Below are 288,358 nucleotides of genomic sequence, written 5' to 3' on the forward strand. Positions count from 1 at the left end.
GCCCATAGGGCACATCTTGCATGCTTTACCAGCAGAATGCAGGAAACCAGGAGCCCAAACAGCCGCAAAGTCATGTTCACTAAGATCCAGGACAGAGACTAAAACATCTGAATCAAGAGCCGGAATGTCCTAGACTCTTCTCCCCAGCAGGAGAAGCACAGAAGGGGAGCATTTGCGAAGAGTCAGGTGAGACTTCAGCATCTTGATAGTGAACCCTGATGATGTTAAAAGGTTTACCATAACTCGGAGGTGGATAATGACTGCCTGGGGGCACATAGAGGTATGTGAAGTCTAGAAAACTTGTGCTCCAAAGGTGCGCTGCAACTGGCACCCGAGCGGCACTAGTGAGGCCAAAGGGGAGCACAGCCAACTGAAAATGGTCCTGCCGCACTGTGAACCACAGGTAACAGGCCATTCCATCTTCTCATACTGGCACCCACTCTATGGGTCCTTTAGTCAGAAGGTCCTTCCCTTCCTGTTGTAAGATGAACAGGTGGTCCTCCATCAGCCATCCTGAATGCAGTGGAAGGTTCAGTGGGGTGGAAATAAATGGGAAGGTATAACCCTGACTGACAATTTGCAGAACCTACTTGTCCGAAGTGATTGCTTGTCACCTTGGAACCAAAAAATGCCAGATCCTGCCTCTGACAGGGCGGCTCTGTTTCCGGAAGGGCTCACTAAAGAGGTTTTGTGGCTACAGCAGCTGCGGCGGCTGGGGATTGGGCTGCTCGCTTCCCCTGTCCACGTTGCCTGAGAGCAATGTGGCCTCAGCCACAAAAGGCTGTAGGATCTGCTGGGCTGGATGCATGTGTGGGTGCTGGTGCTATTGAAAGCCCCTACCATAGCCTCGGATGGGGCGAAACTGCTGGTGAAACAAACACATTGGAGCAGACAGGACCAAGGAGGGCGCTGTGGGACGTTTTTTTTTAAGCAATTGAAGGCTGAATCTGCCTTCCCATCGAAGAGGTGAAAACCATTGAAGCGCATGTCCATTTGGTAGGATTGGACGTCCCCAGAAAACCTCATAGCTCTCATCCAGACGATTCGCCTGAGTACCATACTAGTGCAAATTGCCCAACCAAGACAATCTGTTGTATCTAACCCACAGCAAATTTTGTATTTTGCTGCATTGCGATCATTCTGAATAGCTTGCATAAGGGAGGGGCTCAAGTCCTCCAGCATAGCAAGAGTCCCAAAGCGCATGAGTGTATTGGCCTGTAGGCAACTGGCATTGACGGGCATTAATGCAAAGCTGGTGAAAGAGAATATGCGATTCCCAAAGGCCTCAAGGTGCCTGGACTCCCTCTCCGGCGGGGTGGTGGGGAAGGTGTTTCACTTGAACCTGCTTGTGGATGCCTGCACCACTAAGCTTTCTGGGTCGGATGCTGCATCAGGAAAGCCATGTCACCCGGGGTAGGGTGGTGGCCTCTTTATATGTGCCTGTTTACTAGCAGCCTGGAACAAGGTGTTGCCCATGTCCCAAGAAGGTTGTCTGTGAGGGCCTCATTAAAAGGCAAGAGGGGCTCGTTAGTGGTCTGTCTGGGTTGGAGAACGTTGGTTTTCATGAAGAACCTCAGCCACCCTTCATATCACTACAGTGAAGGAGACACTGTCCTCAGGAGCTGGCCCAGTGGAGAGATCAACTCAGTGTCTGGAGAAGTATCCAGTCCGCTGACATTTTGTAGCTCATCATACAAGTTGTCTTTAGTGTATGGTTGTGCAAACTCCTCCCCTTTTTATAGTGGTCATTATAAGAACCACTGCTGAAATGGGTCCATCCTTGGAGCAAGGGCAAAGTGTCACAGTCTAATGGGTTGCCGCAAGGCTGTAGCCCAATGGGATCAGCGTGAACTTGATTGAAGTGGATTTAGCTCGAAATCAGAGAGCTCTATGGGTTCCGCTTCATCATCCGGCATCGATGCTCTGAGGACTGGTGTCTGCTATGGCACCAAGACTGATGTCAGCACTGAACCCAGAGTGGTGGCCGGAAACGGGTCCAAAGTTTTAACTGGCTCCGAGGCTAGACCCACTGGCAGTTTCCCAGTTGAAGGTCCTCATGGTTCCTAGGTGCAGGCAGGCCAGAGGGATCCAACAGCATGCTCAAGAGATGCAGCATGCCTTCACAGAATGCATGTATCTGCTACAGTATCGGTGAAGTACCTGGAACTCAGGCTGCCCCGGGACGAAAACTGGAATCATCTCAGAAAGAGATTGAGGTTGTGAGCGAGACCAAGAGGCACATTTACGCCCTTGCGTCTTTTCAGGAGTTCAAGAGTGGCAGGAAGGAGCAGAGTCCTGTTTGGATTTTTATGCTTCTTTTTTTACTTACTCAATGATTTGGAATATGACAAAGATCTGCTGCAGGTACAACTTCGGCAGCGGGAATAGGACCTTCCCTTCGACCGGTCACAGTGTGGAGTCTTGTGGTGTTTGGCAACATACAGATTCACCTCTACCATCCCAGATGGCCTCCGGATTCATCAAGGTGATGTTGCTACAGGTCTTGGAGTTGTTGTCTGACTCCAAGCACCAAAACAAATCTGGTGGAGATCTGTTGCAGACATTTGCATGCGACAGTCCCTATACGCCTGAACCCTGTGGTTTCATTAGGTGACGTTTTCCAGTGCACTAGTATTAGAATATCTTAATTTGGAAAAGATACCTTGTGAAGAGAAAAAGGGCAGCTCTGGATTCACATGTGGCGGTGCAGACAGAATTGAACTGACACCAGCACACCACCTACCAGCACACAAGCATACTGCTAGAAAATGTACAGATCCAGTCTGACGCCCAGATTTGAATGCTATGGTTGAGGATGAAGTGGATCACAGGAAGCCTGAGTATCAAGGCCAATTATTGGAGTGGTTTATAGAGCCCTTAGTATTGAAAGACAGAAGTAGATACAGATGCCAAAGGAAAGAGCATACATATACTATTTGGCAGGGCAGTATATGGTCCCTTTCTTGGACTACTGAGTACCTACCTCCATATACACAAAGAGTGATACACATCAGTATTAGTAAGACATATGTTAGGTACCTGTAGGAGAGTAGGATCTGCACTTATGTTGCCCCCACTTGTTTTCTGATGTATACACTGGTTTCTGGCTATAGTCTGGCTGGGTCCCTGCTAATCAGGGCCCCAGTCTCTCTGTTGTCTCTAAACGACTTGGTGTGCATATTAGATGCACTAGTGATTGGATACTGTGGTACCTTATGAGCCCCTAGTATATGGTACCTTAGGTACCTAGGGCATTGGTACTTCACAGGCCTACCAGGGGCTGAAGCATGTCTTATGCCACCCCTGGGAAGCATTCTCAATCTGACACCACAGGCCTGCTACAGCAACCTGTGTGAGGTACTGTTAGCGCTCCTCACTGAGATATAGGTTTCTATATCTCACCATACACACACATATAAACCTATCAGCCACCCCTATGGCAGGCCCTATCAATCCTGAGGGCATGGTGCTTGGTTTACAATGTGAGGGGGTGCCTCTGCCTAAGCAGGGCCCCTCTGCAGCTACCAGAGTCTATTCTCTATGGCTGTTTGTGGATGTGGTTAAACCATATACTCTTAAGTGCATTAAAATGCTAACTTTGGAATGACTTTCCCGCTCCCGCCGGAGTCCGAAGTCCCTGTGACCCCAGAAGCGGATTTCCTGACCTCTCGACAGCCATTTCGAGTCCCAAGCGAGCTGTGGCGTCTGGACCCCACGAGTGACGAGGAACTGCAATACATGGGAACCGTGCACTATTGTCGAGTGCAAACCCTTCACAACGTCCTACGGACGTGTGCTTTGGACCATTTGTGGCCCAAGCCCACAGCAGGTCTTGCACCATAAATCAGCAGCCTACCCCATCCCGAGTGACCGTGGGCTCCTGTGAAGCATTTCCTGAGGTGGCGTCTTCGCGATCACTTGCCTGTTGACTAGTGGGTCCCCCAAAGACTTTTCCAACAACTCAAAGGGCTCTCCTGGTTGCTCCAGGCCTGCCCTCATTTACCCTCGCTGGGTGAGTCCATCAGAACTTGCTGGTCTGCATCATTGACTTTCTTCAGTCTACACGAGACTAGCAGTTGCCAAGTCTTGTTGGCTCCAATCCGGTTGCTGACAGCGCCATCAGCTGCAGACGTTGTGGGACACTCCGAATCCAGCTGCTGGTCATCGTCGATCTCTCCTGGACCTCGTGAGCAAAGAGTCAAAACACCATCGACGACCTGAATCGACGCGACATCTGTGGTCATCCATCAATTTTCAAGTCTCCTCCATCGTGAATCCACCTTCAGATTCCACCGGACACTTCTTCAGACGACGCAAGCAGCAAGTCTTCTTTGGTATCCATAGAAAACAGCGACGCGAGCCGACACCAAAAGACACCTATGCACCCGGCTTCCCTGGGTGAGGTAACTCGTGCACTCCAGTGCCCAAGTGTGTGTTGGCCCTCGAAATACTTACCTTGTAAGTGGCTTGCTTGTAGTCTTCCTCGAAGTACCCTAGAACTGTAAAAATCTAACCGCGACTTGCACCATTGTAACCAAAAGGAAACCCGCGGCTGTGTTCACACACTGCACGCGTCTCCCGTGGGCCTGTTACTTACCTGTTAACAATGCAGTAGTGAAGCCCCAGCGAGTCTCCAGGCCCTTGGCCTTGTTATTTTGCAAGTCGACATCCTTATACCACTTTCTTAGTATATGGTCTGGTACGCCCCTAGGGCTCCAGCCATATTTGTGCTTAATTTATTGTGAAACGTTGACATTTGAATGTGTACCTGGTTTCTAATCTCATAAAGAGATTAGTAGAGTGTGTCTAGTAATAAATACATATATATTTGATATATATACCTGTGTGGTGTCCTTTCATTTGGTAATTCAAGAGATTATAAGGTAAAAAAAAGCTGCTTTACATTCCTCTGAGACTTAGCCTGAAGGCTGCTCTCCACAGCTACCACTAGGATAGCTTTCTTTAAAAGGTTGTCTTAAACGTATCTACCATAAGAGTCGAATTGGACTGGTGCAAGGTGGCCACTATAACCAGTGACCAGCATATGCCAGGCCAATTTCTCACAGTACCTTTCTAAATGGGATGAAGTAGACCAGGTCCAAGGGTGTGGTAAGGTTTGCAGTGCCTAAAGATATGGTATTTGGTGGATGTGGCTAATGTTAAGTACCTGAGAATGGAAACATTGAAGCATTCCCAAATAAACTATTGCTCAATACAGTCCCAACCAATACTTTGGGAGGACTATAAACTGCTTCGACAGAGTAGGAGGTGGCGATTCTTAGAAGGAAGCAGATGGCAAGACTGGAATATAACGGAGGTGAAGACAACCCCTTTGTAAATAGAAATAAATGTGTGGACTGGTAGGGCTGCATGCTAAGGAGTTTGGAAACAGATGAACTGTACTCGAAGAATATGGTAAATGATGTGCCTAGAATGAGTAGGCTAGCATCTCAATGTAATATATATATATGACTGGAGACACGGTGGGGAAATTGATCCACATGTTGAGTATCAGAGAGTATGCCTAAGTACATTTACAAATGCTGAGGGTAACCTAGTGACAGGGTCTGTCAGTTAGTAGACGTATCTGTTAAAAATTAGAACTAGGTATTTAGCAAGGAAGGATTTAAATCAGGAAAAAAACGGAAGCATTACAGACGTAAGAGATGTTCGAATAATTTGGTGAGACTAAGATCAAATTATTTACCAACATTCTTAAAAACGAAGAGTAAGAAGGCCAATGAATATATGTGGGGCATGTTGAAGGGGTTGGAGGAGCAAGGAGCTCCTTGAGACACCTGACAAAGGCAACTAACGTGACCAGGGGTGTGTGCCTCATACAAGCTAATCTTCTTGACGCATATAGAAGCAAAGGTGCTCGCAAACTATTTGGCACACTTTGGAAAGACACAAAACATTGGGAAGGACTCCAACTATTAATAACGGAAGGTGAAGCCTTATTTAAAGTAGGACGTTTAGCAAGTAGTGGTAGATGATTGTCAGGTTGAACCATAAAATGGGCCATCCCTAAGGGGAGAAAGGCGGGTTTGGGAAATACATATTTTTTACAAGTGGTATATGGGGTCAGTTGGTAGGGTGACTTCCATCTACCGCATTAATGGTACTTTTATGCTGGTGTGCAACACTAAAATCTTTAGGAAGTAATTATAAGTCTACCAGGGAAACGCCTCAAGACAAGAATCGATGAAATACCAACAATAAAGTGATTGAAGAATGCCATCTGATCAGAATTATGACGCTAGAAGAACACCGCTGGCTAGAAGACTATAAAATTACTTAGAAACACTTCTAGTATATAGCATTTCCAAAACAAGGCTCGTTAATGCCAAACTTTATTCCAATAAAGGCTCCTTGATGTACAGGGTTCTAACAATTCCAAGGGAGTTGGAGCAAGATTAATTATGCCAGGAGCAATTACATAAAATAAAGATGGCATCACAAGACGTGGCATTAGTTGTCAGGTCTCAGTTCAGATATCTTCACTGTATGTGATATGCAATGGTAACATTGTGGAGGAAGAAATGTAGTCATATTATAAAAATTCTTTAAGACCCGACATTGAAAATAGGCAATTTCTTGTGCTTGGTTTTGATCTGTAGAGTTGTGTAAGGGGTTAGGAGGGTGCTAATGTACATATTATCAGAGGAGATAAGAGGTTATCTATAATTAGGGCCTCAACAAGTACTTCAAAGACTGGGATATGATCTGGAATTAGCAAGTAGTACTAAACCTTTGATAAATATGGATTTGATTGTGGTAAAGCAGGGTATTGTGAGACACTGGAGAGACAAAGATGCACCCGTGGAGGCGGAATCATTAAGAAACATAAAAATGTGTATGGAGATGAAAAATCAATATATGGCGTGAGACATTGAAAGAATACGGGGAAGGGGCAGTTTGAGCAATTCTGTATGCACTAACAAATATAGGTGTGCAAGTATGCGGGCTCATTGCATTATACCGGGAAGGAACAGATCATCAAACAGGTTGGGTGGGGTTTTTTGAGGAATATGATGCAAAGATGAGGGTTGTGTGCAACTAAAATGCCAATGATGTTATTTAGAAACAAAGTGGGGTTTTTTGCTGTTTATATAATTTCACAGTTATCATGTGCCTCATAAACATGTTATTCTGATGAAATGTGGCTATTGTCATTCAGTGTGTGTGTGGTACAAACGAATCTTATTTTGTGTGAATAAAAAGAGAAAAAGAAAATATAAAATTGTGTGTTTCTTTATTAATCTTGCTTGTCATTTGAATAGGTGAATAAGTTCAAACACTATTACTCACTTGACAATGTAATATTCATTTACCGGCTATGCACATGCACTGTTTTCAAGAGAAAGCGAAACTCCAACATAAAAAGCCAGAATGCTGAGTTGGAATAAAAGTAATGAGAAACATTTGACACTTTATTTACTCCACTGACAATTGCTTGGAGCAACATCTCTATTCCACCTACAAAAATAACAAGGAGCATTCTGTGTGCTGAATGTCTAAACAATGGGAAATTGTTTTGTTGAATTTAAATGCAAATGCATTTTAATGCAGGCATTTATCACAGATCACACCAGGAATAGGTGAGAGGGCAGAGTACACCACAGATAGGAAGGATAATACCAACACCAAAGATGTACCTCAAACTTAAAATTCAAATGTTAAGATATGATGTCATACGTATTCGTTCAGTACAAACCACTCATAAATTGACAGGTGTTTTTGAGCAGTTTGGAGCTTCCCTCAAAGCTTTCCTCAATGAAATGGACGAGTCAATGACAACTATTTACAATACCGAGTGTTTCATAATCATAATTTCTGAAGCACATATCTTCGGTCACAACATTTGGCAGAATCGGTTCCGATGAGGTTTTTTTCAAGATGGAATGAAAGTGGCCTTAGATAGAAAATCCAGTACCTGAGAAACCCATCCAACTTAATATTCAGTATAGATTCTTGGAAAAAACAACATCGGCTCATTGTTTATTAAAGTATCAATAACAAGAAATACAAATACTGATAGCTGAGTGGATTTCGGCGTTCGAAGCTGTCACGTGAAAGCATGAAGAGAGAAATTATTTGCGTAACAGGTTACTGTTATAGAGCCTGTAATGCCTTTGACTTGTAAGACAGTGACAGTCACATCGAACTCTTCTGAATTCAATAGTTGATTGTAGTCACTGGACACATCACTGGATTCTGAAACGGAAAAATAACTGTTATTATTAGAGTTAGATACAGTTGTACCTTCTTCATTGTTTACAAACACTCATTTGATCAGTTTTCTATATATCATAATAAATGCATGGTTAAAGTTACATACATCAATAATTCTAAACAAACACTAGGCAAATGGAATTTCTGGAACAAGGTCTTACCTCCACCTCACAGTCTATGATTAAAACCGATCTATTTCATAATGTTTGAATGAGCATTTCACATTAACTATCTGACCCCGCCATAAGTGAACATACATTTTTAATAGACCAAATATACAATGTGCATTTTCTTTTTGTCTGCTGGTTTTAGCATTGAATGCACTTACCACCACATTCCTCAAGAGTACACTACCTTGATTTCATTGTGTTTTATTTTTTATTGGTTTAGGAACAGGAGACGTACTCTTTCAATTATACAATCCACAGATGCTTTAAATATTCTATTAGATATTCTCAGTAGCGGCCGGCACAGGTAAGAGCGGTTGGACGGTCGGGGTAGGGGAAGTCGACAGACGACAGGATAAGTAACAACAAATACAAAAAATTAAAAACTACTTACCTTGAGCTTGCTGCATCTCCGATTGGTTTTTATTAATTTTTTTATTTAATACTTATCCCGTCTTTTGTCGCCTTCCCGGACTCCCATCCCACCTCGCCCACTGCTCTTACCTGTGCCGGCCGCTACTGGATATTTGATTAATTTCCATCATACCTGTATCTAGACAGAGTATTTAATTTGCATAGTAAATACCTCTGATCTTTTTTCGGGCGTCAAGGTGGGTAGTATTTCCAAACAGTATACTATGATGCCAGATCTCAACAGAGAAGACTAGAAACTTGGTAGCAATGGCTCAAAGGACAATGGAAAATGACTCCTTGCTATTCTCTTCAGTTTGCACTTTGCTTGTTCCATACGTTCACCTTTCTGGTTTTCTACGCTGTTTGGTTCCCTTCGGTCCTCCAGTTTCCTAACCTGCGGTTGGTGGTAATCTGATTTGTACCCTCTTGTAAGTTTGTCTCCTTGTCCAGGCATCCTCTTTCCCGGTGCAGTATTGGCATCGCATCTTTGACTACTGAGCAGGACTTGCAATACCCTGGGGGCTACTTACAGCAGCATCCCCTCTGCTTGCACCAGGTAAGTCCAAAGCTTTCTGATCCTCTTCAGTCAATCCTTTAGTAGCTCATGTGCTCCTACTTGTAGGTGGAAACCTTGAAGTTCATAGTTTGGCCTACAGATGTTTTGCCTCCGAAATAATTTCATGGTTTTTAAAACACCGCCCTATAGAAGTGTGTGTGTTTGTCCCTCTTCCCCGTCTTACCCCTTTTTCCTCCTAGTTTGGGTTTTCATTGACATTTCTATCCCAGTGAAAGGGATGGACCCTGAGGGGGAGGCAGAGGGATTGGTGTTGACATCTGCACGCTCAAACTACTATGTTTGTCACATATGATCTATATCAGCTAAACAAATAGGAAAAATAGAAGGGGCATAAGGAATCCGACTTACACTTTTCTTTATTTGAAAGCCTGAGTAGTTTAACCAGCCCTTCCACCAAACATTTACTGAGGTTCCAGAGTACAGCTGCTGTATGCCAAAAGGAGGCCATTTAACATTTTCATGGGCTTTACTTTGACCCAAATAAGACTCCTACTAACACATTCAAAAGCCTGAAAAATACACAAAAATGCATGCAGATTATGTTTTTTTGCCAAAGTGTATTTTTCTACTTGGTAGGGCAGCACTTATGCACGGTCCATTGGAGTATATCATACTCAGAATCCTACCTGAAGGTAAGAGAGGTTCACATTTCTTTCCATAACCTATTCTGTCAATATTCATATCTCTTTACTGAGTATATTACTATCCATTCGCACCATCATTCTTGGCTTATTACATTTGGGTTTACAAGTATTCCCTTTTTAAAGTTTGGTAAATAATCCCTTTTCTTCAGTCCTGGGATTACTCCTCTTCATTCATATGGCATTAATTGATTGTTCAAACAATCATGCCCATCAATTTATGTAAAAGGAAAAGCCATTCATTTATCATCAGCAATAGATGGGACATGGATTGCTTCCATCTATAATGGTGTTTCTCCTACCGGTTTGGCAATCAGTTTCTCTCCAGAGCGACCAACTCAAATTACTGCCATAATCTGACCATTTTATGCTACTATATCTTTGCTCACCTCCTTTTCAGTTATAAACCAAAACCCTATGATCCTTCAAAATTTCCCCCAACAATTGCTTGCTGTTATAAATGGGGTTTTCGGTTGGTACACCAGTGACACACTAGGCACACCACAAGAGACTCCACACAAGGCTACATAAAAATATCCTCTGTATTATATACCAAAACACATAGACCATAGGTCACTTTGTAGTATGTAAAACACATTAGACCACAATCACATAATCAATAATCAACTGGCAGTTGTCATCAACATAACATATAGTGCACTGACATAATTACTCCAGGTATAGGTCATAGGTCACTTGTAGTGCACCGCAGTAAATACTAATAAGGTGTACAGGTCATGAAAACATCATAAAAGCAACATTGCTGGGCATAATGAGCAGTTCATGAACCCCACATTTAGGGCAAGAAATGCAGGCTTCTAGGTTATGCATGAATCGCTAAATCATTACTGCCCAGAAATCACCTTAGACACAGCGCACCTGCACTGCTACCTCAGTTTTGCAGTGATGATTATCCAAAATGACCCCATTGGCGGGGAGACCTCACTGGGTCCCCCGCGTGTGGAATGACCTCGCACAGCTGCCCGCAAATTTGTGATGCTGCTGTGGATCAAGTCGCCCTTCAGAAATGGGGGTGGCAATCTTGCAGCATGTCAGGAGCCCTACGGGGCCTCGCAGACCGCTGTGGAAGGAATGGCTAATGCACCCAGAGACGCATCAGCCTCCTCCGCTGAGGCGGAGCTGCCTGCACAACAACACGGGACGACGGCGAAGTTTCTCTGCTTCCCTCACCTTGTTGCTCCTAGCAAGACCTGCAGCGGACTCCCAGGAACCTCCTTACTGCTCTCCGATGTGGAAGCGGCTGATGGAAGCCTGCAAGGCTCCGACTTACTTCGGCAGTTGGGCCCCGCCTCCTTGGGGCATCGGTGTTGCACGGGAATGCGAGGACTCCAGACAAAGTCTCCTTCCGGCGGGTGAGGCTGCACTCTCGAATGTGTTGCATTGGGGAACACCAGTCCCTGCTACATGCCGGCTCTTCTCCTTCTGGGCAGGGCAAACATGTCCACCTCGTTATCGGCTCCTTTGGGATGTGTCAGACACCCTTAGCCACCGTGGCTTCTCTCTGCGGGCCGGGGGAATCCCTCGTGGATCTAGGCTGGTTTCTGGGCCTGAGGTCAGCGCTCACTACGCACTCCCAATCTGGGCCGCGGGCAGCATTTTCCTCCTGTACAAAAAGAGGATCAGCCAAGTGCTGATCCCTTAGGTACTCGTAGCACTCACCTTGCACTAGCAGGAAAAAGGGATAACATGCTCCCCAAGCGCAAGGTAAGAAGCGCTTTCACTTTTTAGTCACTAACAAATGGCAAGGGAAGCACCCTAAAGCGCTCCACACACTCCTTTAAAATAAACAGGAGGAAGAACAATTCAGTCTTCCTCCTTCTACACAAACAGGAGCAGTAACTGCAGGCCATCCCACCCCACAAGCATCAGGGGTAGTGCTCCGCACACAGTTCTGCAGTTTTCTATCCAGGCAGGTTACCTTTAAATCTGGCATAGATCTCTTCCATGAAGCCTTTGATTTCCCTGAGGCTTCCAACAGGATGCAAGCACACACAAGATTTTGGAGATTCTTCCCAAGTAAAACACCTCAGCAAGGCAATAAGAGTCAGTCCTTTTCCTCCACCACAGACAGAAGCAGCAACTGCAGGCCAAACCACCCCTCACTCAGAAAAGGCAGCGCTCCTCACACGTTCCTTCTTCTTGGCAGGGTTCTCTTGTTTTTTGGAGCAATCTAAAGTCCCAGGGTTTTAGGTGTAATGTTTATACCCCAAAATGTCATGGTTGTCTTTTTTGCAAGGGTCTCTGAACCCAGTCCAAACCAGTCCTGTCCTCCCTGGTGCAGCATGACCACAGGGATCGGAGACAGCATTGTGAAAAAGGAGACACAGCCTATTCAGGTGCAAGCAAAACTCCTCTCACAACTCTAAATGCAGACCAGCTGTTTTCAGCCCTGCCATGAGTCACCCAGGCAAAACAGGGCACACCTCAACCCTCCCAGTGACTGTCTAGCGTGAATGCACATTTTTCCTGTAACTCAAACACCAGACACTGAATACACAAACAGCCAGAGGCACAGAGAATGATAAAGGAAGAAAATGCCCTCTTTCTAAAAGTGGTATTTTCAAACCTGGGATTTAAAAAACAGCTTTACCAAAATGTGCATTAATAAGATCTGAGTTCAGAGAGCCTGAAATCAGTTTTTCTATCTTGTCCCTGTTACGAGTTACACATGTAAAAATGTTACAGTGCAAACGCAATGATAAGCCAATGGGACAGATAGCCTTTCAATCGTGAAAAACGAAATACACAGTATTTCACTATCAGGACATGTCACACATACCAGAACATGTCCTTCCTTTCACATACACTGCACCCTGCCCGTGGGGGTACCTTGGGCCTACCTTAGGGGTGTCTTACATATGCGTGCAGACACTACAGTGGAAGGTCTGAGACACATTTCATTTTTTTACAGAGTTTTATATAGCGCAAACTTGACCCGAAGGTATCGGGTATCAGAGCGCTTTACACATGCACCAGTTGCATTACATGAGGATTCATTTTTGTTAGGCACGGGGAGATTAAGTGATTTACCCAGAATCACAGGATGTTGCGCATCCATGTCGAGACTCGAACCTGGTTCCCCAGCTCTGAGGTTGACCGCCCTATCCATTAGGCCAACTCCTCTCTCTAATTTACTCTTTACTCTCCTCCACATTTACAGGGCTACTCATGTGCATGGCAAAACCAGTGCTACAAGCCCACTAGTAGCATTTGATTTGCTGGCCCTGACACACACCGTGCACTTTACTAGGGACTTACCAGTAAATCAAAATGCCAATCATGGATAACCAATCGTTGTCACAATTTATAAAGAGAGCATATGCACTTTAGCACTGATCAGTAGTGGTAAAGTTCCCAAAATCGAAAGCAGGGTCAGAAAAATAGGAGGCAAAAGACAAAACTTTGGAGATGACCTTGCGGAAAGGGCCAATTCCAACACTTCAAATACATGTATGTTCTTTTTTGATCCTAACAATTTATTATATTTTCAATGTCTCATGATATCTGTCAACATTGAAGTCACATTTCCTCCTCTTCCATAGCTTTATTTTAATTTCTTTGTATGTTTTTGATGTACCAGAATGTCATCATGTTACAACTCTTTCTTCTTAATTCCCTTAATCCATGCCTTAGACGACACCTTATCTTTGCACATATTCATTATAATCCCAACAATGCCTCTAAGGTTGCTAGTACATTTCTCATTAATAAGTTATTACTCAATATCATTTCCATTGTCTCTCATAATTTTATGGCGTGGCAATTGTTCCAAAATATTGCCAGATTGCATATTACTTTTTATTTGACAAATATTAATGATTTCTAGAGCAGATAACCTGACGTTCTGCTCTTGAAGGTTTTCAGAACACTTCTCCTATCTGACCACTGACCCTGAAACCGGTCCTAGGATGCTTGATTCCGGTCCAGGGAAGACATGGCTTGGCAGTTCGGGCTGGACTGTTCCCATGAGGCACAGGGTCAAGACTGATTTGTATATGGCCATGTCTGAACTGGGGTGGCGTGGTGAGCAAAATAACGATGGATTAAACCCAGATCTGTGACTGGGGTGAATGTTTTGCCAATGTGCAACATTTCGTCCATCATCTTGTGTGTTTCACTGTTAGAGGGTGTCATTAGTTTTGTAGCCAAGAGTCATGCTAATATCTTTATTTCTTCTCAGGCTGATATATTAACAATCATTTTATCTATTATAGTTTATCCTTTAACCCTGGAGGTAAATCCTGTTTAGCATCATAAAGGCTCTGGATTGATATAATCATATACACATAACCTCTGTTTTCTGTAGGCTGCTGTATCTATTTTTTCATACATTTGGTGTTGAATGATTTATGTGAATTAGGTGTGGCTTGAGAGGGGGCACTGGTGTTAATAACACAAGAATATTTTCTAAAACTAGGATTATAGTCCGATGATTAAAATGTGTCAATGAAAATAGGGCAGTTACCATGCAGAGTCATTTTAGATCTAAATCGAACTCAGCTGTCCCTCAAAAAATATTTGGTTGCAAATGATTTATTACAAATACAGATCCGGTGTGAATTAGGAGCTTTAATTTGTTGCCTGATTAGATTCATTAAAGTTAATGCATAAAGAGGATAGGTAATCCTATCAAATTGCAAGATTGAAATTAAAAATATCTAATAGTTGTATTTTAAGACAGATTCATTTCATAAACATTTGGTATGACTATTGGGAAAACTGTATGAAAGACATCCTGTCACCAGCATAACGAATACTCTTTCCAACAGCAAGAATGCACCTGCTCAGCCTAGGTTAAGATGTCACAAGAGGACTGATTAAGAATTTTATTTTACTTTAAAAAAAAATTTTTATGGCTATCATCTAAAGGTAAGAGTTGATTTCAACCACTACATGCCTCTACGCACAATATATTGAAGACAAAGAGACCGATAGTTCAAACAAATTATGTGGGATAGTGGTATAAAAAACTTTGAAGGAAGGACTTAGGGCCTGATTTAGATCTTGATGAATGGGTTGCTCCTGTCCACCAACCCATAGGCTATAATGGGATTTATATTTCGGCAGATAGGATATCTGTCACCGTTGTGATGGAGTAACCGTCTGCCAAGATCTAATTTAGGCCCTTACACCCTTATGCATCAAGCCAAAATCCAGTCGGTAAAATACCGATTCGGTAATAGCTCCCGGTATTGTGTTAAAAATACCCAATCCCAATGCATCAACCCAAAACCCGAGCAAATAACGAATCGCTAAATAAATAACCTCGAACATACCGAATCGCTAATACCAAAAATGCTAATTTACCGAATCGCTAAATACCGAATCCGCAATTACCGAAATCACTATTAGCTCCCGGAAATTGCCAATAGCAAATAACGAATCGCACCCCAATGCAAGAAAACTCGCTAATACCGAAAATCCCAAAAATCGCTATTTTGCCAGAGCTAAATAAGGGGAATCAAAACCTGGAGGTAAAGTCACAAAAAAAAAAAAAAAAAAAAAAAAAAAATATTCCTACATGTGCAAATGATTGAGGCAATCACTAAACCCTTAAATTTGGCCCAGGAGACCCTGTTGGCTCCCCCAAAATGGCTGCCCTCTACGTGCTTGCAAGGAGGATGCGGATCAATGCAGCAGGACAGCGCAGGAGAAGGGTACAGGAGAGAGTGTTCAGACTGCGCATAACCCTGCTCGGCCAGAATGAGGACGAGGTGTACCAGAAATATCGCCTCAATCGCGCTATGATCATGCGTCTGATTGCAGACCTGGAACCATTACTGCAGCACCAGACCCACCGGACAAATGCTATCCCTGCGCACGTTCAGGTACTATGCAGCCTGCACCTACTGGCCTCTGGGAGTTTCCAGGGGGTAATTGCGGTTGCTGGAGGTGTTTCGCAAAGCGCACTGTCACGCTTCTTCCAAAAATTCCTAGATGCCATGCTGACAATGCTCCACAGACACATCAGCTTCCCCACAACCCCACAGCAGTTGGACCGCACTAAACAGGCATTCTACCAGGTGGCACAATTTCCACATGTGATTGGATGCATCGACTGCACGCATATCCCCATATGCCCTCCGTCAGCAAATGAGTACCTTTTCAGGAACCGCAAGTCATACCACTCGATCAACGTGCAGGTTGTGTGCGATGCCAACAACATCATAACGGACCTAGTGGCACAATTCCCAGGGAGCACACACGACTCATACATCTTCCGCAACAGTGGAATGCACAGGCGACTACTCAATGGCGAATTTGGAGAGGGACTCCTGTTAGGTAAGTAGAACTACGCTTCCCCACACCAACACCACACATGTATGTACATCACCAATGCTAAGTCTATGCTTCTATCTTCTAGGTGACAGTGCTTACGCCCTGCGGGAATACATACTAACCCCATACCTAAATCCAGCAACCCCGCAGGAACATCGCTACAACGCTGCACACATCAGCACGAGGAATGTGATAGAGCGGACTTTTGGGATTCTCAAGAGCCGCTTCCGTATCCTCCACAAGACTGGCGGCACAATGCTATACCAACCAGACACATGCTGTCGAATAATTGCTGTATGTGCAATGCTGCACAACATTGCCACCAGAAGGGGGATACCCATGGAGGTGGACAGGGATGACGACCCCCAGGCTGACCAACCACCCGCCCAACGACGACCGGCACACATCCCAAACACAGCAGAGGGCCATAGGAGGCGGACAGACATAACGCAAAATCATTTTTGACCCTGGGTAAAATGAGACATTACAAGTTGGTGTTGGGTGCAACTGTTTAATGCACAGTAGCACTGAGGATTGTGCAACAGAACTAGCATTGTGAATCATGCTCCGATTGCATAAATGTAAATAAAAGGTTCCTTAAAGTCAGGCCTGTGCAAACAGAATAATTGGATGGCCATGGTTGCTCCACCATGGACCTGCAGCATGTACAAATTTCTAGTGCCGCTTGCCACGTACACCAAGCCTCCGCTCAGGTGCATCCATACCCTCACCACGGCCTGTCCCCGTGGAGGCACGCGAACTTCGGCGCCTGGTGCTGGCCTCTGCCAGTGACACGCTGCTGACACTGGAGGCAGCCTCACTGGTGTCATCCCCTCCCAATGCTGCAGCACTGCATGTGCTGCTCTGAAGTTGTTCCACAGCAGTGGTGATGTGTCTCAGTGACTTGGCAACATCACCGCAGAAGTGCCCAAGGTCCACCTGCAGGGAGACTGTGCGGCGTGCCAACACAGCGGTGCAGTTGCTGTGCCGTTGTATGGCCTTGGTAGCGGCGGCAGAACGCAACATTAGCTGCCGGTTACTCCTCCTCTGGGACTCATGGCCCTCCCTGATGGCACGGGTGAGCTCACATACCTCCTCCCTGAGCTGAGCATTGCCATCAGCAACCGCAGTGGTCTGGTCCCTGACCGCCGTGCCCATGTCCCTGACCGCGGAGCCCATGTCGGTGACTGCTGCAGTCATGGCGCGCATCTCCCTCGCTAGGCGCACGATGTTGCAGCTGATGCTAGCCACATGTCTTCCCTGCAGGTTCTGTGTGCGCAGCATCCTCTCCTCAATTGCAGAGGTTGTTGGGACATCCTGGTCAGCTGAGGAGACGGAACTGCGACGGGCCCTGTGACGCCGTGCGTGTCTTGAGCCTCCATGTGGTGCAGCAGGTGGTGTGGATGTGCGCTGCGTGGGTGCCAATTGAGGGGGGGGGTTGCCATCTCCTGCAAGGGCGCAACTTGGTGCCTGTGCCTCTGCGGTATTGTGGCTGCACTGGCTGCAGGCTGGCTTGCTGGTGCCGTTGCTTGTGGCGCAGGTGGTGGTGCCTTGGCTTGTGGCGCAGGTGCCTTGGCTTGTGGCACTGGTGCTGGTGCCGATGATTGTGGCGCTGGTGGAGGTGGTGCTGGTGGGGTGGCAGGTGTTGGCGGTGCGTGCGCATCCTGCACAGTCTCCTGGTCTGACTCCACGGGTGTCTCAGAGATGATCAGCTGGTCGCTGTCGTCAGAGTCCCCAGGTGATGCATCTGTGTGTGAAACAGTGCATGATTAGTGGGATGATTACACCTACATAGTGTTGTACCCATCAATGTCCCTCTGTGGTCCAACAAATGAACAGTCTACAGCCATGTACAACATATGTGTTGTGTGAGGATTTACGCCTGTGCCTGCACTCTGGGCTGACTAGACTACAACTCCCAAGATGCAGTAGTGTCATGTGTGGAACTGTCTGTGCCAGAGCTGCAGACACAGTGAGATTGGGCTGGGGGCATGGGTATGGATTTACGCTATGCTGGGTGTGGCACAGGCATGCATCTTACCTTGGGCACTTGTGGCTGCGCCGGACGTGTCCATCTGGATCACCCCCACGACGGCTTCCCGCTCTATCGTCCCTTCCACAAGGTCCTCCAGGGCTGTGTTGGATGGTGCAGTGCTTGTTCCGCCTCCAGTCCTTCTTGCCTCCCGGAGCCTCTCAGCAATCCTCTCTTTTGCGCGCTTCCGGAGGTCATACCACCGTTTTTTGAGATCGTCGATGCTGCGGCTAGTGACGCCAACCGCATTGATCCTCTCACGGATGCGCTGCCAGATGCGCCGCTTCTCAGTCTCAGGCACCTTGAGGGACAGCTTGCCAAAGAGGCGGTCGTGTTTGCTGGCCACTCCCTCGATGAGGTACTCCAGCTCCCTGTCTGAAAACTTCTTCTTGCGCTTGCGTGCAGATTCAGCGCTGGATGGCACTTCCTGCGACATGATGGATGTGTGCTGTGACTGGCAGAATCTGTGTGGCCTCACTCTGCACAGCCTGTCCTTCTTTCCAGCTCCTGTCTGCTCCTCTGTCGAGGCTATGTGGGTGGGGCAGCAGTATTTCCTGGTTGGTGATGTCATCAGCCTGTTCCCGGTGCGACGCGGCAATTTGCGATTTCGCTATTACCGATTCGGTAATTGCTAATTCGGTATTACCGAACTCGCTATTAGCCAAATCGGTATTACCGAACTCGCTATTTGCTAGTGGGGCCGTTTGCGTGCCCCGCTATTAAGGAATCGGTAAATTTAGCGATTTTTAAGGAATCGCTAAATTTTACCGAATCTGTTGATGCATGCCAATTACCGATTCCTTAATGGCGATTCCTTATTTTTCGCTATTAAGGAATCGGTATTAGTTTGGTTGATGCATATGCCCCTTAGTCTTTTAAATGCAGGCTAAATACTTGAAGCACAATTATGTGTTTTTAAACAAACACAAATCTAAACAATGTGGACGAACCCACTCAAGAAATTATGAAACTCACTGTTGTGGTAAGCTGTCTCATGGAACCATTAGGTTTTCTTAAAAGACCTCTCACACACCAACCTAGTTGATGTCATGCCTCATCATAGTGGTCCCAACCGGGTGGCTGAATGCCCCCCGGTTGTGCTACAACACCTGATTACAGCAGAGCAGGTGTGGTGTAATTTGTGTGAAGTAGTGGGAGTTAAAAATATCTCTGGGAATCCTTGCCTGATATGTTTATTAATGATGGCCCAGGATATGGTTAAACGCTGGTGGTGCAACTAATGGAGGGATTTGCTCTTAGTTGTCTATTAAAGTGGTCTACATGTTTCAGCCCATAAAAAGATGAGTATAAAGGGCTCTCTTCAGGACCAAGTGAGTGAAATGTGAGTGGCAAAAGAACACGCCACGTGAATGGTGATTATCCAACACACGTGCTAAGGTGTGTGGTAACAGTTGTTGGTGTCGGTATACTTACAGACACTCAGAAAAAACACTAGATTTTAGTGCTAGGTAGAAATTCGAGGCCCGGGAGGAGTATCATCTATTGTCACACTTTCGTCAAGATGAGTAGCCCGCAAAAAACCGGGTACTGGGAGGTTTTTTACGGACTACTCATCTTGACGAAAGTGTGACAATAGATGATACTCCTCCCGGGTCTTGAATTTATGCCTAGCACTCAAATCTAGTGTTCTTTCTGAGTGTCTGTAAGTATACCGACACCAACAACTATTACCACACACCTTAGCGCGTGTGTAGGATAATCACCATTCACGTGGCACATTCTTTTGCCACTCACATTTCACTCACTTGGTCCTGAAGACAGCCCTTTATACTCACCTTTTTATGGGCTAAAACATGTAGACTACTTTAATAGACAACTAGGAGCAAATCCCTCCATTAGTTGCACCATCAGCTTTTAACCATATCCTGGGCCGTCATTAATAAATATAACAGGCAAGGATTCCCAGAGATATTTCTAACTCACACTACTTCACACAAATTACACCACACCTGCTCCGCTGTAATCAGGCGTCGTAGCACAACCAGGGGGCATTTGGCCCCCCGGTTGGGACCCCTATGATGAAGCATGACACCAACTAGGTTGGTGTGTGAGGGATCTTTTAAGAAAACCTAATGGTTCAGAGAACAGAGAAATGAGACAGCTTACCACAACAGTGAGTTTCTTCAAATGGGTTTGTCCACATTGTTTAGATTAGTATTGAACTGGTGACAAGAACGCACTCCGTCATTCCCTCGCTCTCTCCTTGTTTTGCATTAAACAAACACATACATTGTAAAGAATTGCAGATATGAAAATGTCGTTTTTATGTGTATTGTTTTCTTAGTAAATTATATTAGGATCAGGAATTAGAAAATGTATGAATGGTTTGTTTGCGTAGCAAGGGTGTTGTTGTTATAAAGACCTTTATTATAAATTGTCCAAACCTAATAATATATTTTAAACTGGTAAAGGTTGTTATAAAATTGTGCTTTTAACTAATCACCACCACTTGACAATCAAAATCTAAGATATCAACAAAAAGTATCAAGGAATACATATATTTATATTCATAACTAAATTGAAGGATCTTAAACTAAAATTTCATTGACATTTACTTCACGTCAATAAAAATAATATCTTGCTATCTCTGATGTACAGATACCTCACACTGCAGCCACTATTACAAGAACCTCATTTTGTCATGCAAATAAAGCAATTGATTAATTCTTAGGAATAAAAAGCTGCCACATTATTTAAAACAGCTTTATTCAATGAATGAACAGGATGGCCAATATGGCTATTTCTTGGCTGATTCCACAAATGACTTGACGTATTAAATGTGTGTAGATATCAGAATATAATGTGGCCAAATCCTGAAGATGTGTAGAGATGTGCAAAGGTACCCAGGTTTCATTTCAAATACCCTAAGTCTACTTCTTACAAAAACTACAAAAAATATCTGAAGCATGCATAATTATAACTAGTTGGCCTTTTCCATCAGGACTTTAGCAAACTTTTAATAGCCTACCCATTTTCCCCATTTCGTGCACAAGTTTAATTTAGCAAACATTTTTGCAAGTATTAAGCCACCAACATAGAAAAGCCTCGCAACATATGCGCTTGCATACAAAAAGCGGATTTTCAAGCTCTTATCTACATATCTTGAGAACAGGAGATGATGCATGCCAAAGATCTGTCTCGTCCAGCAGATTTCACTCGCCCCTCAGACGCGGAGAGATAGCTCGCAGAGGTGGAAGGACAAAAAGGGGTATTACCAGCCCGCCCATTGGGTAGTTCATGGGAATGAGCCTGGCTATTTACTGCTAGTACGGAATAAACAGTGGTAATGTCCCAATTTGAAGGCCACAGCTAGACTGATCCACAAAAATAAGTAATCTAAAAAAATGTAATGTATGTCCCATTTGATTCTCAAAAGCAAATGTGCTAATTAGAGCAGCTGTATTTTCAGACAAACAATAATATTGACACTGCAAATTCTAATAATGGTATAAATCAGAATTATTTGTTGTTTGATACCACCCAAGCATTAATAATCTGGGACATCTTCTATATTTGAATGCAAAGACTGGGGATGAAATGGTGCAGTGAATAAGTCATGTGGTTGGGTAGGTTCACCCGGCAGATACACGTCTAAATTCAATTGTAGTACAGATCGCCCTTGCCCTCGAATTAGCATTCAGAATGAATGGTGCAAACAGACCTGAATCATTTATTAATATCCAACTCAAACCTGTGAATTTACAGTCTTCCAAATGCTCTTCCCTATGAGTGTAATATGTCTTTCACAAGATTAAGGGCTAAAGACGTGATGCTCGAAATAGTAACTATTCTCTGAGTGAGAATCTGCATGTTACTATTATTAATCGAGAAAATTAGTCAATGTATTCAATTTCCCTAATGCAGTCAGAGATTTTACAATAGCTTTCACTTTTTGAATGGATACCATACCCTTTAAATTTTTGTTATCCAATTAATAGTTTGTGATCAATTAATGGTTAGTGATCATTGACAGCAAACTATTGATGCATTTCATTGTTAGTTACTAGGAATGCGTGCATCCATTTCACACCCCTTTTCATAATGAGTCACAATGTATTCATTGTACCTCTCAAAGACATTTGAGATTCACAATGTATATTGTGGCTTTGAATTTTGTGATGACGGAGCCTGCAATTCTGGTACTTTTAGGTTTTGTGACTATAAACTCCTTTAATGCATCAGGCTTTAAGTTGTTTTTTTACATGTTTATATATTTAAAACTATAGTTTGTTACTTCATTCACATACCAGTGCACCACTGTCCTGAAGTGTACTCAATCTGTAAACTAAAAACATGATTTCACAAACGATTTGAAGAAAAGTAGAATGCAATATTTATTTTCATGAACATGATACTGGAACTAAGCTTTATAATGTTGTTGCTCTGATAGAACTGGTAACTAGTGGTGGCGTGCACAGTTGTTTGTTTTGTAGCCTTAGCTTGATATCTGCTTGGTAGTTATTTATATTCTAAATTGTTTAGTCTCTGATCAGTAAATTATCACCTATGCACTTAAATAGTGTTTTAATTTAATGTAGTAATCAACTAAATGTATGATCTAATGGCACCTTTGACCAAACAAACGGTGAACATGAGATGTAAACTTCCATTAAGTGACTCGTTAAGAAGAAGTGAAATTTGATATATAAGTGAACAGTGATTTTTCATGAATTCCCCTAAATTGAATACAATTTATTACCTTAATAAAAACTGTTTTGTTAACTTGTTAACTCATTATCTTGATCAATTGATTGTTTGCTTTCTTCTTTTACTGGTATGGTACTTTCTTTGCGAGTTTGTAGGCCACCATCATGGTCAGGTTGTAAGGCATCCTCTTGCTGAATTGAAAGGGCACTTCGTGATTTAGCTGGTAAGGTACTTTCTTGTTCAACCGACCGGGCAGTTTCTTGATCTGCTAGGGCACTTTCTTTTTGAGTAAGTAAAACACTTGCATTCTGGACTGGTTGTATACCTTCGTCTTGAGTTTCATGGACATTTTCCTGTGAAGCTCTAACAGCACTCCCTTGAGAAACAGGTAGAAAACTGCTTGAATGCGTTGGTATGCCACTGTCTTCTGGCAATAAGCCAGCTTCTTGCTGGTCCGGGAAAATATTTTCTTGTTGTGTATCGCTTGCTTGTTCAGGCTCAGGTAAAGGCTCACTTTCTTCATCTGGAGACGGCAGTGCAATTTTTCTCTCCTGCGAACAAAGCATGATTTCACTGTCACAATAATCTGATACACATTTGCAATTTTTATAGCCAACATATGACACCAAACCTATCACTGACAGCCAATTTTTTGTATTTGTTTTGGCGATTTGTAAAGCACAGCACAATGGAAAATCATGCAAATAATACTGCGGAGCTGACAGCTTACCAAATCCAGTAGCACCACACAACGTAGTCCATAGGTAAAGCAAACAGTTTATATCCTTCAGTTGATTGCAAATAAAGAGTTAATTTCTAAGACAATTACAGCTGGACAGATTGGACATCTAATACTATGCTATTTCAATAGAATAATCTGTGATGAAATACTTTCATATCATCTAATGAACAATTAATACTTGATTTTTACTCATCACCACTATCTACCTCCTAAGGCAAAGTTTATTTAAAATAACATCTGTTAGTTTCTCAAACTCTTTGGCTATGTCTTAATCAAAAACAGAGACAAGTTGGGGGACAGTATGGAATCGATGAAGCAGTTCAAGGATGCTCAAGAGAGGCATCAAAGTAAAGGAGACGAAAACCTTTTGTACCTTCAATAGCCTTAGTGCTAACGACACGTGCTTTTGATGTCTCTATTATACCATTACATATTCCCAGCTATCCAGCTTGGGACTCTAGAAACCTTTAACAAACTGGGGAGAATCATATGTGAGCCACAGCCTTGTGGTTACCGTACTGAACTGACTGGAAATATATTTAATATGGTGCTGGCTCACTCATTCTTTCACTTTCTTTGATTCCTCTTGGCAGAAAGTCGTCCATGACCAATTGGAAGTTATCAAAGAAAGGCGGGCAGGCTACTAATACAGGCTGTGCAGAAAAAGGTCAGTATCAATTATTTAAAAAAACATGAACGGTAGGTAACTTCCTTTTCTAAAATATATTATATCCTCTGCGGAGTTCTTATGCTTTGAAAATGACCCCGAGCAACTGCTAAGGATCTCGAAAGAGAAAACATTGATCTCCCACATAAAACTCAGGTATCCCACAAAACATGATGCATTACCATAATGTGTGCTAAAACAACGTCCTCCCAACCAGTGATAAGGAAATAATGTTCAGGAGCCATGTGCGGTGACGGCAGAAGTGCTTCCTTACAAATCTATTTAATAACGATAACCCTTAAGAATGTTCTCGATACTCACTCTTTAAAAAGAATCTCTACAAAGGTAGTCTTGTTCGTTCCATCGTTACAAGTGCTGGAAGTCACTATCCACTGAGAAATTATTTGCTTGGATAACTAAACTAATTTGGAAGGACGACCACCAACAAACAACTGATTATCCATGCAATTCAGTGACTTGGGGCCCTATTTCGACCAAATCTGCCTATTCTCCTCTCTGCTTTAGATAGATATACAGGTGGCAGAAAACAGAAAGTTGAATATCCTCATTTAGAGCAAACTCTGCAACACACTTTGGCAAGAATTGCATTTTCATACAAAGTCTTAGCCTGTTCTTTATAGACACTACGCATGCAAAATCCCACACCCCCAACAACATTTGCAGCTTATTTATTCATCCAGCTGATATAACGGTAGTTAGAAAACTATTTTAAGTGACAAATACCTGCACTAATAGCTATGCACTGGTTCATAAGATGGCAGACGCAGCCAGCAATAAATATATGTCTAAATTGTAGCATTAATCAATGGATGGAGCCAAATCAATAGCCTTTTAATGAATTCAGAACCACACACACCTCAAATGTTCATAATCTTTAACATATCTATACAGAATGAACATCCAACACCCGCTTTGGCTATAGAAATAATGAATTCCAAAATTCGAAAAACAACCAATGTAGATGTAGCAATGGTGTAGTGTGATCAAATGGTATGCATATTATAAAAGCTTATTGCAGAATCTAGGTGACCTACCAGTATTCTTCATTACATTCAGCCCTCTCCTTCATTAGGTTGAGTCCTCTTCTTCCTTGTCGCAATCCTTATTATTTGTGGGCACAAAACTGTCTCAGTTTAATAGTGTGAGAAGGTGGTTCTGACCATCTGAGCTGCCTGGATTTTTCTCTTTTTGAACACCTAATTTTTAGCTTTTACTGTGGGGGAGCCTCATCAGCTGGGACTCACCCACGTGAACTCATGATGAAATAGACTGCATGTGTAATTCGCTGGTGTCCGCCTTGTGAAAGAAGGCTGCTGAGCTGCAGCCAGGGTAAGCGGCACCGGATGGGTTACATGTGGGGAAGTGTGCACAAGTGTATGGGCTGCATGGGGGAGATTCCTGCCATGAGCAGCCCTGGAGCAGGTACAGATGGAATGGTGTGGCAGGAATTATGCAGAGTCGGATGGTGACATGGAATAGGCTTTATAATGTGGGGAGACACAGGTAAGGGAAAGTCAGTATGCTTTACTGTTTCACTTTAGGAACACTCCAGTACTCTCCTATCAAGACAGAGATCACATGGGGTAGTTTCACTTCCTTAGGGCCTACAAATTCCAGACACGCACCAAAGTACACTGTAAGTTGTGCAAAAAGAAGTATTCTGCTGAGTCCAAAGCCATAACTGTCCGGCTAATGGGTCATCCAGAAATGTCATATTCCTCTGACTCAGCTCATAACCAGAGCCTGGCCGGGTGTGACCCTGCCAGGCTTGAATCATTACCTTTCTCCCCAAGCTGTAGCATCACAGGCCTAGAGCTTCGGTGCAAGCATTCCCAAGGGCGAAGGTCTTCTCTCCAGGAGGGAGAGATGTGTGTGAAGCTGCAGGTTATCCATCAGCAGCTGTCACCCAGGGTAAGGGGCTTTTCAGAGACCATGTGGCATGAGACCCCTGGACGAAGCCATTTTGAAGTATCCCAAAGGCCTGAGCAGGAAGGAGGAAGGAGGGAGCAGGGGCAGAGAGGTGATGTGTCGCTGCAGGATAGGGCAGAGTGCCTTCCTGCCAGACCCTCCAATTTCTTTTGAAAGGTCTTGCACAGGAAGAGAAGCTCTCTCTGGGGTGTGGTCTTGCTGAGGAAAACTGGTGCTGGAGCCTGGTGCCATGGGAAGTTGGAAGGAGAAAGCCCCCGACTGTCCTAGGACTCTTGACTGCGCCTTTGAGGGAGTCCAGGGCCAGTGAGGAGAAGCGTGGGCCTCTGCGCAAGGAGAAGAGAGGCCCAGAAGGAGAGCCAAGTGAAAGGCTGGTGCAGGGAGCCAGTGAATACAGCTCCTTGCAGAGTCACCATCTGGGAGGCAAGGAGGTTGGTAAAACCTGCTCCAGGGAGCTAGAGCTGGCTACCAGGAGCAAGAAAAGGTCAAGATTGTGATAATCGGTCCTCTGGGGGCTGAGATATGCCCCCCAGAAGGTAGGCGACCTTTGACCTCTGAGCAGACCGACGACAAAGCGTGTGGGGCTCTGCCGCAAAGTATTGGATGTGTCCCTGGGGTGGGTCAGGTCCCGGGGACTGCCCCCAGAAGAAGGAGATGCCGGCGAGCCCCATCTTTCCCCCCGTGAAGGTGCCTATGGGCCCAGGATCTCCATCCAGGGCCCCCGAGAAGTAACGTCGGAGAACGCCGTCCCGCTCCCCGTGAAATTGCCCCCAAGGGGTTCCAGAAGCCCACCCTGGCCCCCGACGAAAATGGAAGTCAGGGAGCACCGTCGCACACCCGCGAACTGGTGCCAGGGGCCCGGGTCCCCCAACTACGGGGCCATCGCGCCCCCATGAGGACGGAAGCCGGAGAACGCCGTCACGCACCCCGGGAAGATAGCCCGGGACCCCCAACTCTGGGCCCCGACGAAGGTGGGAGTCGGGGAGCGCCTCCCGCTCCCCATGAAGAATTCCCCTAGGGCCCGGGATCCCTAACTCTGGGCCCCTGGGTGAGGGACGAGGTGGGGGGAGTGCTGCTGCACTCCCGCGCAGCAAGAGGAAGGAGGGGAAAGCGCCACCGCACTCCCCCAAAGCCCCCGTCCAACCGGCTGCCTTGTCTGTGTCTGCCCGCAGACCAGAATGAAGAGCCGGCTCCTACAGCAGCACGCAAGGGTGCTGGCCAGTCAGGGAGCCAGCAGGAGCAGCGGGTGGTGGGCTCCCAGAGCTGCTCCCTCACTTATCGGAAGGTGGGGGCCTAGGTGGGACCGGACCCCAAAGAGGTGGGAACGTGGCATGAAGCCTCCAACTGAGGCAGCGAGGCTCTTCCCGGAGCAGCGGGAGAGGCGCTGCTAGGATATGCACACCAAGTGAGAAAGCACCCCATAATTCCTTGCAAGGCATACAGAAGCATGCAGGGAAACCTGTTTGTTTCGGCGATTGGTGGCCCCAGGAGGATGGGGCCACTGCCATTGGTATATAAAGGTGCAGGGGGAGCTGCAGGAGCAACACAGACTCCCCCAGCACAGGAGAGGAAAGTCTCTGGGGACTTAAAGGAAACAACCCCTCCAGGGCTCGGCCATGCTTCAACACCAACCTCTGGCTGGAACTTTTGTTCTGCAGCTGGGTGTGGTTGTTTGGGACTGCACCAAGGTGTGAAGGGGCAAACTGGGGATGTCTTTGGCGAGACCTTCCCTAGAGGTGAAGAGGTGCAATTGCACAAGTGGTGCACTTACATAATGTTGTTTCTTTTGGGGACTGAAAGTCACATGTGATAGGTGAAATGATACATGAATTGGGATTATGTTGCTAGACATTCCTGCTAGGGTGCCTGGTTGTAAATGCTGAATCCTGTGATTATGACTGTGATGTCTTTTAGGGGCTTTAATTACCTTGCATTATAACTGTTATCAGATATGATAAGTACCTGTCATTCTAAGGGATACATAGACATGTTTCCTTGTTACTGCGTTAGTTGAAGAACAACCCAGACTGTCAGCCACTGTGATTTAAGGGTGTATATCTTATGGTCAGTATGAGATGCTCAGTCAGGGTTATGTTTCACTATGGCCGGTGTTTTCACTATAAATGCTTGTTGAGATAATGGGGTGGGCCGCCACTGGGATGGGGCCAGTGGGAAGGGCCCTCACTCCAGGTTATGATCACCCACTGCATTTGGGGGCAAGGTAATGTGCATACATGGGAGTGGTAGTATTAGACCCCACCACCCCCCTGCGGGAGGGGTGGGAATGGTATGCCGTGTCACAATGCGTAATAAATGTACTCTTCCTTTTTTATAAAGAAAAGTACAGACTGGACAATCAATTATTGAGTGTTATTTCTGCGTACCTGTAAATGGCGATTACTAGCCCACACCACCTCTCTTGATTAAGCCTTAGACTGCTCTGCAACGCTACCCTCTGATTGTCAAGCGCTACAATGGGGTGTTTGGTTACCAGTGAAGGACAAATGTAGACATATTGTTTGTGCAGGTCTCACAAATAATGCCTCGTTTTCGAACAAATAGAAATATAGAAATTAAAGAAATGTAACGCTTGTGACCAGATGACCAACCTTAACTCCTACCTTTCCTGAGTTGAGGATTACGAAGGCTACACTTTCACAATCAACCTGGAGTTTGACAGGTAGTGCTCATAGGATCAATGCGCCACCCTACATACTACATATAGGACAAAAGAGTAGTAGGACTGTGAAGAGGGAGTGTGGGACTCTTTTTACTAAATATTATAAGTAAGTAATTTGAGCATTACCACTTTGCCCTTCTACCACAACATAATCCTTATCATTTGAAGATGGGTGAAGCGGAACCTTGCTAAAAAACAAAAACACAAAAAAAAAACAAATTCAAAGGTACAGTGCACAAAGTTTTGAATATCCAAACTGCAACGACTATGGAGTTAGCATGAGGCCAACACAGCAGACCCAAAAGCCAACGAGGATGCAGCTACAAAAAAGCATTTAATGGGCAAAGAAATAAAGATCCACCTCATTCATCATCCTGAAGGTAGAGCAACAGAGGATTGAAAGTGGAAGATTCACTTAGCCAAGCCCAATGCCAGAGAGGCACCAAGTTTGGGAAAAATTAACAAATGGCGAATCAGAAACCATAAGAGGAACAATTTACACTGAACAGAACCCGTAGTACTATAAAAATATAAAAATGGCATAATCAATATCCATAGTACGAGATGGAGCCCATAACAAGAATGCAAGAATGATTACTTGATTTAGAGATATAGTAAATATTAGAACTCTTAGACCTGAAAGGAGGAGTATGCAGGACCACTTCTTCCAGAACAAAAAGCAGGTTTGGTCACTTTATAACTAGTGCACCCACCTTGCTGGGATGTAGAGCAATATCCATTGCAAAAATAGGAGTTCCTAAGGATTATGATCCCAGGAAAAAAGCATGTTATCTGGCTCTGGTTAAACAATATCACAGATCTATCTGTAGGGTTCGAGCGGCATATTTTGCCAATGAAATCAAGCTCAGCCCTAATCCAGCTAAATGTATTTTTAAGATCCTCAAAGATCTTAGGGCCAGAAAAAGCTTGGTTCCCGTTATTTCATCTGATCGGCAGTGTGAAGACCTGGCCACTTTCTTCGTTGAGAAAGTCTGTACCATCTACCGGTCCTTCCCACAAGTGAGCTCTCCATCTTCTACCATTCTTTCTAGATCCCTGCCTTGTCCTTCCTTAACAGTCATACCTAGTATCTCACCGGATGAGTTCACTCAGTTGAGCCGGAAAGTCATATCTGGCTCTCCGGCCGACCCTTTAAAACCGGCTCAGTTTAGGGAGTCTTTTCCCTTTTTCTTGACTCCGTAATTAATTTCTCCCTCTCCTCAGCTATTGTTCCTGTATCATGGAAGCAGGCATGGTTATCCCCCATTCTTAAGAAACCGTCACTGAACACTACCAAACCTGAACATTTCCGGCCTATTTCTCTCCTCCCTTGGGCGGCTAAGATTACAGAGACACCTGTGAATAACATACTCATAAACTTTTTAAGTACTAATAACATCATGGATCCGTCTCAGAATGGTTTCCGCCTGGGCCACAGCACGGAAACTGCTCTTTAGGCCATGACTGAACATCTGCAGACCATTCTTGACTCCGGTCAGACGGCGGCATTGATCCTGTTGGATCTCAGTGCCGCCTTTGATACGGTCTCGCATGGCATTTTGCTCCAGCGGCTGGAGGAGGTGGGTGTGGCCAGCTTGGCTTTGGAATGGTTTATATCTTTTCTAACTGATACATCTTTCCGAGTGTCAGCCCCCCCTTTCTTTCTCAGACTCACTCCATCGATCAGGGAATGCCCCAGGGCTCGGCACTCAGCCCGTCTTTGTTCAACCTGTATGTTCAGCCTCTTGCGGCGGTCGCCAGGCAGTGGAACCTCACCATGGTCTCCTATGCGGACGATACGCAGCTTGTGGTGGCCCTGGCTGAAGGTTCCACACTGAACGCCTCCAGGTTCAGGGGCGGCCTGGCGCCGTCGCAGATTGGATGTCCACCAATTGTTTACAGCTGAATGCTAACAAAACCGAGGTTCTGCTAGTAGGGAAGAACGCTAGCCTCTGGAGTGAGAGTTGGTGGCCGAGTGTCCTGGGCAGTGCTCCTAATCCCAAGCCTGTGGTTAAGAATTTGGGGGTTTGGATGGACTCCTCCCTCACTTTCCAAGACCATACAAAAATAGTTGCCGGTACTTGCTTTGGACTCCTACGGGGTCTTAAGCCTCTTCTGTTATGTTATGTTATGTTATGTTAAAAGGCATTTATACAGCGCATGTTCACCATCGGTTTCTTGGCGCTAAGTGGAGTCAAACAGTTGCATAACGAAAATAAAGAAAAGGGAAGTTTTAATTATGATCTTGAATGAACAGCCAGGTCTTAAGGGCGGACCTGAACTGAGTGTAAGAAGAGGATAGATGAAGGTAAGGAGGAAGAGAGTTCCAAAGCTGAGGCGCCAGGAATGAAAAACAAAGACCACCGTGTTTTTTACGCTTAAACGGACAGGGCATAAGAAGATTCATCTTCGAAGAGCGCAGTACACGAGAAGGGGTATAACGTGACAATCTAGACATAATGAAAGCCGGGCCGTGGTCCAAGAGAGCTTTAAAGACGGTGCATCCTAGTTTAAAGAGGCAACATTGGAATACGGGGAGCCAATGAAGATCTTTCAGTAAGGGTTTCACATGGTGAGATTTAGATTGACCATATACAAGTCTAGCGGCTTGGTTCTGTACCAATTGGAGTCGATGTAATTGGTAAGCGGGAATGCCAGCGTAAAGGGAATTAGCGTAATCAATACGCGACATCACCAGTGCAAGAACAGCTTGAATCCGAGCCTCAAAGGTCAGAAATCTGGTTATTTTGCTAATTCTTCGAAGATGGAAGAAACAGGCAGATACCACAGAGTTAATCTGCGCTTTCATCGAGAGATCGCTACTAATTACAATACCCAGACTTTTAACCGACTTCGCAAGGGATGGAGGGCATCCCAGGGACTGAGGCCAAAAGTTGGAATTCCAGGGATTCCCTGAGCCACGCGTAAGGATCAGCTCGGTTTTATCTGGGTTTAGCTTGAGCTGGCTGGCACTCATCCAATTGCTAATAAATACCATGATAGATTGAAAGTTTTCAATAGAGGAGGGAGAGGAGTCAATGTGGAAAACGAATTGAAGATCATCGGCATAGTTAAAAACAATCACCTCTCTCTTTTGGAGGGCCGAAATTAAAGGAAGGATGTATAGATTAAAAAGAAGAGGAGATAGTGCAGAGCCCTGAGGGACACCGCACGTCAATCTCTTTTTCTGAGCCAAAAAACTGGCCAGACGAACCGCTTGAAAGCGGTCACAGAGAAATGAGGAGATCCAGTCCAACGGGGTACCCCGGATCCCGGCGCTCTCGACCCGATCAACCAAAAGATCATGGTCGACCGTGTCGAAAGCAGCCGAAAGATCTAGGAGTACCAGGGCTTGTGTGGAACTCAAGTCGGCCCCTCTACGAAGTTCATCAAGAACTGCCAAAATAACAGACTCCGTAGAGTGTTTGGGTCTGAACCCCGCTTGATTGGGGTCTAAATAAAATGACTGCTCAACAAAAGTGCTGAGACAGTCAGCCACATGGGTTTCCAAAATATTTCCCAAGAAAGGCAGCAGTGAAATAGGGCGAAAATTGCTGAGAGTGGAGGGATCAGAGCCTGTTTTTTTTAGAATAGGGACCACTTTAGCACATTTAAAAAGATTGGGAACAATACCCCAAGAGAGGGAATTGTTGAGGAGAGTCATAGGGGGGAAACATCGTTTACAACGCGGGGATTACATCGCGATGCCATTACATCGCGGTTTTTACAACGCAAGTCGTTACAACGACTTGCGCTAGATGGCGCTCTAGGACAAGGAATAGTATAATTTACTATCCAACACCTTCCCTACTGTACGTAGACTGGAGTTGGAATAGTAAATTATAATACTCCTAAGTCCAGCGCCCTCCAACGCAAGTCGTTGTAACGACTTGCGTTGTCAAAACCGCGATGTAATGTACCACGATGTTAATGTATGCGTTGTAACGTCATACATCCGTCATAGGGGGCACATGACAGGAGAGAAAAACTTCTCGAAGAATGGAGGGAGGGCAACTATCTGAGGGAGATCCTGACTTAACCCTATTGAGTAAAGAGAAAAAGGCTTCTTGCGTAATAAGAGGAAAGCAGTCCAAGCAATAAGGGTTGGTGTTAGGGCCAGAAAAGGCCACAGAAGCAGGAGGCTGACAGATGCTTGATTTGATGTTAACAATTTTCTCAATAAAATAATCATTGAGTGAATCGCATAGGGATTGAGAATAGGGGTGGGCGGAATTTGCGTAATCGCGTTACGCAAATCTCCGCGACACGGTAAAAAATCTCCGCGAACACGCAGAAATTCCGCGAACACGCGGAATTGCTTGTTCGCGATACTTTTTTCCTGTTTGCGATCGCTGTTTGCCTGCTCGGGGTGAAATATCTCGCGAACACGCATATTGAGAACGCGAACAAGCGAAAAATTTCGCGAAGTCGCGGAACGCAGATTCTTGGGCAATTTCGCGTTCTCCGCGGAACGCGAAATTACCCAAATTCCGCAAATTCCGCGAACGCAACGGAATTTACCACCCAGGCCTAATTGAGAAGGAGTGGGTTTGACAACAACACGATCAGGTTTGACAAGTTCATCCACTATAGAAAAAATGTCTTTGGATCTGTTAGTGGATGCCAAGATTTTGGAAGAAAATTATTCAGATTATGTTTTGATGATAGCGTTTATAGTCTTTGAGTGCGGCAGTAAATATGCGCTGCTTGTGGGGACAGTAATCCTGTCTCCACTTCCGCTCAGTTTGACGCAGAGCCAGTTTCATGGACTTCAACTTGTCCGAGAACCAGCGCTGCGCTTCATGAGCTCTTTTATTTTTGATAGTGCAAAGCGGGGCAATACTGTCTCTAGCAGATTCTAACCAGGTATTGATATTTTCTGCCTGGGAGTGAAGGTAAGACACTGTGCTAAGAGGTTGAGATGCGATTAACATAGAACTGTATTCTTTAATGTTAGCCTGACTCCAATTTCTGGCCAAGAAAGAGACTGTAGGGGAAGGTTTGAAAGCAGGGAAACTGAGGATAGAAAATGTGATAAACGAATGATCTGACCAGGAAAAAGGGAGAGATACTTAGATCGCCTAATTCTAGATTAGAAGTCCATACCTGATCTAAAGTATTACCCTTAACGTGAGTAGGGACTTTAATATGCTGAGAAAGGTTAATTCCTGTCAACAAGTCTGTAAACTCACGTGAATGAAGGCCTTCTTGTGCACTGTTGGGCCAGTAGTTAAAGTCACCAACAATCAATACACTCGCATAATTAATGGTTAGGTCAGCAATGACTTCACTCACTGATTGCGCAAAGGTAGGCATAGATTCCGGAGGCCGATAGAATACAGCACAGACAAAAGAGGAATAATCAGATTCAAATTTAAACAAAAGATGATCAACTAATGGTATACGCTGGGTGAGAAAGAAATACATTTGTGTTTATGAGAAATTATGGCTGCCACACCCCCTCCAGTTCTATTCTCCAACCTATTGGATTGGAGAATGTAATAGTTGTCTGGGAGAGCGGCTAAAATATCAGGGCTGGATTCTTCCGTCAACCAAGTTTCAGATAGAAGGAGGATATCCGGTTTATTGGACTCCAAGAAATAAAATATCTCAAGTTAGTGTTTCACCATAGATTGAGTGTTGAGATAGCAGATAAAAAGCTGCTCCTGTCCCGAAAGTAAGGTACAGGAAAAGGGGATGGGAAATGCGTTAGACGTACTAGGAATATTCAAAACAGGGGAAATAAAGGGTAATGTACAATCAGCGCAAATAGTACTAGAAATCTCCAGAGAGTCTAACCGTTGTTGAATATAAGGGTCCAAAGCCCAGTTTCCCCAAAGGGATCTAAGGTTAGAGGAGGAATAAACCCGTAGGTGTGCAGAGTTTTGGGCCCCAGGCCCCGGTCGGCCGTGGACGGGCGCATACGGGCTTGCCTTTAGCGCGCCTTCGGTGCGCTGGCGGCGCGCCCGCTGCGCGCATCCGCTGCACGCTCGCCCTTCCATTAGCAATTTATAGTTCCCCACCCGGAAATGTAGGCTTTCCCCAGCTGAGCGCGAGCCACCACCAAGATGGCGCTGCCCAGCGAGAGCCCTGAAGCAATCACGACCTGAAGGCAACCCTCTCCGCGCGATCGGAATGACCGTGGCGGAACGGAGGGTGCGAACAGAACTAATGTAGCAGGTAAAAACAGTTTTACATTTATACACAAGATAAAATAGCTTTTTAAAAGTTATGATGCAAAGAAAACGAAATTAGCAGCACAGTTAGCAGCAAGGAGCAAAAGGCATTTAAAATGGTTAGCGTGTTTCAAAGGAAAGGCAGCGTTTTAGCAGCTGACCGTCCGCTGCGCGCTCGCCCTTCCATTAGCAATTTATAGTTCCCCACCCGAAAATGAAGGCTTTCCCCAGCTGAGCGCGAGCCACCACCAAGATGGCGCCGCCCAGAGAGAGCCCTGAAGCAATCACGACATGAAGGCAACCCTCTCCGCGCAATCGGAATGACCGTGGCGGAACGGAGGGTGCGAACAGAACTAATGTGGCAGGTAAAAACTGTTTTACATTTATACACAAGATAAAATAGCTTTTCAAAAGTTATGATGCAAAGAAAACGAAATTAGCAGCAAAGTTAGCAGCAAGGAGCAAAAGGCATTTAAAATTGTTAGCGTGTTTCAAAGGAAAGGCAGCGTTTTAGTAGCTGACCGTCCTTCTAAAGTTTTTTGATCCCCCAACACGCCAGCTGATTGTCCAGTCAGCCATTTTGTCTCGACTAGACTATGCTAGTTCTCTATTATTAGGTGCTAACCAAGCACTCGGCTTGGTTAGCAAGCCGAGTGCTTGGAGTGCACTCGGCTGCAGCGTGTTCAAAATGCCGCCGCTAGAGCCTTATTAGGGCTCCCGCGGTTCTGTTCCCCTGCCAGTGCTATTCGTAGACTTCACTGGCTTCCCATGATAGAGCACATTCAATTTAAGATGCTGTGTCTTTCTTTTAAGATTCTGAAGCTGGCTACTCCTAATCTTCTTAGTAGCTTGCTCATCCCGTAAGTTCCTGCGCGTCAGCTGCGCTTCTTGGGGCAGCATTTGGTTACTGTCCCCCGCATTAAACACCTTCGCGCGGGGGGGGGGGCGGTCTTTTCACTGCTTGGCAGCTAAGCTATGGAACTCCCTGCCTGTTCAGATTCGTAGGATGACCTGTTTGTCCGGCTTTAGGAAGGCGATTAAAACTTTTTTTTTCCCATATTTAGCTTTTTTTCTTTTCTTGTTATCTTACTTCTTTTTGCCGCTCCTCTGTTTTAGGGTTTGGATCCGTTCTCTGATGCTGCAGCGCCGGGACGCCCCTTTGCTGGGGCAGCTGTGCGCTTTATAAATCCGAATAACATAACATAACATAAGCTGAGACAATGCAATAAACATAAAATCAAGAAGAGACCAAACACCATAAAGTCCAGAGATGTAGGCAGTGGGATGAGTGACATGTCGTCTATGAGAAATCTGGGTCAGAAAATACCAGAGCAGTCAGAAGGTACAAGCCTCAATTGTAATAACTGGGGGCTTTTGCTGCTCCTTCGGCCCCCAACCTGCAGATCTCCAAAGTGGTAACTAAGTATTCTTGTTAGCATTTCAACTCTCCTAGTAGTGAAGCAGAGTAGGTAAGGCTTAATCAGGAAGGTGCTGTGGCTTAGAGACCCAGAACTCATCAATGTAAACACACTTAATAAATTCCTGCCCAGTCAGTGCTTTCGTTTTAAAAAAGAAAAAGTACTTAATTGCACTCAAAAGTAAATAATGCACACAAACTAACAAATAGGTGCAGGCTGGTGGCAGGAAATGACACTCTACAGGGAGCGCACACCAAGAAAACGTCCCAATGGTCGTGTAATACTATAAAATGAGGCACCCTTGACAGTTTGTGCAAAAGCATGCCCTAACCCCTACAAATGCAACATCCCCATATATTCGTAAGCAACCATGTTATGTGCCTCAAAGTCAGGTATGCTGGCTATGTCAAAGGAGCTACCATATAAGAAACTAGACCAGCATAAACCTCTCAATTTCAAGAAAACATTTCAACAATATGAAAACCTCTCAAGATCGTACCAGAAATATGCACTGATTTTAACTTTCATTGATAACAGGGTGTTCTTGCAACAGGAAGCAATAGAAACAGTCAACATTTCATTGAGCCCTTATTTCCAGAAAGGTCCCCGCATGCCTGAGCCTCTAGGCCTAAAGCCCCAGTTACGCGGATGACCTCCAGCTCATCTTTGATCTATCCCCTTCTTCTCTCTCGGTCTCTAATTTCCAGTCAACTATGACATTTATCAGGGACTGGATGAACCACAACCATCTTAAACTGAACCCGGACAAAACCGAGCTGGTTCTCACTGGTGGTTCTTCCAGCCCCTGGAACTCTCTTTTCTGGCCCCCCGCTCTTGGCCCGGCACCATCCCTCTCTACCACTGTCAAAACACTGGGTGTCAAAATCAATAATCAGCTCACTCTTCACTCACAAATCAGCTCTGTGGTTTCCTCCTGTTTCCTCACTCTCCGAACTATCCGCTCTGTCTCCCGTTTCTTCTCCCCCCAGGCACTAAAGATCATCATAGCTGCCCTGGTAATCTCGCGTTTGGACTACGCCAACGCCCTCTATCATGGCATTCCAGCGTACAGCCTGCGCAGACTCCAAACCATCCAGAACCAGGCGGCTCGGTTGGTATACGGTCTTCCACGCTACCATCACTCCACTCCCCTTCTAAAGGAGCTTCATTGGCTCCCCGTGAAACAACGCTCCCTCTTTAAGATCGGATGCATGGTCTTTCAGGCCCGTCAGGGCACTGCCCCCGCTTTCATCTCCTCACTAGTCAAACCTTATGTCCCCGCAAGAGATCTCCGGTCTTCCTCCAAGTCTCTTCTCCAGATTCCCCGCTTCTCACGCAAAAAGTGGGGCGGGTCTAACTTCTCATTTCTGGCCCCCACTCTCTGGAACTCATTTCCAGACCATCTCCGCTCCGCATCCCACTACCTCTCCTTCCGTAGAGATCTGAAAACCTTCCTCTTCTGCCAGGCTTTCCCCGCCTAAACTTATCTCATTCTTTTCCTGGTCTTTCTCCCTCAGTTACTCAACCCCCAGCGCCAAGAAACCGCAAGGTGTACGCCGCGCTCTACAAATGTTTTAAATTAGAAATTAGAAATTAAGACCGCATGGGAGTCCTAAAGCCACAGCAATCTCGACCAGATTCCACCAACCTAGCACTCTTTCATTTGTGTTGGCAAGTGAGTCTCCTTTCATCCTCCTGTCTGTTACAGCTCCCGCGCACCTGCCCCAGCATGGGAGCAAGATGGGAGGCAAACTGTCCCCCAGTATAGGCCCGGGGAAGCCCTCTGCTCCTCGGGCCACCTCAGGTAGATTCGGGCACTTCCCAAGGGCTAGCACTGGATGGCCACTTGGCCACCACCACCAGGGGACAAATTTGTAAAATTCAATGTGGTGGCCTCCCAGTTTCAGCTCAACTATAGCAAAATGAGGGGGAGGTTGGTGTTTTCTGCCCAGGGGCGCGCTCTTTGGTCACCTGGAGTATAGTTTGAGGACCTCTGGCCTCTAAAATGATGTGTTTCTTTTGGGTTTATTAAGGTTGTAGAGAACTCTGGGAATCTGCCCATCCTGGTAATCTTCTGACACGGATCTTCTGGCAGCAGCCTTTAAGGAAGACTACACTCAGGGCTTCAAGTGGGATGAAAAAACTGGAGGGTCTCTCAAAGGGGCATGGTCGGTGTAATTAAGAGCGTGGCTTAAAAACACTTAAGCTAAAAATCTGAGCTTAGCATAGTGTCCCGCCCGACAGGTATTTTGCTGCTTCTGTTATTTCATCCAAATATGTAATACAACAATAATACACTACAGAGCACAGCATCTAGGTAGTTTCAGACTGACTATGTTGTCCGTTAAATTTAATTTCAATAAAACACCAAGGAAAACGGAATGGACAGAATGATATAGTCCAAACGTGAATACAAAATTAAACAAATTCTTGATATTGTTGACACATATTCGGAGCTTGGATGCAGACAGCCGACACGTGTTTCGTCGTGTAGATGACTTTCTCAAGGCTTAAACCTTGACTGTTTTTTGTTTAACTTTGTTTTTATTATTTTTCAAAAAATTTGCAATTTACAGTGCATTTTCTATTTTGCCATTGTGTATAATACAGTTCAGACCATGGCTTCACAGAGACAGAGCCCTTATTGATAAATGACATTCTGGACAGTTACATCTGTTGTAGTCTGTCTGTTTCATTTACAAATCTAGCAACATATCTTACTGTGAAGAAACTTACATATTGCTTGTATAATAACATAACATGGAACGTTATACCCTACACCTGAAACATTTACAGTAGAATTATACATTTCCTCCTGTGCCGCACCCGTGACTCCCCTTTCGATCACATGCTAGACCTAGCATATCGTCGTATCTGTGGATTGCGTTGGCCCAGTCTCCCATTCCATGCAATGTGTATTAACTATAGCTCGGATGGCATACACTGTTGTTATGTGGGGGAGAAGTATGTGCATGGGAGGAAGGGCAGAGAAGACATGCATGAACACGCGCAGAGCAGTGGGACGAGGCGACGAAGACCACCTCCATTCCCCATACAATGAGCCATCCGCACTCTCATGCCCATCGACAGCCGTTGTGTACCCGGCGTCGAATGTGGGCGATCGCACCAGGCTTTGCGAAAGTCTGAGAGAATCACGTCCCTTGCCGCAGCTATCGGTTGTTTACGCAGCCCTCTGGTGCCTTCCCGCTGAAGAGCAGCACCTTCCGCCTGCGCCCAGTATAGCATGGACTGGTACCAGGCTTAGGCCACTGGGGGGGTAGGCGACTCCCATCGGCGAGTGAGCAGACATTTGGTGACTATGAGTCCCATATCTATGTACCTGGAAGTCACCTTGTGTCGTTTGGATCTAGGGTATAGTCCCAAGATGCACTGCTCCCACGTCCTGTGGCAAGTCAGAGTTCTCGGCTAATTCTGCAAACGGGAGGAGCAGCCCATCAGTATATAAATCAGCCAGCGTCTGTACCCCGGCTTCTTCCCAGTGAGCAAGCTCGGCGCCGGATATTGCCCGGAGCCTTCTAGGGTACCTAATATCGGGAGTGATGGCGCGTACGTTATGACGCCACGTAATGTAAAGACTGCGCCATTAACATTGGTACGCCACCCCCACCAGGAGCTGTGTAGGTGGACTGCCCGTTCGGCCCGGATGGAACAGGGTCACAATCTGGGTATGCGTGAGCTCAGGCTCCTGCGTTGCTGTGTCGCCAGATGGGGCGCCCCAATCCAACGCGCCACCCATTGGGCTGTGCAGCCAAGTACTATTGTTCCATGTCTGGCAATGAGAGACCTCCCTGGCTGGTCGGCTGGTACATTTTGGTTAGTTCCACTCTGCTCCCTGTCCCGTGCCGTATGAATTGCCGCATGTCTGATTACAGAGACTTAAAGAACGGAGGTCTGAGGTGCAATGGCAAATTTGTGAAGTAGTAAATCAGGCGCGGCAGCGCCACCATTTTTAACAATGCGATTCTCCCATGACCACCAGCGGCAAAGTAGACCAAAATGACATCTGTGCTCTAAGCGCTGTACCAGCTCGGGTCAGGTTTCCATCAAGGTGGTCCCGTGAGCTCCTATAGATCAGGATCCCCAGGAATCTAAACGCCTCAGTCTGCCAGTGGACCCCCCCTGCCACTGATGATCAGGTGCGGATCATGGGTAGAGTCTGCGAATGGATATAAGCAGCACTTATCCCAATTCACCCTCAATCCTGACACTGCTGCAAATTCAAGGAGCGTTGTCTCAATCGCTCGATGTGTTTTGCCTACATCTTTGAGATAGATCAGCAGTTCGTCCGCATATAAGGAGACCGCATGTATACCGTCCCCAAGTGGTATTACCCAATCATCCTGCGTAGAACGGAGTGCCTCGGCCAATGGTTCAATGGCAAGCATGAATAACAATGGCAAAAGCGGACATCCCTGCCTCGTACCCCCTTCCACGGGAACACTACCCGATACATACGGGCCTGTCTTGACTCTGGCCGTGGGGCACGTGTAAAGCAACTTGACTAGGCTCAAGAATGCATCTCCCACGCCATAACGTTGCAGTGCTGCAACTGAAACTCGCATTCTATGGTGTCAAAAGCCTTCTCGAGGTCTAACACCAGACACCCAGTTTGCAGCCAGTCATGCCCTGAATAAAGCGCCACGCAAAAGAATCGACGCAGGTTTAACGATGTACTGTATGCTGGCACGAAACCATTCTGGTCCACATGTACCAGCTGCGGCACCAAGGGGGCCAACCTGCCTGCCAGTATTTTAGTGAGTATCTTATAGTCTGAGTTGAGTAGTGCTAACGGGCGATAGGACCCCATGAGTTCCGCATTCCTGTGCGGCTTGGGCAGAGACACCAGCAGGGACTCACGAAGCGTGACCGGGAAAATGCCTACCTCCTGCGCGTTTTTGCATACTGCGAGGAGATGCGGCACCAGGGCCTGTTGATAGGCCTTATAATACTCAGCCAGGTAGCCGTCTGGCCCGGGGGCCTTTCTGGTAGCTAATGGCCAGATGGCCATTCGCACTTCCTCCAGCGTGAGCGGTTCGCTTAACTCGTCGCACTGGTCTGCTGTGACCTGCCGCAGGGGCAAAGGGGCTAGGAACACATCTATGTCTGTTGGCGTTGCGCAGTTGTCGATTGGTATATTCTCGTGTAATGATCGGTGAATGCGCTATGTATGTCATGCTGTGCAGTGAGCACCTCTCCCTTCACAGATCGAATTCTCATTATGGGTGTCTGCGTGGTCTCCTGCCGAATCATGCGCGCCATCATCCTATCCGCCGCTGCATGCGTGCGCGCAGCATGTGATTCATAAGTCAAGCAGTGCAGCCGCTCCATCACCTCAACGTGTTTATTTCGCTGCGCATCTAAGTCCTGCTGCACCCCAACGCCCCACCCCAGGTCAGCCTCCAGCCGTGTTAAAGTGTCCTCAATGATCTTTACCTCTACATCCAGCTGACTCCTAACGCTCCAACACAACCCCATGCTGTGGCCTCTCACCACGGCCTTGCCCGCGTCCCACAGTGCGCCCACATCAGCAACGGACCCCCCATTATGTTCGAAATATGTTTCTAGCGCTGCGTGAACTGCCTCTCGGAATGGCGGGTCTTCCAGTGCCAGGAGTTGAAGTCGCCACAGATGAGGGATTGGTCCCCCTGCCTCACCCTGCAGTGTCAGTACATGCGGGTTATGGTCCGAGTGTGTCTTGCCCAGGTATGCTGCCTTGGTGCACTGTGGAAGCAGCGAGGCGCTTGCAGCGAAACAATCAATGCGAACATGTAACCTATGTGGGTGCGAGAAGTGTGAATATTTATGTGTCTGTGAGTGGAGAGCCCTCCATACGTCCGTCAGTCCCCAACTATGCAACCATTCCCCCAGCAGTCTGGCTTTCATTGTCGCAACAGTCTGTGTTAGTGGCGGAAATGACTTATCTAGTGTCGTGTCCAGAACCGCATTAAAATCCCCTCCCAGGAGCCAGGGAATATGACACCAGCGCGATAATAGGCCAGTCAGCGACTGCCAGAAGGGGCCCTGGTCCGTGTTCAGAGCATAAATGGAGCCCAGTATTACCTGTGTTCCATTCAACCGTCCTTTGACAAATACATACCTGCCATGAAGGTCTATGTCAGTGTCAGATATGAAATGGGTACCCAGGCGTACCCATACCAGGGCTCCCCTGGCATATGTTGAGTAGCCGGTGGCAAAAATCTGCCCCTCCACCTCTGCTATAGCCTACAAATCTCCGGTTGCGAAATATGTGTTTCCTGGAGGAGCGCCACATGCACGGCATGGCGCTTTAGATACGTATATACGAGCCATATCTACGGGCCGGTGTGTGGAGCCCCCTAACATTCCAGGTGACTACATTTGTGAGAGACATAGGGTGTGTTGATGGTGGTTCAATTTACGCGGGTCAGCGGCAGGAGCATAGGGGCGACCCAGGCAGGCTCTAGTCAGTACTGAGTGCGGTCGTATAGACCAGAGGTGTAGGTATTTAAAAACTCGAACACTGGGTAGGAAAGGAACCCTAGTCAGGTTTAACTGGGAGATAGCACATAAGCAACATATACCCGTCCAAACTAAGTAGAACGCCATGAGGCAACACACGGCTAGATACGCCACTTAGGTCTTACTGAAAGGTGGGGTGAGCTAAAGCAAGTCGTGAAGAGAGTGCATGTTGGGAGATCCGCTCTGTGTTTGCAGATGCGTGCGTAACCTTACTACGTACATCGTGCCACAATAGGTAGCCGTCTGTTATGTCACCCAACCTGCTAAGGCCCACCCAGTCGTTGCGCTCCAGCCAATGGCACAAGACTATCACCTCCTAAATCATATACGTGTTGCAAATGTCACATTAGTATTTAGCTTCTCTAACTGATACTTGCGTGCCATGGAACTGCACAACAATGTTACATCAAATCGTCTGCAGTCTGCAGTCTGTGGCATTACCGTTGGAAGCGGCTGTGAATCTTCATGTATCGGCCACCCAGCTTGCGAGCTGTCTTCGCTGGGCGATTGCTCAAATGAGGCATCAGTGTCCCTGTTACTCCGATGGTCACCCATGTCTGCCACTGCCTGCAGTGCGTCTCTCCTCTCACAGAGTACTTGTTCACGATCGGGATCCGCCACCGACTGCACCAACGCTCCTGTCGGCCGCAGACCACGCCTGGCCCACCGACCTCTATGAGTACCCATCCGTGGGCCCGCACCCCTGTGTCTCTGGCACGGCAAAGTGTGGTGACCTTTGGATTCAAGCCATTCCCATGCGTCTTCCGCCGCGTCGAAGAAGTGCGTGGAGCAATCCGCTACTACTCGCAGTCTAGCTGGGAAAATGAGAGAATATTTGAGGTTAAGCTCCCTCATTCGTCGCTTGACGGTGAGGAAGGTATTCTGCTGCCGCTGCACACCTAGCGCATAGTCCGGGAATTAGAGGACTTGCGAGTTATTCACTTTGATGGCCTCGCGGAGTACCACATCTCTATCCTTAAAATTCATGAGGCGAACCAGGAAAGGAAACGGTCAAGCACCTGGCAACGGCTTGCGCACCGGCACCCTGTATGCCCTTTCCACCACGAAAAAGGGCGAGAGCACACCCTCAGGCAGCAGCGACTTCAGCCAGTGCTCACCATATGCAACTGCATCGGCACCTTCCGTGCCCTCCGGCAGGTCCACCACGTGCACGTTATTTCGCCGTGAGCGACCTACTGCATCTTCCATTCTGCGCTCCAGTGAGTGAAGTCTGGCTGTGAGGTCACGTACTTCTGTGGACACTGCCTTGGCCACCGGTGATATCTCTTTCACCTCTTTCTCCAGTTGGTGGACCTTGTTAGTAAGTTACTGTGATCGGCGTGTAAGAGCGTGAAGTCCAATGTAACTTTATCAATGCGCCCTTCCAGAGACGTGCGGGTTTGAGTCAGTGCCTCACCGATCTTCATTACGGCCTGTAGTACTGAGTCTTAGACTCCAAGCTTGCAGTTCTGGAGACATCCGTCGACTCAGTCCCTTGATCCGACTGGGTGGGGCCTGATGTCGAGTGCATGGGTGCCACCCCTGCCCATGTGGGTTGCCTGCCCATCCCAGAGTGAGTGCAAGTCCTCTGACACACGACAGATGCGGTAATGTTTTCTGCGTCACTCCCTCCTGCACACGCCAAGGTGACCAAGCCCGCGTGGTCCGGCGAGCAGCCACGTGCCCCAGTTGCTACCAGATCACCGAGTTAGCTCAGACTGTGTTGCAAGCCTGCCTATCCCTTAAGCCAGTCCAGGGCAAGCAAGCTGGTCTCGGACGTTGAAACACATTTGCCGCGGGCCCGCCTGCTTGCAGTGCTCGGGCCTCTGACAGTGCACCAAGCGTTCTGCTCTCGATGAATGAACACCCACTTGGCGTCAAAGTGTTGTGGCAGCGAGTTAACTCGCGGCAGGGGTCCATGCTGTTCAATACTGTTAGACTTGGGGGTCTCTAGTTGGCACAGGTATGCACTTGTGACGAATAGGGACCCTCGCCTCTAGTCAGGTGAAAGGGGTACACTCCTAAAATAACCCCTGCTCACCCCCTTGGTAGCTTGGCATGAGCAGACAGGCTTATCTCAGAGGCAGTGTGTAACGCATTTGTGAACACATACAGTGATCAAGTGACAACACTACAGATGGATACCACACAGGTTTTATATAAAAAATAAGTATTCTTTATATAGATTTACCACAAGACCATAAACGACAAAAATCCACAATACTGATACTTTAGATGGTAGAATTTAGCTTAGTTCTCTTTAGTTCTTAAATGCGACACTTTAAGTCAATGTACCTTTTAGATGCGACACGCAGGACAACAAAAGTGTTGCAACAATGTTGATGCGATAAGAGTTTTGGTGCAAAGAAATAAAGACGTGAAGATCTTCCAGATGCAGCACGCTTCTCCGATGTTTAGCGAGAAGGCTCAATTTGCTGCGTCAGCTGCAGCGACGACACACTTTACGCGATGCAACGACAGCGGCTCTGGCGGCGACACTCTTCTCCGACGTTGCGAGACGCTTCTGCTCGATGCGACAGCTTGCAGCGGCGACACACTTTACGCGATGCGACGACAACAGCTCCAATGGCGGCACGCTTCTCCGTGGATGCGAGGCGCTTTTCTTGATGCGGTGCAATGCGACAACTACGGTGGCTGCGATGGCGACACACTTCTTCCTCGATGCAAAACTCTTCTCTTGATGCGGTGCAATGCGTCAGCTACCATGGCTGCGATGGTGACACGCTTCTTCGGCTTTGCGAGACACTTTTTCTATGATTCGAGATGCATCCGCTCGATGCGACAGCTGCAGCGGCGACACACTTTACGCGATGCGATGACAACAGCTCCGACGGCGGCACGCTTCTCTTTCTTGAGTCGCGCTTCCAGCTCCTGGCAACACGCACTCCCTCAGAAGGCCCAAAACAGCAGCAGGCACTTCCAAAGAATTCTGGGGAGCTGGGGGGTGAGTCTGTTGTTCCTGAGACTTCAGCAGGAGGCAAGCTCTTTTCCAAGCCCTTGGAGATCCTTCACAAGTTGAGCAAAAGTACACACAAAGTTCCTTTCTCCTCTCTTTGGCAGTAGGCAACACCTGCAGGCCAATCCCACAGTTTCAGGGATAGTCTCTCCTCAGTTTCTTCTTGGTTCCTCTCCTCAGCAGAGGTTTCTTCTTGTTTTCCCAAAGTGATCTAAAATTCTTGGGATTAGGGTCCCAATACTTATACCCCAAAATCCTTTGTCCTTGTAGTAAGGAATCCCTTACTACAAGGATAGGTTTTTCATTCTCGGACTTTGCCTGAACTGAAACTTGTTTTTTAAATTGAATACGCCTTGTTCTGCTCTGTCGCAACTGAACTCTGCGTTCTCTCTTTTCTTGCATACTAGTTAGTGCTTCGATCAAGGGGGCATGTAGTAAGGAATCCCTTAATACGTACATACATTGTTAAGTTAGCATAACCACGTTAGATGTTAGAAAGCCATCTTGCTGCTTTTGCACACGACACTGCATCTACATGTTATTGTTTAAACGAACTGCTGGCTCGCGCTTTGACTCACGCGAGAGCAATCTGTTGTTACCATCCCGAGCTCTGCGCAGCGACCTTGGTCTGTACACGGTGTAACAAGAACAGTCTGGGTCGTTGGACAATGCATGTTTTCCACTCTGGGTTGATCGACTCACTATTTTAGCCATAACATAAAGCCAGCTGCGAATACCTGAAAGTTGGTGCTTTTAATATTGCAGCCCTCATGTTTAGTAGTCAGACCGAAGACGAGCCTTCCTGCGAGAAGACTCCTGATGCTCCTGTGATGTGATTTCACTAAGCTGATCTTTGAGGTATGGGGTCCCCCCTTCAAGCCTAAGAGACCTTCTATTAGAATAATAATAATATTAGCTTCTTAGTAAAGGGAAGGTGGTAGTATCCACTGTCATTTATAACATGATCACTCCTTTTATATTCTATGGTATTGTAACGATGCTGATGGTTTTAATTATAATCATTTGTCTGCTTGTATTAGCTAAAGTACTGCATCTTAGGACACGTGGTCTATAAAAATAAACTCTTTTTATTTTCACCGTGTCTCTTTTGATTCTTGTTGTGGACTGATGTGAGAATAATATACGAACAGGTATTTCCGATTCCCACCATTCCTGAGTGTATACTGAGTCGCTTGTTCTGGGTTGTCTTTTCATTGGGATCGCCGAGCCAAATCTCGGATAACGAATGGGACACTTATGCTAGCCGGATACTGGGTTCTGGGTTCTGAGGTGAGTTTCTGGTACACCACAAGTCACTGAGGTCCTGGGGTTCTACGCATAGTTCTGTGTATAAGCAGAATCCCTGCAACATCCTCTGAAGGCAGAGGGGCCTTTGACTTGTTCAAACCGGTTCTGGTCAGTCCTGGAGCACTTTGTTTACCTGACTCCTTCTTTCCTTTCAGAGTGCAGGGCAGAGACATCAGACGCACCACAGGAGGTGGAGCCAGCATTGTGGAGGGAAGGCACAGCCCTATTCGGGTCCCAGGTGCTACTCCTCCCACCCATCTAGGTGCAGATCTCTCTATTCCCCACTGGGCAACCTCACTTTGTCTTCTGGAATTCCCCAGCCCTGTCACTCAAACTCCAGATAAGGAATACACAGCCTAGCAGAGGCAGGTTTGAATGGTTAGACAAGAAAATGCCTACTTTCTAAAAGTGACATTTTCAAACACAGAAGGTTAAAACCAACTTCACTAAAAGGTGTATTTTATCATTCTGAGTTCAGGCATACTAAATTCGAATTTCTACCATTTTCCCTGAGTCAGTTAGGATTATAAAATGTAATAACCAAACTGCCTATTCTGGCCTATGGAGAACAGGTAGCCTTGCAATAGTGAAAAACGAAAATGGCTGTAATCCACTATTAGAACATGCCAAACACACCAGGGCATGTCCTACCTTATCCCTGCAATGCACCCTGCCCGTGGGCCTACCATAGGGGTGTCTGATATGAAGAAAAGGGAAGGTTTAGGGACTGGCAAGTGGGTGCACTTGCCCAGTCAGCATGACAGTACCAGACTGCACGCAGGCTCTGCAATGGCAGACCTTAGACACATTTTTACTGTGGGTGGCACAACCAGTGCTGCAAGCCCACCAGCAGTATTTGGATTTACAAGCCCTGGGCACTCCTGGTGCACTGTACTAGGGTCTGACAGGTAAACCAAATCAGCCAATCATGGAATCACTAATCCATACATTAATTTACAATGGGGAGAGCATATGCACTTTAGCACTGATCAGCAGTGGTAAAGTGCACAGTCATAAAACAGAACAACAGGTCAGAAAAGTTCAGGGATGACCCTGCAAAAAGGGCCAAGTCTAACAAATACATTAACCTCTTCGGTGCCCGTGACGAGCTGGACTCGTCATGGGCCGCGGTGGCGCTGTGCCCATGACGAGTCCAGCTCGTCACAAACCCCGCCCGCTAATGTAACGGCCGGCACAGGGCGGGGAAAGGGGCGAGCACCGAAGGGGTTAAACATGACTCACAGGATCGTATTGTCACCTACAGCACACAGACACTGTACTGCCAGTTATATCCAGACAACAATGCTGCTAACTCCTGGAAGGCTTTCAATCTGATTGCTGTGTTTGTGGCGCCACAACTTAGGCCCTCTCAACCGCATTCGGAGTACACAGGGAAAAAAGGGGGAGGGGTGGAGAGGGGAGAGAAGACCCCCGTAGTCTGAGATCGCATGTGTGATACACAGGCAATCCAGAACCCAGCGACTGCAGCTTCGCCTGCTCTCACCGCTCCCACACAAATGCGGCAAAGAGGGGGGGAGGCACAGGCCATGACTTCACCTGTTCCCTCAGTCTATAGCGGCACTCAATGCATACACCGCACTCGGGAACACCTCTGGGAGTCGACCACTGATCTCCGGGGCAGCACCTCACGTCACCACAGTATGCCGCCAGCATCCGATAGGAGGTCGCTTCCCCCGTACCGCGGCTCAGCCCAACCACCGGCAGCGATATTCAACACCTCACTCCACTGCTCGGGGACCACGTTTGTAGTACACAGTCAGCTGCACACGATCAGGGCGCCTCAGTGCATCCCCGCCTGTCCGGGCCCGGCCTCCGGGTGGTCCAGTCGCCCGCTCCGGTTCCCCTCAGCGGCGCTGTCAGAACTCGCCTCTAGGACCCAGCCCACTTAAAACCCTGACTAAACTACCTGCCTGCACTCCCCATGTCTCCTGGCCACTTGCAGTATGGCATACATTTGGCAATCCCTGAAATCCTCATGTGATGGGGAAACAATAGAAAGCTAAAGGGCGTTCTCTTTTGGTGATAAAACAACTCTCTATGGGTAGTGCTCTCAGTCGCTTGTTAGTAACTAAACTAAACAGTCATTTATGTATGAAGTTAATTCAATATTTTGCCATAAATGTATAGTAAAAATACTACATATGTAACGCATAGCAATATTCAATTAAATCTATCTTTATTCAGGATTGTGTCAATTGTAAAATCAAAACAGAGTAAAACAATTGTGTGTGTGTGTCTCTCTCTACCCTAAAGAAAGTCCTTGATTATTTTACAGTTTTAATGGTGAGTTGGCCTTCTGAAATTGGTATTATGTTTCAACCTTTTGCGTGCTTGTCAGGCCTCTTAGGACTATCTCAATGACTTCAAAATGCAGAAAAAAATCGCATGCTGACCGTGACGTTCTTCTATAGCCCTTCATACCGCGCGTCTACTATTTCTAAGCGCTAAAATCAAAGTTGTTACTATTAACAAATTTAATAGTGTTCAAAGTACCCAAATCCCTTGATTGAACAACAGATTTTTCTCTGCCGATGTAGCATGAGGGGTGTTAATACTCTTAGATATGCTTGTGCGCCTGATATTGCCTTGATATGTGTGCTCATTTCTCTTTAATGTTCATTTCTGCCTTCTATTAATTTTCTTCTGAGTTGCATCTACTCTGCCTTTTCAGCTTTGAACCACTATGTGGTTCAGTGCGTTTTTAGAACAGGCTTTTCGGCGCGGTTTACATTATTCAGATATTAAGATCAAAGTGCATTTTCGTCGTTTTTTGATTGCTGTATTGCAATCTTCGTTTTGGTTGGCGGTCGAACGAATATCTTTATCTTCCTGAGACAAAGTCTCCCTCCCATTATTAGGGCGATCATTTTAAAATTGGCCGGACTTTTGTATGTGATTACAGTGGGTTTTTAAACCATGTCTGGATAGGAGATTCTGTGAATGAGTGATTACGGCTCTACTATTTTTTTTTATCTCCTAAAGGTAGTTGCAATGTTTTGATTGGATTCTGACACCCAAACACAATGAGCGTAGAAGTAAGCAAGTTGTGGTTTATCCTTACAATTTAGATAGAGTTCTGGTTTGACAGCAATCTTCATTTATAACTTAATGCTTACTAACTAATGTGCCAGCCAAAGCCTTACAGCTGTAATCAGTGTTACATGGCCAAGTAATATATGTACCAGTGCAGAGCCAGTAAAAGGTGCAATATCAATAAGCTGCCTCACGTTGACAATCAAGATGCAAGTGGTTGCTTCAAGAATGGATAATGATGCTAAAAAATGTGACTTTGTGGTTTACTAACAGCATGATCTATGTTAATTGTGTTAATGCCGCTTTATCATTTCGCCATTAATAATGAAGCAGACTGTGTGGCCACACCGCTACAAGGTGCCAGACGCCATGTTTTCTTTTTTTATCACATTTGGCCAACATGGAAGCAGCATCCAAAGGGCCGCACAACTGGTTTTGGCTGTAGGCCTCGCATTAACGTCCACCAGGCCTGATGAAGGTTATTGAGTAAATGGATTAAAACAATAATACATATTATTTTTAAGAGGTTAATGGTCTAATTTGCCCAGTAACTGGAATACCTGTATCAGTTCAGTGGCTGCTTCTAGAAGCTTTTCTTTCATCTCATCTGTAATGGCCATGTCTGAAAGTACCTCCCATCTTCCATCCTGGAACTTCACCGGCATGGAGAAGACAATGTCCTCAGGGATACCAAACTGTCCTGCAACAAGGGAGACAAAATAGAGATATGGAGGACATATTCTTAATGACCTATTACCAGAACACGATATATATGATGTATAGCTGAATGTACAGCACCATATGAACATTTCTGGCTCTCATAATACCTCTGTTCTGGGTTAAGAACGATCACGCGTACAGACAAGATTGAAACTTTGCTGGACCAACTGCCTGGTTTGGCATTATGATTAAAGAAAGTGTATCTTCCTCTGGTGTGTCAATCTACAGAACACAAATGTCTGATATGAGTTCCACGGAAATTTAATTAGTTCTCTCTACCAGTAAATAATCAGGGATATTCAAAACAAAGCAATATAATTATTTCATTGTGACACTTTGTGTTACAGAGAGCAGTAAAAATAGTACCTGATGAAAGAACAGTTAGCGTAAAAACAACATCTACAAAGAGCTCTGCTTACCCACCAGCAATCGATGAAACAAGCATAGACAAAGTCAGAGGGTCTTGGTTTAAAATGATATTTAGCGATAGAATATTATAGTGACACAAACAGGAAGGAGCCAACGGGAGCACACCGACAACTGCAGTTGTAAATTAGTCCCTTATGTAACAACTCAAGAAGCGGTAGAAGAATACACCCAAAGAGCCAATAGCATCAGGTGAAATATAAATATTTTACTGGGCAGAGCCGAGATGTAATTCCCAAAGTCTCAAGCCAGTGGCTAAAGGAGGCTGGTCGAAAAAAAACAGTGGTTGAAAGCTGCACCATCAAAACCAAGAAATAAAAAACTAACCAGCTTAATGGAAATATCGTGTCATGTCGTTGTTATAAGTCATTTTCCGATGAATTCCTTTAGATCAATGTGGAGCAGGGAGACATTTGCATAACCGCATCATTCACTAGAACATCCAGCTTTAGTAAGAAGCGATCCACTTCTCTACAACTAAGTGAGATGGGCAGTTTCCAGAGATTAGCCACCCAATAAATAACATAGAATTATGCTAAGCCTTTCCCATTTATATAGTGCAGATTCTGGTACTGGTACAGCCTTAGGGAGCTTTCAGCAAATCTCTACAATAACACAACCTTTTTCGCCTCCCCTTTTTGAGAAAAGGCCTCCCTTCGCTTCCGGACCTATGTCCCATGTATACATTTGTAGGCTTCTCCTATTGCATAACCATTTATACACTGCTTCTCCTCTGCACTGTAAAGCACAGGTCCTCCTTTACAGAGTAGCTAGGTCTGCGCCATGTCAATACTCTCAATTTATAAAAAATATAAATAAAATAGAGTAGGTCTCAAAAACCATCAACACCAAGCAAATGCACTTTCCGGGATTGTTCGTCTTGCTGACTTTGGGAAAGAGAACTGTACTATTTTTCTTTTCACTGAATGTCCCCTTTAAATTCAACAAATATATAAAGAAGAATCTGGAGACCTTAAAGTGCACACAAATCACGTATTGACTCTTTCTTGTGTCTTCCTATTTGCCTTTTATATAAAGCATTCTGCCCTTTTAGGGCTCGATGAAGCCAGCTTTAACTAACCCACAGTGTTCAGGTCATGAAGCAAATACAAAGTCTGGGGCCTTGGGTCAGCTCCCTTCAGCCACCGATTGCTTCAGGTCAGGCCCCTTAAACTACTGCTTGCTGAAAACGTCATTCACATGGTTGCTATTATATGACGTCGCCTACGTTTGTTTATCAATCATGTTGACTATGGTGAGAGTGTTCATGCATCGCCTTTTATTGCTTGGAAGCTGCAGTCTGTTGAGCATTTGAGACCACGGCAAGACTCCTCCAGGCAGCCATCTTACTCACCAAGGTTGCCTCAAGGCCGCCTGTAGTTAAACTGCTGAAATGTCCTCTTGCTTCACTCCCGGTCATTCAAAGCTCTCTCAGGCGGGTGGACAGGGCGGACCTGCGGTGCTCCCACTCCGTGCTTGCAGTAGCAGCTATGCTCATTTGGCCGGGACTTGTGCAGGTCCGTCCGCATCAGTGACGCCATTTAACGTGTTATGAGTGATATTGTATGTGTGGTCATAAACAGTGCATGACAGGAGTGAAAGTTATGGTTACTTTACTCAACTATAGCTGGCAAATTTCAGTGGTTTTTAGGTTTCGTTTTGTAGCCATAAATGCACTTTACCTGTGTTTTCTTTGAATAACAGCAGCTTTTAACAATATACATTATGGTATTATGAGACACCCTAATCATTATGTCACTTTAATGTTTAGTGTATTTCAGTGTTTTTTTTATCACATTCCACGTGGAAGTATTTATATTGGTTGCACCTCCACCTATGTTAAATTCTAACCATTGGTGTGAACACAATTTGAAGGTCACTAGTACGGAATAGCTGTAGTCATGGCTTGTAGACATAAGAAGCAGGGATTAATTAGATATGTTTTTTATGGTGAGCCCCTATATCCGAACTATACCGGGGACTGTATATGTAGAAGCTGCTCTCAAACCTACACCAACAGCTAATCTGCACTGTGTACTTCCTTTGCCTGCACATAGCTAGGGTAGACCTCAGGGCCTTGGAAGCCAGGCCCTGAGCAGCAACGTCAACAGGCATCTATGGCTGTGCGCAGTGGAGGGTGTGGTGCAGGGTAGTTCCTGCAACCCAGCCTTCGTGTGCATCTAATGTCCATAGAGGTCAGCCTTTGATTGTCTACAGTGTTGTGAGACCAATAGTCTCAAAGTTGTACTCTGGCCAGGCCCTGCACAAAACCCTCAATGGCCGTTTGACACCCATTACACAGAACAGGGCATGTCATCTTGTCAGGGCCTGTGCTTCACCCTCCAAAGACATCCACCCTTGGTTATCCATGGGCTTCGACTGTAAACAGCGGGGGTAAGCTGCAGGGCAGTGGCAGCCAGTCTCCTTCAGTCTGTGAAACTTACCCCGGAGTTGGTATGCCAGCTGGGCTGTAGCTTGGAGGTACCACCATATACCACGCCTCTGGCCAATGCGCCGTCAGAAAGCTTACACCCAGTGGTTGTGTACTGTCTGGGCGGCACTAGCCTCGCCACACCCAGGCCCTATTTTAGACTGTGAAGATTACACCCAGTGTCCCTTTGGAAATAATAAAAATGCCTTACCTGTGGAAACCTGACCAAACCATAACTACAATGACGCTATTGCGGCCAGTGCAATATTACATAGCACATGTGTAGTTATGGTTTGGTTAGAATAACTTTGGCGCTGTTCAACAAATATGCACAAAACCTTCCAAAAAAGTACATATACTTAGGGTTGTTCAGGGCCAATTATGTACAGATTCACCAAGAGGCAGCCAAAGAAAAGGAGGGGGTTCCAAAAAGTGATAATTCCCATTTTAACTAGCATAGAATGTTTGCTTCTCAATACAGAACAAATAGCTGAATGGAATGACACCAAACTTGGCATGCAATTAGAACTTTACTCAAGGGAATACCTTTCCTTGGTTTGGTGTAAATCCATTGAGTAGCTTTTGACAAATTAGCATTTATGACGTGTCCTGGGTTGAGCAGGAATAAGTTAAATTTTAGAGATGCCTGAACTGAAACCCGATTTGGCAGACCACTGCAGATCGTAAAAAGAAATAAAAACATGTGCTTGAATGAGGGGACTTTTGCTTCCACCCACCCTTTTGGGTTCACAGCCAGATCCATGAAACCAAAACTATCTGATTACTGGTTGCAACTCAGAGAAAAATTTCACCACATTCTGAAAAGAATTTTGAAAGGGCACAGAAGATGGCAAGCTGAGTAAAATTGTTCTTCTAATAGATCATTTGAACAGAAGATTCCTCAGCTTTAGAATACATGTCCAAGCACTACATCCCAAAATGCAGAGGATCTGAGCATTGGGCTCAGACCACAATGTTCTGCAGGACCGAGTGGGCAAAATGATTCTCTCTGCAGACTTGACTGTCTTGGCAGTAGTGCTTGGCAAACACATGCACAAATGCCAATTCGCAGCCTGGCAGATATATAGGAAAGAGCACTCCTCACCAATGCCATTAATGCACCTTTGGCCCAAGTGGAATCATCTTGTGGACCCTCAAGGGGGTTCCTTCTTGGCCAGGGCATAGTATGACTTTATGCACAAGACAATCCACCGGGACTGGTTCTGTTTCTGCACTGCCTTTCCCTTCTTAGTACCAGTGAAGCCTACAAAGAGGTGGAAGTCTACCCAGCAGTCCTAGAACTAAGGGCTCTGTGGTAGAGTTTCTCCTCTTTCAAGGGATGTGGTTGAGGCAAAAAGGCAATGAGGGTAATGGACTGAGCCATGATGAAGAGTGAAACATATGCATATAATCTATTAAGAACCTCAACACAAAAGGTGAATTGAGTAAAGAAGGTTGGTAAGACAAACATAAAAAGGCCAAGAGGGCCTACATATAACCTTTAATTCTGCACCACAGCGAAACCTTGCTGGGCCAAAGATAAGACTAACAACAGAACATCTCATGATTTGGCCTGTAGGAACACAAGCTGGTGGTCCATACACCATGCCGCAATTAGCAAGTAAGTCGAACCTGCTCAGTTGTCACTGTTTGAATCTCAACATATATATGTGTAGATTGTGGAGATTCTGGTGCATGGTTTTGCACTGATGCTGAGACTGGAGGTTCTCCAATCGGATGGATCAGAGGGCAAATGCTCAGGCTTAACAAGTCAGGGAACTGCACACTCCTGGCCTAATCCAGGGTAATCAAATTGACTCGGGCTCAGTTTGTCCTAATTTTTCCCAGACCTCGAGGCAGTAGATGTAGCAGTGGAAACACATACAGAAATCCCGTGCTCGAATGCAGGTGGACTGTGTCCCCTAGTAACCATCTTGGTGGGAACACAGGACACAGTATTCTAAACACTGTCCACACATGATGGTGGTGAATTTGATGACCTGAGGCACGCTGGGATGAAGTCGTCATTCATGTACTCCCACCTGACTTCTGCTGAGCTCGTCTGCCCTGGTGTTAAGTGACCCCAGCCATATGACTAGCTACCAGGGAGATACTCTGAGGGTCTAGCCATTTCCAAAGCTGCATGCTTCCTGGGCCAAGAACTAATACCATACACTGCCTTGCTATTTGTAGTATCACATGGCAGTTGTATTGTCTGTCAGCACCACCACAGACCTTCCCTTGATGGATGGGAGAAAGACTTTGAGCCACCTAGATGGCACAAAGCTCCAAAAGGTTGATAACGATAAGGTTTCATTCCACTGGGAACCATAGACCACCTTTAACAGATGAGCGATTCAATGAATGAATGATGTATCGTTCACTACTGTGATCTCTGGATGGAGTAGAGAGAACACACTGCTGCATGACAAGTTGGTGTTCACTTGCAACCACCGCAAGTCCAGCATTTATTTTTTATTTCTACAGCGCAACATTCATCCGGATGGATATCACGGCGCTAAGGAGAGTGCAACCTAGGTGGGAGTGAAGTAATGAGAAAAGGTCTCTAAGTCACTGATCAAATCCTAGGGAACAGATGGGTTTTCAGTTTCTTCCGAAATACCAGTTAGTCATCGGTAAGCCGGAGTTCTAGTGGTAATTCATTCCAGTGAGTTGCTGCCAGATAGGAGAAGGAGCGACCCCCTGCCCTGGTTTTCTTGATGCGTTTAGTTTTTGCCCGTGCCTGGGGGCATAGAATTCAACTCTGTCTTGCAGAATTCTGGGGCCAAGATGGTGTAGAACTTTGTGTGCATGGCCCAGCAGCTTAAATCTAGCCCTTTGACGCACAGGCAGCCAGTGGAGCTCCCTCATGCATTCTGACGCCGAGCTGTACTTGCTCTTGTTGCACACCAGTTTGGCAGCCACATTGTGGACCTCCTGCAGACAGGCAAAGAGATAGTCTGCCATGCCCACATATAGTGCATTCCCATAATCCAATTTACTTATAAGCAAGGCCTGAATGATGGTTTTCCAACACTCCAGGGGGATCCATAGAAAAAAGTCTGTTTAGCAGTTTTAGTGTCGCAAAGCTTTTCCCGTACAGTGCATGGACATGGTCCTGCATTGTTAGTGCATTATCAATGAGAATGCCTACGTTGTTTGCAAGCTGTGTGGGTGTGGGTGCGTTTCCAAGTGATGGTGGACACCAAGTTGCATCCCAGACTAGGTGTGCTCCTCCAAAGAGTAGAATCTCTGACTCATCCGCATTCAGCTTCAGGCAGTGGTCAGACATCCAGGCCACCATTTCTAAGAGACAGCTGGTTAGACTAATCCTAGTATCCTCGTGTCCATCAAGGGCTATCAGCAGTTGTGTATCATCTGCATAAGAGCAGATACTGACTCCCTATTGTTCGCTGATCTTAGCCAATGAAGATATATAGACATTAAAGAGGGTGAGACTCAAGAAGGCTCCCTGTGGAACACCATAGTCAATCGATTTGGGTTAGAGGAGAAAGGGCCCAGTTGTATGGTCTGTGTTCTATTGCTTAAGAAGGAGCTGAGTCACTGAAGGGCTTTAGAATGTATACCCTTTTCATATAGGGTTCTCAATAGTAGGTCGTGCGAAACAGTGTCAAAAGCCGCCGATAAGTCTAGCAGGATCAGGCCGGTGGCTTTACCTTGGTCAGTTAAGGATCTAATATTAACTAGGACTGCCAGGAGAGTAGCTTCAGTGCTATTCGTGGCTCTGAAGCCAGTTTGAGTTGGGTCCAGGTAGTCAGTTGGTTGTTTCTTTACCAACTTCTCCATCACTTTAGATGGGTATGGGAGCTGAGACATTGGTCGGTAGTTTGCCGGATTTTGAACATCCGTACCTGCTTATTTCAGTAGAGGGACTACAGTGGCTTTTTTCCAGATATCTGGAAATACGGCAGTATCTAAGGATTGGTTAAATATACAAGTTACGTAAGGGTATAAAATTGGTATGATGCGGGAGAAGATAAAATGAGGACATGGGTCGAGAGGGGACCCTGATTTACCTTCAGCCATTACTTTTGTGACCTGCTCCTCTGTAAAGGGTTCAAAGTTGCTGAGGTAGGATTGAGCCCCAAGATGAGGGTCCAAGGTTTCCAAGTCTATATCATCTGTTGAGGGCTGATTTCTGAATGAAGAATAAATCACAGAGATTTTATCAGCAAAAAATTAGCTGATTGCCTCACAACACTCTGTTGAGGGGGGCAGAACTTGGGACATGCTAGATGGTTTACATAGCTCTTTAACTATTTTCTAGAGCTCTCTGGGTGAGTCGCTGTAGTAGTTTATACGCCTCGCAAAATAGGTCTTCTTGGCATTTTTAACGGCATTATTGTAAGTTCTCATTTCTGCTTTATATGACTGTCTGTCCGTGTCCTGCTTGGACAATCTCCACTTGTGTTCTAGTAGTTTGCACTTTCTCTTCAGTATACTAAGATCGGGTGAAGACCATTTTTCAGATGGTGTTTTCCTATTGAATTTGATCCATGGTCAAGGGGCACATTGGTCTAGCTAATTGAAGATTTCCGTTTGGAAATTTTCCGCGCTCATTTGCACAGGAGGGGTCTTCAGGGCATTTGGGTTAATTAAGGAAAAGTGACGCTCTAATGTGTCAGGGGTGACTAGCCTCCAGGCTTTTTTTACCGCTGCTGACGATGTAGGAGGGCTAATTAATTTTGCAGGTAGGATGAGAGTGAAGGAAATCAGAGAGTGATCTGTCCATGATAGGGGCCTAACCTCTAGGATGTTGGTGGATTCTATATTAGAAAACATTTGGTCCAGAGTGTGCCCGGCAATGTGTATGGGTTCCCTAACCCACTGTTTTAATTGCAAAATCTGTATGCCTTTGTCTAGGTGTTTGATCACGGGGTTGTCTTCAAAGTGGACATTGAAGTCTCCTATTAATACATAGTGCTTGTGCTTTAAACATGAGGGAAACAGCGCTAAAATCCGATTTATATCCAGGGGGTTATAGATAATTTCCCCTGAGTGTTTTGTGGGCACCATTGGATACTTGGAATGCTAGGATCTCGTGCTTCCCCAGCTGTACCACTGATTCAGGGAGGCATGTGAAACAATCCTTGAAAAGCAAGGCCATTCCGCCTCCCTTCTGCCCAATCTATCCTGTCTTAACAGCTTGTAGCCAGTTGGTAAGGAAATAGCGACGTCTGGAGTCTTCTTATCGTATAGCCAAGTCTCTCTAATGAAGGCTAAGTTGGGCTTTATCTCGGCTCGTACATCCCATATCTCGAGAGAGTGTTTAGGCACTGACCTAGCATTAAAATAAATACATTTCAATTGAAGTCCAGACTGGTCGATTGAGCTATGTGACCAATCTGGGGACACCTGGCTACACCATTTGCAACAGAGCCACGAGAAGGAACCCATCCTGGAGAGGCTTTGGCACAGTGTGCTTTGGTACCTGGCATGCGTTTGGCTAATTTGGTGAGTTTTTCTCTCGAGTAGTAACAACGACTGTTTAAGTCTGAGTTGGGAGGTGCAGGGGTTCTGGCCCCTGGTCCCAGTCGGGCGCAGACGGGCTTGGCTTTTTGCTCGCTGCTGGCACACCACCGTCACCCCAGCTGTGCGGCCATGCCACGGCCCCGTTTTTATGGCTGCCCGTGGTTAACATTTGCCAACTAGACTGCTGACCTTGGATACTGCTGCTTCCGGTAACTTCCGGCTTCAGCAGTTACTGAGTCACGATCGCAAACCCTCCCGCCTTTCCAAAAGTGCTGCGTGCAGGTAAGCAGTTTCAAATTCAATTCAGATTCAGTTTTGACAGTTTAAACAGTTGACAATTATGGCTAAGAATAGCTAAAACAAATGCGAATATCGGTGACTCAATGTGCGAGTTTAAATAGGCTGATGCTTAAAATAGGGCAGGTAAAATAGGTTAAGAACGGGTAAAACCGCTAAAAGTGAGCTATCTCACTTAGATCAGGCAATCCAAGCAAGCACATGGGAGCATAAAGGACCAGAAGGATTCATAAGACCAACAGGACAAGAAGTCTCCGAATGGACACTTCTGTGACCCAAGACAGAGCCTGAAACAATCATATTCTGAATGTCGTGGGCAATACCTTCATGAACACCAGAGGGGTGGAGATGAGGCCAAGTGGAAGAACAGCAATTTAGACTCGACCCCCATCAAAAACCGAATGTAATGTATTTGGGACTGCAAGACAGGCACATGCAAGTATATGTCCTGCACGTCCTGTGCTACAGTACAATCCTCGGGTCTAGGTGCATGGTGGAAAGAACATGGGTGAGATTGAGCATTTTGAAATTGTCCATCAGTTGGAATGCATTTAAGGGGCGAAGTTACAAAACTGACTAAAGCCCTTCATCTTTCTAGGGCACTAGGAAGTGGAAGTGACCATCCCTCACCCTTTACTGATTCCTGGACCTTCTTGATGCCCCTCTTGGCCAATAGTGACTGCTGCCAAAATTATGGAGGCATTAACCACTGAAACTTGAGAGGCAATGAGTGAGATGAGGTCCAGAAATGGTAGGGCATATCCTTTTTGAACAATGTACAACACCCACCAATCTAAAGTGATGTATTCCCAGCTGGGTAGGAAACACTGAATCTTGCTCCCTACCAACTGTGCATGGTACTGCAAGGGGAAATCAAAGCAGCATTGAAGCCATTGCAGGGAGTGAGAAAGCGGTGGAAGATTGCTGCCTTTCTCGGTGCCCTCAACCCTGGCGACTACCACATTGTCTAGAGTTGTGAAAAGTCTGGGCAGGCTACTAAACTGTTAATGATTGCAGCCATTGTTGATAAACTTGACCCCACGTACAGCCTCCGATTTTCCTGTAGTGTTGGTGAAACTGGCGGGCTAGTGAATTGAGAATAGGTTGCAGCACAGCTGTCTTAACAACCTTCCAGTGCTGAACTGGCCTTCTCTACAAAGAGCATGGATCCAGCTAAGGGAATATCCGTTAAGGACACTTTAGTGTTACCAGAAGACTCAGTAGCTCGCATCCTAGGAAGACACCTGATAACAATACTGTTGCACATGGCACGGCCCACACAGTCCACTGTGACATCACTGGCCCTTAACACATATTTGGCAGAGTCCTGTCCATGATTAGTTGCTTGAGTAAAAGTTGTCCTGAATTTAAATGGGGCATCTGGCAAGATCTCACTGGCCATGTTCCAAAGAGCATGTACATAATGGCCCAGCAAACAGAATGCATTTAGGGACCAAAGGTGGAGGAAAATATTATTTTGCTGAATGTGTCAATGCGCTTTGATTCTTTATCTGGCGGCAGAGAAGGGAACCCATTTGGGTTGAAATCACTTGCGTATGCCAGGACCAACAAACCTTATGAGGTTGGATGTTGGGTGATAAAAGCTGGGTCACCAGGAGCTGGCTGATGTCATCTAGCCACTAGACGTCTGATGGGGGAACAGAGCACGGATTTGTCCAAACAGGCATTAAAGTATCAGTTGGGGGGCAGAGCTTGGCCTACAGCAAAGATGGCCACTTCCTAATTTTTCTCTAGGATGCCTATTTCATTGGAGCTGTTTTTCTGCTTTTAAATGCCTAGCAAAGGACTAAAAATTGGCAGACAGTGCATCGAAGGCAGCAGGAATCAAGAGGGACCTGCCGGCAATCTTTACAGCATGCAGTGCTCAACTACATGGACCATGACATGTAGAATGGACCCCAAGTCAAAAGCAGCAGCAGTTGGCACTCAACGACGGCGAGTGCTGGAGTTGGTTTGTGCACGCTCACCCCATACTTGACTACCAGTTGACAACAAGGGAACAACACAGGGTAGTGCGGTCACTGTGTCCGCCGTTGTCTAGAACCACAATTTTTCAAAAGCAGCAGCATGTTAAGAGAGAGGGGTGTGAATAGGGGAAATATCCTGTGGCCTAAACCAATCTAGAGGAACTGAACAGCGATGAGAAGAGCTGGGGGCTCTCAGAACATAGAATACTGGTCACACCCAAATGATTGAGGGGAACTGGTATTTAGCTGGTGACCAGGTTCTATATAAAACGGTGCAACAGATTAACATTTTCTGAGACAGCATAATTGAATTCATCATACAGGATCATGCTCTTGTGGATGGCTATCAGTTGACACACCCACATGATACGAAATGCACTTTTCTCCCCTGTGTCCATGGCTCAAGATCCAGGATGGATTATTTTTTACTAGCAGGTAACACTTTACTCAGTGTTGTCATTTCCAGCATACTAGGGAAGTTATATCAGATCACACCCTAGTAAGTTTGGTTCAGAATGCTGACAGAACACCAGCTCTGAAAAAAATGTGGTGTATGAATATCTCATAATATAAACTACCTGAAAAGAAAAGGCTTTTTTGCTTCCACACTCAAACACATGTAGACGACAATTAGGATTTGGTTGGTTCCTCAAAAACACTCTGGACAGCAGGCAAAGCTACTTGGTCAGGTGTCTACATGCATGATAGTGTCATCGTATGCAAACAGATGATTTAGAAAAGAATCAGCAAAAAGCACTGGGAAAGCCAAAACATCTGTGCGAGCAAAGCCACGTAGCAAGATATATCGGATGTGCCAATGCTTGTTCTTTCCTCTCATCAGGCCCTTTCTGCACATAGGTATCCCACAAGCAGCACTTGAAAAGTCAACAGTGTGCCTGGAAGCAAACACTGAAAGTGCTACACGCAGCTACAACTCAAACTATGCACAGAAAAGCTGCACGTGAATATAACAGGCTTGGCATGCAAAGAAAAAAAACATGTAAATAAAATATAACACAATTAAAGGGGCAGAAAGGATACGTCAGCTGCATAACTAAATACGTATAAGGTCCCAAAGGTGAGACCTATTGGCAATGCCAATGCTTGTTTTCCTTTTTGCCGATTTAGAAAAGAATCAGCAAAAAGCACTGGGAAAGCCAAAACATCTGTGCGAGCAAAGCCACGTAGCGAGATATATCGGATGTGCCAATGCTTGTTCTTTCCTCTCATCGGGCCCTTTCTAAAAGAGTCACCGTTTGAGGACCGCTGTTAGGCATCTGTTAGTGCCTGTTGAAAAGCGTGGCATGTTGAAAATAATCAGAAGCCTCTAGTGCAGAAAGGCGGCGCGAGCAGCTGTGTCTCTGCAGATCTCCATGTGCTCGGGGAGAGAGACACAGGGAAGGAGAAACAAGGGGGAGTGGAAGGGGGTGCAATAGATGTTTAACAGATGCACGTCTTCATAAAGACAAAGGGAAGACAAAGGTAAAGAGAAAACAAATAAATAAACAAATGTAGAAGTTGCACTGTAGTTGCGATCGGGATAATTGTTACCAGATGTCCCCGTAAACTGAAAGAAAAGATAAAGGGGCCATCACACGCAACTCAGTGTGATGGCCAAATAACATGTTTACTAAGTGAAATTGCCACAAGCACACAAGGGAGGGACATTTTCAAAACTGCATCGAGAAAAAGGCTGCATTTCTTAATGGCACAGGCAACAGCCAATCAAAACCACTTAAAATTTTAATACCCATAGAATACAATACTACAGGTCTTGCAGACAACGCAAGCGCTGTCGAGGCTCAACCTAAAAAGGAACAAATACATACAAATAGAGATAGGCTTGACCACCTGCGGCCAACCCTGATGCACATGGCTGAAAGGAATGTGCAGCAGGGGTTGCAGCGCATGGCAGATCAACTGTAGGGCCTGGCCAGATGCTATGCACTTTGCTTTGGGACCACAACAATGTATAACCACACACAGAGACTCAGGTGGCATCATGTGCACCATGACTGATTTCTACACTGACCTTTATCACTCTACTACACCGGATGACTCAACAGACTGAACTACACACCAGCCCAGCTGCACAACATAGGGCTATCAGAAGATGCGGGTTGTCAAAGATGCGCAATATCTACTGCCAACTTATTGCACCTGGTCTGGGGATGTCTCCCTGTGGCCCAGTTCTGGTCAGAGGTTTGCCAGGTTATTGAGGCCATCATTGTTTACAGGCCTAAATGCACCCCCTTGGTGGCTCTCCTGGGCTACGTGAAGGATGTACCGTCGGGGTGAGACGCCTGACTACCATGCTACTGCCCAAACGACAAGTTGCAATACATTCGGGGGGTGGCGTCAATGGCTGTGAGATGCAGCCTATTGCCAGGAACAGTAGGACGCATATTGGGAACTTATGCCAGCACATCCACGCCCCAAGGACAATTGGTTCCCACTAGTCCTGTATCTAACTTCTCTGATGGAGATTTTACTGCACTAGACACAGGATACCTCCAAAACATACCCTACACCTGGGGTCTCAATGGCAGGCATTTACATTACAAAAATTGATTTGTGTACTGCTATTATATGAACTGTCACCTGTAAAGAAAAGCATAATGTGATGTGATGTGATGCGGTGATGTCACACGTGTCATAGTTGAACTGTGCAACCTTACCTTTTTTTTTGTTTCGCAACTATGCTGTTGCTGCATAGCAGCTATGTTGTAAAATTTCCAAAAATATGATTAAAAAAAAAAGATATATAATTTAAAGGGAGGAAATGGGAGTTTCAAATACCAATTTTAGTACAAAAAAAGAAATATAATTTATTCTATAACATTTTGATTTTGCAAAAGATTTCAAATACACAAAATGTGATTTAATGTATGCAAGGAATTCCCCCAGCCTATGTTTCTGCTGTCCTGAAGCCCAAAGAGATATGATGGCCCTGGTTCCCTGTGCAATTGTTTCTCCCCATCATAGGCAAATGACTAAATCTATCTTGCTGAACATAAGAAGAGGGGGAGCAAAGTGATGTTGCAACCTCCAAGACACGTGGGAGTAAAACATAGCTCATCTTGCCACTTACCTCTAAAGTATGGGTGCACCAAAACTGCGATGGGGGATAGGGGAGGAGCAAAACACTTAGTAAAATCTTCTCTTAGACTCCCTAAGTGTAATTGTCAAGTGTTAATATAGGAGTCCTTCCATCAACACAATATGTAAAGTCACATACAAAAATGTTATGTTAATCAAGTATGAATAGCCTAGAGTACGTCATGTATTTAACAAGCAGCAGCACCAATTAAATTACATTTCCTGAACATAAAATTTCTTTATAAACTGTGTACTCTTGTTTCCTTTTAATACGTCTAATAACATTCAGCAATATATTCATATTGTAAACAACTTATGAAAGTATTATACATTTTCTTTAATAGCCCTATATATCTTTGTATACACGTATCAAAATATTGCATCACTCTAAGTAACATTAACAGGGATCAGTACTAGAGGGCTTTATCAACATAGATTTGATTTATGTATGTTCCAGTAAATAGTCACAGAAGCAAGAATATTTTAATTTCTGAACTCAAATAAGCAGGCTCCAAATAGTACACTGACAAATATTAGTTCATCGGAACTTAACAGTTCCACCTAGCATGCCAGATCAGTTATTACTTTAATTAAGGCGCACAAAGAAGATACCAGTCATTCCATCAAAAGCTCTCATGAACTTAATAATGCACATGAAATGTTGAATGTGCAAAAAAAGTGTCAAAATAAAAATATGCCACAGCACGTTAAAACTGCCTAGTGCTGCATGCAGCCCTTAGAATAACAGTATAGAAATTGGCAGTCAGTCTGTCATCCTGTCAGGGTGACGAAAGTCATAACCTCCCCCACCCACGTAGATGACCACCTCCCAAATTCAGATATCTATACCTGTCTTTATGTCTCCCGAGAAACCACTGCCATGGCAGCTCATTTGAAGGCACTGTAACATTGTGCAACAGCCATGATTAATTGGGCCGCTCAGCAAGTGTTTTGTTTTACAAAAACAAACTCCCAAAGCAGGAGTTTGTTTCTAAAAAACAAACAAATAAATGGACCTTAGACCCTGGGAGTGTGGGCGTCATTTTTCTTTTTCCTGTTAGGGTACCCCAGGCTTTTCCTGGAGGTCCTGAACAAGACAAAAAGTATATCAGAACACCCAAACCAAATATAGCAGACAGTCTGAGGTACTGTGAAAAAAACAGGGCTTTATGCAGTGTCCACCCACTTTTTGCCCCCATTATGACTACTAGATGCTGGTTTTCTGACTCTGATTGTGCCCTGGGCTCTGTGTAAAAGGTACAGGGTAATTAGGTATAATTACAATTGGTACTGACAATCTACCTGGAAGTCCCTAGTATATGGTAGGGCAAGTAGGTTTATTGAACTTAAGTGTACACTGCTGTGTAGCCTGCTATCATTTTAAAAGTCAGCCATGCTTTGCAGGCTGCTTTTAAATAAAAGTTATATGCAAATTCGACTTTGGAATTAAAAGTACTTCCAAAGTCTTAAACTTCCTTATTTTTACATATAAGTCACCTCTAAGGTCTCACCTAGGTGCCCAAGAGGTAGGGTGTCTTTTTTACTATAAGCAGGGACATTATAAAATATGTTTTATCAGCCCTAGTGAGGGAAAGCTGCCAATTTTGTTTTTCCTCATTATAGTGCATTAGTTCCATAGGCTAATATGGGAAGGCTTTATTAAAGTTTAACTATTAATACAGCAGTGAGCGAAAATGATACTTCAGAGTGTCAAAAGAATAGTAAGAATGAATCCAACAACTTGCTATGGCTTAATTTAGTACAACTATGACAGAAATAAAAGTTATGGAACTTGCTTTTCTGTTGGGCCAAAATCCAGTCTTCTAGCAGCCTCTCCTGATTGGCCACCTTTGACAGGGCTCTGCTGAGGTGTTAAGTCACCTGCATTCGGACAAAGGAGACACTTTGGAGGAGTCATACCTGAGGGTGGCACCCTGTAACCCATTGGTCAGGGATGCCCACCTGCTTGTCACCTCAGACGCATGGATAAATATGGGAAAGGTGACCAGTAACAAGCCAGCTGGGCTGCGTTCAGTAGACTTTTAATGGATATGGCCACGTGCATTGTGTGTCTTATAGTCCCAACTTCCCAAGGAGCACATCTGAGGTTCTGGAACCTTGGATGGTGTTGTGGACCCTCAAAGAACCAAAAGAAACATCAGGTGAAGAAGGGCAGCCCTGCTGCACAGGAGAGAACTGCACTCATAAAGACTGCACCTGCCGTACTCATAAGGCTTCACAACAAAAGGACTTTGCCTGTCTTAGAGGATAAGGAGCGGACTCCCAGACCAGCAACAGGTAAAAAAGTGCTGGAAGGGGGGCTATCTGCAACGTCAACAACAATGACATCTCCATCTTACAAGCTTCACCTGGATATTACTTGGATTCACCAGGTGCACTGTGGGAGTCGTAGTCCCAGGCCTAAAGAGGCATACTAGAGCTTCTGAACCCTTGGCTGGTGCATCAAGAAACACTTCTGGAAAGAAATGGAAAAGAGTTTACATCGTGGAAGGCCTGAACTCTTGTCTTTGTCCCGGTCTAGCGGGATTTTTTTGAGCCCTTTGAGCACTATTTGCTTCTAAGCGCTAGTTTTACTTTTAATCTTTAAAAATTCATATCTTTGGTTCCGTACATAGTAGTTTTGTTTTATTGGTGTAATTGTAATAAAAAAATAATGTCCTGTTTTTATAAATTGGTGTTTGATTTTTATTGTGTGTCATATCTTATTTATTTAATGCATTGGTGTTTTTAAATGCTTTACACAGCTGTCTTCAAGAGTTGAGCAAGGAATATTGTGATGTTATTATTTGCTGTAGGTACCTACCTGCACCTATTAATAAACCACCTTTCAACAGGTACTTAGACCAACGTCCCAATACCTTGTGGTCTAAGGGGTTTGATGGCAGGGACAGAGGAAATGGAAACATGATGGTTCACCTGACTGAATAGATGGGGTAGGCCGAGAGCTTGGATGGCATGGTACTCTGCCATATTTCTGGCAAAATACCCTGTCTGCCAAACTCTAAATAAGGCCCTAAGAGCCAGATGTACCACCAGTGGAATGTGTGACAAATTGCGAGTCGCAATTTGTGAGTCGCAAAATCCAATGTACAACAGTGTCTCAGACACTGTTTGAGATTCCCAATGGGGTCGCAAATTGCATGCCTCATGAATATTAATGAGGCTGTCGTAATTTGCGACCCCATTGGGAATGGCTGGCACTCCCAGGGATGATGGCCTGATGGGATCAGCAGATCACCATGTCTGGGATGCTATGTCAATAAAGTAGTGTTTTTTTAATGCAGCCCGTTTTCCTTAAAGGAAAACGAACTGCATTTAAAAAAATAAAAATTAAACTTTTCAGTTTAATTTTTAAGGGCAGGCAGTGGTCCCTAGGACCACTGCCTGCCCTTAAAAAAAATGTTGTACCCATTCACAAAGAGGAAGGGGGTCCCCTGGGAACCCCTTCCCGTTTGCAAGTGGCTTACCACCCTTTTGAAAAGTGTGGTCAACTGCGAATGATTTGCGACCGCAATTGGGGTTGCAAAACATTCATACATAGGTTTTGGAGTCGCTATTAAGAAGGGACGCTCCTTCCTAATGGCGAGTTGTTAACCCTATTTTGCAAGTCGCTAATTGATTAGCGACTCGCAAAATAGGGTTGGTACACTGGCCACACGTTTTTTGCGATCGAAGCGGTCCTAAGACCCCTCTGCAACCGCAAAAAATCGTTGTACATCTGGGCCCAAGTGCCTCCAAAGAGTTGCATGATGCATGGGCCCTCTCACCTCTTCACTGTAAGACAAAAAAAGCTCTTTACATTTCTGAAGCATCAATGGATTAAAATGGAGGCACTCTTAAGATGGCTCCCGAGTCTGTAGGCGAGCTAACGCTATTGCTGACTAAAAAAAGTTATGCTGCCATAAACCGGCAAAATACCATTGCTTACACTGCCTGACACTCCAAACCACAAATGACTATTGTGTGAGCTTATCTAAATGGTGAAAGACACCGGCAGCACAACTAAAGGCTGACAGGCCTTAATCTAATGCCCCATTGTATGCATGCTGTCCTCTGGACAGATGCCGCATGTGAACTGCACTCCAACTGAGCAATGAGTGAGGGTGCATACCTGAAAAGTACTATATGTGTATTATTATGCATCAATTTTAAGTCATCTGGCAAGACAGCTAAGGTTGTCTTTTCAAAAAAGCACCAGAGCAATGAAAAAATAAGAGCTCCAGACCCAATGTTAGGTGCTGCACTATGTGTGAAAAGAAATTCAGCAGGTCCATTAAACAGCAGAAGAGAGCTTTTGCTACATTTTTAGTACAAGGTAGCTCATTAAAGCATAACTTGTGAACTGAAGTGCTTTTTAGTTTAAAATGGTACGTTTTTACGTACATTTTCACCTAACTATTTCGTGCAACTTTAACCTTTGTTTTTTTAATTGCCTTCACTGAAAATATATAACTTTAGCTAAATTAAAAGGTCTTGGCATCTTGGCAAATGCCAGATGTAAGGATTTTTTATTTTATTTACAGCTATAATATTAAAACTACTTTACGTCCACATAGACTCCTTGTGAAAGGGCAGAATGCCATCCCTCATAGTGAAGGTAGACAGTATCTGAGGTGGGCACCATTTGCCTCATGCTCTATGCTGTATTCAAAGAAAAATTTGACTTTGACACAAAAATAGACCAATGGATGAAGAGGGATGGCTGAAAGCCCCAATAAGTATATTATACATTTAATTTTAGAGAAATCAAAAGAACTTGACTAGCACCACAACTAAAAAGTCAAACTATGCAAAATTTAAAATAAGAGTAAAGACATCAATTTGCTTCATGGTTATCTCCTGTCACAACCACGCTCACTATTGTTCTTGATTGGGTGTACGTCGCAGGTGATATCGTTCAGAAACAAAAACAAGCAATGGCAATGCCAATGGGTCTGGCTTTAGAGTCGTAATGAATGACAGGATAATGTTTTCAAATTTGATAGTACCATACAAAAAATGGTGATGAGGTTTGGGAACCAGCTGCTATGCCCTTTCTATCTTTGTTTTACTATAACGTAATGTTTAAGCTACATAACGAAAGAACAAGTTACTTACCTTTACCTTTTATCTTTTGAATATTCCGCAGGTGCCAGACTAGATCCAGAAACATTTCAGCCATACCTCTGTGTGCCGGTAGGAGGCGCCATTTGACTCCGCACAGAAGCTGCGGAGAAGAGGTGTGGGGCTGATGTAGGTGCCACTACAGAGCACTGACATCAGTTGCTTTTGAGGGTGTACGCCCTCAGGAGAAGAGTCCCAAAAGCAAATTGATGAGACCAGTGTGGCGATTCATAGACATAAGATCTTATTAAAAGATGGACAACACTCACATAACGGGGAGGATGAGAAGGTCGGTGAGGAATCTGCGGCTAGATAGAGTCTCTACCAGAAACAGCGTCATCGAAGGTAAGCAGCTTGTCCTTCTGGTAGAGACTTCTAGCCGCAGATTGATTACTTCTTATATAGATACCAAAGGAGTACCTATTTGGAGGTGGGTTTGTGAATGGACTGAAACCAGAAAGTCCTGTAGGACAGAGCAGGCAAAATGGTCCTCTCGCTGAACCGGACTGTCCAAGAACTAGTGCTTCATTAATGTATGGAAGGACGCACACGTAACACTCTGGCAAATGTCTAAGACGATGACTCTGTGTGCCAACGCACAAGCAACAGCTTTGGCTCCAGTAGAATGAGCACATAGTCCTTCTGGAGGCTGCTTTCTGGCCAACATTTAGCAGATCTTAATACAAAGCACAATCTAGCTGGAAATGGTTCTCTTCTGCACAACCTTGCCTTTTGTTTGCTCCAGAGAACCCCACAAATACCTGATCCTCTACCCTGTGATTTTTGCTACAAGCGATGTAAAAGCTCAGCGCTCCCAACTATTGATCTCTTCCCCTCATTAAAGGGTGAGCGAAGCATAGAACACCGGCGAGGTGATGCTTTCACTGAAGTCACAACTTTAGGCAAGAAAGATGCCCATGTCTGCAATATCAGCTTGTCTGGAAAAAATGTGGCCTAAGGCAGGCTGACACAAGAAGTTTGAAGTTCACACACAGGTCATGGCGAATTATCATGAAGAGGAACACCGTCTTGAGGGTGAAAAACCACATGTGACAGCTATGAAGCGACTCAAAGGGAGTATCCATCAGGAATTTAAGGACCAAGGTAATGTCCCAATGTGCCATGACAAGGAAAAGGGAGAAAACAAATAACCCTTTCAAGAGATGCATAACTAGAGTCTTAAATAATAACCCCTGATCCAGCAGTCACAAAGAAGCTATAAGGTAACCTTTATCTGTGCCCAGGGCAAAGCAATGTAGGGGACAAAAAAACAACACAACATCATATAACTTGGCCTTGGAGGGGGGGTCAATCAGGCATGTACTGCACCAAACCACAAATCTGTCACAACGAAAGGTGTATACAGTTTTTGTCAAGGGATACCTGGCTGCCAAGATGATATCAACCACCTCCGGAGGAAGGCTGATGGTGTTCCACTGTCAACAATCAACCTTCAAGCATGGAGGTGGAGTTTGTGAATGCCCAGGAGCAGAACTCTATTCCCGTGCTGTGTCAGCAGATCCTCCTGAAGGGGCAGCCTGATCGGAGGACAGATGCTCAAGTCCAGGAGTTTTTTTTTCTTTTTTTTCTTTTTTTTAGAGTTTTATATAGCGCGAACTAGACCCGAGACATCGGGTATCAGAGCACTTTACATGAGCACCAGTTTTGTTACAGATGAACACATTCATTCTTTTGATAGGCACGGGGAGATTAAGTGATCTGCCCAGAATCACAGGATGTTGAGCGTCATTGCCGAGACTCAAACCCAGTTCCCCAGGTCCGAGGTCGACTGCTCTAGCCGCAAGGCTACATCCTCTCTCCAGGAGTTCTGAAGACCATAGTCACCATGCCCAATCCTGAGCCATTAGGATGAATTGGCCTGGTCAGTCCTGGTCTTCTTGAGGACTTGGTGCAGGAATGGTGTCAGCAGAAAGGCATACAGGAGTCCAGAGTTCCACTCAAGGTGGAATTTGTCTTCGAGTGAGATACGCCTTGGAAACTCCAACGTCCAGAAGTGCTGGCATTGCATGTTCTCTGCAGTGGCGATAGATCGAGCCAAGGTTTTCCCCATTTACGGAAGAGAGCTTGCGCCGCCTCCAAGAGTAATTGCTACTAGTTATTAGCTAGGCGTTGATGGCTAAGTTTGCTTGCCCTGGCTTTCAAAGAGCCTACCAGGTGATTCACAACCAAGAAAATTCCTTGGTGGTTTAACCATTTTCAAAGGGATATGGTCTCCGGGCACAGGGTCCGTAACCCCACCAACCCTGTTTGTTGCAGGACCACGCAGTGGTGGGGTTGTCCGGGAGCATCTGAACTAGCCTCCCCTTGATGGATGGATGGAAGTAAGGCTTTCAATGCTAAGTAGAAGGCAAACGGAGCTGGGACTCACCAGGAGACCAGAGGCCCCTGATCTCCACATCTCGCAGATGGCCACTCCAACCCAGAAGCGATGCATCAGTTATCACTGTGAGCTCTGGGTGGGGAAGGTAGAGGGGTGTGTCACAGGTTCAATCACGGTCCAGTAGCCACCACCTTGCTGAGGCTGAACAGACTCGCGTTATGGGACAGCTTTGCCAAAGCTGCAAAAGGAGTGGTGTATTTGGTATGGCTGGCAAGGCGGGTGGGTGGATAACCCCACAGAGCGTGCAGTGGCCCTGCTGTGTTTGAATCACTCTAAAGACGAATCAGCCTTGGCCCTGACCAGACGAGTCCCATCAATGGGAATGTCTATAAGCGAGGACTAGACAACGCCTGAGAGCCCATTTCATTGTTGCATCTATGGTGGCAAATGGCAACACTAGTGCCAATGACTCATCCGATGGAATCCATAATGTTGAAGCAACAACAAATTGTGAACTTGGCCTCATCACAAACGTCTTGAATGCCCTGGGCAAGAATGTGTCAGAGATCTTTAGGGACACCTGAGGAGGACTTGAGCAAAAGGACATGGGAGTTGCGTCCCACGAGACAGCTGGCATTTACTGAATGAAGACCCAAGCTGGTGGAAGACAAAACTTGCTTCTCAAATGTCTCCATCTGCTTGGACTCCCTATCAGAGGGAGTAGTCAGGAACGTTTTGGGGTTAGAGCTGCTCATGGACGCTTGCACCACAAAATTTTGGGGGACGTGTGCTGAGATAGCAATGTAGGGTAGCCGGGGCAGGGCAATGGCATCTCGCTATTAGTCTGTTGACTGGTGGCCCACAGCACGGTTTGGCCCAGGGTCCCAACAATGTATCAGTTAATGTCTCATTCAATGGCAGAAGGGGCTCAGAAGATATTTGCCCCGACTGGAGGCCTTCCGTCAGCACATTAGTTTTATGCTCCAAGGTGGAGTGCTGGAGATCAAGGACTTCAATCACCTTACACATGAGCGTGGAATTGGGAGCAGATTCACATTGGCTGGGCTAGGAAGTGAGATAAGACCTGATTCAGGGGAGGTATCGAGGCTGCTGGCCTCCTGCAAGTCATTGTACTAATTGTTTTCATGATAGGGCTGAGCGAAAATATCACCCATTTCATAATAGTTGTTTGAGTCTGTTCCAAAAAGGGAGTGTGTGTTCTCCGTTGTTGAGGTGACAGGTCAAGTGGGGGAAGCGTCCTCTCAACAGTGGTTAGGCACAGCTTTGGCCAGGGTTAGAACGGTGCCAACTCGGTCTGACCGAGAGAATACAATAGGTATATCCTAATGAGGCATCAAAGGATTCTGCACTGGTGCTGAAGTTCCAGGAACCGGCGTGTATCACATCACGGAAGGCGGAGTCAGAAACGGAGCCAGAGGCACAGTTATGGGCTCAGAGAGTCCAACTAGCGCCGAAAGCGAATCCACCAGCGGTATCCCAGATGGAAGGCCTCTCAGCTCCTTGGGACCCAAAGGCATACCAGAGGGAGTCGACAAAGATCCAAAGAGACAGAGCATTGCCTCACAGACATCTTCAATCTGTTTTTGAGAGGGAGATGGCCCTGGAAACTTGGGTAGTGCTGTATCTAGTTGCGGGATCAGCTCTGAAGTCAACTGACTCCCGGACCGAGCTCTGCATTTTATGGCATTGGCATACAGCACAGGATCCCACACATCAAGAATGGGTAACTGAACTTTCCAAGTTAGCTACGAATGAATGCCGGATTTGCAAGGTTCAGAATCAAATCCTAGTATTCAACGAGGTTTGGGGTCCATTGTCGAGCTTAGTGGAATTTTAACTGTCTTCCTCTTATCTGTGGTATACTTCTTTTATCCGATAAACTGTGATGGTGATTGGAGCGCTTTTATTTATTATCTGAGTCTGGGATGAGATGTTTGAGGTTGGTGGCTTGATTTATTTGTTTGTGGGGTGTATTTTATGTGGGGGAATAGGTTATGTCAGGCATTGCTTAACCTGTGTTTGTTAGGCGAGATAGCTCTTTTGTTCGTTATTGGATTTTTTTTCTATTCTTGTTCATTCTTTAAGTTCTTTTTGGTATTTCAATAAGTATAGTATTTATGTGGGAATGCAGTACTTTGTGGAGTAATTTGTACTTCATTACAGTTGTTTTTCATGTATAATGAAAATTTCAATAAAGAAAGGTGTACTAAAAAAGGAGAGACATGGTGATGCCCCAGCGCCTTCTCAGGTGAGCGTCAGTAGTGAGATGGGGCCAGGTCCTGCTTTGGGTGTTTTATGGTTGTTCTTGGACTTACATGGCGATTTGGATCTCGATGAAGACCGACCTATGGAACAGCTCTGTGGACTCTTGGAGTGGGAACAGGATCGGAACCGTACCTTCAAATTGGACTGAGACTTAGCCCATTCTCATTCTGGGTCTACTTATGTCTGGCAATATAAAGTTTCACCCTGTGGTCCCAGATGGTCTTCAGATTTATCGCCAAGCAGTCACTGCAAGCCTTAGAGTAGTGACTCGATTCCAGACACCACAGGCACACCAGATGGAGATCTGTCACAGACAAGTATTTGCGACAGTCCTTACAGGGCTTAAAACCTTTCAATTTTGAGGGTGACATTACCTTGCATGCTATGAATTTTAGACAAAATTTCTAAGGCGTCACTGAGAGCATAAACAAATTTGCACATTTTCTCTCGAGTTACATAAAATATTACTGTTTTAAAAAACAATAAATTTCACCATTAAAAAGTTCAGTTTGAGATGTGTAGTAACCACCTTACTCCAAGTCCTTATAGGCGCTGTCTATAGGCATTAAAGTTTCATCAACAAATCGTTTTCAGGCGTGTTACTCTAGTTCAATGTAAATTAAAAACAAGCATTGGCATAGCCTATAGGTCTCGCCTTTGGGACCTTATAAGTATTTAATTATGCAGCACAATATCCTTGGTGCAACATCAACTGTTGTATAGCTAAACACTTATAAGGTCCCAAAGGCTAGACCTATTGGCTATGCCAATGCTTGTTCTCTCTTCTGCTTAGTACACACAAATGCAGAAAAATCGCTCTGTTTACTATTAGTTCAACCTTAACCTTCATTGGTTTTAAAGTAATTACCAAGCCCTCATCCTCTGCTGTACTCTATTTAGCACTGCACTTTGCGAAACATGCCAATTAGAATACTTAATTTTCCAACTATGTTAAAACAGCTTTAAGTCACTATGTACTCCAAGCCTCTTAAAATGTGTTCCCTTGGAAGGTGCCATCAAACAGCAGTAAATCATCAAAATGGTGTCTGGTGCTTGTCAAGCGGCCATTTAGAAGTTTCAAGAACATACAGTATTTTTGCCTTTATTTGCTAAATGGTGTGAATGCCAGGAGAGAATCCGAGCCTATGCCTACATTGCCCTAATGTCTGAACTGACAATAAGACCAATACTGAAACCAAACAAGCATGTCACCAGCAGACGATGATTAGGATTGCCATCTGAGGGCTATGGCATGATGCAAAGACACTTTCTATCGCACCCTGCACCTCTGGCATGCAGGCACGTTTCAGAACTTCTGGCGTGTAGTCTGTTCAAAGAAGACACGTTCTGAATCTAGGAAGCGCAAAAATGTATTCAAATGATTGGTAAACAACTAGCACAATGCCAAGTGGAAACTACATTTGCATGTTAAATCAGATTTTGCATGTGCAAAAATTAGCAAACGGTTGCATCCATCTGTGGAATAAAAGGCTGCACAGCTTTAGGAGTTTCAGACGCCCTGAAAAACCTCCTTTGACATATCTTGAGAAACAGTTTCCACATTGACAGCATCAGTGTGCGTTGCCCTTTAGACCCTTCAGAAGAGACTATTCAGTCATACGCACATACGTGCAAAGCACCATAAAGAACATGTCTAGCCTCCTACCGCCAAAGTTGACCCGAGCAGATAGAGAGAAATTCAGACTTTGCTCTCATATGTTCATCGTCACTTCACACGCGCTTAGAAGCAGTGCTAAGAGCAATTCGGGAAACCTGGAGCAAAATCTATCACTGAAATATTGCACGGTACCATTCTCAAGGGGGGAGTTACCATTGTTGCAGCGGGTGCAGTGGCACCGAGACCACGAAGGCCCATTGAACTCTGGTAACTGGTATGAACCCTGATAATTGTTTTTATTTTACTATGCCAACAGCAGTCAAAGGTGCATTTTCTGTGCTTGCACCAGGGCCACTGCATCCTTGCTATGCTACCAACCGTTCTGTTTAGTTTTTGAGATAAAGGTAGATTTACTCATTTTTTTCTCGTGAAGTCTGCAAAACGTCAGGTTTCACATCATTTCACTGGCATAACATAACATATCCTAGAGGGTATGAAACGTAAGCTTTTCAACAACGTGGGAAGGCAGGAACACATCGAGCTAGATTAACAGTAGGACCATAAAACATTTTTACACAAGTAATGTGTACACACTTCACTAAATAAAACTAAAGCCATCGCATGACTAGGACAGACAGGTCTTTTGCCATGTACTGTAAAATCTACTGTAAATGTCTCACAGTCCTTCATTTACAGTGACTGAATTTACCGAGACTGTTCCATTTCCTCTTATGATAAAATCTTTGATGTTCGTAAAAATGTTGCCCGAAGGTGAGTTCCAGAATAAGCCACTCCTCTGCTAAAACTTCGAACCAAAAACTACTTAGATAAATTGCAATTTAAGAACAATAAGATTCCTCAAAGCAAGGACATGGACACTTAATGCCGTCTTGGAATGCTACCTTACAAAAGCCCAGCTAGACAAGCGCGCGTGACTTGTGCTGAAAGGAGGCAGCAGGGGGAGGGGAGAGAGGAGGGGACCTGCGCTGGTTTCCTCCCTTGCGGGAGCGAGCAGGGGCACCATATGTTTGCAAGTTAATTACAAACATATGGTGTTGAAGCTCGCTCCCGCAAGGGAATCGCCAAACATGCACGCATTGCCATTGAAGGCAATGCAACGCGTGCACGTTTTTTAGGCGAAAAGCGAATCGATTTTAAAAGGTCTTTTTCCTACGCAGCGCATGCACGCTGCGTAGGCGAGACCTAAAAAAAGACTACAACACCTGGAATATTACAGCAAACTCTTGAACAGGAAATAGTATCCATAATGCCCTGAAGGGAGCTGATCACCCTATTGTCATGTCTAAAGTGACTCGAAAACCTAAAGCCACAATTTCTTTCCCTTGACCACCGCCGCCGCCCAGGGTGGACTGACCTACAGGGCAAACTGCAGTACCAGACAGCTGAGTCAGTGTGTGGGCCATTTATTTCCTTATTGGAGGCCTGCTTTATGGTCCTGGGCCAGATTTTCCTCTTTATTTTTCTGACATTACCACAAACATTGTCTGCAGCAAACACAAATGCATGCGGCCTCCAACACCTTGCAAAACAGCTAAACGGAGTGTTTCAACAAGCTCAAAATTGCCCCGATTTGTAAACACAGTCACATTTTTTTAGTGTTCTAAATCGCTCATGGGGACACTTTTATTTTGTTGCTGGACCTATTTTCTGTCCCAGTCATCTTTTGTCCCAGTCCAACCCCGCTCTGGGATCCCAAATAGATAAGTAATCCCGCAATGTTTCAAAGCTTTACTGATACATAGCGACTTGGAAAGATTACTTTTGTTCCTTGATCACCCCTTGTGACTTATACTAATATAGGTCAAATATTTATCTTGTCACTCAAAAAACTATTCAAGTGAAACAGATACATGCAACAATTTCCTAGTTAATTTTTAGGTCAAGCCTGGGCAGCGCATGCGCTGCTCTGCAAGGTATGCTGTATTCAGGTATGGAATTGAAGCTTCGCCTACTCTCCGCCCATCTTTTCAATTGGCGGCTGTGACTGTCCTTTGTAAATGTTGGCTTTTGATTTGTTAATAGGCTTATTAGTCCCTCCCTGTCTTCTTTTGTAACCTCCCATCAGGACTGGATCTTTTACTGTGTCCGTACTGTATAGCTTGCATTAGCCCTTCGGGAAAACTCTTTGCTTAAATAATCTAAAGAGCACTAGTGGGGCACCATCTTTAGCAATGGCGGACGCTTTTTTTTTGTTTTGTTATTTGCAGTGCCCTTTCACTTTCACAATAGGGCCACACGGACCACTCGCAAGAGGGGTCGCACAGCTCGCCCAAATCTTTGGGGGGATTTTTACATTAAATCATGGCCGCGCACGTCTTGTTGTGCGCAGCTCGCCCAACTCGTTTATTTTTCACATTAATTCGTGGCGACTGCGCATCTTGAGAGGAGATGGAATGTCGAGATCCAGTCCCGCTGTGAATCCTTACGCAGGACCAACTGCTGCCGCTCACAGGGCCACATCACTGGTTTTTTTCACTTTCCACCTTGAAGGACTGAGACTAGTTGTTTGAATAATGTATAGTGTGCCTACTTGTGTATCTTACCGGTGCACAACAGCCTTCCAGCACTGAAAAGCGTTATGCATTGAATACTTACCTCCACTTCAGCACCACAATGAACATAAATTAGAGACCCTATGAAGGGCAGACCAAAGAAATCAAGTATTACAAATCGGACAGAGTTCAAAAGGGAGTATTTACTACAACCTCCATTCAATTAAGTGATTCTCATAAATTCTGCCCTCTAAATCCTTGATAAAAACTTGAAGTTGAGAATGTTGCCCTGCAGCATCTGTGGCTCCGGGAGCGAGTTACTGTTTTCCTTACACCTCAAGTGTTCAGTTTCTCAACACAGCACGCTGGAAACAACTCTGAACCCGAAGGCAGGAAAATCAATCAATCAATCAGGGGTTTATAAAGCGTGCTACTCACCCGTGAGGGTCTCAAGGCGCTGAGGGGGGGTGGGGGTGGAGCTGCTCCGGATCAGTCGAAGAGCCAGGTCCTGAGGTCCTTCCTGAACGTGAGCAGGGTCTGGGATCGTCTGATGTTCACAGGGAGCTTGTTTCAGGTCTTGGCTGCAATGTAGGAGAAGGCTCTCCCGCCAGTTCTGTTTCTGTGGATGCGGGGGACCTCTGCCAGGGCCAGGTTGGCGGAGCGGTGGTTTCTCTTGGGTACGTGGAAGGATACTCTCTCATTGAAGTATTTGGGTCCGAAGTTGTTGAGGGATTTGTAGGCGTGGGTGAGGAGTTTGAAGGTGACTCTCTTCTCGACGGGGAGACAGTGGAGGTCACGTAGGTGTTGCGTCATGTGGTCATGACGCGGTGTCCCGAGGACAAGTCTGGCTGCAGGGTTCTGGATGGTTTGGAGTTTGTGTCGAAGGGTTCTATTGATTCCAGCGTATAGGGCATTGCCGGTAATGAGCGCGTGGGTGACAGTCCTTCGGCAGTCAGGGGGATGCATTGGAAGGTCTTACGTAGGATGCTCAGGCAGTTGAAACTAGTGGATGTGACGGCGTTGAGCTGGCGGTCCATGGAGAGGGAGGAGTCGAGGATGATGCTTAGGTTTCGTGCGTGGTCTGTAGAGGTGGGTGGGTTTCCAAGGGCGGAATGAATCAAAAGTGCTGTTTGCGTCCTGGTGCACTGAGTTTTGGGGATATGATCACAAGTAATTCGCTGCATGCTTCTAACAGAAAGTAAGACTTTGAAGAAACAACGTTTAATATTAGAAACCCAACACTAGATGGCTGGAGAGTGCACAGCACACGATTTGCAACAAGACATGCTCATACAATCCCTTACCGACAATAAAAACCATGCCCACCTCATGGTTATTGATATAATGACAACTGGAAGTCATCTATAGTTTGGTAATGGCATCTTTGAGGTACCTAAGAGGCAATATGCTGCTATTTTTGGGAAACACTTCACTGAATCAAACTTGCCACATGTCTCTTTGAAATTAACCATGCTACTGCCGGAAATGCAGAAAAGGGAAGGCATATTTTAAATTTGGAGAACCGTTTACCCCTTTGCCAGAATAAGTGTAGTTGCCCAAATGTAAATCACCAAAATTCTAAAAAGCTTCAGATGTGGCAAACAAAAATAATTTTCGTCAATCAAAAGAGAGACTTATTGGCCTCTGTACCCAGAGAGACAAAAGTATCCCTCTTTCCATAGCAGAGAAGGCTTGTGTCTTGTTTACCTGCTCAAAACTGCATTCAACAGAAGAGCTTAGTGTCCTACAATGGTATGTAACAAATGTTTGTGCTTATGATGTCAACACATTGTCACTTGCTTACTTCCTTCTTGCTTTGTACAAAGAAAAGGCCATTACTTTTCTAATGGGCTGGCAACAGCAAGTGTCCCCTCTGGTCCTGCCAGCGCCAACCAAGTCTGTTAAGCTCCTGTAAAATACCTGGCGATATAGCGTTTCATTACAGTCAATAGCTAATAACAGACACATTCTTCTAGGGGATTTTATTCTCGAGTGTGAACCATTCCATCGCGATATGGATGCTACAAAAAGCATACAAATGAAATAAATTTTTGGCAAACCTGAACCAGTCTGCCACGTAGTACACACGCTGCAGGACCAGTGGTATAGTTCTTTCTGATGCAGCTCTAATACTAAAATCATATGCTGGTCGCCAACGTATGGATCCCGCTGTGTGGTCGACCCAAATGTGCTCTCAGGTGCTTCTTTGGCATCAGTGCCCCATTTCCACTGGTATCTGGAGGTCAGTGCACATACCTCAAGCTGAGAAGGGAGCAAGAATGAATGTTGATAAGAGGAAAGAGCTTAACGACTAACAGTACTAAAGCTGATGAAATGCTAGCGAGGTCTCCCATAGTAGCGCAAGCAAACTGCTGGAAACTTTAGGGGACTTTGTTACTATTAGGGTGAGCTGCAGATATAATATTTCTTGCTTTGGGATGAATCAACTATCACCCATGACACCTAGAACAGAGTGTTTCTGATTCCTTGTCCTCCTCCTCCTCCTCACTGCTGTACACTGTATTTCATTTACTGTTGCCTGCGTATTTTCCGTCACTCTGTCTGCCTCCTTCACACATCATGCATTTGCAATGCAATAGGTCTCGCATTTGCAAAAGATTGCGCTATTGGCATTGTAAATGACAATACGTTTTATTTATGTGTTGGTTTTCAAAAGAGATAATAAAAGGCATTGTTATAGACAGTGCCAATAGCTTAAACTCTTCCAAATAAGAGACCTATTGCATTGTAAATGCTTGTTATTCTTGTAGCTTTAAAACATCTTCCATGAATCATAGCATACAAGGTTCATCCTCCTCAGGACCTTACTACCAGCTCATAAAGTTAATTTACTAAATATTTTACCAAACGTAATTCACGATCACCTCCTCGTTTTACATCCACTTCCTTGTATATAGGGAGTAAGTACTCCACCTTAACAATCATGTTCAAAAGCCTGTTGAGCAAGGATATTTTATCGGAAAAGTCCAAACTCCGGATCTTCCTTCATAAAGTACAACGTCCCTTGAATATTGAGCCATAAAAAAATCCCAGTTAACCCTCTCAGAGGTGAACATAGTTTATAATTCACAAACAAGTTTGCCGGAAACATTCCGCCCCTGTGCAAAACCAGATACGTTTCACAAACCAAATATCGCAAAAAAATATATTATGCTATACACCTTCCTTCCACCATCCCGCCATTCTCACAGGGGCAAGTTGTAAGCTCCTTACTATTTTTCATTTTTTCATTTATAAATTCTAAATACGTTGTCTAGAATATAATTCATGTGATTAACTCGGTGCTCAGCGATTGTAAAATTTGTGCCTTCCAACATATGGGTGCCCGTCTTTTTTAGGTCTCGTCTGGCGAGAGCAGCGCATGCGCTGCTCTCGTCAGAAAGACCTTTTGGAATCGATCCTCCCGTGGGCTCATGCATGCGTCTGCATGGACAAAGATGGCTGCTCTCGCCCTCTGTCCAATGCAGACAGCATGCGCGTGTCCGTGGGACAGTGGACAGTCCCACGCCATTTTGTTGTAGCTCGGGTCTACCCGTCACACACGCGTGTGCGCGCCTTTAAACACGGCGTGCTTTCACTTTAAACCAGCGGTCTTCAATCTGTGGGGCGCGACCCCCAGGGGGGCCATGGAGTCATGGGAAGGGGGGCGTGCATTCCCCAGCCTTATTGTCTGCACGCAAGGATTGTTGAATGACATCAGCTCCAGGCCGTTGTACCAGACAGAGCATCGCACTGGGAGCTGCTCTGAGAAGCAAACCTATTGTGCACACTCCTCACCAGCTGATGAAGGAGAATGAGACTAGCTGCGGGGGGGAGGGAGTGGGGGGCGAGTACCAGCTTAATTGAGCCCAGCACGCCTGTTAATGTACTGCGTCCACAAGGGTAGGTGCGAGCTGGGCTTGGGGTTGGAGGGGCCATTCTCTCCGAGATGAAAATGGGATGGAAGTCACAGCCCTAAACCACCCAGCCACGAACTTTCCTTACCTTTTGCCATTTGTCATTTTTCCTGTTTTTATCTCCTAGTTTACACAACAACGTTTATAATGCATACTGTAAAGGGCTCTTGTATTAAGAAGTGGTTTTAAATTTTCTATTTTTTATTGTGTATAAAAAACCTTTGCACTAGAAAGGCTTATTGACATCTGTTGCTAGAATGTCTATATTTCCTTTTCAATACGTTTGCAGATTATTTTGAAGATTTGTTTCTATTAAGTTTTGATGTATTATTCCTTGCTCTCATTGAGGCATAATTTTGCTAAATATATTTATAAAGTGCAATTGCACGACCCTTCGTGTGATGAAGATGGTTTCTGCAGTGAAAACGCTCGCAAACATATTTAAATGGCCATTCTCCTACTTTTTTGATTAAGACAACCGTCCTGGGACGGTTAATTCTGATAGCTGGAATGTCATTCAAAGAGTGTCGTGCTGTGAAACGGAAATCTAGCAGACCGCTAACTGCCAGCTTGCCTGAAAGAAATGCAAGTGTGATCTACAAATTATTCTGCACATTTAAATAAAGGATGCTTGGAAGCAGGTACTGGTTTTAATTGATCAAATCACTCAAAGCTTTGTGATGACAAAGATCTATTCTTTTTGAGTGGTAGTGCAAAGAGATAACAATTGAACTGTAAAGTGTGTGCTTATAATTGTATTTGTATAGCGCTTACTACCCCAGGAGGTGTTGAAGCGATAGTTTTGTAAAAAAACAAACAATTGCTTGCAATCTGAGTATTACTAAAATGCAAGATTTAAATAATGACTTACATATTCACAGTGCTTTCTGTCACAAGCTGTGACCTTCTAGCACTAAAAATGCATAAGTCACTATTCTCCACTGCATCATCCAAGATTTAATTTTGCGGGTCTCTGGTTACACACAAACCGCAGCAGTGCATTAACTAATAAAGGTTTCATAATGTACTATTGTGCATTTCCCACTGAGTAACAACGTTTTATATTTATTTTTCATTTAAGCTACCCGTTAATTTATACCTAGCTACCTGGTAGTGAAAGACCTAAAAATCTCACAGATTACACTATTTTCAACATTATTTCCCCACTGTAAAAATGATTTGCCATGGGAATTGAGTGTTTATTGTTATTGATGATGAGTAACGGGTTCTCGAATTTTTCGTTAGGAGGGGGTCCTTACACCTATAAACTTTTGAGAAGGGGGTCTCTGCATCAAAAAGATTGAAGACCTCTGCTTTAAACTGAAGTAAAAGCACACCGCCATGCACGCGTGCACTTTAAACACGGCGTGCTTTCACTTTAAACATAGTTTAAAGTGAAAGCACGCCGCCATGCACGCGCCTGCTGCAACCCTGTCATACACACAAACAATAAAAAATCGGTGATGCATATAAATAATTTACATTTACTCTGATTGCTTCTTTTAACGCTAATGTAGCCCTCTGTTTAGCCACGCCTCTTTGCACAGAACATATGACAACACTTTTCCCTCTACCGTGATGTGATGCTGGACATTCTGGATTATTTTTGTGGAGTAGTTGTTCAAATAAAGCACTTTAGTTGATACTCTAATGCTGTTTCTGGTTGTAGAGGTACTACGATGGTAGTTCTCTCCATGATCTCATCTTAACATACACTTCCACACCACCACTGAAGTGCGGGCCCGGGCGGACCCAGGCGTTTACTTGGCTGTATTGATCTGGAGTGGCTATGGCCATGCTAGCAGTGGGATTTCATTCATTGTTTAGGTCAGTTCTACCGGGAGAGGTTACGCTGAAGGTGGGTCTTCGAGTGTTAGTCTATTTCAATAACATTTCAATTTACAGGGCATACATAATTTATGTATGACGTATATTACCCACGTAGGCGCCTTGCATTGAAAAAGGTTGAGTTAATCCTATTTTGCTATGGCTGCACGTTAGCATACAACACATGTATGTTAGCAAATTAGTGGAATTTCATGTTTTAGCTTTTGATTGACACATTTGGTATACTTTTTTTGTCTCCCCTTCCTAAAGACACCTTGTGATTTGCATACAATTTTATGCACTTTACCAAACATTTTAATTTGTATTGTCTTTTTCACATTGGTGCAGTAAAATTGCAAAGAGAAAATCTTATAACAGAACAATTTTCGGTCCAACTTTCATTTTTCAGAGTTTTAACAATGACGCTGTTTCCATGTATTTAATACTGCAATGTCGCCTTTAAAGTGGTAGCATACAAGACTGATAAAAAAGATCTCTCCAGTTGGTGCAGTCCGGTCGCTCTACAGAGGAGGTGGGGCGGCCAGCAGCCTGAGAGTTTCTCTTCACTTACCACTATGAACTAGGGGCGCTTAGAAGCAGGTAAAACTGCCAGAACTTGACAGACCACTGCATTGGACTGGTGCTATACTAAGGTCATTCTAGCCAGCTGCCTAGGAAGCCTTTTTCAAGGGTGGCAGATTGTATCTAAAACCATCACATGCACCCGTTTGTAAAAGGATGGGTGTTTGAAATGTCACTTCACCGATGGCGCTAAAATTCCTGCGCCGCTCCACACCTCATTTACTCCTCCTAAGCGCTCTGAGCAGACTTTGACCCAAACAACTTTGCACCTCGCGCCAGCAAGCTGATGTGGGGTGCTGGCACACGGGTCAGTGAAGCTCCCATTCTCTTCCTAGCGCTTGGACGCCTATCAGATGCGCATTGTGCGTCCTGCGTGGACTCAGAATGTCAAGCCAGGGTCCTCCTGGCTGCTTTAGAACACCACTGGAGAGACGTGGCACTGTGGGAGCTCTTTTCTTTTACAGCTGCTGCCCTGGGGCAGTGACACAGATGTCCCTCGGAGACAGAGGCGTGGTTTCATCTTCAGAGCCTGTCTCTCTAATACTCTCTCTCTACTTCTAACTCTCTACTACTCTGTACTATTAACTCTACTACTCTTTACTACTCACTCTTCTACTCACTCTATCTACTACTCACTCCCTACTACTCACTCTCTACTACTCACTCTCTACTACTCACTCTACTACTCTCTACTACTCACTCTACTAACTCCACTACTCACTCTCTACTACTCACTCTACTACTCTCTACTACTCACTCTCACTCTCTACTACTCACTCTACTACTCTCTACTACTCACTCTACTAACTCTCTACTCTCTACTACTCACTCTCTACTACTCACTCTCTACTACTCTCTCTCTACTACTCTCTATTCCTCTCTACTAATCTCTACTACTCACTCTCTACTACTCACTCTACTATCTACTACTCACTCCCTACTACTCACTCTCTACTACTATCTACTACTCACTCTCTACTACTCTCTACTACTCACTCTACTACTCTCTACTACTCACTCTCTACTACTCACTCTACTACTCTCTACTACTCACTCTAACTCTACTACTCACTCTCTACTACTCTCTCTACTACTCTCTCTCTACTACTCTCTACTACTCTCTTTTGCTCTCTACTACTCACTCTCTACTACTACTCACTCTCTACTAACTCTCTACTACTCACTCTACTCACTCTCTACTACTCACTCTCTACTACTCACTCTACTACTCTCTACTACTCTACTACTCCATCTCTACTACTCTCTCTACTACTCACTCTCTACTACTCTCTCTACTAATCACTCTACTACTCTCTACTACTCACTCTACTAACTCTCTACTACTCACTCTCTCTCTCTCTACTACTCTCTACTACTCACTCTCTACTACTCTCTACTACTCACTCTCTACTACTCACTCTCTACTGCTCGCTACTACTCACTCTCTACTACTCACTCTATTACTCTCTACTACTCACTCTCTACTACTCACTCTACTACTCACTCCCTACTAACTCTCTACTACCCACTCTATACTCCTTTCTACTACTCACTCTCTACTACCTACTCTCTACTACTCTCTCTCTACTACTCTCTTCTACTCTCTACTACTGCAATGCAATAGGTCTCGCAATAGCTCAAGCTTTCAGTAATGGGACACCTATTGCATTGCAAATGAATCACGGCACACACGCTTGAGAAGCAAAGAGCCTTGGGTGAAAGGAGTGACAGAATGACAAAAAGGCAGCCAATGTGTGATGAGCAGTTTGGAGACTGTAAGACGGGGAGAATGAAAATATAAGATATAAGCATTAAAAATACAATAGGGCTCACATTTCATTAAGTTAAAGCCATTTTGCTTTGCTATACAAAACCATCGCAAAGCAAATGGCTTTAACTTATTCAAAGGCGAGACCTATTGCATTTTCAATGCTTGTTCTATTATGTCTTTCCTCTATTCGGCCTTCCATCTTTCTGCATCGTCACTGTTCCCCTAGGTCTTTTTAGGTCTCGCCATGCAAGGGCTTTTTGTAATCAATTCAACATGTGCACGCGTACGGAGGGACAAAGATGGTGTCGGGCTGTCCACATGCACGTGCATTTTTGGTTGAATACCTTGAAAACGCGGCGATAAAATGCTGATGTTTGCTCTTAGGAGTTTTCTCTGTTCACATAAAAGTCTTACTTTCATTCTTGCGGGAAGCATCCTTGGCTGTTCTGAAATGTCCGGTTAGCAGAGAGCCCGGTACACTCTCCGTCCACACCTGTACCACTCCACCCAACTCGATGCAGAGACAGTCGAGGCTGCCATCTGGTGGGCAGACATGAGAATGCTCTGCTTCAAGTAGCAAACAGACTTTGAGGTAAATGGAAAATAGGATAGATGCCACCAAAGGGAATAAATAAAATCATTAAATGTTCGGTGGGATGGCTAATTGGGAATGACCGGTAGTTGGGATGCCTGAGATGGGTTTGGCCTTTTTAAAAGCTCTGCAGACCACTCCAGGATTAAAAATCTACAGACCAAGAGTATTTACAAAGGTTCATGGCTGCAAAAAACTGCAAAGAGATGCATTGCAAACGCAACTAGAATTTTAAACAGAGTTAAAATGAGTTGTACAACAACCACCTCACTGCCTGTAGTACTCTCGAGGTCAATTTCGGTAAAGGCAGCCTGTCGAAACTGTCCAGTGACTTACAAGTTTCAAAACACACGTGGTTTGGTGTCGAGCGCACCGATTCCTCGTGTAAATCCCCACTTTTCTTGTGAATTCTTGGTAGAAAGTTGTTTACCACAGCAGGTAGGTACTGCACTCGTGGTATTGGTATATACTCGGCGCACAATATAACCCATCCCAGCTCATAATTGAGGCCTTATTGTTTTGGAGGTAAAACGAGGCTTTGTATATACATTTGGCCTTGCTCACGATGTTACCTTGTTAGTGCTCTATTTTTGCCATCAACTTGGATGTTGTTAAAAGGAGTGTAAATCGCAGACTGGTCACAATCAGGCCTGGCCTCGTAAGTGCCACCTGTGCTTGAAGATTTACATACATCTTTTGCGCTCTTCATAACACTAGTTCATCTTTTACATGAGGCCCATTTTATTATGAGTTACTCACATTTCTAGCTTGGAGGTTTTTGCCACCCGTTTGGTCACATGGGTGTGGGAGGCGTAATCTAGTGTTAATTGGAGTTGTGTATTCCTCTTTGCTATATGCATCTTATACTTTTCAAAAATCATTTGCTGTGCTGGTCTGTGCTCTCAAGCATGAAATTTCTTATTTTGTTTACTTTATTCCATTTTCCCCGTTTAGTAGTCCAAAAACTCCCCTTTACCAAACATGGAAAACACTCAAATATATTATTAAGAGGAAATGAAAGGTACTAAGACTCTTTTAAGACATCAACTGTTTCCAAAGCAGATAATCACTTGTGAACAATGCTGCTATTTAATTAAACTAGTCCATATTTGGGTTGTGCCTTTAAGAAAAGCAAGCAACGTTTTGCAGTTTAGCAGGAACAGTTTCAATTTACGCAGCTGAATCCTAATTTTTTCTAGGAGGAAAGCTGAGTCAATGTCATTTCCGTTTGAACCTCTTTACCTGTTGCTTACTTGGGTATCCTAAGCAGGTGAATTAACAATCGCATCTATTCCACCAAACCTTCGGATAGAATGCAAATTGGCCTTTTTGTAATTATTCTATCTGGAAAAGATGCGTTTTCAACTAAGGTTATCCAGCGTGCATGTGCTTTAGTTTTAATATGTTGTTCAAACGTTGCATGGCCTTGCTTCTGTATAAATATTGTTCCCATGGTTTATGGCCAGGGCTTGTTTTGGGCTACTCCCTCCCTGACATTGTTCTTGTTTTATTCCTCAAGTTGAAGCCCACTAATGCAATAGGTCTCGCCTTTTATTAAGTTAAAGCCATTTGCTTTGCTATACAATACCATTAGCAAAGCAAATGGCTTTAACTTAATTAAAGGCGAGACCTATTGCATTTTCAATGCTTGTTTTACTTTCGGTTTCCGCATCGGCAACCATAATACTCTACGACGCGGCAACCGGCCCTGATGCCTGCGTGCCTTCTCTGTTTTCAGCTGGGTACTTAACCCCTTCGCCGCGGCAGGAATTCCGCCGCGGCGCTGGGAGGGGTTTGGGGGCAGCGCGGTGGCGCTGTGCTCGTGACGGAACCGCTCCGTCATGAGCCACGGTTGAGCTGTGTTCATGACGGAGTGGTTCCGTCACGTCTCCGCCCACTGCGCTAATCGCCCGCACAGGCGGGGAATTAGCGCCGCGTGGGCGGAGCAGCGGCCAACGGCACCAATCCGTCATGAGCACAGCGCAACCGTGGCTCATGACGGAGTGGTTCCGTCATGAGCGGGGAAAGGGTTAAATTAATCTCAGCACCCGCTCGGTGTCACTGTACCACAGCAAGCGGACACATGCGGTCTTGCTTCCGGACCTATGCGGCACATTCTCCCATTGAGGTAAGCTCTCTGCAACACGCTATATTGCTACTCGGCTATTAGCTTTAAAAGACGCTGACACCCTCATTCTGACCCCAGATTCCTCATTTTACAGGAATCATTACACTCCTGCGGACACACGCGGTCTCGCACTCTGACCGTTGCGGCACATTTCTCCCATTAAGGTAAGCCTCTTGCTACACGCGTCTTGACCACATTGCTGGCAAGTGTAATTAATGCAGAAACCCGATATTGACCCTTGGTTCCTCATTTTATAGGAATCATCACACAATGAACTGAGGAGCGGACGCGAATCAGTACTCTTATTCCTCATATCACTTTAATACCCAGGTAAGATTCACGCCTATTAGTGCAGTTCCTTCCCGTACTCCAGATTGTATGCACACTCAGGTCCACATATTGTTTGCCCTTTTCAGAATCGCTACGTAACGAGTACCCTAGCCGCTTATTTCATCTGCATCAGCCCTTGCTTATCCTTGATTGCCAGCCCACATACTCACTAGGGGTAAATGTCTCGGCCCCATCTTCCCTCTTTCTTGCACTGTACTCCCTGATACATCTTCTTAATTCCTTTTTAGGTCTCGCCTGACCCAACGCATGCGCTGGTCTGGCGAGACTTATTGAGAGGGCACCAAAAGGTGCTACCAGGCCAGCCTAGAGTTACAGTGCATGTGCGCGGGCACGCGCGCCACTTTTACCGCGATGACTTTCACTTTCGCGGCCGCACGGCCGCTTGGCATAGCCAATAGGTCTCGCTTTTGGGACCTTATAAGCATTTAGGTATGCAACTGTTGCATGGCTAAACACTTATAAGGTCTTGTTCTTTCTCCCTCATGACTCTGGGTCTCTCTGTGAGTATTTCCTTTATCTTAATTGCATGCTCACCCGCGGTTGGCACTTTTTCAGCTGAGCAATTGAGCAATCAGGTACCTTGCTTTGCCGACTGTACTCATAACATCTTGCATTTGTGCCGGTAAATGGGCCAATTGCTAACTACCCTTTTTATTAAACATTCCTTCATAGATGTCCCTTCAACTATAGGTCCTGATGAGACCCTAGATTCAAAACAGGGTCGAAACCCCGTTGACAGTTACGATGAAAGCAACCCACTGATTCAGCACTTATGATTGTATATAGTGACTGTAGATATTGTATATAAACTCAGGAATGGTCCCTTTCTACAGAAAGAATCTTCGAAACCTTGTAAATATTGTCATACATTGTGTCACGTTGTTTTAGGTTCATTTAGCACTTGGGACACTGCACAATTGCCTACTATAATGTAATTTTTGACTAATACACATTTTCATTTTTAAAAAGATCATTGGTGTACGTGGTCTTTCTATCTCTCCAACATCCACCTAACCCTTTCCATTGCGATTGTGCGGTTCTATTATCTAGATTTACTTATACCATTCCACAGGAACCATTGTTTTGTGTATAATGTTATTACCCTAGTTCCGTAGTGAGAAGGGTTCCCTTGTTTCCTATTTTCATACACCTTGTGAGAAAGTGCCATCTTTCTTGCATGGTATGCTCCCACTTTTTGCTGAATTGCTGAATGTACTTTGACTGAGTGTGCCCTGGACTCCTGCCAATCAGGTGCCCAGCGCCTATGTTCCTTCCCTAAAAACCTCAAACCCAGATTGGCAAACCCTGGCCACATGTCCTCTAAGGGCTGCAGCACTCATTGTGCCACCCTTAGAGGCCCTGTACCCTAACACACACAACAAAACAAAGAGTTGACATGGCACACATCCCTGTGTGCCATGCCCACCACCTACACTGCCCTGGCATACATCAGCCACCCTCTAGCTGGGTGCCCTATGCCAGTCTTGTGGGCACAGGAGCATGAGCCCTGTGAAGCTACAGTACCCAGGTCCATTTCTGGGCACTGTAAGTGTGGTGCTGCCATTTAAGAGTACATGGTGCTGAGAGCTCGTCAAACACGAACTCCACAGCACCATAATGGCAACACTGAAGACTGAGAAGTTTGGTATCAAACTTCTCAGCACATTAAACCCACACTGATGCCAGTGTGGGATTTAATGCACAAAGCGCCACAGAGGGCATCTTAGAGATGCCCCCTGAAACCTAACCTACAATCCACGTCTGGTCTGAGAGGCTGCCTAGGCTGCCACACAGCAGACATGTTGCTGGACCCCTGGGTAGGAGTACTTACCTGACCCTGGGAGACCCCTGAGTCTGTGCCCAGAACCTTAACTCTGCCAGTCGAGTACTTACCCAAAAGCCGATAACCCAATTTTCCTCCATAGGGTAACATTGACTGGTTTCTTCTGAAATTTCTTCTAAGTGTGAAGTTTCTAAAACTTAAAATATTCACCAAAAAGCAACCGAGTAACGAAAACGAAAATACTTACCTGCTATTAGGAGATATCCCAGTGCTGGATCTTGGTGCCCAGCACTGACCCTGAAAAATATTCACAACCGTACTTACCATTAACCCAATTTTCTTCCATAGGAAATCATTGACTGTTTTTCTGTGAAATTTCTTTTAAGTGTCGATTTTTGCAAACTACAAATATTCTTTAAAAATCGTACCAACTGTGAAAACGTCATTACTTACCTGTTTTAGATAGAGGCCCCAGTACTGAGTCTCGGAGCCCAGTACTGGATTACAAAAGTAACGAGAACATACTATACCTACAACTTGAATTTTCTCCCGTATCGAATCATTGACTGTTTTCTATGAAATTTCTTGTGTCAACTTTTAAAATAGCAAAATATTGCCTAAAAGTCACAACAGTAACTAAGTCGACTTTTATCACTTGTTTCTAAGAACTGTCCCAGGACTGAATCTAGGATCCAGTCCTGAAGTTACAAAAGTAATCCTGAAAGTAATCTATTGCAAATAACTTAAAACTTCCATTGAGTTCAATGAATTATTGTGTTTGAAATTGTGTTGCCTATTGCAACAACCGTAACCAGTATTTACAAAAGTCAATTGCATATTGCAAACGTATTTACCTTAAGCATCTCATTCTGAGAAAGTATATTTTAATACTTATTGTTGGTTCTAAAATAAAACAGACATATGTTTTTTATATAAACCATTGGCCTAGAGTTCAGTTATTGAGTGTGTGAGACCATTTGCTGACTGAGTGTGTACAAAAAGTGCTTTACACTGTCCTCTGATACTGCCTTACTGCTCGACCAAGCTACCACTTTAGAGAGTAAGGTTATATCTAACTTTAACCTCTGCCAAACCTCTGGGGACTGTGGACCCTGTACACACTGTACCTATTTGGGAACAGTATATACAGAGCCACTTTCTCACACACCTAAAAAGGGCAAGCAATCACAGATGTGGGTTTAGTGGAAGACTAAATGGCCAAACCGATTCCTTCCCCTCCCGCCCTCCAAACAAATGTGATAAATCGCTATGACAATGTACAATTGTAATAGCAATTAGTCCAAACCTGGCTAAATCACACATACTTTGACAGCTTAAAGCCCCAACTTTCATCCAATTCCAAGTCATTTGGATTCACCTTGGCCACAAACCTTACCCACAAGGAGCACATTGCTAAGAAAACAAAGACAGCCTGAAACCAGCTGTCGCTAGTGAAGAAAGTGAAACCACCCCTCCAACAAAGCGACTTTAGAATTGCCATTCAAGCCCTTATACGCTTGCATCTGGATGGTGGTAATGCCCCACTCCACAGCCTCCCGCTGGACCTCTAAGACGGCCATCGTACATACCCCAGCATGTCTCATCCATGGCATGAACACAGATAGCCACATCACACCCATCCTGATGGAACTCAATTGTCTCCCTTTGCCAGCCCAAGCCACCTACAAAATCAGCTGCACTGCTTTCAATATTGTCATGTCTGAACACCCTCGCTCCTAGCTGGTTGACATGCTCACTATCTCTTGTGGCTCTCAGCACAGTCACAGCCAGAACAACATCAGACTGAAGGCAAATGAGTATAAAAAAGAAAGAGCAAGGCATCAGCCTTTCTTCTTTTAGGCAAATGGGATCTGGAACGGTAGCTCTAAATCCATCAAGACTCAACCCCACTCGCTCTAATTTAGGAAAGAGCTGAAGATGCACTTCTTTAAAGAACATTACATCACAATGCAGTAGCAGTCCATGTCTGCTCCCAGAACTAAGATGCCAGTTCAATCACTTTTTGTCTGTAATGTGCATTTGACCCTTTACAGTGCTCCACTGCCTTTTGTCTAAGTTTGTGCTATTAAAATACCACATACATACATGCTTTTACTAATTGGCTATGTAATATGTGTTTTTGGTGCTTTACAAAATTCTCATAACATATGTGATGACTTTGTCATATTAGTATGTTCAAAGGCAATGAAAGTAATTCAGGCAAATAATCTGTTCATTATGGGAGTTCAGCAGCGAAATTTGTAGTTTTGTTATTGTTTCTAAAAATCCAGAAATAGCATTTTGCAAAGTTCAGGGCCAAAAAGAACAGTTCTAAAAATAGTTCTCCATAATAGGTATCCTCATCTGATTATTATAGTATAATATATTGCCTCAAGCAAAGAGGATCCCAATACCTTCATTTCTTTTAACAGACGTTTTTTATCACTTCTAAAATGTCATCACTTTAATAAAAGGACATAACTGGTGAGTGAAAGGACTCCCACAATACTTAGTACTAAAGGTGCTCTGACCAAAATCAATGCTGCAGTGAGGCAAGGGGAAAGTGGGAGATTTGCTGGGCGACTGCAATGGTGTATGGTTTTGAGGATACTTAGGAATAATTCTGCTATGGCACCCCAGGAATAAAAATGCTGTCTATGGGAAAAAGCCCGGGACAAACATCAGTGAAGAAGGCCTGATTACGCTTAGGATTGCTTGAGCTATTATGGGTCTGTTATTACAGAACTGCCATTGAGGAATCTTAACAAAACTTCCTAAAAAAAGAGTGCTTTTTTGGCTAGTTTCTTCCTGGAATTTTTTTCCCCGGTGAGATTAAAGGGGTCCCAAAACCCAAAATCTAAAAAATAATTTCCATAGACTTTTTTAGGACGCGAAACAGAAAAACCTGCAGAATGGATTTACAACAAATTTGGTAGAAAACTAGATCTTCGTCTAGAAAGCATGCATTTTATGATTTCATGTAAATCCATTCAGTTGTTTTTGAGAAATTAAGGTTAAAAATATTTTTATAGCTGGATGGTTGAGTTAAAGGGACACTCGTGAGAGTCCCATGAACCCATTTTAAAAAATAGAGCATTCTGATTGGCTTAGGGTTTTTTTTTTCTCGTGGGTCAACTCGCACCCGAAGGAGTTGAGCTCCTGTGGGAGCAAGAACTCTGATTGGCTGCCTGCAACATGAGAAAAAAATGTTGCAGGCAGCCATTACAGTACTCGGGAACTTCGTCCTATGTTACTGAGAATATTGAAGAAAAAAGTTATAAAGGACAGGGTAGGGATACCCTACACCCTAGCCCTTGTGGGAAGGGGTCGTTGGGTGTTAGAAAACCCCGGGCAACCGGGTTAGCAGTCACCCGGTTTTTCCCAACACATAAGGGGTAGCTTGGCTCGAGCGGTCGGGGTCAGGCACCGTGCTAAGCGTACGTCACACCCTCACAATAACCATGCGTTCATCCATTCCAAAAACGACTCTACACCGTAAAAATTTATGAAAGAATCTCTTTGTGTTTATCTTAATTTTCTCTTAGTTGCAGGGTTATGTCACAAATACAATACAAAAGGATTTTCTTCAGAAATAGCAGGTCAATTAAATAATAACACTTTACAGGTGCAATAAATAGGATTAGGTCATAAATACACAAGGAATAAATAGAGGTGCGATAAATACATAGGGCAAATAAATACTGTCAGACAATAAATACCAGGCAGGAATAAATACAGTCAGACAATAAATAACACTCCTTCAATAAATAATATAAGCAGTCAAACAATTGCAAATCAGATCACATTTATGAGGTAGATTGATTTTACCATGCCCAAGTACAGCTTGTGGTCACTGGGGTGGCCTGGGGATGTCCCACCTAGAGTGGTCAAGGCTGGGGCCTAAGCTGAGGTAAAATGAGGGTACCCTAAGGTTCTGGCTCACCAACTACACAGTCCCTCACACAGGTCCCTGCACCAGTCTCAGTTCACCCCCCCTAGCACTCTCAGGTTGGTCCTAACACCCCTCTAGCCCCTAGAATGGTCTTTTAGGGCTCCACAGGGCCTCAGATGCCCTTTCTACCACTTACTGCCCTTTTCTCGGTGTTCGGCTCCACTCGGCGCCGGGTCGACGTCGATGGGCGGCTCCGGTTCGATGACGAGTCGATCGGTTCCACTTGACGCCGTGTCGATGCCGTCGGCCGGTTCCGGTTCGATGTCGCTGGGCGGCCTCGGTTCGATGTCGGGTCGATCCGCTTTACCTGACGCCGGGTCGGTGCCGTGAGGCGGCTCCGGATCGATGACGCTGGGCGGCCTCGGCTCGATGTCGGGTTCCGGCGTCACAGGGTCACGGTCTCCCCGCTTTCGGGCGACTCCGGAGTGCGACCTCCACTCCCGACCTCCGTCGGCTCCACTTCGGGTTCCGGCGATTCCGGAGTCCGATCTCCACTCCCGACCTCCGTCGGCTCCACTTCGGGTTCCGGCGACTCCGGAGTGCGATCTCCACTCCCGACCTCCTGCGCGCTTCGCCTCGACCTCAGGCGACTCCGGAGTGCGTTCTCCACTCCCGACCCCCTGCGCGCTTCACTTCAGCTTCCGGCGACTCCGGAGGGCGGACTTCACTCCCCCGTCGACGCCTCACCTCGACCTCAGATGACTTCTACTTGACCTCCGGTGTCTCTCCACAACCTCCGTCGGCGCCCTCACTCGACCTCTAGCGGCTCCGGGTACGACGTCTGCCTTCTGTCAGCGCCGCTTCTCCACCTCGGGCTCCAGGTCTCCAGGCTTCTCGACGTCGGGTCTCCAGGAGGATTCCACCAAACAGGTCAGGAACTTGCTGTTCTTCTCCTTTAAGGCCTGTTCCGGCTGTTCAGGTCCTTAAGATGATTTTCTGGTCTTTATCCCACACAGGGCACTAGGCTGGGCTTGGTCAGTAGGGACTAGCATCAAGGGTGGGTTTCTGTACCTCACTCCAAGCACTGGTTTCCACCCCTGCTGCCTCACTCCTTCCTCCTTCTGAATCTCTGTCCTCTCTCTTCACTAGTCAGGTGCCAACTGCCAATTCCAACTGCCAACTCTGAGCTGGCTTCCCAACATTCCAAACCTGCCTCACACTGTCACAGGGTTCTAGAATGTTCTGGAAGGTACTAGTAGGTTCCAGTGATGCCACAGGTGACAATGGGTGGCCACCATTTTGTGTCTCAGGCCCTCAGACAGAAGTTCCAGGGGTAGGGAAAATGGCTCCCTGACCCTGCATCAACACTAAAAAGTCTGGTGGTTCCCAAAAAAGGAAAAATTCTAACAGGGTTTGAGGCAAAAGTGGGACAAAATAAATAATGATGAGGAGGGACCACCCAAAGGGCTGACAGGTCTAACATTGGGGTAAAGATATTTTTTTCATGTTGTGATTCTGCGGGTGTCCTGTGAATAATAAAGAGAAGGCCCTGGGAACTCCAGCCAAAATGTAATAGTAAAGGAGGGGGTGGATAGCCCCCTCCCTAGGCTGATCACGATCCTGGGGAATCTATCTCCCGAGGCCCGGTGCAATACAAAAGGGGAGGGTGATGCGCGACCACTCCCAGAGCCTCACTGAGGCCCCATCCTCAGGGGCCGACATAGATAGTTATAGGGGAGACTGGTGAGATTCCCCAGGGCTGGCTCAATGACTGTGTCTCGAGCAGCCATCCCCTGAGACACAGTAGGTTCCCTGCACGCAATAGCGAGTGGAGAGAAACGTGTCTGCTGCTACTTGGCAGAAGCTTTCAAAATACTTCCACCAGATGGGAGCTGTCGTTTGTTCCCTATCTGCACTCTTGCAGGCAGGGAAACTCAGATTTCTGCTGCCCGGCCGTAGCAAGAAAAGCTCCTTCTGTCAGACTGGAGCAATGCTGGCTCCCATAACATCCAGGATGGGTGCATGCGGGGAACCAGCAGGGCCGCGGGGTCCCTCAGCACAGTGTGCTGTGGGTGCCCTGGGTTAGCACTGGGGGTACCACATAAGGCCCCGGGGGATGGGCTCCACAGGGCCACTACTGGCTTGGGCAGGAGGGCAAAATGCCCGCCTACCTTTAAAGGCCCCACGGGATGGGGTTCCTGGGGCTAATATTGGCTTGGGCAGGGCCGCATGCCTCCTTAGCCGTGCACCCCTTTCTCTTTAGATGTTTGTTTTGGCTCCGGGAGATGGGGTCCACAAGGCACTCCTGGCTAGGGGAGGAGGGCTGCACACCCCCTCCCAGGAAAGGGCCCGGGGATGGGTTTGCTGTGGTCATACAGGCTCAAGGATGGGGGCTGCATGCCCTCTTCCTCTTAAAAAACAGAAAAGCCCCAGGGGATGGGGCCCCCTGGCTCGTAAAGGCTCTGGTAGGGGAGTTGCGCACTCTCCCCTCCTTTATAAAAACGAAAGCCCCCAGAGGATGGGGTCCCAGCCTGTCAAGGCTCAGGAAGGGGGGCACACAAGCCCCATCCCCAATCAAAACACGGTGTCCCGGGTGGGCACCGGGACACCAAAAGGAATAAAAAATGAGCATCGGGAGACATTCATTTAGTGGGGTTTAGGGTGGTTCCTGAATTTATAAAAAAGTTTAAATTATATATATATATATATATATATATCCTACTAGGTCCGATGAATAACAACCCTACTGTGGATATATATAAATCCCCAGTAGGTAGTTATTGTTAGGACCTAGTTTCCATAGGAAAAGCATTTTTGCTAATTACTTTGACAAATTTTCACGAAATTTTCACAACTAGTTTGCCAGTCATTTCAGCTGCTGTCTGGAAAGTTTCGGGGTGATCCGTCAAGTGGGGGGCCAAGAAAAATGGGGGTTTCAAAACGCATTTTCCCAATGTAATTTCCAATAGGGTTTTAGACATGACTACAGCCCGAACCGCTGAACGGAATTACAAGAGATTTGGCAGAAAGCTTGGTCCAGAAAGATGTCTTTTTGTAATGTGGTGTAAATCTGTTCAGTAGTTCATTTCAGTAGTATCTTTATTCGATCATTAGCAAGTAACATCATAAAAGTGCATACTACAACAATAAACTATAAGTAAACTATAAGTTACTCCCACATACAATGTACAATAATAATTCATCATTCCTAAAAACGCTTATTAAAAAAGGTTACAAAGCTCATTCTGGAATAAAATATAAGCGTGCACAGATGCCAGATTAAATATAGGCTAAAATACAATAAATAATTAAATTATATATAAAATTGAAACAGTAAGTACCAAAAACAGTTATAGTCCCAGAGACTTTCTTTTTTTCATACAGGCCCTAAGAATGATGCTACCAAGAAGCAGACTAAGTGGTCGGAAAGTGATTTTAAAAAGAACAGTGCAACCCTACATTGTTTAAAGTTATGCCTCCTTAAAATCGGTGTGATATACTCTTTCCTTTCCCTGTGGTAATATCCACAGAAAAATACTAGATGGAGATCAGTTTGAGCAGAATTCATGTCACAGTGACAGGGGGTCAATTCTGAGTGACTAAACCTTTTTGACGGGAACCTTAGCATCAGTGCTATCAAATTTAAGAGGAACCACCATAATATTAATTTATGTTGCAGTATGGAGACCTCCTCTAGATAAGGATATCCTCCTGTTAAACCAGTAGAAATTGGTTGATAGGCAAGGAGTGACTTTTTCCATCTAGTTATTTTCCCTATGTGTATATTGAGCCTTCAGCATAAATATATCTACCAACCTTTGTCTTGACATCAGCCTACAGGCCATTGTGTCCTTAAATAAATCCTTCAGTCCCATCGCAGTCAGTTCTAATTCGACATAGTTTAGCCATCTAATCCTTTTGTATCTTTTAAGTCTCTTATTATATTTTGAGTTAAAGGCACTGTGTCCCTTCACCAAATGGAAAGCCACAAAAGGATAGGGGCCAATCTGATTGCATCCATAACATACGGTAGGCCCAGCTTCATATGTAATATATAATTTGAAGTGGACCGCGGAAGAGAGGCCAGGGATTGGAAACATTTATTCACAGAGGATTGTAGTAGGTCAGCGTGGGACATGCCCCAAACATCCGCCCCATAAGCAGCCGCGGACTTAGTTTTCGCATGGTAAATGTTTTTGATAAGAGCTAAAGATTTGGCACCCATCCTAGACATAAATGCTTTTAGCGCTGTTAAGCTCCACTCCATACCCATGGCCCTTCCGTCAATTCAGGTCTGATTTTTATCAAAGAATACCCCAAGGTAGGGAAAGGACTACACCACTTCAATTTTCCCAGATTCCATATAAAATTAGGCGTTTTCTGTTGGACGCCACCCCCAGCTGTAATAATGAATGATTTTGTCTGGATAACCTTCAAGTCCAGAGAACCCATGAAGGCCACATAGGCGGTAATTAGACATTGCAGCCCTATCCCCATCATCTGCGTAACCCAGAATTGGGAGCAGGGTGGAATCACACACAGGGAGGTCAAGGGTTGCGGCCAGAAGTGCCTTCCCCAAGCCGTTCATAAAGATGGAAAAAAGGAACGGCGCGAGGACACAGCCCTGCCTTATCCCCCTTAAAGTCTTGAATGGGCGAGTGCACTCCAAATTTTTCCCATATCTGCCCGACATGGAGGATTCAGTGTATAGTTGGCGAATAAAATTAATAATTGGGAGGTCAATCTCTGTTTTTTCCATTATATACCAGAGCCTAGAGTGGGAAACACAGTTGAATGCTTCTGAAAGATCCATAAAGGGGCAAGATAGATTTTCCCACCCTTAGCCCTGGTGTATTTATCCATGATCAGTGAAAGGTTTAAACACAGATCTACGGTGCCTTTTCTCTGTTTAAACCCGTACTGAGATTGCATTAGTAGTTCCTTGTCTAGTGCCCAAACCTCTAGGCTAGATGAAAGTAATTGGCCCATAGGTTTCGCTGTAGTATCTAAAAGTGATATTGGCCTGTACATTTTTGGGCATCCCTTATCACCCTTTTTGTGAATTGGGACAATTATACTTGTTTTGCAGGAGGGAAGGGGACCTAGTACGGCTATACTATTGAAAACATTGGTTAATAGTGGAGCACACAAGTCGCAGTTGTCCTTGAAGAAATCTATCGGGACCCGGTCCGGGCCTGGGGCTTTCCCTATACTGCATGCCTCTAGCATGCCTCCTTACTTCAAGGAGTGAAAATGATAAAAATGATAAATTCTCCTGTGTTATGGAAAGTGAGGCGGAGTGTAGTTGAGCAGGAGGGGAGATGGGCGAGAATATGTTTACAAAATGCTCTATCAATCAAAAATAGGGGGAGGAGGAGGATTGGGCTAGGTTCGCCCTCCTGTGTGATCAGAGTACAGCAAAAAGAATCCGTAGATGACGGATCAAAAGAACCTAGCCAAGAAAAACGGGGGATTCACCAATTGGGTGAAAAACCGCCTCTACTGGTAGAAAAGAAAAATTTATTTTCTTGAGTCCTCTCACTCACCCAGTGGTGTAAGTGATGTTTAAAATTTACCTAACTAGTGAGCTAATGTTTTATTCCTGCTCCTAGTTGGTAAGGCTAAAAAGGGGGTTAGTAAAAGGGAAAAATAACTGTTATGTAATTACAATCCCTAGTATTGTGTCAACATGTTTCAAGGTATCCCCTAAACCTCTTCTTCAGGACAACAAAGGGACCAGCCCTTTGTGAACCACTTGTGCAGAAACTATAATAAAGTGAACTATAAATTATGAATGCACACCTATTGTGTGAGCATTGGGAAAATACATACGGTTGATTCTGAACACGTAGTATTTATTTTGTGGCAAAAATACGCCTCATGGTCTGTCTGGGTGGAGGGGCCTGGAGAAACCTGTGCTCAGCAATACTCTGTCATTACGACCTATTCATTCCCAAGGCGGACCGCATCTTGCTCTACCCACTGTTCCTCTCCCACGTTAGTATCTAATGTGGGGTCCCTGCTGTCACCCTATGTCGTTGCTTGACCAAGCTTATCCCAAATCTCCTCCCTCAAGGTCCTCTCCCTTTGTCTTCTGGCTAATTTATACTGAGTGCGAAATAAAGCAATCTGTGCTTGATTTCTTGGACGGGTTTTGAGGGCTTTGAACAGGGGGAGTCGAACCAACCTTTCGCCTTAGTATTTTTATCTTTTTTCTGACGGGCAAGAGCCCCTTTATGTGTTCTAATAGAATCGTAAAGGGGGAGACCAATGCTATTGGAGCTGATCTTAGATCTAGACATTTACCAATAGTCGTCTGAGTGGCTTTTATTATTTCGGGGATAAATATGGGCTTGTCAATTTGGGTCCATTTTAGTTGGTAGCTGCCAATATAGGGAGATCAATATTCTGTTAGGTCACCTTCTCCCTAGAATTCAGAGTTAATTTAATGGTTAAAATAGAGTGATTGTTAAAGCTAGTAAATTGGGCATCTGTGTGTTTAAAACTACCCTCAATAGAGTTAGGAACCATTATAAAATCAATTGTGGATTCCTGAGCTTCACGACAGAAAGTTTTCAAGGGGGAATCCTCTAGGTTATTCCAAATGCTAACTATAGCCATATTTCTGGTAAACAGAGTTGTATTAAGACTGTTTCCATAATTACTATGGCTGAAGTGAAAAGCAGGATTTCCCACCAAATCAACCAGGCCGCAGATATTATCTTGATTGTGCTTACATGGGTGAATATTAAAATTTCCCATCCAAATTATGGTAAGTGCGCCATCTCTCTTTTTAAATTTTAGGGCCTCATCGATTGATGTATTTACCTCATCTACAACTGTGTGCATTTTTGGACCAAAATTGTTATTGTAATTATTTATCAAAACTCAGGTGCCTTCCTTGGGAAACTCAAGGATAAGGAGGTGGAAGAAAGGGCGTCTGCTATCAAACTTAATTCCAAATACATTGATATCAAAAATAAAGAAGTTTAAAAGACCCCCCTTAGGTCTTCCTGCAGCTGTTGGGGTTGCCTTTGTTTGAAATGATTGATAGCCATTAATAAAAACAGGTTCCGTGGCCCATGTTTCCTGAAAGCAGGCAATGTCATAATCCTGAATACAAAGAAGGGGTCTCTACCTATGATTTTCAGAACGTACAATGTATCGTTTTTAGGTATATCAACACTAGGACTAAGACAGAAGGAAAAAGCAGATAATTAAATCAGAATATGATCAAAAAACAAATTTATAAGTGTTTAATTTTTTAATTTTTTTAATTAGATCGATTTCAGACAAATTGATTCAGTGCATGGACTGATGAATAATTGATACAAAAGAACTTTCAGAATAACAATGAAAATACTAAGCGAGGTCCCAGGCGTGCTCAAATACTCACTGACATTCAAGATCGTGTTAAGGAATTAGGACTTGGGTGGGCCTCATGTAGGGCGTCTACATGTGGCCCGCCCAAGTCCTAATTCCTCAAATTTGAACATATGTCACTTAACACGATCTTGAATGTTCATACGATTTTGTGTACATATTGAGCCTTGTTCATTAATTGAGTATTCGTTTTATATGTGAATGTGTGATTTGAGTGCTGATGTTGTGGATTGATTTCGGTATGAATGTGTAAGTCAGTGAGTATTTGAGCACGCCTGGGACCTCGCTTAGTATTTTCATTGTTATTCTGAAAGTTCTTTTGTATCAATTATTCATCAGTCCATGCACTGAATCCATTTGTCTGAAATCGATCTAATTTAAAAAATTAAAAAATTAAACACTTATAAATTTGTTTTTTGATCATGTTCTGATTTAATTATCTGCTTTTTCCTTCTGTCTTAGTCCTAGTGTTGATATACCTAAAAACGATACATTGTACGTTCTGAAAATCATAGGTAGAGACCCCTTCTTTCTATTCATTTTGCTTTTTCCCCTGAATCTCTACCTCTATTCACGTTGCAGGGGTACCCCTTGTCGTATTGGTTCATTTAATGTCATAATCCTGCCATAGTTTTTGCCAGTGCACGTTACCCAGTTTACTCCTGATACCTGCCACATTCCAAGAGGTTATTTTGAAAGGGCTATATTTTTCTTTCTTGATCTCATTTGGTTTAGGAGTCACTGGGAGAGTAGAGGGTACAGAGTTCTCTTCAGCATGCCCCTGAGTTGTGAAAGAAGGCGATCAGTCGCAATGTTCTAAATCAGAAAGTACAGCAAATCTGTTTGTAACGGGGACTCCTACCCCTACAACATCCCTATTACACTTGGATATAGGTCTCAATAATCCGCATATTGGATTTACTCTAGTGTCTTGAGGAGGGAATTGAGGGAGTCTGTAAAAGTGATCTAGCGGGTGTCCCACAATCTGTGCACCCCTCGGGGGTGTCTGTGCAGTTGATCTAAAATGAATCTCGATACATAATGATTGTTCACATTTATCACTACACAGTCACCTTCCGATGATTTCCTGCCTGAGCCCAACTAGGGTAGTCAATAGCGTATTTGAGTGATAAACTGTAAGCACTTACTACCCAAAAAGTGCCGTTGACAAGTCGAGAAAACAATTATCTAAAGAAAAGCCAGTTTGCTCTTTCATTGGTTCTCTCTTTCTTTTCACAAATTGTATGTGCTATATGACTACTTTGGTGACCATATTTTGTCCTACTTGGTTCTATATTGGAGCACTCATTCATTTCATAAGGCTTTATTCGGAGCTTAAAACACAAGTCCATAAAAGCAAAACAGATACACAACAAATACAATAAACATATCATATTATAAAATTGCGGACAGATTTCATAATTAAAACATTTAAATAATTAAAAAAGCATACCAGGCCTTGCTTTGATAGCTAATAGGAGGAAAGTAGCAGTAAAAAAGCATACATCAGGATATGGTTTAAAAAGCAACTTCATAGCATCTTGTATATTCCTAACTCCATATTTTAACAGGATAGGTTTGAGGTAGGCTTGACGATAGTTATCATATAGGTTACATAGTAGAAGGAAGTGCATGGTGCTTTGAGCTGATACATTATCACATGGGCATGGGCCTACCGGATGTTTTTTGATACACGGGTAGGCCACCAGATGATGGACTATCCCAAACCTTAATCTGGTAATAACATACCGGTGGGAGGGTCGAGTAACTATACTCAGATACCGCTGAAATCCCTCGTTTTCACAGAATCTGCCGTAGAACATACATGTACTTAAGTTACTACTGGTCCTTTCCCGTTGCTCTAACTTGAAATTCATAAAAAACGACTTCATCACTTCTTTGGGCAGACTGGAGGGGGCGTTACAATTATCTTTAAGTCTAATACCATAAATCTCTAAATAACAATTTTTGACATATTTAATCCAGGGAATTTTTAGATGGCCGTCAGTGGAGAGACAATCTCCAATAATTGCTCTGCTTAAGGAGGTCTCTTCCTTTAACCAGACTGAACGCCACAACATTAAAAGCCTTAGTGCCAATAAATCAGAGAGGTGGAAAATACCTAGCTCTCTGTGAGCGAAATCGTTGGTAGCTGATTTGGGCAAACACAGCAGCCTTTTAAGAAAGAGGTTTTCCTCCACTTGCAGATTCCCTGCCTTGATATGCCCCCACACCCCGGCTCCATAAAGGGCCACCGATAGACATCTCAATTGAAAAATCGTTAGCATATCTTTAATCCGTTTATCTCCGATATTAGTAGCAAATTTAAACACCCCATAAGAGCTTTTTGCCATCTTAGCCTGGACACTATTGATCTCACTAGTCCAGCTGCCCGATTTAGAAAAGGTGATGCCGAGGTAATTAAAAGACTCCACTGTTGACACCTTATGACCTTCTATGAAGAAGGCATGGGTTTTTTTACATACCACACCGCATTCCATAATAAAAGTTTTTGTTTTGTTAATCAACAGCTTCCTGTCATTGATGAACAGTGAGAACCTGTCCATCAAACGCTGTAGGCCGATGGGGGTCCTGGACAAAATTACAGCGTCGTCCGCGTAAAGAAGTACGGGGACGCTGAAGTCGTTAATTTTTGGTGCGTCGGCCGCGACCTCCTTTAAAACTGAGTCCACTTTATTAATAAAAAGAATAAAAAGTAAAGGGGCAAGCACACACCCTTGTCTAATTCCCCGTCTGACCCTGAACTTGGGGGTACACTCCCCAGCCTGACCATAACGGACACTAGAATTTAATTTAGCATAGAGTCTCGCTAAGAAATAAACAATAGACTCCGGTGCCCCCATTTCCAATAACGTGGTCCATAAAATATTATGGTCCACCATATCAAAGGCGCTACTCAACTCTGCAAAGCAGAGATAGAGAGATCCTTTTTTTGCCTTGGTATATTTCCCGATAATTAAGTCGAGGTTGAGGCATTGTTCTAATGTTCCTCTGCCCTTCCTGAAGCCATATTGGGAATCAGCCAGGATATTATTGGACTCGGCCCATTCTTCCAGCCTAACCATGAGTACCCGGCTCAGGATTTTCACCGAGAAGTCCAGGAGGGAAATTGGGCGATAGTTCTTCGCATCCCCCCTGTCTCCTTTCTTATAGATTGGTACAATAATGGATTCCTCCCAGGTGTGGGGAACCCCGTTGCATACGGCAGTGTTGAATACCTTTGTAAGCAACGGACCCCATATCTCTGGCGCTGTTTTGTATACATCAATGGGAACCCCATCTGGTCCCTGGGCCTTCCCACCCCTGCTAGATTTAATACTATCCCACACTTCGGCGGTAGTGATGTCCAAAGGTGTGACAGGCCATCTGTCATCACAAGGTCCCCCGTTTCTAGCCGAGTCAAAGATCAGGGAGAAATGGGTGACCCAACTCTCCGAACTAGCATTTGCTGATAGTTCGGGCATCTTATCATCCTTTAAAAAGGGACTATTAACAGTTGCCCAAAATAATGAGGAATCCGCATTAGAGGCTGCTTGGTCTAGTTTATCCCATGCCTCTTGTCTTAGTTCTATTTTCCTAGACTTAATAGCGGTCTGATAGATCCCTCGTAATTCCCTAATGGTTCCAATGTCTCTCTTCTCTGCTGTCAGTGCTATTTTGAGCCTCTTAAGTGCAGTAGTGCATGTATGGTCAAACCATCCCTTATGCTGGAGTTTCCTACCCTTATGGGGTACGGTGAAGTTGCTATCTATGATTAAATTAATATTGGTAAAAGTATGCACGATTCCGGCATTTCCTTCCTCACTTTCTAAAATTGTAACAATTTCCGTAAGACATTTTGACACAATGGCATTAGATTGAATGTCCGCTTTATTACCTTTCCATCTGATACGAATACCATTAGGTCGATGTGGCTCGAAATTGGTAATAGTACATGGAATATACACCTGTCGGTCCTTCCATAAAGTTACCTCAGCAGTGATACAGTTATGATCACTAATTAAGTTATCCACAACTATAGGGGTTGAACACCATGGACCAATACCAGATGATATACAGATAAAATCAATTACTGCATTAGCGTTCCTTCCCGTGTAAGTGGGAACAATTTCACCTGAGTGATTAACCTGGTTAACCAGTATTTCCATGTCATATGTAGTTAAAATTTTGTTCAAAGAATTACCATAAGTATTGTGAGGGAAATGGCAAACACCATCCCCCCAATGGTCAGTAAAGCCACATACCCTTTGAGCGGCAAGGGGACACACCACTGTATTAAAATCTCCTACCCAAATAATATCAAAAACAATATCAAATTTGGTTACAATGTCTTCCGTGGCAGATTCCAATGCAAGTACAACCTGGTACCTTGAATAGTCGAAGATATTGTTATAAAAATTAATTAAAAGGATATTCCTGTCCTGCTCCTGTTGAAGCCATAAAATCTGGGAGTGTGCACCAACCAAAACATGTTTTTTAACTTTGATGGGTATATCTACAGAAATCAAAACCAATAACCCACCCTTTGCTCTGCCCGACAATGAGGCCACAGCTGGTAAATTAAAAGAAACAAAACCATTATAATTGATTGGGTCAACACACCAGGTTTCCTGAAAACATATAATGTTAAAAGTATTAATAAATTCTACCCATCCCAGGCAAGTGTCCTTAGATGAGAGTCCCGCAATATTCCAGCTAGCAATCAAGCAAGCACTCTGTCTCCGGGGTCTGGGTGACGGTATGGGGCTAGTAGGAACAGAAGGGATAGAACTACAAGACTGGTCCCCAAACAAGGGGACACAATTCTCTCTTTCACAGTATCCGATCTTCCCACTGGTAATGTCATTCCCACTGGCATCTACTGTATCTGGCACCCTCACAGTAACGTTCCCTCCCTTGCCTCCAACGGTGTCAGCGGCATCCGTTGGTTTAAACGAAACTGGCGCCAGTCAATCATTCCCATCCAGTCCGCTCAGTGCTTCAAATCGGTTTGCCGTAGTAATGATAGGGCCAGGGAAAACATTCATATCTCCTTCTCTCATCCCAGTATGTACAATATTGGGACGGGTATTAAGATGCCTATAGAAGTACCTTAGAGGCCGAAGAGATATCCCTTGATCCAATGAAGAAGATGACTGTGCTCTTAACAAAGCTGGGGATGCAAGATGGGGGCTACGGAAATTAACTACAATACAGTCACCCCCACAAGTCTTGCGCGAGCTCCCGATCCAATTGACTCTTCTTGTGCTTATTATATCCTTTGCCAAGACTACTGGAAAGCCGCATTCCCGGTGCAACCAATCCACAGTTTTGTTTTTCAAAGAAGCATGGGATTCACTATGATTGCGGCCAGTTTCTTTAACTTGTGGAACATTAGTAAGAACTGCCACAAACGCGGCACAAGCCGGGGGCAGATCGGGTCTAGAAGTACCGGTGTTTTTTACACCAGGTCCAGGCTGATTCACAGCGACAGGGGTATACAACAATCTTTGTTGGCCTAGGGTCTGTAGAGAGTCTGTAACATTTCTTCTCTCATCACAATGTTCACCGTATGGTGTCTTAGGGGGATTAATCTTGGCCGTTGGTTTAACTATCTCAGAGGCCTGTCGGGGGACATGGCTAATTTCTGGTACCTCAATGTTAACTTTGGTACCAGTGCTTGCGTTGAGATGTGATTCTAACAAGCCTCCTAGTCTGGCCACTTCGGTAACTACCATATCAAGTTTGTTCAATAATGGTTTAATTAGTAGATCAAACTTTGCATCAATCATACTGATTAAGAGATCCAACTGTCTACTATCAATGGTGACCGGGTGGTTATCCTGTACTACAGTAGGGGCTGGAGCAGAATTAATGGTTAAAGGATCGGTTCTCTTAGATGATGATCGCCCCCCCCCCCCTTTTGGAATGTACAATCTTATTATGTGTCCGGCTAGAGCGTAGTATTCTCTGCGATGTTGTAGCCGTCAGGGTAGCAGTCGAAGGGTCTGAAGTACGTATTAAATCCTCAAGAGAGGGGTCAACTGTACTATTTTCATCTACGGTGGCGACCACTACGGTGTCATCCGTATCATGAGTCGGGTCATTGGTCTCATCATTTACATTAGCTACAGCAGGTAAAGGAGTAGGGGAGTTAATATTTGAGAAAATAGGATCAGTAGCTTCCACCCGCCCCAATGATTTTCTCCGCTCCTGATTTATCTTATCGACCATCTTCACAAGATAGTTATCCATGGTTGATTTAACCGGAATAGATTTAACTTTAGACATGGGGTAAACTGATACAATCCTACGGCAATTAGAGCATAGATAACAATCGATTACCAACCCTGACAACCCTCTCGTATTCTCCACAATCCTGCTATAATCTCACACCACTACGACAATATGAGCTAGACCCGGTTGGTGCCTCTACACGTAAGGAGAAGGCCACGGCCCCCTTCTCTCTTTCTTTTCACAAAGTGTATGTGCTATATGACTACTTTGGTGAACATACTTTGTCCTACTTGGTTCTATATTGGAGCACTCTATTTCTTGGACATTCTTTGCTACTGGTGAGATCTTTGCACCAATTGTGCACAACAATGGTGATGCAATTGCCAGTATGTATTGATGTTTTTCTAAGTTTTATTGTATTGCTCAAATATACATCTTTATTTTCACAGCCTTGAGAAAGTCATTGTACATATTTAGTACGGACGAAACACGTGTTGGCTGCTTTGGATATTGGACAACTGTGTTTGAATATTGGATTCTGGATTTCTAAACCAATAAAAAGAACAATTTCTGAAACTTTGACGACTACTGTATCCTGTCCGGTGACATTTTTGGAATATTTTGAATCCCTCAAGGACTTTTCTTCAAATTGCTTTTCTACTTATCATGAATATTGGTCCTTACATCAAATGTTGCATTCAGGACTTATTGTACTTTAAATAAGGGTGTGCTTAAATAGCTGGCTTTTCTTTAGATAATTCCCCAGAACTAGTACAATAGGAGAGGATGCTGGAGGGAGGTGAAGCGGTTGATAAGGAATAAGCGACAGACCCACATTAGTCCGCACTGTAGGTCGTCGTTGCCTTGTAATGTCATCGTTTCCTCTATCCTCTAGTAAGTTTACCCTTAAAATAGTCGCTGACCTAGTCGGGACATTTCTAGCAGGTTGATGCGGAGTCATGTCTATCCCTACAGCAGTGGCATGGACATTAAGGGGTGGGTCGGGAAGTTGTTGGGAGATGGAGCCAGAGACAATATTAATACTTGTATGGCATGGGTATTTCTCTACGTTGGTGGAATATTGGGATGTCCCCTCCCCAACCCCTGCCCCTGGGTCTGTCATTGTGACAAAACCCCGGCCAGGCCCTGAAGAGAGGGTAGAGGAGGAATTAGTTATGCCTGCGCCCTCAATATTTTTAAGTCTCTCTTCAATTTGTATTAGTTTGGTTAAGAGTGGTTCCAGAAGCACGGTAACCAGAGTCTCCAATCTTTTCCATGCATCATCAATAGGCAATCCGAGGGCTAATGTTGAAGTCAAAGTTGGTGTAGTACTCTCGGAGTCGATTTGTCCAGACCCAGTTTCTCCAGTCCCTCTGTTCTTGCCCGCTCAAACAAACTTCTGAATTTTTTGTTTTTGGGGCCTCCAGTTTTCCTCCTTTTAACCGGTGGCTCACTATTAATTACAGTCTGGTATTTGGCCGCCTGGCCCCTGGTGACAATGTTGGTGCCTGTTGCTACTTCCACTGGGAGGGAAGGGGAGGCTTCAAGTGCGGTTGGTAGAGGGACTGTGGGCGAATGTAGGGGGGTGCTTAAGATGTCAACATCCAAAGGAATACTACCAAGGGAAGAGTGTGCTTCTGAGATATCAGAGACCCCAGCAAAAGCCCTCGTTCTGCTATCTGTATCTCGTGTGTAAGTACGGACTCTGCCCTTGTTAAGAAAGCATCCAGTGTCCCTACAGTTCCTCTGCCAGGTTGGTCACTAAGGCCCTTATGTATGGCCATTATATTACCAGATCAATTGTAGGTTGTCCTCAAAATAAAATAAAGGCACAGTACCTTGTGGCGGCGAGTGCAGCAAGTCCCAGAGGCCAGATGTCAGAAGGGGGGCCCAGCCCAGCCTCCTTCAGGCTCAAACGGGTGAGGACGGGCCCGCCCTTGGCCCGGGCTTTGCCAGAGCATGGCCCGGGCGTGTCCCGGGCCTCCGGCCGGCGTCTCCAATATAACGCGTTTTGGCAGCGCTATGGATGCTGGAGGTTGAAGTCCCTCCAGCAGCGTTTCCGGGTTCTCCTCCGGTGTCCCCGGATGAGGCAGTGCCGTTGTGGTGCGGGACCCGCTGGACCTGCCGGTGACTATGCACTTTAGCCGCGGGCCGGCGTCTCCAAATTGGCGCATTTTGGCAGCGCTAAGGATGCTGGCGGTTGTAGTCCCCCCAGCAACATTTCCGAGTTCTCCTCCAGTGTCCCTGGATAAGGCTTTGGCATTGTGGTGAGTGACCCGTTGGACCTGCCGGTGCCACGGTGAGTGGCTATGCATCTACCAGTGTTGGAGTTATTAAAGGAAAAAGATTTATGCATATCTAGAGACCTCGTGCCCTAAGGTAATTATAACTCATGCTCTTACCATGCACTGCTAATTACCCCACATATTGCATCACTCATGCTATCTTCTATGATATTATTGATATTATCACTGCAACATTTGCAGTAAAATTATTGATGAGAAAACTGCATGGCAGGGGCATGAGTTATAGTTGCCTTAGGGCACGAGTTATAGTTACTTGAGATAACTATAACAGCTGAATTTCTACGGTTTTGTGTGTATAAAATCTGAACCCAACTATAACGTTCCTGTAACCTCTTTTTTTTCAGTGAATATAAATAAATATATATAGGCTTTACTTATCTTAAGTATACTTACCATTCGTGGTAAAGGCATGCAAGATAAAGGATGCGTGGTAAAGGTATGTGTGCTAAAGTCATATATCCATGTGGAAGGGTTCTACGGCATATTAATCTATGGAAGACAATATTCTGGAAAATTTGTTTCTTAAAAACAAAAGTGGCGGAGTCGTCTTCGACTCTTTAAGAGAAGCAGACTGGCGAATCAATGCTGGAACGACTTACATCAAACTGGCAGAGAGAACCTACACACATTAAGAGGAATAGTATAGAAACATTTACATGACTTTTAATACAGTGACCAACAATACCTTCACTGATCACCCCTAAGGAAACGATCTCTCCAGCAGGAGACCCCTGGTACCAGTAGCGCAAGACGGTGGCGGTGGTGTAGGCAGCTGTCATGCCTCTCCGGTGCTCTTTCCGAGATGTCCACTGAGGGTGAAGTTCATTCTGCAGCCACTTACTGCCAACAAAAGTGGTCGCATCAAGATAAATATAAACACATGCATTGCTCTGTGCTAATTTCAGCACATATTTGTATGACAATCACGTTAAATAGATGAAAAGAAAACAAGCCCTTATAAATGTAACACATTTGATTTTGTACCATATTTAACATCTTGGGAGAAGTGATGCAGTCACAGTAAGGAAACATGGCGTTATGCTTTATGGAAGTTGGGTTTTGCAATACATGTTAATAGTAAGTTGTTTCTAATACTCATTTGATATTTACCTATGTATTTGAAGGCGAAGATATGACATTATCAGCATTTGTTACTTGAAGAGTGCATGTCTTTTCTTACAACATAGAGTTTAAGGATAGGGTATATCTTTAATAAAAAAAGTATATTGGGGATCCTTTAGATTGATTGATTGATTGATGTACTTATAGAGCGCAGCTATCACCCTACGGGCATCTTGGCGCTTGCATTGGGAACCCGTCCTGGTTTTTCCCTGTAAGATAACCCGTACTGGGCATCCCCAAGGTGAAAGCCAGGCATCCCGCCGCGGGGGGCCGTTGTGGAGATTAAGCAGGTTTGTTGCCCAGAGCTGCATAGTGTGAACTCGTGCTTAGAGTGGGCACCGAAGCGAGAATTATCGAGTCCGTGGACGATTGGGCTCTGGACCCTGCCGCGTCGGGAATCGAACCCAGGTCCCGGGTCTGATCTCTGCTTCAGGGTATGCCTCCTCTAACCAGTGAGCTACACTTCTCCACAAGTGCCTAATGTAATGCCTGAACCCACTGACAGCACTGGAAATGACATCAGGAGACCCCTGACATTCCATGAAAGTGCATAACATGACCTGGGGGTCAATTACATCGGTATGATTATTGTTTTGTGGCTGGTTGTGCCGAGGCTACTAAATATGTTCTCTTTGCAACACAAACGGACGTGGTAGCTGCACACTAGCGTCACACAGACTGTGTGCACCAGAAAGTAGCCGTGATGCATTAATTCCTCGGCACCCAAAGAGCTGTTTAACCCGAACATAAGGCTGCTCGATACTCTTTTCAAGCACCCTAAAACAACATGTGTCTTGCCTGCAGTAGCGGCCGACATGGCTCACGGGTGGGGGGGGGCGGCGCGAGGGCTTGCGGAGAGGGGGAGCACGGAGGATCTCAGGGGGGGTCGTGGGAGGGTGTCACATGGGGCAAGTAAAAAAAAAAAAAACTTACCTTGAATCCTGGTCCTGTGTCTCTGCTCCTGCTCCTGCTCTTCTGTTCCTGACTGCAGGAACAGGAAGCCTGACTCCCTCCCCTAAGCCAATCACAATGCTGCAATGCAGCATTGTGATTGGTCTGAGCACCGTGACACAGCGCTCAGCCAGGGGCTGGAGGAGTGAAATGAAATGAAGAATTTATAAAGCACTACACAAACCCGTGGGTATGTAGGCGATGGATAGACAAACAGGCAGTGAGGTCGATTGGTAGAGTAAGTTAGTTGAGCCAGGTCTTTAAGCGCTTCCTGAACTGTAACAAGTTGGGTTCCTTTTTAAGGGAGGTAGGCAGGGAGTTCCAGAGTTTGGTGGTGGTATATGCAAAGCTTTTTCCTCCCCACTTTACTTTAAGTGACTTGGGGACAATCAAGTTGCCACTGCCTGAGGATCTCAGTGATCTAGCCGGGATGTAGTGCCTATAGAGTTGCGACAATTGCCTGGGGCCATTACCGTGTGTAGCCTTGAACGCAATATATAGAGCTTTGAACTGGATGCGTTTGGTGAATGGTAGCCAGTGGGGTGGGCATGGAGAACGGGGAAAGTGCGCATGACGGGTTTGGGCAGCCCGAGAGGGAAAACCAAACAGTCATTGTGCAGTTAGGCGTAGGCAAACTACTCCTCCCCTGCTACGAGAGCAGAGCAGCACCGCACACCTGCCCGCCTGCAAAGCAGCAGGACATGAAGCATAAGATGATAAAAACTCTAAGTTATTATCATTTTATGTTTCTACTTGGCCATGCTTAAAAGCTGTGGGACAACGCTCCTCGGAGGAGCCGCCACTGCTTGTCCGCTATTAAGGAAACATTATCTCTATTTATAGTGCTGGACAGCAGAGAAGGCATGTACGACATTAGCAAGCCATACCATTGATGTATGTAGGCATCAGTTTGATCCCTATCATTGTTCACGTCATTTTCAAATACTCAAAACATTAATTACTTTAATAGATTGCATTTTTTTATGTCTTAAAAAGAGATGGCTTTAAAGACTAACAGAGCTCCCTGCTCTGAATGAATTACCAGAGTATAGAAGAAAAGTGGTTCTCTATGTAATTTTACTTTAGGAAGGCTGAAACTATAGGCGTGGTTTGTTGTACAGTAACGAACTGTGCATGCAGTTGCCACTATTGGACTGCTGACAGCGTCCCTTCTTTTTAAATATTGGCAATTTTTTTTATTTTTAAACAGTCCCTTCATAAACTGCATTTGTTTGTAATTCATAGTGACAAGAAAAATGTTCAGGCCAGGAAAGCCCAGCATTGTAAGCTAAAACTAGACATCCCAGAGGAACGATGCTTCACGCAGTTTCATCCCAGAAACATTCAGGTTGGCTGACATAGAGTGTCATAGAAGTGAAGCGCATGGTTTGCCTATCTTTGAAAATTCCTAGTATTTCAACACTGACATGGGCTGCGCGAGAATACTATATTTTATGCAGTAGGAAGGAAGCAAGCAGCAATGACATTGCTTTGGAGGTTCCAGGCCACACTGAGAAACAGGGCCGGACTAGGAACCCGAAGCAGCCCTGGCAATTTTCTAGGACCAGCCCCTAGGGAACCACTTTTGTTACTGGAGTGATATTGCAGCACTGCTGCAAAACCACCCTCCAGTAACAAAACACTGCAAAACCAGGCCCCACCCTTCCAGCCTCCCAGAGTCTCTTCGTCGAACGAAGGAGCCCGAGAGGAGCTGGTGCCATCAACACAGGCAGAAGGAAAGCAAAAAGAGCGTGCCACTCGCAGTGGCAGCTCCTCCACTAAGGCGGAGGAGCGTTACCCCCCTCTGTGAGTAGTTTGAAAAATAAAATGATAATAATGCAATGTTATTATCATGTTATTTTTCCATTTCTGCTTAGGTGCGGGGTGGGGCAGGGCTTGGCTGTCCAGAGCAGGGGCCAGAGGGAGGAGTGGTGAGCACACTCTAAGGGAGCATGGCAGTTTGGCCGGTCGTCTTGGGCCGGCCAAACAGTCATGCGCACTTTGCATTTTCTCCACCGCATGTATTGCACAGCCTGACCGGAGAACATGCACAGCCTCCCAGTCCCTCTGTAATGCAGCGTCATGATTGGCTAGGGGCGTCTGGGAGCCTGTGTGCTTCCTGGTTCCTGCTTCCTGCTCCTGGTGTCGACCGAAGAACCGAAGAGGACCAAGAGGTGGCAGCTGGCCTGCAAGTATGTGTTTTTTTTCCATTTACCACCCCAACCCATCTCCCCCCGCCTCGCCACCCCCGTTAAGTAGTGGCCACCAGTGGCTGCTGGCAGTGTACTGCTGATATACAGTGTCTGAGTGAGAGAGCAGAAGACAGCATTCTGCCACCACTCAACAGAATCCACGCTTGGGCATCAGGAGCTGGGGGACCATGGGTTGACTGAGACTCACCCAGAGCTATGGCAGTGTAGACTGTGTCACAGGCTGGAAGGAGGGAGGCCGGTGAACATGTAGCAAGTTTACGGGACATCTGGGGCATATGCATTTTATTTTAATAACCATCAATTCTTCTAGGACTAGATAATCTTTTCCTGGCCTATTTATTGTCAGGCTTGGGAGGAGTAACAATCAGGGATTGATTATGCTGAGGTTGTTATGGGTTTCTGTCATAGTCCGTTAGAATTCCAAGATTCCACAGTATGTGTAAAACAGCTAGTATTTCTTTTGGGAAATACAAGAAAATGTCCAATCCTAATCAAACTGTGGACCACTTCAGAGAATGCTAAGTCTCTCTGTTCTTCTCTATGTCAGGCGCTACACCATTCAATCAAGGTAAAGAAAGACTAGGTATCTGAAGATGATCATTCTATTAGCTTTGTCTGAAGAAAACAGAGAAAGACAGCCTCTAAATGGAGTTACATAATGAGCCAAAAACATTACATCCATAGGCTTAATGAAAATAGAAAACACACTGAGATAAGGTGCTTTACACTCAGGAATCCTTTAAATGCACAAACTCCACAGAAAACATCACCCTATTCATGGAACACCTACACTTCAAGCTGCAAATCTCCGAAAACGTCACCCTAAACACAACCCTCGCCTACCCACCACTCAGACCAGACCGTGCTAACTGAACATTATAGACAATAGCTGTGAAACCAAGTCCCCGTCTCCTCCACACATTGCAGGCAAAGGACACCTTCAAAACGGCAGATTAAAAAGGAAAAACGTTTTACTACCCATAGCTACCAGTGAACTAAAATAAAGGTTTTACTTATATACTTTAGTTAGGGGAGTCTAACATGTTATAACACAACTAATAGTTTAGTCCATGCACACAGTTATACAGAGCTATGGTTCTCTTATCTCATAGTAATTGTATCTTTGTTTAATATGTTCTAGTTATATTTGCGGCACTTATGAAGAGCACATTCTTCTGCACCTTAATAATACATTTAATGATATGCTAATAAAATAATAAAGCACATTCCATATTTAAATGGTCTATACGGCTAAACAGCCAAGCAAAACAACACAAGTAACTCTACCCCTATGCTTAAAATGTACTACGTATCATATTTTTTACCCCCAAAGGGTATGGCACTCAAGAAAAAGAAAAAGGGTATTGTGACGAAATGACAAAAGAAAGGTAAAGAAACAATACAAGTGCAGCACAATATAAAGATGATCACAATGAATAGAAAAAGGTTTCCTTTTTATTTAGAAACATATTATCATGAGCATTAGATTACTTGCTTATATATTTTTTATATCAAAATCAATAGTACATAAGACATACTAAAAGTTATTCACAAAACAGAAATATAATGCAAGAATAAGCCACAGAAATCAGGTTCCCAGGCAGGGGGGGAAAAAAAGAAAAAAAAAAAAGAAAAATATGAAAAAGGGGAACGATTTTCAATCAAAGGACAAACACTCAACTTCAATCAGCTCGCATTCAAACATCATTCCAAAAAATCATTCAACATAGGCCAAACAGCCTTTTAAGGGCCCATTCCCAGAGAGGTGATCACAGGGAAATCTAGCAATAGAACAAGATGGTAACAATGAGCTAGAAATCAAGCTGTATGGAGAGTCTCAGGGGCGGGAATTACAGGCCCAAAGAAAAACGCCGACGCGCGTTTCGGTGAAACACACTCCAAACCAGGAGTACCACCTTCCTCAGGGCGTAGCAGACAAACCCCCACACACAGGCTGGGACCTATAAGGATAAGAGAAAGAATAATAACAAATAGAAAAGTTTTATAAAAACAGAATAATATATTTTTTTAAATAAACAAGCAAGTCCACAGACTGAGTGCCATAATCCCTAAGGAGGAAACACATTGCTATTTGGTTATAAATTCTCAATGAAATCTTAGAAATTATAGTTCTGAAGATAACAGAAACATCGGAAATATCAGGATGTAGAATAGTTTACACCTAGGAAAATAGAAAAAGGCAAATGAAGACAGAAATATGAAAAAATTCTGAAAACAGACCAAAAAAATAGAAAACCCCATTTAGGGACTTTTATAGGCCATCCATCATAGGACACAAAGAACAACCAATCTAGAGTCAAAACGGATTTAAAAAAGCTAAACAAGAGGCTACAGACAACAATATAAATGAATATATTTACCTGTGTATGTGAAAAGTGATAATCAAAGAAGAAAGATGCAGATCTATGCAAAATGAAGAAACCCTTTGGTATCGCTCTCTAGAACGGGATAAAAAAAGGAAAAGAGAATACGTATGAAAACATAAAACTAAAAAGTAATGGAAATGGTGAAGCAAGAGTGAATGTAGAAAAATAATAAAAACCAGCAAGTAGAAAATGTCATAATCAAATAATAGGGATTGCAATCCTGTTTTAAAAAAAAGGGACCCAAAATCGTCTCGCTGGTGAATTGGTAGAAATGAAGAATGGCAAAAACAAGCTATAAAGCGGGGTTACCTAGATTAGAGAGCCGTCGACCGTGTATCGGCGAAACCATTCATGTATTTTGGGAAAAACGCCGATCCGCCTGCAAAACTCTTGTGATTGTTTCATACACACTCGGATCGGGGAAGTCTCCACAGGAGATGAAGATGGAGTCTAGAAAAAACCACGACATCGTAAGCAAGGAAAATGGTCAGACTGTAACGGTCATGTAACGGAGAATTGAACATGTAGACTAAAAATGCATTGCTCACTATCAAGTCAAAAAACTGAGAGAGCAAAAAGCTGCAAGGGTGTAAATAAGGGCCGGTGAAAAGAAATACGCTCACCTGGATTCAAACGGGCCTTTCCTAGATGAAATAGAGGCTATCAAATGCGTAAACGGATAAGTCGAAATTTCTTTAGGAATGAAGAATCCAACACTAGGGTTGCTGAAAAGCAAAAAAATATTATAAGAATAAACTAGAAGGTGATAATTAGAGTGATAGTCCTAAGGTATAGGCATACACTCAACGAAATTGAACAAAGGCGTAGTGAACGCGGATACGAACAATTTACCTGAAAAAGATACAATGTCAGCGTACTCGATAAAGGCGGTCAGGTCGGCAAGAGCTTTTCGCGGGAAAAGATCGCATAAGAGCGGGTTCTATTGGAAAGCGAATATTTAAGCCCCTCGAGTCAAAATCCTTCTCTGCTGAATAGCCAATCAACCGGCGAGTCTCAAAAAACCGTCAACCAACTAGCTTGGTCGAGATGAACAGGCTAACCAATCAACGAGGCTAAACACGAGCCAACGTAATTGCCCTGAAACAGACAAACGCCAACACGGTATCCAAGGTGAAGGATGCTCAAAACAATAAAGAAAATGAAAAAATGTGAAAACGGGAGAAATGGCGCATGGATACTAAAATGGAAAAGCATGAAACACGAGTACACGAAGAGTATTTAAAGTAAGATTGATAAACATAAAAGAGAGACTAAAAGGTAACAAATAAGAGAACAGACTAATGTATGCACATAAGGAGAAATATGTGTATTGCAAAATAATCCCATATGTTAGATTCTTAAATTATGGCATTCTCCCATGGTAGGGACTCGTTAAGTCCTCTGGTCTTAGTGTCAAGAACAAAAATCCAAAAGACCTCACGTTTTTTACGTAGGTCTTCTGGATTCGTGCCCTTTTGGGCTTGAACTCTTTCCAGAATTGTCCATCGTAGATCTTTCTCCGTGTGCTTCTTCTCCGCCCAATGTCCTACTAGAGGGGCTGAGTGTTTAAGGCGTCTAATACAGGACTTATGTTCACCAATGCGCACTCTGACCTCTCTTGAGGTTTCGCCAACGTAAGTCAATGGACAAGGGCATTGGATTGCATAGACGCAGTTTGATGTTCGGCAGTTGGTGATACCTTCGAGGCTAGCGGTGAAGCCATTAGTATGAAAAGAGGTGCCTACAATCGCATTGGCACAGGCGTGGCAAGTGCCGCACTTGTGGTTTCCTCTTACAGGGGTGGTTCCCTCAATAGATCGTTGTAGCCATGTTGCCTGATTAGGAGTCTTAGCTCTAATCAGATGATTTCTAAGATTCTTGTTCCTCCGAAAGGCAAAGACCGGTTTGGGTATGGCTGCTGATTGTTCGCCCAAGTTTAAGAGATGCCATTCCGAGTTTATGATCTGTCTGATCCTATTATTGAATGTAGAGTGTTTGGTAACACAAACAAGTTTATCCATAGGTTCCTGGTTTTTATTCTGGAACATAGAATCCCTGTTATAGAAACGAGCCCGTTTCATGGCGTTCCTGACTAGTCTTGGCGGATAGCCCCTGTCAATGAACTTTTGTCTCATACTTTCAGCGTTGGCAAGATAGTCCTTAATAGAGGTACAATTTCTGCGAAGACGCAGAAACTGGCTGAAAGGGATCCCATCTTTCTGGCTCCTAGGATGGAAGCTTTCAAAATGCAAGAGGGTATTCCTAGCGGTCGGTTTGGTATAGAGAGACACCGCTAGTTTTGAATCGTGGTGTTCCACCCAAACGTCCAGAAACTCAAGTCTCATGGTGCTAAAATGGGCAGTAAACTTGATGTTGCAATCCGCCGCGTTAAGCCATTCAATATATATCTCCAAGGAGTCTTGGTCGCCGGCCCAAATAAAAAAGACATCATCGATGAACCGCGACCAGTGTCGCAAATTTTCAAAAAATGGCGCGACCTCGTTGAAGATGTTAAGTCTCTCAAAGTTCCCCATGTATAGGCAGGCAATGCTTGGAGCGCATGCCGCCCCCATGCTGACACCTGTAACTTGTTGGTATAGCTGCCCGTCAAAGTCAAAGAAGTTTTCTTCCAGGACAATTTCAAGAGTTTTTACCAAAAAAGGTTTGTTTAATAATGAGGGGTCAGATTGAATGATGTTACTGACTACTTTGGCTGCCTCAACCTGGGGGATGTTAGAATATAAGGATTCCACATCCAGGGTGACAAGAAATTCATATTCACAGTTGTAGTCTAGACCTTCAATTTTGGAGATAAAATGTCCCGTGTCTTTGACATATGACGGCAGACTGCCCACCAAGGGCTGAAGAAACCTGTCAAGATACTTTGAGAGCGGCTCCGTTGCTGACCCAATCGTAGACACAATAGGTCTCAGTGGGGGATCAACCTGGTTCTTGTGGGTCTTTGGTAGGCCGTAGATGATGGGAATGCGGGTGTAGGTAGGTGTGAGGAAGAGAGCTTCCGACGTGCAGATATCACCTCTTTCTATCCCTTTTTCTACCTCCTGTAGGATGCGTTTCTTGATTCTTGGTTCAGGGTTAAGAGTGATTTTGCAGTAGTGTCTAGCAGAGCTTAGAAGCTCGAGCATCTTCTCTTTATATCTTGCAGTATCAAACAGAACAATACCGCCACCCTTGTCGCATGGTTTTATGGTGAGACTACTGTCGTTTTTCAAAGACAGGAGGGTAGAATTCTCGTCTTTCGAGGTGTTGAAACAAGGGGCAGGAACGAACTTAATAGATTTTTCAATCTTGCTGATGACAGCTCTCTCAAATAGTTGAACTTCTGGACCCAGTACTTCCAACCCCGGGGTAAAATTCGAGGGGGGTTTTAGACCCGAGCGATTGTCATTAGAATCAATTGAGTTCTTATTCTGAAAGAACTTTTTTAGCCTAACCTTACGGAAGAAGGCATGAATATCTCGAAGTAACTCGAATTTGTTTAATCTTGTAGATGGAACGAATGATAAACCCTTCGAAAGGAGTGAGACAACAGAATGGTTCATGGTTTGAGTTGATAGATTGAAGATAGGAATAGTGTTTAGGTTCTCCAGTACTGCTGTTGCCGGGTCTGTATGTATCTCTGAGGTTGTGCTGGGTCCTGATATTGGCCCCTCTGTTGGAAGCTCTGGGACCTGTTTTGAAAACGATTTTGAAACCTTGGACGATAATTGCCCCGGCGATTCCCTAAAAAACGATTTTCTGCAGCAGACCGTTCAGAGAAGTGCCCCTGTGGGGGGTTACTATAGGGAGATCCCTCGCTGTCCGAATCTGTTGTGTCAGAGAAGGTAATAATCCGTTTGCTTCCCCAATTGGGGTGATTAACATTGGGTTTACCCTCGTTGTTGTAGGTGTAGAAGTTTTCTCCCAGGAAAGGATAAACGCGTTCCTGAGAAAAGTTCCTGATGTCCTTCCGCAGTTTATCCGTCTTTCTTTTCAGGAGATATTCACTAAAAGAGTCAAGTTCAGCGGTGATATCTTCAAGCCTCTTTTTGCACTCGTCTATGGGATTGGACTGTTTTAATTTCTCCTCCAGGTCAAGAATCTCTTTATTAAGGAGTTGGATGACCTCTCTAGCTGTTTCGATAATGAGGATCATCCAATCCCTAGAGCATCTGTTTGAAATAAGAGCCCATTTCTCCAAGAACTTTCTGATGTCAACAAAGAGGCCCGGAATGTTTCTCACCCGAAGGCCGATGGGGATTGTCCCTGCTCTCAGATATTCTAGCATAAAGTTTGCATGTGAGTCAGTCCGCTTGGTCTTCTTCTTTAGATCCAATAATTTTAACCAATCGTCATTCAGGCCTTTTGACAAAGCGAAAGGACGGTCACCATCAGTGGTCTGACCTAAAAGGCGGGCAAAGTCTTCATCTGTGAAACCAAATGTTTTAATGCTATCCATAGGGAAAATAAACCAGATAGAAAAACAACTCACCCTGGTTCAATGTGTCCAAACGAGGAGGAATATAACAACAAATATAGAAAAAGAATGAGATAAGAAAAGAGGGAATCAGAATAATGACAGATAAAAAAGGGGAAGAAATAAAGATAAAGGAAAACAAAGATACAAAAAAAAAAAAAAAAAAAAAAAAAAAAGGGAGATCCTAGGTGTACTGAAACTAAATAAATAAGCAAACCTCACAGGGTAACACCAAAACAAAGAACACCCCACGGCACAGGGCCGGGAAATCGTATCCAAAGAACAAGGGGCACCCCAAACGGCACAATATGGGTAGAGATATGGGGGAATAAACAGCCAAGCAAAACAACACAAGTAACTCTACCCCTATGCTTAAAATGTACTACGTATCATATTTTTTACCCCCAAAGGGTATGGCACTCAAGAAAAAGAAAAAGGGTATTGTGACGAAATGACAAAAGAAAGGTAAAGAAACAATACAAGTGCAGCACAATATAAAGATGATCACAATGAATAGAAAAAAGTTTCCTTTTTATTTAGAAACATATTATCATGAGCATTAGATTACTTGCTTATATATTTTTTATATCAAAATCAATAGTACATAAGACATACTAAAAGTTATTCACAAAACAGAAATATAATGCAAGAATAAGCCACAGAAATCAGGTTCCCAGGCAGGGGGGGAAAAAAAGAAAAAAAAGAAAAATATGAAAAAGGGGAACGATTTTCAATCAAAGGACAAACACTCAACTTCAATCAGCTCGCATTCAAACATCATTCCAAAAAATCATTCAACATAGGCCAAACAGCCTTTTAAGGGCCCATTCCCAGAGAGGTGATCACAGGGAAATCTAGCAATAGAACAAGATGGTAACAATGAGCTAGAAATCAAGCTGTATGGAGAGTCTCAGGGGCGGGAATTACAGGCCCAAAGAAAAACGCCGACGCGCGTTTCGGTGAAACACACTCCAAACCAGGAGTACCACCTTCCTCAGGGCGTAGCAGACAAACCCCCACACACAGGCTGGGACCTATAAGGATAAGAGAAAGAATAATAACAAATAGAAAAGTTTTATAAAAACAGAATAATATATTTTTTTAAATAAACAAGCAAGTCCACAGACTGAGTGCCATAATCCCTAAGGAGGAAACATATTGCTATTTGGTTATAAATTCTCAATGAAATCTTAGAAATTATAGTTCTGAAGATAACAGAAACATCGGAAATATCAGGATGTAGAATAGTTTACACCTAGGAAAATAGAAAAAGGCAAATGAAGACAGAAATATGAAAAAATTCTGAAAACAGACCAAAAAAATAGAAAACCCCATTTAGGGACTTTTATAGGCCATCCATCATAGGACACAAAGAACAACCAATCTAGAGTCAAAACGGATTTAAAAAAGCTAAACAAGAGGCTACAGACAACAATATAAATGAATATATTTACCTGTGTATGTGAAAAGTGATAATCAAAGAAGAAAGATGCAGATCTATGCAAAATGAAGAAACCCTTTGGTATCGCTCTCTAGAACGGGATAAAAAAAGGAAAAGAGAATACGTATGAAAACATAAAACTAAAAAGTAATGGAAATGGTGAAGCAAGAGTGAATGTAGAAAAATAATAAAAACCAGCAAGTAGAAAATGTCATAATCAAATAATAGGGATTGCAATCCTGTTTTAAAAAAAAGGGACCCAAAATCGTCTCGCTGGTGAATTGGTAGAAATGAAGAATGGCAAAAACAAGCTATAAAGCGGGGTTACCTAGATTAGAGAGCCGTCGACCGTGTATCGGCGAAACCATTCATGTATTTTGGGAAAAACGCCGATCCGCCTGCAAAACTCTTGTGATTGTTTCATACACACTCGGATCGGGGAAGTCTCCACAGGAGATGAAGATGGAGTCTAGAAAAAACCACGACATCGTAAGCAAGGAAAATGGTCAGACTGTAACGGTCATGTAACGGAGAATTGAACATGTAGACTAAAAATGCATTGCTCACTATCAAGTCAAAAAACTGAGAGAGCAAAAAGCTGCAAGGGTGTAAATAAGGGCCGGTGAAAAGAAATACGCTCACCTGGATTCAAACGGGCCTTTCCTAGATGAAATAGAGGCTATCAAATGCGTAAACGGATAAGTCGAAATTTCTTTAGGAATGAAGAATCCAACACTAGGGTTGCTGAAAAGCAAAAAAATATTATAAGAATAAACTAGAAGGTGATAATTAGAGTGATAGTCCTAAGGTATAGGCATACACTCAACGAAATTGAACAAAGGCGTAGTGAACGCGGATACGAACAATTTACCTGAAAAAGATACAATGTCAGCGTACTCGATAAAGGCGGTCAGGTCGGCAAGAGCTTTTCGCGGGAAAAGATCGCATAAGAGCGGGTTCTATTGGAAAGCGAATATTTAAGCCCCTCGAGTCAAAATCCTTCTCTGCTGAATAGCCAATCAACCGGCGAGTCTCAAAAAACCGTCAACCAACTAGCTTGGTCGAGATGAACAGGCTAACCAATCAACGAGGCTAAACACGAGCCAACGTAATTGCCCTGAAACAGACAAACGCCAACACGGTATCCAAGGTGAAGGATGCTCAAAACAATAAAGAAAATGAAAAAATGTGAAAACGGGAGAAATGGCGCATGGATACTAAAATGGAAAAGCATGAAACACGAGTACACGAAGAGTATTTAAAGTAAGATTGATAAACATAAAAGAGAGACTAAAAGGTAACAAATAAGAGAACAGACTAATGTATGCACATAAGGAGAAATATGTGTATTGCAAAATAATCCCATATGTTAGATTCTTAAATTATGGCATTCTCCCATGGTAGGGACTCGTTAAGTCCTCTGGTCTTAGTGTCAAGAACAAAAATCCAAAAGACCTCACGTTTTTTACGTAGGTCTTCTGGATTCGTGCCCTTTTGGGCTTGAACTCTTTCCAGAATTGTCCATCGTAGATCTTTCTCCGTGTGCTTCTTCTCCGCCCAATGTCCTACTAGAGGGGCGGAGTGTTTAAGGCGTCTAATACAGGACTTATGTTCACCAATGCGCACTCTGACCTCTCTTGAGGTTTCGCCAACGTAAGTCAATGGACAAGGGCATTGGATTGCATAGACGCAGTTTGATGTTCGGCAGTTGGTGATACCTTCGAGGCTAGCGGTGAAGCCATTAGTATGAAAAGAGGTGCCTACAATCGCATTGGCACAGGCGTGGCAAGTGCCGCACTTGTGGTTTCCTCTTACAGGGGTGGTTCCCTCAATAGATCGTTGTAGCCATGTTGCCTGATTAGGAGTCTTAGCTCTAATCAGATGATTTCTAAGATTCTTGTTCCTCCGAAAGGCAAAGACCGGTTTGGGTATGGCTGCTGATTGTTCGCCCAAGTTTAAGAGATGCCATTCCGAGTTTATGATCTGTCTGATCCTATTATTGAATGTAGAGTGTTTGGTAACACAAACAAGTTTATCCATAGGTTCCTGGTTTTTATTCTGGAACATAGAATCCCTGTTATAGAAACGAGCCCGTTTCATGGCGTTCCTGACTAGTCTTGGCGGATAGCCCCTGTCAATGAACTTTTGTCTCATACTTTCAGCGTTGGCAAGATAGTCCTTAATAGAGGTACAATTTCTGCGAAGACGCAGAAACTGGCTGAAAGGGATCCCATCTTTCTGGCTCCTAGGATGGAAGCTTTCAAAATGCAAGAGGGTATTCCTAGCGGTCGGTTTGGTATAGAGAGACACCGCTAGTTTTGAATCGTGGTGTTCCACCCAAACGTCCAGAAACTCAAGTCTCATGGTGCTAAAATGGGCAGTAAACTTGATGTTGCAATCCGCCGCGTTAAGCCATTCAATATATATCTCCAAGGAGTCTTGGTCGCCGGCCCAAATAAAAAAGACATCATCGATGAACCGCGACCAGTGTCGCACATTTTCAAAAAATGGCGCGACCTCGTTGAAGATGTTAAGTCTCTCAAAGTTCCCCATGTATAGGCAGGCAATGCTTGGAGCGCATGCCGCCCCCATGCTGACACCTGTAACTTGTTGGTATAGCTGCCCGTCAAAGTCAAAGAAGTTTTCTTCCAGGACAATTTCAAGAGTTTTTACCAAAAAAGGTTTGTTTAATAATGAGGGGTCAGATTGAATGATGTTACTGACTACTTTGGCTGCCTCAACCTGGGGGATGTTAGAATATAAGGATTCCACATCCAGGGTGACAAGAAATTCATATTCACAGTTGTAGTCTAGACCTTCAATTTTGGAGATAAAATGTCCCGTGTCTTTGACATATGACGGCAGACTGCCCACCAAGGGCTGAAGAAACCTGTCAAGATACTTTGAGAGCGGCTCCGTTGCTGACCCAATCGTAGACACAATAGGTCTCAGTGGGGGATCAAGCTGGTTCTTGTGGGTCTTTGGTAGGCCGTAGATGATGGGAATGCGGGTGTAGGTAGGTGTGAGGAAGAGAGCTTCCGACGTGCAGATATCACCTCTTTCTATCCCTTTTTCTACCTCCTGTAGGATGCGTTTCTTGATTCTTGGTTCAGGGTTAAGAGTGATTTTGCAGTAGTGTCTAGCAGAGCTTAGAAGCTCGAGCATCTTCTCTTTATATCTTGCAGTATCAAACAGAACAATACCGCCACCCTTGTCGCATGGTTTTATGGTGAGACTACTGTCGTTTTTCAAAGACAGGAGGGTAGAATTCTCGTCTTTCGAGGTGTTGAAACAAGGGGCAGGAACGAACTTAATAGATTTTTCAATCTTGCTGATGACAGCTCTCTCAAATAGTTGAACTTCTGGACCCAGTACTTCCAACCCCGGGGTAAAATTCGAGGGGGGTTTTAGACCCGAGCGATTGTCATTAGAATCAATTGAGTTCTTATTCTGAAAGAACTTTTTTAGCCTAACCTTACGGAAGAAGGCATGAATATCTCGAAGTAACTCGAATTTGTTTAATCTTGTAGATGGAACGAATGATAAACCCTTCGAAAGGAGTGAGACAACAGAATGGTTCATGGTTTGAGTTGATAGATTGAAGATAGGAATAGTGTTTAGGTTCTCCAGTACTGCTGTTGCCGGGTCTGTATGTATCTCTGAGGTTGTGCTGGGTCCTGATATTGGCCCCTCTGTTGGAAGCTCTGGGACCTGTTTTGAAAACGATTTTGAAACCTTGGACGATAATTGCCCCGGCGATTCCCTAAAAAACGATTTTCTGCAGCAGACCGTTCAGAGAAGTGCCCCTGTGGGGGGTTACTATAGGGAGATCCCTCGCTGTCCGAATCTGTTGTGTCAGAGAAGGTAATAATCCGTTTGCTTCCCCAATTGGGGTGATTAACATTGGGTTTACCCTCGTTGTTGTAGGTGTAGAAGTTTTCTCCCAGGAAAGGATAAACGCGTTCCTGAGAAAAGTTCCTGATGTCCTTCCGCAGTTTATCCGTCTTTCTTTTCAGGAGATATTCACTAAAAGAGTCAAGTTCAGCGGTGATATCTTCAAGCCTCTTTTTGCACTCGTCTATGGGATTGGACTGTTTTAATTTCTCCTCCAGGTCAAGAATCTCTTTATTAAGGAGTTGGATGACCTCTCTAGCTGTTTCGATAATGAGGATCATCCAATCCCTAGAGCATCTGTTTGAAATAAGAGCCCATTTCTCCAAGAACTTTCTGATGTCAACAAAGAGGCCCGGAATGTTTCTCACCCGAAGGCCGATGGGGATTGTCCCTGCTCTCAGATATTCTAGCATAAAGTTTGCATGTGAGTCAGTCCGCTTGGTCTTCTTCTTTAGATCCAATAATTTTAACCAATCGTCATTCAGGCCTTTTGACAAAGCGAAAGGACGGTCACCATCAGTGGTCTGACCTAAAAGGCGGGCAAAGTCTTCATCTGTGAAACCAAATGTTTTAATGCTATCCATAGGGAAAATAAACCAGATAGAAAAACAACTCACCCTGGTTCAATGTGTCCAAACGAGGAGGAATATAACAACAAATATAGAAAAAGAATGAGATAAGAAAAGAGGGAATCAGAATAATGACAGATAAAAAAGGGGAAGAAATAAAGATAAAGGAAAACAAAGATACAAAAAAAAAAAAAAAAAAAAAAAAAAAAGGGAGATCCTAGGTGTACTGAAACTAAATAAATAAGCAAACCTCACAGGGTAACACCAAAACAAAGAACACCCCACGGCACAGGGCCGGGAAATCGTATCCAAAGAACAAGGGGCACCCCCAAACGGCACAATATGGGTAGAGATATGGGGGAATAAACAGCCAAGCAAAACAACACAAGTAACTCTACCCCTATGCTTAAAATGTACTACGTATCATATTTTTTACCCCCAAAGGGTATGGCACTCAAGAAAAAGAAAAAGGGTATTGTGACGAAATGACAAAAGAAAGGTAAAGAAACAATACAAGTGCAGCACAATATAAAGATGATCACAATGAATAGAAAAAAGTTTCCTTTTTATTTAGAAACATATTATCATGAGCATTAGATTACTTGCTTATATATTTTTTATATCAAAATCAATAGTACATAAGACATACTAAAAGTTATTCACAAAACAGAAATATAATGCAAGAATAAGCCACAGAAATCAGGTTCCCAGGCAGGGGGGGAAAAAAAGAAAAAAAAGAAAAATATGAAAAAGGGGAACGATTTTCAATCAAAGGACAAACACTCAACTTCAATCAGCTCGCATTCAAACATCATTCCAAAAAATCATTCAACATAGGCCAAACAGCCTTTTAAGGGCCCATTCCCAGAGAGGTGATCACAGGGAAATCTAGCAATAGAACAAGATGGTAACAATGAGCTAGAAATCAAGCTGTATGGAGAGTCTCAGGGGCGGGAATTACAGGCCCAAAGAAAAACGCCGACGCGCGTTTCGGTGAAACACACTCCAAACCAGGAGTACCACCTTCCTCAGGGCGTAGCAGACAAACCCCCACACACAGGCTGGGACCTATAAGGATAAGAGAAAGAATAATAACAAATAGAAAAGTTTTATAAAAACAGAATAATATATTTTTTTAAATAAACAAGCAAGTCCACAGACTGAGTGCCATAATCCCTAAGGAGGAAACATATTGCTATTTGGTTATAAATTCTCAATGAAATCTTAGAAATTATAGTTCTGAAGATAACAGAAACATCGGAAATATCAGGATGTAGAATAGTTTACACCTAGGAAAATAGAAAAAGGCAAATGAAGACAGAAATATGAAAAAATTCTGAAAACAGACCAAAAAAATAGAAAACCCCATTTAGGGACTTTTATAGGCCATCCATCATAGGACACAAAGAACAACCAATCTAGAGTCAAAACGGATTTAAAAAAGCTAAACAAGAGGCTACAGACAACAATATAAATGAATATATTTACCTGTGTATGTGAAAAGTGATAATCAAAGAAGAAAGATGCAGATCTATGCAAAATGAAGAAACCCTTTGGTATCGCTCTCTAGAACGGGATAAAAAAAGGAAAAGAGAATACGTATGAAAACATAAAACTAAAAAGTAATGGAAATGGTGAAGCAAGAGTGAATGTAGAAAAATAATAAAAACCAGCAAGTAGAAAATGTCATAATCAAATAATAGGGATTGCAATCCTGTTTTAAAAAAAAGGGACCCAAAATCGTCTCGCTGGTGAATTGGTAGAAATGAAGAATGGCAAAAACAAGCTATAAAGCGGGGTTACCTAGATTAGAGAGCCGTCGACCGTGTATCGGCGAAACCATTCATGTATTTTGGGAAAAACGCCGATCCGCCTGCAAAACTCTTGTGATTGTTTCATACACACTCGGATCGGGGAAGTCTCCACAGGAGATGAAGATGGAGTCTAGAAAAAACCACGACATCGTAAGCAAGGAAAATGGTCAGACTGTAACGGTCATGTAACGGAGAATTGAACATGTAGACTAAAAATGCATTGCTCACTATCAAGTCAAAAAACTGAGAGAGCAAAAAGCTGCAAGGGTGTAAATAAGGGCCGGTGAAAAGAAATACGCTCACCTGGATTCAAACGGGCCTTTCCTAGATGAAATAGAGGCTATCAAATGCGTAAACGGATAAGTCGAAATTTCTTTAGGAATGAAGAATCCAACACTAGGGTTGCTGAAAAGCAAAAAAATATTATAAGAATAAACTAGAAGGTGATAATTAGAGTGATAGTCCTAAGGTATAGGCATACACTCAACGAAATTGAACAAAGGCGTAGTGAACGCGGATACGAACAATTTACCTGAAAAAGATACAATGTCAGCGTACTCGATAAAGGCGGTCAGGTCGGCAAGAGCTTTTCGCGGGAAAAGATCGCATAAGAGCGGGTTCTATTGGAAAGCGAATATTTAAGCCCCTCGAGTCAAAATCCTTCTCTGCTGAATAGCCAATCAACCGGCGAGTCTCAAAAAACCGTCAACCAACTAGCTTGGTCGAGATGAACAGGCTAACCAATCAACGAGGCTAAACACGAGCCAACGTAATTGCCCTGAAACAGACAAACGCCAACACGGTATCCAAGGTGAAGGATGCTCAAAACAATAAAGAAAATGAAAAAATGTGAAAACGGGAGAAATGGCGCATGGATACTAAAATGGAAAAGCATGAAACACGAGTACACGAAGAGTATTTAAAGTAAGATTGATAAACATAAAAGAGAGACTAAAAGGTAACAAATAAGAGAACAGACTAATGTATGCACATAAGGAGAAATATGTGTATTGCAAAATAATCCCATATGTTAGATTCTTAAATTATGGCATTCTCCCATGGTAGGGACTCGTTAAGTCCTCTGGTCTTAGTGTCAAGAACAAAAATCCAAAAGACCTCACGTTTTTTACGTAGGTCTTCTGGATTCGTGCCCTTTTGGGCTTGAACTCTTTCCAGAATTGTCCATCGTAGATCTTTCTCCGTGTGCTTCTTCTCCGCCCAATGTCCTACTAGAGGGGCTGAGTGTTTAAGGCGTCTAATACAGGACTTATGTTCACCAATGCGCACTCTGACCTCTCTTGAGGTTTCGCCAACGTAAGTCAATGGACAAGGGCATTGGATTGCATAGACGCAGTTTGATGTTCGGCAGTTGGTGATACCTTCGAGGCTAGCGGTGAAGCCATTAGTATGAAAAGAGGTGCCTACAATCGCATTGGCACAGGCGTGGCAAGTGCCGCACTTGTGGTTTCCTCTTACAGGGGTGGTTCCCTCAATAGATCGTTGTAGCCATGTTGCCTGATTAGGAGTCTTAGCTCTAATCAGATGATTTCTAAGATTCTTGTTCCTCCGAAAGGCAAAGACCGGTTTGGGTATGGCTGCTGATTGTTCGCCCAAGTTTAAGAGATGCCATTCCGAGTTTATGATCTGTCTGATCCTATTATTGAATGTAGAGTGTTTGGTAACACAAACAAGTTTATCCATAGGTTCCTGGTTTTTATTCTGGAACATAGAATCCCTGTTATAGAAACGAGCCCGTTTCATGGCGTTCCTGACTAGTCTTGGCGGATAGCCCCTGTCAATGAACTTTTGTCTCATACTTTCAGCGTTGGCAAGATAGTCCTTAATAGAGGTACAATTTCTGCGAAGACGCAGAAACTGGCTGAAAGGGATCCCATCTTTCTGGCTCCTAGGATGGAAGCTTTCAAAATGCAAGAGGGTATTCCTAGCGGTCGGTTTGGTATAGAGAGACACCGCTAGTTTTGAATCGTGGTGTTCCACCCAAACGTCCAGAAACTCAAGTCTCATGGTGCTAAAATGGGCAGTAAACTTGATGTTGCAATCCGCCGCGTTAAGCCATTCAATATATATCTCCAAGGAGTCTTGGTCGCCGGCCCAAATAAAAAAGACATCATCGATGAACCGCGACCAGTGTCGCACATTTTCAAAAAATGGCGCGACCTCGTTGAAGATGTTAAGTCTCTCAAAGTTCCCCATGTATAGGCAGGCAATGCTTGGAGCGCATGCCGCCCCCATGCTGACACCTGTAACTTGTTGGTATAGCTGCCCGTCAAAGTCAAAGAAGTTTTCTTCCAGGACAATTTCAAGAGTTTTTACCAAAAAAGGTTTGTTTAATAATGAGGGGTCAGATTGAATGATGTTACTGACTACTTTGGCTGCCTCAACCTGGGGGATGTTAGAATATAAGGATTCCACATCCAGGGTGACAAGAAATTCATATTCACAGTTGTAGTCTAGACCTTCAATTTTGGAGATAAAATGTCCCGTGTCTTTGACATATGACGGCAGACTGCCCACCAAGGGCTGAAGAAACCTGTCAAGATACTTTGAGAGCGGCTCCGTTGCTGACCCAATCGTAGACACAATAGGTCTCAGTGGGGGATCAAGCTGGTTCTTGTGGGTCTTTGGTAGGCCGTAGATGATGGGAATGCGGGTGTAGGTAGGTGTGAGGAAGAGAGCTTCCGACGTGCAGATATCACCTCTTTCTATCCCTTTTTCTACCTCCTGTAGGATGCGTTTCTTGATTCTTGGTTCAGGGTTAAGAGTGATTTTGCAGTAGTGTCTAGCAGAGCTTAGAAGCTCGAGCATCTTCTCTTTATATCTTGCAGTATCAAACAGAACAATACCGCCACCCTTGTCGCATGGTTTTATGGTGAGACTACTGTCGTTTTTCAAAGACAGGAGGGTAGAATTCTCGTCTTTCGAGGTGTTGAAACAAGGGGCAGGAACGAACTTAATAGATTTTTCAATCTTGCTGATGACAGCTCTCTCAAATAGTTGAACTTCTGGACCCAGTACTTCCAACCCCGGGGTAAAATTCGAGGGGGGTTTTAGACCCGAGCGATTGTCATTAGAATCAATTGAGTTCTTATTCTGAAAGAACTTTTTTAGCCTAACCTTACGGAAGAAGGCATGAATATCTCGAAGTAACTCGAATTTGTTTAATCTTGTAGATGGAACGAATGATAAACCCTTCGAAAGGAGTGAGACAACAGAATGGTTCATGGTTTGAGTTGATAGATTGAAGATAGGAATAGTGTTTAGGTTCTCCAGTACTGCTGTTGCCGGGTCTGTATGTATCTCTGAGGTTGTGCTGGGTCCTGATATTGGCCCCTCTGTTGGAAGCTCTGGGACCTGTTTTGAAAACGATTTTGAAACCTTGGACGATAATTGCCCCGGCGATTCCCTAAAAAACGATTTTCTGCAGCAGACCGTTCAGAGAAGTGCCCCTGTGGGGGGTTACTATAGGGAGATCCCTCGCTGTCCGAATCTGTTGTGTCAGAGAAGGTAATAATCCGTTTGCTTCCCCAATTGGGGTGATTAACATTGGGTTTACCCTCGTTGTTGTAGGTGTAGAAGTTTTCTCCCAGGAAAGGATAAACGCGTTCCTGAGAAAAGTTCCTGATGTCCTTCCGCAGTTTATCCGTCTTTCTTTTCAGGAGATATTCACTAAAAGAGTCAAGTTCAGCGGTGATATCTTCAAGCCTCTTTTTGCACTCGTCTATGGGATTGGACTGTTTTAATTTCTCCTCCAGGTCAAGAATCTCTTTATTAAGGAGTTGGATGACCTCTCTAGCTGTTTCGATAATGAGGATCATCCAATCCCTAGAGCATCTGTTTGAAATAAGAGCCCATTTCTCCAAGAACTTTCTGATGTCAACAAAGAGGCCCGGAATGTTTCTCACCCGAAGGCCGATGGGGATTGTCCCTGCTCTCAGATATTCTAGCATAAAGTTTGCATGTGAGTCAGTCCGCTTGGTCTTCTTCTTTAGATCCAATAATTTTAACCAATCGTCATTCAGGCCTTTTGACAAAGCGAAAGGACGGTCACCATCAGTGGTCTGACCTAAAAGGCGGGCAAAGTCTTCATCTGTGAAACCAAATGTTTTAATGCTATCCATAGGGAAAATAAACCAGATAGAAAAACAACTCACCCTGGTTCAATGTGTCCAAACGAGGAGGAATATAACAACAAATATAGAAAAAGAATGAGATAAGAAAAGAGGGAATCAGAATAATGACAGATAAAAAAGGGGAAGAAATAAAGATAAAGGAAAACAAAGATACAAAAAAAAAAAAAAAAAAAAAAAAAAAAAGGGAGATCCTAGGTGTACTGAAACTAAATAAATAAGCAAACCTCACAGGGTAACACCAAAACAAAGAACACCCCACGGCACAGGGCCGGGAAATCGTATCCAAAGAACTTCTACACCTACAACAACGAGGGTAAACCCAATGTTAATCACCCCAATTGGGGAAGCAAACGGATTATTACCTTCTCTGACACAACAGATTCGGACAGCGAGGGATCTCCCTATAGTAACCCCCCACAGGGGCACTTCTCTGAACGGTCTGCTGCAGAAAATCGTTTTTTAGGGAATCGCCGGGGCAATTATCGTCCAAGGTTTCAAAATCGTTTTCAAAACAGGTCCCAGAGCTTCCAACAGAGGGGCCAATATCAGGACCCAGCACAACCTCAGAGATACATACAGACCCGGCAACAGCAGTACTGGAGAACCTAAACACTATTCCTATCTTCAATCTATCAACTCAAACCATGAACCATTCTGTTGTCTCACTCCTTTCGAAGGGTTTATCATTCGTTCCATCTACAAGATTAAACAAATTCGAGTTACTTCGAGATATTCATGCCTTCTTCCGTAAGGTTAGGCTAAAAAAGTTCTTTCAGAATAAGAACTCAATTGATTCTAATGACAATCGCTCGGGTCTAAAACCCCCCTCGAATTTTACCCCGGGGTTGGAAGTACTGGGTCCAGAAGTTCAACTATTTGAGAGAGCTGTCATCAGCAAGATTGAAAAATCTATTAAGTTCGTTCCTGCCCCTTGTTTCAACACCTCGAAAGACGAGAATTCTACCCTCCTGTCTTTGAAAAACGACAGTAGTCTCACCATAAAACCATGCGACAAGGGTGGCGGTATTGTTCTGTTTGATACTGCAAGATATAAAGAGAAGATGCTCGAGCTTCTAAGCTCTGCTAGACACTACTGCAAAATCACTCTTAACCCTGAACCAAGAATCAAGAAACGCATCCTACAGGAGGTAGAAAAAGGGATAGAAAGATGTGATATCTGCACGTCGGAAGCTCTCTTCCTCACACCTACCTACACCCGCATTCCCATCATCTACGGCCTACCAAAGACCCACAAGAACCAGCTTGATCCCCCACTGAGACCTATTGTGTCTACGATTGGGTCAGCAACGGAGCCGCTCTCAAAGTATCTTGACAGGTTTCTTCAGCCCTTGGTGGGCAGTCTGCCGTCATATGTCAAAGACACGGGACATTTTATCTCCAAAATTGAAGGTCTAGACTACAACTGTGAATATGAATTTCTTGTCACCCTGGATGTGGAATCCTTATATTCTAACATCCCCCAGGTTGAGGCAGCCAAAGTAGTCAGTAACATCATTCAATCTGACCCCTCATTATTAAACAAACCTTTTTTGGTAAAAACTCTTGAAATTGTCCTGGAAGAAAACTTCTTTGACTTTGACGGGCAGCTATACCAACAAGTTACAGGTGTCAGCATGGGGGCGGCATGCGCTCCAAGCATTGCCTGCCTATACATGGGGAACTTTGAGAGACTTAACATCTTCAACGAGGTCGCGCCATTTTTTGAAAATGTGCGACACTGGTCGCGGTTCATCGATGATGTCTTTTTTATTTGGGCCGGCGACCAAGACTCCTTGGAGATATATATTGAATGGCTTAACGCGGCGGATTGCAACATCAAGTTTACTGCCCATTTTAGCACCATGAGACTTGAGTTTCTGGACGTTTGGGTGGAACACCACGATTCAAAACTAGCGGTGTCTCTCTATACCAAACCGACCGCTAGGAATACCCTCTTGCATTTTGAAAGCTTCCATCCTAGGAGCCAGAAAGATGGGATCCCTTTCAGCCAGTTTCTGCGTCTTCGCAGAAATTGTACCTCTATTAAGGACTATCTTGCCAACGCTGAAAGTATGAGACAAAAGTTCATTGACAGGGGCTATCCGCCAAGACTAGTCAGGAACGCCATGAAACGGGCTCGTTTCTATAACAGGGATTCTATGTTCCAGAATAAAAACCAGGAACCTATGGATAAACTTGTTTGTGTTACCAAACACTCTACATTCAATAATAGGATCAGACAGATCATAAACTCGGAATGGCATCTCTTAAACTTGGGCGAACAATCAGCAGCCATACCCAAACCGGTCTTTGCCTTTCGGAGGAACAAGAATCTTAGAAATCATCTGATTAGAGCTAAGACTCCTAATCAGGCAACATGGCTACAACGATCTATTGAGGGAACCACCCCTGTAAGAGGAAACCACAAGTGCGGCACTTGCCACGCCTGTGCCAATGCGATTGTAGGCACCTCTTTTCATACTAATGGCTTCACCGCTAGCCTCGAAGGTATCACCAACTGCCGAACATCAAACTGCGTCTATGCAATCCAATGCCCTTGTCCATTGACTTACGTTGGCGAAACCTCAAGAGAGGTCAGAGTGCGCATTGGTGAACATAAGTCCTGTATTAGACGCCTTAAACACTCAGCCCCTCTAGTAGGACATTGGGCGGAGAAGAAGCACACGGAGAAAGATCTACGATGGACAATTCTGGAAAGAGTTCAAGCCCAAAAGGGCACGAATCCAGAAGACCTACGTAAAAAACGTGAGGTCTTTTGGATTTTTGTTCTTGACACTAAGACCAGAGGACTTAACGAGTCCCTACCATGGGAGAATGCCATAATTTAAGAATCTAACATATGGGATTATTTTGCAATACACATATTTCTCCTTATGTGCATACATTAGTCTGTTCTCTTATTTGTTACCTTTTAGTCTCTCTTTTATGTTTATCAATCTTACTTTAAATACTCTTCGTGTACTCGTGTTTCATGCTTTTCCATTTTAGTATCCATGCGCCATTTCTCCCGTTTTCACATTTTTTCATTTTCTTTATTGTTTTGAGCATCCTTCACCTTGGATACCGTGTTGGCGTTTGTCTGTTTCAGGGCAATTACGTTGGCTCGTGTTTAGCCTCGTTGATTGGTTAGCCTGTTCATCTCGACCAAGCTAGTTGGTTGACGGTTTTTTGAGACTCGCCGGTTGATTGGCTATTCAGCAGAGAAGGATTTTGACTCGAGGGGCTTAAATATTCGCTTTCCAATAGAACCCGCTCTTATGCGATCTTTTCCCGCGAAAAGCTCTTGCCGACCTGACCGCCTTTATCGAGTACGCTGACATTGTATCTTTTTCAGGTAAATTGTTCGTATCCGCGTTCACTACGCCTTTGTTCAATTTCGTTGAGTGTATGCCTATACCTTAGGACTATCACTCTAATTATCACCTTCTAGTTTATTCTTATAATATTTTTTTGCTTTTCAGCAACCCTAGTGTTGGATTCTTCATTCCTAAAGAAATTTCGACTTATCCGTTTACGCATTTGATAGCCTCTATTTCATCTAGGAAAGGCCCGTTTGAATCCAGGTGAGCGTATTTCTTTTCACCGGCCCTTATTTACACCCTTGCAGCTTTTTGCTCTCTCAGTTTTTTGACTTGATAGTGAGCAATGCATTTTTAGTCTACATGTTCAATTCTCCGTTACATGACCGTTACAGTCTGACCATTTTCCTTGCTTACGATGTCGTGGTTTTTTCTAGACTCCATCTTCATCTCCTGTGGAGACTTCCCCGATCCGAGTGTGTATGAAACAATCACAAGAGTTTTGCAGGCGGATCGGCGTTTTTCCCAAAATACATGAATGGTTTCGCCGATACACGGTCGACGGCTCTCTAATCTAGGTAACCCCGCTTTATAGCTTGTTTTTGCCATTCTTCATTTCTACCAATTCACCAGCGAGACGATTTTGGGTCCCTTTTGCAATCCCTATTATTTGATTATGACATTTTCTACTTGCTGGTTTTTATTATTTTTCTACATTCACTCTTGCTTCACCATTTCCATTACTTTTTAGTTTTATGTTTTCATACGTATTCTCTTTTCCTTTTTTTATCCCGTTCTAGAGAGCGATACCAAAGGGTTTCTTCATTTTGCATAGATCTGCATCTTTCTTCTTTGATTATCACTTTTCACATACACAGGTAAATATATTCATTTATATTGTTGTCTGTAGCCTCTTGTTTAGCTTTTTTAAATCCGTTTTGACTCTAGATTGGTTGTTCTTTGTGTCCTATGATGGATGGCCTATAAAAGTCCCTAAATGGGGTTTTCTATTTTTTTGGTCTGTTTTCAGAATTTTTTCATATTTCTGTCTTCATTTGCCTTTTTCTATTTTCCTAGGTGTAAACTATTCTACATCCTGATATTTCCGATGTTTCTGTTATCTTCAGAACTATAATTTCTAAGATTTCATTGAGAATTTATAACCAAATAGCAATGTGTTTCCTCCTTAGGGATTATGGCACTCAGTCTGTGGACTTGCTTGTTTATTTAAAAAAATATATTATTCTGTTTTTATAAAACTTTTCTATTTGTTATTATTCTTTCTCTTATCCTTATAGGTCCCAGCCTGTGTGTGGGGGTTTGTCTGCTATGCCCTGAGGAAGGTGGTACTCCTGGTTTGGAGTGTGTTTCACCGAAACGCGCGTCGGCGTTTTTCTTTGGGCCTGTAATTCCCGCCCCTGAGACTCTCCATACAGCTTGATTTCTAGCTCATTGTTACCATCTTGTTCTATTGCTAGATTTCCCTGTGATCACCTCTCTGGGAATGGGCCCTTAAAAGGCTGTTTGGCCTATGTTGAATGATTTTTTGGAATGATGTTTGAATGCGAGCTGATTGAAGTTGAGTGTTTGTCCTTTGATTGAAAATCGTTCCCCTTTTTCATATTTTTCTTTTTTTTTTTTTTCTTTCTTTCTTTCTTTCTTTCTTTTTTTCCCCCCCTGCCTGGGAACCTGATTTCTGTGGCTTATTCTTGCATTATATTTCTGTTTTGTGAATAACTTTTAGTATGTCTTATGTACTATTGATTTTGATATAAAAAATATATAAGCAAGTAATCTAATGCTCATGATAATATGTTTCTAAATAAAAAGGAAACTTTTTTCTATTCATTGTGATCATCTTTATATTGTGCTGCACTTGTATTGTTTCTTTACCTTTCTTTTGACATTTCGTCACAATACCCTTTTTCTTTTTCTTGAGTGCCATACCCTTTGGGGGTAAAAAATATGATACGTAGTACATTTTAAGCATAGGGGTAGAGTTACTTGTGTTGTTTTGCTTGGCTGTTTATTCCCCCATATCTCTACCCATATTGTGCCGTTTGGGGGTGCCCCTTGTTCTTTGGATACGATTTCCCGGCCCTGTGCCGTGGGGTGTTCTTTGTTTTGGTGTTACCCTGTGAGGTTTGCTTATTTATTTAGTTTCAGTACACCTAGGATCTCCCTTTTTTTTTTTTTTTTTTGTATCTTTGTTTTCCTTTATCTTTATCTTTTCTTATCTCATTCTTTTTCTATATTTGTTGTTATATTCCTCCTCGTTTGGACACATTGAACCAGGGTGAGTTGTTTTTCTATCTGGTTTATTTTCCCTATGGATAGCATTAAAACATTTGGTTTCACAGATGAAGACTTTGCCCGCCTTTTAGGTCAGACCACTGATGGTGACCGTCCTTTCGCTTTGTCAAAAGGCCTGAATGACGATTGGTTAAAATTATTGGATCTAAAGAAGAAGACCAAGCGGACTGACTCACATGCAAACTTTATGCTAGAATATCTGAGAGCAGGGACAATCCCCATCGGCCTTCGGGTGAGAAACATTCCGGGCCTCTTTGTTGACATCAGAAAGTTCTTGGAGAAATGGGCTCTTATTTCAAACAGATGCTCTAGGGATTGGATGATCCTCATTATCGAAACAGCTAGAGAGGTCATCCAACTCCTTAATAAAGAGATTCTTGACCTGGAGGAGAAATTAAAACAGTCCAATCCCATAGACGAGTGCAAAAAGAGGCTTGAAGATATCACCGCTGAACTTGACTCTTTTAGTGAATATCTCCTGAAAAGAAAGACGGATAAACTGCGGAAGGACATCAGGAACTTTTCTCAGGAACGCGTTTATCCTTTCCTGGGAGAAAACTTCTACACCTACAACAACGAGGGTAAACCCAATGTTAATCACCCCAATTGGGGAAGCAAACGGATTATTACCTTCTCTGACACAACAGATTCGGACAGCGAGGGATCTCCCTATAGTAACCCCCCACAGGGGCACTTCTCTGAACGGTCTGCTGCAGAAAATCGTTTTTTAGGGAATCGCCGGGGCAATTATCGTCCAAGGTTTCAAAATCGTTTTCAAAACAGGTCCCAGAGCTTCCAACAGAGGGGCCAATATCAGGACCCAGCACAACCTCAGAGATACATACAGACCCGGCAACAGCAGTACTGGAGAACCTAAACACTATTCCTATCTTCAATCTATCAACTCAAACCATGAACCATTCTGTTGTCTCACTCCTTTCGAAGGGTTTATCATTCGTTCCATCTACAAGATTAAACAAATTCGAGTTACTTCGAGATATTCATGCCTTCTTCCGTAAGGTTAGGCTAAAAAAGTTCTTTCAGAATAAGAACTCAATTGATTCTAATGACAATCGCTCGGGTCTAAAACCCCCCTCGAATTTTACCCCGGGGTTGGAAGTACTGGGTCCAGAAGTTCAACTATTTGAGAGAGCTGTCATCAGCAAGATTGAAAAATCTATTAAGTTCGTTCCTGCCCCTTGTTTCAACACCTCGAAAGACGAGAATTCTACCCTCCTGTCTTTGAAAAACGACAGTAGTCTCACCATAAAACCATGCGACAAGGGTGGCGGTATTGTTCTGTTTGATACTGCAAGATATAAAGAGAAGATGCTCGAGCTTCTAAGCTCTGCTAGACACTACTGCAAAATCACTCTTAACCCTGAACCAAGAATCAAGAAACGCATCCTACAGGAGGTAGAAAAAGGGATAGAAAGAGGTGATATCTGCACGTCGGAAGCTCTCTTCCTCACACCTACCTACACCCGCATTCCCATCATCTACGGCCTACCAAAGACCCACAAGAACCAGCTTGATCCCCCACTGAGACCTATTGTGTCTACGATTGGGTCAGCAACGGAGCCGCTCTCAAAGTATCTTGACAGGTTTCTTCAGCCCTTGGTGGGCAGTCTGCCGTCATATGTCAAAGACACGGGACATTTTATCTCCAAAATTGAAGGTCTAGACTACAACTGTGAATATGAATTTCTTGTCACCCTGGATGTGGAATCCTTATATTCTAACATCCCCCAGGTTGAGGCAGCCAAAGTAGTCAGTAACATCATTCAATCTGACCCCTCATTATTAAACAAACCTTTTTTGGTAAAAACTCTTGAAATTGTCCTGGAAGAAAACTTCTTTGACTTTGACGGGCAGCTATACCAACAAGTTACAGGTGTCAGCATGGGGGCGGCATGCGCTCCAAGCATTGCCTGCCTATACATGGGGAACTTTGAGAGACTTAACATCTTCAACGAGGTCGCGCCATTTTTTGAAAATGTGCGACACTGGTCGCGGTTCATCGATGATGTCTTTTTTATTTGGGCCGGCGACCAAGACTCCTTGGAGATATATATTGAATGGCTTAACGCGGCGGATTGCAACATCAAGTTTACTGCCCATTTTAGCACCATGAGACTTGAGTTTCTGGACGTTTGGGTGGAACACCACGATTCAAAACTAGCGGTGTCTCTCTATACCAAACCGACCGCTAGGAATACCCTCTTGCATTTTGAAAGCTTCCATCCTAGGAGCCAGAAAGATGGGATCCCTTTCAGCCAGTTTCTGCGTCTTCGCAGAAATTGTACCTCTATTAAGGACTATCTTGCCAACGCTGAAAGTATGAGACAAAAGTTCATTGACAGGGGCTATCCGCCAAGACTAGTCAGGAACGCCATGAAACGGGCTCGTTTCTATAACAGGGATTCTATGTTCCAGAATAAAAACCAGGAACCTATGGATAAACTTGTTTGTGTTACCAAACACTCTACATTCAATAATAGGATCAGACAGATCATAAACTCGGAATGGCATCTCTTAAACTTGGGCGAACAATCAGCAGCCATACCCAAACCGGTCTTTGCCTTTCGGAGGAACAAGAATCTTAGAAATCATCTGATTAGAGCTAAGACTCCTAATCAGGCAACATGGCTACAACGATCTATTGAGGGAACCACCCCTGTAAGAGGAAACCACAAGTGCGGCACTTGCCACGCCTGTGCCAATGCGATTGTAGGCACCTCTTTTCATACTAATGGCTTCACCGCTAGCCTCGAAGGTATCACCAACTGCCGAACATCAAACTGCGTCTATGCAATCCAATGCCCTTGTCCATTGACTTACGTTGGCGAAACCTCAAGAGAGGTCAGAGTGCGCATTGGTGAACATAAGTCCTGTATTAGACGCCTTAAACACTCAGCCCCTCTAGTAGGACATTGGGCGGAGAAGAAGCACACGGAGAAAGATCTACGATGGACAATTCTGGAAAGAGTTCAAGCCCAAAACGGCACGAATCCAGAAGACCTACGTAAAAAACGTGAGGTCTTTTGGATTTTTGTTCTTGACACTAAGACCAGAGGACTTAACGAGTCCCTACCATGGGAGAATGCCATAATTTAAGAATCTAACATATGGGATTATTTTGCAATACACATATTTCTCCTTATGTGCATACATTAGTCTGTTCTCTTATTTGTTACCTTTTAGTCTCTCTTTTATGTTTATCAATTTTACTTTAAATACTCTTCGTGTACTCGTGTTTCATGCTTTTCCATTTTAGTATCCATGCGCCATTTCTCCCGTTTTCACATTTTTTCATTTTCTTTATTGTTTTGAGCATCCTTCACCTTGGATACCGTGTTGGCGTTTGTCTGTTTCAGGGCAATTACGTTGGCTCGTGTTTAGCCTCGTTGATTGGTTAGCCTGTTCATCTCGACCAAGCTAGTTGGTTGACGGTTTTTTGAGACTCGCCGGTTGATTGGCTATTCAGCAGAGAAGGATTTTGACTCGAGGGGCTTAAATATTCGCTTTCCAATAGAACCCGCTCTTATGCGATCTTTTCCCGCGAAAAGCTCTTGCCGACCTGACCGCCTTTATCGAGTACGCTGACATTGTATCTTTTTCAGGTAAATTGTTCGTATCCGCGTTCACTACGCCTTTGTTCAATTTCGTTGAGTGTATGCCTATACCTTAGGACTATCACTCTAATTATCACCTTCTAGTTTATTCTTATAATATTTTTTTGCTTTTCAGCAACCCTAGTGTTGGATTCTTCATTCCTAAAGAAATTTCGACTTATCCGTTTACGCATTTGATAGCCTCTATTTCATCTAGGAAAGGCCCGTTTGAATCCAGGTGAGCGTATTTCTTTTCACCGGCCCTTATTTACACCCTTGCAGCTTTTTGCTCTCTCAGTTTTTTGACTTGATAGTGAGCAATGCATTTTTAGTCTACATGTTCAATTCTCCGTTACATGACCGTTACAGTCTGACCATTTTCCTTGCTTACGATGTCGTGGTTTTTTCTAGACTCCATCTTCATCTCCTGTGGAGACTTCCCCGATCCGAGTGTGTATGAAACAATCACAAGAGTTTTGCAGGCGGATCGGCGTTTTTCCCAAAATACATGAATGGTTTCGCCGATACACGGTCGACGGCTCTCTAATCTAGGTAACCCCGCTTTATAGCTTGTTTTTGCCATTCTTCATTTCTACCAATTCACCAGCGAGACGATTTTGGGTCCCTTTTGCAATCCCTATTATTTGATTATGACATTTTCTACTTGCTGGTTTTTATTATTTTTCTACATTCACTCTTGCTTCACCATTTCCATTACTTTTTAGTTTTATGTTTTCATACGTATTCTCTTTTCCTTTTTTTATCCCGTTCTAGAGAGCGATACCAAAGGGTTTCTTCATTTTGCATAGATCTGCATCTTTCTTCTTTGATTATCACTTTTCACATACACAGGTAAATATATTCATTTATATTGTTGTCTGTAGCCTCTTGTTTAGCTTTTTTAAATCCGTTTTGACTCTAGATTGGTTGTTCTTTGTGTCCTATGATGGATGGCCTATAAAAGTCCCTAAATGGGGTTTTCTATTTTTTTGGTCTGTTTTCAGAATTTTTTCATATTTCTGTCTTCATTTGCCTTTTTCTATTTTCCTAGGTGTAAACTATTCTACATCCTGATATTTCCGATGTTTCTGTTATCTTCAGAACTATAATTTCTAAGATTTCATTGAGAATTTATAACCAAATAGCAATGTGTTTCCTCCTTAGGGATTATGGCACTCAGTCTGTGGACTTGCTTGTTTATTTAAAAAAATATATTATTCTGTTTTTATAAAACTTTTCTATTTGTTATTATTCTTTCTCTTATCCTTATAGGTCCCAGCCTGTGTGTGGGGGTTTGTCTGCTATGCCCTGAGGAAGGTGGTACTCCTGGTTTGGAGTGTGTTTCACCGAAACGCGCGTCGGCGTTTTTCTTTGGGCCTGTAATTCCCGCCCCTGAGACTCTCCATACAGCTTGATTTCTAGCTCATTGTTACCATCTTGTTCTATTGCTAGATTTCCCTGTGATCACCTCTCTGGGAATGGGCCCTTAAAAGGCTGTTTGGCCTATGTTGAATGATTTTTTGGAATGATGTTTGAATGCGAGCTGATTGAAGTTGAGTGTTTGTCCTTTGATTGAAAATCGTTCCCCTTTTTCATATTTTTCTTTTTTTTTTTTTTCTTTCTTTCTTTCTTTCTTTCTTTTTTTCCCCCCCTGCCTGGGAACCTGATTTCTGTGGCTTATTCTTGCATTATATTTCTGTTTTGTGAATAACTTTTAGTATGTCTTATGTACTATTGATTTTGATATAAAAAATATATAAGCAAGTAATCTAATGCTCATGATAATATGTTTCTAAATAAAAAGGAAACTTTTTTCTATTCATTGTGATCATCTTTATATTGTGCTGCACTTGTATTGTTTCTTTACCTTTCTTTTGACATTTCGTCACAATACCCTTTTTCTTTTTCTTGAGTGCCATACCCTTTGGGGGTAAAAAATATGATACGTAGTACATTTTAAGCATAGGGGTAGAGTTACTTGTGTTGTTTTGCTTGGCTGTTTATTCCCCCATATCTCTACCCATATTGTGCCGTTTGGGGGTGCCCCTTGTTCTTTGGATACGATTTCCCGGCCCTGTGCCGTGGGGTGTTCTTTGTTTTGGTGTTACCCTGTGAGGTTTGCTTATTTATTTAGTTTCAGTACACCTAGGATCTCCCTTTTTTTTTTTTTTTTTTGTATCTTTGTTTTCCTTTATCTTTATCTTTTCTTATCTCATTCTTTTTCTATATTTGTTGTTATATTCCTCCTCGTTTGGACACATTGAACCAGGGTGAGTTGTTTTTCTATCTGGTTTATTTTCCCTATGGATAGCATTAAAACATTTGGTTTCACAGATGAAGACTTTGCCCGCCTTTTAGGTCAGACCACTGATGGTGACCGTCCTTTCGCTTTGTCAAAAGGCCTGAATGACGATTGGTTAAAATTATTGGATCTAAAGAAGAAGACCAAGCGGACTGACTCACATGCAAACTTTATGCTAGAATATCTGAGAGCAGGGACAATCCCCATCGGCCTTCGGGTGAGAAACATTCCGGGCCTCTTTGTTGACATCAGAAAGTTCTTGGAGAAATGGGCTCTTATTTCAAACAGATGCTCTAGGGATTGGATGATCCTCATTATCGAAACAGCTAGAGAGGTCATCCAACTCCTTAATAAAGAGATTCTTGACCTGGAGGAGAAATTAAAACAGTCCAATCCCATAGACGAGTGCAAAAAGAGGCTTGAAGATATCACCGCTGAACTTGACTCTTTTAGTGAATATCTCCTGAAAAGAAAGACGGATAAACTGCGGAAGGACATCAGGAACTTTTCTCAGGAACGCGTTTATCCTTTCCTGGGAGAAAACTTCTACACCTACAACAACGAGGGTAAACCCAATGTTAATCACCCCAATTGGGGAAGCAAACGGATTATTACCTTCTCTGACACAACAGATTCGGACAGCGAGGGATCTCCCTATAGTAACCCCCCACAGGGGCACTTCTCTGAACGGTCTGCTGCAGAAAATCGTTTTTTAGGGAATCGCCGGGGCAATTATCGTCCAAGGTTTCAAAATCGTTTTCAAAACAGGTCCCAGAGCTTCCAACAGAGGGGCCAATATCAGGACCCAGCACAACCTCAGAGATACATACAGACCCGGCAACAGCAGTACTGGAGAACCTAAACACTATTCCTATCTTCAATCTATCAACTCAAACCATGAACCATTCTGTTGTCTCACTCCTTTCGAAGGGTTTATCATTCGTTCCATCTACAAGATTAAACAAATTCGAGTTACTTCGAGATATTCATGCCTTCTTCCGTAAGGTTAGGCTAAAAAAGTTCTTTCAGAATAAGAACTCAATTGATTCTAATGACAATCGCTCGGGTCTAAAACCCCCCTCGAATTTTACCCCGGGGTTGGAAGTACTGGGTCCAGAAGTTCAACTATTTGAGAGAGCTGTCATCAGCAAGATTGAAAAATCTATTAAGTTCGTTCCTGCCCCTTGTTTCAACACCTCGAAAGACGAGAATTCTACCCTCCTGTCTTTGAAAAACGACAGTAGTCTCACCATAAAACCATGCGACAAGGGTGGCGGTATTGTTCTGTTTGATACTGCAAGATATAAAGAGAAGATGCTCGAGCTTCTAAGCTCTGCTAGACACTACTGCAAAATCACTCTTAACCCTGAACCAAGAATCAAGAAACGCATCCTACAGGAGGTAGAAAAAGGGATAGAAAGAGGTGATATCTGCACGTCGGAAGCTCTCTTCCTCACACCTACCTACACCCGCATTCCCATCATCTACGGCCTACCAAAGACCCACAAGAACCAGCTTGATCCCCCACTGAGACCTATTGTGTCTACGATTGGGTCAGCAACGGAGCCGCTCTCAAAGTATCTTGACAGGTTTCTTCAGCCCTTGGTGGGCAGTCTGCCGTCATATGTCAAAGACACGGGACATTTTATCTCCAAAATTGAAGGTCTAGACTACAACTGTGAATATGAATTTCTTGTCACCCTGGATGTGGAATCCTTATATTCTAACATCCCCCAGGTTGAGGCAGCCAAAGTAGTCAGTAACATCATTCAATCTGACCCCTCATTATTAAACAAACCTTTTTTGGTAAAAACTCTTGAAATTGTCCTGGAAGAAAACTTCTTTGACTTTGACGGGCAGCTATACCAACAAGTTACAGGTGTCAGCATGGGGGCGGCATGCGCTCCAAGCATTGCCTGCCTATACATGGGGAACTTTGAGAGACTTAACATCTTCAACGAGGTCGCGCCATTTTTTGAAAATGTGCGACACTGGTCGCGGTTCATCGATGATGTCTTTTTTATTTGGGCCGGCGACCAAGACTCCTTGGAGATATATATTGAATGGCTTAACGCGGCGGATTGCAACATCAAGTTTACTGCCCATTTTAGCACCATGAGACTTGAGTTTCTGGACGTTTGGGTGGAACACCACGATTCAAAACTAGCGGTGTCTCTCTATACCAAACCGACCGCTAGGAATACCCTCTTGCATTTTGAAAGCTTCCATCCTAGGAGCCAGAAAGATGGGATCCCTTTCAGCCAGTTTCTGCGTCTTCGCAGAAATTGTACCTCTATTAAGGACTATCTTGCCAACGCTGAAAGTATGAGACAAAAGTTCATTGACAGGGGCTATCCGCCAAGACTAGTCAGGAACGCCATGAAACGGGCTCGTTTCTATAACAGGGATTCTATGTTCCAGAATAAAAACCAGGAACCTATGGATAAACTTGTTTGTGTTACCAAACACTCTACATTCAATAATAGGATCAGACAGATCATAAACTCGGAATGGCATCTCTTAAACTTGGGCGAACAATCAGCAGCCATACCCAAACCGGTCTTTGCCTTTCGGAGGAACAAGAATCTTAGAAATCATCTGATTAGAGCTAAGACTCCTAATCAGGCAACATGGCTACAACGATCTATTGAGGGAACCACCCCTGTAAGAGGAAACCACAAGTGCGGCACTTGCCACGCCTGTGCCAATGCGATTGTAGGCACCTCTTTTCATACTAATGGCTTCACCGCTAGCCTCGAAGGTATCACCAACTGCCGAACATCAAACTGCGTCTATGCAATCCAATGCCCTTGTCCATTGACTTACGTTGGCGAAACCTCAAGAGAGGTCAGAGTGCGCATTGGTGAACATAAGTCCTGTATTAGACGCCTTAAACACTCAGCCCCTCTAGTAGGACATTGGGCGGAGAAGAAGCACACGGAGAAAGATCTACGATGGACAATTCTGGAAAGAGTTCAAGCCCAAAACGGCACGAATCCAGAAGACCTACGTAAAAAACGTGAGGTCTTTTGGATTTTTGTTCTTGACACTAAGACCAGAGGACTTAACGAGTCCCTACCATGGGAGAATGCCATAATTTAAGAATCTAACATATGGGATTATTTTGCAATACACATATTTCTCCTTATGTGCATACATTAGTCTGTTCTCTTATTTGTTACCTTTTAGTCTCTCTTTTATGTTTATCAATTTTACTTTAAATACTCTTCGTGTACTCGTGTTTCATGCTTTTCCATTTTAGTATCCATGCGCCATTTCTCCCGTTTTCACATTTTTTCATTTTCTTTATTGTTTTGAGCATCCTTCACCTTGGATACCGTGTTGGCGTTTGTCTGTTTCAGGGCAATTACGTTGGCTCGTGTTTAGCCTCGTTGATTGGTTAGCCTGTTCATCTCGACCAAGCTAGTTGGTTGACGGTTTTTTGAGACTCGCCGGTTGATTGGCTATTCAGCAGAGAAGGATTTTGACTCGAGGGGCTTAAATATTCGCTTTCCAATAGAACCCGCTCTTATGCGATCTTTTCCCGCGAAAAGCTCTTGCCGACCTGACCGCCTTTATCGAGTACGCTGACATTGTATCTTTTTCAGGTAAATTGTTCGTATCCGCGTTCACTACGCCTTTGTTCAATTTCGTTGAGTGTATGCCTATACCTTAGGACTATCACTCTAATTATCACCTTCTAGTTTATTCTTATAATATTTTTTTGCTTTTCAGCAACCCTAGTGTTGGATTCTTCATTCCTAAAGAAATTTCGACTTATCCGTTTACGCATTTGATAGCCTCTATTTCATCTAGGAAAGGCCCGTTTGAATCCAGGTGAGCGTATTTCTTTTCACCGGCCCTTATTTACACCCTTGCAGCTTTTTGCTCTCTCAGTTTTTTGACTTGATAGTGAGCAATGCATTTTTAGTCTACATGTTCAATTCTCCGTTACATGACCGTTACAGTCTGACCATTTTCCTTGCTTACGATGTCGTGGTTTTTTCTAGACTCCATCTTCATCTCCTGTGGAGACTTCCCCGATCCGAGTGTGTATGAAACAATCACAAGAGTTTTGCAGGCGGATCGGCGTTTTTCCCAAAATACATGAATGGTTTCGCCGATACACGGTCGACGGCTCTCTAATCTAGGTAACCCCGCTTTATAGCTTGTTTTTGCCATTCTTCATTTCTACCAATTCACCAGCGAGACGATTTTGGGTCCCTTTTTTTTAAAACAGGATTGCAATCCCTATTATTTGATTATGACATTTTCTACTTGCTGGTTTTTATTATTTTTCTACATTCACTCTTGCTTCACCATTTCCATTACTTTTTAGTTTTATGTTTTCATACGTATTCTCTTTTCCTTTTTTTATCCCGTTCTAGAGAGCGATACCAAAGGGTTTCTTCATTTTGCATAGATCTGCATCTTTCTTCTTTGATTATCACTTTTCACATACACAGGTAAATATATTCATTTATATTGTTGTCTGTAGCCTCTTGTTTAGCTTTTTTAAATCCGTTTTGACTCTAGATTGGTTGTTCTTTGTGTCCTATGATGGATGGCCTATAAAAGTCCCTAAATGGGGTTTTCTATTTTTTTGGTCTGTTTTCAGAATTTTTTCATATTTCTGTCTTCATTTGCCTTTTTCTATTTTCCTAGGTGTAAACTATTCTACATCCTGATATTTCCGATGTTTCTGTCATCTTCAGAACTATAATTTCTAAGATTTCATTGAGAATTTATAACCAAATAGCAATGTGTTTCCTCCTTAGGGATTATGGCACTCAGTCTGTGGACTTGCTTGTTTATTTAAAAAAATATATTATTCTGTTTTTATAAAACTTTTCTATTTGTTATTATTCTTTCTCTTATCCTTATAGGTCCCAGCCTGTGTGTGGGGGTTTGTCTGCTACGCCCTGAGGAAGGTGGTACTCCTGGTTTGGAGTGTGTTTCACCGAAACGCGCGTCGGCGTTTTTCTTTGGGCCTGTAATTCCCGCCCCTGAGACTCTCCATACAGCTTGATTTCTAGCTCATTGTTACCATCTTGTTCTATTGCTAGATTTCCCTGTGATCACCTCTCTGGGAATGGGCCCTTAAAAGGCTGTTTGGCCTATGTTGAATGATTTTTTGGAATGATGTTTGAATGCGAGCTGATTGAAGTTGAGTGTTTGTCCTTTGATTGAAAATCGTTCCCCTTTTTCATATTTTTCTTTTTTTTTTTTTTCTTTTTTTTCCCCCCTGCCTGGGAACCTGATTTCTGTGGCTTATTCTTGCATTATATTTCTGTTTTGTGAATAACTTTTAGTATGTCTTATGTACTATTGATTTTGATATAAAAAATATATAAGCAAGTAATCTAATGCTCATGATAATATGTTTCTAAATAAAAAGGAAACTTTTTTCTATTCATTGTGATCATCTTTATATTGTGCTGCACTTGTATTGTTTCTTTACCTTTCTTTTGTCATTTCGTCACAATACCCTTTTTCTTTTTCTTGAGTGCCATACCCTTTGGGGGTAAAAAATATGATACGTAGTACATTTTAAGCATAGGGGTAGAGTTACTTGTGTTGTTTTGCTTGGCTGTTTATTCCCCCATATCTCTACCCATATTGTGCCGTTTGGGGGTGCCCCTTGTTCTTCTATACGGCTAAACAGACTAGGGGCCTCATTTATAGTTTGGCGGGAAGCCCGCCTTCCTAAAGCATACGGGAAGGCATTACCTCCACCACCCTGGCAGATTTCAATCCGCCATATTTAGAGTTCTCCACCGGCCAGCCGGAAATCTTTGCATCTTCAGAGAGCCACCACCATAGCAGAGGGGAGTGGTTGTGTTGTTATGGCCAGAACTGCCTACTTGGGATCTGGGGAACTAGGGTTGAGTCCCATTGCAGGCTCATTATCCTGTGATTCTGGGTAATTTAATGAATCTCCCTGTGTCCAAAAAATGAATCTGACCTTTTATAATGTAACTGATGCTCATGTAAAGTGCACCAATGCCCCAGGGCTGAATATGCGCTATATAAAACTACAAAAAGAATTTGGTGGCTGAGCTGCCACCAAGTTTCATGCTGTTTCAAACTTTTTTTTTACAGCAATAACCCCTCAAAGCAGTAGTGTAGAACAAAAAAAGAATGAAACTCTGGTTGATTTTTCTTTTGTTCTTTTTTCAAGGCGATCCCAAAGAGGAAAAAAACATACCTCAAGCCATCCCCTGTAAATTGGATGGGCGTCTGATGCACTTTAATGAATGGCCCCAAGTGTGTTGGGCCATCAGTGTAAGGTTTTCACCGGCAGAGTCAATGGGAGCACCACCAACAGAAACAAGTTATCTGCCCACCTCTAAACAGAGCAGGCAGACAATCAGTTTAGTGGACAGGTGACACGTTGGTGGCAGAGTGCCCTGTCTGCCAATCTATAACTCAGGCCGTAAGTGTGCTATTTAAAGTTTAACAGGCTGACAAATGTAAAGATATCTTCTAAGTATGGGACGTTTTTTCCAAAGACGGACCCCCAATCTGTGGTCCATCTTCAGAGAAAAAGCTCACGTATGCCTCCGAACACAGGGAGTTTCTCCTAGCATGTGGTGGTCTTTTATGAACTTTCTTTGTCCAGGACCGGCATAGTTAACATAGCGGACCCAGACAGAATAAACACTGGTCGAAATGGCGTTTGAGGGAATGACCTAAATAGGACACCCCTCTGTCATTCCTGCCAGTGACAGGTGTGTGCAACCTTTTTCTCAATAGTGGAACTGACAGAGACTCTACAATCAGGAAAACCACACTCCCCTGATATAAATGAGGTGAAGCATCTGAAAGAAAAGAGGTCTACTAACTGTCAATTTTCAGTGTGTATTTTTAAAAGAGGTCCTAACTGTAAAAATTACAGCAGAGATACCATACCACATTTCAGACCGGTCAAGTAGTGGAAAAGGAACAGAGAGTAGAAGTGTCGTATGGCTTATACTTTCCTAAGTAAAACTGTGTGTTTGATGAACAACATAACCATCAGAGCTGTGCGAGACTGATTTCACGCACAACATCCGGATTTGTTGGCAAAGTCCTGCTAGCTCACAGTGCACCATCTGTTCCCCTAACCTAACGTTAAAGAGGGAATAGTAACTATACGCAGCCAAGCAGCACAGGCAGCACAGAGAGGGAGGACCACAAACAACAGCGAGATCCACGAGGTACAGAGGTAAAATAGCCAGACTATACAACTATGAGAGGGAGATAGACAGGATAACTAGGGCAATACCACCTGTGCCCCCAAAAAAGATGACAACACAAGCACATACGACAGCTGTGAGATATGTTGCATTGAGGACATTGCACTGGGTTTGGAGAGCGAGCAGGCCCGAAACATTACTCCCACAAGACAGCAAACAGCAAAGCCAGGCCCATGCCTGAAGTTGCAAGGAGAGCACTTGAACAAAGACACACACATAGGGGGAGATAGACCTCGACAAAGAGGATTCAATTTTGTGAAACGCGAGGTTGAGGGCGGCTGGTTCCCCTTTCAACCCACGCAGGAACAACTGTATCGGAAAGTGACTAGAAGAACAAAGCAAGCGGGCCTGACTGGGAAAATGACCGCCTAGGAGAACAACATAAGGGCAGAGTGCATAGCAAGATAGGCCAAGCTAGCATCAAGTAAGAGGTGCAGTGGAAGGAACCTCCAATAGCCTGAGATAAGACAGAAACGGGCAAGACACTCTAGTACCCAGTCCTCCAATGATATCCGGAGAGGAAACATAAGCCCTCTATCGAAAGCCCTAGAAGGTGATAAGAAGTTAAAAAGCACAGCACTTGCAATATGGGTAAGGCTGGTGGTAAACAGACCACAATACAATTCGAAGCCCGTAAATCTGCACGGACACAGGGAGAGTCTGAAGACACCGTGACAGACTCACTAACCGCAGGCACTCACACCTCGACAGAGGACCTTGAAGAACTCCTGCTTTTAATGAAAAATAGCTTAACCTACATAGAAACTAAAATGGGCACTATGTACACGCGAATGGATAATATCACACATAAGCTGGATCAACACGATTAACGCCTCAAAGACACAGAACAATTCATATTGGATCTGGAAGACACATCCACCAGACGCAAGGAACAATTGCTAAATATGGAGAGACTCTTGAATGTAATAGCTGTGAAAAACGAAGACCTAGAATCAAGATCACGCAGGAATAACCTAAGAATTTTAGGAATACCAGAGTCCACAAACACAGGCAGAATGGAGGAATATGTTGAACACCTGCTCACAACGCTGTTCGGTAGGGAGGCATTTTGCGGATAGTGGCGAGAGTGCACCGGTCACTAGCTAACCGACCCCTGCCGTGAACCCCACCAAGGCCGATAATCGCAAGAATATTGAACAACCACGACTGGGACACTGCGCTGTGATTGGGAAGGGAAAAAGAGCCGCAATCATTCGAAGGTACTGAGGTGGCTATCTACCCGGACTTTACCATGGTGGTCCAAGAAGCCCCCAGAAAATGTCTTCGAGTGAAGAAGTATTTACAGCAGGCAAACATCACCTACGCCATGCTGTTCCCAGCACGCCTCAAGATTACACACCAAGGCAAACAGTATTTCTCTACGATCCCCCAACATGTCAACGATTTCCTGAAAACCACAATCAGAAAATCACCCAGACAAGAATACTCTACCTGCCCTTCCAGATCGACAGACGCTCTATCCGACATAGAATAGAGAAAATAATACAACAAACCCATCATGCTATGGAGTTGAACCATCACATTTACACATATAGACAATATATGCAAAGTTACTTGGAAGGGAAAGCAATGAGTACGCACATGAAGATGCCATTCAGAACAGTTGCATGGAATTCTCCCCATAACTATAATTGGTCTAACCGTTATATTGGGCATAAGAAACTGTTCTGAGCACCCTCGTACATATAGGGGAGTACTGTAACGCCCTCTTGAGTTTACCCAGAACGACATCCCTAGCATGATCTGGTTTTACGGGTGTTATAATGTTACTTCACGGGCCCCTGTTGGGAACGCAGATATAGGGATATGCGGGAAGGGGAGGAGGGAGAGCACGACACGGCAAGATTAGGCTGCCGATGTGGGGGGGAGGGTGGGACAAGTTCACAACACAAAATGGAGACAAAGAAATAGACAAAGAGGACCAGAATAACAAAACATTGACGCACAACATGACCTTTTCACCCGTTAAGAGCTGCGATATACACACTCCAAATGCACAGCCCCTCCCCACCTAGCTATAACATAATCACATGGAATGTACGGGGCCTTGGAAATGCCTGGAAGTGAATGATTCTGGCATATGTAGAAAGACACAACATACACTGCGCTATGCTACAAGAAACACACATTGGCCCCTCGGCTCCCACCACCTTTGCGGGTCGATGGGCAGCACGTCGATGTTTTTCCACATATTCAACATATGCACGTGGAACAACAATCTAAATTAAAGTAGCATGCCGTATGTCGCTATGAGTTTAATAACAGACCCGCATGGCAGATACTGTATCATGTGGGGGAACATGGCATCCCACTCAATAACGTTTGTAAGCCGTTATGGGCCAAATACGGATGACCCCGAATTATTCAATATTCTAGGGGGGAAAATATTAGACATTGGATCCACCCATGTGGTATGGGGGGAGATTTTAATATTACTCCGGACCCGCAAATGGATCGATCGCACCCACAGACACATCACTATACGAGCACGTCAATTGAGGGACATAGTCATAGAACATGGACTAATAGACGCCTGGAGAGATTTACACCTGACTGAAAGGGAGGGAACGTGTTATTCTACAGTACACTCTTCATGGTAGCTCATAGGTGGCTGGTTAATAACTAGAGTACTGAAATCTTGGTTGACTAAATCGATGCACTTACCTTGCACATACTCCGATCATTCACCTGTATTGTGTACACTTACCCCACCATGCGGGACGTCACCATACCAGTCCTGGAGGCTAGCAACGCATGCTCTACTGGACACCGTTTTCCAAACTGAGTTGGAACAGGAGACAGAAGAGTTCTTCCCATGCAATATAAACACAGTATCTCCATACTCTACAGTATGGGAGGCTTTTAAAGTGAACATATGAGGGATATGTATTGCCAAGGGAGGAGGGATATTGAAAGATATACATAAAACGCTCCAGAAATTAGAAACGAAATTGAAACAACTAGTATCTCAAATGTAGTTGGCACCCTCTTCTGACATACAAAAACGAATCAGAGAGGTGATGTCAGATTACCAGGAGACAGTGGAAGGAATGTAAGTTCAGGGGGAAATACCACCGTGCCCGTCAATATGGGGAAGGAGAAAGACCAGGGAAAGCACTAACAGAGCTGACCTGAACAACCAGATTTTCGAGCACTATCCTTGAGATAGCTGACGACAAAGGCCGTATGCATAACACTACCCCAGACATACTGGATACGTTCTATAAATTCTATAGCCTGTTATACACATCACATAGAGCACAGCCGGTAGAGTTCAGAGCATACTTTGAAGACACAGCATCGGGATAGTTGGGGGATGCCCAGAGGGAATTCCTCCTGCCGGCATTTGAGGATGAAGAAATCCGCATTGCAATCATGCAACTGCAGCCCGGTCTGGCTCCGAGCCCCGACGGGCTCACGGTAGAATTTTATAAAACATTTAGCGACAATCTCATCCCAATCCTCAAAAATGTATATGAAGAGGCCAGAGAAACAGGAGTACTCTCCCAAACAAAGTGCGAGGTACTCATCATATCCCTACTCAAACCGGGGAAAGCGAGAGACAGATGCGATTCATACAGACCGCTGTCCCTCATTAATTGTGACGCCAAAATCCTAGCAAAAATAATTGCGACCCATATACGCCCCCTCATGAATGCCTTGGTATTGCCAGACCAATCAGGATTTGTGCCCGGGAGAGCAACATCGCACATTCTGCGAACCCGGTTTGCTTTGCTACAGGACATTGACCCGGAGATGAATGTAGTGGCGGTCTTCTTAGATGCCACCAAGGCATTTGATTCCCTGGAGTGGGACTACTTACCTAGTGTTCTAAGACTCATGGGCTCCCCCCCCCCCATTCCTGGCTTGGATTCAACTGCTTTATACTAAGCCGCAGGCAAAAGTGTTGATCAATGGGTCAGACTCCCCTAGTCTTCACATCACCAGAGGAACGAGGCAGGGGTGCCCTTTGTCGCTCCTCCTCTTTGCGCTGGCTATGGAGCCGTTGGCGGCCACACTTTGGCATCATCATCGAGAACATGCAATCATATACCCAGAACGACAAATTCTAATTTCACAATATGCTGATGATCTTACCCTTTACCTCCCAGAAGAAAGCCTGAATCCTATACTGCAGGAATTTATACAATTCGGTATGTATTCAGGAGTAAATATAATTTGGAGCAAATTGCAGATATTTCCCCTTACTAACTCAGTCAAACGATTTGACCCCGATTACCCCTTTACCTGGTGCGAAGGTGAAGTCAAGTACCTGGGAACTGTAGTGACCAGAGACAGCGAGGAACTAATGAGATCAAACTACGGACGGGTGTTGGAAACACTCTAAGACAAAATCACCAGATGGGTCGCCATGCCTTTGTCACTGGCAGGGAGAGCATCATTGATAAAAATGGTAATCCTCCCCAAGCTACTTTATCTCTTTATCAACAATCCCTATGCCCCCAGTTAAAAAAATATTAAAGACCTCAAATCCCAACTTATTTGGCTTACCTGGGGGGGGGGGGGACAACATAGGTTAAAATGGGAGACAATGACAAAACCATTTGCCCAAGGGGGCTTTGAAATACCTGACATGGAATTATACTATTGGTGTTCCCAAGCCCACTACATATTGGATACTTCCACCACTGTACATGCCTCACCTGGCAGTTGTGAATGGATACATGGCACCAGTTCCTTACTCAGCCTACCTAAGCTCACCGAACAACCCAAAATGCAAAGACCCTACCACAGTCGACTGTACAAACATAGCTTGACACAATATAGCTACTAATCGCCTTAAACTCAACATACTATATTCTCCCCTACTGTCACTGCAGGGGCATATGGACATCCCTGTTACACAGTAAGGAGGATGTCGGCAGATACTTTGGAAATTCACGGCATTGACTTGGGGTGACCTATATGAGAACGGGAGATTTCACACCCGAGAGGAGTTCTTTAGGGACGTTCCACCAACGTCTATGGAGCTTTTTATGTATGTTAGGCTCCGATAAGATGTTAAAACTCTCACCCCAGATTTCCTGAGCGAACCGCCCACTATGACCCCGTTACACGCCCTACTCTAGAGATCAACCCCTACACATGTGGTCTCTCTACTCTATCGTACCACCCAAAATGACAGCCCGTACGATACCCTTGTGGCGAGAGTGAATTGGGAAGAGGTACTGGGATCCCCCCTAAGCGAAGACCAATGAACATTCTCTGTCAACAAACATTACGAATATCCGTCAGCAGTAGACTGCCGATTATACATTTTAAATACCTACATCGCCTTTATTACACACCGGCGAAACTATTGCGCTTCCAACAAAGAGGGAATGACAAGTGCGATAGATGCGGGAGGGAGCTGACTTTTTACACCTGGCCTGGGAATGCACCCCTGTCTGACAATACTGGGCTGAGGTGCTTGTGGCACTAGACCAGATGACAGGGTCACATATACCTTACACGCCACTCATCACACTACTGGGATACACGAAGGATGTGGCGGTCACAATCAGAAGATATGTTTCCTTGGGGTTGCCCCTGGCCAAGGGCAGGGTTGCCTGCAGGTGGGGTAGGGGAAGGGCACCCAAGTTCAAAAACTGGCTAAATGATCTTATATTTTGCCAGGAACAACTGAATGCCTACGCTGAGCTAAGACCACCCACGCCTCGCCCGTGTGACGTATGGGATCCTTTAAGAAGGTATTTATTAGAACGTTCAAACACAACAGCGGTAGAAACCAAGAATCCCACACACTCACAGGCGTCAACAAAATAACCATTGATGGAGATATGAGAGGAGCGAGAGAAAAAAATGGGGCTGGTGTGGATATGGGAGGATGGACATGGGCGAAATATCAATATTGAGTGCAAAGAGATATATGTAATGTCATTTACCTACAAGGTGTGTGATTAATGGAATAATCTATGATGTAATCTGTTCTCAATGGTCTATGCTCTTGTCGAAAATGTTAATATCATGTTGTGTCGTATGGATTAGATTGAACCTGTTATGTTTACCTGCAAATAAAAAAAAAATTAAAAAGAGTTTAAAAAAAAAAGATATTACTGACTTTTACACTGCACTAAAACACATTAAGGCCTAATTACAAGCTAAATGATGTGTTTTTGCGAATTATGCAAGCCTATGTGGCTGTCTCTGAATTCTACAACCATTAATAACCTACTTGAAATTATTATGCACTCAATATTTGTTCAGTTTAAATTTAGTATTCACTTGTATAAAATGAGAAAACTCATGTTCAGTGTCTTAAATAGATTTAAAATATTTGTGTTCTCATAAAGTTGCCCACAAATATACAATACCTCTGTTAGATGCCTTGTCACCTATTCAAGAGTACAACCCCAATGTTGTAGTCTGGACACTGAGCAGAAGTGCAGTCGGTAAACCGCGATCCCGTTATTATACATGCAAGGTTTAGTACTGTACCTGTCATAAATCATCTCTAGCAGGGGGCGGGAGTAGCTGGGAGGACCCCAAATAGCACTGTCATAGTGGTAGACTTTGGCAAGTTGCAGATCTAGAAAGTTGACACCACTGATGTTGCCCCACACAATGACATCTTTCACCACTGTCAGAAAGAAGACAGAAAAAACAAACAATTCAAAGGTGAATGAAACAAAATCAATACACAGAACATGACCTGAAACAGCTGCAGGTGGCACGCCAAAACTTGATATTGAAGGGTAAAGCAAAGTAGCTAATGTTTTTTTTTGTGTTTTTTGTAAAACACTCTCATCCAACCTAATGTCATCTCAGAGCACTTTGGGAGTAGGTGCATATTTTAGGATAGTGGTTGGGGGGTCCACAAAGACTATTCAGGAGGTCTGCAACTGCTTCGAAAATGAAATATTATCAACAGATTAATAAAGTGTCTACAAATAAAGAAGCAACATGTAAAAATGACAATTTTAAAAACCCTCTGTAAAAGTGAAAGAAGAAATTGGAGGGTAATTATTAAATTAGTATCCTCAGATTGATTCGTGGTAGCAGTACAAGTGCATTAAACAAATTATTGTAAGGGTGGTGAATGGCATCAATTGAATTTACAAAAGTTCCAACCTTCCAATAAAAGTTGAAATATTGATTATGTTTTTAAAATATTTGTGTGTTAATTAAATAAAATGATCCATTATTTGTGAATTCGTTCGACGAATGCCCGTTTCTGTATTTATTGTGTATTGTTTTGTGGTTCATATCATTGAAAATGTTTAGACCGCGGTTCCCGTGTTACAGTGATGACTCAGTGGGGGTCCCCGGGTGCCAGCAATGACTCAGTGGGGGTCCCCGGATTGCAGTAATGATTCAGTGGGGGTCCCCGAATTGCAGTAATGATTAAGTGTGGTGCTCAGAAGTCAAAACGTTAAGAACCACTGGGTTTAGGGAATAGTTTGATTCGGTTTAATACATGTCCCGTAATGTCAGTCCTGCTAATAACTACAACGTTCTCATATTCCCCAAGGCACACAGCATTGACACGACTGACAAGCACACTGTGTCCTGTTAAACACTGTATACAACGCGGTCTCCTCCACTTTCCTGAAAGGAACAGGGAGAAGATTACTTGAATTTTGCTCTGGTGCAAAACTGGAGAAAATGTACTGTTTGTGGAATGGAGCACAATGCCGTCGATAAAGTCCGTACAACATGAACATTTATGTAACAGGTAAAAAAAAAAAATGGAAAAATGGAGAAGCTGTGACACAAGTGTAACGGCTTTTGACGGATTTTTTGTTCAGGAATCAGTTTGCCTGTGAAATACTCTGTTTAACAAAGGAAAACTCGATCCATGTATAAACAAATTTGATAATCCAATAAAGCTAAATGAATGCAAACAAATTATGCTGCCATTGTAATTATAAACGGAGAAAACTCATGTTACTTAAAAGAAAGTTTAATTTTTCGCTTTACAAAAGCAGTAACGCATTATTCCTTAAAAGATAAACCCAGCAAACACGAAGAAAAGGCTGTTGGTTGTCTTGATTCATGATCTGGAGTAAAGCCTGTTTTCTCCATTAGTGATATCACAAGTCACTTTGTGGTGGAAAAGAGAGAGTGATCAATTTCAGACTTAATGTGATCTGCTCCTTGGTGTGCAGTGATGCATTTCACATGCTCTGTGCCAACCACAGGCCCTCTTCGGTGGTCCCGAGTGCTGGTTCATCAGGGTCAGTGGTTTATGTTTGGGAAGGACTTCTGGCATCAATTGCTCTGGCTCTCGCTTGACTTTTAGCCTATTTTTAATTTGCCTTCCACCTTAGATCATGACATCGCTTCTATGAGTGACGGGGGTGACACGTATTACTGTATTCGTCCTTTTTAGCATTTCTTTGTCAGATTGCATCCCTCCTATTGCGCATTGTCTTCGTGCATCAAACATTTCAGCTTGATAGTTTGAGTTGCCCCGTGGCTGCAAAATGACGTTTAGCTCAATCACTACCAAACTGTTCACGGGTGATAACCTTTCCTTCCTGGACCTCGGGCGCTTTGCCTTTTGCAGAACTGCCTGTTTGCCTGTCACTACTTCATCTTAATCTCCACTGTGTTACTGGCAGCTGCTGTTACCAGCCTACCATTGGGTAGGACAGGCGCTTCACGTCCAGCCACATCTGCAGAACTTCTGTGCAATGTCTGCAGTGCTGAAAATCATGTCATGTGCACCAGTTTTTGTCTTCCTGGACTTTTGTAGCTGTCTCTACGGTTTCAAAAGCCTTGGAAATAGGCTGTTTTTTTATTTCCATTAGGAGGATTATTCTTCCAGCTGCTCTGATGCATAGACAAAGGCAATTTACCGTCTGGGTATCTTGTCCTTCACGCTAGACAGCAGCGGCTCCAACGCTAAGGTGGAGGATCGTCGCCCCACTGCATTTTGAGCAGTGGATAAATGAAAATCAAATGATAATAACATTGTTATTATCATTTTACTTTTGCGGATTGCGGGCGGGACTTGGCTGTGTCACAGCCAGCAAGGGGAGAAGTGGTGGGCACTTAAGAGTGCATGACTGTTTGGCCAACCTTCTTGGGCCGGCCAGTCATGCGCACTTTGCATGTTCCCCACCAGGCTGTAATACACAGCCTGGTAGTGAACATACACAGGCTCCCACTGCCCTTTACCCAGCCCGGGCAGTTGCAGGAGTAACTAAGCACTCTCAAAGATGAAAGATCAGAGAATGAGGTTCCACAAAGTTATGCGACCCAGTTCCTAAGAAGTAGAGAGCACGTTTAACAAAAAATGCTAGGCTAACCCCTGGTAGCTGTGGCTCAAATAATACGCTTGTCACAGAGAAAAATGTGTGTAACTTATGTAAGTAGCACCTAAACAATATTTAAGTAAAAAAATCAAACAGCAAAATTACCAAACCAAATTTTTAAAAACAAGAAAAAAATTAAGTGAACCAACAGCAAAATGATAAACATCAGAGTGTTATCAATTGTTGTAAATCTAAAAAATTTAAAAAAGAAAGAAAGAAACAATTGCAAGGTAAAACTCAAAAGATAGTCTTTGGGGTGTGGGTGACTAGATCCTAGCAGTCTTTTTCGACTGACAGCGATTTTTAGATAAAGTCTAGTGGTTCTCCCTGTACCTTACCTTTGGCCTTAGTTTTGTGGAAGTCCAAGTTGTCCAGTGGAGTAAGGCATGACATTGTGGTCAAGCGAAGGCTCCATGAGGTTGGATAAGCGGGATCTGGGTTCACACTGTCACCCTCATTTTTTAACCCCAAAAGCTCCAATTAAGACCAACTTGGAATCAGTTGTCACCAAGGTCATTTTACTGCCGGAACCAGCTGACTGCCTCTTCCTGCTGACATCTACATATATATTTCTGAACAGTCTTACTGTGAAACAATCACTCACTGCTACTCTCCCATCTTGCGAATACATGTGCATAGACATATCAAGCCCTCTCAGGCCTCTATGGACCTTGCACACATTCTATCAGCCGCCGGGTGATAACTTCCCATTTGTTGAACAAATTATGGAAACCATCTCCTCAAATGTGGATCAGCACTGTCCACAAATCTACCTCGGTGACTTCAATCTTCACTGGAATGACGATAATGACCCTGCAGTGAATAGCCTCAAAACCTTCCTAGTAGACATTAACATGACTCAAATAAGAGACACCCCCACTCACAATCTGGGTGCGATCCTGGACCTTATTATTGCTAAACCCAACTTCATTCAACTTGACTCCATTCTCAAGTGTGACTGGACTGACCACCTCTACATCTCCTTCCGCATCATGGAGCCATGGACTAAACTATAATTTCAGCCTAAGAAACCTAGGTACTGGAAACGATCCATCTGAAATGCAAACCTGGATGAAATGATATCCCTTAGCAACATGACCTTTACTCCCCCTACTCAAATGTCTGGGGCTCATGACCTCACTGAGTACTACAACAACTCCATATCAAGCATTCTGGACGCTGTTGCCCCCTTACAACTAAGAAGAAGGTCCACCAAAGACTCCAAACCTTGCTTCAACGAAGGCTTAAATACAGACAGACGCAATCTAAGACTAGCCGAACGATCCTAGAGAGGCTCGCCGTCTCTTGAACACCTTGTGTTCCTGAGAGCTAGGAGGAGCACATACAATAAACACATTAAGAGCGCTAAAGCGATCTTCTTCATAAATCAACTTGATAAAGCCAGAAACATGACAAAAAAGCTTTTTGAATTAATTAAACTACCATCCCACAATCTTCTCTTTCTTTCTCCAACGGCCTCCGTTACACAGCCAAACTGTGATGATTTCTCTGACTTCTTCATTGGAAAGATGAATAAGATAAAAAATTATCTCCAGACATCGATGAACCAGCTGACAGACCCTTCCCCTCCCTCCCCCCGTCACCCCCTGTTCTAGGGTACACTCCCAAAAATAGCACCTCCTAGAGCCTTTTCACACCCTTTGACGAAATCTCGATACTTAACATACTTACTACACTTAAACCCTCCAACCACTTCAATGACCCACTACAACACAGTTTCTTCAATGAAATGAAGAGGTCCCTAGTTCCAATTTGGACCAAGATTGTAAATGCCTCCTTCCAGCAAGGGGTGAATTCCTGACTGTCTAAAGGCTGGCCAGGTTACGCCTATTCTTAAAAAACCCTCTGCTGAGCAAGACAACCTTAATAACTTCTGCCCAATCACTACCATTCCTATGCTATCGAAGCTGCTAGAAAAATGTGTCCATGTCCAACTCTGAAACCACATTAATCAATTTCAGCTTCTTGATCAATTCCAATCGGGCTTCGCCAGGGTCATAGCACCGCCATTACCCACATCATGGATGACGCTCTAAAAATGCTGGATCGGAATGAAGCTTGCCTTCTAATCCTCCTTGACCTCTTGTCAGCTTTTGATACGGTCAAGCAGGACAACCTCTTGGATATACTGGAACGAAGGATGGGTATATCAGGATCAGTTCTGAACTGGTTTGCCTCATTTCTTCATAACAGATCACAAAGAATTAAAGTCAATCACTCCCTCTCCAACTCATCTCCGATTGCTAGAGTTCAACTTGTTCTTGGAGCCCTTAACGCAAATGCTCAAATCATCCAATATACTGTACCACATGTACGCGGACGATACCCAATTGAACTTGAAAATCTCCTCCCCCGAAGACATCACTTCACTCAATTCGACCCTATTCAAAACCCAACACTTGTTGACTTCCAATCATCTAAAATTAAACTCCATCAAAACGGAATTCCTCCTTATCTACCCTCCCAAACAGAACGCTACTATGACTGAATACATGAAGCAGCTTACGGCTCTCAACAGTTTTCCACACATCATTGACTCTACCAAATCTCTCGGAATAATACTTGATAAGGCCCTGAGCATGCAGGAACACATCAGCGTCGCCACCAAAGGAGCGAACTTCCAAATGAACATACTAAGAAAGCTAAATCCCTTCCTTCCTCCGGAAGACTTGAAGTCTGCTGTTCAAGCACTAGTCATCTCCAGATTGGAGTATGGGAGCTCAAATCTCTGTGGGCTTCCGATCTACAAGCTGGCCCCGCTGAGGCCCTCACTGAACTTGGCGGCTAGGCTCATCATAGGATCCAAAAGAAATAACCACATCACACCGGATTTGTTATCTCTAAACTGGCGTTCTATGATGGCTAGGATTCATCTTAAAATTGCTTGCATGGCGCACAAAACCCTTCACCTTAACACTCCTCTGTACCTCGCCTGGAAACTGGAACTCTTGGGTGGTTGCAGATCTTTGAGGAGCTCAAACACTTTCCTGCTGAAACCACAAACATTTCAAAGGAAGAAAACCTATAACCGAGCCTTCTCCGGTATCGCCCCGAAAATCTGGAACGCCCTGCCTCCGGAAATCAGACTGAATCCCTGAACGTCCTCTTTCAAAAAAGAAGTCAAAGCACTTCTTGCATACGTTCTGAACCTTTACTGTAACTACTCCCCCCGGTAACTATGCGCTGAGACCCCCTCCTCACACGTTTGCTTCCTTACTGTATTTTTGTGTTGTTCTGTTGACTGCAGTACTCTTGTTTACCCACTTGTCCTGCCCTGTCGGAAGCTGTTCCTGTCCTTATGTGAAGCGCTCTGATACCCGCTTGAGTAACGTTTGCGCAATATAATATAAAACTTTATAAATAAATAAATGTACAGTCACACATAAGCCTTAATTACGATTGCCCCGGATATGATAGTTATTGCAAATGTTAAATTTTAATAATCTGAGGTGCAGAATTTCATGGGTGCAAAAAGTTTCTTCTATAGCGGGTTAAGCTCTTCAATATTGGGCATAACATGCAGATTTTGGTGCTTTCTCCACAAAATCATCATCTCCCGGTATTTTCCAAGTATTTTCCACCCATAAATAAATATCGAGAGGTGTGACGTACTGATGAGTACTTGGAAAAAATAGCTGGAGGTGGGTACTTTTTCGTACTCAGTAATTAACGGACATGGTAAACTTTACACGAACCATAATCCTGAACACTGTTCATAAAGAGAATTATCTGTCTCAATGTAATCAGGGAGTAATCTTATTTTCTGGAACTTACATTTACTCCAGCATGGCTGCATACGTTGGATTTGAATTCCCACCAAAGCCTTGGATTTTGGCACCAAAATCTGAGAGCAGAAAAATCTTGAACATCTTAGCTGATGAAATTCTCTAATCACTAGACTAACCTTTCCTCCTTCACCTGTTTTCTTTTCTTCATTGGGACTTCGCCAAATTGGTCGTTATATGGCTGGGTACATTCTCCATAGAATCCAGAGGAAACCTTATTCCTTGTGGTAAAAAGTTCCATGCAACACGAATGTAGAAATCTGCCAACCTTGGCAGCGCCTATCTAGGGCATCCTTGATACCTTGTCCTTGTAATTCAGATGTCGAAACATTCCTGAAGACCAAACTCCTCAGGATGCTGTACATCTTCCTCCTGGCCACTTTAACAGCTCCCAGACAGCTCAAATCAGCTTTTAGGAAACTAGGGCAGATGTAGCATGAGAGATAGGGCCTATGACACAATATACCCAGGCCACAGATAACGTCCAATCAAAACATGCCCTTTTTTCCTTTATCTGCATGGAGGTATAATAGTATGACCTGAGGGAAGCACTTTCAAGTTTGGCAGAAGGGGCAGAAGGACCGAAAGCTTCATTCTTTTCCCAGGCAGAGAGGAGCAGATCTCTCCTTCTCGCCTGAAGTATCTGGAGTGGGAGCTTTTCTCATGGGAGTCTCTGACTAGTGATTGCTGATGCGACATAACCCTACTTAAGAAAGAGCCCACACTCAGTTCAATCCACTTAGTGTAAACTTACAACATAACAATCCCCTTCTATTGGCTACCTTATTATAATGAGCCTCCCTCTCCTCATTAGTGGAAAACCTACACTGAGTGGTTCTTGGCCAAGGAGACCTGCTAGGTGACAGGAGTCCACCTGACAATGCGAAAGTCAGGATCAAACACAAACTCAAACTATAGCCCTGATGTGGCATAGGCATAGTTCTTGCTCTACCTTTGTGTGTGCACCTGGTGTCTCTCACCTCTCCTCTCATGTTGCCGAGTTAAGTGGAAGTGGATGTTCTTAAAATTAATCTGAACCTATTTTCATGCCAAGAATCTTACAGTAGGCAGCTGCCCCCCTATAGCCCTTTTGTTCTTTAGAATGTCCTTAATGTGTGCCATTCACACTCCTGTCTGAATTGGGAAAACAACTTATTGTCAATTAGGGCCTGGGAACCTGTGAGATCCATTCTGGAAGAACTACATTTGAGGCAGAAATTCACAAAATGCTTATAAACCATCTTTGTGGCATATTTACTAATAAACAAGGTTTACTAATGAGTTACATTTTCAATAGATAACAAAATACTGCAAAGATGGATTTTCTTTGCCTTCCGCAAGTCAAATTATGGAAATAGGTGTTTTATACCCCGATATTAGTTGTATAAAACGAATACAGGCAGCACCAGCCTGTGCAATAAACAGCACCTTGAATCCTGTTTGTGGTGTCTCCCTTCTACACTTTTTTCACCTTCGCCTTTTGAGACTCAGGGTACTACAAGGCCATACCTGCTTGCTTTCAATCGTCCTGATTAACAGGCAAACTACAAACAAAACGACTTTTAAGGATGCATAAACTGACACTGTGTGGGAGACCACCTCAAATCACAGCAACTTATGGGTGCTTGGAGTTATGAGTATTAGCTTTGGCCATCCAGATCATAAGAAACTTTGAGGCACTCAATTTCCATCAGCTTGTTGAGAGATCAACATGTGCAGCAGGATACAACTTGGATGTGATATTCACCTTCCAAAGAATTAACAAGGGAACAGGAATTTTCGTAATCACATATGGGGACCATGAAATGGCAATCACAGTGAAAAGAAGCTTCATTAGTAGATATCCATAGCCAGTGCAAAATACATCCTTGGGAACTAACTACACAATAATCTTACAAAATCCCGCTACCTAGAATACCACACCTCTGCTACACAATCGTCGCAATATTTCTGTCACTATATCTTGAATAAAATATTACTAAATTAACTAGAAGACAACCTCATGAACAAAATAACAATTTCACAAAATACAAAGGACGTAACCAGCAGAACAAAGGTCTGAACAATAAACAACTATTCAGAACCTTCAAACAGCTATCGGACACTAAACTAAATGGCCTAATCAAAGCATGTAATACAACTGGATCCCCAATGGACCTCGCTGCAGCAATAATATTTTAAAACATTTTTTGTACCTAATTGTGCCAGACCCATTGCAAGAGATATTTTAAACGATTCTCTGGACACAGGCTTTTCCCACATGTGAACTGAAGAACTCTTAGATCAGACCACTCTGCGAAAAAATAACCATGATCCTTCAAACTCTGGCAACTAAATGATGACTGTTTCTCCTAAAACTGGTAGAGAGAGCATTTTTATTCAGCTCTTCACTTTTGCGGAGGGGAACAATCTACTCTCAGACAGAGTTATACCAAAAAAGAGGCATGCAGACAGACTTGGGATCCACCTGGGATTACATGAAGCTGACAATAGACAGCAAGCATTTGCAATGCAAATAGGTCTCGCATTTGTGAGTTGGAGCTATTGACGTTGTAAATGGCAATGTTTTTTACCTACACGTTTTATTTTTGGAGTGAATGTATGTAGCGTGCAAAATCCCTTGGAGAGGTCCTGCACTTCGTGATAAATATATTGAAAAAGACGCAAAGTGTGGATTGTGTCAACAATCGCTTGGCACATACCTTATGGGTGAAGTGTCGCCACACATGCACACCGTGGTGCTTTACTAATACGAAACGTATTAATAAAAGTAGTGCTTACAGACTAACCAACACGATCGGGATCGGAGCATGTGAATACGAATCCTGGCTTCTCTTTAATTTTCTAGACTATTTGACTCACTCTCCTGCGTCTTGGTTATCCTCCAAACACTGGGAGGCTATGAAGTTTGCCAAGGGGGTGGGGGCAAGGGGGCTTTGGGGGTACATAAAAATGTATTAATTGCCTAGTTGTCAAAGGTTGCCCGGTGCTATTAGTTAAAAGTGTGCAAATTTCATTAATATTAAGAGTACTTTACTTGCATCTATGAGAAAATCGACATTAACTAAACAAAATGCCAGAATGCGTGTCAGTTTTCACAGTGTTTTAGACAGTACTGGTTGCTTAGTTTCATTGCATTAATTTTTGTATTTACTCTTTTACACAGCATCCAAAGTAGGTTACTTAACCCCAAAGCCCCGAGTTGTTAAATGACACATAGAAGGGAGTGTCCAAATGTAATTTTGGTAGTGCCATGGAATGATCAGCCAATGAGGTACTCGATGAGCAGGTATTTAACTACACGTTTAAAACGTACTGTATGGTGGCTGTTGTTTGTTTGTACACAACCACCTCTCTGAATGTGTTAATTGACACAAAGCTCCATCAACCAGACAGTGCTCACAGAGGGGCGACTAAAGCACAGAACAAAATGTATTCATTTATCCTGAGTGTGAAGGCACCCGGAAGGCTTAGGTGCCCACCCGGAGAGCTAGAGATCCCAGCACTTCTACAGACTCTGCCGTGCTCCTCTGCACCAGCAGGGCACAGCTCAGAATCTGCCGCTTCTGCTAAGAATAGGTGAGGGGGATGAGGTTGGGGCATGCGGGAGCTGCCTGCAGATTTCCAGGTTATTGAAAGTGATGATTCTAACGTGAGTCAATGGAGACTGACTTTGTCTGTTTGTCTGCACCAGTCTATTTCTCTACCATCTACTGGGCTCACTGTCATGTATCTATTCATCTCTCTTTGTTAGAGGTGCGCGAGCCAATATATTAATTAGCAGGTAGAGCCAGCCAGAGACGAGCCAAGCGTATACGAGCCAGTGGGCGAGCCGTGAAAATGATCGGCATGTTAATCATACAGTAAACATGATGTAAATGTGCGATAATGTCTCTTCAGAATTCAAAAAAGGGAATTTCTTTAGTGTGTCACCTCAGTACACAAGATTATAGCACTGAATTGAGAGGAAGCTATTAAAAGTGCTCATTTTAAGCATGAGTTGTAACACTGCCGCTCCTCCTGCCTGACAACAATACCATTTGTGAACTAAGAGGCGTCAGTTGCCATGCATACCCCGAATGTTGCCTAGAGTCTTATTATATTTAGAGTAATGTTAAAATCTAGTTCATTAAACAAGAGAAGTTTTTGTACAGCACGCATCTTGAACTCGCATATTTCAAGGTGGCAATAATAAAGATGAAAACAGAAGTGCCGGCTGGCAAGAAAACACGAACTGGAGTGGGGGGGGAAGGTGAGAGGTCACAGACTGAGGGAGGGGGCGGTAGGGTGGGGAGACAGGGAAGAAAATAGTGTTAGGAGTTAAGGGGCCAATAGGCGTGGTAGGATACAAATGATGGCTGAGGAGGGACTAACAAGCCTCAAACCAATCGGAAGGCAGCATTTAAGACAAAAGCCAATGGGCAGAAAGTGGGCGGAGCTTCCACGAAGCTTCAACACTACAGTATATACTGCATGCCTCGCAAAGCGATGGCAGCGCATTCGCCCTGCAACGTTAGGCGAGACCTAAAAGAAAATCGTGTTAGGAGTAAAGGGGCCAATAGCCGTGGAAGGATACTAATGATGAATGAGGAGGGACTAACAAACCTCAAACCAATCGGAAGGCAGCATTTAAGACAAAAGCCAATGGGCAGAGACTGGGCGGAGCTTCCACGAAGCTTCCACTCTACAGTATATACTGCATGCCTCGCAAAGCGATGGCAGCGCATTCGCGCTGCAACACTAGGTGAGACCTAAAAATGGAGCAGTTTTATTATTACTTGTGCATCTATTTACAGCGTTTGACACTATTTACATAGAACACTCCTAAAGAGACTAAAAAAATTCAGCATATGAGGAAATGGGAAACATCCATTACAACACAGTTATTACACCGACCTGCCTTCACAATGCAACTGTTACAACGTAACTGCCCTTACATCGCATGCCATTAATTGCATGCAATTACAACACGTCACTGCAACCATTCCGTTACAACGCATACCATTACAATGCATTAAAGTAAGTAATAGAGATTATTTTGGATTAGCGTGGGTATGGGTTTTGGGGTACATAGGAATAGTAATTTTTACCCCTACACTATCCAACACTTTCCCTACTGTTGCACTCACTGGAGTAGGAATAGTAATTTTTACCCCTACACTATCCAACACTTGGTAATTGTTACCCCTACACCATCCAACACTTACTCTTCTGTTGCACTCACTGGAGTGGGAATGGTCATTTTTACCCCTCCACTATCCAACACTTACCCTACTGTTGCCCTAAAAGTATAATGTGTTGTAATGGTATGCGTTGGAATGGTAGTTTGTAAAAATGCGCGGTAATGGCATGCGTTGTAAAATCATGCAATGTAATGGGAGTTGTGATGTAAAGACTGTGTTGTAAAAGCATGCGTTGAAATTGAATGCGTTGTAACATCATATATTCGAGGAAATACATTAAAATGGACCTTCTCCTATGTCGTAGACAGACAAAGCATGGCCACAATAAACCCTTTCACCTCGGTTTTCTACACCAAGCATTGCAGTGTCCCACAAGCCTTGATCATCTCTCCAATTTCCACTCCCCCTGTTTAACCTTAACCTTGCCCCCTTACCGGACTTGATTTTCAATTTTACCCAGTTACAGCTACACCGCTGACTTCAATAACCATGTTACTGAAATTACAAAATGCACCTTCTACATAATGAATCCTATCTTCCCTAGGGTACAGTCAGATACTACAGGTCATTTTCGTAATACCAAGACTACACCAACGGCCTGCACCTCAGCACTTCATGCATCTTACTACAAAACTACAAAGGAGCCAAAGCATACCAGCAAGATTACTTCACCCCAACCCTAGGGAGCACACTTATCCAGTTCTTCAAGCACTACACCGGATAGCTACAGTACGTAAGTGCCAGTTTTAAGGCACTCTGCACTTCCACACAGCAATGCAAATTAAATGCCTGTCCACCTACAACTCAAGTTCCAATGATAGTCTCAAAACGGGCCACCACAGTCAAGATTAGCCTCTCATCATGCTGCTCCTGAATAAAAAGAAAACGTGCATAGGAGGACCCTCTTTCTCAGCTCAAATGGCGAAATTCTGGAACTCCTTGGCAGCCAAAACAGGAAATAAACATGATCATCGAAAAATTCATGAAGAAAGTGAAAATTTAGCTATTCCCTAGATGAAATCGCTTCCAACAAGATATTCAGAGATTAACACTAAAATAACAGGCATGATCACTATAGATTACTGTTAGAAATGGGATTTCTGGTTGGCTAGGGAAAGTGCCTAAGCCAGGCAGAAACCACCACTCAATGCAAGGGAGTTACACGCTGAAGATAACCCCTGCTCACCCCCTTGGTAGCCTGGCAGAGCAGTCAGGCTTATCCCAGAGACAATGTGTAAAGAAAGCCTTTGCGCAACACACTCCCACAGCAGCGACACACTAGGCACACCACAAAAGAAACTCTATACAAGGTTATATAAGAAGAAATAGCCTTTGTATTACTCATAAAACACAATAGAACCCAATCACATTTATACACTGTGCCACCTGGCATTAGGTATGACTTTACAGGGGATTATATACACTTACAGGTCCAATCGGGCCTCTGTCATCACCATCATAACTCACAGATAGTAAAAACAACCAGTAACTACTGGTAGACATTGTACGTAACATAATCACATTATGCATAAATCATGAATTATGAGCGTCATCACAGTTGTATAAAACATTACGCATACAGATATTAGGCATACATACTAGGTAGCAACAGTGCCACATTTCTACAACACATCATTCCTCTCATAGGCATAACCATAACTGCACAGTATACCACCAATGGTCCTCCGTGCAACTTAGTACACACTTGTAGCGTACACATACTAGGGAAATCCCATGCCATCAAATATGCCTGTCACCATTACCCAAATCACTTGTGCCACTAGGCACTTGCCATCAAAATGCGTAAATCATAAAACGTATAAAGCACTTTGTATCAGCTTAGGCCATAAGCACCCAACTCACATTACCACTGGCAATTGTCATAACCATCATAGCGCACTAGAGTGGGTATTTGTAGGGTGCACACGTCAATCTAATCAGCCAAGTAGGCAGTGTCACCCCTACCACTGTGAACACACTCACACTGGTAGGGTTAGCTCACCTCTCCTGCACCCTCCACGCTGCTGCTGAAAAAGAGAGGGCAATACAGTGGACAGATCCTCTAGCCCAGCAGAGGGTTACCCAGAAGAAGTGAACTCCCGAGGTCTCCGCGATAAGGCTGCCTGCTCTGGGCAGCATGAAACTCGAGATGCTGGCTGCTTCCAGCGGGTGCGGCCCGGCGGCCCTGTGCGGCTGCATTGGCGGGCGGAGCTCTCAATCCAGGGGCCGCACTGGCTTGCATGGGGTCATACGGCTGCAGGAACCGTGCTGGTTTGAGCTCCCTAAGCAGATGCTTGCAACGCCAGTAACTCCGGGGAGCACGCCTCTCCTTCAGCGTTGGGGACTTCTGCCTCAGGAGAGCGTCCTCGTTACTCTCTGTTTCTCTGCGCATCATCCTGCTGCGCGGGGGTGCGTATTCCTCCCTCGGGCATCGCCGACTTCTACAGGTTTCCTTGTCAACGATAGGGGATCGTCGTGCCTGCTTGGATGACGGGCGGACGTACCTGGGACTCCCAGCTCTTTCCCATCCGAGGGAGAGAGGTGGCCAGCAAGCTTTTCATTTTTAATTAAATCCCACGGAGGCTCCCAACCACTGGAGCACACATAAGCTCTCCCAATAAGGAAAACTGCCTGGGCTAAAGCGCTCACCACGTGCTTCAGTTTCAGACAAGCTGGGAAATACAGTACTCACCACGCGCTCCAAAGGAGCAATTATAAAGCGCTCCTCAATACTTTTTATCTGAATAAAGGGTCCAGAACAATCCTTCAACAGAAGCCCTCGTCAGAGCTTCCTCACTTGAATCCAGCGCTCGCTTACCGCTAAGTTGCCTAAGCCTTGCAGGGCAGGATCCCCACCAAGCCCTGAAGGGAACAGATCAAGCGCTCCCCACGCGTTGAGCCCCAAAGTCCAGAGGGGCAGAGTTGGACCCAAGCAGGCCAGCTCACAGGACCCTCTAGCAGAGGGGCAGTCCTCCATTGCGGTTCCTCCTGTGCCCAGCAGTCCTTCAGCAACACAGCTCCAAGCAGGTACCTCCAACATGGGATCACAGCCCCAATATTTATATTGCCAATGACTTCGTTCTCCCCCTTACACAGGGCTCTGTGCCCGGTGTAAACCAGTTCTGGGGGGCACTCAAACATTCTCTTTACAGTGTACAACAACCTTCTTTGTTAGTCTAGGCTCTGGCCCCAGACACACCACAGGGGGTGGAGCCAGCATTGTGTAAGGCAGGCACAGTCCTACTCAGGTCCAGGTACTACTCCTCCCACAACTCCAAATGCAGATTGGCCTATTCAGCCTAGCGCTGACTCACCCAGCACCTCTTGAGCCACTGCACCTCCCCAGCCCCTGTCATCCAGAGCCAGACATGCAATACACAACAGGCAGGCACAAAGACACATAGCACACAGAAATGCCCACTTCTAAAAGTGGCATTTCTAAAATAGTGATGATAAATCTGCAAACACCATTACGCAGCATTTATTACCATTATTCCAAACATACAAAACGTGACCTCGCTACTCCTCTCATGTCAGGAATTACCACTGAAACACATATCAGGGAATCCCCAATGCATTCCTATGAGTGGGCAGCCTCACAGTAGTAAGAAACCAAAATGGCTGTTTGTCACTACCAAGACGTGCCACACAGTTAAGGCACATGTCATACCTCTTACCTACAGCGCACCCTGCCCATAGGGCTAGCTAGAGCCTACCTTAGGGGTGACTGATATGAAATGAAAGGTGTTGCTTATATAGCGCGACTGCCACTCCTAACGGAGTCTCCTCGTGCTATAAATTACTAAAATCAGCTGTATCAGATTAGGACCTAGATTAGGGCCAGGCAACAGGCATCTGATGTTCCAAAGATCCATGTCTTTAGAGCCTTTCTAAAGTGCTCTTCCTGTGCCGTTGCTCTAAGTTCCTTTGGCATGCAATTCCAGGCCTTTGCCCCTAATACCGTTGCCGATTTCCCTCCTTTGGTTATCAATTTGAAGCCAGGCGGTTTAAGCAAGTTTGCAGCACTAGATCTAAGTGTCCTCGCTGTAATATATGGTTTGATCTTGTAAAAAGCTATACAGGACCCAGCCGGCGGAATGCTCTGAAGGTCGTCAACAGTAATTTAAACAAAATTATTTTATGAACCGAAAGCCAGTGAAGTCAGGGCAGCAGAGGCAGACGCTCTACGAGGTAGCCCTAGGACCAATCTGGCTGCTGCGTGCTGTACTACTTGTAGTTTCCTCAGGGTAGCTTTATTAATCCCTGCCAGGAGGCTATTACAGTAGTCCAGCAGTGATAATAAAAGAGCCACTGCCACTGTTTTCCTAGCGGCAAGCGGGATCAGGTTAAATAATTTTTTCAGAGTTTTAATAAGGCCAAAACAAGTCCCTGTTACCTTTAGGACATGGGGTTTGAAAGAGAGGGAAGAGTCAAACCATACTCTCAGATTTTTTGCAACCTCCACCGTTGATGGGGAGGCTGCAGTGTCATCTGGCCACCAATCCTTTGGTTGGAAAGAATTGTTTTTTCCAATCGGAAGGATTTCCGTCTTGTTGGTATTACAGCAGAGATGGTTATTTTTCATCCATTTAATGACTGCCGTAAAACAAGCTTTAAAATTTTCTTCGGCTTCCGTGGAGTTCTTTTCCAATGACAGGATCAGCTGAGTGTCATCAGCATAAGATGTAATTTCGATCCCAAAAGTCGAGATCAGCGAGATAAGTGGGGCCATATATATATTAAATAGAAGTGGACTAAGAGAAGCCCCCTGTGGGACACCCGTAGTAACGGTACGTTCCGACGAGAGAAAGGATCCCAAAGAGACAACCTGCTTTCCATTTGACAGGAAGGATGTAATCCATGCCAATGCAGAGTCAGAAATGCCACAGGATCTCAGTCTGGCTAGCAGGATATTATGCGAGATGGTATCAAATGCGGCAGACAGATCCAAAAGGATCAGGACTGCCTTCCTGCCGTTGTCCGTTATAAATTTCAGGATGTCCGATATCGCGAGTAACGCCGATTCTGTCGAATGTTTTGGGCGGATTCCAGATTGGCGGGGATGGAAGATCAGAGTTGACGCCGAAAAGCTAGAGAGTTCTTTATAAACTATTCTCTCCGTGATCTTACCTAAGATCGGTAACAGGGATATGGGCCTGTAGTTAGAGAGATTAGATGAGTCTACATTCTGTTTTTTCTTAAGTTGCTTCACAATGGCAAATTTCCATTCATCCGGTACTATGCCGGTAGATAGGGAGGAATTCACGATGTTATTAATCACGGGATTCACTATATCGATAATATGATGTAATATAGTCGGGGGGCATGCGTCCAGCGGGGAGCCCGATTTACAGGCTAATATCGCCTCCTTAGTCTGGGATAGCGTGGCAGTTTGGAAGGCTTGAAGGACAGAGCTGTCCTTTCTATAATCTAACACCTTTCCCTCAATCTGATCCTTGGGGCTATGGATCTCGAAATTCTTTTGGATGGTCTTAATCTTGTCTTCGAAGTGTAGTGCAATTTCATTACATAACTTAAGGGAAGGGGGTATCTCGGAATGTAAAGCTTTGGGATCTGTAACAGATTTTACAATTTAGAATATTTCTTTTTGGTTATGCTTTGCCATAGTTATTCGATTATAGAAATATAATTTTTTAGCTAGTTTAATAGCTGAGTGATATTGTTTCCTAAAAGTTTTGAAGGTCTGCAAATTGGTTGCTTCATATCCCCTTCTCCATCTGCGTTCCAGTTGTTTACAATGCAGATGAAGTCCCTCCAGTTCTATTGAAAACCATGGATCATTATGAATTTTTCTTATAGTCATTCTAGCAGTGCACTTTGAGGGATCTAATTCCTCATCTATAGACATTATCCAACTAGGGAACCTGTGCGAATCCTCTCCAGGTTCCCCGGTAAGTGTTGGAACCGTATCTTGGGCAATTAATGGTAAGGAAGGATTAGTGGCTAATAAATGCCATTTATGCCTCAGTGCTCCCGTATTATATGTAGCAAAAGGGGAGTCACAGACGTGGCAACCACTTTATGTGCCATGTCACAGCAGCAGTAAACTTCGCGCGCAGGTCCTGCAATGGCAGAGGCCTGAGACAGGTTTGAAAGGTTACTTTGGTGGGTGGCGCAAGCAGCGCTACAAGCCCACCAGTAGCATTTAATTTACTGGCCCTGGGTATATGAGATACCACTTTACAAGTGACGGATAGGTACATTTAATACGCAAACAGGTGTAGACCAATAGGTACATTTAATACGGAAACAGGTGTAGACCAATCTTACCACGTTTATCATAGAAAGCACAAGCACTTTTAACTGGACAGCAGTGATAAAATGCTCAGAGTCCTAAAACCATCAACACCAGGTCCGAAAACATACCTGGAGGAAGTCAAAAAAGTTTAGGGATAACTCTGCATAAAGGGCCAAGTCCAACAATTACTGTTGGAACAGGCCCTTTTTGCAGGGCTAGACCCAAACATTTTGCCTTTATCCTGTATTTTTTCTGACCTGTTTTTGTTGGTTTTATGACTCTGTGCACCTTACCACTGCTAATCAGTAATAAAGTGCATGTGCTCTCTCTTGTAAACTTGGTAAAATTGGTCTACACCTGTTTAGCATATTTAATTTACCTGTAAGTCCTTTGTACAGTGGTATCCCATACACCCAGGGCCTGTAAATTAAATGCTACTAGTGTGCCTGCTTGTGCCACCCACCAAACTAGCCTTTCAAACCTGTCTCAGGCCTCTGCCTGTGCAGGGCCTGTGCACACAGTTTACTACTGCAGTGATGTGGCATTTAAAGTGTTTGCCAAGTCTGAAACTCCCCTTTTACTATACATTGGTCCCCCCAAAGGTAGGCCCTAGGTAGCCCTATGGGCAGGGTGCTGTGTAAGTAAAAAGTAGGACATGTGCCTTTACTGTGTGGTATGTCATGATAGTGATAAACAGCCAATTTGGTTTCTCACTGCTGTGAGGCTGCCCTCTCATAGGTTTGCATTTAGGAATGCTTGATATATGTTTCAGTGGTAATTTCTGATAAGAAAGGGGTAGCGTGGCCATGTTTGGTATGTTTGGAATAGTAGCAATAGATCCTGCTTATTGGTGAAAGTGGATTTGTTATTATTATTTTAGAAATGCCACTTTTAGAAGTAGGCATTTCTGTGTGCTTATGACTCTTTGTGCCCTGCCTGGTTGTGTATTCAACGTCTGGTTTAGACTGACAGGAGCAGGGGATGTGTATTCACTCTAGACAGTCACAAAGGGGGTTGAGGTGTGTCCTGCCTTTCCTTGGAGATGGTGACCCGTGTCTACCGCATTGGAGAGCTAAAGCAGGGCTACCAGTGAGGCGGTGGTGTTCTGCTGGGGGGCCAAACTCCGAGCTTTGCCAGAGAGGATTTCCTGACCGGAGCGGGCTCGGAGTCCTACCTGCACTCGAAGCACAGTCCTGCTTTCGGGTACTTGAACAGCCAGCCCGTGTGGGCTATACTTCTAGTGGCATTTCAACAGGATTGCGTATGAGTTCGTACTCGTGGGCATTTCGTACAGCAGTCCGCGCTGCCCAAGAGGGCTCCGGACGAGCTGCAACGCCATTAGTTCTTTTGGAGAGGGCGCGGGATACCTACAACTGCCTGACATTTGCCCACTCTGTGTTGGAGTATACAGGGTTTGTGTTTTGCCCCTAGCCCCTTACTTGGTTTTGCAGGGTTCAGGGGCCATTTGTACTGAATGTTGGGGTGAAACCTCTTGAGAGGACCCCAGGAGAGGTGCAGAAGGGTGTTCCCAACCAACACGCATCAGGAATTGCTGTATTAATGGTTGTAGGTGCGCAGGTGCTCCTGAGCCCTACATTTTGGGTTTCATGTGCCATACAATATGTAATAGAAGCTCAAACGGTGCTGTGACCAGTGTTGTTTGTTGTAATACATGAGGAGATGTAGGACTTATTCACTACCTGCACCATTTTGTGCGCTGTCATAGGTTTCTGCTGCATTTCTTGCCATAATGTTGGTGTGTGGGTATTATTTTATTCCCTAACCAACATTGTATGCCCCCATGTAATGCTGCATATTGTAGTGGCGATTCATGTTTATGTTCCCTTACATGCTGCATTTCACGTCCCCAGGTATAGGTCGTTTTATGCCTTTCCATGAAAGGATAATGAATATTATTTCAGAGTATACATTATATGCGCAGTGATCATGTTATTTTTATAACGTGTGCAACCTCCACGTATTTACTGGATTGCACTAATTTGTAATGTTAGGACAATTGCCTGGTTGGCAAGGTGATTTATATGATCTATGTGACGTCATGACAAGTGCCTAGTAATAATAATAATAATATTGGCACAGTGATTTATGTGATTATGGTCTAAAGTGTTTTCTGTACAATACAAAGGATATTTTTATATCAGCTTGTGTGGAGTCTCTTTTTGTGGAGTGTCTGGTGTGTCAGTGGTGGGTGGGTGTGTGTTGGGCAAACGCTTTACACTTTGCCTCGGGGATAAGCCTGCCTGCTCTACCAAGCTACCAAGGAGGTGACCAAGGGTTATCTTGTGTATGTAACTCCTTTGCCCTGACTCGAGTGGTGGGTTCTGCCCGACTCAGGTGCATACCCTAGCCAACCAGAAGCCCCATTTCTAATAATTACACTGGAAAAGAGGGAACATGTTTATGTTTAAGGGAGGCAAGATGGCGTCAGTGTGAGAAGACGCTGGGAAGCTTGCTCCGTGAGCCTACCTGATTCAGGCTATGACTAGACTAGATCTAAGCTGAAAACTACACTTTGGACGTTTCAGCTAGATGATCGTGCTAATTCCGAGATATTTATTAAGAAATAACAAGAAATAACAAGAGAAGCTGATCGGCGGAGGTGGAGGCGGAGATGGAGGCTGAGATGGAGGCTGAGATGGCAGTGTGATTTCTATGGTGCTGTCGCCTTGCTTCATGATAGCAGAATAGTTGCATTCCCAAAAAAGGAAAAAAAAACTACCATTTGTGTCATTGTTTTGAGCCTGTACACTCAACGATAACAGGGAATCATGAAAACTGAACCGGCGAAGACAAGGGATTCCATTTCATTTCATATCAATGCTTACGTCAAGCTGAGCTGAGTAGAGCTGAGCTGAGGCAGGAGAAGACCGGAGCCGTGGAATAAGGAACAAAGAGTCACGGCTGCAGTAAGGGAAAGGGAGAGGAGAGACTGGAACGCCTAGGACCACATGCCTTGACCCGGGAGAAAGAAAGAAAGAAAGCGGCAGCAAAAAGATGCAGCTGGGGTTGACACGGCAGGATACAGAAAAAGACTGAGTATTGCTGCAATGATGTCAGCTGCACACGATGGAGGTATAACCTTGACTTATGTCTGCCTGATGATGATGATCTGATGATCTGATGATATAACATTGCTGGCTGAGCACTCGAAATATGGTGCGCGACTAAAGGAGTTAAAAGAACTCGTCATCCTCGAGTCCTTTAAAGCCTCAGGGGGGGGGAAATATGCTATAGGCCCCCGGAGATTCAAAACCGTAAGCAATTAGAACACTCAAAGCACTCGAAAGCTGAAATCAGCGCCAGAGGGAGAGTGAAACAGGAGTTCAGGAATCCGAAACCCTGGGACGAGACCCCTTTAATGCGCTAATGCGCTACAGTTACAATTACCTACATCGCGCTCATGCTCATATTTACAGCTTACATCTACAGCTCAAACCTCATCCTCAACTTATCACAGTGGAGAAAAAAAAAAACTCTAGCACAGAAACCTTCCTCTCGCTGGATCTGCCGACCTGCTTGCCGTCTGTTAGTCTGCCTACCTGCTGCTTCACTGCTTGACTGACATTTCATCGGCAAACATCATAGGACGTGCTTAAGGAGGCATATTTCGCACGCTATTCGACAAGACAAGACAAGGCCAATGCTATTGGTTGGTTGGCTTGTCAGTCAAGATTTAGCAAAAATACTGACAGACCTATCGGATCGTGTGGGGTAAGAGACTAAAATGACCTATGGAAGGAAGATAAAAAGATAAAGAAAGGAAAAAGAAAAGGATAAAAGGTAAAGATAAAGAGGAGAAAAGAGCCAGGGGGAGAAAAAAGAATTCAGAGTCAGGAGAGAACTGAGTTGGAAATCTGGGGCGGGAAGTTTTTTTTTTTTTTTTAAAGGAAACCGATTCGAGCTGAACTGATCTGGTCTGTAACTGAATAATACTGCTATTATTTTGCTAATATAAATACATTTATATCTATATATACTTGGACTTGATCAGAATCTGAATCTGAATCCGAAACCTGAACCTGAACCTGGCCTGGCCTGGCCTGATCTAGTCTCGAATCTAGCTAGAATCTGAGTCTTAATCTGAGTTAGGAGGCTAGGGGGTTAACAAAAGAAAAAAAAAGAGAAAAAAAAAAATCAAAAGGGGTTGAAAAAGCGCAAGAACATAAGAATATAAGAACACAAGAATTCAAGAATACAGGAAATATCAGCAAGAGACGCTTGGGGACGCCGGGAGGCCACGCTCTGGTAACGCGTACGACCGACTTAGTATTAGCCCAACAAGACCTTCGCCCTATATACCTGAAATGTCTCAAAAAGACAGGTCCCTTTCCGACTAATAAAAGACTGACTGTCAAGAGAGTCAGGGGAGCCAAAGGATCCAAAGGAGGCAAAGGAACTAGTGCTAATACATTAGAAGCTGCTGGAAGCGCGACACAATTTGTTATCAATTTAGTTATTGATACGAAATCAGGAATCGAAATTGGAATTGGGGCAGCTCGAGAAAGAGCATATAGCTCTGTCAGTATAAGCTTTGGTGAAAAAATCTCAATAAGAATAGACAAAAGATATTCAATCAACCGGCATCGAAACCAAGGCAGCTAAATTCATTGATAATACCATTGCCATTCCCACAGACCTTTAGATTAGTACGGGCATCAGGTATGGACGATATTATGAGCTTAGGGAAAGGCAAAGAGAACCCGGCAAACGACCCATTGACATCGGAAACTTTTCAAGAAAAAGCTGTACTAGACATTCAGGTCCCCTTAAATCCACATCCCCCCCAAAGTACAAGTCTTTCGTCACAAGCCATACATACTCTACAACTGACTCGATCTGAGAACACGGAGGACACGGCAATGCCAGAAAGCCTGGAAAAAAAGTCGGAGAAATTAGAGGGGACAGAAAGTCAGGGAATTATTAAAGGTACGAGAAACCAACAATGCCCGCAGATGGCAAAAGACTTGCAAAGAAGACCAGAAACTAGGGGGTCCCGGGCAAAGGAAAACCACGAGGGGAAACAAGATGGCAAAGTAACAGCTAAAAAACAAGATATAAAAATTTAAAACAGTGATGCAGATAAGAATGTAAATAAAGACCATGATCAAGGGAAAAGAAAAGGGAAGGAGAAAGAGTTGAGAAAGAAAACAGAAGATGCACTACTAGAGAAAAAGGCAAAAAGGATGCAAACTATTAAAAACTTGAAGGCTGCTGCCAAATCATCTGGTCAATCAATAGACTCACAGCTTAGGATAGACAACTTATTTAGCCCTCTCACTAAGGATGGGCTAAGTACTGGTGCTAACAATAAGAAACTACAGAACTTAAAGCTTCATCAAGACAAGCAAGAGGGAGTCTATGACGGTGTAGACTTGACTGCGCACCTGGAATCAGGAGTTGCAGGGGATAAATTCACTACGGGTCCTAGTCAAAATCCAAATGTGGTCACATGCCCCGAAGTTGAAGGTAACAAAGCTGGCACAAGTACACTGGATCATAACGAGAGACGCCTTAAACGTAATGCAGGTAGAGAGAACCACGTCTATGTTCTTTCAGAGCTACCTATACAGCCCTCTGGAGTAAACCCCACACTAGCTAACGACGCAAGTTCCGAAGAATCAGACTCGGATTTGTACGAAACAGGGGTCTCCATTTCTAGCGAGCCAAGCGAGGAGAGTGAAGCTAGCGAGGACTCGAAGTCAGAAGGACTAAGCCCGGAGGCATCAGACTTCATGGATCTAAAAAATATGAATGATTCAGGACAAGACATAACGCCCAGAAAAAAATTGAAAAGAAAAGAACTAGAAACAAGAGGCAATCTAAACTAATCTACGAGGAAGCAACAGATCCGGGAAGCAACACGGAGCAAACCTCAAGCAGAGCTAAATCGACTCGCAAGAGCCCCCACCCAACATTAAAAGCCGTATCTGAACGGAGGCAGATCATCATGAATAAACCTGAAGAAGAAGGGGGGCAAATGCAAAAACTATATGGCAGTGGTTCGGGAACAGCAACGGAGCCCTCGCTGAGGGAAGTCCTCAACTCTATTAAAACCCTTCACAAAGATGCAAAAAAAAGATAGCCATCGGAATCATCTGGCTATTCAAAAACTGGAGGGGGCTATCAATAAAGTGGGAAATACCGGTTCGGAAATCTCTGATAGAATGAGCTGTGCTGAAGTACGTACAGATAATTTAGAAGCTGATGTGGGTAAGCTTCAATCTCAGATAAAGGAACAAGATGACATATTAAAAGACTTAATGGCCAAGGTTGAAGATCACGAAAACCGAGCAAGGAGAAATAATTTACGCTTTTTAGGGATTCCTGAGGGCGCAGAAGGAAGTGATTCAAGGGGCTTCATGGTCAATCTTCTTAAATCTGCATTTCCGGAACTCAGCTCATGGGATATGGACAGAGAAATTCAACGAGCCCATAGATTTCCTCTTACTTTATCAAAACGTTCTGACAATCCGCCACAATATCCGAGGGCTATGTTAGTCAATTTTGGCAATTTCACATTGCGCGAAGCTATATATGATTTAGCAAGGCCTACTAGTAAAAAAGAACACAAGGGCTTTATGTTTTTTGTCAGACCAGATTTTGCACATGCAACTGTCGAACAGCGATGGCGAATGAGACAACTTTTTACCCCCTTTGAACAAATTGGAGCTTCAGTATATTTGCAAAATCCGGCTCGCTTAAAAATTAACTTCAGTGGAACAACGTGAAATTTTTCAAGCGAAATCCAGGCAGAGGCGTATCTGAGGGAAATATCGGAGAAAACAAAACAAAACAATGACAAATAAAGGAAAAAATATAATATAATATGTAATGAAATGGTTGAATGGATTAAGACCTTTATTTTGCTTTCTAGTCAATATATCTAGGGTATATATAATTAGGCAACGGGGCAAGCGCAGGCGCACTGATCATACCGACGCCCACACTGGGGTACCTAGGACCCAGGACGCCTCATAGGGGGGTAAGGGGGGGGTGGGGGGGGGGGGCAAACTGGTGGATGGGAGGGAAGGGTTGGGATGGGGGGAAGACCAAGAGAAGACAATCAGTGAAGGGAGTACCTTTAGTATATCAAAAGAAATAAATTTGTTCGTAGGATTTAAAATGCTGATCAAGGGCCATGGAGGAAGAGCATGGCGGTTAAAAACGACAACTATCATTCTTACACGTCGCAAGATTTATAATATAGATGGCTAGACTACGAATTGTATCTCTAAATATTTGCGGGCTCAATGACCTAAAAAAAAGACAAATCGTAGCAGAAGTTCTTCAAGCCATGGAAGCTAATATAGTTTGCTTACAAGAGACCCATATAGAGAGAGGCCAACAACATCTGTTGAAATCCTTGGGGTTTCAACTAATAGTTGCATCCACCCAGGGAACTCGTACGAAGGGAGTGGCCATTCTAGCTAAAGGTAGGGGCTTACAATTTAGTCGATCACTTACAGACAAGCTTGGGAGATGGGCCATTACTGAGTGCCGCTACAATTGTGGTCAGAATACGGTTACCCTATGCACAGATTATGGGAATCTAGGAGTTGACCCTGATACTCTTCTAAGCATCTCTAACGAATTAGTACATTGGCCCTTGCCTCTTATTGTGTGTGGTGATCTAAACCTTCTTCTACCCGGAGATTGGACTGCTGATCCTTTATTTAAATATCAAGGGAGAAAACCTAAAGTCTTTAGAGCATTTAAAGACTTGTGTGAACGACATGGCCTGCTGGATGGATGGCAATTGGGGCATCCTAGAGACCAAGGATATACTTTTTTTTCCTATCCCCATTCTCGTCATGCCCGTTTAGATTATATCATTTTGTCGAATTCCATTAGGGATGGTTGCACTATGAGGAAGCATCCAAGGGTATTATCCGACCATAATCCTCTAGAATTGAATATTGCATGTAGCAATATTATTCGTACTAGAAACCTTTGGACATTTGAAAGAGCTTTTTTAAAAGGAGGAGTATCGTACTCTTATGCGAGAGTGGTTACCATCTTTTTTAGAAATGAACATGGGCAGTGCTCCTGTCGAGGTAGTTTGGGATGCAATGAAGGCTGGCATCAGAGGGGAGACTTTGCAATTCTCAGTACGCACTAACAGGAAAGGTAAAGAACAACTAGCCTCTTTATATCAGAATCTGAATAAATCTGAAGCAGATTTGATAATAGCTTTGCAAACAGGTTTGGGTTCTGAAGGACTAGCGCAAGTTGCAATCGCTAGAAACAAGATATGTGATATATTTACGGAAAAAGCGATCACTAAAGCTATGATATACAAAGGGAAAACTTACGAACTCAGCGAGAATGTAGGGCACCAGCTGGCTGTTCGTACGAGGGAAGAGATGACGGGAAATATGATAAAAGCTATAAATGATAGGAATGGTGAATTGAGATCAGAAGAACTCAATATTAGCACTGCTTTTCAAATGTTTTATCAAAAACTGTATGAGGAACCGTTAGGAGGGCAAGAGGATGCTAGAGACTATCTGGATAAAGAGTTGGTCGAACACCTCGAACAAGAAGATAAGGATTTACTGGATTCTCCCATTTGTTGGGAGGAAATTCTATTATCTATGAAATCCCTGACTGCTGGCAAAGCCGCAGGTGTAGATGGAATCCCTACAGAGTTTTTCCTCGAATTTGCAGAACAATTAAAAACTATCATGTTACAACTTTTTAAGTCCATAGTTCAGGGAGGAAACCCACCACCGTCTTGGTCTTTAGCAAAAATAATGATCTTCCTGAAGAAAAACAAAAATCCGTTGGAAATGGGCTCGTATCGCCCAATAACCTTGATTAATGGTGACTCCAAAATGAATTCTAAACTCCTTGCAGGGCGATTAGCACCTATAATCCATAAAATTGTATCAGTCCGACAACACGGATTTATCCCCGGCAGATCAACTAGCGATCATATACAGAGAGTTATCTCTTTGTTTGACTATGCAGAAACTACAGGAGACCCTATGGCCCTTATTCTTCTGGATGCAGAAAAGGCGTTCGATAGGGTCTCCTGGAAGTTCTTATGGGCAGCAATGTCAGATCGAGGATTAACGAAGGGATTTATCAAAGCTATCCAAGGATTATATGTCAATCCAAGGGCCAACGTAGTGATAAACGGGAATATGTCCGAGAACTTCATGATTACGAGGGGAGCTAGACAGGGGTGTCCCTGTTCGCCCCTCTTATTTGCGATATATATTGACCAATTTATACGTAAACTTGATAACCATCCTTATGTGTCATCTATTACGATTAACAATTATGAAACCAAAGTCCTAGCTTACGCTGATGATATAGTGGTAGTTACTACCAATCCCAAGGAGGCAATTAAGATGGTTGAGAAGGAAGCAACATGTTTCGGCAAAACTTCTGGGTATAAACTAAATACGGGGAAAACTCAAATAATCATTAATGACAAAGTGGAGATGGAAGACGATAGAGTTGTGGAACACGCAATTTATCTAGGTGTCAATATAAGTGCCAAGGTAGATAAAATTGTACAGTTAAATCTTGACCCACTAATAGTGCGCACCAGAGAAGATTTAATTAGATTGGATAATCTACACTTAACTATTGGTGGCAGATGTAATTTAATTAAAATGCTGATTCTACCTAAATTTTTATACTTCTTCAGAACAATTTGTCTCGAGCTCTCCCCGTATTACTTTAAAAATATTGAATCTTTGTTTGCCAGATTTATCTGGGGATTTAAGAAACCACGGAGGGCACTAAAATGGATTATGCTACCAAAAGAAAGAGGTGGGTTAGCGTTGCCTAACTTTAGGATCTATTATTGGGCAACAGTGGCCAAATACTGTATAAACTTGATAGTTATTGAGCCGAGTTATTGTGAGATCCCGACCCCACAGGAAATGGTATTAGGCGATAGAAGTAAAGGGTGTTTATGGAGACATATGAATGATAATTTTTTTAAGAAAACTAAACTCAAGACTATTCAGGGAATTTGGAAAGTTTGGAGCAATATCCGTAAATTCCTAGGGTTGGGACGTTTCTCATGCTATACTCCAATCAGTGGCAACTCTGATCTTTCTGAGATATTTCATGATGGCTATATGTCTAGGTGGATTAGGGCAGGGATTACCCAACTTGGTTGTTTCTATATCGAAAACCGATTGAAAAGCTTTTCAGAACTTCGTAATGATTATAATGTTAGCAATAGGGATTTTTTCAAGTACTTACAAGTCAGGGATTTCTAGTCAAAGAAAATGGGGGGCGTCGTAATTTTCTAAATATCATATTAATAGATAAATTATGCTTGGAATCTACTCCTAGAATTGGGGAAATATATAAGGACCTTATTAGTAGTTTCCCGGATGATCTCGATAAACATTTTACTAGATGGCAGACTAACCTATTCGTACAGCGAGTAATACCGGAGCGAGCGTTAGAGCTTGCACAAACATTGCTAATGTCAATTAAATTACAAGCACAATTTTATAAAACATTCTTTGCCTTGTATTACACACCGTATAAAATGGGCAAATGGGCAATTGGCTTGGGAACCGCTTGTCCACGCTGTTTATTGGCGGCAGCTAACGATATTCACATGTTTGCCACGTGCCCATCACTTACTAATCTTAGGAGAGAAATATCTAATTTCATTTCGGATCTATTTCAGGAAGAAATTACTATCTCTAGTGAAGAAATGATCTTAGGACTGGCTCCTATTGAGCGCCCAATACAACAACAGGGGCTGATATTTGTAGCAATGGCGGTTCTTAGATTGTGTATAGCCACCGCATGGCTTGATCCCCAACCGCCATCTTCCACACAATGGAGGACTAGATTACTTGCCATATGCAGTGTGGAGGTGGCAATTTATAAGAACAAGGGATCTAAGAAAAAACAAAGAGGAATGATGATTTGGGAACCTTTGTTACTCTGGATAGAAGATCACAGCCAAGGGTAATACATCTAAGGGAATAATCTTAAGGTGAAAGTGGATGTGTGAATTTCTGCTCCTCTGTTCCTTAGTCTTCTTTTTCTCTTTGTCCTTTCGGGTTATCAAATCTACACGCTGCGAGAGACTACTTCTATAATGTTTATACTAAAGGTGGTTTATCCAAAGGTGTTTCTTGATCTTGGTCTCTGTGGGGGGAGGGGGAATTGAAATGTATTGTATTAAAATGACAAATGTCAATAAAAACTATTTAAGAAAAAAAAAGAATAAAGAAAAACAAATATTAGAAATGTTTTAAAGAGAATATTCTCGCTGTGGATATGGAACTGTATTGAACATGATAATGTTATATTTTACAAATGCCAATAAAAAAGATATTTTTAAAAAAAAAAAAGGAAAAGAGGGAACAAAGGCCCAGGATCACTACATGAAATTAGTCACTATCAATACAGCGCACACTGCCTAAGAGTGCCCAAAAGTCCTGGATAGTCACCTTAGAATCCTCTGCTGGCCAACTGAATTTGGTGCACGCCAAACAACAATGAAGCTCTATATTCGAAGCATTCATTGCTGCTGGAGATTACTTACTAAAGCCTTTGGAATTCAGTACAGACTACATAAAGTTGATACATCCTGGTGTTTCAGATAAGCAGTCGGTGCAGATGGAACTGTTTTTGCGATCTGCTATATCATATGAAATCCTTTATCAGTCTACCATAACTAAACACTCAAAACCAAAATGAGCAGGCTTCCAATTATCGACAAGATTTACCACATATAAGTGGTGCTGTGGAGGCCCTGACCACCATACTGGCCTTAATCACCTGTAGACATCCCTAGTCATTTTGACCCAGGGAATGGCTGTATTGCAAACTCAACATTATGTCATTATTACCCGCCCCAACTCACAAGACTAATAGAGTGGTTAACTAAACTGCTGCACTCAGCAAAGGAAATGGATATTGACCGAAAATACAAGGCAAACCATGAACATGGGACCTCCCAAGTAAATTATAAAAGCTAACTACTTGGTAACTTGCACATCTTTCTCTTACATTACCTTGTTTATGTCACTTCTAGGTGCTATGTCCTAATACAAGACCATCTCATTGGTCAATCATGCGTGGCATCCACCAGGTTTCACAGTGAGTGCAACGCTAGCCCAACCATGCACTCTCCCACAGTGCAGTGTGCCAGTGCCACCCATCCGAATATGCACTTTGGCACCCTGCATTGGGTTATGAGCCCCTATATAAATGTTGCAATACAATACAATATAGACAAAGGCTATTGTAGGAAATAGGCTTTTAAACATGCTACAGAGTTTACTTTGACTTGTTCTTTACGCATCTTGGCCTACAGCCCATCAGGGCTACAGGGGCAGCCCTGGTGCCAGGTTTGAGAGTTACTAAAGTGGGTTGTGTAAGGTAACATGGCATCCCCGTTTGACTTTTTTGCCACTGGTGCAATTTTTGCACCAATAAACCGTGCCCTTACCTAAAAATCAGATATGCAAATTAGAGGTTAGCCAATTATTTATCATACGTAACAGTCCGAGCACATGCAATTGGAGATTTTCAGCTGCTTCCCAGGGTCTAAAAGTACAGTTTTTCGCGATAACGTGGAGGTCACCCTGCTGGTTTAAGTTACAGGAAGGCTATTTAAGCAAGAACATAAGAATCCACATCGCCCCTCTCTCAGTACTTAACGAGCCCCATTCTCTCTTTAAATACGTTCATATTATCACTCACTGCCGTCAGGAGGGAAGGCACCCGGGTGTTTTTTGCCCCAGGCGCCACTCGCTTGGGGAGCCTCTGTGTCCTGTTGCTGCAGGTTTAAATAATAAAACTGTCTTGACTTCTCTTCTAATGGCATCACCACCAGATGGCAACAAATACCATGTTTTAATTTCCCCATAGTACATGTCTTCCTAATCACCAGCTGCTTCTTGAAATAGAAACAAAACAAACTCCACAAATGTTTTGACAACCTGCCCACCAAAGCTTCTGACTATCCAGATCCCACTACGCATGAATGCACGTCATCGTCCACAGTGAAAAGGAGCTTTCATAAGTCCTAAATATGTGCCAAAAGATATCTCTTGTATTCTGTACCAAGCTACAATTTACCACTTTAACACTCCTGCTTTCCACCTGAAGAGTGCTCACCTGCAGCATTCACTTTAAGCTTCTTCGCCAACTGAGCTTTTGCTTCCCATTCGAGCAGCGTTGCTACGGCAATCACATTGTGCTTCGGGAAGGAGGGGGCGTGGCTCATGATGAGAAGGGCCTTGAGGTTCACAAAGGTGTCTCCAGCCACAATGATTTTTACTCCCGCGCTGGCATTACGTTCAATCAGATCGCCATACTCCTTGCATCGATCTGTTAATAGGCTGACACTGTCTTCAACTGATTGGTTCTCTTGAAGGGGGACGTCATCGAGCACGATAATGACGTCCGCGAGCAGGAAGGTCTCCTCGGAGACCGCGTGCTTGGTGACGCTCCGCAGAAGAGTGAACGCCAGGTCCTCAGCCTCTAGCACGAGAGCCTGCAAGGTGTCTTCGCAATCACTGCTGTCGAGCAGATTGATGCTGATGTCTCGGGCCATACCAAAGATCTCTCCACTGGCCAGCATTGGCAGCAGGTTGTAGCATGGTCGGCTGGATGCACTGTGAATGAAAGGCATTCATTTAGGTCACTAATGAAATATATTTTATGTTTTAATTATGTAATTTAAACTGCTTTCTCATAAAAAGTCAGTAGAACATTTTAAAGCAACAGGAGTGTCCAAACACAGTTTCAGCTGCATGGTTGGTGCACAGACCTAACCACAACAATGATTACTTTTTCACATTAATTCTACAAACTGAGACTGAAATTATCATCGTTACGTTTAAATACGTATCCATTTAGATTTATAAAAGATGCAGCAGCCCATCTGCAAGCCCTATTAAATGCATGGATACTATTTAGAGACTGAAGCTCGACCTCACTGATGATGCCAAATACATTTGTAATGCATTTCGTGTTGCTTATTGTGCCATGCAAAGGGGATGTGGACTCGCAGGTTGAGAGGGACTGTTCATTTTGGGAAGGGGAGGGTGAAATTTCACATGGTTTGTCTGAGATAATTCCTGAATGAGAATCATGGTGTTCCCAACAAGAAATTCCATTATAGCTTTAGATAGATAGACAGACAGACTAGCACGGATTGGAGGTGGGGGGGGCGGCAGCGGGAGGACGTAATACACGGGAGGGGGACACACAAAGATGCCGCAATAGGACAAAATAAAATGATAATAACGTGAGTTATTATAATTTTACTTTCCCTTTATTTCACAGCTAAAAAGCAATGGGGCGACGCTCCTCACCTTAGCGGAGGAGCCGCGATAGATAGATAGATAGATAGATAGATAGATAGATAGATAGATAGATAGATAGATAGATAGATAGATAGATAGATAGACAGATAGACACACACTTTGCGATTACTTAAATTGTGATTTATGCATTTGGGATGATGCATCCCAAATGTAAAAATATCGGTCGCAAAGGGGCAGATTCGCAATGGGCCCTTGGTCTCTTAAAAGATTTTGAGCATAACATCATTTTACAGAGTAATGGTCTTCCCTGTGTTCACAGTGTTAGGAAGGTTACCAACCTCATGCTGGAACTTCTCAAGAAGGAAATTCACAAGTTATTAGGGACAGGAGTAATTGAGGAACGTAATCCCTCTGAATGGTTGGCACCAGTTGTACTTGCATCAAAAGATAGAGGGAGGCAGACAAGGACGTGCGCCAATCTCAGGGACTCGAACAAACACATTTGGGTGGATCAACAACTGTTGCCCAACATTTTGAAGGCACTGACTGTGCTTAAGTGGTGCAAAAGTGTTTAGTGTTAGCAACCTCTCCTCCGCCTATCATCAGGTTAGACTGTATGAGGAATCCAGACATCTAAAATCCTCATTACTATGCCTTTTGGGTTGGCATCAGTGCCGGCTTGTTTCCAAAGGAAAATGAAGAAAGTGTTCTTTTCTTCTAAGATGATATATTGTTTTTTGGAAAGAATTTAGAGAAATGTGACAGCACTTTAAGGTCAGTTCTGATTAAGTGAGCTAAGACTTCTCTTACCATATATATATTCTCTTATCTTGAGTACACCATATCTGGAAAGGGTATTAGACCTAAAATGAAGATGGTTGGGACCTGTGCCTGAGATAAAGATCAGTAAAGTATACAAAAAAGTAATGGATGGAATGCTTGGATGAATCTCAGCCACTGGAAATTACTCGGGCCGCATCGCAGTCCATCATTATTTTGCACACCATGCCACCTCAGTTTGGACCCTATAAGTAACTCAGTCAGAAAGTTGGTTAGAGTCGGAAGCAAAGCAGAGGCGATCAGATTTTTATGATCTACTGGCGGGAGGGTAACTCCACAAACTAAACGGACCGTTTTGACAAGGAGAATCTCTGAATTTGTAGAGGATTCTACGAGTGCTGCCAAAGGTGGTGTCGCCTGAATTTCAACTGGTGATTGCTACGTGTGGAAAGGAAGCAAACACGGGACTGCGAGGACCAGCAGCCCCGCTATTGGAATCAGCTGTGTCCTCTTCCCGCACTCCCGCCCTGACACTATAAGACTGCTCACGGCCCCCGCTTCGCGGGAGCCGTTCGTGGTTGGAGACTACAATTTGCTTTTTAATCTGCTCCTTTTTAAACAACAGGATTCTACGAGTGCTGCCAAGGGTGGTGTCGCCTGAATTTCAACTGGTGATTGCTACGTGTGGAAAGGAAGCAAACACGGGACTGCGTGGACCAGCAGCCCCGCTATTGGAATCAGCTGTGTCCTCTTCCCGCACTCCTGCCCTGACACTATAAGATTCCTCACAGCCCCCGCTTCACGGGACGCGAGCGGGCGCGCGCCGGGCGAAGCCCGGGCCAAGGGCGGGCCCGTCTGAGCCCGTCCGAGATCGTCAGAGAACGGAACGGGACCCTCTTCTAACACCCACTGACCAATGTTGTTTGTCTGTTTATTGAGGGTAAGCAACAGTCACTAGTTTGTAATTTGGTGAGACATCTGTTGACAGAGGTCGCTATTTTATATCAAGCAAAGGACAAAATGGCCAAAAGGGACGGACCTATTATGCAACCAACTGGGGGCGCATTAATGGGTACTTTAGATAACTTTTTGGTGCGAGTACAGTCAGTGCTTGCCAAAGATATTGAATTAACCGAAAAGAGACTATCCCTAGATATCCTATGCGACAAGAGGTCCTCTTTGGGAAACATGGCCAATGTAAGATCACCAGCCTGTCAGGTCGGATTCTCTGGGCTCAATATCTTCTCTGGTAGAAGAGCAATATGGTGAAATAATGATAATGATATGCTCCCCATCTTTGACTGAAACACCGGATGAAATTGTCGATATTACGAACATTGATAATGTGGCCTTAAAGACTAAGTCTTTGTCAAATATCAAGACTCGCTCAGCCAGTAATGTAAAAGCGGTTCCTGTCCATCAACAATCAGCCCCTACCTTGAAAAAAACCCGTAGGGGAAACCAAAAGATTGCCGCTAGCAAGAATGCTAAGTCTGGTCCAGCCCCTGCCCCTGTGTTAAGGAAGAACATAGCCCCATGCACTAAATCTTTAACCATTGAAACAAGGGCAAATCAAACACCATCTCTGGGGCAAATACTTACGGAAGACTCCGATACACCATCATTTTGGAGTAAACTGGAAAGTATTGTAAAAAATGTATGTGACCCGATTTATGAAAGGTTGGGCTCCATAGAAAGCAGGCTTGTATGTATGGAATTATCACTTGCCTCGGCCCAACCTCGGGGGGGTAGACAGGGTCTGGGTCCGCAAAAAGTGCGTCCTAAGGTACCAGGTCATTGCACAGAGACTAACTCTACCACCAATAACCTAACAATTGGTACTGCGAGAGATAACCTCCCCATACCCCAGGAACCCCAACCCACTCCAGCTGGTAATAATAGGGTAAGAGTTGAAGATCTTCCCCCACGTGTAGGAATAAATAGTTTTGGGGTAGGTAGTGTTAGAACTGATAAGCAGCCCCCACCTGTCCAACCTTTAATGCAGGTCCCATCAGGTTTAATTGATTTACACTTACCCCCTGAAGCAGCCCCTTATGTGGTGATCTTAACAGGGGTTCCTTCTTTGGCGAATGGAGCAATGGAATCTTACTGGGACCTAAAGAACAAATGTACATTTTGGCTAAATGTTAAGCGACCATTGCCGGCCTATATGTGTGCTGAAATTATGTATGCCAGAAGAGTAAACTGGGTGGACAGGAGACCAAAATCGTTAAAGGGGGATTGCATTGTCATTAATTTTAGAGACAGACGCTGTGTGGAATACATCTGCTCTTGGCCCCAGAATGACCCTTCATCCCAAATAAGCACAATGTCACTGTCTTACTTCTATGCACCCATATCTTCGCCCTTAGGTGGGATTATACGTGGAGGCCCCTTGACAAATGGTAGTACCCTCGAGGACATCAGATCTATTAACAGATTCGATGTGCTTTCAGGGCTAGCGGATTGTGACTGACTGATTGATGGCAGAGGATACCCCAATCGCGAAATGTCATATGTAGCTCCAGTGGCAGTGGATAGCCAAGAAAAGTCATATGCAGCCTTAGCGATAGACGAGGGTTTAAGGCAAGGAGAACAGCTTAGTACAAATGGCGAAAGAGTTGTTAATATGCCTTTTGCCCAAACAAATATCATTGGGGTCAGGGAACGAGACCAACAAGCTGCGTATCAAAACGAAATCTTAAGCATTGAGGGTACCCCACGCTTTCCATCAGGCGTAGCTCTCTCCCTTTCACCAAACCTTGGGAGAATTGTAGGGGGAACTATCTTTGCAGGGCATGTATCGTTCTTATCTTGGAATGTGGCGGGCATGGGATCTAAACTATCTTCTCCAGTTTGGGTAGATTTCATCAGTAAGCATGATATCTGTCTTTTTCAGGAGACATGGTCACCTGAGCCTGTATATATGTTGGGCTATTTGAATTTTTTTGTTCCAGCGGAAAAAAGGCCTAAGGGTCGGCCAGTAGGAGGTTTGGTCATTTGGATCAAACAAAGTTTGGAGTGTAATATCCAGCCTATTCTGATCCAGAACGATGATATTTTGGGAATTAGGTTGACTTGCCCGCTAAACTTTAAAATCGACATATATAATGTATACACAAGGAGCTTACCAGGTGGAAAAAAATCTGAGGTGGTATCCCCATTAAACATCCTGGTCGAATCCAGCCCTGATGATGTGCTTCCACTGATTGCTGGAGATTTTAACACGACCTTTGAGCCACTAGGGCCTCAAGACATGTTCTTAACAGAGGAAGAGGACTTAAGATGGGGCGTCCCACAGCTCGAGACAAAGACAATTAGTAAGTGGACTGAGGCGGCCCTGTATCTGAAAGGGTTTTGTCTGGGCAACCAATTGAGGGCGGCCAATGGCAGAACCGCATCAGATAGGACATGTAGCAAAACATTCGACAATGGTATCAGGGCAAGTAATATAGATTACCTCTTGGTCCATCTGAGGATGTGGTATACCCTTGTGGATATGGAGGTTAAGACACGGGCTAAAAGCGACCACAACCCATTAGTCGCTATTTTTAACTTTGGGTTGAGAGACAGCAGGGACCGAGACTCTGAAATGATAGGCCCAGCTGCCGCTCTAACAAACGATGAACGCCACCTTAAGTGGCATAAAGTAGTAGAGCACCCTGATCTTATAGATAGCATTGAGACATACGTCGAAGAGGCGTTGACTCTAATGATGGCAGCAGGCACCAAATGCCAACCTTTAGCCGAATGTGAGAATATACATGGAAATCTATTTGCTAAACTCAAATCCTGTTTTTGTAGGCCTTTCTCAGCAAATCAAGCCCCTAGAAGTAAACAGGAGGATTGGTATAACGCCTCCTGTAAACAAGCTCGTAGAGCTTTGGGACTTGCACTTAAAACAAAAGATTCAAGCAAGATTAAAATAACTCGCAATATCTACAGAAAGGTCCAATGGAAAGCAAAAAAGGAATGGGACGAGTGCGAGTGGCAAGACCTAAAAGCAGCATGCATAGACAAAAACCAGAAAAAGTTCTGGAATATTTTTAAATGGAAAAAGGGTGAAATCACCGATAGTCCCCATAATCATGTTCCCCAGAGTGCCTGGGTCGAATTTTTTAAGCCACAATATTCAAAAGGTGCTGAGGATGTCAGTACGTTCCACCAGGAGAGGTTGTCTTACAATAGCCCTGTGTTTAGTGTCGAGGAGGTTGACATTGCGCTTGATATGGTTACTCAGGGACGTGCACCCGGTATGGATAGCATCCCGGCCGATGTATTCCTGCATTATAGGCAACGATGGTGTCAATATATTACCTATCTAGCCAATGCCATAGCTCAGGGAATGGCAATCCCCCATTCCTGGAAAGGTGCAGAAATTGTCCCGATTTACAAAAAAGGGGACAAATCACTGGCTAGTAATTATAGGCCCATTAGCTTGATCGATGCTATGCAAAACATTATGGGTCGGCTGGTCTTGGGCAAGATCAAGACCTGGATGGAGGCTAGTAACGTCTTAAGCCCCTTACAGGCGGGATTTCGCCCAAAAACCAGCACTATTGATCAGGTCTTCAGGTTCATTGTCCTCTATTGGAGGACAGTGGTCTTAGAAAAAGGGGTTCTGTATGCTGTGTTCGTCGATCTGCGGGCGGCCTTTGACCTGGTTCCACGCAGCAAACTGTGGCAAGTTCTGGAGGGGCTGGGGATGGCGCCGGAGTTGTTGGCACTGGTCGTCCGCTTGCATGAGGACAACTTTGCCTGGGTCCGGTGGGGTCGGCAGGGTGAGGTAACGGAGTGCTTCCCTGTGGAGCGGGGAGTCCGGCAGGATTGTGTTTTGGCACCGACCCTGTTCTCACACTTCGTGAACGGGGTAGCCGAGTTCCTCTCCCGGGTCCCCTCGGACGCCCCGGCTATGGTTGGTACTCGTATCCCAGTCCTCATGTTCGCGGACGACACGTTGTTGATCTCCAAAACTCCGAGTGGCCTGCAGCTCACCCTCCGACGCTTTGAAGAGTTCTGCTTGCTGCGTGGCCTGGAAATACATGTCTCCAAGACCAAGTTCATGGTTCTTAACGGTCCTAACCCATGCAGATCTTACAAACCTTTTAATGGCGTAATTACCATGAATGGATCGCCCTTGGAGCAGGTCGATGCATTCACCTATTTAGGAGTCACGCTGCAGAAGAACTTGTACTGGAAAAGTCAGTTAGATCTGTCTATCTTGAAGTTTCAACAATAGACAGGCTCCCTTTTAAAAAGGTTTAAAACCTCGCAAACACAACCAATAGGCCCTCTCCTCGAAATTTACACGATGAAGATTCGTAGTTCATCTTTATATGGATCAGAGTTATGGGGGTACGGCAACAATCCAAATCGCTTGAACACTATGGAGAGCGAGTTTATTCGGAAAATTGTTGGTGTGCCTCAAAGCACCCCCTTGTTACCTCTTTACTGGGACCTTGGTTTGAAAACCCTACAAGACACTGCTAATTTGCGGCCATTGCTGTATTGGCGTAGGGTTTGGTCAACCGAGGAGCTCAAACATTACGCCTTGGGCCTAAAAGAAATAATGGAGAAAGACATCTTCCGTAAAATAGATTGTCTGAGGTCTATCAAATCATTACTTCATAGACTAGGATGGAGCAACTTATGGGATGACCCCCAAAAAGCGGTCTTCCCTTCAAAAGAAACTGTGAAAGCTAAGTATTGGGAATTGATCGCTATGGAATCAGCTTCCAAGGGGAGCACATCCCAATTAACAGCTAGATTCTTAGAAATAAAGGCCTATCCCAGACAGGAATTATTTTGGGGTTTGATCGAAACACCAACTGATCGTAAACTCTACTTTCAGTTTAGGATAGGTACCCTCCCTATCTGTACATTTACTTCTAAATGGGCCAAAGGGTTCGTGGACAAATGTCCTAAATGTAGGGATACGTCTGAATCCTTGAGCCATTTTGTGTTCTTTTGTCCCCTTTATGTGCTTCCACGTAAAAAATGGGTACTACCCGTCTGTCGGCTCATAGGCACCAGAAAGCACGAGGAGGCATTAAGAATTTTGTGTACAGATTCAAGCCAGATATTTGCAATTGCAATGGCAAAATATATCAAGTGGGCTTGGATATTACGGTCCAGACAGCTCGTTATGAAAGTACACAATGAATAGGCACCCAATTGTAGTCATGTATTTAACTATTTATTTATCTACCCATCCCTAGACCAGGATATTTTGTTGCCTTGGTAGACTAGTGTTGAGGAGGATTAAACATTCTCGTTTAAATATGAAATGTCTTTAATCACCTGGAGGCACAGGTTGTAACACTGTTTATTAAAAATGAAGATTAGTGCAACACATGGCGTTTAAGTAAAATAACCATGCTGGTAAATAGGTTTCGTTTTGTTTTAACTTGTATGATGTAAATGGCTGATGTATGACACTTTTATGACTTAATTGTCGAAATAAAGTTTTTTTGAATTGAATTGAATTGAACTCAGTCATAACTCTGCTCCAATGGGAACAGTCCACACTGAACTGCAAAGCCAGGTCCTCTGACAATTGGAACACAGCAACCCAGGTCCGGTTTCGCCCTAGTTAGGGCTCACCAGCTATGTATAGCTTGGTTTCAGTGGCACAGTGTGTATTGGGCCCATGTTTAGGCTGACCCGTGCAATTTAGGGCAACACACACTTAAGTATACAAAAAAGTAATGGATGGGATGTTTGAATTAATCTCAGGCCCTGGTAATTACCCAAAATACCAAAACAATGGATTGGGGCATGGATAGGGGATTGCCAGTGGCTGAGATTAATTAAAGCATTCCAACCATCACCTTGTTGTTTTTTCATTTGACACCCTACAAGAGCTTTAATAAAGGCGAAACCAGCTGTGAGTTGCTTGTGAACTGGATCAGGAAGGACCTGGCCTGGCAGTTCAGGCTGAACTGTTCCCCTGAGGAGCAGGGTCAAGACTGAATTGCATATGGCTGGGTCCAAAGGGAGTTGGCATTGTAGGCAAAAAACAAAAGACAGATCTGTATTCATGGGACCTTATGTGATTTGTGTAGTTAAGACAAATGTTGTTATATTAAACAATGTAGATGTGTGGAGTATGTCTACACTTGTGAAATATAAATATGTTAACAACTCAAGAGGTATTACACTCCTGCTCAAGGATGCCAAGATTCTAACCTGCAATTTCGCGACAATGTTGTGCAGAGACAGAATACTATGCATGTATTGTGGAAAGATTACATAATTCCTTGAAATATCTATTGGTTTTTTTTTGGAATATGTTTATTATATTTACTATCAAGTATGCTTTACATCACAGTGCAAGCATAACAGACAACCAAACTTTGGTTCGATACAGTTGCAGCCACCAGTGCCAAAAATCGACACCAAAATTGTACAGTATAGGCAGTGTAGGGTGTCCATCAGGGTGTATTAATGAGGCAATGGGAGCCCCCCCATTTCCACCCTCTAACCGGAGCCCCAGGTCAGTACAAGTGTTCCTGTATTTGGCCCCCTGGAGATGCGGGCCCGGGTCAGACTCAGTTTGGTTAGTCATTATCTAAGGATGTCCTCCAGGGTCCCCAGACTTTCTCCGCTTTGGATGGCCAGCCGTGGTTGGTGATGTTTGATACTCATATACACTGGACCTAACTTGAGAAGTGTTGTATTCATTGCTCCAACGCAACACCTACATTGCATGTATTTATCTAAAAAGGTCTTCAAATAAATTAGAGAAATGCAAAAACTCTAAATCAGACTCATCCAAGTAAGAAAATAGTAAGCAAGTAAGTAAATAATTTATTTTGGGCACAGGGCCTGCTTTAAACCGTATTTTAGAGTTAGTTGTGGGTGGGCACTGGTGATTTCCATAGGCCACTCCCCTATGTACCCCATCCTTCAGAGTCCAGGTTTAGTGGGGCTGAAGACTGTTCACTAAGATATTCCATTAAGGTGCCACCTGACCTCATCTGGATACCTCTAGACGCTATGTTATGCTGGTTTGGCCAATGCTACTCATCCCTTTTGCAGTTCCTCCTCTTACTCTTACTCTTGTTCCTTTACTTTCGTCGCTTTGGAGTTAGTAATTTTGAGTAGGCTGTCTCGTCTGCTGGCAGAGTTCTACGACATTGCTCAATAGCTGTCAGTCTCCTCTGATCCTGGTCACCCCTCATGCCCTCTCTTAGCATCCTTAATGTCTGATGCCTAGAGTCCTCGGCTCCCCTGCAGACTAACAGGGGTTGAGCGGCCACAATAGGTCCCCCTCACCAATGAAAGGCGTGGATGAAAATCTGGAGCCCAGAATGACTCTGGAGTTATCCTAGACAAGGACAACGGTAAATCATGGCAATCTTAATACTATTCGTTGGCTGCATTTTCAATCCACTAACTCATCACTTTCATGATATGTTCAAAGCAAAAACTACTGTAAAAGGATGATCACGGGAAGAGCCAAGGACAGAAGAATTCCATTGTTCTGGATGCCAAGGTCACATCCTTGGCACCAGCACCACTGAATCTTACACCACCATCACTCAAACAATCAACGCACGCTCCTCTTCGGTTTAGGATACTTGACTGGAAAACCATCAAAGACTCACCTGGTTATCCAGACCTCTAGGGGTTTAATCAGGCTTCGGAGCTCCTCCTCCTCCTTTTGAATTTCTATATGGGTCTTCAGGTTCTCTTCACCAATCTTCAGCATCAAATCTGTCATCATGGTGGAGGTGTTGAAGTAGTAATGCTAAAACGCAAGGGATTGACAATATGATAGCAAGAAAGAGTCATCCCAATCTAATAAACAGCACTAATGATGACAGGAGACCCCATAGGCAGATTGGTGTATTTCATATCAACATCCTGAATTAAGACTATGGTGGCTTTAGTTATTTTCTACTTTTAGGACTTCAGAACGAAGGAATACAGTGCTTGAATATTACTCACTGTGGTATGATATCCCAACAGATGTTTATATTCCTTCCTCAACTCCACCACACCCTTGCCTCCAAGGCTGATGTTCAGCATTGCTGTAAATCTCCAGCTAAGCAGGAAGGCTCAGGTTAAAAGAAAAAGAATCATCGTCATCATCACTCCACTACCATGAGTTTATAAGCTCCTTCCCAATATTAACTCGCTGAGGCTCGCTGCACCAAGTGGTGGGTTAGAAAACTGCTTCCAGTGAGGTTAATACAGAGTTTCGCAGAAACCACACATGCATGCCTGCTACAAAGGACACCCCTATATCTATGACTGAGCTTTTTCCTTCACTGAAAAGAGCCAATCTGTATGAACAGTCTGACGTGAGAATGAAGTGTTGGAGAGGCAGTGCTGATAATATGAAAGTACCTGTGCACTAAGGGCGATTGAGTCACTAAAAAGGTAATCTTACCCTACTCTTATGTCCCATTTTTTTCCCTTGTGAAAAAATGTTGGTAAACTTCCCTTTAATTGAGACTAAGAAAAGGATAATAGGAACAGCAACACCAGGCACCTAAGAATCAAGCAAATGGGTCAGAGATGACTTCTTGGTTAAACTTTTCATTGCTCTCAATGAAAGCCTAGAGAAGAGAGTGATGGCAGAATGCAATCTGAGTAGCCCACATAGCTGCCTGAAATGTGACGGGAATATATTTAGAGAATGCCACTGATGTCTTAGCCCTAATAAAGCGTGCCCTATCAACGAATAGAAGTTGGGCTCCATGAAGAGTTTAGCCATGAGTGGTGTATGGCAGTATTCATCTGGCATTTGAGGCCTTAGCAGCGCTCAGCTGCTTTCATTGTCTCTAGATTCAGTCCAAACAGAAGGGCAAAGTGCGCTTGAAATATAGTTTGTGAAACTTCTTTTCAGTCAAGGAGCCATGGAGAAGTCAAAAGAAAGTCCGAAGAACCACCTCTTTGTTTAGATTAAATCCCTAGAGCAGTTTTGGCACGAGGGAAGAGTACAGAGAACCACCAGGAACATATGGAACATAGGGACTTGTAGCATGCTAACATGCTTGACTGACTCTGCAGCTACCAAAACAGCAATCCTCTGGCATCCCCTGACCTTAAGATCCTTTTCTAGAGGTTCGAAACATTTACACATCAGCCTGACCAGGACAACGTTCAAACCCCAAAGGGTTACGGAACGCCCTATAGGAAGAAGCAAGTGCATTACACCTTTCAGATGTTTTGTCGTAGCCTTTTTAGTCTCCTGAGGCCTATTCCTGCAGGCTCCAATTGCCACTTGGAAGACCTCAAAAGTGTTCAGCTTCTCTTATCTTAGAAATGTGATGCAAAACATTTAATAATCCACTCAGTATGTCAGTGGATTGATGCTCTTCTTTAATGAGAAGACACAGAAGCTCAGCTAATTGCTCTTATACAGGATCCTGGTGAAGGACTTCCTGTTAGCGACCAGGACAGGTCTTTCATCTGGGGAAAGGCGATGTGGTCTTTCTAAAGTGGTTGGAGAAGCTTGGAGAACCAGATTTGTTAAGGACAAGCCAGAGCAATCTGGATGACTGCGCACCCCTGGTTTTCCCGGATCTATTGGAGAAGATATAAAATGGTGCACTGGGTCACCACTTTGCCCTTCTTTGCACCAGAAAAGTCTACAGGGAGCTGCTCATCCACCCAGCTTTGTCATGTGCAGTCAATTTAGTAAGACACTGAACGCCTGTGGACCAGTCTATGCAGCTGCTCCTCCTCTTTGGTGAGGTGGAGAAGAGGGGATAAAGATGGAAGACTGATGGGCTAGCCCAAATGAAAGGCAGATACTGCGTTCATAGGAAAGATGGGCAGGAGCAAAAATCAGTTTATTCAGATAGAAAACTGCAAATGATATCCGTTACAAGAGGATCTGAAGCTCACCAATCCTTTGGGCTACACTCATTGTGACTAAGAAGGCAGATTTCAAAGTCAGGAGTCGAGCCAGGCAACATTGCATCGGCTCTAATGGGGGTGACATGAGGAAATTTAACAAAAAGATTTAAATCCCGCTGAAGATCAATAAACAAAGTGGGAGAGAACAAGTAAAGTAAACTCTTCCGAAAGTGTGGTGTGCCCTGTGGGACGGTACACTTCATGTGATGGAATGATGATCCAAAACTAGGGATTGAGATACCAGTATTGCACTGATTCTACCACAAATTGGAGAGAGATGCAGCAAAAATAGGAACTGGAGTGGACTCTAAATACTGAGATGGAAATGGTGAAGAAACACACCATTCTAACTTCAGCATCAGAATACATTTTCTGGAAGTTTACATGGAAATAGCCCGAGAAAGATTCACAACGTTTTGATGAAGTAACTTTACATTTAAGGGCTCTTGTAAAATAGACCAGAGATCTTTTTGTGAGGACACCGCAATAATTATAGGTGATTTAAGTAGTCTTTTCATGCATTACGCTTCAGATTTGAAAATGCTCGTAGAAACCTCAGACATTCTGTCGTGGCTATAAATCATGGCTATAATCCATCTCTGCATTATTTACAGAGACATTTTTTTCTTTTGGGCTACCTGAGCTAAACTGAAAAACATGAAAGATAATAAAGCTAGAAAAACGTCCCCAGCACGAGTAAACTGGCCCAAATGTAATCCATTAAAACTAATGACTTGCTGCAGGATTTTACAAAAAAAAGGTGCACCATAAGTTCTACGTATGAAGGGTTTGTTCCACCACACACCCCTTTCTGAGGCAACAACTTCTAAAATCCTTTGTGCAGAAAATATTGTGTGAGCGGGTCAAAGTCACTGTGCATGCAATCAGATCAATGTGCTAAAGAGAGCAAATTAAGTCACTTAAAGGTCAGAAAAACATAACTAATTGCATTCAGCTGACAGCACGTTGAATTCATCTAGGACACTTAGAAATGTAGCTGTGAAACCGAACCATACCATCAATCCAATATAGTTACCGCAGGACCGAATCACTGTACTAGGCAATATTCCCACAGCGCATCCTGAAAAGAGCACACTGCTATGTGGCAACTATCAGGTGCGAATGATGACAATTACTATTTATTCATGACAAAGGCTTTGGATACTGGACTTGACTTTGGGATATCCTGGTCCCTAAGACTGCTGTGCTTAGAAGCAGAGCTCTTGCTTGACTGGGTGAGGGAGGCACGAGGGGAGGCACTGCTGATGCAGATGAAGTGTAATGTCTCAATGCAGGCCTGTTTTCTACTCATCTCACAAGCTCAGAGATTGCCCGTGTTGTGCACCACTGTCCAGCTGCCCCGCACCTTTTTAAGCTCCTCACATAAGGCGTTGGTGGGGCAGTACTGGTTTTTACCAAGCTTCAGACTGGATCGCCGGTCAGACAGGGTATTATTGCAGGAATAGTGCCCCAGTTATTCTGGTTGAGGTAACATAATAAAAACTGATCAATGATAGGTCTACATTTTACATTCTGATGCTACTGGTTTGATCATTTCCCGAAGCCATGATTAAAATCGAAAAAACACGGGCTACAGAATTGCTGTAAAAACAGAGGCACTTCACTGCAAGTCAATTTCCCTTTCTTCATGGTTGGGTTTTCGGTGCTGTTCACCAAGGATGAGAAAGCACAATGAGAGAAGGAAAAACAGGAGGCATAGGAGGAAAAGAGAAGGGAACAGATATTGGACAAAATATGAGAAAATGACGGGGTAAGCAGTGTACATAGGGTGAACAACTGACACTAACCAACAGCTAAAGGAATATGTCATTAGCGATATGAGTGAACACCCAGAACTGTGATTGATATGGGGGAGACGGGCTACCCCTAACGACGCACATGATAGGTTAATCTTGGGTGAATAGTGACTCGTCACAACGATACTGTGGTTTATTAGCAGGTGTCGGTAGGTACTTACCAGTAGTAATAAGGCCACAACCACATTAAAAGGTTCAGTCAAGGTCTCAATAAATGATTCCCATGCTCAACCCTCGGTAGCTGGCTGCAAGCAGGCAGACTGAACTTAGGAGACAGGTGTGTAAAGCATTTAAAAACACCAATACATTAAATAGGTCGAAAACAAAACACAATAAAAATACAACACCAATTTCTAACAATAGGAAATATTTTTATGATTAAAATGACCCCGAAATGACAAAATTCCAATGTAGGGAACCAGAGATATTCATTTTTAAAGATTAAGAATAAAACTAGCACTTAGAAGCAAATAGTGCTCAAAGGGTTAAAAAAAAATGGTTGCGCAAGACCGGGACAAGGTCAAGAGTCTAGCCCACCCGTGATGTAACACTGCTACACTTACTTCCAGAAGTGTTTCTTGATAAAGTAAAGATATCCACAGCACCAGCCAAGGGTTTAGAAGCTGTTATTTGCCTCTTGGGGTCTGAGACTACCACTCCCACAATGCACCTGGTCAATCCATTTAAAATCCAGGTGAAGCTGGTCAGCTGGAGTTGTCCTTGTTGTTGATGTTGCAGGTAGCCCTTCCAGCACTATTCTACCTGTCGCTGATTAGGAAGTCCACTCCTTATCCTTCAAGACAGGCAAAACTCTTTTGTTGTGAAACCTTATGAATGCAACAGGTGCAGTCCTCTCTTGTGCCGTCCAAGAGGCCAGCAGCTTCTTCTCCAGACATTTCTTTTGGTCTTTGAGGGCCCAGAATCTCTGAGTTACTCATTGGGACCACTGGCATGGCTACGTTTCCCTAACAAACCACCCCGCACAGCCCCTCTGCTACTTCAATTACTGGGGCTCCTGTCTGGCTGGATGTACAGGATGTGGGGGTGAGGATGTCTCATTCCCTCTTTGAATACCAGTTTGGATACTCCACCCCATCCTGCTTTTTGCTCTGCAGATCTCCTCCCACCAGATGTCCTTTGTCTCTATACAGGCCACTTCACACCTCACCAGAGCGGTTTTGTTCAGCCGGTCAAAGGCTGGCCAATCAGGAGAGGCTGCTGGAAGGCTCGATTTTGTCACATCAGAAAAGCAAGTTATATAACTGCTATTCTATAATAGTTATAATAAATCTAACAATGGCAAGTTGTTGGATTTATCATAACTATTCTTTTAAGTGTTTGAATTACATTTTCAACTCACTCCTGTCAATAGTACTTTACTTTATTAAAGTATTCCCATTTTAACCTATTTAGCCAATGTGCTACAATGGGCAAAAACAGAATTGGCAGTTTTTCCCTTACCAGGGCATATAAAACATCTTATAAAATGTCCCTGCATCTTTTTACATGGAACCCTACATTGGGGGCACCTAGGATAGACCTTAGGGGGGATCTATATGTAAAAATACAATAGTTTAAGAATTTGGAAGTACCTTTAATGCCAAAATCGAATTTGCATATCATTTAATTTTAAAAGCAACCTGCAAAGCAGGCCTGTCTTTAAAATGACAGCAGCCAACTCAGTAGTGCACACTTAAGTGCATTAAATCTACTAGGCTCGAAACCTGAGCTGAAATTGGTAAATACAATGTCAACGAATATCATGATATATGCAACCCAACACCCGCAATACCAATAAATGCAATGCCAGCGTAACTTATAATCTGTGCCCACATAAAAATGTCAATGGCAATAAATGCAATGTCAATATATGCCATAATCTTTGCCTGCACTACAGCGGCGATACCTGCAGTAACACTATCAATGTATGCCATAATACATGCAAAAATGGCAATGTTTTTACCAGCAAAAGCCATGATCTAGGAATGCTTAAATATTTCAATATCATTAAAGACAATATCTATGTACACGATAACAACTGTACACACAATGTTGAGAATGTCCAAAAAAATTATACCAGTGACTGCCATATTATTTTCAAGAGTTCCAGTGAACTTGTATCATTGCTGTTGAATTTACCCAAGGTGACCTCCCCATCAACCCTGAGTCAGAGATACAAGGTCAGGCAGGTCCTGTGACCCACACCCACGCCTACTGAATAACAGGTCACAAGTGGGGTCTCTCTTAACCCAAACCTCAATCGATCCCACAGATAGATAGTTGCACCACAAACAGGTCCGAGGAAATTGGCCCCAATAAAACATGTTTGGCCAAAGGCTCGTATTCCCCAAAAATACCACAAAGCCAGATACCACATGTAGATAGAAACACTCAGCCAATCAGGACATGACATGCACATCACAAGTAGTGATCATGCACTCTTCATGCCAGGCATCTAAACATACACACTGGCTCACACTAGCTCTCCCGGAGGTCAAGAGCCAAATGTTTCCTTATAAGATAACCAAACTTGTTAATTTATGACTGAGATGCTTTTTCAAGAATGCAGAAATTAATTTATTGTACCTCACTAGAGGTACATAATGTCAGCCAAAACTTTGTGCACAGCGAATCTTTTCCCAGATGCATTCTGTTGAGACTCTCCCTGCCACTGCGTTTAATTAAACCAACTTGTTCCTGTTTTGCCAAACACATCTTGTCTTTTCATTTCTTTAAGATAAATTCATATTCAAGCAACATCGTCATGCCCTACCATATACTAGGGATTTACATGTAGGTTATCAGTAGTCATTTAATAATACCTAAATACCATGTACCTTTAATCAGAGCAAAACCCATGGGTGTGGTTAGCAGAGCCCAGGGGGCAACCAGAGTCAGAAACCACCATCAAGAAGTCAAGATGGGGGGACACTGCAAGCAGCCCTCTCAACTCCCCCCCACCCCCCCCCCCACATGTCCCCAGCCAACAGCCGAGGAGACTCAGCCCAACCCTGGAAGACTTTCCCTGTTCTGTCAGGCGAGGAAGAAGGTAAAGAAAGCAGGCTGTACAGTTGCAAAGCCTATTCTGCCTTACATCTCCCGCCTAGGTCCCTTCCTTTGGGAAGCTGACCTATTTCTACAGTAACGAGACCCAATTGAAACCGAAACTTCATCACAGCTGTTTCATTTTCTTTCTCCCTTTTTAGTTTGAGTGGTGAGGTGTCCACCTACTCTATCCCTAAATTTGCTAAGGCAACACCAAGCTTACCCACAGAGGTTACCCAACACTTGAGCATTCCCACCATTACCAACAAGGTCAGGTTTCTAACTTACTTTTGGACATGGGGTCTGCCTTCCATGCCAAGTACAGTGTTGCCATAAAGGTCAGCACCCAGCAGAGGCTACTGACAACTGTCAGAATCCGGAACCACACCCTAAGCTCTCCATTTTGACGTGGCTGAGCTGCTTTAGGGCCGACTGTGGGTTCCTGGAACCTCTTCTGCTGTTTAGAGTGGGGGGTTACCACATCCTATGGCAGACACCCTTCTTCCACTCTCCCTTCTGTCAGTGCAGGGGTGGCATATTGCTGTTTGACAACTGCCTGACTTCTCAGGACTTCTGTAGGGACTGGCTCCCCAGGACCTTCAAATTGGGTGGTGTCCTGAGCTACTGCCTCACTTGGGATCAGACAAACTGTGAGGTCATTGCCCAGGATACAATCTAAGGGGAGGTCGGAACAGACTACCACCTTATACCAGTCAAATGTGCCTTCCCTCTCTAGGGGGACCAAGGCTACAGGTTTGGTTGTTACCTCACCTGTGGCTACCCTAACTCTTTTTGTCTCTCCTGGCACATATAGGTCTGTGGGCACCAACCGGTCACTCACTAGGGTATGACTGGCACAATTGTCTCTCAGGCCAATGCCATGGATCCCATTCACCTGAATGGAGTGGAAGTACTTTCTTCCACCCTCAGGGATCACCAGCTTACCATTTGGATCTATCTCCCACCACAATGGTATGAGGACCTCCTCATATGAGGAGTCCTCCACTATGGCTACAATGGACAGCTCAGTGCTAATTACCTTCTTGGAACAGGCAGAGTCGCCCCTGAATTAACCTGACTGTGGACAGTCAAAGCACACCCTGTTTTCTAAGTATCCTTTTAGCCCTGGGTCCCTCTGCCTCTGCTTATCAGAGTGGGGTGGGATCTACTCCACTCCTTTTTAGAGTTCTAGGGTACTGAGGGAATCTCTGTGGTGGGCTTACCACATCCCTCCTTTAGCTTTTGTGGGCCTAACCCCACCTTCTTGGAGTCTCCCCTATGGTGCCGATTGAAAACCCGGGTTCTCACCCACTCATCAGCTGTCTCCCCCAGTTCCCTGGGACCAGACAGCTTGAAGTCTACTAGATACTGGTGTAACTTCTCTTGTACACAATGAGTCAGAATGTGTTCTTTTAGGGATAAATGGTACAGCCCCTCATAAGTACTCACCAAGTTAAATTGAATCCAGACGGCTAGTGCCCGCACTGAGATGTCTACAAAGTACACCCAGGACTGTGTGTTTACTTTATAGGTGTCCCCGATCTTCACCCTGTACTGCTCTGGGGTGAGACCAAATTTCCTGATTAGACATTTTCCCATGTGAGAGTAGGGCTCTGCCTTATCACCCTCTAGGGTTAGGAGTATATCCCTCCCAGTTACTTGGATCATCTCCCACAGGAGTGAACCCCAGTATTTGGAGTGGAACCTTCTCATCTTGAGGGCCCTTTCAAATCCCCCTCTACATACTTAGGCACTATTCCCATGGGATGCCTGGGGTCCAACCCATCACCCCTGGACATCTCATTACCTTCCTGATTTTCACTGCCACGATTTCTTTACTTTTCCTCCCTTGCCCACTTCTTATTTACCAGGTCCACTTCATCTCTTCTATAGCTATGTATGCTAGCAGAGCTTGAAGCTGTCTCTCTGCAAGGGACAGCTCTGGTTCCTCTGTGAGGGAGCCTCCCCTCCGTCCTCTAGCTGGGAGCCTGAGCCTTGTATTAGAAGTTAAAGACGAGTTGTCATCACCTTTCTCCGTGAGATTGTTGGGGGGTCCACCAACCCTTCATTCTCTGGAGCTGTCACTGCTGAGGCCTTAAGGGACCAAACCATCTCTGCTTTCTAATTTCATTAGCAGCTTGCAGCCCTCTAGTCCTACCCTGTATACTAAGCTCATTTACTGTGAGTGTAGTTAGGTTAACCAGATCAAGCTCCACAGTATCCCTTATTTTGGGGCACAAAAACCGTTAGCACCAATTGAACACAAGAAAAATTTAGAAAAATCCAAAATTGACGTAATTAAAAATGAGTAAACTTTTCAAAGATTCAAAAATAAATTTTTCTCTAGGTCAATTTAGTGGATTTTCAAATATCTTCACTCAAATACATATATGGTGTGGTCAAACACATGTACTATCCTCACTGCTGATCACCAAATGTTGGAAGGTGGTTTATTAGTAGGTGTAGGTAGGTAGCTACCACTAGTAATAAGGCCACTATCACAAAATAAGGTCCAGTCAAGTTCTCAATAAATGATTACCTGGGTCAACCCTTGGTAGCTGGCTTAACTTAGGAGACAGGTGTGTACAGCATTTAAAAACACCAATATATTAAATAAGTAGGACAAAACACACAATAAAAATCCAACACCAATTTATAACTATAGGAAATACTTTTAGGATTAAAATGACAATAATCCAACGTAAGGAACAAGAGATGTGAATTTTTAAAGATTAAAACTAGCGCTTAGAAGCAATAGCACTCAAAGGGTTTAAAAAGGTCACGCTGGAGCGGGACAAGGTCAAGAGTCCAGGACACCTGCGATGTAACACTTTTACACTTAATTTCAGAAGTGTTTCTTGATACAGGAAAGTGGTCCAAAGCACCAGCCAGGGTTCAGAAGCTCTGGTTTGCCTCTTGGGGTCTGGGACTACAACTTCCACAATGCACCTGGTCAATCCAAGTAAAATCCAGGTAAAGCTTTTCAGCTGGAGCTGTCCTCATTGTTGATGTTGCAGGTATCCCTTCTAGCACTTTTCTACCCATTTGTGATCAGGGAATCCACACCTTGTCCATTAAAACAAGCAGAGCCCTTGTGTTGTAAAGCCAGTCCTCTCTTGTGCAGTCCAAGGGTCCAGCAGGGCAGCCCTTCTTCTCCAGACATTTCTTTTGGATCTTTGTGGGTCCACAACACCACTCTAAGGTTCTAGATTCTCTGAGTTGCTCATTGGGAAGTTGGAACTACAAGACCCGCACTGCACCTGGCCAAATCCTTAAAAGTCCACGGAACGCTGTCCAGCTGGGTCTTCTTGGTGGAGATGATGCAGGTGGAGCTCTTTTAAGCTGTTCTTTTCATTGAGTCCACTGCTTCACCTTCCACAGCAAGGCAAAGTCTTTTTTATGCTGAAGACCAAAGTTTATCAGGTGCAGGCCTTATGGGTGTAGTCCTCTCTTGTGCAGTCCAAGGGTCCAGCAGGGCAATCCATCTTTTTCTGGTAGTTTCAAGGCAGGGATATGAGTTGTTGGGCAGCTCTCCCATATTTATCTGTGCTTCTGGGGTGACAAGCAGGGGGGCAACCCTGACCAATGGGGTGCAGGGGGCCACATTCAGGTATGACAACTTCCTGCAAAGTGTGGCATATTCTTGACCCAGAAAGCACTATTCTTTAAAATCCATATTGGAGAAACTCTTACCTGGAGGTTAATATCTGGCTAAGCCATCCCACTGGCGTGGCTACGTTTCCCTAACACTCCCCTTCCAGACCATCTGCTAATTCAATTACTGGGGCTCCTGTCCAATTGGGGGGGCAGGATGTGGGGGTGAGCATGTGTCCCATCCTGTCATTCCCTCTTTGAAGACTAGTTTGGCTATTCCACCCTCATCTTGCCTTTTGCTCTGCATCTGCAGATCTCCTCCCACCAGATGTCCATTGTCTCTATGCAGGCCTCTTCAACCTCCATCAGAGCAGTGTGGCCCAGCCTGTCAAAGGATGGCCATTCAGGAGAGGCAGCTGGAAGGCTGGAGTTTGTCACATCAGAAAAGCAAGTTCTATAACTTATTTTCTGTAATTTCTATAATAAATCTAACATTGGCAAATTGTTGGATTTATCATAACTATTCTGTTAAGTCTTTGAATTACATGTTCAGCTCACTCTTGTCAACTGTTATACTTCATTAAATTATTCCCATGTTAGCCTATTTAGCCAATGTGCTACAATGAATAAAAAAAGAATTGGAAGTTTTGCCCTCACCAGGTCATATAAAACATATTTTAAGATGTCCCTGCTTATTTGTAAATGGCAAACTACCCTGGGGGCACCTAGGGTAGACCTAAGGCATAACATATATGTAACAATAAGGTAGTTTAAGATTATGGAAGTATCTTTAATCCCAAAATCGAATTTTGATATAATTGTACTTTGAAAGTAGCCTGCAAAGCAGGGCTGCCTTTAAAATGACAGCAGTCAACACAGAAGTGCACACTTAAGAGCAGTATATCTACTGGGCCTCTAACCCTACATGCCCTATCATATACTAGGGACTTACAGTTGGTACTGACAACCTACCTGTAATTATACCTAATAACCATGTACTTTTAATCAGAGCACAGGCCGTTGGTCTGGTTATCAGAGCCCAGGGCGCGATCATAGTCAGAAAACCAGCATCTAGCAGTCAAAATGGGGGTACAAAGTGGGGGGTCACTGCATAGAGCCCTGGTTTCTCATAGATACCATCCAGATACACAACATAATCACTAATGTTTTCGATTTTTTGGATTGCAACATACATTTCTTTTACAACCGAATATCAGTGTTGTTGAGATTAATTTACAAATAACAAGAGAATACCAATACGACTTTAAAAGAATAGGGGAGTGTCTTGCAGTATCTATGAATCATGTGAAAAGTTTGGGCTGCACTAAAGGATTGAGAGAGATATTATGTTATGGGCATTTGCATAGCATGCTTCTGTCACTCCAATGATCTTATAGCACAGTGGGTGCCTGGCATGTGGGTGATTCAGCGGTATCCTCACAGACAGGGGTCTCAGTCTTCATATGATCATGTGTTTTCTTATTCTGTTCTAGCCATCTCCAAGGCTGTTGTGTCCACTGTGTGATGCTCCGTTTGAATATATATTTCAGTTATAGAGGGGCTAATGGTAGTCATGCTAGATGGATGGATAGCAATGTCAACCACTGAGGGAGCAAAAGACACACAATTGATGGACGGAATGCAGAACAAATCAAAACATTCACCCCCCCAGTCAAGAGATCTGGGTTAAATCCATCATTCTTTTGCTCACCATGCCACCCCAGTTTAGACCTGGCCATATGCAAATCAGTCTTGACCCTGTGCCTCATGGGAACAGTCCAGCCCGAACTGCCAAGCCAGGTCCTCCCAGGACCGGAAACAAGCATCCTAGGACCGGTTTCGGGGTTTCACCCCTCTTCAGCCAGGATAACTTGATTCCAGTGGCACAGTGAGCCCAGAAAGGGGGGAGTGCTTGCAATGTTGAACACTTCGTCCATCATCCCCTTTGGTTTTGCTTTGTTCGCCCTAAATTGGCAGGGTATGCCCAGACGTGGGTCCCTTGCTCACTTTGCCATTGGATTCAAGCTAGCCTGGCTGATGAAGGCTGATTAGCCAGAAACCGCTTGTTTCCGGTCCAGGGAAGACATGGCTTGGCGGTTCGGGCTGGATTGTTCCCATGAGGCACAGGGTCAGACTGATTTGCATATGGCCATGTCTGAACTGGGGTGGCAAAGTGAGCTAAAGAATGATGATGGATTAAACCCAGATCAGTTGACTGGGGGTGAGTGCTTGCAATGTTCAACACTCCGTCCATCATCCCCTTTGGTTTTGCTTTGTTCGCCCTAAGTTGGCAGGGTTTGCCCAGACGTGGGTCCCTTGCTCACTTTGCCACTGGATTCAACCTAGCCTGGCTGATGACGGATGATTAGCCAGAAGGATTCTTGTTTCCGGTCCAGGGAAGACATGGCTTAGCAGTTCGGGCTGGACTGTTCCCATGAGGCACAAGGTCAGACTGATTTGCATATGGCCATGTCTGAACTGGGGTGGCAGAGTGAACTAAAGAATGATGATGGATTAAACCCAGATCCGTTGACTGGGGGTGAGTGCTTGCAATGTTCAACACTCCGTCCAGCATCCCCTTTGGGTTAACCACTGAGGGAGTGCATGAATTTAGTGTGGAAGACGTGCAGCCAGAGGTTACTACCATTGCCGTCTAAATCTCTCAGGCTGATGAGATACCTGTCGCTCTGAAGTTAAAGTATGGGCATAGTGCTCCTGGTTATGTGGCATGGTTGAGCTGCTTTGGAAATGTGTATGAACCAGATATTAAGAAGTGGAGGTGAAGAGCCCTTTTACTGCACTCAAGTACATTTCTTTCAATGTTGCTTACCTGGGCATGCTCCATGAATTCATTAAAGCCTCCCAGCAGCAAGCCCTTTCCACCTCTGTCCACCAATTCTCGCCAAACAATTGGAGAACGTGTGTACTTCCACCCATTCTTCTCACACGTGTTTTGAAGCCAGAGCTATGAAACATACATCAAAACATTAAACTGAGAAGGCATTATTGAAAGACCAGTGGTTGCTGCAATGTGTATGTCTAGGTTACTAGCAACAAGACACTTCATTTTTCGAGAGGCGTTATTGATGCCAGCATCTAGAACAACAATTTGAAAAGTACATCAAACGCAAAAAAGATTGTACTGTGTGCAGACAAATATGAAAATCATAGCAAGACCATAGCAGGAGTCCAAATATACACACAGTCATCTGAAACCACTTTTAGACAGAAGACAGTTATTTTGCATGGGGGGGGGGGAGAAATAATTTTATTTTACGCCGTGTATATTGCTTGCACAATAAGCAAAGAAGACTTGTTTGCGACTTTAATGCGTGCCACTAAATCGCCAGACCGCTACATCACCTCCATCATATTGTGGGGAAATGCATTGCATTCGATGGAGCCCCGAGACTCTCCCTTTTTTATCTATTTATTTAAGCATCCCTTACGCTATATTTTTTTCTTATAAAATGGTGCTTACTCTCAACTATTTTCTTGATGTAATGGCCCATGGTGTAGTAGAGGCGATGTAGGTAGGTGTATTTATTACACCATATTTCAAAATAGTTTGCACTGAGCACAGTACAGCAAATTAATTTTGCTATATATTTCTTGATTACAAGGCTAAAAACAACTTGATTCTGCCACAAGCTTCGTGACATCTTTCTTTCAAAATTTTACCTTAAAAGGAGGGATCTTGACTATTTACAAATATTTGATGGGGCCTACTTCAACTGTGAAAACACTGGGCCAGAAACAATGGGAAGGGGACCTTGGTGTGATGATATCTCCAAGGACTTGGGAGTGCCTCTATCAGAGGGCGCACACATTGGTGTATAATGCAATGACCAAGGAACCTCAATATAAAAACCTCATACACCGTTATCAATCGAGGACAAGATAGTGAAAGGGGACAAATCTAAATGTGACCTACGCTAGCTGAGATCGCTCTAGCCTTTATAGTTCAGATTCCTAGAATCCAGGGGTAGTCCTGGGATACAATACCCAGGGGAAGTCTCACAAATCACTAAGGAGGGGGATCAGATTACATTGGCTGTGTTTACAATTTAAGGGTAGTCTTAGCTCTATTGGGAAAGCAGAAGACCTCGATTTGGTTGTTGGCTGAGCAGGCTATTGGAAATACTTGCCATGAAAAGGATTGCCTTCTCCATGGAACACAAAGATAAGGTATGAAACCAATGCGGCCCCTGTGAGCCTGATTCTCTAGAGAGTGAAGGAAGTTGAAGCTCCGCAAATTTGTGAAAGCCTTGGATCTCAAACCATCAGACACCATGCACAGGAGCCGCTGGGCGTCCTTTGCAGGATTATAGATCCCACAGTTTTAACGGGTACTCGTTGAGTTTGAATGGCAAGCTCTTTATATGCCCTTGAAGTGCTACCATAGTGATTAAAAGGGTGGAGGGAAGGAGGCGTGGGGGTAAGGGTTTCCATCTTCCCAAAACTAGGATATTCTTCTAAAGCCCCTCGCCCACCAGTTGGGTTGCAGACGATGGATGATATATGCATTTCAGGATAATCAACAACAAAAAATATTACTTTGTGCCGTTTCTTACTACTTAAGAGGCAAAACTATTAAACATTTATATAATGAAATATGGTACAAAGCACAGCTTTCCTGCTCCACTCCTCATTAGGCAAGGAGCAAAACTAGTTTAAAATAAATCTGTTAAATTTTTTTATTTGGCTGTTGTTTTTAAGGGCCTTTTAAAATAGCCCGTGGATTGTTTGAGATAGATGCCTCATTCCTGGCATTCACACTTAGTATTAAACAGCCCCGTTGCCATTGGAAACTAGACACAAACTGTGAACGAGAAAAGTTGAAACACTTACTTTTTCCCTCCTCAGCTAGCAGGTTTTTTGGTAACTGGCTCATCATGACACAGTCCAAAAATGTACATTTCTTCCCTTTCTGCGAAACCAAAGGCGTTCCCAGCGCCTAGTGAGGTCATCGCTATTGGGGCTTAAGTATACTTTGTTGTGCCACGTACATTACGTAGCTCCTTGTTGACAGCTGGTGCAAAGGTGCGGCCATCCGTCCCTAAGGACAAGCACACTTGCCAGCACTTTCACTTATAGATTCAGTAGTGAAGGGCGGAGGCATTAGCAACGTTGCTCAAATCGCCTGTATGTTTAAATAATGATTGTGATACTCGATTGCCTGAGATCTTGCAGCAGCACCTCCATCCCTACTCTCATTAAAGATGCGAAATAACCAAATTATAAGCCCATTTTTTTTAACTGTTCTTCTGGGAAGCCAAGTGCCATTAGGATTTCCAGACTATACAGTTGTTTAATGAGTTGCTCCGCTTCCTCTTCACAGTTAGAACTCTCTGGGGGACCTCCCTCATGGACCAGCTGATGGCATGGCACAGCCACTGAGAAAAGGAGTCCTGCAGCTGTGTGCAAGCAGTTCTACAATGTACAGATTCAATGGCGTTGAACTCACCAGTGATTGGCTGATACACAAAAATAAACTGGGTGGCTTCTCTCCCAGGTGAGGAGCAGAGGAGACATGTTTGGCGAGTGCGAGGCAGATGGGGGTAGGGAATGTAACTGATGTCAGAAGTTAGTTTCTTTCAGTCAAGAAAGATGCCCTCAAAGCAGTGGAGCCTAGACAAACCCAGGACGGTCTCTGTAATTTGGAGAGTTACCATGAAAAGGCCAGCACTACTGCAGACAGGGAGGCACAAGGCCGATGCTGACTAATGCACTCCTCTGGCAGCAGGAGTCTGTAAAGGAAAGGGTGGGCTTAACACTACAATAGCCACTAGGGGTCGATCTACATTCAAGGAGGAACTTCAAAGTACAGAGTAAGAGAAAACAAAGACTGGTAAGAAAAACCGAAGCATCCGTCTCAACTTGGTGCCAAACACTCTCTGGCAAACGTGGTGTCCGAAATTTGATTCGGAACAACTACATACATAGCCTGCTGACATAAGCTTGGCTGCGGTGACATATGCACTTTCTGGAGTAAGTCAACTAAGAGTTGTTAGCGCAGGTATGTGGGTTCTATGAAACCCAGGAAGCACTAGCCCTCGTGAAAAGACGACAGGAGAGGCCTTTTTCAACACTGGCAACCAATCCAGGCCTGAATACAGCAACCTCAAATATGAAGATGGGAAAGATGCTACTTTATTCTGCATTTTTTTTAAATAATAGACACCCAGCTAGGGTAGTACATAGATTAATGGGCCCACCAGAAAATGTTGCTGTTCTCAGGCCACTAGACTTCATCTCAAGTAACCAAACATTTGGGAACACAATTGTACGCAGGAGTTGAAACAGCCTTAATAGAGCAACACTATCTATATACCAAACGAACAGGTGAAAGTTTGGGTCTTAGTGATACTCAAATATCTTGTTTTTTCGCAGAGTTGATGCCTTATATAGCTGGCTTCGCCCAGACCTTTGTTTTTTTTTAAACTGGATAATGAACTTGTTCTACTTGTACACTGAGTCCCAAACGTGTAAGGCAACATGCTAACATCAACATACAGGAAGTCACACATATGGCTATGCCCTTTCACTGTGTTCCAGGGTACCACTCTTCAACCCGACCCCCTTGTGCGAACCAAGGAGGGAGATATAGCTGGTAGGTGTGTGGTGAAGACAAACAAGCCTTTTTTACTGTCCATGAGTGGGGGGAGAATAAGCAGTAACCTCTCAGGGCGTTGTGTGCAGTGAATGTGTCCACACTACAAGGAATCATCACAATGCTTCAGTGAAGATGTCCGCCCGCGTTTGCACCAGACACAGTCTAACAGTTTCCATCCAGTACAGTGTTGCACACAGGTGTGAAATTCTTATTTTAATGTCCATTAAAAATATTTAGTGGCTTTACCCGCCAGCTCTTACGTAGGCCTGTAGCATCCCATATGGGCTGGCCATTTAGAATATTTTTCTGTATCTTTTTGTAGCAAAATATTAACCTCCACTCGGGTTTTTTTCCCCCTTATGTTATGTTGGTTTAAAAGCTTCCTCCCCTCCTGGCATATATCATTTCTATTTTATGTGCCCAGCACAGAGAGGGAATGGGCTTCTGGTAGTTATCAGGCCACCAGTCGTGGCCTGTGCTGCAAACCAGAGCAGTACCTATCACCACACTTTTGAACACTCGAGCCCCCGCACATATGCATGGCCCCTGTAAGGGACTTATGTCGCAGCAAACGTCCAAAACATTTCAAAAAGAGCTTGCCCTCAACATCGTTCTCAAACATAGGTGAGAGAAGGTGTAGATGTTTTGAGGGACATGACATGCAACCATTACAAACTGATGTCTAGTGCATATTGAACTCACCACCACATGAGTAAACATCTGTTGTCACAAGAACAGCTTTGACGCTAAGAGTTACCTGGGAAGTATTGATTTAAATAAATGGTACAGGGGAGCTTTGTCTCAAGGTAGGGGGGCAAAGAAAAACAAGCCTCCGTTTTAGAGCATAGAGAATAACAGCCAGAACATTTCAGGAATCTGAACAACTAAAGTGCCTGGTGTAACACCAGTCTTCAATTAAGTAACCTTACCTCCCAATCATCAGGGTGCTGCGTGATCTTGTGTATTCTGAAGTTAGGTAAGTTTTTCTGAAGATAGTCGGCAAGAAGTTCAGCCTTTGCAAAGTATGGGCAATCAGCCTTCCCTGGGAATGAAAGAAATGCTCAGAATGTACTGTATATTTGCCTAGAGATCTTAATAGACAGAGACACATATTTTGGCAGAATCATATGACTGTAGAATGAAAGAGGGAGATGAAACCGTGTCAGGTGCTTGCGGTCAAGTGAGATATTCTGGGGGTTGTAAAATATGTCTTGGTTGCCCACTATTTTTACTGCAACACTGAGATTTACCACTCTCTACGATACTATGATTGTTATGACAAAGATATTTCTCCTGGTAAACATTACAGACATTTTCAGAGTCATTGATCGTATGTTATATACAATCAAATAAAATCATATTTAAAAATAAACGCATGGCAGAATAGGTTTCATGACTTTCCAGTGGAGCTCGTATCTACGTTCCAGTGTTTTTAATAAATGCGTTATGCCAGGTATATGAAGGAAACCTACTGAACTTTAAAATGCCTGAATCAGTTTGCAGGGATTTCATAACTTTCATTCATTAGAAGGAAATACCTGAAAATAAATGCGCAAACTACAGGCCTATATCCCTTTTAAATACTGATGTATCGACCACCAGATCAAAAAACTTAGTGTGAAAATAGATAAACCATCAATAAGTGAGATTTATTAGAGGGACAGATGGGACAAAAAAATGCAAGGCTATTATTAAATATTCTCCAGTTAACAGTGGGTAATAATGAATCAATTATACCTATTTCATTGGACACAGAAAAATATTTTAATTGTGTTAATTATTAAGTTATGTTTAGGTTAATAAAATAATTAGATTTAGGTTTAATGAAAATATAAATATTTTAGTAAAGCATACATATGATAATATGGAAGGTTCGTAATAACAAATGGAATAATGTAGCTTTGTTTTTAATTACACAGAGGCACTAACCAAGGGTGTCCATTATCACCACTGCTGAAGCAGATGGACTTCCCTTGCCAGACGTGTTTTATTGTTCTCATTTTGCACAAGGTGCTATGAAATGAACTACAAATTAACTTAAGTACTTGACAATTGTGTTTCTTGGGAATGTCACTAAGATTGTACAAAGCAGTATAGAACCATTGAAGAAAATTATTGACCTATATTTAAACTGGGAAACGTGGTACATCCTACAATTTTGGGAAAGGTTATTGCATAACAAAGAGTGTCAGTCAAAGAATCTCATAAATACTAAAGGACATTTCAGAATCTAGTTGAAAAAGCCTCATACGCCATTAAGCAACATCCTGTTGATAATCTGATCCAAGGTTATATCATTGAGTTCATGTCATGTGTCAGGCAAGCAATATGAGAGAGATATTGAAGTGTAAACTCTGTTATGGTGATAATGAGAGAGAGGCGTCCTGGTGGAGGTGAAAAGAGATGCAGCGGGGTGCTGTTGGTGCCCAGATATCCCTCTGCGGCAGAACGCATTTAGATATCTGGGGATGCACGTATCTCACTGCCCGGGATCTGGCCAGGAAACATAACTTCCAAAACCTCGCCTTGGCCCTTGACCGAGAGTTGCACTGCTGGAAAAACCTGCAGCTCAATTCTATGGGGCTCACCGCAATCTTCAAGATGATGACTCTCCCCCATTATCTACATGTAGTGACGAATTTCCCATACCCCATATCTAGAAAGTGGTTCCAATCCCTGACCACCAAACTAACCTCCTTCTTTTGGGATTGAGGGCACCACAAAGTGACTTTTAACTTGGCACTGAAGTCGGGGTGAGCTGTGGGTCTCCGATATTATATGTGCTATCTAGCTGCACAACTGGTGGCCATTAACAAGTGGTTTGCTGGAGGAATGGGTGGCCCAGCCTACCATCTAGAGCTTTACTTAGTGGGATTTTAGGGACTTCTGGCTCAACTATATGGGGCCACGTATTCGGGGGTCACCCTAATGCACCCAGGTGGTAATACCTTGTTGGAAGGCACCCTCGCATCTGATTTGGTGGGACTGCAAATTAACAGGGCTCACTCCCCTGTGGCAAGGCACGTGGCTCCAGAAACTCTCTACCCTAGAGGGATTCCACCAGTGGGACCGAATATGCATCAAATACTTAGGGGATGTTTTCAAGAGCAATGACCACATGTCCTTCCAAGGTTTAAAAGAACAGTATGGCCTAGCTAACAAGCAATTCTTCCGCTTTCTTCAGATGCAGCATGCCCTGAGAATGCATCTTCCCCTGACGTCCAACTCCCAGAATATAGCTCCCTCAAGGCTTAGATACTAATGGGGCAATTGGGAAAGGGGGCAATACCCCAGATCTAGCGATCCTTGATTATTCACGCCCCAGATGGCTTTGACTCTCTTCAACAGAAATGGGGGGGACTGGGTAGGTGAACTAGATGACAATGATTGGAGGGAGGCATGCCTGGCTTCTAGGGAACTGGCAATATCCACGCACCTGCGTATGATACAGGTCAATTATTTCCATATCAATCAATCAATCAATCAAAACATTTATAGAGCGCGCTACTCACCCGTGAGGGTCTCAAGGCGCTGAAGGGAGGGGGGGTGCTGCTACTGCTCGAATAGCCAGGTCTTGAGGTGTTTCCTGAAGGTGAAATGGTCCTGGGTCATTCGTAGGTGTGCGGGGAGGGAGTTCCATGTCTTGGCTGCCAGGTAGGAGAACGATCTTCCTCCGGCGGTGGTTCTGCAAATCCGTGGGATGGTGGCGAGGGCGAGGCTGGCGGAGCGGAGTTGGAGGATGGGGGTGTAGAATGAGATGCGGCTGTTGAGGTATTCGGGGCCCATGTTGTGGAGCGCTTTGTGTGCGTGGGTGAGGAGCCTGAACGTGATCCTCTTGCTGACGGGGAGCCAGTGCAGGTTTCTCAGGTGGGCGGATATGTGACTGTGGCGAGGGATGTCGAAGAGGAGTCGTGCGGAGGTGTTCTGTATGCGTTGTAGTCGTTTCTGAAGTTTGGCAGTGGTTCCTGCGTATAGATCGTTTCCTTAGTCCAGTCGGCTAGTGACGAGGGCCTGGGTGACGGTCCTTCTGGTTTCGGTGGGGATCCACTTGAAGATCTTTCGGAGCATGCGCAAGGTGTTGAAGCAGGAGGACGAGACGGCATTGACTTGCTTGGTCACCGTGAGGGAGGAGTCCAGGATGAATCCCAGGTTGCGTGCGTTGTCCGAGGGTGTCGGTGCGGCTCCCAGCGCTGTGGGCCACCAGGAGTCCTCCCAGGCGGATGGGGATTGTCCGAGGATGAGGACCTCCGTCTTGTTTGAGTTCAGCTTCAGGCGACTGAGCTTCATCCATTCAGCGACGTCTTTCATTCCTTCCTGGTGGTTGGTTTTGGCGGTGGCTGGGTCTTTGGTGAGAGAGAGTATCAGCTGGGTGTCGTCGGCGTAGGAGATGATGTTGATGTTGTTTGCGTGCGATGGCGGCGAGGGGGTTCATGTAGATATTGAAGAGGGTAGGGCTGAGCGAGGAGCCCTGGGGTACGCCGCAGATGATCTCGGTGGCCGCCGAGCGGAAGGGAGGCGGACTCTCTGGGTTCTGTCGGAGAGGAACGAGGTGATCCAGTCCAGGGCCTTTCCTTGGATCCCAGTGTTGAAAAGGAGGGTTATTAGGGTGCGATGGCATACGGTATCAAAGGCTGCTGAGAGGTCCAGGAGGATGAGAGCGGTTGTTTCTCTGTTGTCCATCAGGGTCCTGATGTCATCGGTGGCTGCGATGAGGGCGGTCTCGGTGCTGTGGTTGGCACGGAATCCGGACTGGGACGGGTCGAGCGAGTTGTTTTCCTCGAAGAATGCAGTCAGCTGTTTATTGATGGTCTTCTCGATGACTTTAGCCGGGAAGAGAAGAAGAGAGATGGGGCGGAAGTTTTTGAGGTCTTTGGGGTCCGCAGTGGGTTTCTTCAGAAGGGCATTGATTTCTGCGTGCTTCCAGCTTTCAGGGAAGGTGGCTGACGTGAAGGAGTTGTTTATGACGTTCCGGAGGTGGGGTGCGATAATGGTGTCGGCTTTGTTGAAGATATGATGGGGGCAAGGGTCCGAGGGGGAGCCGGAGTGGATGGTGTTCATGATGTGGGTGGTGTCTTTAGTGCTGATGGGGGTCCAGGCGCTGAGGGTGGTGGTGGGGGTCGCTGGGTCGGTGACTGGAGGCGGAGCCTGGGGTCCGAAGCTGTTGTGTATGTCTGCGATCTTGCGGTGGAAGTACGTGGCGAGGGAGTTGCAGAGGTCATGCGACGGTGTGATGTCGTTGTTGCTGGCGTTGGGGTTGGAGAGCTCTTTGACGATGTTGAAGAGTTCCTTGCTGTTGTGGGTGTTGCTGTCTAGCCGCTCTTTGAACGATGACCTTTTGGTGGTGCGGATCAGCTGGTGGTGTTCGCGAGTAGCGTTCTTGAGGGCTGTCATGTTTTCTGTTGTCTGTCCGTGGCGCCAAGTTTTTTCGAGGGTTCGGCAGGATTTCTTTGATTCTTTAAGGGCGTCTGTGAACCATGGGGTTTTCCTGTTGCCGGTCTTGCCTGGGGGGTTCTTCAGTGAGGCGAGGTCGTCGGCGCAGTTGGTGATCCACTGTGCGAGGTTGTGGGCTGCGATGTAGGTGTCAGCGGTGTCGGCTGGCGGGTTCTGGCTCAGTGATGAGAGGAGCTGGTGATTTTGCTCCAGCATCTGCGGGGGATTTGTTGCGTGCGGTGGTGGGAAGTATTCTTTTTGAAGGTGAAGTGGATGCATCTGTGGTCAGTCCAGTGTAGTCCGGTGGAGTGGCTGAAGGAGACATGGTTGCTGGTGGAGAAGATGGGGTCGAGCATGTGGCCAGCGAGGTGGGTGGGGGTGCTCACCAGTTGTTTGAGTCCGAGGTTGGCGAGGTTGTCGAGCAGGGTGGTGGTGTTGTTGTCGTTGTTTTTCTCCAGGTGGAAGTTTAGGTCCCCTAGGAGGATGTATTCTAGTGAGGCTAGGGTGTGCGGGCTGATGAAGTCGGCGATGGTTTCGTTGAATTGTGTGCGCAGGCCCGGGGGTCTGTAGATGAGCGTTCCTCTAAGGGTGGTTTTAGGGTCGGTGTGAATCTGGAAGTGTAGGTGTTCGGCGGTGGAGAGTGTGTCTTCGGCGTTGGTCGTGACGCTGATGGTGTTCCTGTAGATGATGGCGACTCCTCCTCCGGTTTGGTTGACGTGGTCCTTCCGGGTGATCTTGTAGCCGTCCGGGACGGCTATGGCGATGTCGGGGGGCGAGGAAGTGTTCATCATTTTTCCGTGAGGAAGGCGACGTCTGGTGCTGTTGTGTCGAGGAGGTCCCAGAGTTCGACGGCATGCTTGTGGATGGAGCGGGTGTTGAGGAGAATGCATTTGAGGTGGTTGTTGTTGTTGCTTGGTCCGGCGGGCGGGGGGCAGGTTCGGAGGCAGGTGAATATGCAGGTTTGACAGGTGAAGGGTCCGTGGGTGCGCTTCAGGGTGGCTCGGTGGCAGGCGTGTGGTTGTCCGGTGTTGAGTGCGTTGAGGGCTGCGGAGTCGTATCTCAGTCGAGGTTTCTGGCTCCGGCGGAGGCCAGGGGTTCTGGCGCTGGGCGCGGTCCAGGCACGGACGGGCTCAGACGGGCTTGCCTTTGGCGTGCCTTCAACGCGCCAACGGCGCGCCCGCTGCCCACCCGCTGCGCGGCCTCCATATGAGGGGCAGAGGGAGGGAGGAGCAGCTGGGAGGCGGGGCGGCGAATGGGAGACAAGGGGGCGGGGCCGCAGGGACGCAGCGGCAGGAAACGGAGGCAGGGGACACGAAGGAAGGGGGGCACAGAGGAGAAAAAAAAAGGAGGTAGCGAAAAACTAAAGGGACACGGGGGCAAAGAGCAACGACAGTAACAGCACCAACAGAAGGGAAAACAGGGGTACAGAAAGCAAAATGGACAGGAGGCAAAGGACGACAAAAGCAATATTACCAGAGACGCAGGTGATGCGGGCAGAGCCCGGGTGGCAGAAGCAGCGGGCACCGGTCACACAGGGGGCTGCGTGGCGGTGAGGGGAGCGACCTGCCTGGAGACAGGGTCAAAGGTCGCTCTCTCTACCGCTGCGCGGCCTCCATATGAGGGGCAGAGGGAGGGAGGAGCAGCTGGGAGGCGGGAGCGGGGTGGCGAATGGGAGACAAGGGGGCGGGGCCACAGGGACGCAGCGACGGGAAATGGAGGCAGGGGACACAAAGGAAGGGGGGCACAGAGGTGAAAAAAACGGAGGTAGCGAAAAACTAAAGGGACACAAGAGCAAAGAGCAACGACAGTAACAGCACCAACAGAAGGGAAAACAGGGGTACAGAAAGCAAAATGGACAGGAGGCAAAGGACGACAAAAGCAATATTACCAGAGACGCAGGTGATGCGGGCAGAGCCCGGGTGGCAGAAGCAGCGGGCACCGGTCACACAGGGGGCTGCGTGGTGGTGAGGGGAGCGACCTGCCTTATCTGTCCCCATCACGTATACAGCAGATGTTTCCTGACGCACAATCTATGTGCGCGTACTGCAGATTCCCCGGCCACCGATCTCTTCCATATGGCATGGAACTGCCCCACATTGAGACCCTTTTGGGGTTGGGTGGAGCAGGAGACCTCAGAGGTCCTTGGGTGTCCAATTTTAGTTAACCCTCAGGGTGACATTGCTGGGACTGGTGGTAGAGCTGGGAGGTCCCCGTGCTGAGCGAACCTTTATAGGCATGAACTGCTTGATGGCCAAGAGGGACATTGCTCGCCTATGTAAACAATCTACATGCCCCTCGCTATAAGTGTGGTGTGCTGGAGTCGACTGATGCGCACAGCAAGAAAAACCCATTTATGAAGCCATTGCATACCTCAAAAGCACGAGAAGGTGTGGGGAAAATGGTAGGCTTATCATCGACTATCTTTGTAAGTGGGTTGACCCATGCGTGTGTCGTCATGTACTTTGTTGTAGATCTGAACGCTCAATTCTTAATATTTGTAATGTATGGATGGAACTCTCTATCTATAAATGAAATAAAGTTGGTTATCAGATATGCAGAAACTCTTCCGATGGCACTCCCCGCAGTGGAATCATAGATCTGCCTACAAAGGACTAGTTCAGGTCCCCAAAATCCGAAAGGCCAGATTGTGGGGTAGAAGTCTTTCCTATTGGGCGGCTAAGCTCTGGAATGAACTGCCGGTCACCAGTAGGTTACAAACTATTAGACCCCTATTTAGGAAAATGCTTAAGACCTGGCTATTTCCCGCATAGGGAAATGAAGCATTGCCCTCCCAGAAACAGTACACGTTACCTGTTACATTCAGCGCCAAGACACCACGACATTCATGCGCTCTATACATTGTTTACTTACCATCTATAAAAAATAAGTTGAGAAAGAGGCGATGAAGTTTCACAATTATATATTAAAATGATATCCAAGAACAAAACCCTCCCAATTGTTGTACAAGCTTTAAAGCAATGGGCAATCTTGGCCCCATTTTCAAATAGCATTTTCCTTGCAAGAATGTGGTCATTTAATGGTTTTAAATAGGATTTTAATTAATAAAATGTTTTTAATTTATACATTTGCTGCCTGTTGAAATTGAGGGGTGGACTTCTGGAAAAATCCTATTGCTCAGTAGCAGGCTGAGGACAGTGGTATTGGAATGCCCTACAATGAATTATTCTCTTAGCCTTAGAATGGTACATAAGGATTAGCTCACTGGAGCAAGATTTAAGGGTTTCTACTACTGAAGGAGTACCCCCTGGGGCATGATTAAATGTTTTGTGATATATGTCCAGGAGAACCCTTATGTTAAAAAATATTGTGTGAAAGATAATATGAATCACAATTATGTTATAATTAAGATTGACTAATTAGTATTAAGATTTGTAATGAATTTTGTAGAATGTATTTAACAAAACTAATTTGGGCAGTATTTTTTACATGTTTATCACTTGAGGGTGAGCAAGAGGTATTAATAGAGTGGTTAAGATGGCATCAACCATCGTGAATAAGGTTTTTTAAGTCAAACGCGTTGACGTTATAATTCAGGCAGCAATAAAGAAACTGCACCGTGGATCCGAGTGAGGGCATCTCTGTCGTATGGCAAAGAGTGGAGTGTCAAGTGGCCTTAATCGTGAAGACATCACAATAAATTACATTGCTGTAGTTCCATAATGACCAAATGATTCATCTAACAACACAATATGGGCAAATGTCTATTTAGACAACACCTACTTTAGGGTGCTGACATGATCTTTAAAAGTTCCTGCGTATAATACTACCACTGAATTGCAGTGAGTGGGTGAGTCAGATCTCTTCTAGGATGGTTTGGGTGTTGTGCCCTTGAGAAATGTTTGCGAAAAAAAGGAGGTCAAATAGTCCATTTTGCAGCACAACTTTCATAACATTTGGTAAAATGCCTTACAGTCAGAAATAACACTTATTAAATATCCAAGTCCTCTCACAATGTGACAACCCAATTAAATGTGATGTTCTTCAGTATTTGGCCCCATTTGTTTTTCAAAATGTGCTATATTGGCACCATTTTCCAAACATTACCTCTATGGGGGAAGAGCAAGCATTTTTCTCATGTGTTCCCCCTGAGCCCATATGCCATTGATCCCCCTGAACCCACAAATGCTATGCAATATACCAGAATTTAGGAATTAATGTAATCCACATACCATGGGTGACCCTTCTGTAAAAAATTACCTCAGTATATTATGTCAGCATTTAGTCATGGTTGCCTCAGTCCCATATGCCATGGTTGTCCTCCCTCATGCCAATAGTTACCTCCAATGTGCTAGTGCCAACAATTTGCCATGAACGCCCCAATGCCAAATATTTCCTCAAGTATGCCAGGTACAGCATTTTTCCGCAGGATGTCTTATATGCCAAGAATTACCTGTAGTATGCCACTACAAACACTTTACTATGGGTGCCCATTATACCAATAATTAGATCCTGCGTACCAGTATTTTTTCACAAGTGTCTGTCATACTATGAATTGCTTCTTGTATGCCAGTGCCAGTATTTTGCATTGGTACCTCTATAAGACAAAAATTATGCCAGGTCAATCAGCAGATTTGCAAGCATAATACCACGCTCTCACTCACTCATTCAATCTCAGTCCCACTCTCCAATACAACCTCGCATTAATTAATTCTTACTCATTCCCTTGCAATCACTCTTATTCAGTCTCACTCATTACTCACTACCGGTCACTGACTCTCAAACATTACACACTTACACACACACTTACACACACACTTACACACACACGCACACACACACCACACACACACGCCACACACACACGCCACACACACACCACACAAACACACCACACAAACACACACACACACTTTTACTTATCCCATCAGCCAGGGAAGGTCCAAGTCTAGATAACCGTACTTCATTTTATTACAGTAAAATCACGAATAGTAGAATGAAAAATTGGCACAAAATAGAGAGTGGAGCCCCTTAAGTGTGAGCTTAACTTGTGCATTGGCCCTGATGTTGCCACCTATGAGGCCAGAGGTTGCAATCTAGAGCCATGGGTCACAAGGAGTAGGCCAGGGGTCACAGTTGAGACCCCTGGCGACCTCTAAATGTAAGCCATACTGCCTCCAAATTTAAAATGTCAACACTCTTGATTGTCTCATTTTAATTTCTTTATTATACATTCAATTTCTCATTATATTCTATTGGTTTTTTGGTGTTTTCAAAACGATAATGATTCACATGAAAGACAGCCAAGGTCTTTCTTTCAAAACCAAATGTTTTACATGAGAAACAGCCAACAGGTGTTTCACAAGAATAGTCGCTTCTTCATGGCTGCAAATCACCACTGTAAAAATTGGTAGATGATATTGAGACCATTATTTCATTCTAAATTACATTCAACATATCATCAAGATGCAGATCATTCATAATTTAAAAAAATATATTAAAAACTGTGATAATCCTAAAAGTTAAAAACACACATTATTCACAATGCTAGAGTGTATATCATCACCAGGTCTTACAGTTCAGGAAACAGCACCGTCTTCGATCAGTATCCCTATATCCTCCTGTATGTTAGGTGTAACCACGGCAGCAAGTTATATACAGTTATTTTAATAGATGAATTGCTGTATTGTGAACTGCTGATTATTTTATCACTGGAACAATCTCATAGTTTCTTTCTAAACGCACATACATTTTGTTAGTAATGCTCGTATTTGGGTGAACAAGTGACAGACTTTAAAGCTGACAAGCTCTATAACGATCAGCCTCAGAACTGAAATTTTATGACTTTGAAGTCATTTCTAGTTGTACTATTAAAGAAACGTTGAATTATGGATCTCAACTGAAAAGATTTCTAGAATCATGCGCCATGATATGTCAGCATGGCTCCCTCTAAAGGGTTGATTATAAGCGAGACGATTTTAGGTGCGCTGATCGGTGAGGGCCGGAATATCTCATTACGGCCATTATCCCTTAGTCAAAAACTGGCTATTCTGCGATTTTCCTCCAGAATGGGGAATAACTGCTCAGACCCGGGAATTCTGAGTCTGCGCCTATATTCACCATCTCGAGGAGAAAACTACTCACATTTTCCACCTGTTTAAAAAAATGCGCAGTAGTGTCAGTGGGAGGCAAGGGTGTAAAGCAGGCTTGCGCCTGTCTGGGAGTAGCACTGTTTGCTCTGCCTAGACTGCTGCAGTTGGGATGTGATGCTACCCACTGCTATTACACCTGCAGGCACTTGAGACATGCCCAATGTCTCTGAGCCCGAAATTATCAGGCAAAGTCTTTAAGCATAGGATTAGGAGTGGGTGACACTATGCTAATCCTGAGCTTAAAACTCTGCTAAAAAAGCAGACATTTGAGGTGAGCATTTTTGAAGTGTTGATGGTGTTGTAGACTGCTACACATAAAGGAACACTTATAATAGGTGATCCCTTGTCTTTGGACAAAGCAATGTCTCTGACGAGCTGTAATGAAAGCGAAACACATTTGTCGAGGACTACTGATATTCATTGCAGGTTGGCTTGAATGGTATTTTACCAACCCAACGCAGTAAACTGACCCTAGAGTGGGGGAAAAGCAGTTTTCATGTATCAGCTCAGTGGGGATGGCGCTAATTCTGTTCTAAAAGGCTTTGCTGAAAAAATGGCAAAAGACTTTGTCACTCTTCCATCTACACGGTGGCACTATGCTAATTCTATACTTACAAACTCTTCTAGAAAAACAGACATTTGTGGTGGTCTGTATTGGTGTTGTAGAGATGCTCTCCGCCTAAAACTTGGGAACTATCCTTAGTTCCCTGCTTCCTTTTTAGGTCGAGCCTGTAACAGCGCGCATGCGCTGTTCTGGCGAAGACTTTATGTAAGGGCTTTTGAAATCTCACCACTGGCTTGTGCGTGTGGTTTTGTTTTCGTGGCAGGCTATTGGGCTTTTCTAAGAAAGACGGCACGCAATTGGGCAAAGGCAGGTGCATGTCTCGCCTTTGCTCCGCCCACGGCCTATTGCTTGCAGTTACCCTCACAGGCCGCATCTGTTTTCAATTATCATGCCCAGACACGGGCGCGATAATTGAAAACAGATCCTTTTAGCATGCGCGCACACAACTCCTGGGCGTAGTGCTTTCACCGGATATTGTCCAATTACATTACATTAGGCCACACCCGCTTGCCTGTCTCGCATAATTATAGCGCAAACTTGAACCTAGGGCCTATTAGCGCTTCACACGGAAATCAGCTCCCCTTACACAACAGTTTTTAAGCACAGTGTAATGAAGCAATTTGCACGGAATCACAAGATGCTGCGCCTGAGCCGAGATTCTAACCTAGTTATCCTGTTCTAACATCCGCGGCCCTAGCCGCAACGGGTGTGATATTAGACTTGTCATTAGAAGAAGCACTCCCTGAGCTGTGAATATGTAGTGCTTTCACCTGATATTGTCTGATTACATTACATTAGGCCACACCCGCTTGCCTGTCCCGCATAATTATAGCGCAAACTTGAACCAAGGGCATTATAGCGCTTCACACAGAAATCAGCTCCCCTTACACAACAGTTTTTAAGCACAGTGTAACGAAGCGATTTGCACAGAATCACAAGATTTTGCGCCTGAGACGAGATTCCAACCTAGTTACCCAGTTTTAACATCCGCAGGCCTAGCCGCAATGGGTGTGATATTAGGAGATTTGTCATAAGAAGAAGCACTCCCTAAGCTTTGAATACATAGTGCTTTCACCTGATATTGTCCGATTACATTACATTAGGCCACACCCGCTTGCCTGTCCCGCATAATTATAGCGCAAACTTGAACTAAGGGCATTATAGCGCTTCACACGGAAATCAGCTCCCCTTACATAACAGTTTTTAAGCACAGTGTAACGAAGCGATTTGCATGAAATCACAAGATGCTATGCCTGAGCCGAGATTCTAACCTAGTTACCCTGTTCTAACATCCGCAGCCCTAGCCACAACGGGTGTGATATTAGGAGATTCGTCATAAGAAGCACTCCCTGAGCTGTGAATACGTGGTGCTATCACCTGATATTGTCCGATTACATTACATTAGGCCACACCTGCTTGCCTGTCCCGCATAATTATAGCGCAAACTTGAACCAAGGGCATTATAGCACTTCACACAGAAATCAGCTCCCCTTACACAACAGTTTTTAAGCACAGTGTAACGAAGTAATTTGCACGGAATCACAAGATGCTGCGCCTGAGCCGAGATTCTAACCTAGTTACCCAGTTCTAAAATCCACAGCCCTAGCCACAACGGGTGTGATATTAGGAGATTTGTCATAAGAAGAATCACTCCCTGAGCTGTGAATACGTAGTGCTTTCACCTGATTTTGTCCGATTACATTACATTAGGCCACACCCGCTTGCCTGTCCCGCATAATTATAGCGCAAACTTGAACCAAGGGCATTATAACGTTTCACACGGAAATCAGCTCCCCTTACACAACAGTTTTTAAGCACAGTGTAACGAAGCGATTTGCAGGGAATCACAAGATGCTGCGCCTGAGCCGAGATTCTAACCTAGTTACCCAGTTCTAACATCCGCAGCCCTAGCCGCAATGGGTGTGATATTAGGAGATTTGTCATAAGAAGAAGCACTCCCTGAGCAGTGAATACGTAGTGCTTTCACCTGATATTGTCCGATTACATTACATTAGGCCACACCCGCTTGCCTGTCCCGCATAATTATAGCGCAAACTTGAACCAAGGGCATTAGAACGCTTCACACGGAAATCAGCTCCCCTTACACAACAGTTTTTAAGCACAGTGTAACGAACTCAGCACAACCACAGCATCACTCAGCAGCACCACAGCCTCACTCAGCAGCACCACAGCCTCACTCAGCACCACCACAGCATCACTCAGCACCACCACAGCATCACTCAGCACCACTACAGCATCACTCAGCACCACCACAGCATCACTCACCACCACATCAGTATCACTCAGCATCGCCTTTGCACTAGTACACCACCACATCATCATCACTCAGCAAGACCTGAGTATCATTCAGCATCACCTCAGCATTGTCTCCGCACCAGTCACCACCACCACCACCACTACCACCTCAGCATTCCTCAGCACCACATCAGCCTGCTCTCAGAATCTGGCATCTGTTGATTCTCCCCTAGCGTCTGGCCGCTGCTAGTGTTATAATACAAGTACTAGTTCCCAACCTTCACCCTCCGATTGTTTATGCCCCCTCAAAAAAAAGCTTTAACAAAAAACCATTGGAATAGGCAGAAACAACACTTATAAGGCCCCAAAGGCGAGACATATTGGCTATGCCAATGCTTTTTTGCATATATTACAACTGCATTCCAGGGTAAAAGCCCTGCTTGGCATTTTAACCCATTGTTAAGTTCAACATGTTGTTATGCCAGCGGTGGAGCGAGGAAAGCCCGTGGGGTAATGCCATGCATTGGAAAGTGTGATATTCCACACAACTCTGTCTCTTCTTCAGACTTCCCATGGTTCACACACTGCCTCAACACATCCAGACGTGGATGTTAAGCTCCTACCTGAAACTCAACCTTGCCAAGAAAAACAAACAAGAAACAGTACAAAGCTTCGAAATTACATGAACCTTGATGACTTTGAACACCTACTTTGACTGAATGCCAACTCACTTCGATTCACCCTGGACGGCAACCTTACCCCCAAGCAATACATTGCTAAAAAAACAAAAAGGTAGCCTGGTACTACCTCTCTCTTTAAAGAAAGTTAGTTTCTTCCAGAATGCGACTTTAGAACTGCTCTTCAAAGCCTTGTACTCTTGCATATGAATGGTGATAACTCCATACTTAATTTCCTTCCAGATTCCACACTGGAAGCCCTTTAGGACATCATACACACCACAGCATATTTCATCAGGGCCTTAAGACATGTGATCATATTACCCCCACCTTGATGGAATGCCATTGGTTCACCTTGCTGGCCCGCACTATCTTCAAAACCAGGTGCATCCTTTACAAAACCATCACAACCAGCACCCACACTTATCCTGCAAATGGGCTCACCATCTCTGGTGATTCTCAGCACACCTGCAGCCAAGACACCATCAGATTTCAGACTAAGAAGTGTAAAAATGAAAATGGAAGGTAGTAGGCCATTCCCATCTATGCACCCAGAATCAGGAACAACATCCTGGTATCCATCAGAATCGCCTCAACGCTGTTTCAATTTAGGAAAGAGTTGAAAGCACATCTCAACACTACAACACAATGCATTAACAGTCCACAAACCAGTTACCTTTCCTATCAGTTATGACTTTGTGCTCTTCTTTGACCCTGTACAGCACTCCTCCGCCTTTTGGCTAGGCTTGTGCTATGGAAGTACAACATACATACATAGATACAAAGGACTGCATATAAGCACATCTTAAATGTTTGTAAAGGAGACCATGAAACCTTCTTATTTACACTACTCACATTATCACTTTTAATATTTTGAATCACAGTGAGGCCCACCTGAAGAAAACTTAAATATACCACATTAATTATTTATTGCACATTGAAGTATATCCCTTTGTCATCTGCTTTATTACCCCCACACAACAGATTGCATAACTTAGTGAGAACATATTGCATGATAGATTGCAGGGCAGTTAATGAGATAGTGACACATCTATAAAATATATATTAAATATTGCATGACAACTGCTTTCAAACCTGTAACAGCTGAGTGATAACCAGCAAGACCTACTATAACTAGTAGAATATGCATGACAAATGCCTCTAATGTTATGCATCGCACTAAGTAGTGTGGTAGCTGTACTTTACACTCTCTTGGGGGTCCGTATTTTGGTAGGCATGATAAAACAATCCTCTCCTGCGTTTTCACCGTACATGGAGAACAGCCATAAGAGGGCCACTTGCAATCTAAATCAACAATTCAGGTCTATGACATCAGGCAATCACAATCATCTGACCTAATCAAACCACTTAGTACTGAATTGGGCAGGCATTGATGCCCCTGGAGACCAGCTATATATGTAGCTGGCATTTTGGAGGAATTTATTTCACCCTGCAGGTCCTGCCCTCATCCTTCGCCAGTGTTAAATTGAACACTGTAAAGTATTATATATTCTTTAAGATCAACAGTAAAGTATTTAAGGAATTACTGTACTACAGACCATACATGCGGATTTCTGTCCTCGCTATTCAGCACGGTAAGTAGTAGCAGCAGAAGTGCATTATAAAAAGTATGGGAACTGTAATGCTGCGCACAAACAGGTGCAGGGTAAGTGAGTGTGGGGGGTCAAAGGCGTGGCTAAAAAGAAAATATTCTGTAACGTTTTACGTCTTTCACCTTCACGTAACTTCATATTAAATAAAGTACAGCTTAAATGAAAAATAAATGTAATTTGAGTTAATCAGTGGGAAATGCACTATTGTACATTATGAAACCTCGGTTAGTTAATGCACTGCAGAGATCTGTGTCTGTAACCAGAGAGCCACAGAACAGAATCCTAGTTGGTGCAGTGGAGAATCGTGACTTGTGTATGTTTAGTGCTCTGAGGTCCCACTCTGTGACAGAAAGCACTGTTAATATGCAAGTCATTATTTAAAACTTGCTTTACACACGATAGAAGATAGGCTGCTACAAAATGCAACAAAAGGTTTAAGACAAAAAAGGGTTTCCAAAATATAGATTTCAGTAATACCCAGAGAGTATGTAGTGCATTTTTTTAACTGTCCTTTAAAAGCAAACACGTCACACACTTAGCTGATAACTCCCTTGCAATACCACTCAAAAATAATAAATGTGTTATCAGGAAGCTTCAAGTAATTTCATCAAAAAGCCAATACTGCTTCCAATCACCCTTTACATTTACATTATGCAAAAGTTGGTCGCACACTGCTCATCACACCAGCAAGTTGCCCCAAAGGACTGTGGTAAATGTAGTGGCGACGGCGGGTACGCCTATGCCACGATGTATAAAGAACAGTATGTGTTGCGTTAGCCATCCCTGGACACGTGTTTCGAGGTAGTTGCCTCTCGTCAGCAGGGAGCAGGTCAGTGTAAAGGGGTGCCGTGTGGACTGCCAAAATGTAATTAAAACAGGTCAAGTACCTCTCATGGCGCGCAGGTGCAGATCCAAGGCTCGTCAGCCCGTTGGCTCAAGGGAGCCGTAATAAATTATGCAAAAGTTGGTCGCACACTGCTCATCACACCAGCAAGTTGCCCCAAAGGACTGTGGTAAATGTAGTGGCGACGGCGGGTACGCCTATGCCACGATGTATAAAGAACAGTATGTGTTGCGTTAGCCATCCCTGGACACGTGTTTCGAGGTAGTTGCCTCTCGCCAGCAGGGAGCAGGTCAGTGTAAAGGGGTGCCGTGTGGACTGCCAAAATGTAATTAAAACAGGTCAAGTACCTCTCATGGCGCGCAGGTGCAGATCCAAGGCTCGTCAGCCCGTTGGCTCAAGGGAGCCGTAATAAATTATGCAAAAGTTGGTCGCACACTGCTCATCACACCAGCAAGTTGCCCCAAAGGACTGTGGTAAATGTAGTGGCGACGGCGGGTACGCCTATGCCACGATGTATAAAGAACAGTATGTGTTGCGTTAGCCATCCCTGGACACGTGTTTCGAGGTAGTTGCCTCTCGTCAGCAGGGAGCAGGTCAGTGTAAAGGGGTGCCGTGTGGACTGCCAAAATGTAATTAAAACAGGTCAAGTACCTCTCATGGCGCGCAGGTGCAGATCCAAGGCTCGTCAGCCCGTTGGCTCAAGGGAGCCGTAATAAATTATGCAAAAGTTGGTCGCACACTGCTCATCACACCAGCAAGTTGCCCCAAAGGACTGTGGTAAATGTAGTGGCGACGGCGGGTACGCCTATGCCACGATGTATAAAGAACAGTATGTGTTGCGTTAGCCATCCCTGGACACGTGTTTTCCTACTCCCTGCTGACGAGAGGCAACTACCTCGAAACACGTGTCCAGGGATGGCACACGCCACGCATACTTGCACGCACTCTTGAGCATAGGTGTATCCGCCGACGCTGACCTTCAGGGACCATTTTCATTGGGGGAACATGACTGGTAGGTGTAGCAGTGTGCGACCAATCTGATGTAACTTTATATTCAGGCTCCCTTGAGCCGGTGGAGTCGACGGACTCATGGTTACGCACCTGCGCGCTAAGAGAGGTACTAGACCTGATTATGTTTTTAGCAGCTTACACAGCAACCCCACTCTCATTTTCCTACTCCCTGCTGACGAGAGGCAACTACCTCGAAACACGTGTCCAGGGATGGCACACGCCACGCATACTTGCACGCACTCTTGAGCATAGGTGTATCCGCCGACGCTGACCTTCAGGGACCATTTTCATTGGGGGAACACGACTGGTAGGTGTAGCAGTGTGCGACCAATCTGATGTAACTTTATATTCAGGCTCCCTTGAGCCGGTGGAGTCGACGGACTCATGGTTACGCACCTGCGCGCTAAGAGAGGTACTAGACCTGATTATGTTTTTAGCAGCTTACACAGCAACCCCACTCTCATTTTCCTACTCCCTGCTGACGAGAGGCAACTACCTCGAAACACGTGTCCAGGGATGGCACACGCCACGCATACTTGCACGCACTCTTGAGCATAGGTGTATCCGCCGACGCTGACCTTCAGGGACCATTTTCATTGGGGGAACACGACTGGTAGGTGTAGCAGTGTGCGACCAATCTGATGTAACTTTATATTCAGGCTCCCTTGAGCCGGTGGAGTCGACGGACTCATGGTTACGCACCTGCGCGCTAAGAGAGGTACTAGACCTGATTATGTTTTTAGCAGCTTACACAGCAACCCCACTCTCATTTTCCTACTCCCTGCTGACGAGAGGCAACTACCTCGAAACACGTGTTCAGGGATGGCACACGCCACGCATACTTGCACGCACTCTTGAGCATAGGTGTATCCGCCGACGCTGACCTTCAGGGACCATTTTCATTGGGGGAACACGACTGGTAGGTGTAGCAGTGTGCGACCAATCTGATGTAACTTTATATTCAGGCTCCCTTGAGCCGGTGGAGTCGACGGACTCATGGTTACGCACCTGCGCGCTAAGAGAGGTACTAGACCTGATTATGTTTTTAGCAGCTTACACAGCAACCCCACTCTCATTTTCCTACTCCCTGCTGACGAGAGGCAACTACCTCGAAACACGTGTACAGGGATGGCACACGCCACGCATACTTGCACGCACTCTTGAGCATAGGTGTATCCGCCGACGCTGACCTTCAGGGACCATTTTCATTGGGGGAACACGACTGGTAGGTGTAGCAGTGTGCGACCAATCTGATGTAACTTTATATTCAGGCTCCCTTGAGCCGGTGGAGTCGACGGACTCATGGTTACGCACCTGCGCGTTAAGAGAGGTACTAGACCTGATTATGTTTTTAGCAGCTTACACAGCAACCCCACTCTCATTTTCCTACTCCCTGCTGACGCGAGGCAACTACCTCGAAACACGTGTCCAGGGATGGCACACGCCACGCATACTTGCACGCACTCTTGAGCATAGGTGTATCCGCCGACGCTGACCTTCAGGGACCATTTTCATTGGGGGAAAACGACTGGTAGGTGTAGCAGTGTGCGGCCAATCTGATGTAACTTTATATTCAGGCTCCCTTGAGCCGGTGGAGTCGACGGACTCATGGTTACGCACCTGCGCGCTAAGAGAGGTACTAGACCTGATTATGTTTTTAGCAGCTTACACAGCAACCCCACTCTCATTTTCCTACTCCCTGCTGACGTGAGGCAACTACCTCGAAACACGTGTCCAGGGATGGCACACGCCACGCATACTTGCACGCACTCTTGAGCATAGGTGTATCCGCCGACGCTGACCTTCAGGGACCATTTTCATTGGGGGAACACGATTGGTAGGTGTAGCAGTGTGCGACCAATCTGATGTAACTTTATATTCAGGCTCCCTTGAGCCGGTGGAGTCGACGGACTCATGGTTACGTACCTGCGCGCTAAGAGAGGTACTAGACCTGATTATGTTTTTAGCAGCTTACACAGCAACCCCACTCTCATTTTCCTACTCCCTGCTGACGAGAGGCAACTACCTCGAAACACGTGTCCAGGGATGGCACACGCCACGCATACTTGCACGCACTCTTGAGCATAGGTGTATCCGCCGACGCTGACCTTCAGGGACCATTTTCATTGGGGGAACACGACTGGTAGGTGTAGCAGTGTGCGACCAATCTGATGTAACTTTATATTCAGGCTCCCTTGAGCCGGTGGAGTCGACGGACTCATGGTTACGCACCTGCGCGCTAAGAGAGGTACTAGACCTGATTATGTTTTTAGCAGCTTACACAGCAACCCCACTCTCATTTTCCTACTCCCTGCTGACGAGAGGCAACTACCTCGAAACACGTGTCCAGGGATGGCACACGCCACGCATACTTGCACGCACTCTTGAGCATAGGTGTATCCGCCGACGCTGACCTTCAGGGACCATTTTCATTGGGGGAACACGACTGGTAGGTGTAGCAGTGTGCGACCAATCTGATGCACCCTTTACATTTACAGTTGTGCACATTTATATTTCTTTCAGCAAGCAGGCGCTCGGCGCTGTGGCAAGAAGGCTTTTTAACTGGCAAGAAGGATTTTTTAATTGTCTGCCCCTCCCTCGGTATAACAGCACAGACGACTGCCTGTTTTGTCAATTCTGGTGAAGCATTTCATCACTCGGAATTAACCGTAAGGGGGCGGTTGTCTTTTCATAAAAAGTAGGGGAATGTTCTCTAAATGTAAAAAGTACGGGGACGTCGTGCACCCGCAACACCCTACACGCATGACCAGAGGCGCAACTACAGCCAAATTTCGGGGGGGGGGGGGGGGGGGGGGGGAGGCTGAGCAAAAATTTCGGGGGGGGGGCTGAACTTTAAGCAATAGGCAGAGTGGAGCTGCAGGGGCTCTTAGAAGGGGTGAAACAACAGCGAGGCCTCATTAACATGCAAATGGTCTTTTAAAGACCTGTGAAGTGCTCGGGTGCGGCTGCTTTTTTGCCCGGGAAGGTGTCTCATCCCGGGCTGCCACACACGACGGGGGGGCTGAAGCCCTGTGAGTCCAATGGGTGTTGCGCGCTTGCGCATGACCCAACCCCACCACATTGACCACTGAGTAGTAGGTGGTTGAAAGTAATTTGTGCTGAATAACAGTAAAACTAGCATAGGACCTGCGGCTTAACCAGATAAAGTACCCTTACTGCGCCCAAATTAAATACAACACTCTTTCACCCAAGCATTTCTTCACAGTAGCATGCTAACCATCCGTGAGCTTCAGCGACTGGCAATAGACTGAAACAATGGACAAATGCAAATAAAGTCCAATATAGCTTTTCTCCTCTCACACCTCCTGACCTCTCCCTAGGAATTTTGTATCGCGTGAGACGCTAAGTTGTAGGAACGCGATGTAGTTTTCTCAAAAAATGAAATCTAAACAATAAAATAAAGAAACAGGTGTGAACAGCGAGAGACGCGAACAGGGCATTTATGTTTGCTCTCTAAGTCTGTCATGCTGGGAAATCCTGCCACTGACCCTTTTACCTGCCAACACAAACTTGGCCATAACGCCTCTCCTGGAGCCTGGACTTCATTGAGTGTTCGGTTGCCTGGCAACGAGACGCCTTAGTATAAGGAACGATGGCGAAATAGGTGTGTCAAAAAAGAAAGCATAAGCAGGCGGCCATTTCCGTGCTGGTATTTGTCGACGGCCGATCCGGGGAGCCCTTTGTTTCCTAAAGCCGTTCGATTTGAAACTGAAATGAAAAGAGACTATTTTATAATGCGTTTATTTGGTAGACAATGTTGTTAAGGAATATGAAATGTATATCAAGCAAATATATTTTCGAGAATTCTTTATTTTTTCTTAATTTTTCTTTGAAATTTGTGTTTTTATTTATAAAAAATAAAGTTGGATCATTTTACAGGAAATGTCTACAAGGTATCGTGTAAAATGATCAATTTGACTAAAAGAAACGGTAATTTCAAGATGGCGACTATGTTAACAAGTTCCTCCGTGGATCAATGCCTATGCTGCAGAGTCCCGTTCACCCCGAAGAGAGTAGGTGTTGATTAAAAGGAGGAAAGGTTTTTTGCTTGGTATCTGGTTGGAGGGCAGGTAAAACAAGCATTTGTAATGCATTAGGTCTCGCATTTGCGAAAGTTTGAGCTATTGGCATTTGTAAATGACAATGCCTTTTATTAATGTGTTGTTTTTAAAAACTGATAAATAAAAGGCATTGTCATTTACAAATGCCAATAGCTCAAAGTTTCGCAAATGCGAGAACAATTTCATTGTAAATGCTTGTTAATATATGGGAGCATTTTTACAACCATCCACGCAGCCCTTAATAAAGAAATTCTTGAGGACGTTGTCAATCCTCCATGGTGGGATTTAACTGTGTTACACCCATGCACATCAAGTGGTGCACTGTAGAAACAGGGAACCAAGTACAAGCCCACCCCGGCATCCCACCTTTAGGCTGCGCAGTTTTACATAATTCACCAAACATGCACTGTGGTTAAGCACATACTTTATAAACGCCGGCGCTCCCCCCGCTGTGCATGCCTGCTCTCTTTAATGCTAGGCTTGTGTCTGACTGTAAATCAATTGGTGTCGATTAAAAGCCCTCTGATACCTTCGGATAAAGTTTGCGCTATATAAAAGTGAAAGCAAATAAATAAATAAAAAAGCCTACCTGTAGCACATCCGTTCTTATTCTGCGATGCCACATGCCTTCGGGTCCCTGTACTGATTAACTGCACCCGGCTGTGGGTAACCTCCATGGCAGGAACAACGTGTTGTGGGGCAGACGCGGGGAATGTAGCCACTGTCCTGTGGCTGCACCGCGGGGTAACAGTACGGGGCAGGAAGGCAGGGATTCGGTACAGCTGTGCCATGGCAGTGTAGTCCTCTGTGCAGGCCGGGCATGGGGGTTGATGTTGGCTGAGGGGAAGTGGTGAGGAGGTGCCAGTTCGGTATGCCTGCTTCCTAATTTTGGGAAGGCCACAGTTATAAAAAAAAAAACGTGTTGGGTGACCCGCTGCAAGGAGATGTGCGGGCGGCATTATTGAAAGTAAAAAAAAAAAAAACCATTATGGCGAGCTGCGCACAAGAAGATGCGCGGCAGCCATCATTTAATGTAAATAAAAGAAGGTTCTCCACTGGAGCAATATATCAAAATTAAAAGATACTTCCTGAGTGCTGACGGCCCCTCGCACGCTAGGGGTGGATGGCCGTGTTTGTTGAGAGTCGGATTTCACCTACATGAGAGAGCAGGGTGGTAACAGATGGCATGGACCCCGCAGAGCCAGCTCCCATCCCTTACCGCCCCCACCCCTGGTCTGAGTGCAGCCAGAGCGTTGTAGGTACTGTAGGAAGGGCAACACAGAGCCTGAAACATCTTGAAGGGCATGGGGTGCGTAAGAATGTAATGTCACGTGGAAGGCATATCTTAAACTACATATTGCAGTAGTTTCTTTTTCTGAAATGATTTACTCGGTATATCACGTACTGACAAATTCCAAACAGGGCAGTTTTAGTAATTGCATTTATGTAGCGGTAATTACCCCTGACAAGGCGTTGAAGCGCTGGACGAGATATACCAAAGTTATTACAACTCCCTGGCTCTCTCTGAAACTCTGACAGCGCTGCCAACCAGACCCTTTGTTGTTAGTTCTGCATGTCTAACTGCAGAAGCAAAACTTCAAGCCCCAGAAGTAATGAGTGCGACCCTGACAACTGCCCTGAGTCACGTACACATCTGGGCCGCGAGCGGGGTGTTGCGTGACCCGGGTCTGTGAAACTCCTCTCGTGCAAGCGTGCGGAGCGCTGCAGTGGTGGAGAGCGGGTTAACGTGTGACCCAGGGCGGGGAGGTGGCCTTGTGGCTCTTTTCGTGTGTGTGTGTGTTGAGAAAGAGAAGCGTGCATGTGAGCGTGAAAGGATGGGTGTGTTCGGGAGACAGAGTGATACTGTGCAGAGCAGGGCTGGGTGTCGCGGGTGCGTGACCTCGGGCTTCTGCGTGCTCCGGAGGCGGCTGCGTGCTGGGAAACAAAAGCTTGGCACGTGAACCTCTCACGACAGCTGTGGAGCGCACAGAGCGCGAGACCCCTGAGCGTGACCGCACAGGGGATCTCTGGAGATGGGACGGCTGCGGGCCCAGAGTTCATCCCGGAAGTGAGCGTGTCTACTGTCCGCCCTCGAGTACTTTAGAGGACATGAGAGCTTCGAGCTGGCCGTTTGTGAGGCTGTGTCGTGCCCCGTGGGGCGAGACTTGCGCCTGATGAGTGAGAGTTGAGGTATGGGGTATATTGGCGTCACGTCCATAAGGATGTATGTGCTGGCAAGGAATTACTGTCTGTAAATGAGCCCGTATCGTTGTGCCTGTTTAATACTGGGGAAGTGGCTATGCATGTGCAAAGAATGTTCGAGCCCCCGCCACACTCAAGTGAAAGCAGGCTGGCTGGCGAGTGGTGTGCGATGTGCGTGCACCATGACGAGAGAGGAAAGCCATATGGCGCCTCTGCTCGTCATTGTGCGCGTAACCGCACGCCCATCGCCAGTGCATGCGCCAGTGGGCTGAAGCGCTTCCCCAAAAGTGGATTGCATGGCGGCACGATGCGCGTGATTGTGCGCGTGCTCGCCATGCAATCCGCTTTTCGGAGCACTTTTGGGAGCCCCTTACAATAGTCTCGCTTTGCGATCGCTTACGCGATAGCAAGGCGAGACCTAAAAATCTGAGTGGAGTAATTTATTGTGTGAGATGCAGTCTCAGGAGGGGGTCAGTGGTTTGCAGACGTTAGGAAGCAGATCGCACTGAACAGAAGTACCTTGATGGTTATAAGGAGCACTGGAGCATGTATGCACCCCCAAGGATGTGCCCCAGAGCTAGTGGCGTAGCTAGGGGGGGGCGGTGGGGGCGGTCTGCCCAGGCGGCACTATTTTGGGGGCGGACAAAGGTATTCAGATAAGGCTCGGCTTGCTTTCGTGGACGTTCGGGGACGGGCAGAGAAGGAACGGTACTCGGGCAATCTCCTCTTCTTCTTGTGCTGGCAGCTGTCCCCCCCCCCCTCTCTTCCTATTATTCCCTCTCTTTCTGTCTTGCTCCTCACTTACTGAAAACCGTAACTTGAAGAAACGGTTCACAACCTCTCTTTCCTTCTTTAATTTAGTTGCTTCCCTGTGAAATGGATCCAAAAAAGAAAAACACTCTTGCGGGAAATGCTCTTTTTCTGACATTTTTCTATTCCAAAGTGCAAGGGGATGGAGAGAAAAAGAAGGTTTTAAATATGGAAATAAATACATAACTAAATAAAGCAAGACAGAGTGGTTGCAAAGTGGCCAGATTGGTTTTATTCACATCCAAATACATCAGCCTCACTTTACAGAGTTTGCCAGTGAAGCGCTACTTTTGTTTTCTAGTCTTTCTTTGAACAGCATTGTTGTCCCCAGGTGGGAAAGTGTGCCATTCCTGTAGGTACTGCAATACCAGATTGATGGGTGGATTGGAAAACAAAATGTGTACCATGTCTCTGTGTTTACGGATATGGTCTTTTTAAACCATACTGCTTACGTTTTGTAAGGATATAAGCAATGGACATTGAAACGGTTCCCTTCAGGGCTCGGTAGTCATGTCCTTAACTTTTCAGGTAAAACCACTCGCTGATTTCTGAATAGTGAGTGAGAGATTGTTAAGGTAACCATGTTGTTTCTGCTTACATTTCACATGCTTTACTTAATCATGCATTCTCTATGAGTGTTTGCTTTTACTTTTTTTTTTTTAGGCAGCATATTACTCTTATCAAGTGCATAATTTGAATTGAGCCACATCCAAGTGTTTATAGCGGGCACAATTAGGTTGTAGCTGAAGGCAGTGAGAGTTTCTCTCAGTGGGGCAGTATGGTGTTCAGTGGGGGAGAGGATGTGGCACTATGGCCAGAGCTGTCAAATTTGGAACTGGGGAACTGGGTTCAGCCTTCATGACCAGTCCACCAGACCACTCTACTGAGGGAGCATATTCCCATGCTCGACCTTAGAAGGCCCCACTAGACCTTAGAAGGCTTGATGTCTTAGCACAAGCAGGTGTACCTTAGTGGTGTCAATTGTGAGTTAACCTTGAAGGCCTGTCCACCACAATCCATACTGAAGTTCATCTCCAGTGTTGCGGGCAGGCCTCAGAAGCAGCACACCCTAGAGCAACAGTGATCCAGTCACTGTGACTCTGTCACTGCGGTCACATGAACCTTGAGAGGGTTAGGGCGGTGCGAACGGTGTGACCGCACTGGGTACCTATTTCGGGTGGGTGCGTAGTGTTTGTAAGTATATTATGGTTTAAAAAAAACTTGCTGCCTCCTTCCTGGCCTCCAGCAATTTTCAGAAACAATAAAAATGTAATGATAACTTCGGTGATTAATGTTCTTCCTAGAGAGAGATCCGAGTTTTTTCTAGTGGAAGGGTTGACTCCTGGGAAAGGTAGTACAGAGGGTTAATGTGCCTGCTGCAAAGAACATGTACCATGCAGTGCTTTAGTGGGGGGACCATGATGAATGGTCATTTAATGTCAGCTGTAGATGATGGATCCCTGAACAGTGTCATGTATGTGCATGTTTGCATTGTGCTGAGGGGATTACCAGGTAATTGTTCAAGCAGCTCTCTGATGGATGTCACATGCGGTTTTTCTGAGTCCCCAGATAGATCATGCAGTCTGTCTGTTCTCTTTTGTACTGCCAGTCACTGGTGTATCCAACTGTGTAGCCTTGGACCGTGTCATGTATGTGCATGTAACTTGCATGATCGAGGTAACTATTAGCGGCGATACTACGCGTCTCTCGGTCCTCTTTCAAGTGCTTGCCGTCCTTTTTCCCCAGCAACCGCCCCCCCTCCCCCCCAGGGGCAGCAATCTGAGGGATAGCCCTGGGCGCCACAAGCTCTAGCTACGCCTCTGCCCAGAGCTGTATATTAATGCTACTGGAATTGTGCTCCAATGCAGAAAAAAGATCGATTTAATGTCTGTTTCACTTATGTTGAAGTCAGAACATTGCAGAACAGTTTTGAGGAACAGGATCTTCTGCAGAATGACAACAGGTGTTAATCAGAGTTGTGTAAACTGAGAAGTTGATTTTGAACACTTTCCAGTAACAAAAGAGGATGTGCATGCTTATTTTGACGTCGTATTTCAATGTTCTTTTTTAAGTAGGAGAAAAAAATCGCTTTGCTTACGCATTATACAAACCGGGTGGATATCAATTTGGCTTAAGATGAAAAAATTGCATTAAAGTTCTGTAAAAGAGAGGACTTCCTCTTTCTTTGGTGTGAAGCTTGTGAGGCGCAGCCAGCCCTCATGCTGGCTTTATGCCACTTTGCTAGAGCTAGCAAGTGTGTCATCTTCTTTGGTTTTGTAAGGTTGTTGAGTAGTACGTTAAGATTCCTTTCTGCCCTATGTTTCATGATGTACTCAATACTCTCTTTCGGGTCAAACCAAGGAAACAGATAGAGGGAGTGAGTGCTCGACTTTGTAAAGGTTTGTAGATATTGGTGAAAAATGCCTTGAAACGTTTGCCCCAATGACTCGTAATTTGTATTTAAAAAGGGGTCGACTTTAGGAGGATCATGCGAAATAACTGGAACACATTTTCCATATTATAAATGTATTTGAAAGCTAGCAAGTTTCTCAAAGAAATAGCAGTCTGCGACTGTTGGTCTGAAAGTGTAGTAACACGTGAGGACCACCTAAAAGCACCCTGTTGGGACAGCAATGGCTTCCGGTCTCGCAGATAGGCAATGGTAATTAATGCTCAGCCCGAACATGACATTCGGTCAAGAAGACTTTGTATTAAACATTAGTGTCCTCCAGTGGTACTGGAAATTTGGATTGATGGTTAAACTATACCATAAGTTGCATTAAGTTCTTCTGATATCAAAATGGCTTTCAAGGCTTTCTTCTGTGGAATGCTTCATTAAAACTTATGCTAAAAGATTGCATGAGATGCCTTACCAAAAAATCATAACATTTATTGTTTTAGAGACCTCTTGCCATGGTAGATAAACATTGGCAAAGCTAATTGATTTGACATTTGCTGCCACTCTTTTGGCTTCCTCAATGTTTTTGTTTTTTCCTCGTCCAGGCCCTCGTCAATAAACAAAAATAACACAAAATTGGCTTAAAGCAATAATAATAATTTTTGGTGAACTACTTTGTGAGTGGATGTGCTGTTTGTGAAAGAGAGGAATGCTGTCATGCACAGTAAATTTGTAGATACACGCTGCCTTGGGGACCAGGTCAAGGTTCTAAGATTTCCACGTTCTGCAACGGGAAATCTTTGGAATCTCGAGAATACTTGCACAATCGAGATCCAACTAATACATCTGTTAATGAAGTATGGATATTTAGGACGGGCATGCTCTTAAAACAATAGAGTATTCCCTTACCTCAGAGACGTTTTATAGACGGGAATGTTCCCTGTTTTTATTTAAACCGGTCCTACTACCTTCATATCACGAGCGCATTTTAACACGGATACATAGGATGGCAGATTAAGAGGCTTGTACCCCTATGTTCCCTATGAATCTATCGTACTCCCGCAAAGAAATATAAGGGAAGGAATCTACGAGTACCTACCTTTCGGATGTACTGGCTAAAATATAAGATTTTCTATACTTTGGGAGATCATAATTAACTGTCCTGAAGAAGGTGGTCTTCTATCCTTAGTTCTCCACCGAAACGCGTCGACGCAACCTAAAAGGGAGACTATAGATTGGAATGACATCTGTTCTCCGAAAAAATCAAACATTAAGTACCCATTGTAATGAGAATAGTTGATCTAGGTCATTTGTCTTCCTTTTGTATTTTGATTAGAAAACATCTTTCTTACGTGTGTTCTCCCTGTGTTTACAAATGGTTTTTAGGATGAAATTGTTTTAGTGTATATTTTTCTGTATGTTTTTTTACTGTACATTCTTTATATTCTGATGTGATTCATTTGTTTATTGTCCAACAAACACAATATCAGGCGCCGACTTTATTGTCTTGTGATTACTATATAAATTTTTTTTTATTATGTCATTGTTTCTAATAAAATATAGACATTTTTAATTACAACGAGTCCAGATTTGGTCAAGATTATGGTGTTTGTTCTGGTGATTGATTGTTTGGTTGTGAGTAAGAATCTGTGAGTTTACCTGGTGACGTGCCAAATAGGGGAATTCTTCTCTTGACTTCAGTAAATTTGGCCAATGTCTGAAGTAAATGGCCCCATGCTGTACGCTGTAGTGGGTGGAAGAATAATGTGAATGACGTAATACCAGACAAATGGATTAGAGGGCAGGCTCAAAGCCCCTACAAGTAAGTATATTAATCATATAATTTTAATAAAATCAAGAGATCTTGGTTTACGTCAGACCTTACAAACACTGTCAAAGCCAATAGGTCTCACATTATGGGACCTATTAGCTTTTCCAGGGCCATTTGGCGATGCTGTACAGCATCGGCAACAAATTGTGTACCATGGGCAAAAGTAAATTAAAAAAAGCAACAACAAAAAAAAAATGTGCGTGAGTCGCTTCTTTTTATAGGTGCAAGTATTCGTGATGATGTGTACACGTGCCATTAAGCATTAGCCTGCAAAATGACGCGGGCATCATTTTTTTATTTACCGTTTTGAGATGAAAAGGTAAATAAACAAAAAATAAAAAGGAGTAGTGTTAAAGCGTCTTTTTAAGGTAGAGTGGCCGTCAACAGTTTGCTGCCTGACTCTCCCCCCAAAAAATAAATTAATATAAGGTTTTTTAAACACAATGACAGTTGGCAATGGAGGTAACGGTGGCAGAGCCCAACAGGGAGTGTGCTGGGCTGTGAAAAGAATCACCACACAAAGGTGAGCAACACGGGGCAGGAGAAAAAGCACACACGTGAAAACACAACACAGAGCATAAGGAAGGAAGTTTGGTTGGTGGAAAAGCACATAAGACAGCTTGCAACACAATGGCAACAGCAACACGGAGCGCAGAGGTGGCTGTTTGGGTGGGAGAAGCACACGGGGGAGAGAGTTGTCAAAACATGCAAAATCATCGACTGCGTGAGCGAATAGGAAAAAGCATTTCCCTAAAAGTGAGCAGTGGAAGGACAGAAACCAGCCAATCAAAGAGATGGCACACTGGCTGTTTTTCCAGGGGATGGACAAACACAAGATGGACAAGCTGGGAGAAGGAAAGTCATTGAATAAGCACTGCACAAATGAGACTGATCATAAAGCCAACCAGTGGTTAGCAATGGGTAGACTCAAAGCACACTGAATTCTTGGTAAGCCCACAATAGGTCTTTTGCAACCAGACACCTTCTGCTGTCTGATAGGCTCAACCAAAAAGGGGATGATACCCTTTGGTGCCTACAAACAAATTAGTTTTCTCTTCACGTAATGTAAAAACTGAGGACTCAAGGAACTGGAAAATGAGAAATATAGAAACTGGAGGTTTCTTCTGCAGTGATAGATATCTGAATACACTTAACCAATAAACTTCAATCTTGTGGCAATTGAATACATTTAGAAACAAGAGGCTGCTATGTTTTAGGAGATCCTGATTGCATTGTGTCATAATGAATGGTTAGCCTAATAGTTCGAGTGGATGGAGTAAATATCTTTTTTTAAGAATTCAAGAGAGCTTGAATCCATTAAAATGATGGCTTACAGGGACAATGGCTTTCTGATGTTGTTTTCATTAAGCAAACACAAAGAGATGATGGACAGAGCACTGAAAGTTTTCAGACACTCACCCCCAGTCACCGATCTGGGTTGAATCCATCATCGTTTTTTAGCTTACTCTCTCCGCCCCAATTCAGACCCAGCTATATGCAAATCAGTCTTGACCCAGTTCCTCATGGGAACGGTCGAGCCCAAACTGCCAAAACAGGTCTTCCCTGTACTGGAAACAAGCATCCTGGCACCGGTTTCAGGGTAACACCCCTCATCAGCCAGGCTAGCTTGAATCCAGTGGCAAAGTGAACATGGGACCCACGTCTGGACATACCCTGCCAACTTAGGGCATAAAAAGCAAACACAAAGAGTACTGGGGCGGCATTGTAAACCACTGTTTTTGTTCCGTTTTTTTTATGATAGACTGGGGGCATTGTGGGAATTTCATCATTTCAGCTGCAGCAATGAAAGGTTAGGTTAGAAACTTAATTCGTAACACCTGCTGTTAGAAATGGGGGTCTCTAGTTGGCAGAGGTAGGTACCTTTGTCCAAAGAGAGACCCTTGCCTCTAGTCAGGGTAAGGGGGATATACAGTTTAGATAACCCTTGTAACTTGGCATGAGAAGACAGGCTTATCCCAAAGGCAATGTGTAAAGTATTTGTACTCAGAACACACAGTAATACAGCGGTAACACCACAAATGGACACCACTTTCGAAAAATAAATTATCTTTATCTAAACTTAACAAGACAAAATGACAAAAATCCAACATACAGGTATTAAGAAAAATGACTATCTAAAGGTTTTAGCAACTGAGTCCATAGAAAACTATGGAAGCATGATTTATTGCAAAGTATCTGTCGTTGCAACAAAATTCACCAAGCCAAACAGCCGCAGTGATGGGAAGCGTAAAAAAACAAAGAGATGCATCGGTTCCTGAGACCTTCGTGGATGCGAGGCGACAGTTCTGCTTTGCATAGGGGAGCGGTGTGTTGGTTTCGGTCTGTATGGGAAAGCGATGCATCGATTCTGAGATGACTCCGATCCACAGGTTGTGCATCGAGGAAAACTTGACGCACAGGGACAATGCGTGGAAGTCCAGGATGCGTCGGCGAATGATGCGGCGGCAGTGAGCGGCACTCGTTTTTTTCAGCTGCGATCCCTCGATGCGTTGATTCTTGCAGTGGCGAAAGGCGTTACGTCGGTTTCAGCAGCGGCGTGGTGATGCGTGAAGATTCTTCTCGCACCACGGCGTTACATCGGAAACTGTCGCAAGAAGAGCGAGGCATCGATTTTCTTGTAGTTGAGTTGCTTTTTCACCTCCCAACAGCAGAAACAACCTCCAGAAGCCCAAGACAGTCGCAGGCGCCTCCTGGCAGGTCAGAACTCCCAGAAAGGAAGTTCAGGGGAGCTGGGGGTGAAGTCTTTGTGTTCCTGAGACTTCAAAACAGGAGGCAAGTTCTACTCAAGCCCTTGGAGACTTTCCTCAAGCAGAGGACACAGCACACAGCAAAGTCTTTCTCCTTTCCTTGACAGAAACAGCAACTGCAGGCCAACACCTGACACACAGCAAGGGCAGTGCTTCTCCTCAGTTTCTCCAGCTCTTCTCCTTGGCAAAGGTTCCTCTTGATTCCAGAAGTAGTCTAAAGTTCAGAGGTTTTAGGTCTAATACTTATACCCCAAAATGTCTTTGTTCTCTTTGTGCAGAGATCCCTGTGCTCAGTCAAAACCAGTTCTGTGCTCTCTGGTGCAGCTTCCTGGCAGGGCGTGGAGATAGCATTCTGGAAAGCAGACCAGGCCCATTCAGGTGAAAGGAAATCTTCCCCCTACTCTAAATGCAGCCCAGGTCTATTCAGCCCAGCCCTGACTCATCAGGCTCTCTGGAGCCACTGCTCCTCCCTAGCCCCTGACATTCTAAACCCAGGCAGTCAATCCACATCCTAGTAGAGGGACAATGGATGGCTAAGCAAGAAAATACCTACTTTCTAAAAGTGGTATTTTCAAACACAGAATGTAAAAACCACCTTCACTAAAAGAGGCATTTTAACATTTTGAGTTCAGGCATACTAAACTTTATTTTCCTATCTAGTTCCAAGGGGCAGTTATGCTTATAAGATGTTATAAGCAAACTCCCAATTCTATTCTATGGGAACAGATAGCCTTACAATAGTGAAAAACAAAATTGGCAGTAGTTCACTATCAGGACATGCCACACACATCAGGGCATGTCCTACCTTTCACATAAACTGGACCCTGCCCACAGGGTACCTTGGGCCTACCTTAGGGGTGACTAACATGTAAGAAAGCGGAAGGTTAGGGCCTAGCATGTGGTTGCACTTACCAGGCCGTCATGGCAGTTTGCAAACTGCGCACAGATGCTGCGCTGGCAGATCTGAGTTAGCTTTTCAGGGCTACTCATGTGGGTGGCACAATCAGTGCTGCAGGCCCACTAGTAGCATTTGATTTACAAGCCCTGGCACACTTAGTGCACTTTACCAGGGGCTTACCCAGTGCTTAATTTGTAAAATATGAAGTGCAGGTGCTGAAATGTTTGTCGGAGGCCACACCTACTTTTCTCTGGCCCCACCCACTACATCCACTGGCTCCGCCCACTTACTTTATTAGCTGGAGAGTCCACCCACATCTTCAAATGGCACTGCTAAAACTACTACTAGTACTATGGCTTGGCTTGGCTAGTCGATTGGCGCTGGCCGGGAAGTTGTTGCGAACGGGGCCAGGCGATGTATGACTCGGTGTGGTGCGGCTGGCGAGGGTATGCTGGGGCACGCGTGACAAATGCGCAATGTGAAAAACTGAAGCTTTGCATGCACGGCTCACGTTGCCCACTGCACATAGCCCCAACCCTAGAAAGAAGAACCAAAACCCGGCCCAAACCAGTGTCCCTTCCGTCCCACCCATCCACCGGGCGCGCAACACACTAACTAAAGGCTGCGGCCCGCGACCGCCAAATTGAGAATAAGTTAGTTGTGAACCATGACCATCGGAACCAGAATGACTCATGAGATTCAGTCAGAGTGAATCTCCATTCTCATTGCTCTTGGCAATGGCATCATGATTGATTGATCATCACTCTGGGGTGGTGCGGTGGGGTGGGGCGGGCGCACATGGCGGCTACTACTACGCCGCGGCCCGCCCATGACAGTTAACTGTTCAAAAAAAAAGAGACAACAAAGTTCTTAGGCCAGCCCCCGGGACACACACACTCACTGACTGCAGTCAGTCAGTGCAAAGCACTGCCACAGGCTGCCTGCTGGCTGCGCTGTAGCCAGCTGCTTTATTAACTGATTGGGGGATGGCCAGTTCCACAGCGGGGCCTAGTGCCAGTCAGGTGGAGTGCCATCTTGCAGTTGCCTACCTCACCTGGGATCTTGGACGCCAGGCGGGGCCGGTACTCAGTACTACTGTGGTAACCAGTTGAGTTACTGCTCTGCTGCCACTGCCAGTCCACCAACGTGACGTCGTCGTCGGGTCTGCAGAACCAGGGTTTAACCCAGCGGCGTCAGGGGCACGCCTAAGATCTTCGAGTTCACCTGTCTTGGTATACAGAGACACGGAATACTTCTGGATGGCATCAGAGACCAAGTTTATTAGTTGCAGCTAGTAACAGTGATCCTAGAAATACATCACAGTGTAAATTTTCAGGAGACTGCTCATTTTACTAAGGCGAGACGTCTCCTTTTATACCCAATATTCACATTATAAATGTACACCCACTGCACAAAATTCTAGCCAATAAGGTACATATTCAAACAAAGTGTCACATAACAAAAACTCAATTTACAGTATCCCAAGCCAAAAGTTAATCATTAGGAATGTCCCAAATTCAATCTCCACAAGCCAGACAAACCTATAATTGAAAGCATAACCCATGTAATGAAGAAACATAAAAAAAAGAAACGGTAAAAGATGCTGAACAAGATAAGGCATGTGCAAGGAAACTAAAAGTTAACGATGTCCTGAACATTGATTGGCAATCTCAGACAAAGATCGATCAGGGAAATTGGCTTTGCGGGGTCAGTTTCAGGTGCAGAGGTCAGTTTCTTACTGTTCATTTCAGAGTCAAAAAGAAACCTAGTTAATGTATACATGAACTAAGAAGGCCAGGCCACTTTATTCGCCAGGCTACCTTCACAGGCCTACGTGAGGGCAACACAAAATGGTGGCACAGAACAAAATGGAGTCAGACTCGAGAATTACAGAACCTCAGGTCGCGCTGGATGGTACACACTCAGCGAGTGACCGAGATGAAAGGCCGTGGCCCGTTACCCGTACCACGAAGACTCAGTGGGTTGCGGGCGGCCGTGTGGATGCAGGTATGCTGGGGCGTGGCAAATGCGCAATCTGGAATCTGCGCACGTTGCCTCCTGCTGCACATAGCTCCACCCCCGCACAAATCAACAACTAAAATCCAGCCCAATTCCACCCACCGGGTGGGAACACTGGCAGTGTCACTGGCCTCGAGCCCGAGCCGAGCCGGGCCCCTCCCTGACGGAGCAGAAACAAGAAAGCTTGAAGTATGTGGCCGCAGGGCAGACACAGGAGTAAAACCTTCACGTTTGAAATGTTCACCTGCATTGGATAGAAGCCAGGCAGGGAAACTGCTGAAGAAAGTTGAACACAAAAGCGCTATCTAGCACTAGGCGCTACCTACACATCCGAATCCGGATTTCTTTGCTGATTTTTGCTCTGCGGGTTTGGTTCAGCCTTGGGCACGCAGAGCCGAGCCGGGTCCGTGGCTCAGCTCGTCCCATGAATTCTCTGGCATGTCCCGCTCAATTACCCGAGTTATTAATTCAGAGCAGAGTAATATCCTAAAACGTGCAGTTAAACCCAGCAGTGCTCTGTATAGCGCTGCAGGATACTGACTCATTCACTGACTCGGCCTCACTCGGATGTAAGTGATTCATTTATTATCTCATAATATAAGACTGAGTGTGTGCGTAGCAGAGATATCCCAGTTTTTATCATTGGAACGCAATTACAACACCAATAAATAATAATAATAACTGCCGTGACAGTGACACACGGTGGAATCAAATATTTTCACCCTCCTTGTAAGTTGTACTACCCTACCCAGTTGTGCTGTGTACCGCGCGTGATGCTTCCCACCTGGCGCCTTCCCAGACTCTTCTCTGATGTTTTTTAAATTTTGCCACGGCACACCAAAAGAACACTGCTCTAGCTAGCACAGTGTCCCTGACGAGGCAACACTGTAGCAGGCAATCTGCCAGTGATGTCACTCAGTACCCTCTTCCTGGCACTACTTAACAGTAACTCCTCCCCCCCACACACACATATGCACACCCCCAGCAGTGCGCGACGATCCGGAGTCCATTCTGTTTTTCACTTTCACGTTCAACTCATGGAGCTCAGCACTCTGTCTTTAAGTTTTCCCGAGTCATGATGACTCATGATGATGATGACGATTGCAGGGCTGCTTTCCAAGTCTGACCCTTCCTGGCAGTTTGTGTAGTCAGTCAGTGTTAGTGTTACGTTACTTCAAGTTAAATGACAAAAGCAACCGTAACAGTAACATTCTAGGCAGGGCAGCGCTATCAAAATCAATGAAGTGCTGCATTGCGTGTAGACCCGGCCCTGACAATTAAGTGCCGGTGCTAAGCACCGGAAAGCACCGGCACAAATTAAGCACTCTTACCAGTAAATCAAATATGCCAATCAGGGAGAACCAATTGTTACAACAATTGCTACAGGGAGCACTTGCACTTTGACACTGATCAGCAGTGGCAAAGTGCCCAAAGCATCTAAGCCAGCAAAAACAAAATCCAGCACAGCATAAAAATACAGGAGGTAGAGGCAAAAAGTCAGGGAAATCCACGCCAAAGTTGCCAAGTCTAACACCTGCTCATCACATTGCTCAGCTTCAGGACGTGTTGTCTCCTGGTGGGACAGTCTGGGGCTTTAACGCTTTAATATCTTGACTCCCTCCCCAGCCCACCTCAATCTGGTGAATGATGCTTCAGTGGTTTGGCCTTCTGGGTGTTTCTCTAAGCGGTATGTAAACTTCCTCTGCCCACAGGTGTTTAACATTTGAAAGACTAGGTGGCAGATGTAGGACCGTTTTTTGCAGTCGCAAACAGGAAATCGGCTCGTTTGCGACTGCAAAATTGGTCTGCCCCATGCACAAACCATATTTTTCGAGTCACTAACCTATTAGCGACTCACAAAATATGGTTTGCGACTCGGTATTAGGGAGGGGCGTGCCAAGGGCGTCCCTTCCGAATAGCTTTGCGAGCGCTTTTGCGGTCGCAAAACAATCGCAGTTTACCACCTACTTCAAGTAGGTTGTAAACACTTGCAAATGGAAAGGGGTCCCCTGGAGACCTCTTCCTCTTTGTGAGTGGGTGCGAAAATATTTTTTAAGACCAGGCAGTGGTCCCAGGGCCCACTGCCTACCCTTAAAAAATGAAACCGAAAAGTTTAATTTTTCTTTTTTTAAATGAAGTCCATTTTCCTTTAAGGAAAACGGGCTGCATTTAAAAAAAAACCAAACATGGTGGTCTGCTGACCCCATCAGACCACCATCCCTGTGAGTGCTAGATATTCCCAATGGGGCCGCAAATTGCACTTGCCTCATGAATATTGATGAGGCATGCAATTTGCGACCCCATTGGGAATCGCAAGCAGTGTCTGAGATACTGTTGTACATTCAGTTTAGCGAGTCGCAAATTGCGAGCCGAAATTCTGCGCAATTTGCGACTCGCTAAACTGAATGGCCGTACATCTGGCCCTAGGTGTGGCTCCCAAAAACTACTCAACTGCCACAGAAAAAGGTAATTTCATAATATGATGGAATCTCTTCCGACACCTCCGTATAAAGCATTTGACCATCACCATCTGGGGCCATATTACACAAGGTGCCCCAGGGGCGCAGCGGTTGTTTGCGCCCTCATTGCCCGCCCCCGTGGCACTTTGGTATTACAGAAGGGGCCACAGACGCTTGTGCATCCTCTTCTGGAATACTGAAAGCTCTGGCGCACATACAGTGCCAGCGCTTCCTCAAGAGGTCTTTCCCTCATTTGAATGGGGGCGTAGCCCCATGCAAATGAGGGAATCCCTTTGGCCCTGCGCCCGCACTGTGTTACAGACAGGGCGCAGAGGCAAAGAATCTCCCAGGTGGCGCAGTGACAGTGCACGAACAAAAGGTGGTGCACTGGTAGTGCGCCCCATGATTGCAGCCCTCTGGTGGGTGAAAAAGGGGTGGCATGGACACCCCAGACGGCCCCGAGCAGGCGGATGCAGTCACTGACTGCACCCGCCTGCAACGGGATTGCTAATCTCCTTCAAAAGTGCAGGTGGGATGTGCCCTGCACTGTGAAAACATGGAGCAGCTTTAACCTCCTTTTTACCATTTGAAAGGTGTGGGCAGCGCTAACCAGCAAAATGCACCGCATTCATATATGGACCCTGGTCTGTCAACGCAGCTTTCTGCTTGGGTTTTGTTAACCTCTTCTGAGGACAAGGCAACCCCCTCCGACCCCTAGGACATCAATGGCATCCAAGCAACTTTAAGTATCTCTCTAGACTTTGCAGGCACCCCTATAATGTCAAGTGCACCCTCTTGAAATGGAGACCTCAATGTGGATAGCACCCTTATGAAGTCACTAAGTTGTCACTGACACAGGCTATCTTGATAACAGACTTTTAATCATGCTGTATGTCATAAAGAAAAGGTGGCCATCGTTTGAAGTGTCTTTACTTGGATACCCATGTTCACCTTTAATAAAACATAAGGCAACTAGAGATAATGATAACAAAATCCTTTGACAATTCTCTGGCAGAAAAACAAAAGCATTTAACCCCTCCCAGCTTACCACTCCCCAGCAGAAAGATATTTCAAAATGAAATTGAAGATACACATTTTTGAGTGAAACAGCAAAAACTGCCACATGATATTAATCCTGAGAGAAACAAAATGAAAAGGGTAGAGCCCTGATTTCAGTGGTTACTTATGTGTAGCATTTATATAAAATAAACCCAGTTGGGTAGGAAAAGAGCCCTACACCTTTTAATTACACCATGCCATTACCTTTCCCATATTTCCAATAACATTATATTTCACACATATTACAATACACGGCCTATTCGCAAAGTAATTCAGAAAATTACAAGGGTAGTTCAGCGCCTCATAATTTTCCAGTTTTATGAAATTAAAAAACATTCACAGAGGTATGTCAAAATAACTGACAATATGGCGTGCCATGTCAGAGATAATTCCAATATATAGCCGAGCTTTGTTCAACTATTCAAGGATTCAGTCACCAACCAATGACATTATGGAGTTGATTGAGTTTTCAGAGTTTTTTCACAGTGCTGCTAATATTTTGAGTGCCAGCCTGCTAGGGGTGCTTCTCAAATATTTCCGAATTCTGCTCAATATTCCAGCCTGTTTGTGTGATCGCTGAGGTGTAAAATAAACTAGCACTGATTATGCCAGGTGTTTCCTCAGGTTTCTCTATGATCTGTGTTTACTTTCAGTACTGTCCACTCTTTGGCTTTACTCAGCCCTTCATCAACAAATTGGATACTGTTGAGGAATAATGTTAAGATAAAAGACTTGAGGCACGTCTCTAAAAATGATCGCGTTTGTGTTCGTATATGATAGTAGTGTATGCTAGTGGATGTTTTGGAGTATGATGTTGTTGTTTAGATGTATGATTGTAGGTGTGTTGGAGTCTGATGTTTGCTCTATGGACGTATGATGAGGAATGTGTTGGTTTCTGATTGTGGGTGTGTTGCCCTATGATGATTGTTGTGTGGGCATATTATGGTGAGTGTGTTGTTTATTATGATGGGTGTGTTGGTGTATGATGTTTGTTGTTTAGACGTAAGATGTGAGTGTGTTGGCGTATCATTTTAGGCATGTTGGAGTATGGAGGTGGCTTTGTTGGTAATGATGTTAGTAGTGTGGATGTATGATGTGTGTGTGTTATGGTGTTATATTATTTATGTCATTTTCATTAGGCCAGTGGCGCAGGCCCTGTTGTCTCTGGGATCCATCTGCTAGCCCATGGTGTGCCAAACTGCCCAGAAAGGGGTTCTGCAAGTCCTTCAGGGCAAAGGAGTGCTCCAACCACACCCTATTAAGATTGTCAAGGGTCAAGGGATGCGGACCCGGGGGCCTGTCTCCATTCGCTGGCCTGTGGTATTCCAAGGTAGCCAAAACACACATGCTCTGGCCCAGTAAGGGCATCTCAGCAGCAGAGTGAAAGGGTTTGAAAGTGTTCCAGTCAGATCTCTATGAGGTGTGGTGTGCAGTGCTCAATCTGGTGGCTCTTGGTGTCCCAAAGTGAGCAGGTTGATTTTCCCATTGCATCTTTCAAGGAGCCTTTTTGAGACTATGGGGCACTTTAAAGGCAATTGCACTAGATAACATTTAAAAGACCATTTGAAGGTCTTACCCGACCCAGTTAGAATCCCCAGCTGGCACTTGAGGTTGGTCGCAAGGCGTGGGCTTCAGACAGAATTCCTTTCAGTGCCAAGTCTGCCTGCTGAGAGCAATCAGAGAGTTGCTCCCATCTCCCATTTGAATGCATTGTGTGACCTGATCTCAAGACTTTGAGACCAGCCATATGGTTGCACAATATAGGGAATCAGTGGTTTGACCAGATGGCCCTGCTGATTTAGAGGTCCAGATAAGGGTTCATTTAGAGTTTTGTTCCAGTCAAACTGCCAGGAGGGTGGATACAATCACTCTCATACACCCCTTTGCACCCATGGTAGACTGACTATCAGAATGGATGTGGTTGAGTGATGCCAGCCCTAAACGCTTACTGGTGGTCCGAGCTCCATATGCCATGATGTTGCCCTTGTTCATCCAGTGTAATTCCACAGCAGCCATGAATGACTGTTTTTGGAGTATCTTCACCACCCATGTCAGTAGTGAGCCTGGAACTCCTATGTCTCCTATGCTGCTCCTTTCTATGACCGCAGAGCAAGCTGAGCCTTTGATGCTCATGGGATCATTCTGTTTACCAAAAGACCGCAGGCTCTTGGGTGTGAAAGTCAGTTGGGATGGGAAGGTAGCTTGTTCCCTCTCCTGCAGGTATGGCATTCTGGTTGAACTTGCCACTAGCATATAATTGTCTCAAAGATGAATCATGTAAGTATGCATGACCAGTAGAGTGAACCTTTGTTTGGCTCACTAAATCATTTATGGTGCCTTTGATCACTCCATCTTTTACTTGGGTATCTGAGGTAATTATAGAGCTAATACATGCTGACAAGCACTGACTAATAGAATTCATGCATTTATCAGACTTAACACCAATGCAGGCTAACCAGCCACTTTTGTGACTCAAGATAATTTTGGCACAATAACATGTCCTCTTCATGGGAGCAATACATTTGGATGTCTGCCTTATCAACTTTTATGGAACATTCCTTGCCTATAATGGTGACCACAGTTAACAGGTAATCGATTTTGGAGAGGGGTCTGAGAAACATACAACATCCAAGCAAGTGAACAGATCCACAAATTACTGATTCCCAACTTAGGTTAGGTGGGTAATAATGAAAAATAATAAAGGACTTTTTTGAAGCCCTGTAATTGGAATGAACACACATTAATTTATTTTATGAGGATCCATTTGAGGGCAAGTGAGGTGCCAGCAGTAATGGTAAGTTCAGCTCCAATAGAGTACATTAAAGTTACTGCAGTTAAAATGTTTCTATCTGGATCTTTGGGCTGAGCCTCTGTATTGTGAGCTACTGACAGTCCCAGCCCTTGCCTTTGGACACACCCATGATGCTCTTGACTGAGAGTCTTTGAAAAAATTAAGAGTGTTCAAAGCCGGCTGGTTGCCTGAATACTTCAGCTAAAAATAATGAAATAGGACTCAAGTTCTATTTTGTTTTTTTTCTGACATGAGTGGAAAGGATGGCTGGGGAAATTCATATTGTGCCACTGGAGGTGAAATTCTTGGACAGATGCACACAGACTCGGAATCTGGCTTCGAACAAGGTGTCCTTTCTCTGTGCAAAACATCACTAGTCAATGTGGCATAATTCATTTTGCTCACTCCTATAAACTTTCCCTTCTGTCACTAGTTTGTTGTGGGTAATTTTAGAGGTTAAGTTTGAGTTTCGAATATCTCTCATCTTGTATACCATAAGATTGCTTATGTTAATGCACAAATTTTTTGAAGGCATATGATGTTAGTTGTGTAAATGTAGCATGGCAGTTGTGTCGGAGTATGATGTTCATTGTGTGGATGTATGATGGTGGTTGGGTTGGGGTATGATGGTGGTTATGTGGACATAATATGGTGGGTGTGTGTATGTATAGTGTTGTTGTGTTAGCATATGATCGTGACATATGTGACATATTTGTGGCTGTCTTGGCGTATGATGTTGGTTGTGTGGACATATAGTAGTGGGTCTATTGACCTACCATATAGGTGTGTTGAAGTTTGATAATATTTGTGTGGACATTTGGTGGTGGTTTTGTTGGTGAGTGATGTTGCTTGTGATGATAGCTGTGTTGTTGTTTGTGTCAATATATGATGGTTGGTGGCCTGGCATATTGTATTGTATTGTATTGTAATTGCATTTATATAGCGCTTACTACCCCATATGAGGCGTCAAAGCGCTTTTTCGGCGAGTAGCCGGCTACTCTGGAACCCACAAAGGATTAGTGTGAATTCGTATAGTGAAATATGAAAGTAATTTGAGTGGTGGACTTGTTAGTTAGTTATTTGGATTGAGAAGGATAGGGAAGGGGTAGAGGAGGGAAAAAGGTATGCATTTATATAGTGCTTGCTACCTGTGATGGGGTGTTGAAGCGTTTTTTCGGCGAGTTTCACACTACTCCGGAACCCATAAAGGGTTAGTGTGAATTAGTATAGTGAAATGTGAAAGTAATTTGAATGGTGGATATGTTAGTCAGTTCTTTGGATTCACAAGGATAGCAGAGGGATAGAAAAGGGAAAACGTTTTTTTTTTTAAGGAGTTTTATATAGCGCAAACTTGACCCGGTATCGGGTATCAGAGCGCTTTACATAGCACCAGTTGCATTTACGTGAGGACACACATTCATTTTGTTAGGCACGGGGAGATTAAGGGATTTGCCCAGAATCACAGAATGTTCAGCGTCATTGCCGAGACTCGAACCCAGTTCTCCAGATTCGAGGTCGACCGCCCTAGCCGTTAGGCGAACTCATTTATATAGCGCTTGCTACCCCTGATGAGGTGTTGAAGCTCTTTTTTGGCGAGTTGCACACTACTCCAGAACCCATAAAGGATTAGTGGTGAATTAGTATTGTGAAATATGAAAGTAATTTGAGAGGTGGACATGTTAGTCTGGTATTTGGATTGAAAAGGATAGTGGAGGGATAAAAGAGGGAAGGATTTAGACATTTTTTATTTTTTATTTAAAGTGATAGTTTTTAGAAACATTTATAGCTCGCCACCCAACGACAATGCCATTTAGTGAACCCAGATGCAAGCCAGCAGTCATGTAAACCCTAAATGTGTCCTAGATTCTAATGACAGCCGGAGCAGCATTACAGTCTAGCAATGCTTTATTTGTTAATAAAAAAAATGCCAGGCACCTCATCAGGGGGCCACCCCACTTTGCACTACCCATTGCCACTGCCAGCGCTGCCATCACAGTACCTACAGAACTACTAACCATAACACTGCAACAAGTGTGACAATTAAGACTGTTCAAGGGCCCCAAGGCTGTAAGAAAGGTTTGGGAGGCAGGTATTAGTTATTTTGTAATGTATATTGAATTATTAAATAAGTGTTTTTCTGCTAATCGCTAAATTACACAAACAGTGCCATCATCTAGCAGCTGTCATATGTGCCAGTGTTGACAATTAGTGCCAGTGCAGAGCACCGGAAACCACAGGATCAAATTAAGCACTGCAGTCTAGTAAATCAAACATAAGAGGTGATTGTACAGCACACATCCTAAAATGAACTATTTTAAAGGGTGCGCGTATGTGATAATAAAGAAATAGGAGGCTTTGTGAAGTATAATATTTGTCTAAGATCACACATTTTGGAGAAGCAGGGAAGCCAGCATTTATTCCCGTTTATCTGGTTTTACACATTAAAATTCAACCACTAGATGTATATTTCTGTCTCTCACTCGTTTTTCATTCCTGGCTTCAAAAAACCAACACAGAGCTAGCAGACCCGCCTCAAGGCTCAGAGACCCAACTACCAAGACAAGAATGCATTTATTTGGGGAGGTGTTGCACCCCAAAAACCCAGCATGAAGCTACACCCCTGTCTATCGCTCTTCCCTGTTCTTGAGTTCACAGCTTTCCTCCATTTTTATGCTTGTCTCACACAGGAGCATTTCTGTTTTTAGTGATATGATTGGATCACGTATCCTTCCACTACTGATGTCATACCTTCATTGGCAGTGATTATTGGGGATTATTTTCTTTCCTCTCTATCTTGCTGCTCTTCTTCGCCCCCCCCCCCCCCATCCATCTCTCTTTATTAACTTCCCACTTTGCCGTTGCCATCCAATGGTCCCTTGTCCCCTTGATTCCCTTGTACTTTGATGAATATCTGCATCGATGTTGAAATACGACCATTCTCATTCTTTTTTAATCATTTCAGGATGGCCACCATGAAGGCACATGCACACATGTATGGTAGGCATCTTCCAATGCAATTTATTATATTTGAACAAATCCCATTAGAAAATGGCTGTCACGGATGCACTTGCATCCACAGCAGCCAACTTTGATTGGGATTTATTCAAATATTATAAAATGTATTATTTAATTATTTATTTATTTGTGAGTTTTATCTAGCACTAGCTAGATTCGAAGGTATCAGAGCCCTTTACAACAGTAAATGTTCACATCAAAGATAACCATTCTATACAGGGCGTCTGAGTCAGAGCGTGTCACAATAGTAAATATTCACAACATGGACAACAAGTATAGCAGACATTTATTACAGAGCTAGCTTGACCCGAAAGCATCAGAGCGCTTTACATGTCATGGTACAATGTCCACAAGAGGCACATATATATATATATATCTATATATATATATATATATATATATATATATATATATATATATATATTACCTACTGGCGGTCGCCAGTAGGTAGTTATAGTTAGGACCCCTTTTCCATAGGAAATCCGCAACATTCTATTTTGAATAACTTTGGCGCCGGTCGATGAATCCTCGCGAATTTCTCAAAATAGGTGGGGCGCTACGCTCCGCTCCTACCCTGAAAGTCTCGGGGGGATTCGTCAAGCGGGGGCTGAGATAAAAGGGGGGTCCCAAAACGCGTTTTTCCCATGCATTTTTCCATAGGACCTTTAGACAGGGCTACAGCCCGAACGGCTGAACAGAATTACTAGAAATTTGGTAGAGAGGTAGTCCCTAGGTCAAGGAAGTGCCTTTTGTAGGTTTGGTGTAAATCTGTTCAGTAGATTCTGAGAAAATAGCCTTTAAATCAATATATATATCTGAGCCAGCTTACGGTACGCGTACCGTAAGCGTACCGTACGCGTACGGTGGCGTGCGCGAGCGCGATTCTGATTGGCTGTTAGATCTTAGTAAACATTCGAATCGGCCGAAACCAGGAAGCGGCGGCCGCCATTTTGTGTGTTTCACTCAGAAAAAAAAAGAGTGAAAACAAGAAAAGGGGGCAAGGAGGAGAGTTACAGACCCCCTTACATTTGTGAGGGGGTCAAAGAAGGACTGTAAAGTTCAAAGAAAACATTTATTGATTTTTAAAAAAATCACGGGGTACGCGTACGGTAAGCTTACGGTAAGCGTACGGAAGAAAAAATAAATTAAAAAAGAAATGAAATGCAGATTTAAGAGTTTAGATATTAGGGAGCTCTAAAAAGAGCCGTTGTGTTTATGAAGTCATTTTTTTAGTGGTACCTACAAGTAAGTACCGATGCAGAGTCTAAGGTTCAAGAGGAAGACTCTGTTCCCTTCATCATTGAAGTGCACACCATCTCCTCTATAAATGTCTTGCATGTCATAACGCAAGTTGTTGTGGTAAATGGCACCCATACCATAGTCACGGAGGAAAGCAGAAACAGATTTGTTGACGTGCTTTCTTGCTTTGTCAATCTGCGGACAGAAATGATTGGACCAGTTCCATTTTTGCCTTTGGCATATGTTGGAAAACACAAAGGCAGTTTTAGGGAAAAGTGAAAACAGTTGTGCAAAGGTGTCCTTCATAAGCATTTCCAGACCTACCCCAGTCAAAGTGCCTAGGTCATTGCCACCACAGTGCACTATTATGAGGTCAGGGTGTTGGATTTGCATGAAGGATTTCACCAATGGCATCAATTGGTGCCACTTTAACCCTCTCTGACCAATCCATTTAATGTCTACATTTGGCAAAGCAAGGTCTCTCACCATACCTGTTTTCTCTGCAAACTTTTCACTCCAGAAGACATAGCTGTGCCCTACAATCCACACTGTGAACATCTTCAAAGGAGAACTGGATGCACTCAGGAGGTGTCTTTCAGTAGAATGGCAATATGAAAAGAAAGACAGTTTGGAAATGGAGGCATACATATTTTTTTCAAAACAAAAAGAACTGATTGGCTGTTTCATACCATTCTAGAATAAAAACTAGGCTGTATGTGTAAATTAATAGAAGCATGTTTTGTATTGGTACAAAAAAATGTGTTACCAAAGAACAGTACTATGGATTTGCTGTTAGGTTTGAAAAGTCAAGCACTCTTGCTCTGTGGAATTGAAACATTGTGTGGCGAACTTCTGACCTAACTCCACACAGCAGTGTTCCATGAGCTGTTGCTATGGTAGCAGGCAGAAGTCAAGTTGGGGGAAGGGTACTAAGCAGAAGTCAATTTGGGGGCAGGGTACTTTTGGAAAAGGGTTGGTTTTCAACCAATAGAAATGTGTGATTACATTTGAAAAAAAGGGGGAAGCACTGAGATTTGAAACTTACATGTATATGTGTGGAAAAATAGAGGGAAAGTTTGCCATTATCTGGTTCTGCTGAGAGGAGAGAGGTGTACAGTTCTGAGATCCTGGCTCTGCTAATCTGCTGTTTGAGTGCCACATTTCTTTCACAACTAACTAATTTTAAAGGTGAGGTTAGAGTTTGAGAGGAGATGTATATGGTAAATTAAGAAATGAATAATAGAAATGGAAATCCTTTTGTTGAAGTTGCGTTTATCATTTTCTGTTTTGGGAGAAATTTAAATGTGAGGAACATGTAAAATAATATGGACTATGTTTTCACGATAAATTAAGGTGTACTGGAAAAAAGAAGAATAGTGTAAGGGTTTGAGGCTGGACTCAGTAATGCAAATACATTCAGCATCACTAAGGCTGGTTGCCCTTGCTGGAATGTAGGCAGCCACCCAGGTTACACATGGTGGTGGTCTGAAAAAGCAGTTTGGACATGTGCATTTAAAAAAATCAAAAAAGTGGATTCATAATGTGTCAGTCTGTAAAAGTGATTTTCACTTGCCAAAAAAAAAGAGCAGTAAGTGTGCTTTCAAATTGGCAAAGAAATTTCGTTTTGGGACTAATGTGAAAACATGACTCTGTGTGGAAATAGGAATTACAGGCAGAGATTTATTGCGTTTTTCTCTGGTGATTTCACAGTTGCATTAGTAGGAAAAAGGGGGAGCGATTTTTTGGGGGAAGAAGCAGACTCTTAGCACACACCCAGCTGCTTGCCATGTATAATCATGCACAGTATTTACAAGCGAGTGGGGTTTTCAGGTTTCAGTCTGTAATGCAAATACATTCAGCATCACTAAGGCTGGTTGCCCTTGCTGGAATGTAGGCAGCCACCCAGGTTACACATGGTGGTGGTCTGAAAAAGCAGTTTGGACATGGGCTTTTTAAAAAAACTGAAAAGTGGTTTCATAATGTGTCAGTCTGTAAAAGTGATTTTAACTTGCCAAAAAAAAAGAGCAGTAAGTGTGCATTCAAATTGGCAAAGAAATTTCGTTTTGGGACTAATGTGAAAACATGACTCTGTGTGGAAATAGGAATTACAGGCAGAGATTTATTGCGTTTTGCTCTGGTGATTTCACAGTTGCATTAGTAGGAAAAAGGGGGAGCGATTTTTTGGTGCAGAAGCAGACTCTTAGCACACACCCAGCTGCTTGCCATGTATAATCATACACAGTATTTACAAGCGAGTGGGGTTTTCAGGTTTCAGTCTGTAATGCAAATACATTCAGCATCACAGCAAAAATAAGGCAAAAATATTTTTTGAAAAATATATAAATATGTGTACTGTATTATAAATTTTTTTAAAAATATTAATACTTTTTTCTTTTTTTTCAGATTGATATAGAAAAATTTCGAAAACTAGAACCATTTTTAAAGCAATTTTTTTAAAAACAAATGAATAAATATTTTTTTGAGTGGGTATGGTAAGTCAATAATAATAATTGTAGTCTCTCAAGGACCTTGTAATGTGATAATTGATTTTTAGTGTTTTTAAAAAAAAAATAATAATAATTACGCGTACCGTACGCGTACGGTAAAAAAAAAAATAAAAAAAGTTTTTAAAAAACATATGTAAAAAAAAGATGAAAGATAAGGTTGGCTCTTAAAAGAGCCGTTGTGTTCATGCAGGGACAGAGGAAAGAAAGACTGGGAAAATTAGTCAAAGCGACAAGTGTGCTGATCTATTTTGAGGTTCACTAGGGAAACACTGGTCTCCCTATGACAAATTAGATCATGACAAGAGGCGCATCGAATATCAACCCTCAGAAATCGAGGGTTAATTTCCAGAGGGCCAGCAAAAGGAGATGCTCCCCCCACAGATGAAGGGCTCACCTGACCTGCAGAAGAAGGAGTCAGCCCTGCAGATGATGGTCCAGGCTGAGCTGCTGTGGATGTGCTTGGTTGACTTTCTGAAGAGTTACCTCCAAAAAGTCGAGCATGTGTCCTTCTGTGTACATCCTTGAGGTGTCTCTTCATGGTATGATTCCCAAAGGAATACTTCTTGTCAGGATTACCTCTTGAAAGTACACGCTTACACAGCTTACAAGTTACTAAAGGTGCATTTACCTTTTGCTGGCCTTCAGGAAAAGTAAAATAATCCCATACATAAGAGGGCTTTTGTTTCCTCGCTCTCTGCCTCAAGGTAGTGCTGCTAGTGCTAGCCTCACTCTCAGAAGAGCTCTGCTGTTCTGCCATCGTATCACAAAAACAACCCAGCTCCTTCTCCTAAGGGATCACAAGCAGAAATGAGAGGAATGGGTGTGGTGTAGGAGAGTTCTAGAACTGAAAGTAGTTTCAACCAATCAAAAGTTGTGTTTCATGATCACATGACCTACCGTACGCTTACGGTACGCTTACGGTACGCTTACGGCAAAAGTGCGCATGCGCGTAAAAAAGACACGCGCTTGCGCGCATGCGCATAACAGTCACTACCCGACACTTCCGCGTAACGTGCGCGTGTAGCGTACGCGCGCACGCGTCCCACGCAGAGTACGCGCGGCTACGCAAATTGCGTAACTATACGCAAGCAGCGTAGAAAAATTACGGGCGTTGCGTAAACCGTACGCTTACCGTAAGCTTACGGTACGCGTACTAAAAAAAATAATAAAAAAAATAGAAAAAATGTACTGCAAATAAATTTTACATGTTCATTTTAAAAAATATATTAAAAAAAAACATATTAAAGAATTTTAAAAATTTAACCATAGTCTTTATAAAAGGTAAGAAAATTAAAAAAAAATATGTTTAAAAAAAATAGAAGAAAAAAAAAAATTTGCATTTAAAAAACCTTGCAAATTCACTGAAAAAAACATGGGTTTCACACACGTTATAGTTAGGAATTAGCATTTAAAAAACCTTAGAAATTCAGTGAAAAAACCATAGGTTTCACACATGTTATAGTTAGCTGGACATTTTACTCGTAAAAAACCAATGAAATTCCCCCGTTATAGTTAGTTCAGCTAACTATAACTCGCGCACCCGCAATGCACTGCTGATGACGTCACATATTACATCACTCATGACATGGTCAGTGACATCACTCATGACATCACTGATGACATCTCAAATGACATCACTGATGACATCACTGATGACATCATCCTTGTGATAGAGTGGCAGACCTCCTCTTCCCCTAATATAACCTTTGATACACACATTCAAAAATAGAGACTAAAATTTTCAAAACAATGGACATACCAATAACAGTTACAACAACCTCTTCAGTAATTCTAAGATCCACATACACATCCACTCATTCACCAACAGTCCTATACAGTCACTCATACATGTACTCACTTATCATATGTACTCATACACCTATACATCCTGTTACACAATGCCACTCATCCATAGAGCTACTCACACACAGAGTCACTCATGCTAATAAAGAATCAAACATACATTTACTTGCATATACAGTTATACACACACCACCACACTTACTTCTACGGAAACTTACACATACTTAGTCTTTTAAACAATCACTTATAGAAATACATACTTATTCATACAGGAACTCTTTCAATCTCTCACTCTCACATATACTCACATATATAAACCAATAGTCACATATACTAGTTTTAAACATATGTAGTTACTCATAAAGACACTATTGAGACAGTCATTCACTCACTAACACACCCATACACACACTCATCCACCCATGCAGTCCTGCGCACATGCTCTGTTCAACACATACAAACAGTGAGTCACTCATTCATGCACCTATGCACTACGTCATACCCCCCACCGAACCATGCAGACACTCAGACTAATACTCAAAAAACCAACTAATAACCTATATAGACACCCATGTAGCTACTCACCAACCCATGCAGCCACTTATACACAAAGTGAAAAAATGATACAGATATTTACATATTTAAACATTACTCACTAAGCCATGTATTCACTATGATACACTTAATCAGTCAGTTACACAATCAATTTTTCAAAAAGAAATCATCCATTTAGACAGTAATATACCCATTTATTCTTCCATCAACCTTGAGATATACATATATAAAACATATTTAATTTTCAGAAAAACACACATTCACTGGATGATGTCATCAGTGATGTCATCAGTGATGTCATTTGAGATGTCATCAGTGATGTCATGAGTGATGTCACTGACCATGTCATGAGTGATGTAATATGTGACGTCATCAGCAGTGCATTGCGGGCGCGCGAGTTATAGTTAGCTGAACTAACTATAACGGGGGAATTTCATTGGTTTTTTACGAGTAAAATGTCCAGCTAACTATAACATGTGTGAAACCTATGGTTTTTTCACTGAATTTCTAAGGTTTTTTAAATGCTAATTCCTAACTATAACGTGTGTGAAACCTATGGTTTTTTCACTGAATATATATATATATATATATATATATATATATATATATATGTATATATATGTATATATTTATATATATACACACACAAAAATCCTCCCCAAGAAGGGAACAACGACGCAATGTCTTGACAGTTCAAATCAGGATTTAATCATCGGCTGTGTCGGACGCGTTTCGCCTGAACCAGCAGGCTTGTTCATCAAGGTTGGTAACCAAGCCTGCTGGTTCAGGCGAAACACGTCCGACACAGCCAGTTTGGTTTGAAGATGGTAGTTTGTCAATGAGCAGATGGATTTAATACTAGGGTTAGTCTTGAGAGTCTGGCTTGTGAAGGACCCCCTACATCTACACACATGAAACTTTAAACAAGCATTGGCAGAGTCAATAAGTTTGGCCTTGAATGCCTGTCTTTTTGCTTTGTCAGTGTTTGTTTTGTCATGTTTTTTGTAAAACGTTGTTGTTGGGGGAGGTTTCAGCCATTGCCAAAATAGAAAAATTAGCTAAAATATATTTTTGGTCTCAAAAAGCACTAATTGCCAATCTAGTCCCTGCCACTTAGAGGTACAATCTTATGTCTGGATGTGTCTTAGTGAGAGAGCAGAATTCAGTCACTGATAGTAAAGTTAATTGACAGCTGAAGTGTACTTACACCTTACCACATATTCAGTACTTGAAATGGAAAAATAGAAGTACAGGTACTCTGTACCAGAGTACCTACTTGTTTCTGAGAAGTGCTGGATTGACCACGTACATTCTAAGATCGTTATTCGCATACAAACTAGAACTCTCAGTACACTGGAGGTCATTTACACCTGAGAAGTTATGCCGCTTTGTTAGTTACGAGCGGCTCGTTTGTGTTAATAAAGTTGCACTCGAAAACAAAAAACAAAAAACTATGAGGAATCGCATATGAGTACAATATTTTCGGGCAATATAGAAAGCGGGAAATTTTGCAACTTAGCGCTAACAAAGTTCTTTGTGCGTATGCTCATGTTATCATCTCTTCTGGTAGTTTTTGTTGATACTACGTTATACGAAGTTTGTATAAACTCGGATACTCAATAAGCATGAATTCAATGTCTGTTGATATTTATGTTAATAGATGAACTGCCATATTGTAAAACCGTATAAAAATTAATAATATATGAAATTTTGAGAGTGTACACATAGGAAAGAAAATTACATTTACCATTCCAATATGGCCGACGCAATGGAAATGACTTTACGATTCTTTGTATCTGATTTGTATATTTCCTTCCTCTGTTTCCATTATGTTTACGTCATGCTTACGACTGAAATGTTTAAAATTGAAAGTTGGTATGGCGGAATTTACCCGTGACCAAGGCGGCTCACGCCGAAACGCGTTGGGTATTTCTTTGGCTGCTGATGCTGAATAAATCACTTTAAAGCCTGAACCTCGGATTTGTGCTTTTTGGAAGGAGTGCATGAAGTGCGATGGTGCGCTGTGGAACGACATTAAGATAACAGGGAGTCTTGGACCCTGTGATTGCACCGAGATAAGAGTGTCCCGGCGATTTCCAAGGATGTGGCTCTTTATATATTTTGAATAGCCGGTTGACCGCAACGTGGGACAGTACAATTGAAATTTGGGACACACAGTGGAAACTAAAAACCGAAGCGTGCTAGTGAGTTCGACTTGAACTGCATAGAGGACCGGAGTCTCTGGAATTCAAAAGAACAATTCTTTGAGTACGTAATCCTCAGCGAAACATGGACACACGCTATAGGTGAGTTCCCATTAAGAATTGTGACATTATTAGTACTTTGTCCCTTGTTGCTATCTTTTCCTTACGAACATTGTCCATAGCAGGACCAATATGTTTATGGAGGAGCTTCCAAAAACTGCGCTTTGCACATAATCCGTTGGTTCACGACAGAATAACATTTGTGGATCTATATACCAGCAAATCTGTATCAACCACTTTGGAAGATGACATGGATGCGCGCAGGAGACTTCGAGCAAAAACCATGTTCTTTACAACAAATGAACAGTTGCCTACTCAAGGATCAGAGACGTTACCCACCTCTTTAAACCAAAAATATCAGAAGCTAGAGAAATTGATAAAAAAAGAAGTATCAAAATGGTGGGAAGCGATAACATTAGAGAAATATCAAGAGGAAGGCAGAGTCCCAAGAGGGCTCCGTATCCTCATTGCTCCGTCATATGAAGACCCAGATCCAGAATTAGCTAACGAATGGGCAAGTAACTTGATGGAATGTTCAAACAGAATGTTATCTATACTGATAAAGTTTGCATGGAGAGAACGCACAACTTTGTTAAAATCGATCTCTGATCTGAAAGAGGAAATACAAAAAGAAGAAAATATGGAAAAATTTACCACAAGAATGGAAGAAATCAATAAAAGAATTGATAAACATGAGGAGGAAATTATAGCGAAAAAAGAGAGGAAATTTCTCCGTGATAAGATTGACTATCAATCAGGCAGAATCTTCACCTTTGGACGCAGATTTGATAATTTTCAAGCCAAGGAGACAGCTGCTACCGAAGAGAAAACGATGACCAGCACAACAGAGGACAGTGATAAGGGTGAGGTCAGTGAGAGTGACATATCGGATGATGGAATAGCAGCTGACAAAATCTTACCAAGACCAATAAATTTTTGGGAGGAATTTCTCAAATTGAACCAAACACAAAATCAACAGAATTGGCAGAAGGACCGGGGTCGAGGAAGAGGAAGGGGGTACAGAGGACAAGGCAGAGGAAGAGGAAGAAATTCAGGAAATCAATCATCAATTGTAAGCAAGTCAGGCGCGGCGGATGGAACAAGAACCACAACAACCCCAATGGGAATGGAAACAAGGGGTCAAAAAAATCGAAAATGACGAACTGCCAGAATGTGGTAAATCTCTCTAATCATTTGTTAAGTTCCATTGAATATGATGTCTTACAATATGGCCTTTCTTTCTGCCCCACAGCATCTTTCTCGTACCCCAAAGAAAGGGTAGATCTTTATCATTTTACTAGAAAACTGCGTTTACATAAGTGGAATAAACTGAAAGTGAAGAGCACTCAACCTCAGAATTATTCCAGCAAAATTGGTCCTGTACAGGACACGATTAATGAGGTTAATACCCTGATTGCCTTAAAAGAATTACAATGTGAGGAAAGTGCTGATTGTAGCCCCATTACAGCTCAGTCTTTGGGTTTTAAAACTGATTTAAATTATCCTAACAGTTTTGCACCTAAATCGTGTTTCAATCCTACTATGCCTTCTAGTGGTATAGATATTTTTGAAACATTGGTGATTGCCGACCTAAAATCTTTGGCCAGAAGAAAGAATAAATGGCATAATGACAACTTAAATAAACAACAAAGGATAGCTATTAAATCCCTACAAGAAGATAAGAGTATAGTGATCCGCCTATCGGACAAAGGGGGTAATGTAGTTATACTTAATACAGATGATTATTTACAGGAAGGAATGCGCCAGCTAGAAGTTAAGGATTGCTATGAGATTGTGGAAAGAAGTATTATTGAAGACTCTAACACCACATATCACAATATGCTTAAGACATGGCACTCACAAGGAATTCTGGAATGGAATGAATATTCCTTTTTGTTAAATCGTACACCCAAAGTGGCATTATTATACCTGTTGCCAAAACTACATAAAGACATGGTGAAACCTCCAGGGAGACCTATCGTGTCTTCTATAGGCTCCTTGTTAGAGAAGACCTCCAAATACATCGATTACTTTTTACGTATATACGTGGAAAGTCTACCCTCCTATCTGAAAGATAGTAGAGATTTCCTTAACAAAATCAAAGATGTGAATTGGCAGAAGGGTCATTTGCTGATCACATTGGATGTTTGCAGCCTGTATACCAGTATTAAACATACTGATGGTATACAGGCTTGTAAACATTTCCTGACGTCACGTTCTGTTTCCTTTCTACAACACACAGACATGATATTACAGATGATGAAATTTTGTCTAGAAAATATTTTTTTTATCTTCAATGATGTATTTTACAGACAGACACAGGGAACTGCCATGGGTACTTGTTTTGCTCCCAGTTACGCCAACCTTTTTATGGGGTACTGGGAGCAACGGGTACCCAAGGTGAACAGTTTATATCGTGACCATGTGAAAACATGGTTACGATATATTGATGACTTATTCATCATCTGGGAGGGCAGTGAAGAACTTGCCAGGGACTTCATCAATGGTCTCAATAACAATGAGGTCAATCTAAAATTTGAAGGTACTATCAGCAATTCCTGTATTGAATTTTTGGATTTAAGTGTGCAGGTAGTGGATGATACATTAACAACAAAATTGTATCGGAAAAAGACATCAGGGAACACATTGTTGCATGCTGATAGTGGACATCCTAAAGCCCTCATAAACAGCATTCCGTATGGTGAGTTTCTTCGGGCTTGAAGGAACTGCAGTACCAATCTTGATTTTGAACAGGAATGCACAATCATGAATGAAAGATTCCTTGACAGGGGGTACAAACCCAACATAATAACACAAGCCCGCCAGAAAGTCACTAACCTCAAACAAGAGGACTTATTGGCACCAAAGAGCAACCCAGATGATGGCAAAAATGAAAATGAAGTCATTAGATACATAACTACCTACAATTTGGGTTCTTACTATGTAAGAAAGTGTCTCAAGAAACATTGGGGCATCCTCAAAACTGAATCTACTCTTGAGGGAGTCGTAAAGGATAAACCCAATGTGACATACAGGAAGTCAGATTCTTTACGTGACAAAATATGTAGCAATGAGATTAGCCAAACGAAACCAGGATCTAAAGGAGTTCAAGGCTTCTTTACTTGCATGTCATGCAAAGCCTGCAAATACAGCTTTAATGTGAAAAAAGTCTATTATCCTATTTTAGACCAAGACAGATACATTGAAAAACATCTTACGTGTGTATCTGACCATTGTGTTTATGTTTTAACCTGGCCATGTGCCAAGAGATACGTAGGCAGCACTATGTTTGCTGCCAAAAAACGCATCCTGGAGCACATGAGGGCGATTCAAAATAAGGATAAACTTTCCCCCATAGCACGGCACTATGAGGAATTTCACAAAAGTAATCGTAATCTATTGAAATTCTTTGTGATAGACCGTATACCTGTAACCATGAGGGGAGGGGACAGAATTCGCAAGCTGAGGCGATTGGAATCCTATTATATTCTAGAACTTAACACCAAGATTCCAGAAGGTCTGAACTCCGAGGAAGAGATGTCTTGGTTTCTTGGAGATTAGTTTGTTGGATTTTTCTTGAACTAGGATAATCATGATCTGTTCTATATTTGATTTTGATATCATTCTAGGTAAATTTTAATTGACTCTAAGTTCTCCTGCTGTATTTCATGCTTTTTAACAGTTAATAGTCATACGTAGTATGTCTATTTTTTAATGAGGAGGATAATATCTAATGTCATTGAATCATGTTCTGTTCATTTTTTCAGATGGTGTTCACAAATGAAGGGTATCTGAGTTGAAGATATTGACTAACACCAGATCTAGTAAAGTAATTCTAAATGGAGTTTAATTTACTTTATTTAAGCTATTATATATGGGATGACCAGAGAGGTTTTTTAGAAAATATAGTGTCTTTGTTTACAACATTGTAAGTACTATTGTATGCAGTATGATATTATACATAAAGCATCTCGACAAGAGAATACGAACATACATCAGAAATTATAAAATTATAGGTGTATTATATACATTGTTAAAGACACAATTACCCACTGGGGTTTTACGCTATAGTTAACATCCTAGCCTTGTTAAATTAATTATTATTTTTTCTCCATCAGTGCCCACTGGGGCTGAATTGACCACGTACATTCTAAGATCGTTATTCGCATACAAACTAGAACTCTCAGTACACTGGAGGTCATTTACACCTGAGAAGTTATGCCGCTTTGTTAGTTATGAGCGGCTCGTTTGTGTTAATAAAGTTGCACTCGAAAACAAAAAACAAAAAACTATGAGGAATCGCATATGAGTACAATATTTTCGGGCAATATAGAAAGCGGGAAATTTTGCAACTTAGCGCTAACAAAGTTCTTTGTGCGTATGCTCATGTTATCATCTCTTCTGGTAGTTTTTGTTGATACTACGTTATACGAAGTTTGTATAAACTCGGATACTCAATAAGCATGAATTCAATGTCTGTTGATATTTATGTTAATAGATGAACTGCCATATTGTAAAACCGTATAAAAATTAATAATATATGAAATTTTGAGAGTGTACACATAGGAAAGAAAATTACATTTACCATTCCAATATGGCCGACGCAATGGAAATGACTTTACGATTCTTTGTATCTGTTTTGTATATTTCCTTCCTCTGTTTCCATTATGTTTACGTCATGCTTACGACTGAAATGTTTAAAATTGAAAGTTGGTATGGCGGAATTTACCCGTGACCAAGTGGGCTCACGCCGAAACGCGTTGGGTATTTCTTTGGCTGCTGATGCTGAATAAATCACTTTAAAGCCTGAACCTCGGATTTGTGCTTTTTGGAAGGAGTGCATGAAGTGCGATGGTGCGCTGTGGAACGACATTAAGATAACAGGGAGTCTTGGACCCTGTGATTGCACCGAGATAAGAGTGTCCCGGCGATTTCCAAGGATGTGGCTCTTTATATATATATGTATATATATGTATATATTTATATATATACACACACGCAAATCCTCCCCAAGAAGGGAACAACGAAGCAATGTCTTGACAGTTCAAATCAGGATTTAATCATCGGCTGTGTCGGACGCGTTTCGCCTGAACCAGCAGGCTTGTTCATCAAGGTTGGTAACCAAGCCTGCTGGTTCAGGCGAAACACGTCCGACACAGCCAGTTTGGTTTGAAGATGGTAGTTTGTCAATGAGCAGATGGATTTAATACTAGGGTTAGTCTTGAGAGTCTGGCTTGTGAAGGACCCCCTACATCTACACACATGAAACTTTAAACAAGCATTGGCAGAGTCAATAAGTTTGGCCTTGAATGCCTGTCTTTTTGCTTTGTCAGTGTTTGTTTTGTCATGTTTTTTGTAAAACGTTGTTGTTGGGGGAGGTTTCAGCCATTGCCAAAATAGAAAAATTAGCTAAAATATATTTTTGGTCTCAAAAAGCACTAATTGCCAATCTAGTCCCTGCCACTTAGAGGTACAATCTTATGTCTGGATGTGTCTTAGTGAGAGAGCAGAATTCAGTCACTGATAGTAAAGTTAATTGACAGCTGAAGTGTACTTACACCTTACCACATATTCAGTACTTGAAATGGAAAAATAGAAGTACAGGTACTCTGTACCAGAGTACCTACTTGTTTCTGAGAAGTGCTGGTACTCTACAGTTAAAAGTATTACGATTCTCTTGAGGAGTGCAGGTACTCTCCTTCTCAAAATAAAAAAGTGCTGGTACTCGGACAGCACCGGCCCATTTAAAGCACTGCCCATACTGCATGCTATAGTGGGCAGAAGAAAAGCATGGATGACAACAAAAGGCTAATGGAAAAATACTCACCAATACATGCCTCTGCGATCTATCACATCCAATTCACATTTAAAGCATGCACTGTCTCTTATGAGACCATTTGTTACCTTTCAGGGGGCTTAGAGGCACCCATTTGCTAACCATTGGTTGGCTTCATTATCACCCTTGTTTGTTTCTTATTCATAAGATTCTGTTAGATTCCAACCTTTACTTGCTAGTACCTCCCCTGGAACATGGACACATTACTGTGTGCTTTCTACTGCTCGCCTTTTGAAGTGATATATTTTTCTCTCCACAAGAGTGCATGTGTTTTTCAGCTGTTGCCTTTGTGTACTTCTTGCCCCTCTGTGTTCCTCCTACAGAACCTCCTGCCCACCCCCAATTACCTGTGTGCTTGCTCTCAGCCCCCAACCACCCTCACCCCCATTCTGTTTGTATCCAACTAGCTCCTCCTGACCACCTCCTGTTGTCTATCTACTTTGGAATGCTCTGATCATCCACCTCTGCTCTCCTCTTAGTTTCGTCTTCTTGCCCCTTCTTGGTGACTATGGACCTTATTTAGAACTGGGTAAATGTGGGATATCTGATAAAAAGAGTGCTGCAGCAACAAATGATGTTGATTGTGATATATGATGGTGGGAGCCGTGACATATATATGATGGTGACTGGGTTGTCTTTTGATGTTGGTTGTGTGGAAGTATGATGGTGTCCGTGTATGATATATTGGTTGTGTACATGTATGATGGTGGGTGTGTTAGTATTTAATGATGGTTTTGTGAAGGTGCATTGGTTAATGACTGTGGGTATGTTAGAGTGCCACTTAATCACAGCAGTAGTCGGTTTTACTTCTAAATACACTGCAGCTAAATTAATTTAAAATTAATTTAAGTTAATATAAAAAAAAGATATTGTCCTTGTGAGCCATTCTTCATCATATAGATAATTAAACCCTGTATCAGGTTGCCACCTCTGTTGCAATCATAGATTCCTATGCTTCTCAAAAAGTAAACTTTACCCTTGGCATACACCAAAGATGTCCTATGTCCTCAATTGTATATTGTTTTTCCATTGAACCCCAAACAATCACTATGCTGAGTTTAGATCATGTTCCCCACTCCAATGAATTGAATGTTACATCTTAAATTATATGCAGCTAAAGTAATACTATTTTAATCAGAGTACTAGTCAAATGTACAACCTACTTGTCATATGATTCGGCGATTAACAGATCAGGACGCCTACAAAGTGAATCCAAAATAGACTGTTACTGCTATTTAACATTCCACTGGATGTTCTACCTCTAGGTCTAGTAGAAGGAATGCCATGTCTAACCTTTGTTTAGGTGACATTGTTTTTGAGGACCCAATAAACCAATATAATTTTAACTTTCCCACCATTGCTGAGCAAGACGAGAAAGCTTTTTTCATACCTAAAGGGTGTACTGTACAGCTGTCAATTATGGGCCATTTGGTATCAATAAAATCATTTCTAAAATCGTTTTATTTATTTTCTTAATCCTGGCTCTACCAAGCCCAGTATAGGAAGCATTCTTCAGAAAGTTTGTTTTTAGAATTGTTATTGGCAAGGAAATCCCCTTGCTAATGACTTCATTGTTTATGCTTGTTGTATAGCGGGTTTATCTTCCTAAACTTCTGCATTTAATACAATGCCTTGTTAGCTTTGCAGTTCATTCACTTTTGTTCTTCAGGTACTCTATATTTCAATAATATAGTCAAACAATCCAAGATCATACCATGCTTTTTGAGCCTTCATTACAATTTACCCACATCACAGATTTCACTCTTACCTTCATCATTAAAAATATTAGGGCCTCCGTAATACCATTTGAGAACAACCTAATCAGATTGCCTAACAATTGTTCAAGTCAACGTCTTCTTGGAAAAACCACAAAATTTGACCCACCACTTATTGTTTCAAACCTACCCTTTCTGGACAAGGGTCTGAAAAAGTTGCATTGAAAGTAAACTAAAACAATTCGCCTCCCAAAATAATCTTTTGGGTGGTTTCCAATCAGGCTTCCAATAAGGCTGTAGCAATGAAATTGCAATGTTTTAAACTATTGATGATGAACTTCTTGTCCTGGACAAAGAAAACTCCTGCTTCTTCGCTCTCCTTCAGCTCTCCACGGTATTTACACTGTCAACCATCCCATGCTTCTTCGGATTCTAGAAGAGAGGATGGTTCTTAGGGGTGTTACTTGGTGGTTCTCTTTATAACTTGAACATACTTTCGTAGTGCAGACACCTGATGTGGAGTATCATGTCAACACCTTATGAAGAGTATCTTGTCAGCATAAAGGAAAAACCCTTAAACAACATGAATGACACTCAAGTTGTGGAATTTCCTCCCACCCAAAATCTGAACAAACCCTCCCACAAAGTCTTCACGATCGAGATGAAAAGACAAGGTAAAATAAAATGATCTTTCATCTTCCCTGGAAACCTCACATAACCTACTAAATCTTAATTCTTGATGCTTATGTACATGTTCAAATGGCTATGCATGCAGGGGCCACCTTTGTTGGGCAATTAATTTTCCTCTGACTGTGCTACCTCATTTTGTAAATATTGCGAAATCACGTAAATCTATTTGTACTCTAGTCAGTGATAAGTGCAGCAAAGTAAACAGCTTGCCTATTTAACTGGTCTTCTAATTTGTGAATATTCCCAAATGTGTAAAGCTAGTGTACTCTCGTCACTGTCAATTGCAGCAAAACTCCCTTCATGTTTTTACTATTCAATTGTAATCCCTATCAAGCCATTTGCCACCCTTTAAGTTTAGTACATGTAAATAAAAGCACTAGATAAATAAAATATAATAAATAAATCCCAACTCATTATGTTTTAAGACCTTGTCATCTTTGATTCAGCGTCCAAAGACTTTTTTCACGCTTCATCACTATCTGATTATCAAACCCTTGATGGTTCTTTAGGAAATAGATTGATCTTAAATTGGAAACAATTTACGATGAAGACAATTAAAGAGTTTTGGTTTCTGGGCATTGGTAAACATTTGTTTCAGTTGGCGAGAGGAAATATCTGATATCCAGTCTCACATTCCAGTTATCCAGTACAATCTGCACATTGCCAGCTATGGAAATATTTGAGTGGCAGATATATTTGCAGTATTCTCAGTATAAAAGCATTTATTTTGACTTAGAGGCTGGTTCCCACATTTAAGCTTCTGTACTTCTCTTTTAATACCAAATACCACATATACTAGGCAAGTGGCTAAATGTTAGACCTGTCATCCTTGGAGTGGTCGTCCCCCAACCTTTTTGCCTCTTGCCTCCCCCTTTTTGCTGTGTGCTGTTGGTTTTGGACTCTGAGCACTTTACCACTGCTAACCAGTGCTAAAGTGCATGTGCTTCTCCTCTAAACATGGTGTATACCTGATTGGCATAATTAGTTTACCTGTAGGTCCCTTGTAAAGTGGTACCCCATGTACCCAGGGCCTATACTCTTAATGTAACCAGTGGGCCTGCAGCCCTGGTTGTGCCACATACACACACACACACAATTAACCTTTCACACCTGACTCAGGCCTGCCATTGATGGGCCTGTGTGTGCAGTTTACTGCCACTTAGACTTGGCATTAAAAACCACTTGCCAAGCATAAAACTCCCCTTTTATTACACATAAGTCACCCAAAAGGCATGCCCTAAGTAACTATAAGGGTAGGGTGCTGTATAACTAAAAGGCAGGGCATGTACTTTTAAGTGTTACGTGTCCTGGCAGTGACAATCTGCTAAATTAATTTTTCACTGCTGTGAGGCCTACTCCTTCCATAGGCCAGCATTGGGGATTCCTTAACATACCTTGTAAACTGTAATTTCTAATTGTAAAGGAGTAGCTACTTCATGTTTAATATCTTTGGAAGGGTGATGATAAATCAGTTTTAGTGATAAAGTGGGATTTTGCATTTCCATTTTAGAAATGCCACTTTTAGAAAGTGGACATTTATCTGCTCTTAACTTTGCTCTGTATGCCTGCAGCTTGCCTCCAATGCACGTCTGGGCTGGGTGACAGCTACACTTAATGCATACTCTCTAGACAGCAACAACACAGGAAGGGCTGGGTATGAGAGGTGATACATCTGCATTCATCTGCATTCTGATAGTCTTCCTGGTCAGGGAGAGGTGGTTCACACATTTGAATAGGTTGTGTCCTGCCCTTACACTAAGGGCTGATTTACCCCCTATTGGCATTTGGGAGCCAGGGGTTGGCTGAAAGGGATCCTTGTGCACTTCAGGGGGCTGTTCTTCATCCCCTACATCAAAGGAATTTTTGGGACCATGGTTCTGGTCCCATCAAATCAGTGCACTACTGGACCTGGAAGAAACTTTGTTGGAGTAAAGGCTGCTGTGCTAAAGGATTGCCACCCTGCTGTGCTTGACTGTTCTAAGGATATGCTTCCCTGCTTTGCTGTGCTGCCCTGCTGCCTTCTGACCATTGCCCTGCTAGAGGACCAAGGACTAATCCCCAGAGTGATTCCAAGGGCTTTCTGGCTTACCCTTGTTCTCCCTGAGGTCTCAGGAACATCAAAGACCTTGTGATCTGCTTGATGCCAAAAAGATCTGTGCTTCCCCCGTGAGGAGTGCCCGGGGAGCAGCGCTTCTGTTGACACAGTCATTTAAAGGAGTAGCGAGTGTGCCCTGACACCGCCTCCCTGTTGCCTTGACAACCAAGGTGCGCTGGGTAAGCACTCTCCCGAGGTAGGGAGGACAGGGCTTCTGTGTGTCTACCCTCCCCCCTTGAGCAGGGCCGCAGCACAACTCGGCGAACAGTACTGTGCATAAGAGGGGCAGTGCTGCCTTCGCCGACATCCCGGGCAGCTGGGGGGAAAGTTACTTAGCCACATTCCTGCCACTTTGAGACCAGGTAAGAACGCTTTCAGTTCCGATGCAAACCCTGCTATTGTGCCGTTCTTGCCAAGAAGAATCACCTTAAAGGCTCTAAAAGGAGCACAGATGATTTAAGCACTGTTTTTACATTTATTCTTGTAAAATGTATATCTCTTGAACTACTGATTGGATCTTTAGCTGCAGTGGCCAGTATAGCACCAGTAGCTGTTATAAGTGCTCATTTTGTAACTAGGGTAGTAGCAAGTGCAACTCCCCTTGTAAATGCAAGACCTGAGATTCAACTAGTTAGTGGAGGTTTACCCACTTTGGAATTTGTCCCAACATCTCAGAACTCACTGATGGTTGTCTGAAAGACATCACTAATGGTGCAAAAGATACACAATTGATGGACGGAATGCAGAACAAATCAAAACATTCACCCCCAGTCAAGAGATCTGGGTTAAATCCATCATTCTTTTGCTCACCATGCCACCCCAGTTTAGACCTGGCCGTATGCAAATCAGTCTTGGCCCTGTGCCTCATGGGAACAGTCCAGCCTGAACGTCCAAGCCAGGTCCTCCCTGGACCCGAAGCAAGCATCCTAGGACTGGTTTTGGGGTTTCACCACTCATCGGCCAGGATAGCTTGAATCCAGTGCCACAGTGAGCCCGTGACCCTCGCCTGAGCATACCCAGCGCACTTAGGGCGAAAAAGCAAAAGACACACAATTGATGGACGGAGTGCAGAACAAATCAAAACATTCACCTCCAGTCAAGAGATCTGGGTTACATCCATCATTCTTTTGCTCACCATGCCACCCCAGTTTAGACCCAGCAATATGCAAATCAGTCTTGGCCCTGTGCCTCATGGGAATAGTCCAACCTGAACTGCCAAGCCAGGTCCTCCCTGCACCGGAAACAAGCATCCTAGGACTGGCTTTGGGGTTTCCCTACTCATCGGCCAGGATAGCTTGAAACCAGTGGTACAGTGAGTCCAGAACCCACGTCTAGGTATACCCAGCGCACTTAGTGCGATAAAGCAAAAGACACACAACTGATAAATGGAATGCAGAACAAATCAAAACATTCACCCCCAGTCAAGAGATCTGGGTTAAATCCATCTTTCTTTTGCTCACCATTCCGCCCCAGTTTAGAACTGGCAAATGCAAATCAGTCTTGACCCTGTGCCTCATGGGAACAGTCCAGCCCAAACTGCCAAGTCAGGTCCCCACTAATGGTGCAAGCACTAATATATGGAGGGATGTTAGTACTCACCGACCCAATATCACCAGAAGAAATAGTTGCGACTGAGGAGGGATATGTACCAGCTTGGTTTGATGAAACAGCAGGATCTAGAAAGGCAGAGAGTCTGAAGTTGAAAAAAAGAAGCCCTTAAATGTTTCTCATTTGAAAGTAGAGCTGGAGGAAATAATTAGGGGGTTTTTAGAGTTTGAGCACATAGAACAATATCAAAGGAAAGAATCAATGTACTTGTGCAAAGAGGTTGCGAGAAGGGCAGCCTTAGCTCATGACAAATTAACTGAACTAGCTCAGAAATATGAAAAAGATCTCACAAAACATGTGCATCTACACAGAAGCTATAGCGTTCAATTGGTTGACCCAGCCTTTGAGAATAAGAGGATCACAGGACTGAGTTTACGTATTGTAGAATTGGTTAAGTGCATAAGCAGGTAGATCAAAATTGAAAAATTAGAAACAAAGTGGGCTAAGAAACATGGGAAGAAAAAGAGGGAAGCAGCTATCAAAGAAAAGCAAGATGAAGGAAGTGAGGGAGAAGTGACAGGAGGGACTTATGTACATGTTCCTTGGAGTCGAGGTGATTTAGCAGCATTCATGAACAATTTTCCCAGAATGAGAGACAAGCCAGTGCAGTGGTATGCACAAGTGGAATGGTTCATAAAGATTTTTAAGTTGTTGTGGACTGATTTGAATACGTTCTTTGATATTGTAGTGCCTGCTGATTTATGGGCTGAATGTAAGACTGCTGTACAGTGGGAACCATACAAATCAAAAGGAGGGAGCAGAGAGAGAACGTGTCCACCTGAACACTGGAGGCGGATTCAGTCTCCCCAATTATAGTTAAAGAACAAAAGAAATCCGTCCTTGTGAGAAAGGCGAAGAAAGAGAACAGGTTCTGGAGTACCATGTGTTTCCTACATTGGTGGGAAGCACATAGCGTTTTTTTAAATACCGCTCACACACCAAAAGGGCCTTTGGTGTCATGCTTTATAATAGGGGTCTTCGCGTCCCTCTACTGAACGCGGCGTGCTGCTAACCAACGGATACGCGGGAGCACTGATGTAGTCACTATGTGTGGTGTGTGAGGGTAGTGAGTGGTAGGGTCAGAAGTGAATGGATGAGTGAGTGTTAAAAAATACCTGGCATGTGAGGGCAAAAAAGAGTTTTAACCCCTTCGCTGCAGCGGACATTCCGCCGCAGCGCTGGGGGGTGCGGGGGGGCAGCGCGGTGGCGCTGTGCTCATGACGGAGCCGCTCCGTCATGAGCCACGGTTGGGCTGTGCTCATGACGGAACGGTTCCGTCATGACTCCGCCCAGTTGCGTTGTCCCCCCGCACAGGCGGGGAAACAGCGCCGCGTAGGCGGAGCGGCCGCCAACGGGCGTGTCATGACGGAACCGTTCCGTCATGAGCACACGGCAACCGTGGCTCATGACGGAGCGGCTCCGTCATGAGCGGGGAAGGGGTTAATATGCCTCCGTGCTGGTATTGTTAAAATGCTGTAATGGAGGTTTTTGTGCATTTAATGTACAAAACCTCCTGCGTGCGTCGACATCTTTCGAAGCCTAAAGCTTCTTCTTCAGGATGGGGTGCACAGATCCCTACCAATCTCACATGTAACAGATTTATACTGTTTCAACATAAATAATATTATGTGTTGAATGTAGCCAAATGTGCCTATTATGGTAAATGGCCAGGAACAAGGTGCTGCCTTCGGTGTCAATCTGACACTGAAGACCCTTTGCAATTGCTACTGAATAACTCCCGCGTGCCATCCTATCTTCAATATCTGTGGAGTTTTGTTCCCCATTGGGTACTACCCACCACTGTCATTCCTTCATTTTTAGTTTTCAATTACATTTATTTTGGCGCATTGTTTAACTAGTGGGTAAAGAACAAGGGCTCTTTTGGTGTGTGAGAGGTATTTAATAAAACACTATGTGCTTCCCACCAATGTAGGAAACACAAGCGACTCCAGAACCTGTTCTCTTTCTTCGCCTACCTTACGAGGATGGATTCCTTTTGTTCTTTAAATATAATTGGGGAGACTGAATCCGCCCCCAGTGTCCAGGTGGACACGTTCTCTCTCCGCTCCCTCCTTTTGATTTGTATGGTATCCAGACAGCGCGCAGCTGTGGGAGTTAGCAAATATTTCTGGTTTTAGCATTTAAGTATTTGCTACCTCTAGTAACTAGCCCACCAACCAAGAGTAGACATCGTACCTCTTAGGCCATAGCTAGTTCCCCTTATGTAAGCAACACACTGACACTTGTGACACACTCACACACTCTATACTTAACCTATCACGTTTGGAATATGGCCGACGGAACTGGCCTCACGTTTGGGGAAGAGGAGATCGACAGGATCCTGGCAGCAATCAATCCTTTCGAGGGATTAAGTAGCACCGATCCGGGCCCAAGTAGCTCAGATTGGGATGAACTCACCAATCAAAGAAGAACGCAGATCAAAACAGCACTACATGGCTTATTCATGACCGAATACCTGAGAGCCAATGCGGCACCACAGGGCCTGATTGCACGGAACAAACCTTTTATTTTTCAGAATGATAGAACATTTAAAAAGGACTGGTTGCTCATCTCGTGGCATTGTACCAGAGATTGGTTAGTTTTAATCATAAAGACTGCCACGAGAATAGCGCAAGAATTGAAAATTGACATTCAAAAACTGGAGGTGCAACTGAAGTCCTACCAATCCCACACCGTCCTGAAAAAACGCCTTGATGAACGTAACCAGCAAATGACAGAATTTGAGATTACTCTCACACAAAGCAAATTTAATAAACTTAAAAAAGACAAGGAACGTTTCACCCACGAGAGACTTTACCCCTACAGCAGAGATGACTACGTACAAAGGGATTATAACAGTGACCAGGATAGCGAAATTTCTGACAATAGTTCCAATGGGTCAAATTCCAGTAGAAAGAATTCCTTCAGGAACCAGAGAGGAAACCAACAGTCCCAAAGACCTTATAATCCCAGACGGAGAGGATGGGGCGGATACCAGGCCCCGCTGCTTTCAAACAATGCCAATATGGACCCACGCCTATGGGGGGCCCTTTTCAACAATGGGCACCCGATTATGATTACACTTTTATGGGCCACCGCCTTTTTTAGGATCACGCCCTGGACCCCGACGAGGCAGGAACAGGAGAGGCAACAATGTCCACTGGCAAATGGGAGAGACAGAAGACCTCCGTGTCTCGATGAGGAGCATGACAGGCTTACTCAGCAACCAAGCATCCACGAGCAAGAGGGGCACCTAGTGGTGCACATAACAGCACACGAACTAACGGAAACTCAAAAGAAAGTCTTAGAGAAGGGACTGGGCTTTGTGCCTCCCAACAGACTGGACACATTCAAGATCCACGCAGAGATGCATAAATTCATGAGAAAATTGAAGCGTCGTGCTTTCTTTAAAGATACGGAAACCCGTGGGTCCACTGACACAGGCCTAAGATTAAAATTGACTTTCACCCCACCAGACTCTACCCTACCGGTCGAATTATTGGCCTTTGAGAAAGCAGTGATGGGCGACCTGGGACAGCTGACAACAGAGAGCCATACCACCTTTCACAACACCACCAAAATGGAAAAAGCAGCCATCCAGGAACTAGCAAACGACAAAGAGATCACTATAAAACCCGCCGAGAAGGGAGGGGCAATAGTGATACAGACGTCTACAGCCTACGACCAGGAATGCAGGAGACTTCTATCAGATAGAAGGAACTACGCCATACTACAGGAGGACCCCACAGAAACCTTACGGGTCCAGATCATGGGAATGGTAGAAGAGGCTCTAGCACACAACTAGGTGTCGAAAAAGGAAGCAGAGTTCCTTTTCCAGAAATCACCTAGGACACCGTATTTCTACACCATTCCCAAGATACACAAAGACCTCAAACACCCTCCGGGGAGACCAATAGTCTCAGGCATAGGCTCTATTTTAGAACCTCTTTCCACATTTGCGGACACCTTTCTATGCCCTCTGGTTCAGACAACTGACACCTATCTGCGGGATACCAAAGCAGTATTACAACTATTACAAGATCTAACCTTCGACCCTGAGACACAGATACTCATGGGCCTTAACGTAAAGAGCTTGTATACTAGCCTCCCCCATGACGAGACACTTGACATCATTGAGGAGGTTCTTTTCTCCAATACATGGGAGTACCAAACACCTAGGAGCCTTGTAATGGAGTGTATTTCCCTAGCACTC

The 288,358-nt window shown here is 44.0% G+C and overlaps 1 protein-coding gene across 3 annotated transcripts; it reads right to left on the bottom strand.

The window, feature by feature from the left end:
• Positions 1-7,296: 7,296 nt before the first annotated feature.
• On the bottom strand, positions 7,297-241,111 carry MDH1B (malate dehydrogenase 1B). 3 transcript variants are annotated; one of them, XM_085648917.1, is made up of 10 exons: positions 241,019-241,111; positions 219,925-220,037; positions 215,210-215,344; positions 201,661-201,803; positions 191,118-191,617; positions 159,914-160,055; positions 112,313-112,467; positions 51,083-51,222; positions 23,360-23,585; positions 7,297-8,217 (listed from the first exon to the last, which is right to left on the bottom strand). In XM_085648917.1, the coding sequence occupies exons 1-10, from the start codon at positions 241,038-241,040 to the stop codon at positions 8,069-8,071; spliced, it is 1,725 nt and encodes a 574-aa protein (XP_085505043.1). In that variant the 5' UTR covers positions 241,041-241,111; the 3' UTR covers positions 7,297-8,068. The 3 variants fall into 3 exon arrangements, with proteins under 3 accessions (XP_085505043.1, XP_085505041.1, XP_085505042.1); XM_085648915.1 differs by having other exon boundaries at positions 8,083-8,217; positions 23,087-23,585; XM_085648916.1 differs by lacking the exon at positions 7,297-8,217 and having other exon boundaries at positions 22,704-23,585.
• Between the last annotated feature and the right edge of the window lie 47,247 nt (positions 241,112-288,358).

This window comes from Triturus cristatus, chromosome 3_2, assembly GCF_964204655.1.
Source record: "Triturus cristatus chromosome 3_2, aTriCri1.1, whole genome shotgun sequence".
NCBI lineage: Eukaryota > Metazoa > Chordata > Amphibia > Caudata > Salamandridae > Triturus > Triturus cristatus.

What these genes read in the sequence shown, in the direction of transcription:
- MDH1B (XM_085648915.1), bottom strand. Translation starts at nt 241,040, where the DNA reads ATGGCCAAGTTTGTGTTGGCAG. An exon ending in GCTTAAAGTGAATGCTGCAG is followed by an intron (nt 160,056 to 191,117) that starts GTGAGCACTCTT and finishes TCTTTCTGACAG; the next exon opens with TGGTGAAAGATGTCATTGTG. An exon ending in CTAGAGATGATTTATGACAG is followed by an intron (nt 112,468 to 159,913) that starts GTACAGTACTAA and finishes TTTTGTTGGCAG; the next exon opens with TAAGTGGCTGCAGAATGAAC.